The sequence below is a fragment of the Bubalus bubalis genome, chromosome 3 (assembly GCF_019923935.1).
Source record: "Bubalus bubalis isolate 160015118507 breed Murrah chromosome 3, NDDB_SH_1, whole genome shotgun sequence".
Lineage (NCBI taxonomy): Eukaryota > Metazoa > Chordata > Mammalia > Artiodactyla > Bovidae > Bubalus > Bubalus bubalis.
In genome coordinates, this window is record NC_059159.1 from 11,934,285 (window position 1) to 12,207,252 (window position 272,968).

General features: G+C 53.3%; 18 protein-coding genes, 3 long non-coding RNA genes and 2 pseudogenes across 43 annotated transcripts; 10 read left to right on the forward strand and 13 right to left on the reverse strand.

Moving 5' to 3' along the window:
* Window positions 1-27,071: 27,071 nt before the first annotated feature.
* ACTG1 (actin gamma 1) lies at window positions 27,072-29,993 on the reverse strand. Its single transcript, XM_025279693.2, has 5 exons — window positions 29,836-29,993; window positions 29,048-29,416; window positions 28,329-28,767; window positions 28,040-28,221; window positions 27,072-27,950 (listed from the first exon to the last, which is right to left on the reverse strand). Exons 2-5 carry the CDS (start codon window positions 29,408-29,410, stop codon window positions 27,807-27,809), a joined length of 1,128 nt encoding a protein of 375 aa, XP_025135478.1. The 5' UTR covers window positions 29,411-29,416; window positions 29,836-29,993; the 3' UTR covers window positions 27,072-27,806.
* Window positions 29,994-43,312: 13,319 nt separating this feature from the next.
* FSCN2 (fascin actin-bundling protein 2, retinal) lies at window positions 43,313-53,083 on the forward strand. 2 transcript variants are annotated; one of them, XM_044938688.1, is made up of 5 exons: window positions 43,313-48,155; window positions 51,581-51,737; window positions 52,092-52,213; window positions 52,542-52,712; window positions 52,834-53,083. In XM_044938688.1, the coding sequence occupies exons 1-5, from the start codon at window positions 47,330-47,332 to the stop codon at window positions 53,037-53,039; spliced, it is 1,482 nt and encodes a 493-aa protein (XP_044794623.1). In that variant the 5' UTR covers window positions 43,313-47,329; the 3' UTR covers window positions 53,040-53,083. The 2 variants fall into 2 exon arrangements, with proteins under 2 accessions (XP_044794623.1, XP_044794624.1); XM_044938689.1 differs by having other exon boundaries at window positions 43,315-48,155; window positions 52,545-52,712.
* Window positions 53,084-54,982: 1,899 nt separating this feature from the next.
* On the reverse strand, window positions 54,983-64,793 carry FAAP100 (FA core complex associated protein 100). 2 transcript variants are annotated; one of them, XM_025279695.2, is made up of 10 exons: window positions 64,541-64,793; window positions 64,219-64,337; window positions 62,770-63,731; window positions 61,398-61,554; window positions 60,081-60,844; window positions 59,852-59,988; window positions 58,510-58,626; window positions 56,565-56,651; window positions 56,007-56,144; window positions 54,983-55,656 (listed from the first exon to the last, which is right to left on the reverse strand). In XM_025279695.2, the coding sequence occupies exons 1-9, from the start codon at window positions 64,703-64,705 to the stop codon at window positions 56,013-56,015; spliced, it is 2,640 nt and encodes an 879-aa protein (XP_025135480.2). In that variant the 5' UTR covers window positions 64,706-64,793; the 3' UTR covers window positions 54,983-55,656; window positions 56,007-56,012. The 2 variants fall into 2 exon arrangements, with proteins under 2 accessions (XP_025135480.2, XP_025135481.2); XM_025279696.2 differs by having other exon boundaries at window positions 54,983-55,659.
* A 2,609-nt stretch (window positions 64,794-67,402) lies between these two features.
* Window positions 67,403-117,549, reverse strand: NPLOC4 (NPL4 homolog, ubiquitin recognition factor). 2 transcript variants are annotated; one of them, XM_044938690.1, is made up of 17 exons: window positions 117,349-117,549; window positions 113,304-113,384; window positions 107,279-107,391; window positions 102,893-103,069; window positions 101,322-101,370; window positions 100,519-100,613; window positions 98,709-98,832; window positions 97,657-97,836; window positions 94,851-94,937; window positions 92,816-92,887; window positions 92,275-92,401; window positions 88,343-88,503; window positions 78,855-78,926; window positions 76,067-76,162; window positions 74,808-74,924; window positions 73,340-73,442; window positions 67,403-69,710 (listed from the first exon to the last, which is right to left on the reverse strand). In XM_044938690.1, exons 1-17 carry the CDS (start codon window positions 117,541-117,543, stop codon window positions 69,553-69,555), a joined length of 2,007 nt encoding a protein of 668 aa, XP_044794625.1. In that variant the 5' UTR covers window positions 117,544-117,549; the 3' UTR covers window positions 67,403-69,552. The 2 variants fall into 2 exon arrangements, with proteins under 2 accessions (XP_044794625.1, XP_006064264.1); XM_006064202.3 differs by lacking the exon at window positions 117,349-117,549 and adding an exon at window positions 117,162-117,319.
* LOC123332537 lies at window positions 117,447-119,972 on the forward strand. The gene is made up of 3 exons (XR_006549340.1): window positions 117,447-117,553; window positions 117,965-118,083; window positions 118,184-119,972. It is a non-coding gene; the product is annotated as an uncharacterized LOC123332537 (long non-coding RNA).
* Window positions 119,973-122,871: 2,899 nt separating this feature from the next.
* TSPAN10 (tetraspanin 10) lies at window positions 122,872-128,038 on the forward strand. Its single transcript, XM_025279697.2, has 3 exons — window positions 122,872-123,311; window positions 124,454-125,046; window positions 126,934-128,038. Exons 1-3 carry the CDS (start codon window positions 123,276-123,278, stop codon window positions 127,391-127,393), a joined length of 1,089 nt encoding a protein of 362 aa, XP_025135482.2. The 5' UTR covers window positions 122,872-123,275; the 3' UTR covers window positions 127,394-128,038.
* Window positions 128,039-128,579: 541 nt separating this feature from the next.
* Window positions 128,580-134,894, reverse strand: PDE6G (phosphodiesterase 6G). Its single transcript, XM_006064204.3, has 4 exons — window positions 134,776-134,894; window positions 130,100-130,343; window positions 129,604-129,644; window positions 128,580-129,165 (listed from the first exon to the last, which is right to left on the reverse strand). Exons 2-4 carry the CDS (start codon window positions 130,243-130,245, stop codon window positions 129,089-129,091), a joined length of 264 nt encoding a protein of 87 aa, XP_006064266.1. The 5' UTR covers window positions 130,246-130,343; window positions 134,776-134,894; the 3' UTR covers window positions 128,580-129,088.
* OXLD1 (oxidoreductase like domain containing 1) lies at window positions 133,409-134,955 on the reverse strand. 2 transcript variants are annotated; one of them, XM_044938691.1, is made up of 2 exons: window positions 134,821-134,955; window positions 133,409-133,969 (listed from the first exon to the last, which is right to left on the reverse strand). In XM_044938691.1, exons 1-2 carry the CDS (start codon window positions 134,830-134,832, stop codon window positions 133,568-133,570), a joined length of 414 nt encoding a protein of 137 aa, XP_044794626.1. In that variant the 5' UTR covers window positions 134,833-134,955; the 3' UTR covers window positions 133,409-133,567. The 2 variants fall into 2 exon arrangements, with proteins under 2 accessions (XP_044794626.1, XP_006064267.1); XM_006064205.3 differs by having other exon boundaries at window positions 134,776-134,907.
* On the forward strand, window positions 134,934-140,609 carry CCDC137 (coiled-coil domain containing 137). Its single transcript, XM_006064207.3, has 6 exons — window positions 134,934-135,154; window positions 135,529-135,662; window positions 137,102-137,324; window positions 138,744-138,826; window positions 138,947-139,026; window positions 139,279-140,609. Exons 1-6 carry the CDS (start codon window positions 135,018-135,020, stop codon window positions 139,498-139,500), a joined length of 879 nt encoding a protein of 292 aa, XP_006064269.2. The 5' UTR covers window positions 134,934-135,017; the 3' UTR covers window positions 139,501-140,609.
* Window positions 140,555-151,175, reverse strand: ARL16 (ADP ribosylation factor like GTPase 16). 4 transcript variants are annotated; one of them, XM_025279707.2, is made up of 5 exons: window positions 151,043-151,175; window positions 150,815-150,873; window positions 150,253-150,366; window positions 149,560-149,675; window positions 140,555-140,887 (listed from the first exon to the last, which is right to left on the reverse strand). In XM_025279707.2, exons 1-5 carry the CDS (start codon window positions 151,173-151,175, stop codon window positions 140,719-140,721), a joined length of 591 nt encoding a protein of 196 aa, XP_025135492.1. In that variant the 3' UTR covers window positions 140,555-140,718. The 4 variants fall into 4 exon arrangements, with proteins under 4 accessions (XP_025135492.1, XP_025135489.1, XP_025135490.1 ...); XM_025279704.2 differs by having other exon boundaries at window positions 149,545-149,675; XM_025279705.2 differs by lacking the exon at window positions 140,555-140,887 and adding an exon at window positions 149,112-149,399.
* A 115-nt stretch (window positions 151,176-151,290) lies between these two features.
* HGS (hepatocyte growth factor-regulated tyrosine kinase substrate) lies at window positions 151,291-164,365 on the forward strand. 3 transcript variants are annotated; one of them, XM_025279698.2, is made up of 22 exons: window positions 151,291-151,449; window positions 153,048-153,132; window positions 153,467-153,542; window positions 153,921-154,013; window positions 155,584-155,707; window positions 156,806-156,858; window positions 157,263-157,331; window positions 157,973-158,097; window positions 158,792-158,870; window positions 158,937-159,035; window positions 159,122-159,217; window positions 159,829-159,867; window positions 159,945-160,085; window positions 160,180-160,239; window positions 160,708-160,918; window positions 161,329-161,501; window positions 161,578-161,718; window positions 161,801-161,978; window positions 162,640-162,773; window positions 162,849-162,968; window positions 163,148-163,237; window positions 163,677-164,365. In XM_025279698.2, the coding sequence occupies exons 1-22, from the start codon at window positions 151,413-151,415 to the stop codon at window positions 163,785-163,787; spliced, it is 2,334 nt and encodes a 777-aa protein (XP_025135483.1). In that variant the 5' UTR covers window positions 151,291-151,412; the 3' UTR covers window positions 163,788-164,365. The 3 variants fall into 3 exon arrangements, with proteins under 3 accessions (XP_025135483.1, XP_025135484.1, XP_025135485.1); XM_025279699.2 differs by having other exon boundaries at window positions 160,711-160,918; XM_025279700.2 differs by lacking the exons at window positions 162,640-162,773; window positions 163,677-164,365 and having other exon boundaries at window positions 163,148-163,203.
* A 1,363-nt stretch (window positions 164,366-165,728) lies between these two features.
* MRPL12 (mitochondrial ribosomal protein L12) lies at window positions 165,729-170,139 on the forward strand. The gene is made up of 5 exons (XM_006064208.3): window positions 165,729-165,937; window positions 166,549-166,735; window positions 166,909-166,992; window positions 169,327-169,461; window positions 169,559-170,139. The coding sequence occupies exons 1-5, from the start codon at window positions 165,864-165,866 to the stop codon at window positions 169,673-169,675; spliced, it is 597 nt and encodes a 198-aa protein (XP_006064270.1). The 5' UTR covers window positions 165,729-165,863; the 3' UTR covers window positions 169,676-170,139.
* Window positions 170,140-172,666: 2,527 nt separating this feature from the next.
* On the forward strand, window positions 172,667-180,087 carry SLC25A10 (solute carrier family 25 member 10). Its single transcript, XM_006064210.3, has 11 exons — window positions 172,667-173,307; window positions 175,228-175,347; window positions 175,891-176,005; window positions 176,085-176,133; window positions 176,367-176,408; window positions 177,224-177,267; window positions 177,385-177,455; window positions 177,698-177,790; window positions 178,066-178,143; window positions 178,679-178,735; window positions 178,821-180,087. The coding sequence occupies exons 1-11, from the start codon at window positions 173,215-173,217 to the stop codon at window positions 178,920-178,922; spliced, it is 864 nt and encodes a 287-aa protein (XP_006064272.1). The 5' UTR covers window positions 172,667-173,214; the 3' UTR covers window positions 178,923-180,087.
* Window positions 180,088-180,892: 805 nt separating this feature from the next.
* On the reverse strand, window positions 180,893-194,319 carry LOC123332540. Its single transcript, XR_006549342.1, has 3 exons — window positions 192,800-194,319; window positions 182,045-182,139; window positions 180,893-181,225 (listed from the first exon to the last, which is right to left on the reverse strand). It is a non-coding gene; the product is annotated as an uncharacterized LOC123332540 (long non-coding RNA).
* A 1,250-nt stretch (window positions 194,320-195,569) lies between these two features.
* Window positions 195,570-197,175, reverse strand: LOC112577740 (annotated as a pseudogene).
* Window positions 197,176-205,659: 8,484 nt separating this feature from the next.
* Window positions 205,660-213,918, reverse strand: LOC102412508 (translation initiation factor IF-2-like). Its single transcript, XM_025282396.2, has 2 exons — window positions 213,264-213,918; window positions 205,660-209,214 (listed from the first exon to the last, which is right to left on the reverse strand). Exons 1-2 carry the CDS (start codon window positions 213,916-213,918, stop codon window positions 209,117-209,119), a joined length of 753 nt encoding a protein of 250 aa, XP_025138181.1. The 3' UTR covers window positions 205,660-209,116.
* Window positions 213,678-222,172, forward strand: GCGR (glucagon receptor). Of its 7 annotated transcripts, none has more exons than XM_006064211.3 (14): window positions 213,678-213,816; window positions 217,850-218,038; window positions 218,155-218,253; window positions 219,014-219,121; window positions 219,204-219,325; window positions 219,422-219,528; window positions 219,612-219,768; window positions 219,868-220,027; window positions 220,108-220,171; window positions 220,471-220,540; window positions 220,867-220,955; window positions 221,093-221,231; window positions 221,302-221,343; window positions 221,664-222,172. In XM_006064211.3, the coding sequence occupies exons 2-14, from the start codon at window positions 217,954-217,956 to the stop codon at window positions 221,883-221,885; spliced, it is 1,464 nt and encodes a 487-aa protein (XP_006064273.1). In that variant the 5' UTR covers window positions 213,678-213,816; window positions 217,850-217,953; the 3' UTR covers window positions 221,886-222,172. The 7 variants fall into 7 exon arrangements, with proteins under 7 accessions (XP_006064273.1, XP_025135494.1, XP_025135495.1 ...); XM_025279709.2 differs by having other exon boundaries at window positions 217,871-218,038; window positions 218,151-218,253; XM_025279710.2 differs by having other exon boundaries at window positions 217,871-218,038; window positions 218,151-218,253; window positions 220,111-220,171.
* A 5,260-nt stretch (window positions 222,173-227,432) lies between these two features.
* On the reverse strand, window positions 227,433-235,303 carry MCRIP1 (MAPK regulated corepressor interacting protein 1). 4 transcript variants are annotated; one of them, XM_044938694.1, is made up of 5 exons: window positions 235,026-235,303; window positions 229,442-229,497; window positions 229,239-229,291; window positions 228,519-228,620; window positions 227,433-228,336 (listed from the first exon to the last, which is right to left on the reverse strand). In XM_044938694.1, the coding sequence occupies exons 1-5, from the start codon at window positions 235,104-235,106 to the stop codon at window positions 228,272-228,274; spliced, it is 357 nt and encodes a 118-aa protein (XP_044794629.1). In that variant the 5' UTR covers window positions 235,107-235,303; the 3' UTR covers window positions 227,433-228,271. The 4 variants fall into 4 exon arrangements, with proteins under 4 accessions (XP_044794629.1, XP_044794628.1, XP_006064282.1 ...); XM_044938693.1 differs by having other exon boundaries at window positions 229,239-229,357; window positions 235,026-235,283; XM_006064220.4 differs by having other exon boundaries at window positions 229,239-229,357; window positions 234,985-235,124.
* A 355-nt stretch (window positions 235,304-235,658) lies between these two features.
* Window positions 235,659-236,755, forward strand: LOC112583633. The gene is made up of 2 exons (XR_006549344.1): window positions 235,659-235,795; window positions 236,245-236,755. It is a non-coding gene; the product is annotated as an uncharacterized LOC112583633 (long non-coding RNA).
* On the reverse strand, window positions 235,772-236,831 carry PPP1R27 (protein phosphatase 1 regulatory subunit 27). 2 transcript variants are annotated; one of them, XM_006064221.3, is made up of 3 exons: window positions 236,642-236,831; window positions 236,412-236,562; window positions 235,772-236,130 (listed from the first exon to the last, which is right to left on the reverse strand). In XM_006064221.3, exons 1-3 carry the CDS (start codon window positions 236,829-236,831, stop codon window positions 236,007-236,009), a joined length of 465 nt encoding a protein of 154 aa, XP_006064283.2. In that variant the 3' UTR covers window positions 235,772-236,006. The 2 variants fall into 2 exon arrangements, with proteins under 2 accessions (XP_006064283.2, XP_025135500.1); XM_025279715.2 differs by having other exon boundaries at window positions 236,010-236,149.
* Window positions 236,832-241,520: 4,689 nt separating this feature from the next.
* P4HB (prolyl 4-hydroxylase subunit beta) lies at window positions 241,521-251,678 on the reverse strand. The gene is made up of 11 exons (XM_006064222.3): window positions 251,465-251,678; window positions 250,180-250,386; window positions 248,672-248,805; window positions 248,400-248,537; window positions 244,537-244,641; window positions 244,239-244,364; window positions 243,856-244,056; window positions 243,617-243,737; window positions 243,352-243,533; window positions 243,180-243,266; window positions 241,521-242,434 (listed from the first exon to the last, which is right to left on the reverse strand). Exons 1-11 carry the CDS (start codon window positions 251,613-251,615, stop codon window positions 242,354-242,356), a joined length of 1,533 nt encoding a protein of 510 aa, XP_006064284.1. The 5' UTR covers window positions 251,616-251,678; the 3' UTR covers window positions 241,521-242,353.
* Window positions 251,679-253,756: 2,078 nt separating this feature from the next.
* On the forward strand, window positions 253,757-255,763 carry LOC102401650 (annotated as a pseudogene).
* Window positions 255,764-257,687: 1,924 nt separating this feature from the next.
* Window positions 257,688-261,809, reverse strand: ARHGDIA (Rho GDP dissociation inhibitor alpha). Of its 4 annotated transcripts, none has more exons than XM_025279716.2 (6): window positions 261,660-261,809; window positions 259,923-260,285; window positions 259,738-259,821; window positions 259,312-259,388; window positions 259,168-259,231; window positions 257,688-259,049 (listed from the first exon to the last, which is right to left on the reverse strand). In XM_025279716.2, the coding sequence occupies exons 1-6, from the start codon at window positions 261,796-261,798 to the stop codon at window positions 258,850-258,852; spliced, it is 927 nt and encodes a 308-aa protein (XP_025135501.2). In that variant the 5' UTR covers window positions 261,799-261,809; the 3' UTR covers window positions 257,688-258,849. The 4 variants fall into 4 exon arrangements, with proteins under 4 accessions (XP_025135501.2, XP_006064285.1, XP_006064286.1 ...); XM_006064223.3 differs by having other exon boundaries at window positions 259,923-260,139; window positions 261,660-261,792; XM_006064224.3 differs by lacking the exon at window positions 261,660-261,809 and adding an exon at window positions 261,311-261,443 and having other exon boundaries at window positions 259,923-260,139.
* Window positions 261,810-272,968: the final 11,159 nt, after the last annotated feature.

Sequence of the window (272,968 nt, forward strand, 5' to 3'; positions counted from 1 at the left end):
CTCAATCAATATATGAACTGATCCCGCCTAGCCCCTCTACCACCCAACAGCAGACTGCCTCTTCCTTCCTTCCACCCGATCCGCTTCAGCCTCCACGGCCAAGCCCAGATGGCATGCTCCTTCCTTCCTCTTCCCCTGAGGTCAGGAGAGTACAGCGGTGAGTGAGTGGCTCAAGCCCCCAGGGAAGGTGAGGACCCGCGGCCGAGCAGCGGAGTCAGAAAACCGGGTCTCCAGGGGCTTCCGCCCTAACAGGCTAGGTGGATTTGAAGCTGTCACTTCACTCCACGTGTGCAACGGGAGCAACCACGACCCTAATCCTGCACAGCAGATGACCCAGAAGATGGTACAGCGCTTTGCGTGCAAAGGGCACTCAGGGACCCTCGGGGCGGTGGGGATCCTCAGGGTTGGGGGTCCTTGAGACGGCGCAAGTCGCTGTACGGTCTCCCCGGCACACCCAACTATAAGTACTCAGCCCGCCGCAGCCGGAGTACAGCGGCGCACGCTGCCCCACGTGGGGCCGCACGGGCTCGCGGCCCCGGCACCCGATTGGTCTTCGTGCAGCCAATCAGAGGGCGTCGTTGACAGTGGCCTCGCCAATTGGCTGCGGGGAGCCGGCCAGGGAGGGGCGGGGCCTCCTTTTGTTCTTTCCTCCGCGGCACCGCGAGCCCCGCCTCCTGGGTCCCGCCTCGGGGGTCCCCTACCGCCCGCGTTCCACCGTTACGCGTACCCCCATCCCAGAGCTCAGGTTGGGGCCACTGGAGAGCTGCAGGCTGCGGCCGCGGACCCCACTAAGTGGCCGTTCCCGGGCCGGCCTCCCCTTCAGTCCCCTTTCCAACCACCCTCCCCCCAACGTGGTCACACACAGGAGAAAGAACCCGCAGCCTGAAACGCGGCCTGCGCTGGGGCTGACCTTGGACAAGCGCTTTCAGTTCTGTCCCTCAGTTCCCTTACCCTTGCTTTCTCCCTGTCTCCTAGGACTTGTGGACAAGAAGAACCCATAAAATATGAGCTCAGGCTCTTTCTAAAATGTACCCAGTGAATGATAGAAAGTCTCTTGATTTTTCCAGAGGGGAAGTTTGCCGAGGAGAGGAGACCAAGTGTCCGGATGTTGCTAACCTGAGACCGTTTTCAGAGTGACAGTCTTCTCCTAATCAGAGGGGATGGTTGGGGGATGGGGCAAAAGCCCCTGCCTCATCCTGGCCAGCTGTGCAAACTCTCCCTAAATCATCTCTTTCTTCCATCACTTCACAGTGGCCTCCCTCTGGGGTGGAAAGTGGTGGCCTCAGGAGCCAGTGGCCCTTGCAAGGAGAGGGCTCTGGGCTGGGTTAGGGGGTCAGGGGTCCAGGTCTGGTCCCTTTCCTTCCCAGCCCACCACCTTCCCCCAGAAACTGCCTGGAGGCGTTTCCCAGTGCGATGGTGGCTACATACAAATCTCAGGCCGCAGTCAGCCTGCGGTACTGGCCCGGCTGTGGACACAGGGCTCCCAATCTCTAGCTCCCCTCCCACTCAGAGTTCCCCTGTGCCCCTTCTCCCCACCCACTGGGAACCCAGAGTCTCAGCTCCTTTCCTTCCATGAGGTGTCAACCAAGAGGACCACCGAGACAACAGGAGGTACAGGGCCCCTGCAAGGGAGGAAGTCAAGCCCCAGGGACTCCTCAGCACCCACTCCAACCCCCATTGACCTGGAAAAGCCCCAAAACCACTGATGATGGAGTCCTAATGGTGGCTTAGGGACAGCAGCTTGAGAAAGACAGGAGTCACCTCCGAAATCACCTGTCCAGACCTAGGAGTCTGTAAAAAATGTAATTCCCTGAGATAGACTGGAATCTGACCCGCGTTCAGAATGCCTCCACATGCCATCTGTGGAAGAGTCCCTCAGCCATCGTGTGTGACTCCTTGGTTCTGGTGTGTTGGGCCAACCACTCCAGCTCCCAGCAAGCATCATGGGGTTCAGAGGCCTCCCCTGCAGCCTGGCTGTAGTGGCCCTGGAAGGACTTCCAGTCTCAGGGCCTTGGCAGGTGTCTGCTGGTTCCCTGGGGGTGGGGTGCTGGGAGCCTGACATCTGCGGAGTGTTTCTACTGTTGGACAAATTGAATCAATTAAACAGGCCCCATCAGGGTGGCCGGGAGCCCAGTGAATGGGAAGGAGGAGGGGAGCAGAGCCAAGGGGGCAACACAGCCTGTCTGTGGGAGCATCTCACCAGCAAGGGTTCAGGGTGAAGAGGCAGGTGGAACATATCCCCTTCCTGGCTGTTTGGGGGCAGGGACCCTCTATGCTGACCACAGAGAAGGAGGGTCTTGGGGCAAAAGCCAGCCAGGGGTGCTGGGGCAAGTTACAAGAGGTGACCCATTTCTCTGCCCAGAATGCAGACCTTCTGGGCTTCTCAGCCATCTGCCCTACAGATCCTTGGGGGCACCTCCTCAACACCCAGGCTCCTTTCAGTGGCATTTTGTTGCACTCACATGGAGGCCTGCGGAAGCTGGAGGCTCCACCCAAGAAAGAGGAGGATGCCTAGGGAGGTTGGAGGACCCAGCGGAGGGAAAAGGAAACAGACTTTGGAGGTGATAGCGAGGACCAGTCATCCACCTGGAGCGGAAGCCTCCCCTTGGGCAGGCCCAGGATGATTTAGGGGCCGGCTGCTTTGTGACCCAACTGACCCAGGGCTGGCCACTGCTTGGGAGGCCGAGCAGCTGCTGGAGCGTCCCACCAGCCCTGCATCCAGTTCCCCGACTCTAGTGAGGGCAGCAGGGCCACCTTCTCAAATGCCCTTCCCCCAAGTCCTGAGTCCTGGGGCAGCGGTGTCTCCTGAGGCTGCAGCTGCAGGGTGGTGACAGGCTTTCTGTGAGTTGGGCCAAGATTCCCCTCCCCCACCAGCTGCCACCCTGGCACAGGCTCTCTCCAAAGTACCTTTGCTCTGCTCTTCAGATGCCATGGTGGTGATGATGTCACTGTCACCCTGGACAGCCAGACCACGTCTGTCCCTTGATGTCAAATGACTGTTACTGGGCCACCTGGGGCAGACGGCGTCTCAGCAGCAGCTTCCACGGAGGACAGAGCAGTCAGCAGGAGACCTCCATGGGGCAGAGGCTGAGAAAGGGCACTGACCAGTGTCTGGGCCCGGGGACTGGCTGAGGGTCCCACTTCCAGAAGTTAGCTTGGGACCAGGGTCATTTCACTGGGAGATGAAGAGGAGACCCTTGCAGCTGCCACAGCCCTGGGCCAGGGCCACCAGTGTGATAATTTCACTGCGGATGCTGTCCTTTCCTGGTGAGGCCACTGGCACCCAGTCTGAATCCCCGGGGGTTGCTCTAACCAGAAGTCCTGCCAGGGGAGGAGACGCAGGGAGGGCCGGGAGAGGGCGGCCGTCCATGTCTTGGTTCTTGATTGCATGTCACCTGCTGAGGACCCCCAAACTCAGACCCCTCACCTCCCTCATGGGTCAAGTTTTGAGGCATGGAGGTGTTGAATATGGGCCACAGGGACCCCAGAGGCATACCAGGTCTTGGCCATCTAGTGCCTTGTCTTCAGGGAAGTGAGTGTTCAGATCACCTGGCAGGCACCCCCTCAGGAGGTGGGATTAGTACAGGTTTGCCTGCAGAGGAGCAGTTAACAGGCAAGCACGGGGTACTGGGAGGCAGGAACTGCGTTTGCTTTCTCCACTGAGCCTTTGCTTCCTTTTCGCCCCCGACCTCACCAGCTGCAGTGCAGTCTCAGGGCCGGAAGTCGCCTCCCGCCCGCTCCCACCCTTGGTTCTACCGCCCTGGCGTGAACCAGGAGATCAACCTCCTTCGCCGCCGAGGGCTCAGTGGTGGAGGGCGGGGGAAAGCCAGCGGCCGGCAGGAGCGGTGTTGGGGCGCCCTCCAGCGGCTGCGGCAGGAACGACGGCAGACCTGTGGACCCGAAGAGCAGGCGGGGGTGGGGCGCACCGGTTGTAGGGGATCCAGCCTGGATCCAGCCTGGGGACCCTCTCGGCGCCCCGTATTCTTGATTGGATCTCAGATAACTTGGGAACCAAAAAGGGAGCTGCCCCGTGAGGCACTCTGCTCCTCACAGCTCACCAAGTGAGGTGAAGAGTAGCACACACACCAGGTAAAGCATCGGGGTATTAGCCACCCCCACCTCCCCAGGAGTAATCAATACCTCCAAACTCAAATCCTGCCACACCCAGGCCCAGAGCACTTTGAGAGCAAAGAGAGGGCAGATACTGTTTCGAATATAACTCGCATACTCCATACAATTTGCCCCTTTAAAGTGTACAATTCCATAGTTTGGGGATGTTGCATCATTAATTTTTTAAATTGTGGTAAATATATATAACAAGATCTGTCATTTTAAAACCATTATCAAGTATACAGGTCAATGGCATTTAGTACATTCTCAGTGTTCAGTAACCACCACCACTATCCATTTCCTGAGCTTTCCCATTATCCCAGAGAGAAACTCTGTACCAACTAAGCAATAACTCTTCATTCTTCCCTATCTCATAACCTCTAATCTACTGTCTGTCTCTCTGAATTTGCCAAGGTTAGGTGTTTCATGTAAATGAAATCATACAATACTTGTGCTTTTCCCTGATGGCTCAGATGGTAAAGACTCTGCCTGCAATGCAGGAGACCTAGGTTCGATCCCTGTTCTGGAAGATCCCCTGAAGAAGAGAATGACTGCCCACTCCAGTATTCTTGCCTGGAGAATTTCCATGGACAGAGGAGCCTGGTGGGCTACAGTCCATGGGGTCGCAAGGAGTCAAACACAACTGAGCGACTTTCACTTCACTATTCAGTCGGACATGACTGAGTGACTGATCTGATCTGATCTGATTCAGTATGTCACTCAGCATAGTGTCTTCAGTGTCCATCCGTGTTCCAGTGTGTGTCAGAACTTCATTCCTTCTCATGGCTGAATAGTATTCCTTTATATGGATAAACCATATTATATCCATTCATTTGTTGATGGATCTTTTCCCTACTGTGATAATGTTACAAGATACATTGACTTACAAGTATTTATTTGTTCAAGCCACTGCTCAAGAGGAGTGAGGATGGACAAATTGTTTTAGGTAAGGCTGCACCAGCACTTTATGAGGGCTCAAATTTCTCTACAATCTCACCAACACTTGTTACTTTCATCATCATTAAAAGAAATTTTTAAAGTAATATTTTCTTCTTTAAAATTATTTATCTTTGGTTGCACTTCATTGCTGCACTCCGGCTTTATCTAGTTCTGGAGAGTGGGGACTACTCTCTCCTTGGGTGCATGGGCTTCTCATTGTGGTGACTTCCTCTTATTGCAGAGCATGAGTTCCAGCTAGGGGCGTGGGCTTCAGTAGCTGCAGCACAGGGGCTCAATAGTTATGGCTCTCAGGCCTAGCGTGTGCAGGCTCCAGTAGTTGTAGCATGCAGGCTCTGTAGTTGTGGTGCATGGGCTTAGTTGCTCCTCAGCATGTCTTCCCGGACCAGGGATCAAACCCATGTCCCCTGCATTGACAGGTAGATTCTTATCCACTGCGCCACCAGTAAGGTCCTAAAGTAATATTTTCAATACAAAACATATCTGTTGAAACTAATTTGTAAGCCAGCTTCCCAGGTGGCTCAGTGGTAAAGAATTCCCCTGCCGATGCCAGTTCAATCCCTGGGTCAAAAATATTCCCCTGGAGAAGAAAATGTCAATCCACTCTAATATTCTTGCCTGGGAAATCTCATACACAGAGGAGCCTGGCAGAGTAAACAATGTATAAGCTACAGAGAAGAAAAAGTTTGTATTCATCTCCAACTCCACCACCTAGAAAAGACCACGGGTAATCTGTGGTGACACTGTTGGTTTTGAGAACAGTCTCGTCTACTAACTTTCTAAGGCCCAGGGCAACTCCCGGCCAGCACTGGGTGGGGAGGGGGCTTCACGTCGAGCCGACTTCGGTTCTGTGCACAGGTCCATTATTTGCGGGGGGGCGGGGGTCGACAAGAATCGCGGGCTCACTTCCCTTACTGAAGGGCGGCAGAGGAAGGTTAAAGAGAGACCCCAGGAACCATACAGCTGGCCCCAGTCAGACCCGCCACCCGGGCCCTACTGCCATAGCCCCCGTGGCTGGGCGATCGGGGAGCCGCGCGCCCATTGGCCAAGAGCGCATTCGCTCGGACCAATCACAGAGGCGGTTTCCCGGCGCCCAATGCAGGCGCGCTGCAGCGGGCGCACGCGCGTTGTACCATGCGCGCGGCCCCGGCCCCGCCCCCGCCGCTCGGGGGCTCGCCGCAGTGAGCCCCAGGGTTCTGGTGCGGTTCTCGTGCCGCGTGCGAACCAGTTCTCCCTCCTGGCTTTAGTCCCGGGGAGCGCGAGCAGGGGATCCTGTAGATGCGCCGTCCCTCCCTAGTCGTGCAGAGTCCCCTGCCCTGACCGATGGTCGGTGCTCGCCCGCCTTCTCCGAGGCCCCGCAACCCACGCATCCCCCAGTCCCTTCAACTAGGACCGGGAGGTGAAAGCCCCTATTACCGCATTACTGTCGTTATTGTAAGAGAATAAACGCTTCAGTACAAAAGGGAGACGCAGAATTTATGAGATGGCCCCCTCAGAGCCCGTGGCGACATCTGGCTGCGAGAGGGGTCCCTTTTATCCATAGACAAAGGAGCCCCTGGGCCCGCGAGGCCGCAGTGGCGGGGGTCCCTGTCAGCCCTGCGTGCGGTCGTGGGGAGGCCGCACTTGGGAGTGGCGAGGGCTCTCGGCCGATCGCGTCCCAGAAACCCCGTCCCGACTTCAGGCTGGCCTTCCCCCACCCCCGCGTCGGGTTTCCCCTCCCTCCCCTCCCCTCCCGCCCTTTCTCCCTTCTCCCCTCCTCCCTTTTCCTCCCTTCTCTCCGCCCTTCTCCCTCCCCTCCCCCTGCCCCGCAGCAGAGCGGCAAGGTTAAAAGAAAAGGCTTCAGGAGAATTTTCATTAAGCCATCTCTGCTTCGGGGAATAACTAATAGAATCAAGGGCGGCCGCGACCCCGCCCCTCTTCTGGGGAGATATCTTATCACGGGTTCTGAAGGGCCTTCGGGGGATCAGGGCTCTTCTTGGACAGAATCTTGTCCCTTCCCTGGGGAGCCTGGCCCCTGGAGGACCCCCGCCCCCTCCCTACCCGTCCGGCTGGATCGCTCTGCGGGACCGACGGAGGGTGCTGCTGCTTCCGCCCCAGGCCAGCGCAGGTGGCCGAGGCGGAGCTCTGCACAAAGTCCGCGGGGATCGAAAGCCTCAGCCCCTCGCATGTGACCGACCCCTAGATGACCGAGACTGAGGCCCCAGGGCAGCCCCCAAGAGGCAGGCCAGGCCCGCAGCACCTCCAGAAAGGAGAAGGGGCTGAATGAGAGGGCTGGTGAGCAGGTGCTGGCCCCACTCCCTCCTGGGAACAGGCAGGGTTAGCAGCACCTCGCCCCTGTGCACAGTGCCCCCCACCCCCCAGCTGCAGGGACATGTGACTGGGTAAAACCCATCACCGCCATCTCCCTACCCTTCCTGTCACCAGGCCTGGGCCTTTGCTCCCCAAGAGCTTCCTGGGTATGGATCAGAAACCCCAACTCCCAGAGAGTAGGGAGAACAGAGCAGACCAGAAGGTCCTCCTAAGGGCCTGTGGACCCAGCGCTGGGCGTGATCTGCCTCAATATCCTTAGAACCCTGTAAGTCACTGTTTCCAGCTGTCTACTCAGCCCTGAGCGAACCCGCTGCCCTGATCATCTGAACTCCCTGCTGAGTCCACCAGCATCTCTTAACCCCAGACTCCAGATAGCTTCTCCCTATAGTTCCTGGAATTCACCCAGACCTGCACTCACCCCCGGGGCCTTCGCATTGTCCATCTCTCTTTGCCCCTCCATCTCCTCCTTTTAATCTTTGTTCAAATGTTGTCTTCTCAGAGGGCTCTCCTCTAACCCCCTACTTAAAATTTTCACCTCCGCCCCAGTCCCTGTGCCCTCCGTCCCAGTTCCAGCTTTGCTTCTCTATAGCTAGCGTCCGCCTCCAGTGCAAAGCAGTTTCCTTGTTTTAAGAGTCTGTTTCCCCCTACTAGGATGTGAGTTCTTTCTGCCATTGTGTTTCCGGCTATATCCTGCCTGGCCCCCAGGAGGCCCTCTCTAAGTATTTGTTGACAATAAAATAGTGAATATAAACCCAAAAAATCTGCAGACCACCTTTCAGATCAAGGCTGACCCTCCTCCCAGCTACACACCAGAGCTGTGGCAATAGGCCAGGCCACTGTGTATAACATACACGAAGAAACATTAGCGATAACATTCTCGACACAGCAGAGAGTCTTTATTAACCATAGAGGAGAAACAGCAGTACTTCAATAGAAAATAGGCAACAGTTATGATAAAGACATTCCACGAAGGCCCCAAACAAATGAAAAGAGGCTTCAACCCTCCAAAAATTAGGCATGCACATTCAAACAGCCAGGAGGTGTCATTTTTCACCTACCAGACTGGCAAACATTTCAGCATTTCAGGGTGGTTGTAGCTGGTGTTGGTAGGATGCCGGGTAGGGGGAAGGATGGGGGGTGGGGGAAGCCCACAGCAGGAAGGAGGAGGAAGGAGCTGTGCTCAGGCCCCAAAGAGTAACCGCACAGGAGAGTCTGGCCTGGCCCCAGGGTAGCCAGTGAGACCTTCCCCAGGACAGAAGGGCACCCACCCCTTACTCCTTCTCATCTCTTCCCCGGTGGCATTGTATTTGATGTTCCCAGACATGAGCTAGAAGGACACACGCCTCTTGGCCTGGCCAGTAGATGCCAAGACTGAGTGTTGGCTGTGTTCACAACCTCAGTGAAGGGGCCCCCGGGCACCCTGTGGTTGGTGCAAGGCTGCCAGAACAGCCCCAGAAATGCTTATTAAAGAGCCAATAAATCACACGGCTCCATACACCTCCCCACCCTCTCCCTTCCATGTTGCTGCCTGACATTTTTTTATATTGATGCATTTAATTTATCTTTAAAAATGGGCCAGACTGCTTGTTTGACTTCCACAGGGGCCTCGTGGGGCAGAGAACAGACAAATTATCTCCTGACCCCGCTGTCTGATGTCAGGGGTCCCCGGCACTGAAGGTCCCATCCCCTTCTCCATGCTCCTCACTTTAGCTCTGGGCCACTTCCCCTGCTTTGACATCACAGCCAGTGTGGTCCTTGGCAGCTGGCTTGTTCCCCCATAGCTGTGGACACCTATAGAGTTCAGGAGACCCCTGCCAGGTGGCAAGCCTAGCCCAGGCCTCTCTGGTCCGTGCCTCCCAGGGATATGGGAACTCCGGGCTGGGGAAGGGCTGGTGAGTGCTGACACCTCCCTTGGGCCTGACAAGGCTGCGGGGACATTATTCCTTTGCCTGAATCATCAAGACAGACTAGATCCATGAGCATCACAAAAAGGGATTAATTTTCAGCCAATGAATATTTTCAGCAAAAAGAAATCTGGAGAAGGAATTCAAGGAAATTCTTTGTCAACGCTGGACAGGCTGAGGCCATCTGAGCCTGTAGAATATCCCAAGAAAGGATTCCGGAAGAATGCCAGCAGAAAAGCCTCAACCTGTTTCAGGTGGACTTAAGGCATCTTAAGAATAAAGCTGGCTAGTTAGCTTTTTACATAAACACATAGGAATTCCCTGTGGTCCAGTTGTTAGGACTCCACACTTCCACCGGGGAACTAAGATCCCACAAGCTGCGTGGTGTGGCCAAAACAAAACAAAACTCACAGATGGGCAGACACGCGGCAGCAGCTGTGACTGCCTCCAAGGTGGCCCCATGGCCCCACCTCCAGGTCCTCAAGCCCCCAGCCCCCCTCAGACTGGACCAGGGCAGGTCTGGCAGTCAGCAGAGGAGGGCAGAGCAACAGCACTTCTGAGAGGTTGTGAGACCACGGCTCTCTCCATCACCTCCTCCTCCCGGCAAGGAACACAGTCTCCTGCCAACAGCCCCGTGAGCTGTTGGCAGTTCCCATTGAGTCTTCAGAAACCATGGTCCCAGACCACAGCTTGACCACAACCTTGTGGGAGACCCTGAGTTAGGACCACCCAAGAAGGCTGCTTCCTGACCTTCGGATATGGTTGTTTTAAGACGCCAAGTTTTGGGACAGTTGGTTACCCAAGAGAGAGGACCCACCTGCCCCCAAAAGCAGCAGACAGTACAGACAGCCTGGCATCCTTAATGAATTGGTTATGAAAACAGAAAAGGAGGGAAGGGAAGGGATTCTGTAGCCACACAGTTTTCCTTTCCTGACAAAGGACAGAGGGTAGAGCCTGAATTTGGCATCAGAGCCCTGACTGGAGCCCTGCAAGTCCCCATTCCCTGGGGGCTACTGGGCAGCTCTATGATCAGCTCTCCTTTCTGGCATTCTTGCACATGGAATTCCTTCCACCCAGAAAGTTCTCAGCCTTCCTGTGCCCTGCAAGGCCCTGCCCCTGTCCACCTTCTAGGGAGGTTATACCTGCACAGGCATTCCCTCCCCACCATGGAGTCAGGCAACCCCTGCAGCAGACATTACCCAAGTTCAAGGATCTGCTTGAACCGCACCAGGCATCCAGTGGGTGCTTAATAAATGTTACTGACTCAGGTCAGGCAGCCTCAATTTTCAGTCTGTTCTACATCAGAAGGAGAGGGTGTTGAAGGGGATAATAGCACTTAAACAAGTTAACACAACAGTCCCCACAGCACTGCAAGGTAGGTACTCCAAAGTTACCATGGAGACTAAGGCTCAGAGACGCCTAGGAACTCACCTAAGATCACACAGCTGTGGCAGAGCTGGGATTCAGGTGCTCAGACTGGCACTGAAGCCATGCTCCTAACTCCTGTCTTCGCTGCTTCTTCGCTGTTGGGTGGCCCCCACTTTAGCCTCCATGCATTAGGGTTCAGGTTTGGCCCCGTGATTTCACATTAGGTAATCTCTCTCTCCAGAATAGTAGTGATGGGGAAGCACTAACACACGTGTCATCACGATGGGGTGGATTATAACCACCATCCGTGGCATCAACCAGCTTTTCCAAAGAGGAGAATATGTGAATCCTGGCCCAGTCATCCTTACAAAGAATGTTTAATAATCTAGGGAGATGCTTAGGTTAAAATGGTAAATGAAAAGAGCAGATAAGCCTGTGGTTGTCTTGGCAAAGTCTGCTAATGTGTTATTTACTGACATCAAGAAACCAGCTACACAGGTCTGCCTGATTTGCCCCCACAAATTTTTTTTTTTTTTTTTTTTGGCAATGAGGCATTTGAGATCTTAATTCCTTGATCAGTGATAGAACCCAAGGCCGCTGCATTGGGAGCACGGAATCTTAACCACTGACCTGCCAGGGAAATCCTAAGACTTGCCTGATTGAACTTAGTTGGCAGAATGATTTGGAAATTTGGAACAGTCTTCACATTTTTTCTTTGTGTTTATTCTTTTTTTAAATCTGGATGTAGTTGCTTTACAATATTGTGTTAGTACAATGAAGCGATTGGGAAAGACTGAAGACAGGAGGAGAAGGGGATGACAGAGCATGAGATAGTTGGATGGCATCACAGACTCAATGGACATGAGTTTGAGAAAATTCCAGGAGTTGGTGAAGGACAGTTGCAGTCCATAGGGCCGCAAAGAGTCACACACCACCGAATGACTGAGCAACAATGAAGTGAATCAGCTGTGTGTATACATATACGCCCTCCCTCTTGGACCTCCCCTGCCAATTGAGTCTCCAGATTTAAACAGAAATTACCCCATGAAAATTAGGGAAAGTCTTAAAATGCAAATACCCCTGAAGAAAGCTTGAGGTTGGTTGGCCGAGAGCTTTGAGGAAATGAGCATTTCCAGACAAGTTCACAAAGATGCATAAATAAGAAAGCCCATCACTGTGTTATGTGAATTAGTAAGAATCTTAAAGCCACCTCAGTAGCCATCAGTAGAGAGGTAGTTCAGTTCAGTTAAGTCACTCAGTTGTGTCCAATTCTTTGCGACCCCAGGACTGTAGCACCCCAGGCTTCCCTGTCCATCACCAACTCCTGAAGCTTGCTATGTCCATTGAGTTGGTGATGCCATTCAACCATCTCATCCTCTGTTGTCCCCTTCTCCTCCCACCTTCAAAGTTTCCCAGCATCAGGGTCTTTTCCAATGAGTCAGTTCTTCACATCATGTGGCCAAAGTATTGGAGTTTCAGCTCCAGCATCAGTCCTTCCAATGAATATTCAGGGCTAATTTCCTTTAGGATGGACTGGTTGGATCTCCTTGCAGTCCAAGGGACTCTCAAGAGTCTTTTCCAACACCACAGTTCAAAAGAATCAATTCTTCAGCCAGCGCTCAGCTTTCTTTATAGTCTAATTCTCACATTCCTTACATGACTACTGGAAAAACCATAACCTTGACTAGACAGACCTTTGTTGGAAAGTAATGTTTCTACTTTTTAATATGTGCTCTAGGTTGGTCATAGTTTTTCTTCCAAAGAGCAAGCATCTTTTAATTTCATGGCTGCAATCACAATCTGGAGTAATTTTGGAGCCCCCCCAAAAAATAAGGTCTCTCACTGTTTCCATTGTTTCCTTATCTATTTACCATGAAGTGATGGGACCCGATGCCATGATCTTTGTTTTTTGAATGTTGAGTTTGAAGTCAGCTTTTTCACTCTCCTCTTTCATTTTCATCAAGAGGCTCTTTAGTTCTTTTTCCCTCTCTGCCACAAGGGTGGTGTCATCTGCATGTCTGAGGTTATTGATATTTCTCCCCGCAATCTTGATTCCAGCTTGTGCTTCTTCCAGTCCAGTGTTTCTCATGATGTACTCTGCATATAAGTTAAATAAGCAGGGTGACAATATACAGCCTTGACATACTCCTTTTCCTAGTTGGAACCAGTCTGTTGTTCCATGTCCAGTTCTAACTGTTGCTTCCTGACCTGCGTACAGATTTCTCAGGAGGCAGGTGAGGTGTTCTGGTATTCTCATCTCTTGAAGAATTTTCCACAGTTTGTTGTGATCCACACAGTCAAAATCTTTGGCATAGTCAATAAATGAGAAGTAGATGTTTTTCTGGAACTCTCTTGCTTTTTTGATGATCCAGCGGATGTTGGCAATTTGATCTCTGATTCCTCTGTGTTTTCTAAATCCAACTTGAACATCTGGAAGTTCATGGTTCACATACAGTTGAAGCCTGGCTTGGAGAATTTTGAGCATTACTTTGCTAGCGTGTGAGATGAGTGCAATTGTGCAGTAGTTTGAATATTCAGTGCCAAACAGTGCCAAAGAGAGGTAGTTAATTAATGATAAATTTCCACAGCAGAATACTACATAGCCATGAAGAAGGTACATTCAAACATATTGACATGGAAAGATGTCACTGGCATGTCAATAAAAGAAAAATCAGATCATGGAAGAATATAACCTTTATGCATAAAATATGTCAATATATACATATTACAAAACATAGAACTTCTACTTTTGGCTATCATGGGATAATTAGTATGGGATTTGCTCTCCTGCCATAAATGACTAGAAAACTGGAAAGAAAAAACATGAGGCAACTATTTTTAGACATTGGACAGTAGGCATTCCAGGTCTGTGATCCCTAAGGGAAGAGAAACATCAAATGTGAGCCCTACAATTATCTTGGCTTTCTGTCTAGAGGTACTTTCTGGACTGAGGTGCAGAACACAGAAGTCATGTGAGTTGAGACACAGAGACTGGAGTTTGGAGCGGCTGAAATGTTTGGCATGTGCAAAGCAGAGTGTCTAAGGAGGTGACTGCGCAGAGAACGAGCTCTGGAAATCTGCATAGGGGTCCCCTTAATTATGAATTTTAAACTGTGCATGTGGACCAGAAACCCTATGAGACTCAGCAAAGAACAATTCCCAGAGAGCTGTGAAGCTGAACCATTCCCAGAGCTTCAGACCAAGACACATGTGGGTTCCCAACAGACCTCATTAAGCATCCAAAGTGCTTCATGGAGATCCCATAAGAGTCACACCAGGAGTATCGCTAAACCAGAATCAAAGGCTAATCTAGACTCAGCCTAACAAAGCTTTAAAATTGCCTCCAAAAGATCAAACTTCTCTGCAAGTAAGTTGACTTCCTGTGGGAATGAAATTCAATACTCTTGAAAAAAAGGACAATAAAATCCAGAGATTCAATAATGTAACACTTACGATGTCCAACATTGGATGAAAAACCACTAGACATGTAGAAGCAGGGAAATGTGACCCATACCAGAGAAAAATCAGTCAACAGAATCAGGCCCAGATATGAGATGGTGGAATTAGCAGACAAGGATTTTAAAAGAGATGTTATATATTCGTTCACAAATGTAAAATAAAACCTGAACATAATACAGAGAATGAGATGATCTAAAAGAAACCAAATGGAACTTCTGAGGCTGAAAAATACAATATTTAAAATTAAGAATGGATCCCATGGGGACTTCCCTGGGGGGTCCAGTGGCTAAGACTCAGTGATCCCCATGCTGGGGGCCTAGATTCAATCCCTAGTCAGGGAACTAGATCCAACATGCCACAACTAAGACCCAGGGCAGCCAAGTAAATAAAATGAAATTTAAAAAAAGGAAGAAGAATGAATCACATGGACTTAACAGCAGATAAACAAAACAAAATACCAAAGACCTGGAGAATACAATAGTAACTATCCAAACTAAATCACAGAGAGGAAAAAACACACTATATCAACATTTTGGGGACTCAGCCAAAACAGTGATCAGAGGATATAGTTTTAAATGTTTATATTTTTAAAAGAAGTCCCCAAATCAATGATCTTTGCTGTTGTCTTAAGACGTAGAAGAGGAGATTAAATCCAAAATGGAAGGACAAAGAAAATAGGAAAAATCAATGAAAATGACATAGAAAATGAATATGCAGGAGAGAAAAATCACTAGTAAAAACTAGTTCTTTGGGGACTTCCCTGGTGGTCCAGTGGTTAAGAATGCACCTGCCAGTGCAGTGGACACAGGTTCAATTCCCAGTCCGGGAAGATCCCACAAACTGCAGGGAAGCTAAGCCTGTGTGCCACGACTACTGAAGCCTGTGCCCCTGAGAGGCCGCGCTCCACAAAGAGACGCCATCGCGGTGATAAGCCAGCCCAGCCCAGCCAAGAGCAGCCCCTGCTTACCGAAACTGAAAAAAGATCACAGATAGCAACAAAGACCCCGGGCAGCCAAAAATAAATAAATAAAAATTAAAAAATTTTTTTAAAAACTAGTTCTTTGAGAACTTTAATAACTTTGATAAAACTTTAGCTATACTATTAAGGGCTGAATTGTGTCCCCCCCTCAAATTCATCTATTGAAGTGCTAACCCCCAGGACCTCAGCATGTGATTGTATTTGGAAATGGGGGGCTTTAAAGAGCTCATTTAACTTCTATGCAGAGTACATCATGAGAAACGCTGGGATGGATGAAGCACAAGCTGGAATCAAAATTGCTGGGAAAAATATCAATAACTTCAGATATGTAGATGACACCACCCTTATGGTAGAAAGTGAAGAAGAACTAAAGAGCCTCTTGATGAAAATGAAAGTGGAGAGTGAAAAAGTTGGTTTAAAGCCCAACATTCAGAAAACAAAGATCATGGCATCCGGTCCCATCACTTCATGGCAAATAGATGGAGAAACAGTGGAAACAGTGAGAGACTTTATTTTTGGGGCTCCAAAATCACTGCAGATGGTGACTGCAGCCATGAAATAAAAAGATGCTTACTCCTTGGAAGAAAAGTTATGACCAACCTAGGCAGCATATGAAAAAGCAGAAACATTACTTTGCCAACGAAGGTCTGTCTAGTCAAGGTTATGGTTTTTCCAGTAGTCATATATGGATGTGAGAGTTGGACTATAAAGAAAGCTGAGTGCAGAAGAATTGATGCTTTTGAACTGTGGTATTGGAGAAGACTCTGAGAGTCCCTTGGACTGCAAGGAGATCCAACCTGTCCATCCTAAAGGAAATCAGTCCTGAATATTCATTGGAAGGACTGATGCTGAAGCTAAAACTCCAGTACTTTGGCCACCTGATGTGAAGAACTGACTCATTGGAAAAGACCCTGATGCTGGGAAAGATTGAAGGTGGGAGGAGAAGGGGATGACAGAGGATGAGATGGTTGGATGGCATCACCGTCTCAATGGACATGAGTTTGAGTAAACTCTGGGAGTTGGTGCTAGACAGGGAGGCCTGGCATGCTGCAGTCCATGGGGTCGCAAAGAATTGGACACAACTGAGCAACTGAACTGAACTGAAAGAGTTAATTAAGCTAAAATGAGGTCATGTGGATGGGCCCTAATCCAACATGACTGGTGTCCTTATGAGAAGAGATAAAGACAGACACACCCACAAAGGACAATCCAGTGAGGACACAGGGAGGGAAAGGACCATCTACTTGCCTAAGAGCGTGGCCTCAGGAGAAACAACCCTGCCAGCACCCTGATCTCATTCTGTTAGCCTCCAGAATTGTGAAAAAATAAATATTTGTTGGTTAAGCCCCCTGGTCTATGGTAATATGTTATGGCAGTCCTAACAAATTAATAAAAGTGATCAAGAAAAAAAAAAAAAAAGAAAAATCACAAACCCTGACACCAAAACTTGGCAAAGATACTACTAGAAAAGAATACTGCATACACACGAATTTCACTTAAAAACACAGATACAGAAACACTTAACATACTAGCAAACTAAATCAACGATATACAGAGGAGTCGCGACAAAGTGGGATTTATGCCCAGGAATACAAGATTGGTTTAACATTCAACAATCAATCACTGTAATTCATCATGATAACAGAATAAAGGGGAAAAACTGATCTTCTCAATGAGGCAGAAACATCATTTGACAAAATTCAACACCCATTTCTGATTTAAAAAAAAAAATCTGGGACTTCCATGGTAAGCCAGTGGTTAATATTTCCTACTCTCAATACAGGGGGCATGGTTTGATCCCTAGTTGGGGAACTAAGACTCTGCAAGCCACACAGTGCAGCCTAAAAAAAAACCAAAAGAACAAAAACAAAAAAACAAAAAAAAACCCAGCCTCATATCAAAATAAAAATAGAAGGGGAATTCCTGAACCTGATAAAAAGTATGAAACACCCACAGCTGACCACATTGAATGATGAGACTGAGAGCTTTCTCTCTTAAGATAAGGAACTATTGTTATCACTCCTGTTCAGTCTGTTGAATTATCATACTGGAGATGCTAGCCAGTACAATCAGACAAAAATAATCATTAAAAGCAAACATATCTGAAAGAAAAATAATAATAAATCATTCCTTATTCATGACCAGGATCTGGTCATGTGTGTAGAACACCTACTTCTGGAATTAACAAGTGAATTAGCAAGATCTCAAGATGCCAGACCAGATGCAAAAATCATTTGCCACTGTTTCTCTCACTAGCAGTGAGCAACCGGAAAGTGAAAAGAACCAGATCATTCACAAGTATAGCCCAGAACATCAAATACCTAAGAATAAATTAGGGCTATGTATGGATGTGAGAGTTGGACTGTGAAGAAAGCTGAGTGCTGAAGAATTGATGCTTTTGAACTGTGGTGTTGGAGAAGACTCTTGAGAATCCCTTGGACTGCAAGGAGATCCAGCCAGTCCATTCTGAAGGAGATCAGCCCTGGGTGTTCTTTGGAAGGAGTGATGCTAAAGCTGAAACTCCAGTACTTTGGCCACCTCATGCGAAGAGTTGACTCATTGGAAAAGACCCTGATGCTGGCAGGGATTGGGGGCAGGGGGAGAAGGGGATGACAGAGGATGAGATGGCTGGATGGCATCACTGACTCGATGGACATGAGTTTGAGTGAATTCCAGCTGTTGATGATGGACAGGGAGGTCTGGTGTGCTTCGATTCATGGGGTCGAAAAGAGTCGGACATGACTGAGCAACTGAAATGAACTGAACTGAACTGAACTGAACACCCGTCAACTGAAAACTATAAAATCTTACTGAAAGAAATGAAAGAAGACCTAAATAGATGGAGGGAAAGAAAACACTCATTATTTGGAGGACTCAGTATTGTTGTCAATTCTTCTCAAACTGACTATAGATTTAATGCAGCCCTAATCAAAATCCCAGAAGGCTTTTGTTTATAGAAAATGACAACCTGATTCTAAAATGGATATGGAATGCAAAGAACTTAGAGCAGCCAAAGCAATTTTAAGAAAAAAGAACGAGGTTGGAGGACATACACCACTTGATTTCAAGACAATGTAAAGCTGAAGTAATCAAGAGAGTTTGCTCCGAGGAGGATGTATATATAGGTCAATGGGACAAGGTAAAGAGGTCAGAAGTAGACCCATGCAGTCAGTTGATTTCTGACACATTTCAAGACAATTTAATAAAGAAAGGAAAATCCTTTCAACAAATGGTGCTGGAACAACTGGATATCTCTGAGGGAAAAAATGAACTCTTACCGTACGTCATTCACCAGTGATCAACTTTTTTTTTTTTTGCCCCGCACCATGGCTTGCAGGAGCTTAGTTCCCTGACCAGGGATGGAACCTCAGGCCATGGCAGTGAAAACACTGAGCCCCAACCAATGGACTGCCAGGAAATTCCCACACAATAATCAACTTTAAATGAATCATGGATCTCAATGTAAAAGTTCAAACCGTAGCACTTATGGGAGAAAAAAAAAAGTAGGACAAAATCTTGATGGCCTTACAGTAGGACGTAAAAAACACTAATGATAAAAGGAAAATGGGTAGAAGCTCCCTGGTGCCCTGGTGGTTATGAGTCTGGGCTTTCAGTGCCGTGGCCCGAGTTCAATCCCTGGTTGGGAACTGAGATCCTGCAAGTCACACAGTGCAGCCAAAAATGAAAAAGGAAAAATGGGTAATAAGATGTCAACAAAACTTGAACGTTCTGTTCTTCAAAGTACACTGTTAAAAAATGAAACGGCAAGTTATAGAATGAGATAAAGTACAACATATGCATCTGATAAATTATTAGTGTCCAAATAGACAAAGAACCCTTACCACTCAATAATAATAAAAAGACCAACAACTCAATAAAAATGGGCAAAAGAATAGACTATATACTTCAGAAAAGAAGACATAAAATAGACCAATAAACACATAAAGAGATGCTCAATATTATTATTTATTAGGAAAATGCAAATTAAGATCACATTATGAGGCCACTAACATCTAACAAATGACTAAAATTTGAAAACATTGACAACACCGAATGCTGGCGAGCATGTGGAGCAACAGAAATTCTCCTTCATTGCCAGCAGAAAATTCAGAATGGTACAGCCACTTTGGAAAACAAGTTGGCCATTTCTTACAGGGACTTCTTGGATAGCTCAGTTGGTAAAGAATCCGCCTGCAATTCAGGAGACTCTGGTTTGATTCCTGGATCAGGAAGATCCGCTAGAGAAGGGATAGGCTACCCACTCCAGTATTCTTGGGCTTCCCTTGCGGCTCAGCTGGTAAAGAATCTGCCTCCAATGCAGGAGACCAGGGATTGATCCCTGGGTTGGGAAGATCCCCTGGAGAAGGGAAAGGCTACCCACTCAGTATTGTGGCCTGGAGAATTCCATCGACTGTATAGCCCATGGGTCACAAAGAGTTGGACACGACTGAGCAACTTTCATTTCACTTCACTTCATTTCTTACAGAGATAAACACAATCTTACCATACAATCCAGCAGTTATACTCCTAGGATTTTTGCCTAATGGATCTGAAAACTTATGTCCACACAAAAATCTCCAAAAAAAAATGTTTATAGCAGCTTTATTCATAATTACCAAAATCTGGAAACAAGCAAGATGTCTTTCAATAGGGGAATGGAAGGCTCCCCTGGTGGCTCAGTGGTAAAGAATCTGCCTGCCAAGGCAGGAGACACAGGTTCAGTCCCTGATCCAGGAAGATCCCACATGCCTCGGAGCAACTAAGCCCCCGAGCCACAGCTGTTGAGCCTGTGCTCTAGAGTCTGGGAGCTGCAACTACTGAGCCCATGGGCCACAACTACTGAAGCCCTCAAGCCCGCAAGCCCGAGCTCTGCAACAAGAGAAGCCACCGAAATGAGAAGCCTGTTCTTGGCAACAGAGAGTGGCCCCACTGGCCACAATTAGAGAAAAGCTGGCACAGCAGTGAAGACCCAGCGCGGCCAAAAATAAATATATAAATAAGCAAATTAATTAAATTATTTTTAATAAGCATTTAGGAAATCAAGGGACCCCAGGAAGGAAGGTAGAATGTGGCAAAACAAGGTAACAATTACAAATGGATGAAACCACCTCACTAAAGTGGGTGGGGGAAAGGTACTGACCTGGGTAACTTTGGGAATGGGAGGATCCCTGAGACTAAAGGCAAAAGAACAGTACATAGCCCCATACTGCAGATGGTAAAGTTGTTTCGTGCTGGTACTGGTTAATTCTGGAATGCTGTACAGTTCAGTTCTGTTCAGTTCAGTCGCTCAGTCGTGTCCGGCTCTTTTCGACCCCATGAATCGCAGCATGCCAGGCCTCCCTGTCCATCACCAACTCCCGGAGTTCACTTAGACTCACCTCCACTGAGTCAGTGATGCCATCCAGCCATCTCATCCTCTGTCGTCCCCTTCTTCTCCTGCCCCCAATCCCTGCCAGCATCAGGGTCTTTTCCAATGAGTCAACTCTTCACATGAGGTGGCCAGAGTACTGGAGTTTCAGCTTTAGCATCATTCCTTCCAAAGAACACCCAGTGCTGATCTCCTTTAGAATGGACTGGCTGGATCTCCTTGCAGTCCAAGGGATTCTCAAGAGTCTTCTCCAACACCACAGTTCAAAAGCATCAATTCTTCGGCACTCAGCTTTCTTCATAGCCCAACTCTCACATCCATACATGACTACTGGAAAAACCATAGCCTTGACTAGACAGATCTTTGTTGGCAAAGTAATGTCTCTGCTTTTCAATATGCTATCTAGGTTGGTCATAACTTTCCTTCCAAGGAGTAAGCGTCTTTTAATTTCATGGCTGCAGTCACCATCTGCAGTGATTTTGGAGCCCCCAAAAATTAAGTCTGACACTATTTCCACTGTTTCCCCATCTATTTTCCATGAAGTGATGGGACCAGATGCCATGATCTTCGTTTTCTGAATGTTGAGCTTTAAGCCAACTTTTTCACTCTCCTCTTTCACTTTCATCAAGAGGCTTTTTAGTTCCTCTTCACTTTCTGCCATAAGGGTGGTGTCATCTGCATATCTGAGGTTATTGATATTTCTCCCCGCAATCTTGATTCCAGCTTGTACTTCTTCCAGCCCAGCGTTTCTCATGATGTACTCTGCATATAAGTTAAATAAGCAGGGTGACAATATACAGCCTTGATGTACTCCTTTTCCTATTTGGAACCAGTTTGTTGTTCCATGTCCAGTTCTAACTGTTGCTTCCTGACCTGTATGCTGTACAGGAAGACCTATTTTTTTTTTTGAGCTTCAGAGTATTGCACATTTTTTACAAATCAAAGGTTTGTGGCAATTCTACCTTGAGCAAGTCTGTGGGCCCCACTTTCCCAACAGCATTTGCTCCCTTCATGTCTCTGTGTCACATTTTGGTAATTCTCATGATATTTCAAACTTTTTCATTATTATCATATGTGTTACAGTGACCTGTGATCTTTGATCATATGTGTTACATTTGTGTTACAGTGACCTGTGATCTTGTAATCTACTACAACTCACTAATGGCTTAGATGATAGTTAGCATCTTTTAGCAAAAAAGTATTATTTTAATTAAGGTACATACATTTTTTTTTAAGACAATGCTATTGCACACTTGAGGCTTCCCTGGTGGCTCAGATGGTAAAGAGTCTGCCTGCAGTGCAGGAGACCTGGGTTCAATCCTTGGGTTGGGAAGATCCCCTAGAGATGGGAATGACTACCCACTCCAGTATACTTGCATGGAGAATTTCATGGACAGAGGAGCCTGCCGGGCAAAGAGTCAGACAAGACTGGGTGACTAACATATTTCACACTTAATAACTACAGTCTAATGTAAACATGTTTTTAAAGATGTTTTTGATGTGGACCGTTTTTAAAGTCTTTATTGAATTTGTTACAATACTGCTTCTGTTTTATGTTTTGTTTTTTTGACCATGAGGCATGTGGGATCTTAGCTCCCCGACAAGGGATTGAACATGTACCCCTGCATTGGAAGCAAAGTCTTAACCACTGGACTGCTAGGGAAGTCCTAAACATAACTGTTATATGCACCAGGGGAGAAAAAAATTCACGTGACTGACTTTATTGCAATATTCGCTTTATTTGGTGGCCTGGACCTGCAATATCTCCATTCTGCCTGTACATATACACTGGAATTGATGATTAAATGAATGTATGGTGGATGCTGGGGCTTCCCTGGTAGCTCAACTGGTAAAGAATCTGCCTGCAATGCAGGAGACCCTGGTTTGATTTTTGGGTCAGGAATTTCCCCTGGAGAAGGGATAGACTACCCACTCTGGTATTCTTGGGCTTCCCTGGTGGCTCAGATGGTAAAGAATCCATCTGCAATGTGGGAAACCTGGATTTGATCCCTGGGTTGGGAAGATCCCTTGGAGGAGGGTGTGCAACCCACTCCAGTATTCTTGCCTGGAGAAACCCCTGGACAGAGGAGCCTGATGGGCTACAGTCCATGGGATCACAAAGAGTTGGACATAACTGAGTGACTAAGCACAGCACAGCACAGCATGATGGATGCTGGAATCTAGGTTTCTCATTGTTAGAGTAAGAGTTTACAGATAAATGAAGACAGAAGAGTAGACTGATCCAGTGGTAACGATTAGAGCTGGAGACATCAGTAGGAGCTCATGCTTAACTTAATATAGATACAGATGGTTTTATATATATTACATGTGCACATCAAACCCAGTGTCATGAAGCTTTTGTCCTGTTCTCTTTTTTAAAAAAATTATTTTAATTGGAAGCTAATTACTTTACAATATTGTAGAGTGGCTTTTGCCATACATTGACATGAATCAGCCATGGGTGTACATGTGTTCCCCATCCTGAACCACCCTCCCACCTCGCTCCCCATCCCATCCCTCAGGGTCATCCCAGTGTACCAGCCCTGAGCACCCTGTCTCATGCATCGAACCTGGGCTGGCAATCTGTTTCACATATGTGTCCTGTTCTCTTCTAAGAGTTGTGTAATTTTAGGTTTTACATGTAGGTCCTTAATCCATTTTGAGTTAATCTCTGTATATGGTGTGAGGTAAGGGTCCAGCTTCATTCTGTTGCATGTGAAGATCCTGTTTTCACAGCACCATTTGTTGAAAGGAATATACTTTCTCCATTGAATGGTCTTAGCAACCCTGTCGAAAATCATTTGGCCATATATGGGAGGGTATATTTCTGGGCTCTTCCCATTGGTTTATGTCTGTCTTTATGCCAGGACCAACCACACTGTTTTGATTACTTGTGCTTTGTAGTTAAGTTTTGAAACCAGAAAGTGCTCCATCCTCCAGCTCTGTGCTTTTTCATGATTGTTTTGGCTATGCACGGCGCTTGAGATTCTATGTTAATTTTAGGATGGATTTGTCTGTTTCTGAAAAAAAAATGTCATTGGGATTTTGGTAGCAATTGCACTGAATCTATAGATTGCTTTGGATAATATTGACATTTTAACAATATTGTCTTCCAATCCATGAACATGAGATATATTTGTGCCTTCTTTCATTTCTTTAAGCAATGTTTAGTAGCTTTCATTGGACACATCTTTCATCTCCTTGGGGAAATCAATTCCTAAGTATTTTATTCTTTTTAATGCTATTGTAAAAAGGATAAATTTTATATACTGTGTATATTTACCATCATTTAAAAACAAAAGCACCTCACCTCCCGTGAGGGAGACAGATAACACAGGCATTGAAGCGGTAGGATAGGTGTACAAGGGGTGGGGCAGGGCTGTGCAGGGATATCATGGTACAGATGCACAGGTGGCCCACTGCACAACTCTAGGGGTAGCCACTCATGTACACAGTGATGCTGTATCAGACCACACCGCTGAGGCTTCGTTATTCTGCATAACCAGTGATTCTGTAATTTCACCAACTTACAGCAATAAGGATTTGTTTCTTGCTCAAGCTCTATGTCCAAACACGTTAGCACTGATGATGTCTCTCAGGCCTCCAAGCTGATGCAGAAGCCCTTCTCTGGACCACTGTGGTCCCAGAGCAGAGGGAAAAGAGAGCAGGTCCACCCTACATAGGTTCCTCCAGCCCCTTCACTCCTATTTCATTGTTTAAAAATGTGTCCAGGGTCAAACTCACCATCGATGGGGTAGGAAGTGGAACAGACCCCAAAAAGGGGCAGCCTCTGAACCCTGCACTGAGACAGGTCCCCCTGGAGGGCACCCCTTAAGGCCTCAGCAAAAAGCTGAAAGAAGAAAGGGAACTTCCATCAGGAAAACAAATCTGAATGGCCACTGGTCAATGAGGGTTGAGTCTGCAGACCAGCACAGCTGTGAGAGGCTGTGGGGCCCCTCACAGAAGGCAGCTCTAGCTGGGGTAGCTCACGTGCCTCTCGGGAGGAACACCCCATGGAGAGCTCTCCAGGGCTGAAGTTTGGTGCCTCTAACCAGAAAAGGGTCCTGGGAAGCCACAATCTCCAAGTCATCAGAAACTAGTCTTTCCAGTGTGAATCCTTGCAACTCCCTCCTTGAAACACTTTCCATCCTCTACCCAAATACTGACCATTCCTGATAAAAGGGCCTCGAACTTGAAGTTGCATCCTACAAACACAACATCGGCCTCTTGCCAGGGGATGCTAATTTTGAGTTGGCGTCATCACGGACCGCCCACCAGGCACGTGGACGGGCTCCTCATGCCACAGGAAGGCTGGGCACCCATGAACCTCCTGCATCACTCACTGCCCTCCACCTGTCTCAGCATCAGGACACCGGGGGCCCTGGAGAAGAAGAGCCTCTCAAGGGTTCAGCTCACAGATTTCCTCAGGACATTTGTTTCTCTGAGGAGGCAGCCCTTCCAGAAGCTTCCATTCATTAAGCTAATTGGCATTAAGACATCAGTCTTTGAGGTTTTCTTGCCTTCCCTAAGTGGCCCATCTGAATGTTTTTCTCTCATCTGTGGTCCTTCCGTGGTCTGGAGATACATACATACATACATATATATATATATATATATTTTTTTTTTAATTAGCCTTTATGTCTTTTTAAATATTTGGCTGCATCAGGTCTTAGCTGTGGCTTGCAGGTTCAGTAGCTTCGTGGCATGTGTGACCTTAGTTCCCAGACCGGGATCAAACCCATGTCCCCTATATTGGCCTGCAGATCTGTGGTCTGCAGATTTATCCCATTTTCCACTTCAAAGATGCTGCATCCCAAGTGCCTGCTGGCTTTGTTGATGACGTTCTCTCTTGAAGAGCTCCTTCTTTCTGTAGAAGTGGGCAGAGCTGGGACTTGCCTGGCGCTCCAGTGGTCAAGAATCTGCCTTTCAGTGGAGGGGATGCGGGTTCAATCCCTGGCCAGGGAACTAAGATCCCACATGCCAAGGGGTAGCTAAGACCATGCACCGCAACTAGAGAAGCCCATGTGACACAACTAAATCCCGATGCAGCCCAAAAAAAGAGAGAGAGACAGACAGAAGTGAGCAGAGCTGTCCATCTCTTGCTTTGAGCAAATTGTGTCCAAAGTCATAGTGGCTAGTCCATCTTTTCCTCCAGCTTCCTCTCCCGTGCATTTTGCTGTATTCTGTAGGCAGAGCTGACAAACGTGAGATTTTCCACAGAGGCTGGAGGGGGGGCCTCCCTCTGGTGTGAAGTCTCTTTTCACAGATGGCACCGTGCTGAGCTCTCCAACAGGTCCAGCCAACGACACCAGAGGCCAGGCTTCCCCACATGCTCCTTCCTCCAGTGGGTACAGTGATTGGGTTTGACATCCATTAACTGTCCCCAGAATGCCACAAAGAAAGGCCAATGTCTTCTGTGCTGCAGAAATCTTGCTATACCCAAGAGCAGAAGGGCAGGCTGCCATGTGCCCCTTCCATGCATGGGGATGGTGGCTGGCCTCCACGTGGAGCAGGCACTGTTCTCCAGTTTGCAGAGGGGACAGAGACCCGGAGTAGAGGGCCATGCTCACTGGGCCCAATGCAAGGAAGGGTTTATGGAGCTGGGATTGTGGTCACCCAGGCAGACACCTTTCTCCTCCCAGTTCCTAAAGGTGTTCTCTCCTCCCTGCTCACCTGAGTCTGGTCTATCCTGTTCCCTGAATCCAATCAGGCTTCAAATCAGATTTTCCTGTTCTGAAAGTGGAATGCTGCCCAAGGCAAAACAGTCATTTCTGACCCATCACTCTGTGTTCCATGAGTGGTCACGGGGTGCTGTGAGCAAGCAGACAGGAGCAAAGCAGTTGGAGGTCTGGGCTTGGCAGGGTCCACATTTTGTTCCCAAAAGACTCCCCATCTCCTTCAGTCATTTGTTCTTAGGGCCCCTGGCTCCTGACCCAGTCTAACAAGGCCTCCCTCCCCTGGACCTGGAAGACCCTCCCCAACCACAAGGTTAAACTAGGAAGCACTGCCAGCCCCCGCAGGTGAAACTTGCTTCCCAAAAGCCGAGGAATGCAATCTCCAGATACCTAAACCGTGTTCTTCCAAACCCTTAAAAGCTTTTTCAATCTAGTAAAGTTTAGGACTGACCCAACCTGCCAAATCTGAAAACCTGAAATAGCTGTTGAAGACTCTGCCTACCCTTAGGGAAAGCTTTGGGGCTAGAGCCTGAGTCAAGTTCACCCTACCAGGTGACCCTTATCAGCAGACTTAAGGTTCCACAGCTCAGCAATCAGGCTCTAATCAACCCCATGATTGCTTCACTGACCAGAGTGCACCGCCCCCTCCCCCCCCCACCTGTGTACTTAAGACAGCCACACCCTTCGTGCTTCTATGGCAGCACATCTTTATGCCAAAGACATCAAGTGTAAGATGCCACCCTCCTCCCAGCCCCCTTGGGGGTAAGTCCCACCCAAGCTTTCCTTTTCCCTGGAAGCTCAACCTGACGCAGACTCTAGATGCTCACAAGACCCCTGTTCACCTCTGGTTTTGGAGGAATCAGTTTCTGTTGCCTAATTTGAGCTTGAGGCTGTTCATCCCCACAACCCACCGCTCCCCACTGATCGAACACAGGCACCGATCGGTTTACTGCAGCACTTTTATTTCCTCACAATGACGCGTTGCTGGGGCCTAATGTTCTCACATGACAGTAGAAAATCAAAGTCTGTTGTCATCTCTTAAAAGAATTGAGAATTGCGTACAAAAACCTTACATAAATTAAAAGGATGAATAAATTTACAGGTGTGAATGCAAACTGTTTCCAACTCAAGGCAAGTAACCAGAACAGTGCTCTGGTGGGAAGTCTTCAGTAAGAAAGGAAAGCAGGTCCTACGGCTTGGACCTTCCCAACCCCGTGTAAGACCGGCCAAGACAGAAATGACAACTGTTTCAGGACTCTTGCCAGCCTCTAGAGAAATCCTGGAATAGGCAGCTCTGACACATTAATACCCTGCACAGACTGAGAGACTCGCAGTCTCCCAGATTCTTATCAAGCCATTGGATTTCTCTTCCATAAACATTCTCACCTCAGCTCCAGAGGTGAGAGCGCCGCATATAACTAGGGGTTTAAATCATAGATATGCACAGGGTATTAAACATATACCAAGGTAAGAGTTAACTTGAATACAAGGTCAAAATCAGCAACAAGTTCTACAATCCAGTGCTGATATCAGATACAAGCTTCAAGGACAAATTTCTTTTCAAACGCTTATTCCAGTTTCATGAGGCTAGCATGAGGTGTATACATTTGCCAGGGCAAATTTATACTTCTGAATTAACTCATGCAGCAAATGCTACGCATCTGCTCGCAGTCCGTTTAGAAGCATTTGCGGTGGACAATGGAGGGGCCAGACTCGTCATACTCCTGCTTGCTGATCCACATCTGCTGGAAGGTGGACAGGGAGGCCAGGATGGAGCCTCCGATCCACACCGAGTACTTGCGCTCGGGAGGAGCAATGATCTGAAACGACAAGAATGGGGCTTATAGCAGGTGGCACCATCTTAGCCCGAAGGCCCCTGGGCCCGAGGCCACAGCTGCCTCTGCCTCACCTTGATCTTCATCGTGCTTGGAGCCAGCGCGGTGATCTCCTTCTGCATCCTGTCGGCGATGCCAGGGTACATGGTGGTCCCACCAGACAGCACCGTGTTGGCATACAGATCCTTTCGGATATCCACGTCACACTTCATGATGGAGTTGAAGGTGGTCTCGTGGATGCCACAGGACTCCATACCTAAGGGAAAAAACTCACCCTCAGAAATCGCACGTTCAAGGTGAAAAGCACCTTGACCCTTGGCAGCCTCAGAGGGAGGTCACTCATGCTGCCCGCCAGACACCTACCCAGGAAGGACGGCTGGAAGAGCGCCTCGGGACACCGGAACCGCTCGTTGCCAATGGTGATCACCTGACCATCGGGCAGCTCATAGCTCTTCTCCAAGGAGGAGGAGGATGCAGCAGTAGCCATCTCCTGCTCGAAGTCCAGGGCGACGTAGCAGAGCTTCTCCTTGATGTCACGCACAATTTCCCGCTCGGCTGTGGTGGTAAAGCTGTAACCACGTTCCGTGAGGATCTTCATGAGGTAGTCTGTCAGGTCCCGGCCAGCCAGGTCCAGACGCAGGATGGCGTGGGGGAGGGCGTACCCCTCGTAGATGGGCACCGTGTGGGTGACCCCGTCCCCAGAGTCCATGACAATGCCAGTGGTGCGGCCAGAGGCGTACAGAGACAGCACAGCCTGGATGGCCACATACATGGCAGGAGTGTTGAAAGTCTCGAACATGATCTGCAGGAGACAAAAGGCTCCTTTACTCAAAGGAAGGGACTCAGGGCCACCCCATGCTCTCACACCATGCCAGCATGCCACAAATGTGATGTGTGGAGAAAAGAAAAGGAAGCAAGCAGAAACACAAATAAGAAACCTTGAGACTTCAGGAAGGAAATGCCAGGAGAAGAACAGAACCCTGGAAATATTGAAAGAAATACTTGAATTTCAGAAAACAAAACTGAACATGAAATGACTAGCGAAACAGATGAAATGGCTCAACCCACCCGACTGTGCTTACCTGGGTCATCTTCTCACGGTTGGCCTTGGGGTTCAGAGGGGCCTCCGTCAGCAGCACAGGGTGCTCCTCGGGGGCCACACGCAGCTCGTTGTAGAAGGTGTGGTGCCAGATCTTCTCCATGTCGTCCCAGTTGGTGACGATGCCGTGCTCGATGGGGTACTTAAGGGTCAGGATGCCACGCTTGCTCTGGGCCTCGTCGCCCACGTAGCTGTCCTTCTGCCCCATGCCCACCATGACGCCCTGGTGTCGGGGACGCCCAACGATGGACGGGAACACGGCCCGGGGGGCGTCATCCCCAGCAAAGCCAGCTTTGCACATGCCAGAACCATTGTCGATGACGAGGGCGGCAATTTCTTCTTCCATGGCGATCTATTCAAAGATGAGACCCACTCAGGCGCGCCCTGACGCTCAGAGAACGGCCCCGGCAAAGGCCCTCCCCGCGAGGCGTTCCACCTCCCCCCGACCCGGCTGCAGAGTAACCGCCTGGAACTGGAGCCGGCTTTTATGTAACGCCCCCTCCCACGTCGTTCCGCGGAAAGGAGACCGGGGGCTCTCAATACTGCCGCCCGAACTCGCCCTGCACCCTCCCCCAGCAGCACACCCGCTGCGCCCTCCGCGAACCAGCTGGGGCGCGTCCCAGCCCACTTACCCCACCCCGCCCCACACGACCACCCTTTGTTCCCGGGGTCGAGGTGGCCAGGCCTCTAGGGCCGGGAGTAGAAAGAGGAACTACGAAGGGGTACGGGGGCCCGGATACCCAGACAGGCCGCCTAGGCCTGGTCGCTTACCGATGGAGGAGACGGGCCGCGGGGTGCGGAAGAGCGAGCAAAGAAGCGCGGGAAGACACGGAACGCGAGCCGGCTGCGGCGAGTGAGACCGTCCGCGGCCTCCCCCGCCGGTATTTAAGCGAAGCGGGGCGCGCGCGCGGACCGGCGGCGCGCGCGGCCCCAGAACATGTCCATATATGGCGATCTTTCCGAACGCCGGGCGCCCATTGGCCCGCCCGAGAGGGGCACGTGGGGCCCCGCGCCCGGTCCCGCCCCCCGCCCGCACCGCCCCCAACCGCCCCGCCCGCGCTGCCCCCGGGCGCCCGAGACCCCCAGAAAGAGACCCCGCACTGACCGGCGCGCGGGTGGGATGGGTGGGCGCTCCCGGGGGGCTGCAGGGGTGGTCGCATAGGAGGCCGGGAGCTGACCTGGGGGCCCCGCCCCGGGACTGTCGCGCGCCGTGGGGGAGGGCCCGGCTGCACCCCGAAACTGCCTGGCCCGGGGCTGGGCGGCACCCGGAGCAGGGTGTGTACCGCGGCGTGGCCGCGCCGGTGGGCTTTCCTCCCCGCGCCCCCTTTAATCTTCCCCTAGTCTCTGCAGGCCATCAAGGCGGGTTCCCGGCACCGGGCTGGGGGAGGGGAGGGTGGTGGTCCCGGCCGGCCTCCCTTGCGGCACTGTGGGCCCGGTGTTCCAGGGCAGTCCTGGGGAGCCGTGACCTCGACCCTGTCTGGATGGGAAGGAGCCGCTTGTCCCCCACCGCAGCCAGGATCGCGTAGGCCTCAGCGTCGGAGTTGGGGCACCGTGGTCCCTGACTGTACAGAGACTGGCCCGATTCTACCACACCCAATGCATCCTGCCCCTCAAACCGCAGGCCCGATTGTTCCCAGGCGGGGGCTCCACTCTGGCTTTGGGATCACCCCGTCCCCTCTGGGGAGGGGGTGGAGCTTTGTTTCATTTTAATGACCTTTGAGCGTTGTAGGGAAACTGAGGCAAGGAAGAAGTCTTGACTGCCTAAACGGTCAACTCCCCCGCTAAACTTGAAGGTGGCACCCTCTCTTCTGTTTGAGTTGTGTGTGTGTGTGTGTGTGTGTCTGTGCGTGCGTACAGTCGCTCAGTTGTGTCCCACTGTTGGACCCCTGCTGCTCTGGGGCTGTGGTTTTCCCGGGTCCAGGGCGCGCCCTTTCTCCCAGGAGCTGGCACTTGAAGACTTGTCACCTCTGGCAGGGTCCTGATGACCCCCTCTGCCGCCAGTATTTGGGTTATGTCCAGAGGGAACTAGGTATCATGGTTTCCTTGGACTTGTAAGCTTCAGGATTGCTCAGTAATGAATGAAAACATCACGGGAGACATGGGGAAGAGCAGTGGCCAAAGAGGGATGGCAATGGTGCCAGGCAGAGTGAGTCTGGGGACTCGTCCAAGGTCCAGGTGCTCTGGGCTGGCGTCTGATGGGGGGCGGGGCCGAGCGCCCCAAAGAGCTGGGCAAGGTCTGGTGTCTAGCTGATGCCCACATCTACCTTTGCGCTAGGCAGGTAAAGCAGGTGCCCAGCTCACCTGCGGACTGCAGTCACCCAGATGCCAAAGCCATGCCTATGGCCACCCTTGCTGCCAGGCCTAGCTGGGTTCCCGACTCCTAAGACTTTGCAAGGGCACAGGGCAAGGCTGCTGTCCATCAGGTGTGTGCTCCACCTAAGGGAGAACCTGGGGCTGTCTCCCTCCAGAAAAACCCACCCTTACAGGCGCCCCTGGGCACAACCACGGGGCCTTCAATCCCCAGGTGGGGGAGTGTGTGAAGATGATTGCAATACTTGGGGGGGGGGGGGTCCCAAGATGTCACACATGGCAAGTGGGAAGTTTCCAGTATCGTCCAAGGCGTCGCGCCCAGTGTCCGCCTACCCGCATTCCACTCAGGCTCTCTCGTCTGCGGGGGCCTCCCCTCCCCGGACTCCAGTTCCCTCCGGCACTCCTTTGTCTGGTGCGCCCGGGCTGCTTCGTAGGACAGATGGGGAGGGGGCGGAGGCCGTTGGAACTCTGTCCCCTTCCCCACCCCACCCCCCGCTGCCATCTTCCCCACTTTGCAAGGGCGCTGGATGCACAAGCCAAGGAGTCGTGGGGGGAAGTGGGACCGGGCTTGGGTTGCCGGGGGCTCCCACCCTAGGCAGCCAGCCCCCCACCCGCAGGGCCGGCCAGCGGCGGAGGGGAAGGGGCGCTCTCAGCCGGCCTGGCGCGGGGTGGGATGAGCTGGGGGAGCAGCTTCCACTTCCGCGGCTGTGTCACCCGGCGCGGGGCGGGGGGAGGGGGGGTCAAGGTGCGGCCGCAGGTGCGCAGGTGGGGGGCGGCGGCGCGCAGTGCGGCCATATTTGGCCATTTCGGCGCCGCCGGAGCCCCGCCCGCCGCCCGGGAAGCCGCAGCCCGGGCAGCCCTGTCCCCGCCCGCCGCCGGCCCTGAGTCACCGGCCGGGCGGGGGGCGGAAGTAACGGACTAGGGGCTCTGGGCGCGCTCCTCGCCTTATTTAGTCAAGGAGGCCGCGGATTGGCCGGCGAGACAAAGGGGCGGTGGCGGGCGGCCGGGGCGGGGGCAAGGAGGCCCCGGCTGCCTTCGAGGGGACGGGGAGGGGGGGCCCGCCGCCGCCGCTCCCGCCCTGTCCCCGGGTCCGCGAGACCCCGCCGCCCCGCGTCACACCCGGCCGCGAGAGCGAAGGGTGGGGTGAGCGTGTCCCCAGAGGTCAGGTGGCGCGGGCGGGGATGGGGGGTGGGGAAGCGGAGCTGGAGGTTTGGCGAGGGTGTGGAGGGGGCGACCCCTCGCCTGGGAAGCACCCCCACCCGGAACCAGCAGTAAGTGGATGCTGCGGGTCCAGGGACCGAGCCCCACAAAGAGAGAGATCTCCAAACCCTGCGCAGGGGCTTGGGGAACGCCGCATTCTGTGCTGTGATTTTTCTGTTTTGCAACTGGCAGTGTGAGGCCTCGCCCAAGGTCATCTCAGGGCTGTGCTCAGGAAAGCACAAGGCCGCCCCCTCCTCCCTCAAGATGGAGAGGCCCAGGAATCCCTTGGGAGGGGACCACACGAATGTGGCAGCCCCTGGCTCGGGTGAGCAGGGAGGCCCTGGGAGGAGCGAGAGACTGCAGCTGCACTTCTGCCCAGAAGCGGGTGTGTCCTTCCATCGTGAGGATGGAGGGTGGTCAGAGAAATGATGTGATTTTTTTTTTTTAATTCGGTGCTGGGTTTGGTGGATCTATCGTGTGCTTGCTGCGTCTCGTTTCATTTTGCGGCCATTTAACGGCAGAGAAGACACTGGTGCAGGGAGGTGGCATCACCTTGCAAGGAATTGTGGCCTGACTGACTTAGCCCCAGGCCTCCCCAGCCCTGGGGCACTGCCAGGCAACCCCAGCTCAGGGTCTTTCTTTTCTTTCCCTCTGACAGCCACACCAGCCTGTCAGTCTCCCAGCTCCAGCCTCCAGGGATCCTTCGCAGGATCCAGGGTCACCTCTGCACCTGGTAGCCTGACCTGCAGCCCATCACCCCACCCCTGCCTCCCACCTCTCATCATCTCCCACTAGCCAGTTACTTGCCAGGCAGCCTAGGGACTTGGTAATGAGTCCCCCTTTCTGCTTTTGCCTTTGCCACTCCACCTGCCAGGAATGCCTTTCTTTCCTCTCCCCCCAAACGCAACGTGGGATTCTGAGTTGGATCCTCGAACAGGAAGAAAAAAAAAAGACAGTAGTGGAAGAACCGGTGAAATCTGAGCAAAGTCTGAAGTTTAATGAATTAAGTACCAGTCAATTTCAGTACGACAGTCGTACCATGACTTGTGTAAGATGTTAACATTAGGGGAAACCAGGTGGAAAGTCTGCAGAAATGCTAATACTGACTTTGGGGCGTTTGTGTCAGTCTAAAATTATCTCATAAAAGAACTTCATTTTTAAAATGCCAAGGAGGACTTCCCTGGTGGTCCAGTGGTTAAGACTCTGTGCTTCCACTGAAGGGGGCACAAGTTCAATCCCTGGACAAGACATGTAGGGAAGTTCTGTGTGCCACAGTATGGCAAAAAAAAAAAAAAAAAAAAAAAAAATCCAAGGAAAACCACAAAGTTTCCCTACCTTCAGCTCACTGTCCTATTCTCCTAGGCTTGTGGGTCAAATGCAAGATGACTGTTCTATCACATAAAGCCTTCTCCAGGGTGCTGGGCTGGCTCCCACGGTGGCAGGCACAGCCCCTGGAGTGGTTCTGTCTGTTTGGAACAAGGGTCCCCAAACTGCCCTGGTAAGCAAAGTCAGGTTCTGCTGGCTTGGCTCGCCTACCTCTAAGTTTCAGATCAATAAACAGAGTCAGGCCACATACTTCTGTCTCTGGTCTAGGTGTCTAGAGGGATTTGTTCTGCCGACACTTTATAGACAGGCACACAAAGTCCAGCTGTCCCAAGGCGCCCCAGGAGCCTGGGGCTCCAGCCCCAAGCCCTGTGGAGCCTCCATGGTGGCCAAATGCTTGGGTACTCAGGCGTTGGTGAGTTTTCAGGTGCTGTATGCTCATCCCTGCCATTTGTCCTGTGCCAGGATGCACTGGGCCAGGCCTCTTCATGTGTCATCCAGTCATTGCTGCATGAGGCAGGTAAACAGGGTCACAGGGTGTACCCCCCCATGAAGTTGGGGGGTCAGGTACACAGAGATACCCAGGCCAGGGCTTCACTGCTTTGGCAGTGGAGAGCTCCAGGTATCTTTTAGACAGGCCCCACTGGAGTTTCTGGGAGCTTCCCATCTCACTATGATGCAACGGGAACCGAGGAGGCCCTTGGAAGAGTACTGGGCTGGGAGTCAGGACCTGAGTTCTGGGTCTCAATTTCTATAAAGAAGATGAGCCAGTGATGTGAGTGATGTTTGACCCACCAGAGGCTCTGAGCCTGGTGGCCCTCCTGCACTGGACATAGGTCTGGGGACAGGATGCCCCTGGATGGCCCAGTGAACTTTCCCCAAGCCTCACTACTGAGGTTTTCCAGACCTCTGGCCTCGATGTCCCCAGGCATTCAGTTTTCTTTGATGAGTAAGATGTACTCACTCAGCACCTCCACGTGTCAGACCTGAGATTCTCTGGAGCAGCAGTCTCCGCACTCTGCTTCCAACGGCGCATCCCTCACTCCCTGGGCCTCCAGGGCCAGTGACAGCGCTCTCTACGCCACTGAGCAGCCTGCTGGCCTGGCACAGAGGTCCAGAAGTGGTCACAGTCTGCTTTTCACCTTTGCTTGCACACATGCCAAGAGCACACTTTGCCCACCCGTGTGGACCCTGCTCTCTGGTTAGGGCTTTTCATGTGTGCAGAGTTCTTACTCTTGGTGAGCTGTGTCCAGAGATTGCCAAAAGGAACCAAGGATTATACCCAGAATTCTGGGCTTCCAGCTGCTTCATGATAGCCCTACCTCAGCATGTGGCTAAAGACAGAAACCCGGGTGCCTGCCAGACCATAGCACTCTGCACAGCCTGGTCCTGTGTCTGTCCAGTCCAGCTGCCAGCCTTCTGCTTCCCTCCGATTAATGCTACAAACCCATCACCCTGCCCCCCATGCCACGCACTGCCTTGAGATAGAAATTCAGCCCCTTACCCTGTTGCTGGGGGCTCTCATGGCAAGCTCTGATTGACCCCTCCACCCCCTCACCTCACACACCTCCCACTCACAGCCCTCCAGCCCAGGACCAGCATCTGCCCAGAAAGATTTTCCCATTGGCTGCTGCCTCTGCAGGCCTCCAGGTCATCCCCTGGCGTTGGGACAAGTCCCCACCTCCCACCTGAATGCTTGTTATTCAGTTTGTCCCCGCCTTTGGCCCCAGAGTGTGGTTCTTCTGAGGCAAGGTGCAGCTGGTGTCCCCTTATACTTGGGAGGGAAGAAGGCATGGAGGGGGAGGGTTTCCAGACAGCCCTGCCAGAGGGAAGGGCCTTCTCTGAGAGTCAGAAGAGGGACAGAGGAGCGGCTGCGCAGAATATGACTCTAGAGCTGAGAGGGAAAGGAGACCCACCCAAGGCCTGACTATCCCCAGGAACCCTCTTCTAGTAATGCAGCTGGTAGGCGCATGGGGCTGCCGGCAACAAGGGTGGGGCCCACCTCCTGCACCTCTCGCTCTGGCCCCAGGCTGCGGGGAGCTCGCCCAGCCAGCCGAATTCTCTTGAGCTGGACTAGGTCAGGACTGTCGCGACAGGTGTCCCCACCCCCGGGACACCTGGCGCCACAAGGAAGACGGGGAGGCGGATCAGGGCAAAACACAGGGAGGAGGCCGCTGCTCTGGTGCTGTCGGCTCCCCGCCACTACTCCAAAGGCTGCAGCTGGGGTGCGCAGAGTGGTGCGGGGCGAGGTCAGGGCCGAGGTCGAGTCGGTTCCGTACGGGTCACCCGGGCCTTAGCCGCATCCGGCTTCCCGGGCTCGGACTTCTCGGGGAAGCTGCGCTCCGGGGGCGGGGCCTATAGAGCCCGGCCCCGCCCACTCCGGACTCTGGCTGGCGGGGCCTAGGGCAGCTTGTCCTAATTTGGTCCCGGGGCGGGTCCCAGGCCTCGAGTCCTAGCGCGCCCCTCCCGTCCCCCGGCTCGCCTCCACCTCCGGGAGCCTGACCCCAGTCCCAGCACCGGCTTTCCCTGGGCCCTTTAGGGTCAGCGCCGGAGTCCCGGGAGAAGCTAGGTCCGGCGGGCGGCGGAGAGAGTGCGGAAGAGGCTGCCTCTGAAGCAGCGCCAACTGGGTCTGGAAGCCTGGGGCGCCCTGCCATCCACGGCCATTCTGCGCCCCCTCTGTTAGCGGGTTTCAGATCTGGGGCCGCCCGTTCACCGCTCAACCCGCATCTCCGCAACGGGTTGCGGGCAGGGCACTGCACGCATGGCCCTGCAGACTGGGGAAGTGGGCGCCAGTGCCCGCACGCAACACGCACCTCTCCAGATCAAGCACGGGCTGGGTGCGGGTCATCCCCTGTAAGCGGCGAGTTTGGAGGCTTGGGCCAGGAGATGGCGCTGTGGCCGGTCGCGGCGGCCCGGAGCGTCCAGCTCTAAAACAGGCCACTGTCATTCCCAGGTGGGCCGCCAGGTGGATCCCGCTATCGCGGCAAAGTGCCCCGGGTCGGGCGAGGACTGGGCGAGTCGGGGCCGCACCTGTCAGCCCCACCCTAACCCTCCACCCGGCTGGCCCGGGCCTCCCGCACAACACCGGCAGCCACTGACCCGGGCTGGGGAGGTCGCTGTCGGTGGCCGCTGAGTCACTGCCGCCCGAGGGTGACAGGGAGCGGCTTGGGAGTGGCCGGTGACTTCAGTCAGTACTGACGCAGGGAGACAAGGTGGGATTGGGGTCAGCCTGTACCCAGGGCAACAGAAGAAGGGAGGGCCAGGGCCACCACTCAGGAGGCAGGGCCAGCCCACCTCTATGTCCCTGTACCTTCTGTTCAGGGAGCAGACAGCACCCACAGAGGGATCCCAAAGCTAGGGCAGACCCTGGGCCTGAGTGTGTCTGTTGGATACACAGCTGGTTTAGATGGCAGCTGCCATACTGTGTGCTCACTGGACACACTGGGTTATTTCAGCAGCTAGGCCACCTGGGCAGATGGCCATAGATAACCAGTTCAGAGAGAAGGAGGAGGCTCAGAGAGGCCGAGGTTGGTTTGAGGACACACAGCATGATTGGAGGGGTGGGACTCTGAGCCCCTCCCCCAACTACACACATCTGCTGGCATGGGCAGGCCAGGGTTGGGGGCCGAAGGGGTGTGTGTTCAAACCACTTCTCCAGAAGCTATGCAAGGACTGTCAGCTGGGGGGCTAGGTCATTTGGGGTTGGGTTAACCCCAGGAAGGTGAGAGTGGGAGCTGGTCGAGGTGCAGCCTCTAGGGAACCTGGAGTGCCACGCCAGGGCAACAGCAAGACCCAGAACGCCCTGGGGTGAGTGGGTGGGTAGGGAGTTGAGGGCAGGCTCATGAGGTCTCCCTGAAAGTTGATAGGCAGGGGGCAGAGAGAGCCAGGTTGGGGTCAGGTCATTCCTGGGGAAGGACAGAGGACGCCCATGGGCAGGTGGCCAGAGCGGCACCTCTGCCTTCCTGGGTGACAGGTAAGTCACCCTACCTGTGTGTCCACCAGGGCCTGTGTGAGTGAATTGTCTCGGAGCCAGCCCCCAGGAGCAGCCCTGACCCACAGGAGTCAGCCAAGGTTAGCAGTACTGAGCAGGCTCACAGACCCACTCCTGCCCACAGCATTTTCTTCCCTACTTTGCCCAGACACAGACTGAGTGTGGGGCGGGGAAGGGGCAGGCCTAGGGCCTGTAAGTAGGAGCAAGTTGGCATATCTGCAGGTGCCTGTGTCTTACCTACCTGGGAACAAGGGAGGGAGTTTCAAGATGAAAATGTTCCCTCGGATTTTTTGGATGAATGTTCAGCATGCAGGATCTTATTTCCCTGTTAGTTTCTCAGTCATATCTGATTCTTTGTAACCCCATGGACAGTAGTCTGCCAGGCTCCTCTGTCCATGGAATTCTCCAGGCAAGAATACTGGAGTGGGTTGCCATTCCCTTCTGCAAGGGATCTTCCCAATCCAGAGATAAAACCCAGGTCTCCCATTTCGCAGGCAGATTCTTTACCACCTGAGCCACAAGGGAAGCCCTATAATACTAGAGTGGTTTGCCATGACCTCCTCCAGGGGATCTTCCCGAATCAGGGATCGAACCCGCATCTCTTATATCTCCTGTATTGACAAGAGTGTTCTTTACCACCTGGGAAGCCCTAGTCCCTGACTAGGGATCAAGCCCACGCCCCCTGCGTGAAAGGACAGACTCTATTCCACTGGATAGCCAGGGAAGTGCTATGTTCCCTCAGGCTTTGAAGACTTGACTCCCTGGCTCTTCCTACTACTGCTCTTGGGATATGGTTGTCATTTGAGCCCCAACCCAGAGTCCATGGTTTTTTGTGTTTCTCCACAAGAGTTTGTTGGGCTTCCCAGGTGGCGCTAGTGGTAAAGAACCTCCCGCCAATGCAAGAAAATAAGAAACATGGGTTTGATTCCTGGATCAGGAAGATCCCCTGGAAGAGGGCATGGCAACCCACTCCAGTATTCTTGCTTGGAGAATCCCATGAACAGAGGAGCCTGGGAGCCTGGTGGGTAGCAAAGAGTAGGACACAACTGAAATAGCCTAGCATGCATGCACAAGAGTTTAGGCTTTCCCCCTTTTTTTCCAGCTGATCTGAGATTTCTGGGGTACCAATACTGAAGACGTCTCATTTTTGTCTTGACCATTACTAAGCCCTAGGCCCTCAATGTCCTTCAGTTCTTCGGAATTTTCTCATGTTATTTCTTTCATATTTTCCCTCTTTCCTGTTTTATTTTTTCTGTTCTTTGGTTTGGGGTTTTCTATTAATAGGCTGATCATACCTCCTGGTTGAATCTTTTAATCATCCTATTTTTCCTTCTATCTCTTTATTTTTTTTCACTTCCTGTAATGATTTTCGACTTCTTCTGACCCTGCAGTGGAATTTAATTTTATTTATTTATTTTAGTTACACTGTGCAGTATGTGGATCTTAGTTTCCTGACCAGGGATTGAACCCATGCCCCCTGCAGTGGAAGCGTGAATTCTTAACCACTAGACCTCCAAGGAAGTCCCTACAGTGGATTTAAAATTAGTTATTATGGTTTAAAAAATTTTTTTTGAGACACTTTAAGATGCACTCATTTTTTTACCATTTGTCACACTTGTCTTATTTTCTTTTTATTTTTCTCTTTTAATTTCTAAACCATTTGGGAGTTGGTCTCAGACATTCTGACCTTTACTCCTTAATATTTCAGTGTCTTTTTCCTAAGAACAGGGACATTGTCTTATATAACTACAGTACAGCAACCAAAATCAGGCAGTTTCACATTAATATGACACAGTTCATCTAATCTGCAATCTGAATTTCAGTGATGACAGTTGTCCCAATAATGTCCTACACAGAATTTTTTCCTGACCTAATCCAGGATCTGTATTGCATTTAGTTATCCTAACTTATGACACACTTAATCCCCAGAGCCTCACTCCTGTTCTGTGTACCATTTATAGCATATCACCTATAGGTGAGAAGATTTTTATCAGAAGCAGACCAGCACTAATGCCTCAAGCTGAGTGGCTTGGCATGGTCCCCATGGGAACCATTTGATGAAGGTGCCCATGTGCAGAGCCTGTTTGACTGTAGGACCAGGCAATGAACCATTTCTGTTTTGGCCCAGAAGTCAGAGATGGAGCTTAGTCCATTTTGGATCCCCAGCAAGGTTTCTGGCACACAGTAGGTACTTAATAAGTGCCTGTGATTGTTGGACATGAAGTGTCTTATTCTTTCATGATGGCCTGAGCCTCTGCAGATAGATTTGGGCTTGGCATGGGTGTTTGGCTGAGAAAACAAGAGAACGTAAAGGCAAAGGAGAAAAGGAAAGATACCCCCATCTGAATGCAGAGTTCCAAAGAATAGCGAGGAGAGATAAGAAAGCCTTCCTCAGCGATCAATGCAAAGAAATAGAGGGAAACAAAAGATGAAGAAGTCTAGAGATCTCTTCAAGAAGATTAAAGATACCAATGGAACATTTCATACAAAGATGGGCACAATAAAGGACAGAAATGGTATGGACCTAAACAGAAGCAGAAGATATTACAAAGATTCTGCTGCAAGAATTCACAGCAGAACTATACAAAAAAGATCTTCATAACCCAGATAACCACGATGGTGTGATCAGTCACCTAGAGCTAGACATTCTGGAATGTGAAGTCAAGTGGGCCTTAGGAAGCATCACTATGAACAAAAGTAGTGGAGGTCATGGAATTCCAGTTGAGCTATTTCAAATCCTAAAAGATGATGCTGTGAAAGTGTTGCACTCAATATGCCAGCAAATTTGGAAAACTCAGCAGTGACCACAGGACTGGAAAAGGTCAGTTTTCATTCCAATCCCAAAGAAAGGCAATGCCAAAGAATGCTCAAACTACTGCACAATTGCACTCATCTCACACACTAGCGAAGTAATGCTTAAAATTCTCCAAGTCAGGCTTCAACAGTACGTGAACTGTGAACTTCCACATGTTCAAGTTGGATTTAGAAAAGGCAGAGGAACCAGAGATCAAATTGCCAACATTTGTTGGATCATTGAAAAAGCAAAAGAGTTCCAGAAAAACGTCTACTTCTGCTTTGTTGACTCCAGCAAAGCCTTTGACTGTGTGGATCACAACAAATTATGGAAAATTCTTCAAGAGATGGGAATACCAGACCACCTGACCTGCCTCTTGAGAAACCTATATGCAGATCAGGAAGCAACAGTTAGAACTGGACATGGAACAATAGACTTGTTCCAAATAGGAAAAGGAGTACGTCAAGGCTGTATATTTTAACCCTGCTTATTTAACTTATATGCAGAGTACCTCATGTGAAATGCCGGGCTGGAAGAAGCACAAGCTGGAATCAAGATTACCAGGAGAAATATCAATAACCTTAGATATGCAGATGATACCACCCTTATGGCAGAAAGTGAGGAACTAAAGAGCCTCTTGATGAAAGTGAAAGAGGAGAGTGAAAAAGCTGGCTTAAAACTCAACATTCAGAAAACCAAGATCATGGCATCTGGTCCATCACTTCATGTCAAATAGATGGGGAAACAATGGAAACAATGAGAGACTTTATTTTTGGGCTCCAAAATCACTGCAGATGGTGACTGCAGCCATGAAATTAAAAGATGCTTGCTCCTGGAAGAAAAGCTATGACCAACCTAGATAGCATATTAAAAAGCAGAGACATTACTTTGCCAACAAAGATCTGTTTAGTCAAACCTATGGTTTTTCCAGTAGTCATGTATGGATGTGAGAGTTGGACTATAAAGAAAGCTGAGCCCAAAGAATTGATGCTTTTGAATTGTGGTGTTGGAGAATACTCTTGAGTTCCTTGGACTGCAGGGAGATCCAATCAGTCCATCCTAAAGGAAATCAGTCCTGAATATTCATTGGAAGGACTGATGCTGAAGCTCAAACTCCAATACTTTGGCCACCTGACATGAAGAACTGACTCATTTGAAAAGCCCCTGATGCTGGGAAAGATTGAGGGCAGGAGGAGACGGGGACGACAGAGGATGAGATGGTTGGATGGCATCACCGACTTGATGGACATGAGTTTGAACAAGCTCCGAGAGTTGGTGATGGACAGGGAGGCCTGGCGTGCTGCAGTCCATGGGGTCACAAAGAGTCAGGCACAACTGATCGACTGAACTGAACTGAACTGAACTGGGAGTCTGTGTGTGTGTGCAGGCATCTGTGTATGTTTTTGTGTGAAGGTGCACCCAGGCAGTCTGGGCAAAGGCTTCTGTGGTCACCTGCAGAATTGTGAGCTCCTGACTGTCCATGCCAAGTATTGACACACCTTAGGCACTGGTGTGTCTGGAAACCCAGGTGGGCAGTAGGCAATCATATTTTAATGAAGCTGACCTGGTCCTCACTCAGTTCCATACAGCCGGGACTCACTAGGATAATGTGAGTGCTCCTCTTATCCCAAGAATGTGCAAAGGTCCTGAGGTGCGGGTGCTGGAAGATTGCCCAGTGGTCATTGCCCTCAATCTTGTCCTTGTGGTCCCTTTGGAAACTTTTGGCCTTGCTGGAGCCCGGAGGCCTCTGGTCTCTCCCTCCCTCTCCTGCCAGATATAGCCCTCGTCTCCCGCTCTCCCCAGCCCCTCACCTTATGGCTTTACCAGAGACAAAAACCAGGAGATTCACCAACTTCGTACCCTGACAGCCCCAAGTGGGGGTTTCCCCAGCCCAGCCAGTAGGTGTCTGTTTAAAGTGGAACTGCCGAGATGGTGTGTGTGGGGGGTGCATGTACGTGTGTGTGTGTGTGTGTGCGTGTGTGTGTGTAGATGAGGGTCTTGGGAGGAGGGGTCGGTGGGGGAGGTGAGAGGTCTTGAGAGATGGTGGTGGGTGGAGCAGGCCGGGCACCCCCAGTGTTTGCCCAGACGGTGCAGTCTGAGATGTGGGCGCCCCCTCCCTTCTGCCCTGCTGAGGGGAGCTGTCACCCTAAACCGCCAGCAGGCCTCCAGTAAACCAACCTAGGCCCCCGCCCGCCCGTGTAAGTGGAACTGCGGGGCAGCAGAGAGCTCCGCCATGAAAAAATCATGAGGACACCAAGCTGTGGGCCTGTTTCAGGAACAATGCAGGAGGCTAGGCCCTGGGCACCTGCCGAGCTGGACCCCAGAAGCAGGTGATGGGCCCAGGAGTGAGGAAATCAGGGCCTCGGGCTGTGCCCAGCAGCACCTGGACCACCAGGACGGCCCTCACCTTGTGGGGCCAAGGAGTCCAGGGCAGAGGGTTAAGGAGGGACGGCAGAGGCCTGGCATGGGAGGGATGGTGTGCCCGGGGTGGGGTGGGAGAAGAACACCATCTAGTGCAGCAGCTGGCCAAGGCCTGGGGCTGAGGCTCTGGGGTGAGGCGTCAGCAATCTGCTCTGTGAGGAGTAATTCCCAGACTCACTGCCCTGTGGGCCTTCTGCCGTTGCTCAGCGCCGGGAGTCCAGACCTGATTTGGGAAAGGTGTGACTGTGGAGGTTCCTTAGCCAGTGGGGCTGCCCTGGCCCCCATCCTGGGCCAGTTTCCAGGGCTCCAGGCCAGCTGAGGCAGGGAGGGCCCCCTCCCCCAGCCTGCACACACAGAGCACCTGTGCCAGCTCACACCACCAGCATCAGCGTTGCCCGGGCACCGAGCCTGGCGCACGCGCTTGTTGCCATGGCAGCAGGCAGTGTGCTGGCAGGAACCCAGGCTGGGCTCTAGCATCAAGGGCTGGCTGTCTCGACGTGCAGAGGTGGGGGTGCTTTCCCTGGTAGCCCCGGAGGGGCATGGCTGGGGGGAGTGGGAGGGGGTCCCTCCAAATGGCTAGGACTGCCCAATCCCCAGCATTCCAGGAAAGGAACAGTTTCCTGAGAGCTACAGGGTGGATGTTAGAGGTCTGGGGGGCTTTAAGGCCCTCTCTGCTCCTGGTCCCACCTGGACACTAAGGGGGGCAGGAGGTCAAGGATCAGCCCCAGCCTTGTCTGCTGGCGGCGTCTGATAGCTGAGGCCACTCCCACCTTCCGGGTCCAGCTGTGGCCTGAAGGGCCCAATCTGGCTGTGTCCATCCGCAGATGGCCACTCCCGGCAGTAGGGGCCAGAGGCATGGCTCGTTGCAGGAAATGGCGCCCTCCTCCAGTCAAAGATATTAAAGTTGGTGTGTCAGACAGCCTGACATCTGTGCTCAGGCCTGGTCCCGGTTGCAGATGCCAGCTCAGGGTGGTGAGCACACACTGGGTTCTTGCCCCCACCCCTGGGAAGGGACGGGGTCAGGTTCAGAAGTGAGCAGGGCAAGTGAATGGGGCTCCCAGAGTGGCAAGGACCTTTTATGTCCCAGGGCACAGGCTGGACAAGGCAGTCGTGGGCACATTTGTGTGCCCCAAATGGGTGGCTGTGTGGACAAGTTCTGGCAGGGGGCATGGGGTTCTGTGGGAAGGGTGCTCCCCATTGCCTGCGGATGCTGCCCCAGTGTGAGAGGTGCCCCTGAAACAAACTCCCTTAGGCCACCCACAGCCTGGTCACCCTGCTGGGCAGCCCCGAGGGGGTTCTGAGGCTGGGATCCAGAGTAGCATCTCCAGGCTGGGGCTGACCCAGCAGGTGACTGTGGCTCACTCTGCCCAATTCCTGCCTGTGTGTACTTACACACACACACACACACACACGGCCAGACTTGCAGGCATCCTGCCCCACCTATCAGCAGATGCTGGGCCCATCACACAGGAACCCCCACATCAAACATTCACAGGCAGTTATTAGGTACCTACTGTGTGCCAGAGCCTTGCAGGGGATCCAGAAAGGAACCATGACCCTAGCAGGCAGCTGGGCGAGGCCCTGAGATCCTGAAGGGGGGAGGGAGGAAGGGAGGGAGGAGGTACCATCTGTGCAATCCCCCTCCCTCCAAGGAAGCCTGTGCTGGAAGGGCTGCCTCTCAGAGCCCACCCCCCAGCCCCCGGGGCCTGAAACACCACCCAGTGGCTCACGCCCCTGGATCAGTGCCGGGGAGCCCCACCCTACCCCCACTGGGGGCTGTGGGGCCCGAGAATTGAGAGGCCACGGCACTTCTGGCTCTGCTGCTGAGAGGCTGCCTGGAGCCAGGCCTGCTTAGCGCCTGGCGGCTGGGCTTCCTCCCGCGGGGCACGTGATGCCTGTGAGTGCCCTGCCAGCACCAGTCAGCGCTAATGAGACCGTCGTGCTAATCGGGTCCGGCTGGGCTCCTTCAGAAGGCTGGCTGGGAGTTGGGAGTGCAAGGAGAGAACAGTGCCCATGCCTGGGGTGGCCACAGCCACAGCTGCCCCTCGGGCTGCCCATACACACAGGAACTGAAGTGCGGACAGCATCATGGCTGGTACGCCCAAACCAGGACGTTTCCCTGGCATCAAGCGCTGGGCAATGCAGTCCCCTGGGAACATGGGGGGATTTCATGTGGGCATCATCTCTGCGGAGGGGGTGCAACCCCAGATTGCATCTCCCTACCATGGGGTGCCTGGCACACAGCCTAGTCAGTCAGTGTCCCGTAAACACCTGTGGGCCACAGAGGTGGACGACACTAGCCAAGACCAGTTCCTCGCTCAGTATGCACCATGCTGTCATGGGGATTTGTGTGCAGACCTATCTCCCTGAACCCCAGTGTGAACCCCTCAAGCAAGGGGTCGGGTCTCCTGGTCTCCTGCTCAGTGTCTGCACATGCCTGGGGAGGTCACTGCCCAGGATTGGGAACATGGAGGAACGACTCCAGAGCCGTGTGCCCATCCGCCCCACCCACCTCCTGGGGCCTCCGCATGCCCAACCTGAGGCCCCTTCATTCTGTTGGACCCCCACATGGCCTTGAAAGGGATGGAGGGGTGATGTCTGGAACATCAAGGGCAAGACTCAGGAGGCCAAGGCTGGAAGTGCCCTGTGGCTCCCACTCCTGGTCCCCAGGGAGGCCTGAGGGTCACACGCTGTGATGAGGAAGAAGACACCGAGGCTGGCCCGGGCCCAGGGCAGGTGGCTCTGGTTTCACTACTTGGCTCCTGGCCCCTGAGGCAGGTGCAAGAGACAGACAGGCAGGGCGAAGCTGAGCAGGCCCACCGCAGCCCCCTAAGACAGCATCCACAGGCTCAGGGTTTGGGGAGGTACAACAGGGTGGGACCCCAGAGACTGAGCTGGGAGGTACCAGGGTCAGAGGTAGTCAGCTGTGGCTTCTCCTAGCCTGCTACCCTTATCCTGCTGGGAAGGCTTTGCTTCTGTGTGATAGTGGGACCCGGCCCATTAAGGACCCCATAAGGACCCCACAGTCAGGCCAGTCGCTCTATGCAGTGTGAGTGGCAATTCAGGGGTCCCCAGGGTCATTCATCAAGGCTGGCTTCACCAGAGCCCACCCATGGCAGACAGAGCAACCTCATAGGCCCTGAGAGTTGCTCAGGGTACAGGGGTCGGGTCCAAGCCTGGCCCTGTGACCCCAAGTCCAACGGCCTGCCACCTCCTCATGCTGCCCGGGATGACGCCTGCTCCACATGTGTGCTCCCAGGTCACCCTCCCGCTGTGCAGCCCGCGAGGTGGGCATGACTGTCTCCATCACACAGCTGCCACCTCAGCCCAAACCGAGGGCCCTTCCCCCCGGGGCCCGGCAAAGCCAGGCTGTCTGGCCAGTGTGAATCTGGCTGAGCAGCTGCCTCTTCACACCTGGCATGGATCTGGGTGCCATGAGTACCAGGATGGGGGGGTTGCCTGGCCCGCTCACTGGCACTGACAGCCCTGCCTGCCACTTTCCCAGCTACAGGCCACCCTTGGGAAGCACCAGACTCGGGGCTGCAGGCTGTGACCCAGGGGCTGCTGAGGAGGACAGTGCAAGGCTCAGCCGCAGCCGCCCGGGTAGCAGCAAGGAATCAGAGAAGCGGTAACTGGATCTGGCGGCCGAGGGTGGAGGGCTGCGATCGGGTTGCGGCCACACGCAAGTTTTCCACCAGGCAGCTTTCTCTACCCCGGGAAAGAGCTGGGCTGGGCTGGCGAGCCTGTGCAGTGGGTCTGGGGGCTCGGAGGTGGGCAAGGAGAGAGGCCAAGACTGGGGGGTGGGTATCCAGAGGGTGGGGCACAGCGCCGGAGCCAGGGCCGGGCAGCCGCCAGTGAGCACAAGGAGGTGGTCAGCCCTGCGGTGAGTGGCACTCTCCAGCCCCGCCGGCCCCGGGCTCTGGCCCCTGGGCAGTCCGGGAGTGGCTGAAATCCAAGCTGGGGTAACGAAAGGCTGTTTCTAAGCCGGCACAGTTCTGATCCGCCCTCCCACCCTCCCTCTGCTGCCCGCTGGCCATGTAAGAGCTGCCTGGGCCCTCCACTGCTGGTCAGAGGCAGCATCTGAGAGGGCAGCGGGTCCATGACGCCAGCCGGGCCTGGGGGGCGTGGGCCAACCCAGACGAGCCGGACCTCTAGGGGACCTCAGGGGCTGTGAGCACAGAGAGAGCTTCCTGGGCCCCCGTCGGGGACCTCAGCCAGGCCCGAAGATGCCTACCAATGGCCTGCACCAGGTGCTGAAAATCCAGTTTGGCCTCATCAATGACACTGACCGCTACCTGACGGCCGAGAGCTTTGGCTTCAAGGTCAATGCCTCGGCACCCAGCCTCAAGCGGAAGCAGATGTGGGTGCTGGAGCCAGACCCAGGGGAGGGCACTGCCGTGCTGTTTCGCAGCAGCCACCTGGGCCGTTACCTGTCGGCCGAGGAGGATGGGCGTGTGGCCTGCGAGGCGGAGCAGCCGGGTCGTGACTGCCGCTTCCTGGTCCTGCCGCAGCCCGATGGGCGCTGGGTGCTGCAGTCGGAGCCACACGGCCGCTTCTTCGGCGGCACCGAGGACCAGCTGTCCTGCTTCGCCACGGCCATCACCCCAGCCGAGCTGTGGACAGTGCACCTGGCCATCCACCCGCAGGCCCACCTGCTGAGTGTGAGCCGGCGGCGCTACGCACACCTATGCCCGCAGGAAGATGAGATCGCAGCGGACAGCAATACGCCGTGGGGTGTGGACGCGCTTGTCACGCTCATCTTCCAGAACCGGCAGTACTGCCTCAAGTCCTGTGACAGCCGCTACCTGCGCAGCGACGGCCGCCTCGTCTGGGAGCCCGAGGCTCGCGCCCGCTACACGCTTGAGTTCAAGGCGGGAAAGTTGGCCTTCAAGGACTGCGATGGCCACTACCTGGCACCCATGGGCCCCGCGGGCACGCTCAGGGCAGGCCGCAACACACGGCCTGGCAAGGACGAGCTCTTCGACCTGGAGGAGAGTCACCCACAGGTGGTGCTGGTGGCCGCCAACCACCGCTACGTGTCCGTGCGGCAAGGTAACGGGGTGTGGGCCTGTGTGTGTGTGTGTGTAGGGTCCTGTAGTGAGTGGCTCCGGGTTGAGGGGTGAGAATACACTTGTAGAATACAGTGGGCCGTAGGCCAGGTATGGGGTCCCTGGTGAGCCTCAGGCCCGCCGGACAGCTGCTGAATGCAGGATGGGCAGTGCCCAGGTGGAGGTGGTTGAGGCCCAGGCTTTCTGTGGTGAGGGGCAGGAGGGCAGGCCCCATCCGCACCGGGCTGCCCCCTGACCGCCCTTCCCCTTTTCTTCTATCACCCCACTTCTGAACTTTAAAGGAAATTGGGGCTATGGCCAAGGGCAGCGAGGGCAGGCAGCAGGAATGGAGTGGGGCGGGATCCTGGGGGCCTTCCAGTCCAGGGAGATGTGAGCGGCCCCTCCAGAGCCTGGACTCCTTGGTGGGGAGACACTCTCTGCTCAGCAGGTGTCGCGTGGCTCCCCCCAGGTCCCCGATCATTGGTCACCTGCTTCATGTGACCCGCGGGCCCTTCTACACATGATCACCTGCCTATGGGGTGAACATGGGCAGCTCCCACGTCCCCTCGAGGAAAGTGAGGTTCCAGAGTGGCTCCATGCTGCTCAGACTCCTGGCTCTGTGCACCCAGAAGGGGTGGGTGTACCCAGACCTGGCTCACTGCCACCACCTGGTCCCAGCCCTGAGCACATAGAGGGGTGGCCAGCTGTGGCTCTAGGGACTCCTACCTGTCGTTTGGATCTTCAAGGCCAGTGCTGAATAGGGACCTGCATTCAGCAAACACCCCTGAATCCTTGTGGAGTGTGGCTGGGCCCTGAGGTGTAAGGGAGGACAGACAGCCCCAGTCTTTCCCGTCACAGGTCCTACTGTTTGGCCACACTGCTTTCTGGCCTTGACCAAGGCCCATATGCTTGGTTTGCCAGTAAAAGGTGGGCAGTAGTGGGGAAAGCTTTCTCTGTGAGTCAAAGGAAATGCTGGCTACAAAGCATCTGTCCACGTTCAGCTTGTGAGTGAGACAAGTGGTAGTGTGGATGGTGGTGATGGTAAGGGTGCCATGGTGACAGAGCTGGTGCTGGTGGTCCTGCTGCTGATGGTGGTGTTGGTGCTGATGGAGATGATGGTGGTGGTGGCGGTGGTGAGGGGGGGATGGTAGCCGTATAAACCATTTTTCATTCTTTGGATTACCCTGCATCTGACCCGATCCCTTTGATGGGGGAATTCCCCCACAAAGGAACAGATTCACCCCCCCACCAGCGCCACTGTGAGGCCAGGGGTACCTACATTCACCTCCCTGCTTTCCTTGCATAAGCCTGAGGGCATCAGACCTGGCCCTGAGATGTTCCGATGTTGACTTTGCTAACCAGTGATTCAGGGAAGCAGAGTGTGGCATCTCAGGCTGAGGGAGCAGGGGGATAGAGCCGCTAGGTTTTGAGGCAGCTGGGGTGGTGGCTTCTGCGGAGTGGGCTGGTGGTCCCTTGGTCCCTGTCATTTTGCTGGCCAGGTAGCCCCCAAACTTGTCTCCTTCCCCCAGGCCAGGGCGTTTGTGAGCAAATTGGCTTTTCCTGTTGATTTTTTTTTTCTTTACCAACCTCCATCAGCCAGAGTCTGCTTGTTTCTGCTATGTCCACTGCCAGCCCTCACTGATGTGGTATTGCTGCCAGGCTGCCCAACAAGCAGTGTTTGCTGCTGCAAGTAACAATGGCTGCTTATTGGCTTAAGCCACGAGGACACTAATATCTCGCCTAAGTAGAGGTCTGCGGGCACAGGGGTGGTGGGGTCCCAAACAGGCACCACATCCAGCTCAGTGGCATCACCAAAGTCTTCTGCTCTTTCCTCTTTGAGGAACGGCTCTCCCAGGACAGCTCTGACCTCAGACTGGGGCCCCTGTGGTTACAAGACAGCTGCTGCTATTCCGGACCTCATGTCCAAACAAAACAAAGTCCAAAGGGAAGAGGGGCACTGGCTCTTCTTGTGGCTTTGCAGGAGTAAGAACAGGTCTTCTGTAAATGCTCTCAGACGCCCCTTCTTGCTCACACATCCACCACTTGATCAATCCCTCCTGGGACAGTAGGGTCCATACTCTTTGCCGGTCCCAGCCAGGACTCCATGAGACCCTGATGCTGCAATATTGGGGTCCCAGGAGCAGCCGGCTGTGTGAGACTGAGCCCCTGGGCTGTATCCTATCTAGAGAGGGTGTGTGGAAGGTGATGCTGGGGACACCAAGAGGCTTGACCTCAGAGATGGGGGTGAAAAACTTGAAGCCACAGCCTCATACCCCTGGCTTCACTCCTCCCTTTAGTACCTGTCGGATGGCTCCCTCATCTTCTCAGATCCTGCTTCAGGGAGGCCATCCCTGGCCAAAACCCCAGCAGTCATGGGCACTGGACATACCATTTTCGTTGTCCACCGCTCCCCCTGGGCCAGTGTCTGGAGAACAAGGCCATTGTTTTGTTATTGCTGATCACAGGCTGGGGGCAGCAGGAGCTCACTTTGTGCAGCACTGCTGATGGGATGGTGGGGTTGGCAAAGAGAAGGGGTCACTTTCTTGGGGTCTGATCAGTGATCTGTGTAAGAAGGGAGACAGACTCCAGTCTGGGGGACAAAGAGGACAAAGCCATGGCCCCCCCTCTCCAGTCTGGGCCCTGCATGCTGCCCCACTTCCTTCCCAGGGGGCGGGGCAGAACAGGATATGGCCCTGATCCTTCAGTCCTGGTGGGGGTATGCCCCACTCCCTTCTGCTCTGCTTGCTGGAGCTGCTGGGGCTCTGCCTCAGTGGAACTCTGATCTGCCAGTTGCGATGAAACAAGGACGTGGTTTATGGGAAGATACCAGGGAAACCCCACTGCCTAACTGCTCTTCCCCATCCTGGTCATAGATGCCCCATTCATCATTCATCTCCCTCCCAAGCAGAGTCCCAAGTAGCTTTGCCCTCCCTCTGGGGTCCTGGGAGACCACACACATGTGCATGAGGGGCTGAGGAGATGACAGGGGGCCAGCCCCAGCTCAGTGCCCAGGAGCAGACCCCAGGCCCCCGCTGTGTCCTGAATCATGCTAGGGAAGGACAGGGACCCTGCTGTGTCCACCCAGCAGCTTAGGGAGGAGTTATAAATAGAGGTTGCTGTAAGTCCTGGGTCCAGAGAGCAGGAGCAAGCAGATTACCTGCTGATTAGCTGAGGCAGGGGATTTGGTGGCACGGAAGGGCCTGGCTCCTGGGGCTGTGATGGGAACCTGGCCTCTAGGAAGCGGTGTGTGTGCGTCCACAATGCGCCTGCACGGCGCTGGGGCAGAACTCCAAATCTTCTTAAGTCCAAAGGGTTCTAGAAGAGACCCCCGCTGACTTCAGGGATGCCCCAAGAGCATGCCTTCCCATCCCTCTGCTCCCCACCCCACCCAGGGTGAGGCGTGAGGGGCTTCCCATCTCCTCCCTCCAGGGGTCAATGTCTCAGCCAACCAAGATGAAGAACTGGATCACGAGACCTTCCTGATGCAAATTGACCAGGAGACAAAGAAGTGCACCTTCTATTCCAGCACTGGGGGCTACTGGACCCTGGTCACCCACGGGGGCATCCAGGCCACAGCTACACAAGTGTGAGTCCACCATCCTTACCTCTGTGACCCCCTGCATCTCCACCAGCACCTCCTCTACACATACCACTTCCGCTGCCATCACCACCACCTCTTCCACCATCACCACCACCATCATCATCTCCATTTCCACTACCATCTGCATCGCCACCTCCACCTCAACCATGGGGACCACGTAGCCGCCCAACCAGGGAAGAAGGCTGCTAGCGTGCAGGGCAGCTCTTCATGGTGGTGGGCGTAGCAGTGGAAGTCAAGTGCCTTGAGCGGGTGGTACTGGACTTGAAGGGGATGGGGGAGGTCTGACCCTGAGTCCCCATGTCCTGCTCCTCTGAGGGGACCTTGACCTGCTCCTTTCAGTTCTGAGAACACCATGTTTGAGATGGAGTGGCGGGGCCGACGGGTGGCCCTCAAGGCCAGTAACGGGCGGTATGTGTGCATGAAGAAGAATGGGCAGCTGGCGGCCATCAGCGATTTTGTGGGTGAGCACACCCCTCCTGCCCTGGGGAGCCCGGGGCTGGGCGCTGTGCCTGGGGACAGTGCCAGCTCAGCCTCTGTCTCCACCCAGGGCTGGGCCCTCTCCCTCCCCATGGAGCTGCTGCTGTCTACGACAAGGGTCGTACTCCCCAGTCCAGCCCGTTGCTCTTGACGTGGGGGCTCAGATCCAGAGCACCCCAATCACTGCTGCACTTCTGGGGAACCAAGGGCTCACATAAGCGGTGGGCAGATCCAGGCGCACAAGCGGGGCGGGTCCTGGCCTGGCGATCTCGCGCGGCTGTGGGAAGGCCCCTCAAGCCCTTGTCTCGCCAGCAGGGGAGGACGAGGAGTTCACGCTCAAGCTTATCAACCGGCCCATCCTGGTCCTGCGCGGCCTGGACGGCTTTGTCTGCCACCGACGTGGCTCCAACCAGCTGGACACCAACCGCTCGGTTTACGACGTGTTCCACCTGAGCTTCAGCGACGGCGCCTACCAGATCCGAGGTGCGGGCGAGCGGGATGGGGCTGGGGAGCAGCGGGAGGTGGGGGCCGGAGAGAGTAGGGGCTGTGCCCAGCCCAGATCGGGGAGCGAGCCGCCCGTGAACCCTTCTCTGCCCCACCCCAGGCCGCAGCGGCGGGTTCTGGCACACCGGCAGCCACGGCAGCGTGTGCAGCGACGGCGAGCGCGCCGAGGACTTCCTGTTCGAGTTCCGGGAGCGCGGCCGCCTGGCCATCCGGGCCCGGAGCGGCAAGTACCTGCGTGGCGGCGCCTCGGGACTGCTGCGCGCGGACGCGGACGCGCCGGCTGGGGTTGCGCTTTGGGAATACTGAGCGCCGCCCGTCTGTCCCCCATTAAACCGTGTCTGTGACCAGCGGCTCGCGGGTCAGTGGCGCCGCTCGGGGTGCGTGGGGAAGGGTTTGCACCGACCCGCCGCAGGCCCGCTGGGCCTTTCCTGCGATGGTCGCTCGACTGCTCGACACTCCGCCATCCCTCATGCCCAGAAAATCCAAGGTTGGCGCTTGTCCAGCCGATTGAACGTCCCGAGACCCCTTCCTGGACTGCCAGTCCCGGGCCTTCTTTTGTCTACATCACTCCTTGGCACATAGCTCCTCTCCAAGCTCGTGGGGAGTGGAGAGGACCCCCATTCTACTCAGCAGGACAGGGATGGGAGTGGGACAGTTGGGAGGAGCCTCATCCCAGGCCCCAGCAAGTCAGGTAGATTAGAGGGTCTTCAGGGTCTTCATAGCACATATCACTGCTCCCTTCCCCAGGGATAGGGTCTTAGGGAATCCTGGAAGCACCTGATGAAGTGACCGCTAGCCCTCCCAGACAGGGTTATGTGCAGCCAACCATGGGGGAGAGGGCTCTTCTCAGCCTGTGCACTGGCCTGCTGCCACCCAGTGTAGGAAGGGTGGACCACCAGAACAAGGCCCATGGTTCACCCACAGGTCTCCCCAAACCAGCTGGCACCCAAACCACCCCAGTCGCCATGGACCCCCACCCAGGCCAATACCTCCTGGAGGTGCTGGGTAACCTGGACCACAGGAGGTGGGAGTGGGTTGGGAGGTGTTCCCCCTGGGATTGGCCTAGGCCTTGAGGACTGGGGTGATGGAGGGCTGGGGGGACAGCCTGAGCAAAAGTAGGGGGAGACCACCGGCCTCACTGACCATTCCCCTCAGCCCACACCCTCTCCCACCCTGGGCAGCCCCCACTCTTGCCTGGGGCCTGAAGTGCCCCTTCCAGTGAGTCTGGCCAGTGTGAGGTGCTTTGGGAAAGGGGGACAGCTGGGACTCCTCTCCAGGGCCCCGCCTTGGCTGGCTCCCTGCCTCACCGCTTCCCCTCACCTTAGGGATGAAGAAGAGTTGGGTCCCACATGGGCCAACAGGTCAAGGTGGGCTCTAATAGACACTGGCCCAGAGGGGACGAGGGGACTGCCCTGCGTGCGGTCTGCACTGCCCCCTGGTGGCTTGAGGGACAGGAGGGTTGCCTGCTGGGCACTCTTGGCACCCTTGTTCAAGTGCTCCAGTGGGCGCCAAGGAGGGTCTCCTGTTTGCTGACCTTGGCTGGACAAGGTACTTGGCCTCAGACACGCTGAGTGGAGTGTGTGCAGCCCAGGGCAGTGGCTGGAGACGGGAGGCAGGGAAGAGGGCTTGGGGGTCCCTGTGGGCTGGCCTGCCCACTTCTTCCTCCCCCGGGAGGTGACAGGAAGACGACCCTCAGAAACAGCCACTAAGGGGGTGCAGGCCCTTCCCTGGTTGGGCCGCAGCTCCCCTCCAGGCTGTGTAAGGACCACCCAAGCCAGCAGGGACCGGAGGCCAACTGCTTGCTCATCCTTGAAGGCAGCTGTTACACTGCTCCGGCACACACGGGGACAGGAGGCACAGAACAGTCTGGGTGGGCAGAACCCCTCCCCGTCCTCCCTCCTGCTCAGAAGAACACTCCGGTGCTGGGTCTGTGTGATGACCCCAGACCCCAACTTGGAGCACACCACCGCCCCTCTCCCTCAATGGAGGACGACGAAGAGGTGCCCGTGGTCCTCCTGCGGAGGGGCCCTCATGACCTTAATGGCCCTGCAGGGACCACTTCACCCCAGTGTCTGACGGTTCCCACTGGCCTGAGGGCCCCAGAGAGGCCAGTTCAAGGCTCCTCTGGGGAGCGCAGTGGCCACCAGCCTTGGCGGGGGCTTGGAGCTGCGGTGAGCCCAGGAATCCAGGTCAAAGCTGCCACCAGACTGCAGGGGGAGGCTTAAAAAAACAGCTCAGGACAAGGCAGAGCAACAGAAAGGGTCATTTTTTGAGGCGGGATGCCTCACAGGCCCTGCATGCACAGCAGGAGAGCACCGTGTGAAGTCCCGGGGGAGAGCCGCCCTCCCCCAAAGCACCGGAGCCACCCCGGGGCTGCTGTCTGCCCCGAGGGACCCTTGGAAACAACGCACAGTGCTGGGCGCTGGGTGTGGCCCTGGCCAGAGGCACCTAGTTGTTGAGTGTTGTGGCCACAGGGCACCTGCAGGAAAAAACCCCTACCCCCCCCACCCCCACCCCGAGTCTTTGTGCTTTGGTCACAGGGAGCACCCTCCCACCTGGTGACCCCAGTAACTGCAAAGAAGCAGAACCAAGGCACCAGAGCGGGCCAGCTGTGCAGGTGTGGACAGTACTGGACAAGAGGCCTATGGGAAGGCGAGTGCTGCTGCTGAGAGGGGCAGCCCCAGGCTCTGGGCACCGTGGTGGGAACCAGACAACCGCTGAAACGCACCTGCCTGAGTCTCAACCCCAAAGCCCTGTCTCCAGGGCCCCTGCAGGCTGCGAGGGCAGCAGCAATCCTGCTCTGCAGTCTAGACCCCACGGCCAGGCCCGACTTCTGAGTGGAGCGACGTCGGTGATCCAGCCCCAACGTTCTGGGTGGGTGGCGGCCCAGCGGCGTGGAGGTTGAGTGCAGAGGCTGTGGCAGCTGCTGGAGGAAAGGAAGGAGTGATGTGGGAGGCCAACCGGGCCCCAGGCCCAGCGGGGTCACGGACTGCCTGGCTATCCTGACACAACAGCTACATGACCCGCCTCCTCTGAGCACACCCACCCCGGGGGGCACCGGGTGGCCATCTGGGGGTGCTGGCTGCATTCACCCCAGACCTTCCCCAGCTGTAATCAGGCTGAGTGCCTCCTGGGTCAGGAGCCAGGTTATCTCCATAAAACCATGGAGGTACTGTGAGCTGTCAAGGGTTCAGAGGCCGGGAAGGCCCTGGGCAGGGCGGGGTGGGGGTTTGGGGAGGGGGCTGCCAGTGTCCCGGTCGGAGCGGGGCCCACCTGGCGTCACAGCAGGAGGAGGCTGGGGCTGCGGAGGCGCCTGTACACCTGCAGCAGCCTCTGGGCGGTGGCGCAGGAGCTGGCTTCGTCCTCCGTGCACAGCCGGTCCCGCAATGTCTGCACCTCCCGCAGCAGTGTCTACAGGAAGGGACGGGTGGCGACAAGCTAGGGGCCACCTTCCTACCAGGCACGTTGGCAGGCCCCTCCGAGGCTGGGGGACACCCACCACTCAGATCCCACCCAGGCTGTGGCAGGTGGCCCGGGAAACACACTCCTCTGTGACCTTAACGTGATGACCCCTAGGGACAGGAGGTGTGGCTGGGGCTGAGGGGAGACTCCGTCCCCAGGGGACGGGAATGTCCCGGCCAAGGTGGAGCAGCCTGACCGTGCCCACTCTGCCCTCATCTGGCCCCTGCAACAGGAGCCCAGACCTGACTCTGGGCTAAGCGGACTGGGAGGCCCCGCCAAGCTGGGCGATACGCAGGTGCCTGTGTGTGTGACCCCAGTGGAGCCCCGGAGGGTGGAAGGTTCAGGGCACGGACCCCCGAAGGGCCTCACCTCGTGGTTGGCCTGCATCTGGTGGAGATACTGCAGGCGGAGATCAGGCGGGCTGGAGCCCCGGGCGGCCTGCTCCACCACCAGCCTCTGGAGGGTTACAAGGGGTAAGTGGCTGGAGAGGGCGCCCCTCCTATGTGTCCCCAGACAGAGCCCAGGGCTCCTGGCACCGGCCCGCAGAGCCAGGCAGCCCTCCCCGCTAGCTGAGACATCCATCAGGCCTCCCTGCCTTGCCCCTAGTTAATCTCCGCTCCACACGAGCCCCAGCCTGACAGTCTTTTACTTGGAAGTAACCTTCCTGATTCCCAGGGAGGATGCTCCCAGATGGATCCAGGCAGCAAGGCCCCCACTGGTCTCTGGGGCAAAGAACTAAGAGATCCCAACACCCCGAGAGGCAGCAGGAGGTGCCACCAGAAGCAGAAACTACACATCTGACAAGGTCCCCCCAAGCCTGAGCGGCCAAGTGAATGAACATCCTGTCATAGGTGTGTGATGTGGCAGACGGAGGGCAGAGGTCTGCAGCCCACGAGAAGATTCCCATCAGGGGAGTGCCTGCAGCACTCCGTTAGGGGCTGACTCATGCCTCCCAGATTCACACGTGGAAGGTCCAGCCCCCAGCACCTCAGGTGATGGTGTTTGGAGAGGGTCTTCACAGATAATCAAATTAAAATGAGGTCAGGTGTGTGGGCCTTAATCCCACAGGACTGGTGTCCTTCTAAAAAGAGATTAGGACACGGACATGCCAAGGGAAGAGCCCGTGAGGACCTGGGGAGGAGTTGGCCGTCCACATACCCAGGAGAAAGGCCTCGGAAGGAATCACCCTGTAGACACCTGGATCCTGGCCTCCAAACTGAACCCACTGTGTCCCATCTGTGGCATTTGGTCACTTGGTCCTAGCAGCCCTGGGATGCTAACTCCCCTTCTTGCGGGAAGTCTGGTCAGCATGCTCCCCACCACCCCAGTTTCTCACAACTGTCCACCTATCAGCTGCTGCGCTCGGCAGGTCTGCAGATGGCCCTGCACGTTTCAGGCCCAGCAAGAGCAATCACGTGGCACCCTCTGGGGTGGAGGGAAACAAGGGTGGGAGCTCCGCTCTGGGGACAGGAGAACAGATTCCTGAGCCCGGGCATGAAGCCAAGGCTGTGCCATGGCAGGGCCGTCACAGCACGGCTGAGGGGGACCTCTGGTCAGGGCTTGGCCCCCAGGCTTGCCTGGGCACACAGGTGGGTTTATTAATTGAACAGCAGCCTCTGATCCCTGCTGGAGCTCGGACTGCAACTCTCCGACTCTCGGGGTCTGGGGTGGGGTCTGGGCATGTGCACTGGTAAGTTCCCAGGTGAGGCTGACGCAGAGCCCACACGTAAGGAAAAGCATGGGAATCGGCTGATAGCTGCCAACCCAGACTGCTCTGTGCAGCCGAGGCCATGCACACAGAACAGGCAGGAGAGGGGCCACCTGGCCCTGGGCCCAGCCTGCCAAAGGGCCCAGCCTGCCAAAGGCCCCAGCTCACAGATTTCCCTGGGGGACACAAAGACCTCCCCTCAGATCCTAGAGTCGTGGCCCCAGTAGCCCCACAAGGCATCAAAGTGGCAGTGAGTGGCCCCCAGGGCTTTGTGTGTGTGAGGGCTGGCTGCCAACTCTCTCTTTCTTGGCAAAGACATGGAAGCCCCGACAAGCAGATACCTTATCCCAGGACCCGAGGCAGACCTCTCCACACTACTGTATGGAAATTTCATGCTGACAAGTCACAGGTGGGCTGTCTCCCTGTAACCATGTGTGCTCACGGGCCACTGGGGGCTACTGCCAGGAGGGTGAGAGACAAGTTCCCCCCACCTCCCAACTGGCCACAGCTCATCTGCAACCCCGGGCAGGAAGCCAAGCCACCAGGGTCCAGTGTCCCCACCACCCCACAGAGACTTCCCAGGCAAGCCCATGAGGGCCAACAGACCTGCAAACGCCCAACGATGGCGTGGTGTGCCCTGCACATGTTGGCTAGAGAGGAGCTCTCCACCTGGATCTCCATGGCCTGGATGGGGCCCGCTGGGCACAGGTCGGTGACGGTCGCCTGCAACGCACGAGAAGCCTCGTTGGCTGTCCACAGCCTTGCCTGGCCCGAGGGCAGCGTGGCCTATGGGAGCGTCTGAGCTGGCTGAGGCACGTAAGGCCTGGGTGGCCCCTCCACATCCCACTGTGGGCAAAGCCTGGGGGGCCCTGGGCCTCGATCTCCACACCCAGCATGAGTTTCCACCTGCAGAACCAGCTAGTCAAGCAACAGCAAAGCTGCTCATCTGGAAACATCCGTCCAGGAAGAGCCCTGCTCGCTCTGAGTCCAGGTGTGTGGCACTTACGCCAGAGGCGGTGATGGCTGTGGCTGCACCACCAAGGAGAGCCCATGCCCCAGCCCTCCAGGGCCCACCCTGTGCATTCCACGTCACCCGATAGCAAGGTCAGGTTGTAAAAAAACAGGGAGGGGGCTGGGCAACGGAGGTCTCTGCCTAGTGCCCTCCAGCCAAACATAAAACCTGGCAAAGATGGGTGACAGCCAGGACACAAGGCGAGACCCCAGGGTCCTTAGGAAGGATGTTGTCCCTGGAAGCTCTTCCTTCTGGACTGTGGGATGGCTGGGCACCCCACCCTCCCCACCACCAGGCCCCCGGGACACCCGACCTTGATGCTGCCTAGTGTGGGTGGACCTGAAAGGCCGCCAGTGGGCAGCCTCCACCCACCACCCTCAGAGGGGTGTGCCGGGTCACACGGGATGCTCCGCCACAGCCACCAACGCTGCGGCACGAGGGTCAGCTGGATGTGACCCCGAGGCTGCCAGGAGGGTCTCCGGAAGGAAGGTGTGTGCAAAGACCACACCCAGAGGACTGAGCCCTGCCTCAGTGTCTCAGCGGCCCCTGGGTGGGGTGTCTGTGACAGGGCCCAGCACCCTGGGGCTCTGGGGGCTGCGTGGCTCAGGGGCTGGAGGGCTTGTGCTGCTGCTGGCGACACAAGTGAGTGAGTTGCTCGGGCCACTATGAACTCCAGCTGGACGCAGGGCCAGGGCCACGCATGGGGAGCGCTGGACAGGGTGGTCCTCATGGAGACCCGGCTGGGAGGCTGATGCAGCTTCCAGCCCTAGGAAGACCACCCCGTCACAGCCTGCTTCTCGGACGTGGGTGCATCGGACTCCTCCGGAAGGTGGGCCCCAGAATCTGATTCTTCTCGAGCAGCCCAGGGACCCTACTCAGAACTGCTGCTGTCGAGGCCAATGTCCCCCTGGGGCAGGAGAGCTGACCCCTGCTTGCCTCTCGGATGATGAGGTGGACATCTGTGCCATCGGGGGCCACTCCCTGGACAGAGGACAGCGCCTGGGCCTTTACGATGTCCGCGGCAGCGTTCTCGGCGAGGAGCCAGTGCAGGGTGGCACAGCCCAGGGACATGCCTGGAGGAGAGAGGTGCGCCAGTGAGGCTGTCCGGGTTCCGGGGAGGGAGGAAGGGCCCCGAGGCTGCCAGAGGCCAGTCAATGCCACCAACCTGCGTGACTGTCCCCCAAAGCGGCCCTGAGCAGCTCTGCCGACACCTTGATGGTGGCCACTGACGGGGGCAGGTACTTGGCCCGCAGGGAATCGGGTCCCGCTGGCTGGCTGCCTGGCACGCGGCAAGTTCCCAGGAAGGTGTGGATGGGGTCCCTGGCAGGGCCCAGGGCCTGCATGTGGGGCACGCCCAGGCTGGGGAAGCGCAGGCCCTGCAGCATGTCCACCGTGTGCTCACTCAGGGGCAGGCACACGCCATCCTGCTCGGGCAGGACGACGGGGGTGCACTCGGCCGAAGGGGGGTCCTTGAAAGGGTCCCGGGGGGTGAGGGCCCTGCCCACGACCTCCCGGAGGCTGTAGAAGAGTGCGCAGGACACGGTCACGGGCAGGTCGAGGGCACCGTCCTCGCCGGGGCCCAGGGGCAGCGTCACCTCGCGCCGACCGCCAGGGCCGAGCTGGTCCACGGGGATGGTGTAGGTAACGGCTGAGCCAGCCGAGTCCAGGTCTAAGGCCCGGGAGCTGCGGAGCACCTGGATGCACAGGGCCCAGCCCCGGTCCAGGCTGAAGCTGCTGCTGTTCTCCAGCAGGCAGGTGGCCACCAGCACGTCTTGCAGTTGCAGGCAGCTCCAGGCGGTGCTGATGGTGCAGGAAATGGGCCGCGGACCCTCCCGGCTGGACAGCAGGGCGCAGCTCACGTTCATGACTTCGTTGAGGCAGGTCAGGGCCTTGTCCCGCTGGTCAACTGCCTTCTTCAGAGAAGACACTCTGGAAACAGACGTGGCTGCTGAGGGAAGACTCAGACCTCACTCCTCCTTAGGATAGGGTGAGAAGCCTTCACCTCAGGAGCTCCCGTCCTTCTCACACGACTGTCTAACCTGACCTTCCTCTCCAGCAACAAGAGAAGAGAGGGTGGAGGATGGAGCTGGGGCAGCCTGGACTTGGTGGCCTGGCCTCGCCCCCTGGGCTCAGAGAGCCTGTAACCCAATCTGGGCCACTGGGCCAGGAAGTGCCCATGGTGGGGCTGCCACCCCTGCTGTGCTCCCTGACGTGTTCCAAGTTGGCCCAGGTGCTCCTCTGCAGAGCCACCGTTGACAGCCCAGAGGGTGGCATGCACCCTGGAAATGGTCCTAAGCCACAGGGGCCTGGCATCCGCGCTGGCCTTTAGTATCACCTTTGGCCAGGCACCGCGACATCTGGGGCAATCTCGGGGGTCAGAGGCAAAGTCACAGGCCCTCTCTGGACCAGTGCCAGTGCCAATGTCTCAGACACCTCCTGGATGCCATGCCAGCCTCTGCCTGGGCCACAGCTCACTGCTCACCTCTCAGACACGGTGCCAATTCCAGACAACAGCTGCTTAATTTTCTTTCCAGCCTTTGCTGAGGTCACTCTGGAGGACTGAGGTGCCTCATCGTGTGGGTCCAGGTGGCAGATCATCAGCCGGCCTTTGGCAGACAGGGCCAGGAGCTCGGCACCCCCTGCAGGAGAAGACACGCAGGGCTTGGGTGGCAGGCAGGGAGGGGCACACACCTGGGAACATCCAGCAGTTTCTGGACTCAGATACATGTTGGCAGAACAGCAATGCCCCTGTGAGGAAAAGAGAGTCCTAGGGACATCCTTGAGGAGCCTGGAGTGCATCCTGGGCTGGGCACAGGCTGTGAGGGGCCTCCCTGGCAGGGGGTCAGCCAGCAGAGGCGTCACCTTGTACATGGACTAAAAGGGAACAGATGAGGGCCGTCGAATTAGCAGGGTGCGTGCCCCTTTCAACAGCCTCTGCCCTGAGTAGAGCTGCTCTGAGATTTCCTAAGAGGAGTGCTACGCAGGCCCAGGCATCCTTCACTGACCAGTTTGCACTTGCCAGGGCCTTTCTGGAAGCCTGCCGCCTCCCCAGCAGCGTTCTGCCTCTGTTCCCACTCCTGGGCACCAGGAGCTCCCTGGGATACAGGCTCCATCTCCTGTGACCCACTGGTTCTGCAGGTCCAGTACCACCGAGGCCCTGAGCCCTGCCCAGAGGTATGGCTCCCTCATTGCCTGCTACAGGCAGCCCTTCTTTCCCTGTGGGAGACAGTAGTTTCTTCCCTTTGAAAGCATTTCTTTCCTGTCGAGTATGGTCCACGGCAAGCCTTAGAGTGCACTCATGGGCCATCTTAAAGGGAATATATGGTGGGGGGAGGGCGGCTGTACCCCTCCCCCCAGCACTGGGCAGACACAGCTGAAACCCTCTCCGGCTCTGTCCGGAGAGAACACACACATCAGAGCTCAGGGATGCCCCCTCCCTGTCCCCCGCCTTCAGGGCAGGGTGGGCTCCTTGGAGGCCACTTGGTAAGTGGAACAAATGTTTTTCAGCCTTCAGGAGAAATGTAAAGGCTTGACCTGAACCAGTTTCAGTTTCCCTTGGATCACCTGCCACGTGAGACCTGTCACAGGAAAATGCTCTTACCAGGGGGCGTCCAAGTGCAGACCCTACCCAGGCAGAGGGGCACAAACCCCTCCCCGAAACCCACACAGGACCCCAAGACCAGCATCAACCACGAGGCTGCGGAGGCGGAGGGTCGGGCTGCCCGGGGCAGTTTTAAGGAGAGCAGGAATGAGGCAGGGAGAGGAAAACGGCCAGTTCACAGGGAGGAGATGCCAGGGCGGGGGCTCCAACCCCAACGCGGCTTTGGTTTTTAGCTTTCGGCCATGGCTCCTACCTTCAGGCGCGCTCGATGACACACAGAGAGTGACGAGGCTGCAGACACCCAAGTTGTCTGGATACAGTAGAGGGGGCAGGCTTCCTGGGGCCCCGTCACGCTCCGTGGGGTCCAAGGGGGAACCCTCCTGAGCCAGGTCGACTACACGGAGGCCCGCGGAGGTGCTGTGGTACACGTGGCTGCTCCTGTCGCAGGCCGCACAGAGCACGGGCCCCGGGACGCTGTACTCCCGCAGCTCAGGCACCAGGTGCCCTGCCTCATCCCAGCTGGCCTTGATGGCCAGCGTCCGGCCGTGGTGACCGAGGGCCACCAGGCAATCGCAGTGTACGTCTTCCACGTCCTCGGCCAGCGGCTCTGTCCTCAAGGCGCCAATGAAGACAACAGGCTCCTCCAGGTGATGGAGGATCTTGACAAGGGCCTTCGGATCACCTGGGGCTGACATGGAGCTGACCAGGGTCTTGATGATCACACAGCAGAGCTGGCCATCGGGGAGCCCACAGAGGACCACGGGTGACTCCAGGAGGGCGGCATCGGCTCCAAAGAGTAGCCCAAAGAGGGCCCCCTCCAGCATGACACCCTCAGAGCTCCATGAGTGGCCGAGTGGGGTCCTGGAGCCAGGTGGTGATGCACAGCACAGCACTGGGAGGAAGCGGGGGGCTGCGGACTCCCCCTGGCTCCCAGCTGGCGGGGTGCAGGTGGACAACTCCACCTCACCAATCTGGCCTCCGGGCCTGGGGTCCTCCCCTGGAGGGGGACGCTCAAACAGCTGCATCTTCCACTGGGTGGGGCCCAGTGCCAAGGTGACAAGCGTGTCATCAAGGACGGTGAAGGCATGCAGTGAGGCGTCCGGGAGCACACAGGAGTCTGGGTCCACAGGGATCACAGGGACAGGGGGCTCACCGACCTGCCCATCCTCCCTGTCCTGGTCGTCCCCACCATCCTCCTCGTCTCGGCTCACAGACCTTGGAGAACCCAGGGGACTGTCGGTTACAGTGCTCACAGGCTCCCTTCGGGCCAGCCTGCCACCGACATGACGGGTGTGGGGTCTGCACAGGGAGCGATCTCAGAGGCCGCCACCAGGGAGTAGCTGGCATGCCACAGTGCCTCCCACCTGCTCCAGGGAATGCTCTGCTTCCCCTACCCGGGTCACCCAGGGACACATGCATAACAGCATGTATCAAGGCTTCCAGAAATGGGGTTTGGATAGAAAATTCTCAACAATGCAGAACTGTCAGGACCCCGAGTCCTCACCTGTGGTGAGTGCTCATTCTGAACCCCGTTCAGAGGTGACCAGCCCATATAGGTCACAGGGGCAGTGTTTGAGGACGACAGGGAAGTACTACCACTCAGAAACAGTGACAAGCCCATCTGAGGACATGTCAGCCTCAACCTGGTAGAGGCCAGTGTGGGCCCAACCCAAAGCAGTGCCTGCCAGCAACCAAGCCTCACCTGGTCGTCTTGTCCAAAGACAAGCAATAGATGCCGCTCCGGGCGCACAGGACATAGAGCACCTTGCGAAGGGCCAGGAGCTCCAGGTGCCACACCTGACCGGGAAACTTGTACACGGCCTGGACGACCGGGGAGAAGGGCAGTGTTGGGTCAGGGGCGTGGGGGCTCAGGTGAAGCAGAGGACAAACTCCTCAAATGCGCCGGCCGCTCCGAACATCCACGCCCGACCCCGCCCCCTCCAGGGCCCGGGATCCCTCCCGCCCCAGCCCCCCAGCCCCTAGGCCCCCAGTCCCAGCCCCTCCCCGGTGTGCCCGGTGCTCACGATCAGCAGCCGCCCCTCCCGGTCGTAGACATAGACCATCTCTCTCCCAGTGGACAGGAAGATCTCCGCCCCGTGGCACAGCACGCGAGGCTTGCCCGCCGCCACGCCCCCGAGCGGGCAGCAGAAGCCCGCCAGGTATTCGACCCGCGGCCTGGGGTCGGCCATGGTGGGATCGCCCTGGAGCCCAGCCACCAGCGGGGGCTCGGCCTCGCGGCGCGGGAGCCGGGGGGCGGGGCCCTACGCTTTACGGCCGCCCAGGTCGTAGCGCGGCCTCCGCCGTACGGCGGGGCCGGGGGGCGGGGCCGCTGCGCGCCGAGTCTCGGGGGCGTCTCAGCGGGAGCCGGGCCCTCGTGCCGCTGGGATAAAGCTAGCGCACACAGAGCTGTATGCTAAAGGGCGAACGTGTTTAAAGCCAAACGCGGGAAGCAAAAGGGCCTGGCCTCTCCACTCCTCTCCACTCGGGGGCTCCACTGGACCCTCCCGAAGTCGAAGGGCCGGGCAGGCTCCCGAGCCCGGGCTAGTACACAGGTTCCCCCAGGGCGGCGATCCCTCAGAGCATGTCTCCTCCGAGCGGACAGTCCGCTCCTAAAGCGACTGTCTAGCGTTTTGGGGTTGGGCCTGTTAAGTCCAGGAGGGGGCGGGCAGCGCCAGGTCTTGACACTTTCGCAGCCGGGGTCTCTTCCCTCTGAGCTACTGAGCCACATCCACGCCTACCCCGTCCCCAGGACACTGCCGCCTCTGAACCTAACATGGACAGAAGGGTCTCTTCCTTTAATGCTATAACTGCCTGTGGGTGTGTTGGTTTGACTGGACAGTGAGGAAAATGGGTAAGCCAGAGGAATTCTGGGTTGAGGACAGAAGACCATGAAGAAAACCACCGGTTAGGCCTTGGTAAGGGGGTTGGGTACAGCTCACCAGTAGTCATCCTGGCGGTCAGGGTGAAGACAGGGCAAGACACCTCTTCTCTCTAACCCTATCCTCCATGGCTTTGGGGAAAGGTCTGATCACATGGCCCAAGAGTTCTCTGAATAGAGACTGAGCTCAGAGTGACACTGAAAGATGCTTGCAGATAGGTCAGTTACACTCCTCTCAAGGCCAAACATCTATGAAAGAGGCATCTGCGGGGGTGTGGCCAGACAGGCCAAGTTGAAGGGGCCCAGCAGCCAAGTGTTTTCCCAGCTTGAGTTAAACTGACCTCACCAAGGCTGATTTACCTACCGAAACAAGAAACCAGTGGCACAAATTCTAATCCCCCTTGTTGAGGTTGGTGCTCAACCCCTAGGGCAGTGGACAGCCACTGTGCTTCTGGGTTGGACCCAGCATGAGTGCACCATCTGCAGTCTGTCCTTTGCCCTAAGACCAGCTCCTGCTTGGCTTTTGGAATTAAAAGTGAGGACTCCTCTCAAGACACACGACTCTGAGTTCCTCCTCTACCTGCCCCCGCCAACCCCCACCTCCGAGTGCAGTGCTCTTGGCTTGTGTTATGACCACCAATCCTTGTGGGTGATGTGTCCATACCAATTTCTACTCTGATCCTCCCTGACTTCCAACACCAAGGGAACTACACTGAGATTGTCCCAGAGAAAATGACCATATGGGCAAGTGGACTGCGAGGAGATGGGCTAAGCCAGTCAGGCCTCACCACCCTGCTTCAGCCCTGACTGGCCAAGCACTGTGAAGTTGATCACTGCTCTGCCCCACTCCCTTCGGCTCTGGAGGGCTAGCAGGCTCCTGGCCCCAAACCCAGGCAAACCCGACACTCTGTGATACAAGGATTTATGACCATCAACAGTCTATCCTGAACGGCAAGGGGTCCCCGAATGCTGATCGCCCTGGAGAGTACAGACATGAGCAAGGGGCTTAGCCAGCTCAGGCGTGATGCAGAGGCCGAGCCCCTCATGTCCCTGGAAGGCCTGTGGCAGGAGGTGAGACAGCAGAGCGTGCTGTGGACAGTCAGTTGGTCTCTGTGCCACATGGAAGCTGTATCGTCTTCCAAGGACAAACTACTGACAGACAGCACTGGGGATGTGGTGGGGGGACAGGACACAGCATGTACAGGCAATGCCAATCACTTCTCATAGCAACGTGGAACACCAACATGTTGAATGTGCCAAGAAAGGGGGTGGCAGGACCCTGAGTTCTATTTCCAAGCAGTACCTTCCATTTGCTTGATTTTGAGGGGACGGGGGATATTCCAGAACCTCATTACTTCATAGAACCAACAAGGTCAGCAGCCTGAGCCATGCAGAGGGCAGAACACTGCTAGTAAAAGCAGGCAAACTCAGGGACAGGACTGGAGCTGGGAGCTGAGGCCACTCACCCCAGTCCAGAAGCTAAGCTGGGCCTGCCTCACCCTAGGGCCCCTTGGACATCAGTGGTGGTATTTCTTATATGTGTTCAAGGAGCAGTGGGTCAGTGGCCAAAGGACAGCTGGCTGTTAGGTATGTGTGAAGGCCGTCACTCGACAAGTAATTCAGGCCAGGCAGCATGTTCTGTCCAGGCCTTGCTCCCCTCGCACCTGTGTAAGTTCGCGGGCTTCTGGGCTTTGTCCTTCACCTGCTGCCTGGCTGCCTGCACCTGACCCACCAAAGGCCAGGAGCAGCCACATGGCTGACGGTGGGAAGGGTACAGGAAAGGCACAGAGAAGGCCAGGCTCTGCTCTTCCCGTGGACATCATGCTGGGACCACAGGGCCGACGAGCCTGGGCAGGAGGGGGCCTCTATCCTTCATACTCTAAACACATCAGCAGAGGACAGTGACGTGTGGAGAGGAAGTCATCAAGTCACCCGACAAGGTAGGCAGGTCAAGAATCAGAGCAGGGAGAGGCCTCAGGGCCCAGGAAGGACAAACGGGGCGCTGACAGTCGCTTCAGGTGCTTTTATTGGTTCACTTGCAGGGCTGGAGTCCAGGCAACGCTACTGCAAACCCAACCGACACATACCTGCAAGACCCAAGTGGGAGCACAGGGAGCAGACTGGTCAATGGAGGCTGGGCACCTAGTCACCCTTCGCTGAGTTATGGTGCCTGGTGGCATGAAAGGGTGTGTCCACATGAGGGCAGGTAGGATGAAGGTGGGGCTGGGGGCCCCCTCCCTTGTGTAAAAGGAGATGGCTAAGCTGCCTGGGCCTGAGTCTGCTGGCAGGGTGCCCCCGATCCTTATGCTGACCCCTGACTGTCTTTGGACAATAAAGTGCATTACTGAACAAAGAGTGACTCAAAACCAGAAGCAGAGAAATCACAACACTTTTTCTTTAGCTAAAAGACAGACGGAAATGAACTATGCAGATGCCAGAACTTCAGGGTGAGCAGGATATTGGTCGAAGAGAAGGTAAAGACCAGAACAAGTGGAGGAGGAATGGTGGGGGCCGCGAGGTCTGAGGTTAGCGCACTCCTGCTCCCCCTGCAGACTTACATCTGATCAAAGGAGCAGGCGACCTGGGCCAGAACACACGCCCAGCTTTCTGGCAGGCGGCCACAGATGAGCTGGGGAAACGGGGCTCTGTGCCTCGTGCCCCTAGAATAGGCCCAACCCACTGGCCACTTGAGTGTCCTATGCCAGGTCAACCCGGAGGTGCCAGGCACACCCCTGCCACAAGTAAACACAACACCCAGGTGTGCTCTGTTCACAGGCCAAGAGCGAGGGAGGGTCACATAGATTTGCGTCCTGCCCTAGGACAGAGACACGAAGTCCTCAAGCAGCCTGTCTGGGTCCACCTCTCCCGGGGATGAGTGCAGTGCAGCTCAGAGATACAGGTTTTTTTTTAAGGCAAAGAGGCATCAGGATGTCCACAGCTCCTGGGGAAGGGCGAGACTGGAACCCAGCTGTAGAAGAAACGCGGGACCCTAGAGCACGTGCAAGGTCTGACCACAACCTTTGTCCTGGGATGGCCTGGACCCACACCTCAGCACAGTACCCACTTTCCGACGACCCAGCAGCAGCTCCACAGCCCTCTACAACCGGGTTCCTACTCCCTGACCTGGCTTGTAACGTGGCCTTGTCAGAGGCCAGGGTCTAGGCAGGACAAGAAGGAATGGTGGGGACAAAAGGGACCAGAGGTTCCGGCCCTGCCTGGGGCCACCCAGCTCACCCGATGCAGGCCTGGTCAAGTGTTGGCTGCCCGAGGGGCTGCCTGCTCAGTGGGGGACACTGCCATGCTCCTGCTTGGTCCTGGGTCTGCAGCTGTGCCAGCCATGTGGCCTGGCAGCAAAGTCTCAGGCACTGAGGTTCACGTGTGAGGAGACCTGACTATGGGTCCCCCGTCCACTCACCCAGGCTGCACACACCTCCAGGGACTCATTAAAGGAGGGACGAAGGTGGAAACTAGTCTCTCTCACTCCCCTTTTATGCAGTTTTTATCTTAAAAAAAAAATAAATAAAAGTCTTCTGGGCAGGAATTACTGATTAACTGTTATTACAACCAAAGCAGACTTTAAAACCCCCCCATGGAAGCTGGGTGGGAGCAGGAAAGGGCGGGCAGCAGATTCACCTGCAGACCAGGCGGACAGGAGGCCATGAGCCCGTGGCCACGCATTTCCACTGCATGATGGCTACCAGAAGGGGAAGAGGTGGCCCTCACAGGCAGGGTCTGCCCCAGAGCAACAGGGTACAGAGGTCACCAAAAGCTCCCAACCAAAAACAGGAACAGGAGCAGGAACAAAAAGCATCCAAGGAAGGAAAAAAGAAAGCTGGATGGTGGCAGCGAGCCCTCCCACCCCGATTCCAGGTGATGATTCAGAGGCACCTAGTCCTTCTACCACAGTGGGGGCTGCTGTGGGCGGCCAGGTAAGGCCACACCGTGCCTCCACCAGGATACTGGTTTTAGCCCGCAGAGCACCAGCCTGACTCCCTCTCTTCAAGGAAGCCTGGTGCTGAGAAGCTTCCTGGGTCAGGGACCCCAGGACAGCCGCCCCTGCCTTGCCTTCAGGGCTGCTGAGGTGGGGCACGGTCACAACAATCTCGGCTTCCGAGAGGGCTGGGGTGGGTCCAGTCCTGCCAGCAGGGCCCGGGAGCCCTAGGTCCTGGGGAGGCTGCACATCTCGCAGTGGCCGGTGCCCGGCTGGTTCATGAAGGTGCAGTGCTGACAGGCCCACATGGCGGACGAGGCGGCATGTGTGGAGCCACCGACGGCTCCGTACTCTTGGAGGCCTGGAAGCTGCACACCAACCGTGCCTGTGGGGTAGGAAGAGCAGCAGTATTCATCCATTCTGCACAGGAAGCTGTCCCCCCCACTCTGAGAGTTGCTGCTTATCAGGACAGGAGGGGACTTGAAAAGCAACTGCCATGGGCGTGGACAAACGCGGCTTGAGAGCCCCACCTTGGGTCCTCTGCTCTCTCTCTCACACAGAGCCCCGCTAAGGAAAGCTGCTGTCTGCTGAGCAGAAGGCTGCCAGCTGTGGCCACTCACGCACCTGCCCACTGCCCCTGCCCAGCTGCTGTGTCAGTGGCTCCTTCCTTTTCACTGCTGAGCAGCAGTACGTGGTATGAAGAGCATCTCTGGTCATCTGTCTCCCTCCTGATGCACACTTGGGTCACTGCCAGTTTTAAGCTATTGTGAACAAAGCTGCCACGAATATTCTTAACACAAATCTTAGTGCGAATCTCTTAACACAAATCTTAGTGCGAATCTGTGTTTGTCTGTCTCTTGGGTAGCAGTGGGCTGGCTGGGTCATCCTTACCAGGGTGTGGGAGACCTCCAGCTGCTCTGGGAGTGTGTGAGCACGCCATGCAGCCAGTGTCTGCATCTCATCTCACAGCATGTAATGGTAGCTTATTTAATTTCCACTCTTCTGATGACTGATGGTGACCTTACTAAAGCTTTTTGTGGAACATCTTCTATGGCGTATCTTCTCCTAGTCTGTGCCTTGCCTTTTCAAGTTTTAGACAACATTTCTTCATGAGCCCAAGTGTTTCATTCTGATGAAGTCCACCTGACCAATCTTTTAGTCAGTGTTTTTCTCTGTCCTACCTTCAAGGTCCTGAACATATTCAACTTTTTTTTTTTAAACATATATCTTTATAGTTGTAGATCTTACCACTAGGTCTATCAGCCTGTGACAGACCTAATGTCCCAGCCTGTATTGATTTTTTGTTTCTTTGATTAAAAAAAAAAAAATCTTTTAGCTTCTCCTGCTGCAGCACACAGGCTCAGTAGCTGCAGCTCGCCAGATCTAGAGCTCATGGGCTTCAATATTTGTGGCACACAGGCTGTTGCTCCACAGCATGTAGAATCTTCCTGTGTCCCCGGCACTGGTAGGCAGATTCTTAGCCACTGTACCACCAGGGGAAGTCCTGTGTTGATTTTTATATATGGGGTGTACTGCAGAAGTCCAAGTTCATTTTACCCACACAGATACCCATTTGCTTCGACGTGTTTTCCTAAAAAGGGTATATCTCAATCAGGTGCCTTGTTATCACCCAATTCTCAACTCTCCATCTGGCCCATCAGCCTATTTATTCTCATGCCAACAGTACCCTGTTTTAACCATGGCAGCCTTACTATTGAAAACAGACAGTTCACATCCTCCAGCTTCTTTTTTTTTAAATATTTATTTCTTTGGCTGCACCAGGTCTTAGCTGTGGCACGCAGGACCTTCGGTTTTCACTGCAGCATAAAGGATCTTTAGTTGTGGCATGCTAACTCTTAGCTGCAGCATGTGGGTTCTAGTTCTGTGACCAGGGATCGAACTTGGACCCTCTGCGCTGGAAATGCAGAGTCCAATGGCACCCCACTCCAGTACTCTTGCCTGGAAATCCCATGGACGGAGGAGCCTGGTGGGCTGTAGACCATGGGGTCGCTAAGAGTTGGACACGACTGAGCAACTTCACTTTCACTTTTCACTTTCATGTACTGGAGAAGGAAATGGCAACCCACTCCAGTGTTCTTGCCTGGAGAATCCAGGGATGGGGGAGCCTGTTGGGCTCCTGTCCATGGGGTTGCACAGAGTCGGACACGACTGAAGCGACTTAGCAGTAGCAGTAACCACTGGACCACCTAGGAGTCTCCATTCTTCTTTTTTCATGATTGTTTTCTAGCCCCTCTACACCCCCAGATAAAATTTAAAACTTTTTTCCCCTCCCTTCCCTTACAAAATAAATATGTCTAAGGGGAATGATGATTGAGATTATACCAATTAATTCTGGGAAAACTGACATCTTAGAAATATCTTGCCTTCCAGTCCAGAACAATGGTATTTCTTTACGATCTATTTAGCTCTTCTGGCAAAGTGTTAGCTTTCAGCAGAGAGCTCTTACATGGCATCAGTAGACTGTGTCATGAGATCGCTCACGTTCTGTGACTCTGCATCTGCAAAGGGTACTCCATTGCTAATTTACGTTACCAACCCCTGTGTAGTGAGCAGAGTTCTGTGAGTAGTGTATCTGTTGACAGCATTTGACAACCACACAGCATGTTTTAGCAAAGTGACAGGCGCTTTCCCAATAGAGGCTCCAGGCAGTGGGTCCAGACCATACCATCCTGCTACTGTGAGACTGATGCTTGACATAGGTCTGGGTTTCTTCCCACTGGAAGTATGAGGCGTGGAGCCAGTGGGACCCAGCTCCTATGGGGTCACTAGCGTTTCATTAGTTTCTAGTGAGGATGGCAAGGCATACCACATGCTCAGACGGAATCCTTTCCTCATCTGGTTTTCTTTTCTCCCACTGGGCCAGTGCTTATCTAGGAAAACCTTTTGGTCAAGCCACCCTCCTTTCCCAGCTTCCCCATGTGCTCTTTCTGGAGCTCTCTTTTTAGAGAGAGGGCTCCAAACCACTAAAGCTGCTGCAGTCAATGTTTCTGTGTGAGGCATCTGAAGAATAACAACAGGAGCTGGGAGAGCCCAGTACGTGGGAGAGCTGGACCAGGAGCTGAGACCCTGGCCAGCACCTCACACTGTCCACACAAGGACATGAGGCCATGGGCTTGGCTGTAGGAATTTGGTGACAACATTGGGTCCTCTGTTTCAGAACGTGAGGACAAGAAGTAGATGGCATGTCCAGCTCTTTTACCGTTTGGCTGTCAGAATCATATAAAAAGAAAACTTAAACAGAAGAGCAACACGTGAATACCAAGGCTCCTCAACTCCTGAACTTCCAGGTACTCAGTGTAGAGAAAGTAAGAATCCCACGGGGCTCCCTGTGGCCTGGGCTCCACTGAGGGTTTCCTGACTAATTCTGGCTCGAGTAGCTGCCCTCCAGATTGAGAAAATGTTTAAACACTTTTTCATATGTCCTTTCAGGTGTGTTTTCAGGGGGCATTGCAGTTCTTCTCAAAGCTACAGGGAAAAGGGCCACCAGGGTCACCATCCTCTTGAGCTCTTGGCGAGGGCACTGGGAGTATGGGGGCAGCTGGATGGAGGCTGATGGTTGGAGGCTCTCACTCTGAAAACACAAGATCCCCTAGTTCTATTCTCTTTTCCTCCTTCTCCACCAAGAATACTGAGGATTGATGGGGAAAGGGGAAAACAAAAGCCTGAGGAGCCCAAAAGCTGTCTGCACTCAGCACTTAGATGAGTATGAAATTCCTGTTCACCTAAAACAATGACTTTCAAACTACTCCTAGAATCATGTACAAAAATCCATAGAACTGTGTATCCAAGATGTGTGGCCTTTACACATATGCTACAGTGATTAAAAACATCTGTGGGCCCCAGCAAAGGTCTGTCTGTGCTTGTTCCACTGCCCACGATGCCATCAGGCTACATCTGGGGTCAGGTTTCCAGGGCCCAGGAAGAAGCACTGGGGCCTGAAGGGCAGGAGTCTGAGCCCTGGTCACGGGGGTTGCAGGAGGGGAGGACACTTACTGCAGAGCTGCTCGATGGTGGCCCATTGCTCAGACTTCTTCCAGGTCTGGGCAAGCTCCTCGTTTCTGGTCCTCACGGCCTCCAGCAACAAGCTGATGCTGTCCTGCAAGAAACCAGAATGGAAGAGTCCAACTCGCTTCACTGACAGTAGACAGACTTGCTCACAAGTTTTTCCTCCCCAATATCAAGACACACTTAAGGGAGAATTGCGAATATCTCCCAGGCTGTCACATGAAACGCAAAACAACACACACTTAGTCTATAAAGACAAGTGCTAAATTGAGGTAAAATGTAAATTCTTCCCAGAGAGCCCCAAGGTGACCACTGTGCTGCTCTCTCTCCTGGGCTGACTGCTCCACCCGCTAGGTAGTCACAGCTCACAGGCCTTCTCCTGAGGGCCCGGGCAGACGGGCAGGAGCCCCATGGCCATGAGGCCCACCCTCGTCCCTCTCGCCTCCCTCAGTCCTCTGTCTTCATCACGTGTATATCAGTGCGCTTTGCAACCTAGAACGCCAGGGTAAAAGTGCAGGGAACTAAATAGCTTTTATAATTAAAAGCCTACAAAGCCTTCCAGGGGCTCTCAGGCAGTGCCTTCAGAAAGTGCTCCCTAACAGATGACTGCAACAGCAGCACACGGTTTCCAGCGAGAAGGCCCTAAGCTTTCACCACCCTCCCGACCGGAGGGGCAGCAGCTGGGCCTGGGACTGCAGCTGCAACTCTCTGGGCTAAACAGGGAAGGCAAAGCTAGTGTGAAGCCTCAGGACGCCCAATGTCAAGTATCACAAGTGAGCAGTTTGGACAAAAACAAACACAAGATCAACCCAGCAGGGCACAACAACAGCTACAGAAAAGCAGTGGGAGGAAGGGGCCTTGCCCTTCTACTCTGTCTCCTTGTAGAAATGCGTTTCCTTGGGTCTCAGGCAGAAAAAGGGCCAAAGTAAAAAGACAGCCACAACACAACCCATGCAAGAGGCTTCCTGACTGGACCCGCTACTCCTGTGCTGCTCAGAAAGCAGCTGCCATCTGTAACACTTCGCTCTCATCTCCCCACAAAGCATGTCTTAAAAACGCCAACTGTGCAGCTGTGCGCCCAGGGCCTGGATGCTGGCCAACCTTCTGGGCCAAGGTGATAAACCAGAGCTGATTCGGGAGAAGGGGAGATCAGGAAGAAGCAGAGGCTGGGATTCTCAAACTGTTCCAACAGGAATTTTTTAATTGTTGATTTCTAATGCTTCCCTTAGAAGGACACAGCTAAGCGGCCTCTGCGCCCCGTATGATTTGTCCTCCGTCATGGAGGGCAGACACTTTTGAATAAGCTGTTCTAGTGCAAACTCTAAAACTGAGAAAGTCACCTGTCAAGGTCCTTGTGCAAAGCTGCTGCCCACAGGACAGGTTAAGGGGGCCTTAGCTGCTCCGGTGCTGCCCAGAGTGCTCCAGTCTGAGGACAGAAAGCCCACCTGGCTCGTACCTGCAGAGGCATGACGTCGTTGGTGACCAGGAACAGCAGGAGGTGGAAATCCGATATAGTGTCCAGGAACACAGATGAGGTGTTCTGGGACAGGTAGGTGGCCAGGCTGTGGAAATCCTAGAGGTCCAGGTAAGGGGGGGGGAGGAGGGGGAGACAGACACAAGCACCCGTTGGTCCCAGGTCAGAGTCGGAGGAGAGCCACTGTCCTACAAAAACGAGACTGACCACATTTAGAGCTGAGGGATGGCCCACCCACTCTCCTTCTAGAACCATTTACTGGGAGCCAGGGATTGAGGAACGCAGCTGCAGAGGAAAACTTCCAGGAAAACACTCAGTACATTTGACTTACGGAAGAGTGTAAGCAACATGTCTGTGAAACTGACCCAGCTGTGAGACACATTCAAACTCACCTCTGGGGAAGAGTGGGAGTGGGAAGGTCACGTGGGGCTGCAAGAAGCCCTGTCTGTCCGGGTGCATTGCTGACCACGGCAGCAGAGTAGTGAGGAACAGGAATTGAGGCAGAGGGATGGGGGATTATATGACACTAACACTTTCAACAGGACTGAAGCAGGACATTCAAGGGTGCTACCCCGGTCAGTGGCTCTGCTCCTCCACCAGCACCTGGCCAGGTGGGCGGTGAGGAAACCAAAGTATCAGAGAGGCCCTGGACACGAGTCACTGCTTCAGAAGAAACTCTCAACGCAGACATTCTCTAACCAGGCCCCTTTCTGCAGCGCCTGTGATCAACTTGGGATGTGTGTTCACAGGCCACTGACGTGAGGACACGGCAGTCAGGGTAGCTCTGACTGGCCTGATGTGCAGGTGAGAGCCGAGGTGGCCAGGCCACATGAGGCCCCATGGTTTGGATGGTGCCAGAGAAACGTGGCAAGGTGATGCGGTAGAGGGCAGAGCACATAGCAAAGCAAGACACCGCCACAAAAGACGGCACTTACCAACAATCAATAACCTTGCTGGAAGAGGACCTGAAGTGACCAATAAAACAGGCCCCCTGAGAATGGTCCTTCCGGCAAATCCGCAGGCCTGAGGACTTAGAGGGATTTGCCTCTATGCTCATCCACTGCCGCTGCCCTGGAGAGGGCTCATGCGATCAGCAGTATCTTAGAAAAAAGCCTAACCAGGCTTTGTCACAAGAACGAATGAGAGTCAGAAACCTTGATACTTTCTAGAAAAACAATAGTGACACTAGATAAACAAGCAGCAGCGACTTTAAATTATGTTTCTAAAGACAAAGAGCTTACCTGTGTCTCACCCAATACATCCCGGTTTTCAATAGGAAATGGATTTTGTGAAATAGAAAAAGTATAAACTGGATCCTTGGGGAAAGTTGTTGTGATCTAATGAACAAAAACACAAACCCATGATAAATTAATTGTGTCGTAAACAGGGATGTGGGCCCTGAGTACACCAATCCTTGGAGCCCCGAGCTGCTCACAGGAGCAAAGTCCTAACTGTTCTACCCTGAATGGGATGCTTAACTCTTAGGACAGCCCCTAAATGAAAATTCTGAAACTGTGACTCTCAGAGGCAAATAAAGACTCATTTTTCATAGCTGGTAAGACTGTGGTACCCGTGGGCAGTTTCCTAACTCCATCTCCACTGGGACGGCCTCTCAGCTGCTCTCCCGCTGCCAAGGGGGAGCTAGAGGGTGGGCCACGGGAGAGAGCAGAGGCATGAGCGCCATCTCAGGAGCCAACGCTGTTCCCACCACCATGTCTGGAGGGCAAGTGCAGAACCAGTTCCTGATGGTTTTGAAAGCCATGGTGCCCTCCAGCGAGCTGGCTGAGGCCCCTTCCAATTCCCAGGCACCACTCCATGGAGCCAGGGCATGACCAGGCAGGAGGAGAGGCCAGGCTGGGGAGATACAGGGCATGGCTCTCCCCTGAAGATGGCTGGAGCCAGGAGCTCGCGTCCAAATCAGGGCCGAAACCCTGCAGGGCCTCAGACGTGGTTCAGAAATGACAGAGGGCATTTAAAATTCAAAATCAATAGAAGCTACAGGGACAATGGCAAATGTGCAAAAATCAATACAAATCCAGTTTCTCATTCCTCCTGGCAGGTGCCCCTCCCCACAAACGCACCCAAGTGTGCACCACCATCAGCCATCTTTTGGTTGACGCAGCTCTTCCCCTGCAATATGACACTAGCAGCAGATTACACCTCGTCCAGATTTAGCACAGCTATTCTGGTTCCTTCGGGACTATTTCTAAAGAATTAAAATGTGGCTCTGGCCTGTTTTCTGCATCAGTGAAGGCAGTGAGCTGTGCCAGGCTGGCTGGCCCAGGACCCGCTGTGCCCGTGCCAGCGCTGTGACAGTAAGCTGAGCCGTCAGCAGCTCCTTCACTCGAGCCCTGCTGGCCTTTTATGGATGAGACCACGTGGCCTCGGGGCACAGGGTGTGAACTCAGCACAGCGCCAAGTCCTACTGTGAGGCCTCGCTTGGTTCATCTGAGAGATACAAAGATCGGAGAGCCCATGCCTCCTAAGGCTCTGTGAGGATCAAGTGTGCCCAGTCATGTGGAGCCTGCAGAATGGGCAGCATACGTGGGGCTCAGTCTCAGCTGCCATCATGATTCTAGAGATGGCAAAGGGGCCACCTCACTGCAGAGACAAGGCCTGTGGCGGGCTCACACCCCTCCCTTTGGAAGGCAGATACAGGAGTGGACCGGCAACAACAGAAGACCCACTAGTAAGTAAATGTGGAATCAAGGGAACTATTTGTTAGACCTGTAACTGCCCCTTGGAGAACTTCAGAGCCAAGTTCACATGTCAGTCTGAATATCCCAGAAACCCAGGGGAGAGGATGCAGGGTGTCAAGCACTTTATTTTGTGCTCAAGCCCTCTCCCCACCCAGCCTGCCTGGCAGACAACCCCCTACATGCGAAACACCTCCACAGAAGGCCTGAATGGCTGCCTGGCCACGAGGTTTATTTAAAGTCGTTAAATGTGCTGATCAGGTGGGGGTTTGGGGCTGGGTGAGGAGTGAGCACGCCTGTCTGGGCACCTGCTCCAACCTCCTTCCACAGGAAGAGAGCACGTGAGTATCACAGAGTGGAAGGCTTCCCCATCAACCAAACGGTACTGCAGCAGCACTAAGGCAAGAGCTTAGCTCCTTCGTGAAAGGAAACGGGTGGGGAGGCCACTGGGAAAGAAGACCTCAGGAAGCTGGCTTTAAATCACGCAGACCCCCCCTAAGTGTATACTCCATCAATCTGTTTTCATCTTAATTACACCCTAGGTAGTCTAAAAAGCAGATGCCTTTATGGCCTAGGTAATAAATATGTTCTCGGGAGCTGTCAGTGGGAATGGAGCGTTGGCGGGCTCAGCTCACAGGGACCCGCTGCTCCAAATGCAATGATACTTTACAGCCTGAATCACATGCCTGTCCTAGTCCAAATGCGGCCTGAATTCATCCTGGCAGGCAGCAGTTAGGAAATGAGCCACCTCCCGTACCCTGTACAGGACAGAGCGCAGACTGCAGCAAATGCATCAGGCTCTGGTCCTGCAGCACGTGCTGCCCTCTGCCCGTGACCACATCTCCGTGAGCGGAGCACACCTCCAGAAAGGAGCCAAGGCTTGGGGATGGTGTGCCAGTACCAGGTGCCTTCCTGGCTCTTACAGTGCCCTCCCAGAGACCATGCTGTCCCTTCACTCAAGGGCAGAGTCACGGCTGTGTTCCCTACGGATCGACTTGCAGCAGCCCACCATGGGCCTGGCTGTGGCGGCCGCTGTGGCCAGGGCAGAACCTGCGCACAGAGCCAGGGAGAGGCTCACTGACCTCTGCGGCTGCTTGGCCTAGTCGGTGGTCCTTTGCTGCACTGTAGATTGGGAGAAGTTAACCCCTTAAGTTGTTTTTAAGGAAATAAAAAACAAAAAGCCCTTAAGGTTTCTAGCTTTTCAGGGATGCCAGGAGCTCAGTGACTCAAACGTGACTATTCTGCGCAGGCAGAGGGGCAGGTGTTCAAGCGGCGCCCTCTCAAGGCCTCCCCCAGCCGTCCTAACCTCCGCGGGGAGATGACACACACTTACATCTATGATCAGATACTCCACAGGCAGGGGGCGGGCCAGCTGGGTGATCTCGTTGCCAAACTTGTCTATGTCCTGAAACAGGAGACAAAGGTCCAGGGTGTGAATGCTGACCTGTGATGGGTTTTCCGTCCACAAGCTTGTCTCACTCCTTAAATTACTACAATTCCTGTTGAAGTGTATGAAAAGCAGAGAGGAAAATGTGCACATTTTTGCAATGACTCCACCTTCCGCCATTTCATGGGGGCCACAACTCAAGAAAGTAGACTTGCTCTTGGCCACAGGTTTCTCTGCCCCCCAGCCTGGTGCTGAAGCTGTGGGAGACAGACCCCAGCTCCCTTGAGGACAGGTTCCTGGAAACAATCCCCCTCAGGCTGCATCTGTGCACCCCGCCTTCTCTATAAGCTCTCCCAGTCTCTCACCTGAATCCTAACTCTTAACAACCTCCCTCACACCTTTGGAAAACCCAACTTCATGGAAACTTAATCCTTACACATTAACAAAATAAACACACACACACACACACACACACACACACACACACACACACACGAGTACACATACTACTACGCAAACATGAAAACCCCACCACCAATCTGTCAAAGTCTAAACTTGTTTTGCTTTGTCAGATGCACAGAACATAAAGTTTAATTATGGGGAAAAATGGCCAGCATATGTTCATTAATCATAAAATGACAATTAGATCTGATTTATGTCAAACATGCTGAGTTCAAACAGAGCTCTTGAAATAAATTCATAAGAACCAACGCTTTTCATTAAAGATTCTGCAAGAGAGGGTCATATTTTCTATCTAACTCATCACTTAACATTATATAAATCATTCATTGAGTCATATATAAATTAGACATCCATAATTTCCAATTATGGGACCTTACATAAAAGTTTATGTTTATTAAAGCTCTCAGACCCTAATGGATGCCAAGCAGACCTCCCTGGGGCATGCAGGTGACGCAGGGCCACCCCAGCACATCACACCTTTTGGGGAAGTCAGAGGCCCATGCCGTCTTCTGAGACAATGTTCACAGGCTGTCCTACATTAAACCGAGTCTGTTATCCTAACCAGAAGTCTAGAGGCTCCATGCAGCCCTGCTCCTTTTTTTTTTCTTCCAGATATTAAACTCTTTGGTCCATAGCACATCTCAGATTACCCACACCTTCTCTACCTTTTCTCGGTTCACAACCCAGAGAGCTGCTGGCAAGCATGTGCCCCTCTGCCCTTCCAGAAAATGGTTCAGATACATCTAAGCAAACACATCTAACCAGCCACACAGGGAGTAAGAGCACCAGCAGAGGACAGGTTCCTGGAAACAATGCCCATTCTGTCTGCCCTCCTCGGAAGCTGGAATCCTGTCCCCTCCACCTGGGCAAGAGTCCTTGGTCTTTCCACATGCTCACTGCTGCAGCATATGGAGTAGGCTTGCCTTCCTGTGGCTCTACCAGCTTTGACACTGGCAGCCCAAGACATGAGGCTTGCTGAATGGGTCCTGGGCCCCAAAAGTGGTAGTTTTTCAATAGAGGAAACATGGTAGGAGGCGGGAATCAAACCCAATCAAACTACATCACCATTTCCAAAAATACATGCTTGCCCCTACAAGAAACAACCTGCAACAACTCACACATAATTAGCCCGTCTGGAATTCATCTTCAAATCTAATTAAGCTCTAATATGCAGAGACATTTTCACAGCACCTGTTCGCTTTAATCTTCCCCTCTAGGGATGTTTCTTGCTAAATGCCCCCCTCTCTTTTTTTGTGTGTCATGCGATTCTCTTTCAAATTTAACTACCCCACTGTACCCTTCTGCTCCCCAAGAAAATAAAGGTGCTGCATCCCCCTCTCTTCCCTGGAGGAAAAGCAGGTACCTTCTATCTCTCCCCCATGCTTTCACGCAAATGTTTTTGCCAACCAAGCCCTAGCCCCACACACCATTTTAAAAGGCAATTACTTTTTATGGGCGTTAGCAAATGTCAGGCAGAATACACTAGGAGGAAGACATCTTAATTCTAAGTTTGGCAGCCACCAAAGTGTCAGCAGTTTTATCTCCACCTGGAGCAAGACACTGGGAGAGTCAGAAATCGAGGTCCCTGACGCCTCGCTACCTCCCATTGGTCATGTCTACAAAACGTCAATGAGAAATCCAGGGATCTCTGTCTGTGTTAGCTCAGAGGCAAGCAGGCTTTGTGCCAGGACAACAGCAAAGTCCACTGACTGGGTGGCACCAGCTTGCTTTGGAAAAGGTGAATGAAATCCTTAATGTATTGCTTTTCTCCTTAAAGAACTGGCAAGAAGACAGTAAGTGAAACTAGCACCTTGATCTGAGACTTCACAGGATAAAGCAAGAAAAAACAACATTCTCAGGACAAAGTCTCTTAAAGAATCACCATTTAGGAAGCAGTCCAGTTGATAAGCACCTAAAGAGCACTTGTTAGCAGCAAAAGACCAGCAGAGCCTGGTCCAGGCTCGACAGTGTGTGGATGCACCCAGCGGGCCCCAGAGCACACGGAGGGCACAAAGGGGTATGAGGACAAGCTGCTCTGCCAGAGATCTAACAGCCAGGAGGGGCAGAGGGCAGGTGGCACAGCAGCTGTGTCCACTTCAGACTCCAGATCTCAGTACCAGGACTCGGGCTCTGCTCCTCCGCAGCCCTGCCACCAAGGGTGTGCATGTCGAGCCTACTTCCACCCTCGTGGGGATCTGACCACAGACTTGTCATCTCCAGCTCAATGGAAAGAATGAAAGCCAAGCTCACAGGTCTCAGAAGCCACAGAATCCCTCTTCCTAGACTGGGATATTGTTGCTCAGTTTTTTCTCTCGCTGGCAATTTCTTGGTTCCTTGATACATTTTCCTGAATAATGCTGGAGGCAAACACAATCTCCTGTGATGAAAACATTCGTCTAGAATTCCCTGGTAGTCCAGTTGTTAGCACTTGGTGCTTTCACTGCCAGGATTCAGGTTCAATCCCTAGTTGGGGAACTAAGATCCTGCAAGCCAAGTGGCACAGCCAAAAATAAAAGAAAGTTTTAAAAATAAATAGGCAAAAAATAAAACATTTGCTTAAAAAAGTTGAATAGTGCAGAGTCTTGCCCTAACAAATATAAAACTGTATTATGAAACTACAATAAATAGATAAATAATGGATAAACATTATAAATCTCAATGCAAAATTAAATCAAAAAGCACTAAAAGAAAATATAAGTAAATAGATAGCTTTAAATAAAGTAAAGAATTACTTTCTAAGTATGATAACCAAAGCAGGAATTACAATTTAAAAAGATTAAGGTATCTCTGAATCAGAAAATGTTAGAACTTCCTTTGTATGTAAAGTTAAAGAAATGATATATATGACAAAGGGTTTACATATAAAGACCCCTCATAAATGAACACAAAAATGATGAATCGCCTTACAAATACCTCAGGGAACAGAGAGGCAATTCACAGAGAAAACAGCAATGCACACAAGAGACTTGGGACAGAGTGAGTGCAGAGCACGGGGTCCCGAGAGCAGGGCCCAGGTGGGTGAGCGGACGAGCACAGGGCTGGTCTGCAGCACAGCCTGCTGTAGCCTTCTCGGGGGAACTTTGGGAGACCATGTGAAACCCCTGAAATATAGGTTAACCTTTGACAAAACAATGCTGTTGGTTTGCTTGGAATGTCCCAGGTAACTTAGAACACACACGGAGTGAGCTCCAGATGAGTCACAAAGCACAGCTAGTCAGTGCCAGATGCTAGGACAAACCCATGTTGGGCTGAGGACAGGTGGGTAAATGATGGGTGGGACAGAGAGGACTCCACAGGCCCCCAGAGAGCACCGGTCCCCTCCACAGCCACCACACCCCAGCTGCCTGTGTGCTCTCTCCTCCCCACCGCAGCCACCTGTCAGCTCTTCCAAATCCTCATCACTGAGGCCACAACCCCCTCATGCCGGGAGAATCCACCTTGCCACCCCCCTGCCTGGGCAGCCACCTAAGAGCAGCATTCCCTGGGGTCTCTAAGACCCTTCTTGTCCACTGAACAGTCCACCTTCTCTCCTCTACTTCCTGGGCTTTAATCTGAGGTGTCTTGGCAGATAACCCTGAAGAGGCACTTTTGGTTGGCACCTCTCTCCTTCCTTCCTGTCCCACTGCATCCAACTTCAAAACACGGGCACCTCTCCCCACTTTGACAGAAGGTGCTCCCCGGCCATTCTTTCACTGGCTCCACAGAGCTTCCCAGGACAAACAGATCAGAGCTGCAGACAAAGGTGGACCCTCAAGCTTTCCAGCCCTGTCCTCTGTGTGAACCCACATACAAATGTGTGTACATACATGAACCAACATCTACAGGAATTGGGAGTTTTACTATACATACAGACACATTTTATTTTTAAAATGTATTTATTTACTGAGCTGCGCCAGGTCTTAGTTGTGGCTTGTGGGATCTAGTTCCCTGACCAGGGACCGAACTCAGGCCCCCTGCATTGAGAGCAGAGTCTTAGCTGCTGACCACCAGAGAAGTCCCATACAGATACATTTTAAATTTTACTTCATGAGTTTTATCGCATATCTTCACATAATTTTCAAACACACATTTTTAGTGATCACAGAATATCCCACCATATAGATGTATTATAATTTAATGTTCCCGTTACTAGACTTTTAGATTGCTTTAAGTTTTTGTTACCACAGATAACACCATGATGAACAGCCTTAGACAAACATGGCTATGTGTCCTGTTTACAAGGTATATTTTAAATCAACCCCAAAGCCCACAGGAGGACTAAAAGGATTACTTAAATGTTTGCTTTCATAGGTCTCTTTGCTCAAACTGATATTTTCCTGAAATGTATGAGAAATGATTGTGTCAACTCCTACAGGGCTATAAACAATTCTGAGAAGCCCTTCTAGCCTGCTCTCACTAACGGGCACGTAAGCAATCTAAGAAAACAGCGGCATGATTAAGGAAATAATATGTTCCGGGACAAAAGGGAGCTCTCTTCTTAAGGGGAGGAAACTTATAACAAGACATGGAAATAAACAGCAAATTTCCAACATGATAAAGGGTACAAAGAAACAGCACACAAAAAAGCCCCACAGCAAACTCACAGTTAATGATGAAATCCTGAAAACACATCTTTTACAATTAAAAACCAGACAAAAGCACTGGTTATTCAACTCTTCCAAAAGCCCTAGCCAGCACGAGGAGCCAAAACGAAGGGAACAATCATCACTCCTGCATAATGCAGAGAATCCAGAACACATGTACAAATGAGAGGAACAAGTAACAGAGAGCTGAACTGCCAAGCGGTGCTTACTGCAGTATGCAGAAACTATAGGGCACCTAGGACAACCCAACAAACAACGGACAAAACCTTCAGTGAAAAAATCCTGACTTTCTGAGAGACGGCAAGGCTATTGCTCGGCTCTGTGTGTGTGTGTGTGAGAGAGAGAGAGAGAGAGAGAGAGAGGGAGAGAGAGAGAGAGAATCACATCTGGGTGAGAGAGAGAGAGAGAGAGAGGGAGAGAGAGAGAGAGAATCACATCTGGGTGAAACCTGTGTGTGTGTGTGTGTGTGAGAGAGAGAGAGGGGGGGGGGGGGGAGAGAGAGAGAGAGAATCACATCTGGGTGAAACCTGCAGGCTGGTCCTAAAGTCTACAGGAGGCAGGGGAGGGTTAGAAACAGTCCAGGCTTGGGGAGATAAGCAGGGCAGGGCTGCAACGGATTGGGGAAGAGTGAAGTTACAGTGACTTGAACAGCGCGGTACTGGTGCTGGCTGAGCAACACTGGCCAGGGGACAGAAGGGAGGACAGAGGTGAGGCCACGATCACAGAGATGACTGCTAATGGAGAAGCACCACAGATCAACAGAGAAAGACAGTTTTCCCAATAAATGGTGTTCAGACAGAATATGGCTACAATAAATTAAGAGGAAAACTGGGCCCCTACCTTGGAACACACATTTGAAGCAATCCTGCTGCTGCTGCTGCGAAGTCACTTCAGTCGTGTCCAGCTCTGTGTGACCCCATAGACGGCAGCCCACCAGGCTCCCCCGTCCCTGGGATTCTCCAGGCAAGAACACTGGAGTGGGTTGCCATTTCCTTCTCCAATGCAGGAAAGTGAAAAGTGAAAGTGAAGTCGCTCAGTCATGTCCGACTCTTAGCGACCCCATGGACTGCAGCCTACCAGGCTCCTCCGTCCATGGGATTTTCCAGGCAAGAGTACTGGAGTGGGGTGCCATTGCCTTCTCCGTGAAGCAATCCTAGGTGGACTTAAAACCACCAACCTTAGAGAAGACAAGATAACAGATTTTCTTTATGATTCAAAATGCCAAACCGTAGAAAGCTGACCACATGAAAATGCAAGCTTTCTGCTTCAACGACACCACAGGAGAGAAGAGGCAGAGGTGTCACACTCCTGACATGGTCAGAGGCAGGGAGAAGACTGAACCACCCGGGGAGGAACAGGAGACAGATACAACCAGCACAGCACAGGAGACAGGACGGAGCAAACAGATGAAAAAAAAAGGAGCCTGGCCTCACTTATAATCAGGATGGCACAATGACAGCTCAAGAAAACGCCCCATGGATGTCTGAATGGTGAGCAGGACTCGGGCCCGAGGCTGTGGAGCACGGTGCCTCACATGGCATTCTGCTCACAGTGGACTTGTGCCAAGGCAACACAATGGCCACACACAGGTAGGTCTCAGGCTGCTCCAGGGTAAGGGAACGTGGCCTAGCTTGGAGGACACAAGAGCACAGTTTTGGGTCTACTGTGTGCAGCAACATGTAAAACTCACAGTACCTGGTTTAGGAAAACATACATAGGAGGTAAAACTAGAATAAAAGCAAGGAAGTCATACTGCACTCCTTCTGGACGCAGACAGGAAGACCCAGCAACTTCAGAGGCCACAGGAACGTTCTGGTTCTTAATTCTGGGAATTAGTATTTCTGCTTTTTTAAATTTCTTAAACATGTTTTATAAATAATCTTTTATATCTACTCAGTATTTAATTTTTAAAATTCTGGGGAAAAAAAAGAGATGGCAGCCTGATGACCTTGGAGCAATGTGTGCACACACACTGAGCGTGCCGGGCTTCACAGGTCTTTGCAGCTAACAGGGAACAGCTTTCCATGAAGACACAGACCCCATCCCCCAGACTGGCAAGCTGTCCCCAAAAGGCTCAGGACCACAACTAGCAGGACCACCAGGTCTTAGGGTCTATAAGTGAGCCATTCTGCATTCCGAAACATGCCATACAAACATATCTTGTAAGACAGGAACTTTTGGGGAGAAGATCAAACTTTCACAGTGGTTCCCAGCATGGTGTGATTTTGATGTGTGAATGTTTAATAATGGTTTAAGAGTATTTATTCAGAGTACCTGATGCACACAGAATTTGTGTAAGGGCAAAATCTGTGTTATCAAGCCAGAAATTGTTACTGAACACCACAGGAGAGAAGAGACAACAGAATTTTTAATCAAGACTCTTTGGAAATGTTTCCTTTCAAGAATGATATGGAGAACCCTTTCCCAGAGCTCCTTACTGTCCCACAAATCTGAGGGGACGCCTGAGCGAGCTATCACAGGCCAGCCTCACTGTCTCTTCACTGCCACCAGCCGAAAGGAGCAGATACAGCATCGAGGCCTCCCTGCTCAGCGAGCATTTCCTGACAGGCTGCTACAGAGCAAAGACAGGTTACTTGCTACCATAGTGACCCGGCCTTCCTGGCACAATGACAGTCCCTGCCCCCACTACCCTCAGACCACGCAGAAGCTCAGATTCAAAAGTAAAAGGCAGACCTTCATTCCAAAGAGCTGAGGGGGAGACCAGGGGCAGGGACAAGACCCTCAGGCCCTCGCATTTTTCCTTTGCACATTACCCACTGCCACAGATGCCCACAGCAGGAAAGATCCAGCTTCAGACAGTCTCAGCCCCGTTTCTAATCCCTGAGGAGGTGAAGTCTTTGTCACAATCATGTAGTGTCTAACCTTCAAGTCACCACCAGGATGAGGCCCTGGAGCCCCTCAGCTCTGGGCGCTCTCCTGGGTGTCTGACATGTCCCATAGGTAGTAGGGTGTGTCCTTGGCACCGAATGCTATTCAGCAATGAAAAGAATGAAGCACTGCAGACTGCAGGCATGGATGAACCATGAGACACTGTAAGTGGTGAAAAGTCAAGTCACCAAAGACCACACACTGTAGGATTCCATCAAGGAAACCAGAGAAAGCAAATCAGTGGTTGTCAGGAGTTGGGAGGACTGGGGTGTAATTGCTAAACGATGCAGGGCTTCTTTTTTGGGGACGAAACTGTTCTAAAATTAGATGGTGGTGATGGCTACGCAACCCTGCAAATATCCTAAGAGCCCCTGAGCTGGGCACTTCAAATCAGTGAACTGTGTGATGTGCAAACTGCATCTCAATAAAGTTATTTAAAAATACAGCCTTGTTGGAACAATAAAAACAAACAGAACAATGACTAGACACTGTTTAGCGTCTAGTCATTGCACACACTGATACAAAAAGAATGCTAGAAGAATCAAATCATTTTAAAGAAGCTGGATCGTCACTCTTCTGGGCTTTCACTGCTTGCCTATTTTTGGTTCCAGGCCCCTTCTGCCAGCAAGTCTTTGTGGCCTAAGTGCAGTAAGACCACAAGCAGAACTGTGAGCCTACAACTGGTTACGTGGTGAAAACATCCTTCAGCAATGGAGACGAGGTACTTCTCAGACATACGAAAGCAGCCCTGCACCACAGGAAATAAAAGCTCCTCCAGGAAGAGCAGTGCCAGAGGGAAACTGGAGTCTGCCCAGGATGGGGAGCAGGCACAGAGCCCGACTGTGACCCCGAACAACTACCACAAGCAGGACGGGAACCAGGTCACGAGCCTCCAGAGAAGCACCCAACGCGGACTGTCCAAACCAGATCACAGCTTTCTTTATTGGGAGGGGGCAGGGGTGTGGCACGCCATACAGCATGCAGGACCTCAGCTCCCGGACCAGGGATGGAACCCGTGTTCCCTGTAATGGAAACCCAGAGTCTTAACCACTGGACCACCCGGGAAGTCCCCACAGTTTTCAATAAAAGTCATTTTTATAGCTTTCACAGGAAACAGATTTAGAAATGGATGACTGGATCTCCTCAGGAGGGCCCCACTTCTGTCAGGCAGCTCCAACCTTCACTCCTGCTGAGGCCCACAGGCACCAATTCTCCTTTTCAGAAACTGAAAGAGTCTGTGCTGCAATGGTCTCACTTGTTATGCACCCCAACCCCAGTGTGCAGCATCCCCACTTCTGCTTATAAGCCCTGACACCACACAATCCTGCATAGTCAACAAAAGTCCTGGAAAAGGTACAGATTCCTTATCCACAAGCTGGCTTCTAGATGACCATGGTGGACCCATGGCCAGAATGCACCAAAATTAGTAACGTCCAGGATAGGTCAGTGTCCACACTGCTCTCCATCCACTTTTCTCTTCTGGTACCATCGCATTTTTACCTTATAAAACACATCAGGCACGTACTGCTCGCTGCTGGACTCCTTGGCATAGCCGAGCTCAGGGGCATCCTTGCAGGGCAGTAGGCATTCATCTCGGACTAGGGCCATGCACTGATTGGACACCTGGTACCCTTCAAAGTGGACCTGGTTGTCGGGGCCACCTGCAAGAGAAAGACCTTCAATGAGAATCCACTGGAGAATGTTTAAAGCAAGTGTCATTCCTCATCTCGGATTTGCAGAACCAACTCCCATGTATGTGTCTTGCGTAGAATCAAAAAAGTTCGACTGCAGTTTCATGAGAGCTGTGGGCACAAAGCCGTGAACACAGGCTGTGGAAATGCCACTGCAGCTCCTCAAACAGGCCCACCAGCGACATGCTCTCTCAGAACTGGAGGTATGACTGTTAAACCTTCTCTAACACCCATCCAAAAGCACACTTGGGCTCCTGGATTTTAGTAACACAGGGATGTGAACAACAGAACCCCATGTTCCAACAAATTTCATTCTTGAGTGAATGCAGGAAGACAGATGGGAGTGAATGGGAGAAGACAGAAACTTTTCCCAGCAAATACAACGCTAGTTATCCGCACACTGCAGAGGGCAGTCCTGACCTCAGACACCTGGACAGCCGGCATATCTGCGAGGCAGACGTGGACCCTGCCGCAGCACTTAGGCGGCCACTCTCCCTGCACTGAGGCCTGCCCTCCACGCTAACCTTTCTCAGGTCCTACTCCATAGAAACCTGCAGCAGGGTTATAGTTCGAGGTGAGGGTAAAACCCATGGAGGCGGTCAGGCAGGACCAATCATTTGGCCGTCTTCCTTCCCTCCAGAATCAGGGTCACACCCTGACAACTGCGATAGCTTCGGAGAATTAAAAAAAAAAACAAAAAGCTCTCAACATCTCTAACTTAGTTTCTTTATAAAAGGAGAGTAAGGTACCGATCAAGGAACACCATCCATCTCCATCCCCCAGGAAAGGGAGAGAAATTATGCATCTGAGCATCTCACAGCACTACCAAGGACAGCTCAGCCCAGATCTGAAAGGACTCTAACTGCAGATCTTATTATAAGTGATTTACTACCTTACAGTTTTAAAACCTGTCAGTAAAGTGCCAATTTCAGAGGCAAAAATTCCACGGACAATCTGTAATTTCCAAAGTCCCAACAACAGATATGACTCAATAACTGAAAGTACAGGCAGCTCCTGACTTGGAAACTATTTATAATTCTAAACATGTACCAGTTCTTTGGGCTCATCAAATTAATTCCCCATTGAAACAGTAATTTAAGGGGTTAGGTTACCATGGGAGCCCATGGAAGCCTAAAACAAAAGTGCTCACGAGAAGCAGTTCTGAAAATCTGTGGAGGTGACTTTTGTTTTTCTTAATGAAGTGGGGCAGGGTGGGGCGGGAGCTGCCAGTTTTAGCAGGCTAGAGTCAAGGTGCCGGACGCCCTGCTGTGTTCAAGCAAGTCCCTCACGACAAAGAACCGCTCCACATCACACCTGGCCTTGAAATGTCCTGTGCACACTCCTGTAGGCAAAACCCGTATTTGTGGAGACCTGGGATTAGAATCGACTGCATTTTATACACAACCACAGAAATAAACACTCATAGCTTTAACAGCGTACCATCTATGAACAGGATACCGTATGAGCTGAGGAAGGGCCCTGCCTGGCTCAGAGTTCTATGGAGGGCTGCTGGCTGAATGTCTAGGAACCATGTCACTGATGCCTACACAGGGCCCGCCCACAAGGCTGGCAGCCCTCCACAGTGCTGTCCTCAGCAAGCATCAGTCCCCAAGCACTTGCTGGCTCATGGAGTGCACTGTCTTATTACACGTTCCTTCACTATTATTTTTCCTTAATGTTACAGTCATCCTACGACTCTGCCTTCTTTTTAGAATCAGGTGTGTAGGCTGGTACCTTATCTATGAACTTTACTTTCTGGATAGTAAAGACGTGTCATAAATGTACTAAAGAGCAGGTATCAGGTCTGATAGGTTTGAGAACCACCAACCTAAATGCCTAGACCCAGAATCTCAGCCTAAATGAAGCGAGTGGGGGTTATGTGATGTAGGAAGTAGAAAGAGAATACTTTCCTCCCCTGTGTCAAACAGAAAGCTGGCTTGGCAAAATTCTGATAATGTACAACCTGTTTCTTCTCTGTTTTCCCCCTTGGCTCCTGCTGCCCTGAGTTTTCTCATCACAATAGGTTCCCTGCCCCATGAGGCCCTGGTAGAAGGACTCTATGCTACAGAATTAGTGCTTTCACTAATTCCTGTCCAAACTCCCATCCACTTCCTTAAGCACCTGACCCCATTAATTCACGTTAACATGTGAATGATGCTGCCATAGCCTCTTGTGCCCCAAAGTACATTCATTTCAAAGAGAAGGTGCCTGTCACTCTAAATGGATCGCAAATCAAATGGATCTTAAAAATTCAGACAGCATGAAAGATGTTTTCCTTCATGGTTCCCATGGCAGTGGTAACAGGCTCAACTGGGATTAATAGGGGATATAGTTACTTATGGAAAAGGAAATGGCAACCCACTCAAGGATTCTTGCCTGGAAAATTCCATGGCTAGAGGAGCCTGGCGAGCTAGTCCATGGGGTCATAAAGAGTTGGACATGACTGAGCACATATTTTTTAATATGCTTTAGGATGTTTGTAAACTGGGTTTTTAAACTAGAAGAAGTGTGGTAGCCATGAATGAACTGGATTATCACTTCTGTGATGGAAGAACTCAAGGCTTCACAGATCAAGGTTAGTGTTTAATAAACTGACCAAAGAGACTTTTTATGAGTTGGTTTTCCAAGTTTCAAATTCCTACTCCTTTTGAACCATATGGTCTTATACTTGGCTTTTTTCTAGGACAGCATCTCAAGTGTATTATAGAAGATTTGGTGGCACTTTTTTACAGGCCATAATCTTTTATTACTATGTATTCATGACGTATGGGCTTCCCTTGTGGTTCAGCTGGTAAAGATTCTGCCTGCAACGTGGGAGACGTGGATTTGATTCCAGGGTTGGGAAGATGCCCAGGAGAAGGAAAGGCTACCCACTCCAGTATTCTGGCCTAGAGGATTCCATGGACTGTATAGCCCATGGGGTCACAAAGAGCTGCACATGACTGAGCAACTTTCATGACATATATGTAACATGTAATACAATAGACACAATATCACAAACACACTCATCACTCCCAATAAAAGCTTTATGGAAAAGATTTCTTAAAATTACACTTCCACTCATAAATAAACAAGTAACAGGAACAGTAAATTCCTTTTCTTTTACTTAACCAGAGTCATCCTTGGTTACTGGAAAGGGGCAAAGGCAGCCTAGAACTCAGATCCAGAACCAAGTGAACCTGGACTAAGGCTAAGAGAGTGGACCAGAGGAGGGCTACACCGAGGCCACGATTCTAGCATTAACAGTTTGGGGCGACGCTGAGTTCAGGATTTCTGCCATAAACCAGAAAGAAGAATTTCATGTCTCACAGGCCCATTCAGAAAATCTATTGTAACTACGTTAACAATACAGGGCTTTTCTGGTTGCTCACTAGTAAAGAATCCACCTTTCAATGCAGGAGACCGAAGTTTGATCCCTGGGTTGGGAAGATCCCCTGGAGAAGGAAATGGCAACCCACTCTAGTACTCTTGCCTGAGAAAACCCCATGGCAGAGGAGCCTGGTGGGGTCACAGGCCACAGGGTTGCAGAGAGTCAGACATGACTTGGTGACTAAACCAACTGGGCAGCAGAGCAGGCTAAACACAGACTTGACATGATTTAATCCTTTCTTTCCTGTATCCATTCAGGCCTGGTACCAGGGTGAGGCAAAAAAAAAAGTTCCTAAAAAAAAAATGCAAAGAGGAACAAAACCTATCGACAGGGTAGTAATGGTTATAATATAACTCTGCCTCCATTTATACCTGTAGCCACTGCAGTAACAAACTTGGATCCAAAATGTCCATCTGGAGATAGTCGACATATGTTGGGATGCTTATTTTGGAAGTCTCCTGCAGTGATACATTCTTCTGAACTCAGGAAATAGGTGTCCTAAGAAAAGAGAACCAGCATATCAAGTTCTACAGCATCTTGTCAAAATATGCTTCTATTTCTTCTTTAGAAAATAGTGAGAACTAAACTATGGCACGTCACAAACTACGGTGAAATGAGCACCTACACTTACTGTTACCAACCCCCCACAGAAAACCACTTGTAACCAGTAAGGCCAGAAGCACATGGCAATTCACCTCACGGGCTGACCTCTGAAAGGCAGGGCTTTATAAAGGTAAGGAGGGTTTTGATTTCCAACACAGAATGAACAGACTCAGCCTTAATTTACCAACAACAATGTGTTGAAAATAATGTGGTCTAAAAACAAGAAGCTGTGCTGAGATGCCCACGAGTGCAGCCCAGAGCTGGTCTGTAACAAGGTCCTGCCAAGCAAACATCCCCGCCCCACCTCACCTTATTTCGACTGTATCGAACTGTACCCTTCCGAGTATCTTCTGAGACAAGGTCTGTAAATATCCAGCCAACCTGCATAAGAGAGAAAAATACCTTCTGAGTCTCTCCCTGAAACAGATGATGAATGCCTTCTAGCTTCTGCCCAGAGAGGAGACTCCTGGGAGTCAGTCCTTTCTTTCTAGGTGAGTCAGCTCCTCAGCTAAGCCATTGTCCAAACCAGGGCTCTCAAACAGTACTCAGCTGACACTGGTTGTCCTCCCCCTGATGTTGCCAGGTGGAGATGAGGGCAAAGGAGCAAAGCTCATTTATGTGTTAGAAACTAAGACTCAGCACCATCTCTGGGCCCAGCACTGTGCTAGGTGCAGGGGACTCTGGGGTGGTCAAAACTAACAGAAAATCAGTGAAAAGGGAACTGGCATTCTGGAGAGAAGGAGAAACAACGAGCAAGCAAATAAAGACAGTGACACTTCAGATGCTAGGGCTTTCTCCATAAGACAGGAGAACATACTCCCTAGAGAATGCATTTAGAATAAAAGTAAAAACACAACAGAGACTTCACCCAGCTACTCCTCTGAGCTCCAGTGCAGGGCTGAAGGAAGCATCTGAGGGTACAGGGATCTGAAACGCCAATCCCAGACCTCGGCACAGTCAGCCTTCCTGGCACGTCCTGCTGCAGCAACAGTGCCTGTCCATGTGCTCGGTGAGCCCTGGCCCTCCTGTGCCCATGAATCTCACAGCTGGTTACCCTTCCTGAACCAGAACCTGGCTGGGAAGTTAAAGAGCGATGATGGAATCCAGACACACACCCATTTCAGTCCTTCAAAGAAGTGACCTGGTGCCTGTGACCCTCTCCAGTACAACCCTGACATGAAACTCTTCAACTCCATCTCCTGCAGACATGACCAGCTAAATCAAGAGACTTTCGTTTTCTTTAAAAATGCCCAAATGAACAAAACCCCCAAGGAGGATGGCAATGGAGAAAATGAGACTTAAGGGATAAATGTAATTTAACCATTAAACAAAACAGAATCAAAATCAAGCTGAGATAAGGGCTAAGGAATTAGTGTTTGGAGAAAGGCATTTAAGTAATTTCAAGATCTTCTACTCTACCATGAACCAAACATTTATAACAAAAATGGGTTTAAAAAAAAAAAACACTGATTTCTCTTTTCAACACGAGAAACTTTCAGAATTTAAACCAAAATATGCCCCTAAATCATGATATGGATCCTTTTTAGAAACAACAGTTTTTTTCTTAAAATGAAGTAGTAACTTTGCTCCATAGCATTCCTGGGTTATAAGGCTCATTTCCAGTCTTCCCCCATTTATCTGTACAGAGTCTATTTCTCCCTGTCTAAACTGATTAGGAAACAAACGATAAACCTTACATAGCGAATTTTTAAGATGTGTTCAAATTCACATTTCAACATTATCTATAAAAAGTCATCTTTACAGTTCCTAGGAACTCTACCAAAGATGTGAGATAAACTAGATAAACAGATAAACTAGATAAACAGATTCAAAAAGAAAACCCTCTGTCTTCTAACTGCCCAGAAAACTAGCAAGGCTTATATGCTCAGATGCCTCAATTACAAACAGGAAGTTCAATGAGGACTGAAGAGGAACCACCAGAATCTCCAAGTGCAGGGGAGAGAAAATGATCAGTGCAGATAGACACGTGAAGGGAGAGCACACACCCAGAAGGATGTGCCTTAGCAGGCAGGTGGGACACAGAGCCTGGTGTCAGGTCCCTTGCAGCAGAAGTAGGGGTCTTGCTCCTGCGGCTTCTTTCCTTGCTCACTTTGAGGCAATCCGCAAGAAGTATGTCTGGTGGATTTACATGTAACAGTCCCTACACTGGCATCCTTTTTTAGGCACCCAATAAATACAAGTGAGGCTTCAAAACGTGCAGGGTCTGCATCTGACCTTGGGCAGCTGGGAGTTCAGTCCCGGATCAGGCCTGGCCATGCGCACACCCAGATGTCCCCAACACAGAGCCCAGATCCTCCCTCAAGGACAAAAATAGTCTCAGTACCTTCCTCAGGCCAAGTTTGGCAGCAATTTCATCAACCACCTCGGCCTTTGGGTCTTCAAGAAGCTCCAAGCTATTCTGTGTACCAATCTGTGAGGGTATTAAAGAGAAGGTGGATTTAGAGGAGGGATTCAGGAAAGCAGCAAGCAGCTCTGCTCCATTTCTGGTCGGCTGTCACAAAGGAGCACCAATCTCCCTTGCCAAACAGGAGATTTTCAGCAGCAAAAAAGCTCAACCAGATCCATAAGCCAAGCCCCCCAGGCTCTTTCCTTCCAGGGCTCGGCTTTGCTTTTAATCAAGATTCAGAGAACATGAAAAGCCAATATTCAGGCTGGTTCATGTTAGCAGCTCCACATGAAACATGTGGTTGTTCAGGACTAGAAAAGGCTCACTACACCTTAAGGTTCCTTTGTTTGGAATAGAAGTTAGGTTCAAAACTCCCTTGGATAAATAGTTTAACTCCAGGTAAGCTTGGCTAGATTATGCAAGGTTAGAGTTACAAAGTACCATTCATTCCCAGAAAAAAACAGCCTTGGAAAACCTGCACACAACTTCTACAGGGACAGTGCTTAGTTTCACGGGCAAGGCAGAATAAGAAAGCACAGAAGATAAACACACTCTAAGCCAACAAAAGGGCACCTGAAATGGGTATCCTGTTGACTGGTGAGGACAGCGCTCAGCTCGGGGCAGTGGGGGGGCCTGGGCTGGCTCACATGCAACCTACACTGGCCACAGGACTCCACTTCTTGCAGTAGACAAAGCATGCTGACATCTTTAATCTGCACCAAAATGCAGCTCATAGGTTAAGCATCATACTGAGCAGAAGACACGGCTATGAAACAGGAAAGTGAAGGTAACTCCAAATTGAGTTATGCTAATTGGGTATATCCTTGTAAATTAGTCAAATCCTGGCAAAATAACAAAAGAACTTTATGTTGCTGGGTATGACCCATATGGAGGTGATTAATACATCCAGGGCACAGGTCAAAGCACAAACTCAGAACAAACCTAAGGATTTTTGTTTCATGACATGTGGCATCATGAGCTTCAACTTCTAATGAGCTAGAGGTTATTAGAGGTCAAATGTTTCAACCTCCAGGATCCCCAGTTTGGGAGCTCTGATGATGCTGTGAGTAGTTTCGACGCCAAAGGCTTCCGATTCCATTTTTTGTTCAATCGTACTCTTAACAGAACTGTAAAAATACTTCATGAAAGGACCCTCCTCAAAGCTGAACTGGAACCTCATGTGCTTCCAAAAGCAGATCCTGCTTACAGAGCACATTCAGCAGCTGAAGGGTTGGACAAGCAGCGTCTCTGGGTAAGCACCTACTGCCATCTTCCATCTCCTTACAAGTGAACCATCACAGAAGGCCTGGTCCAACACTTCCTCTGTGGCTCTCAATAGATAACAAGAATGTCAAGGGGGTAGATGACACACAATTAGTATAAATACACCCAGGGAAGAACTGGTATCTCTACAGGAGCCACACACCTGCACCGGCCACAAGCCCTGCAGTTCCAGACCCTGGTTTATTAAAAAAAAAAAAAGTGAACCAGTCATAGCAAGATCTCCAGAACACAGCACAAGGTGACACACATGTGTATGGCATGGTGCCCACCAGAGATAAAGGAGAAGACAGTAGTATCTATGTACCCACTTATACTAAAAAAAAAAAAATCAAACTTTACAGATCTAAGACAAAAATTGTTTAAAGTGAGGGATACCTGTAGGGGAGGGAGGAAATTAGATGAAGGGGAAGACGCTGTTTGTAGATCTCACTTTGCAAACATACAAATTTCTTTTCCAACATTTTTTAAAATAAAAAATTTCAGGCATACAACAAAGTTTAAAGAATCAGTAGTGAACACCTATACACCCACCACCTAATTCAGCCCAACATTTACTATGTTCCATTTGTTCCTCTGTTCATGCCTCAACGCATTGCATTTTTGTGTTTTTGCATCACAGTAACCTATAGAAACAAGACCCTCTCCTAACTATCTCAACACATCATAAACCAGGATGCAACACAGTTCCAGTCTTCACTTTTGTACTGAACTTATTATATATAATAAAGCAATATGTTACATATATATATAATACAACCATATAAAAGTTTTATATAATCGTACAACAAATTTAAATACATATATATAAAACCAATCCCTAAATACTGAAAATCAAATGAACATAAATGTTGGTTATAACCTGTTAGTGACATAATCATACAGAGAAGATCTTCCAGGCAACTTTAAACACAGAAACCAACTGCTGGTCCCTAGTGGGATATACCCTAGGGACCCTACCCTTCCACCTAAACGATTCTAAACTGTTTTCAGTCCTACACTGGTGGTAATCTTGATACTGTTATTAAGTTATATGTGTGGCATAAGATAAAGAACTAGAGTAATTTTGTGACTCTAATTTCATAATTCCTAGGATAGGTGATAGTAGGCATGAGCATAGGAGATAGGGAATCAGAAGACAGCAACTTTATGACACTTTGGGGGAACTGACAAAAGTGGAATAAGATGGCAGATTAGATCTATATTAAAGTTCAACTTACTTAAATTGCTCAATGCACTTATTATATAAGAACGCGTTCTTATTCTTTGGAAACATACACTGAAATATTTAGGGGCTATGCTCTTACTCTCCAAATGTTCTTTTTGAGTGCGTCTGAGTGTCTACAGACTGTGGCAAATGATGCAATAAGAAAAGAAACAAGCAATCTGAAAAAGGCATCCCATAGAGCCGTCAAAATAAAGCAACAGAGACCCACAGACTGTAAATCATGTTCACGTCTACCTGAGGAGGCTCATAAATTGCAGCTACTTCAGCCCTGATACCAAGAGGAATGTCTTTGTGCTCCGTGTACCGTCCATACAAGTACCCGAAGTGCTGGTTCCCTGTCTTCCTCCAGAAGTCAAGGAAGCGGTCAGCAACTGTATGATTCTCAAACATGATGTTGTCCACATGTCTGTATTTCTGTAGAGTTAACAATAGGTTAAATTCAAACAGTCAATAAAAAATAATTCTTTTAGCACAAACTGTTCACAAGTATCTTTTACCTTGCTTTTTAAACACACAGACTTTAAAAATGTGCTCTGCCCTTAAATCTACTTCAGATTTTAGCAGGTAGAAGGGGTAATGGTGGGATTCCTCAATAAATTAATTCAAATTTATCTCACTGGGGGACAATCCTAGCAGTCCAGTGGTTAAGACTCTGCACTTCCACTGCAGGGGGGAGTGTTCGATCCCACATGGGCTTTCACCTAAAATAAAGGTTTTCACATTTTCTAAGTCAAAAAAAGTTTTCAAAAAGAAATTAAGACAGAAAGAAAGAAAAAAGAGAACAAGAGTGATGGATGGAAGGAAGGCAAGAAAGAAAAGGAGAAAGGTTCTCAGTCAAGGAGGTCATGGAATTCTAAGCAGCTAAACACGGGCTGGCAGCGGCAAGGCAAAGAGGAGGCTAGCTATTCTTGGAGGGCTGGACGATAAGAGTGGAAAAGGCCAGAATAACCACACAAAATTTTCCCTGAGCTCCTTCTTGAGCCAAGGCTCCTTCCTGAGCCCAGTTCCCTTCTTAACCTGGCTTGGAAAGATGTCCTGAGCTGGTCCCAGGACAGTTCTGTTTATAGTTGAGCCATAGCCAACTTCCAGAGCCACAGTTTCTTAAAAGGCAAAGTCACAACCACTAAGCATTTCAAACAGTCACCAAGAAAATTTTGCCTCCATATAAGCCAACAAGACAGAAAACTGAAGGCTCTCCTCTATGCTTGAAGGAGTCAGAGATCTTTCCTTAGCCATGAACATAAATATACTGCTTTCTGCATCTAGATGGACAGACAATATCTCACCTGTCTGTTCAGCGTGATGGCACTTGGCTGGCACTTAGTACAGATGCCGTTAGGCCATGGAAGGTGTCCCTCACACCCTGATTTAATCTTGCAACTGATGTTCTCCAGGGCAACAAATTTCCCCCTGAACAAGAAAATGCAACTTAATTAAACATTACAATGGTGAAAAGTTTAGCAGGAGGCTGGAAATAAAATGTAAGATACCTTACACTTCCTGAATAGAGTTCTCAGGAGCTAAACACGTGGTAGCAACAGCAGGGAAAATGTGCTAAAATTTATTCTAATGGAGTTCTAGCTTTTGTCCCGTACACTTAACACTGTACAGGATTCAGAACTATTTCTGACAAAAACAGTTCATTTTCACTATCACTAACATCTATGAAGATTTTCAAGAGTACTGCTGAATATCTAGATTTAACCTATGCCTCTGAGAGAAAATGAAATTCTTTTTAAATTTCATCGGCTTAACAGAAATATTTACATAATGAGTCTAGTACTTAAGATTTCTGTACAGAATTCTTATCCATAGAAAAAATGTGATTAGGATACATAACAAAGATATCACCACTCTGTTTTTGGTCAGTGAGGATGTCCTGGGCCCCACTGTGGACTTGGGGGTGAGCCTGCACAAGCGCCTGCAACCTCCGTCACTTTCCTGTTCACAAACAGCCCAGTGATCAGCACTGTCCCTACAAGCCAGCGGCATCATGAAAATGATGGCACTTGGGAAGCAAGGGTTACCACCAAGGCTATGTGTTAACGACAGCGACAAGCGAGCCCTTGGCCTAGACTGACAAAAGGCCAGCAGACCTCAGCTCACTCGTGCTCTGGTCCAGACAGCTTCAGAGTTTACCCCACGGACAAAGCAAGAATAGGCTTCTGGTAGATTTTTTTTCCCCTGATCTAAGTTTTTTTTTTAAGTCATTTCAGGATGTCAGCAGGCTATCAGAGAAAAACTACAAGCAGGCGAACATGACATTCTTCATGAAATGTTGCTGAGGTGGGTTCAACCACCATCTCCTCTCGCTGCACAGACAGGAATCATAAAATCCCAGTAAGAAGTCCGTTCCTTTTTGGTGAGGTGAACACATCAGCAGGATGGGGCTGCATGGCAAGGACTTGATGTAATTCAGAAGAAATCAAAGTGCTCTCAGCTTGCCACTGTCATAGCTGCTCTCTAAGAGCCAGCCGTGCCCACTGCCCACCTGCACCCTCCCTGCCTGCCTGGCCGAGCCTGCAGACAGCAATGCTGAGGCACCACAGGCCAAGCCAGGGATAACACCCTACCTCGGCCTTACTATGGCTGTGAAGTTGAGATGCTAACGAGGCAGGCTCCAGGGCAAAGGGCTTACGGGGGCTGTGAAACAGGAGAGCCAAGAGGATTGGGGGGAGGTGGCTCAGGTTTTCCAAAAAGCAGAGGGAAGGTGGGCTCAGACTCCACAGACACAGGACTGGCCACTGTCATGCCTCATCTCATCCATCTTCGCAAACAACTAGCTGCCAGGACACTGCATACCCGAGAGAAGGTTGCCAAGGTACCCCCAGGCCTTCACAGCGGCCACCGCCAGCCTGGCCTCTGCCCTGCACTGGGCACTGCGGACTACAGCAGGTACCAGAGTCTCCACCCACCTGTTTCCTCTTCTAGAATCAGAATAAGATTCACAAATTCAAACAATGCATGCCCAGACTCTTATCTTTACTTTTCTCACTCATATGCCAAGGGGCTTTAAGCAACGTGTGCAAGTGACGAAAAATGAACTTCTGTGCCCCGAAGCCACAGGGGTGCCACCCCCACATTCAAGCTGCTTACTTGTCAGCCCCTCCAGTCAGCTTCCGGATGTAGGCGTGGAAGGACATGTGCTTCACGGGAGGCTCCAGGTGGTTTAGGTAGTCTTCATCAAACGGCTGCCAAAACACACAGTCAACAGAGTCACGCACCTGCGACTGGGGTTGCGGCCACAGCCTCCACCTGCCCAGCCCTGAGGCAGGTGGGCAGTAGGAGAACTGGTGCTGGGTCCTCACTATTGTTCCAGGTCAGAACCCAGTATTCTGTGTACCAGTTATCTTTAAAGATTAAAATGAATCTCTATTAAATATAAGATGATGTAAGTCAAGTAAATATCAAGTAAATTTTGCAAAAAAAAAAAAAAAAAGGCCAGAAGATGAAGCAAGAGGAGCCTCATGAAGAAAATCAGGTTGGCCTTCCTGCCATAAATTCAGTGTTAACCAGTCACAAGTCAGCATTATTATGGTAACTCTCAATCTCACCAGGACAAATCAGTAGAGACGTGAGATTCAGGGCAAAGTAAATCAAAACAATGATGAACACGAAAACCACCAGGCCCAGCTTTGTGTCAGGTTTTAAAAGGATTGTCCAGGGAACCCAGTGTAAATGCTGCCCCTTTATCACAGCAATACCCTGTCCCAGCTGTTCATAATCCACCCAGAAGGTCACTCCCATAAATAAAGGCTCATCCTCTCAGTGCAGCCTGTACTAGGGGGAATACGAGGCCCAGGGCAATAAATAGATAAGTTCTTTGAACCACTCCAACCCAGCCCAGGACTTAGAGGTGTGGAGACAGCTCTGGGAACTCACTCTGCATGGACTCTCACCTCGAGAGGAACGCAGTGCACGCACTTCCCCAGAGGCCCGTGCCGGCACCTAGAGCATAGGGAAGAGAAACGCACAGTGTCAACACGTGCTCTTCTGCCTCCTTGCATGCTGATACTCACAATGCATGTCATACCTAATGAAATGCTGCCCCACCCACGTGAAATTATCTGAAATGGTACATGGTGAAGAGAGCTTCTAACAGTTTAATATTTTGGTCTGTATTAAAACTATTGACTTGTGCATCAAACCTGTTATTCCATGGATATTAACTGCTTAAAATGACACAAACTAAAAGCAAAAGTGAATGAGTTTAAAGTCAATTTAAATAAAAATGTTTGGTAAAGACTAAGAAAGTTGGTATGTGGATGTGGCAAAAACCCTGAAAATGGTACATAAATAGCTCAAGTGTGGAAAACACCCACTCTGCGTGCGTATTTTGGAAAAAAGGATGAAAGGATCACTTGGCTCTGTGGGTTTCAGTCTGCACAGGGTAGGACAGTGGGGATGCGGGAGGCTGGCGAGGGTGCTGACAGGCGCAGTCACAGCACTGTCCACACGGGGTGAGAGCGCTCAGGTGCAGCAGGTTCTGTATTTCAGAGCAAAACCCGCCTGGATCTCCCAACAGGCAGGCTCTTCCAGGTAATGCACATGGAGGCACATGAACTCTGAAAAAGATTTCTAATGAGGCCTCACAAACACTGATCAGAGTGGGAGCCACCCTGGGTCCCTGGGAGAAATGCAAATGGGGGTGGAGAGCTGACTGATGGCCACAGCCACAGAGTGGTTCGACGCCAACTGCATCTCAGCACTGTCTGGGGCCCTCTGATTGGAGACATACAAGTTCCTAATGCAGCATGCTGAATTCCAATATCTCATCTGATTGGAGACATACAAGTTCCTAATGCAGCATGCTGAATTCCAATATCTCAATGTCATGCCTGCAGAGTGATGCAGTTACACACTCCACTGCAGAGACAACTTTCACTCAGTTTTACATCAGAGTGTGAACTCAGATGTTTCTAACTAGTCTCCTTAAAAAGGACAGCCAAAAATCTGAAATAAACAAATGTACACAAGCATAAGCATTTTACACACTCCTCGGTGAAAAGTGAACATTCCAAAGGGAGCGGCACCTTTAGCAAATGAAACATTTCCAAGAAGAATGGAAAGAGCGCACTAAGTATGGAAGGCTGAGCATCGTCCACAAGAATTAAACCAGACAATGTGAATGAGGACCTGTGCCGGCGGGTGCTGGGGTTCCACCCCCTCTACCCCGCCACACTTGCTTTAGCCCTCTCTGCACATGCATCCAGGTATTTCAGGGGCACACCACAGAGAGGACTTGGTTTAAGGCTCCTCCCTTCTTTCAAATCTCTTAGTTCTCACCACTTTAAAACTTTTAAAATACAAATGGAGCACAGAGATTCAAACAATGAGAAAAAGCTCACAGTTATAACTTAAGTGAGATCTAAGTTGAAAATAGATGGTCAAACTCGAAACTTACATTTCTTCATCAGGACACATGACAGACACTTCACTTGCCTGACCCTGTGGCCCCGAGGGCACTTACAGCTGTGGGTCGCGGCTCCGGTAGATCTTCCCATCCTGCCTGCTGAGGTACTGGTCAATCTCATCTTCCACCACGTTGGGAGCGCCACAGGCCTTCAACCCCTGAGGGGCCGACGTCTCCATCTCAGACGACGGTCCCGCAAGGTTCGAGGGAAACAGGAACAACAGATCTCCATGCCTGTGCAAACAACAAATGTTAAGTTGAGGCTGTCTTCCTTTCTCCACAACCTGAGCTGCACAGAAGATCAACTCACGCAAAAACCTCTGACGCCTGCAAACAGCCAACACCAACCACCCCAACGGCCTAGACAGCAAAGCTTCCAATTGTAAGAGAGTAGAGTGCTCCTTTCCTGTCTCCCCTGTGCCTGTTCACCTTATCAAGGTCAGCAGCAGGCTCTCTGGACAAAAACATAACTTCCTTACAATCAGACTGCAGGATCTATGCTGCACAGGCACAGACACACCTAGTTCCACACAGAAGACGCACAACCTCAGCAGACACTGGGGCAGCACAGCCTCTACCCTCCTCCTCCTCCTCTGTTTGGCACCCACTTCCCCTCATTCCTTCCTTGGCCCTCTCTTTAGCTCCCTCATTTACCTCCCTGGGGCATCTTCCTTCTACTTCTTTACATTCACACACGTGTCCATAACATGCATGTCACTAATGTACAACCCTGAGATGATTAGACACACACTTTCTATATTTGCTGTTCCCACATAATCCCTCCAAAGATGGTCTGCCTCTAGTCAATGTTCCGCGGTGAAGCCACCCTACAGTACGCTTTGCTGCTCCCCCATGACAGGCAAGGCTCTTGAGAGACCTGCCACTACCATGCCACCAAGAGATGGCACAGTCTCCCGGCTGCAGGGCAGATTTCCCAGAGAGAGTACATTAGACTTCAGGAGTTTATTTGTTCTTAAAGCTGCTGACATACTGCTTTCTACAAAGGCTGCCATGATTCACACTGCAAAGGGCAATATTTGGTTTTCGATCATTTTCGATATGAACAGCGTCCTTTCCCCATCAGACCCACTGCAGACTTTGGCAGAGCCTGACTGCCCACCTACCACCATGCCTGAGGCCAGTGAACAGTCCCACCTGGGAGCACTGCGGGTCCTGAGACAATCAGTCAACCAGTCTGGGAGGAAAAGCTGTAGCACCACCACTGGGTAAGTATTTCCTTGCTCTCAAGAGGCACGTGCAGAAAGCAAGACTGGAAGCACAGCCTGGAGCCTCCAACCAACAGAGAGAACAGGCGCCTCAGCCAGGATGGGGAGGCTGGGCTGCAGCTCTTCAACGGGTCTGCTCGGCCCTCTTTTTCCTCTCACAATTTAGGGTGATAAGACGGCCAACTTGTAATCAAAGATGTCTATGTCTAACAGCAAATGAGATATTCCTAAACATCCTCCAGGTTCAGGGTACTTGGCTCAACTATCCATCAGTTTTAACAAACACACTCTAAAAGGCATTGTGGAGCTCTAAAGAAGGGAACTCCCAAGGGTCCAAAAACCCAGGGCAGCTCAAACAAGACTAGTGAGGGAACTTATGGCCAGCTCACGAGGGGAACCTTGAAGTTGGCTTGTAATCGTTCTCTGGGAGACAGAGATGAGGAGGCCTCAAGCCTGCCTGCCCAAAGCAAGTTGCTGAGCCCAAAATGCCACACAGAGCCAGATGTCTGAAGATGTCTCAACAGCTGGGAAAAAACCTACCAGCTGACAACAGACCAAGGAGAAATCCTATCTGCCTCCATCCACTATGCTGTAGACAAAACTGTCTGCGAGTCTGAAACCAAAGGCCTGCTCTTGCAAGCATCCAGGGTACACTTAGGGATGCTATTTGGTTCAGGAAACCAAAGACAGAAATTAACTTGAGTGCTGAGCCCACAACGCCCCCTTGTGCTTACAGAAACAAATGCTTCTCAGTAAGTAAGTCACTCAGTTGTGCCCGACTCTGCGACCCCATGGACTGCAGCCCACCAGGCTCCTCTGTCCATGAGATTTTCCAGGCAAGGATACTGGAGTGGGTTGCCATTTCCTTCAGTAGGAAAGCCAATAACCCCAGATCCTTCAGGGCTCCCTAAGACCAAGTTTGGGCAAATATAAGCTCTCAAGAAAAGGTCACCAAATGTACAAGATAAACGAACCACCAGGACCAAGAGAGGGTGGGAAACAATCAACAGATTTAGATAGCCAAAGACTTCAGGTGTGGAATTCAAAACAAAGGATATATACTTATGAGTGAAACGTCAGCTGGAAATGGAATGAAGAATTGTGAGCAACAAGAGGCTATCTGCAATGACCAGGGGCTCCAAGAGTGGACAGAGGGGCCACAGACTTAGTAGCTCTTCCCAAATCCCCTGCTTAGAACAGGCTAGACAACACCAGCAATAGTGCAATAGGATCCTCACAAACCCTAAACACACTCAGGAGAGACAGACTCCAGACACCTCAGGACCTGAGAGGGAAGCACCAGGTGTGTGCCAGGCCAAGGCAGAACCCCAAGGAACCCAGCAGTCTTCACTGGCAGCCTGGGGGCCAGCGTGAGAGCAGAGCAGGAGCCGGGAAGAAGCCCCTGTGAGCATATGAGCTAACAGCCAGGGCTGAAAGAAATCAAATAGAAAAAAGTAAAAAATGTAATCACTGAAATAATACAGAGACTGAAGGAGAGGTATTATTTAAAGAGATAATGGGGAAGAATTCTTTACACCTCACCTGCAGATACAGAAAATACATTTTACATCAGGTAGAATTACACACAGCACCTAACAAACCATCAAGTCCACACCTGGACAGATCAAACAGAAACCACAGGACCCCAAGACCAACAGAAGATCTTTAAAGCAGCCAGAGGGGGTTAAAAAGAACTTACAAATGAGTAAGAGAATTAGAACAGCCAGTTGAACTGTGAAAATGGCAACAAAGGCAGTGGAGTGAGCCCTGCAAGGAGCTCTGGGTGACCGACTCTTACAGACGTGGTCAGGTAACTCTCGAGCAGGGACAGGACGTGGTTCTCATGCTGCTCAGCAAGCATCACAACTATCACTGAAAAGACGCGCTCTAGGATCACCCGGAAAGACACGCCCTCCAAGTGTGACCGCATGGCAGGTGGACAGCCTTGCCTAAAGGGTACTTCATCCTGCAGCCCCCCTTTCCTGGCATCCAGCCGTCAGAATAGCTCTGAGACACACAGCTGCCACTTCCACAGTGCTCGTCCCATGTAGGGACCAGACAACCATGTGGAGGAGGCGCAAGCCCCCCACCCTCTAACAGACAAGGGTGGAGGGGCCCAGTGAGACTGGGTGACTATTCAGGCACACAGCCAGGAGTAGTGGGTGTGAGTCCAAACCTGAGTAACACCCACGAGAAGTGATTCTCAAGATGCGGAAACCCTTTGCAAGCTGCGAGGAAAGTCGGCCCTCATCCACTGGAAACGAATATACATAAGACAAGGCTTTACATCATCACAGCAGCAGGCAATGAGCAGGTGCCAAACAAGTATCCGTTGAAGAACAAATAAATTCATGTTAAAATTGCATTTTTCCCCCTAATATATACTAAATGTGAATCTAAAATGGACCACACAGATTGCCAAGACAGCCTATCATTCTGACTGGTAAAAGTCACACAGCCAAGTACCAACAAAGCCCAGCCCAACCCTCACTAGTGGTCACAGCAGCCAGGCTACCTGTAGCCCAAATAGGAGAATTCCCTGCCCACTACCTAAGGACAGCGAAAGACCTGAAGGGTTCTACTCACTAACCCGTGAGCAGGTGTGCCCACACAGCTCAGACAGGGGTAAGCAAACCTTTTCTATAAAGGGCCAGACAGTAAAATATTTTTGGCTTTGCAGACCAGACAGCCTCTGTCACAATCACTCAGCCCTGCCCTTGCAGCATGAAGACATATAAATGAATGGATGGACGCGGCTGTGCTCCCATAAAACTAAAAAAAACAGAAGAGGTCTCTGCACCCAAGAAATCCTTCTGACATTACCCATCAATTCTAAGGCATTCCAGGGGTCGTGCCAGCAAGAAATACAACACAGACCTACCAAGCAGGTCTCAAGGCAGAACTACACACAGAGTTACATTCAAGGTCCTTCTCTGCATGAAGCAGCTGAGTGTGCAGTTGCACACACACTATAACTCCTCCTCTGTAATGCATATCCCTGAATTCTGCAAGTCAAACAGATCGGCTCGACAGTAACTGTAGATTCGGCATGGCTGCCAAACACCTGGCAAGCAGCACGGTCACCCGTACTCTGGTCCACGTTCAAGACCGTAATCACAGTAGCAGAAGGAAACAGGGGAGAACTTAGTGACTTCAGGCGGGTAACTAGTGCCAGCATGCCCTCCCCACTCCCCACCTTCTCCCCTCGGGCACTCACTTGATCTTCAGCAGGTTGAGGGATTTGTTAGATGACGCTGTTATTTCTCCAGTCTTGTTTCTATTGATGTAAACTGAGAAGCCATTATTTTGGAAGCCAAACTCCTTTGCGACCTAAAACAACAGAGATTTAATAAAATATTTAAGGGAATTCCCTGATGGTCCAGTGGTTAGGACTCTGAACTTTCAGGGTTAAGGACCTGGGTTCAATACCTGGCTGGGGAACTAAAACCTCACAAGTCACACAGCACAGCAAATAACATACCAAAATATTTAAGTCTCACTACTCTGACCACATATATACATCAGACATTCCTAGTGAGTTTAGAAACTGCTCCTCCTTAAACAAATACCTCTTGTTATTTTGCTTTCTTATGAGGAAACTCGAGTCTGGGGCCAAGACATGCAGCTCAACTCTTAGGGTCATCTGAGACAGGGAATTTTGGCAGAGAAACAGAAATTATAAAATATAATCCAATGGAAATTCTACAACTGAAATAGAAAATTCACTGGATGAGCTTATCATCAGAAAGGAAATGACAAAAACAAAATAAAAAAAAGTCAATTAAAGATGGGTTAATAGAGATTACAATCTACAGAGAGAGATTTGAAAGAATGAACAGAGCCTTAGGGAACCTCCGGAGCCATAGCAAATGATCCTCCAGAGAAGAGAATAAGGCTAGGACTGAAAAATACTTGAAGAAAGAATGGCCAAAACCCTCAAATTTGATGAAAAACATATGAGTTAACAAATCCAGGAAGTTCAGCAAAACCAAAATAGGATAAATAAAGAGAAAACTATGTCTGGGCACACTGTCATCACACCGCTAAAAACCGAAGATCAATGGAGAACAGAAGACAATGGAACAACATCTTTAAAGTGCTGAGGCAGGAATAAAAATCTGTCAACTCAGAATTCTCCATCTGGAGACAATACCCTTCAAATACAAGGGCAAAATGAAAACATTCTCAAGTTGACAAGATCCAAGAGCACCTGTTGCTGACAGCCTCCACCACAATAAATGCCAGAGGATGTTCTTCAGGCTGAACACCAGACAGAAACTCAGAAGCAGAGGACACACGAAGATAAGGACTCCAAATCACACAACAGGAAATCATCACAGAATCGCCAGGAGAATCCTGAGAGAGCAACAATGCTGGTCAGGAACAGGAGCAGGTACTTTCTTGGCAGTCCAGGGGTTAAGATTCCATGCTCCCAACGCAGAGGGCATGGGTTCAATTTCTGGTCGGGGCCTAAGATCCAGCATGCTGCGCGGTGTGGCCAAAGACAAAGAAACAGACAAGACTAAAGACTTTGACCTTTTTCTGAAACAGCGATAAACTGAAATTAACAAATTGTGGCATTTTATCTGTTCTGCAAAACCATACTGTTTTTCTATAGGCAGAGCACTGCAAGCTATTGCCAAGAATAAGAAAGAAGTCTTGCACCAGGAACATCGTTCTTGCATGAGTTAGGATAGCACCCCTGGGATGTCAGGCAACCTCTGAAGTGGTGCAGGGTATCATGTGGGCAGCCCTGTGGGCAGAGGGAAATCCCTATGACCACATGACTGAGATCTGTGCTTTCTATCAGGAAAGAGAGCAGCAGTATTTTCAAATACAACAGGCAGCAACATTACTTCACACATGCTGAATCCCACTTTTGGGAGATGCAGAAATATATATACTAGGTTCTATACGGTGTTCCTGTGAAAATAACTGCTTCTGTGAACTCTGAATTCTTTATCTAAAGATAAAGAAATCGAACACAAGGCATCATGCATTAAAAAAAAAAAAAAAAAAACAAAAAAAACTTAGCAGAGTCTTACAAGAGCACAGTTAAAATCTTAAAAACTGGGACTTTGCTGTCAGTCCAGTGGTTAAGACTCTGCCTTCCAACACAGAGGGCACAAGTCCCCAGTAGAAGAACTAAGATCCCACATGCCACGCAGTGCAGCCAGGAAAAAAAGCTTAAAAACTTCGTTTCACACCTGAGATAATCTTGATGTGTGACTACTGTAATAAAACCAGAAGCACGGTGCTGTGTAAGATGAGTACAAACGTTTATAATGGAAAGCAACAAAAGAGAATACATGGCATGATTTCATTTAAGTTCAAAAACAGCCAAAACTAAAATTTAGGGTTTAGGAAGGCATAGAGGTGGTCAAACACAGAAAAGTGGGGAAGCAGCTCCCATCAGGTCAGGAGAGGAGTGACAGGGTGAGGAGGTGGGAAGGCTGACCGACAGTTCCTGGAGGCTGGCACCGCCCCAACCCAGACCTGGGTATTTTCTTCATCATCAGTCTTTTTGACTGTTCACATTTTTCAAGCATCTCTTAGCAGGTACTTTAATTCACAGGTAAAAAAAAATGTATATTATAAAGAGAAAGGACAGAGTCACTTGCTGCTAAGAGGTCAGTTAAGAAAGGACTGAGGGAAATTTCCTGACAACCCAGCAGTTAGGATTCTGAGTTTTCATGGCTGAGGGTGCACATTTGATCCCTCGCTGGGGAACTAAGATCCCAGAAGCCACAAGGTGCAGCCAAAAAAAAAGGATAGAGGTAGGATCTGGGGTGACTCAGTAAGGGCCCTTTCAGGGAAGTGACAGCAGCAGAAGCAAACCCTTGGATCCTGGAGATGAGGAAAGACGATGCCAAGCAAGACAGCCAGAAGAACCTGTCCTGGAGGGGTTTATGGTCTAATGATTCACAGAGAAGGAAAGGATCCCGTAACTCAAGATTCTATGAGAGATTTTCATTGCAAGACGTCTCACTACACTTACAAAACCAATTTCCTTAGAGAGCATAATGCCACATACTAAATCAGGATCAAGGGTGTCAAGTGTGGGGATGGGAAGTTGGAGCCAACAAAGTTCAGTGGTTAACATACTTTTCAGGCAAGTCTGTGAGGCGAAAGGAAGGCCATTTCAAAGCCCACCTACAGGGCACAAATGCACAGCCAAATTATTAATTATCAAAAATCAGTATGAGTCCACTTATATGACAAACCTGGAGAGACAGAATGTAGGGTGGTTACCAGAGCTGAAGGGGAGGCGGGGAGAGGAAGTTTGTGTTTAATGGGAACAGAGTTTCAGTGTGGGAAGATGAAGAAATTCTGGAGATGGATGGTGGTGATGTATAACACTATGAATGTACTTAACGCTACTAAACTATACACTTCAACATGGTCTGCATGGCAAATTTTATGTTATTTTTCTTATCACAGTTAAAAAAAAAGATACAAATCTACATTTGTTGACATAGAGTCATGTCCATAACCTATTGTGAAGTGAAAAAAGCAGTTTACAAATGATCACAAGGTGAGATGTGAATTTCTCTAGAATGGGTGCATCTTCTGCCTGCAGGGCAGGAGGACTGACATATGGGTCACTGCCTGGACTCGTGTAACTTGTCACCCAGATAGCTAACCAACCATCAGCCCTCAACACTGCCATCAAACAATCCATTCAATGATCAATCAAGGACGAAAGAGGGATCTTGGTTGTTGAGACTTGTCGGTAAGGTGGAGAGCATCCTAGCACCAGCGCCTGAAACACAGGTGTTGATGGCTGGCTCACTGGTCTTCCTGACAGGGCAGACAGTGACCCCTTCAGGAAGACATAACATGGCCACGTGAATCAAAAAATGGTTCAGGAAGGTTGGACTCTGAATGTGAGGTCACAGGGAGAGCCTATTATCCAATTAATTTCAGTTGGATTTTCCTCTTTACCAATGCATAATACATGATTAAAATACATTATTTCCAAATCAGTCTTAAAAAAGCATTTACATATAAATTAAAATGCAGGCATGCCAGTTTTTGTTTCATTTTTTGTACTAAGTTGCTTCAGTCATGTCCAACTCTTTGCAACCCTACAGACTATAGACCACCAGGCTCCTCATGAGATTCTTCAGGCAAGAGTACCAGAGTAGGTTTGCCAATTCCTTCTCCATTTTTTTCTTTAGTGATCCATAAATGTTTCTCCTTAACCTCAGATATGAAATACAGCAGTAGTAGAGTATGCTCCTATTTTGGTGAAAGTACATGTACATGCATACACAGGAATGTGTGCGCACATATGCCTGCACAGGTGTACACATAAAGACATGCTACAGGAACAGTTATTTCTGGCTAGTAAAATTTTGAGTTATTATTATTGCTTCTTTATACTTCCTGTATTGTTCAAGGCTTTTATAATTAATCCATATTATTTGCATAATCAGAGGAAAGGATTTTCACTTGAGGGGAAACATCTCAGCATAATAAATGTTTGTTTTTGAGTATCCCCAAACAAATTTCTCCTAAGCAATGACTGCTGTGGCGATAATGGCTTCAGAAATTAGGTCAACACTAAACTGTACCTCCCTGACTCCACCCACATCCAGTGGCAGCTATTGTGTCCATATTCCCTATGCAAGGCAACAAGTAAATACCCAGAGGGAGCACTAGGATTTCAGGATACTTCTGAGGCAAATAAAAGTCAGAATAATCCTGTATTTTCAGGCTTCTTTTAAATCATTTGAATTTAACCCGTCCAACAACTCTATATTTGATGCCAAGCACAAAAACCTCAAGTTAAAAACAAAACCATATCTCTACATGGTTACTACAGATATAAGAAATTTTCATATAACAAAGACTCAGAAAAGTAAAGAACAACTGTAGGCAGTATTCTTAATCTTACGTTTATCCCCACAACTGTCCAAGCAATAGCCATTTAATGCTTCATCTTTGCTCAGACGATCTCTCAAGAACTCAAGCTTTTAGGGTATCCCAGCACCATTACCAGGAGTGAGCTGACAATGGTCAGCTGCTACTAAAAAAGCAAAGAGTAAAATATTAAAACGGAGTAGGAAAAGGCAACCCACTCCATTATTCTTGCCTGGAAAATTCCATGGCCGGCTACAGTCCATGGGGTCACAAACAGCTGGACATGACTGAGCAAGTAAGCACACATGCAGGATATTAAAAAGTCCTTGAAGACACAGAAATTCTCTTTTCTGCTGTCTACTGCACCTGGGTTTTCTTTCTTTTATTCTTGTAAATACGGTCACTTAAGCAGCACTGTTGGAATCAGAATAGAAACTACTTTTCAGAAACCAAACTTCTCAGGTAAGTGCTATGACTTCCTTAACAGATCACAGTGTAATCCTCAGCAAATCTCCTTATTCTCTGGACTTCCAATTTCCATCTTTGTGAAAACAAAAAGATCAGACTACCTGACACTGAAAATTCCCTCTGGCTTTAACAGTCTGTGACCATTTTTTTTTTTTTTTTTTGCTTATAAAAAGTGACTTTTTAAATCATTATAAAAGTTAATAGCTATCTACAACAAATTCAAATAATAAAGAATGTATAAAATAGAGGTTGGCAAATTTTCTCTGTAAAGAGCCAGGCAGTAAATATATTCAGCTTTCAGGCCATACAATCTGTCACAACTACTCAGCTCTGCCCCTGGAGCTCAAAAGCAGCCAGATAGTACATAAGCCAAAGAGTGCGGCTGAGTTCCAATGAAAATAGGCGGCGAGCCATGAACCATGCTCTGCCGACCTCTAGAACGAAGCATCAAGCAAAAGCCACTCTCCTTCCTTTGGCCTCCTCTTCCAGAGCTACCCCTTTTAGGTCTGGCTTATGCTCTTTAAACCACATTCTCACATCACAGATTTGTATATGGAGCTTATTTAATTTTTTAAGAAGAAAGTGGGATCATTCTATACATGTTAATAATTCCCCTTTGCTGAAGAACGATTCAAGTTCTTCACTCTCTGATTTTTCACTCACAAATATTTCTCCTATGAAATCCTTTTACACTGACCTTTGGGCCCTTGGTCCTGCAATGGTAAGCAGTGGTCAGCTGTGACACATCTGATCCTGTATCAGTCCCACCAATCATGACAGAGAAAACCAATGCAAGAGACTAAACTTGGGAGTGGAGAGGAATCAAGAAAATGAGGGAAAGAGAAAAGGTACAGACTAGGAAGGGAACAGTGGAGGATGAAGAAAGGTCAATACCCAGCCACAGGTACCTTTTTCAAAAATGTTGCAGCCGTTTCTCTCTTTGTTGCCGTGATCCGCTTCACCCCATCTGGGGACTGGACACGTATTATCTATGGTAAATGAAACAAGGTGGTTACTGTGCAGACTTGGAAGGTTCTGACCTATTACTGAAACTAACATCTGCAGTCTCTTGGCATATGAGTCACTGAAACTTAGAGAGTCAAACTTCACCTTTCCCCTTGCATATTGTAACCCAATGTTTCTAGAAGATGAAGCAGAGGTCTGAGAGTCATCAGCACAGGGGAGGACATCCTAAGAGGGCTGCCCTAATAGTCAACTCGTATCATTTCACTCAGAAAAATACAGCTTCAATTTTTTTTTAATTTATTTGGCCATGCCACATGGCTTGTGGAATTTTAGTTCCCCAACCAGGGCTTGAACCCACACCCTCAGCAGTAAAAATGGGAAGTCCCAACCTCTGGACCACCAGGGAATTCCTACAACCTCAACTTTTAACCATTGTTTATAAAGAATATATCTGAAAGATCAACATTTTTCTCTTCAGGTTTACACAAATATATTTTTTTTATCAGCAGGAAAAAAAAACAAGAATCATGAACAACTGAGTTGTTTAAAAAAACATTTTTGTTCCCAGATCCATACAGATTACTTTTAAAACATCACAGAATTCCACGTGGAACTCCCTAGCAGACTATCAAGGGTTAGGACCCCCAGTGAAAGCCAAGGGCACAGGTTCGATCCTTGGTTAGAAACCAAGATCCCCCCAAGCCATGAGGCCAAAATAGAAAAAAAACTAAAAACATTAAAGGATTGTAGGAAATCTAATTTGTTATTTACTTTCAATAAAAAGAATAAAAGAAAAGAAATAAGATGTTTAATACCATGGTAAAATTTGTCAGGGTTTTAAATATATGTATTTTCATGGCTAGCCATGAAATGGTTGTCAGGTCTGGAAGACAGCTGGACAGAGCAGCACTTTCTGGACTTGATTTTCACCCTGATAGAAGCCCAGTGAAGGTGAGCTGCTATGTCCAGGCCAACCATCCGAGGTTTTGCCTCAATGGGGAGCATGAAAAGGCATGCCCTGCCACCAGCAAGACAGAGGATGTTCCAACCACCTGAGGGATGGGAGGAGCCACGAACAGAATGTGCCAGAAAGTACTCATGTTCTTCCTCTCAGCAACACTGCACTGTATATTGTATTCAAAACAACACTATACAGATGAGAATGTCATAAGCAACTGTTTTTGAAAGGCTTTCATTGATACAGGACAAAATGCCACAATGGCTTTCGATCTGGTCTATTTTATCAAACAAATTAAGAATATTGTAGGGACTTCCCTGGTGGTTCAGTGGCTAAGACTTTGGGTCCCAATGTAGGGTGCTGGCGTTCGATCCCTGGTCAGGGGACTAGATCCCACATGCCACAACTAAGATTCTGTGCAGCCAAATAAACAAATATTCTTTAAATAATAATAATTTAGATTTTCCTAAAATTATTCCTACATTTCCTAAAAAATAGCTTGTCTCTGTCTTTCTCTGTTTTGGTTTTTTCGGTCATACCTCTCAGCATGCAGAACTTTCCCAACCAGGCATCAAACCCCTACCCCCTGCAGGGGAAGCAAGGAGTCCTGTCTCAACTACTGGACTACCAAGGAAGTCCTTTCTCATTTTCTAGTAACATATGTGTGTGTGTGTGTGTGTGTGTGTGTGTGTGTGTGTGTTCTCATTTTCTAGTAGTGTGTGTGTGTGTGTGTGTGTATTCAGTCGTGTCGGACTCTGCAACCCCATGAACTGTAACCCGCCAGGCTCCTCTGTTTATGCAATTTTTCAGGCAAGAATACCGGAGCGGGTTGCCATTTCCTACTCCAGGGGATCTTCCTGACCCAGAGATCGAATAACTTTTGCTTAACTGAAACGGTTTCCGCCCCATGTTGTATTCAATTTTAAGATTTTGTTCTGAATAGTCCTTATGAAATCCCAATTGTTAAGAGTGTATTTTCTTTATTTTTGCTTCTCAATAACATCTGTTTAACTTTCTCACTCATCTGTGTGTACCACAAACAAAAAGTCTTTTGACTTTTGATTTCTAGTATACTCTAGATTCAAGATCTAGAAAAATGTTTTAATACACAGCCTGGACATGAGGTAACATCCCACTTATTTGTTTCTGCAATCTGTCTCCAATACTGAGGCAGGTTAAGCAGTCAAGAGCCCTGCTTCTCTTTGAGGGATGTAGTGACTGCGGCTTTTAATGTTCACTTAGGACCAACAGCATGACACTCTACTCCTTGAGGAGTTAAAGGTCAGGATTACATGTTTCTGGAGAGTTTCAAAGCTTAAGAAGTTATTCTACTTGTTCGTTTACAACAAGACACAGAAGTCGAGATTTCCAAGCTAAGCTCAGTATTTAACTCCGAAAGACAAACATAACTTATACTGAGGGAAGTTATGGCCTGGCCTCTGACACAGGCTATAAAGTAAAATACACAAGAAAAGACAAACCAGGCAACAGAGACACATTAACTTCTTGGCAACCTAGGTCTCCCTATTTATGAGAAAGTGAGCCCAGAATACTTCTTGGGGGAGTCAAAGAATTAGAAAGATAAAAATCAAGTTTTTACACAAAAAATTTTAGAAGACTTCTTCTAAATAAGTAAATAAACTTTTGAAATAAATTTCAGAATGATCTGTTTCAATTCCTCACAATGTGAGAAATTCTGCAAGAGATCCATGCTATCCACTACAGCTTTGCCTTATACACAGACACAAAAGTGGCTTTCTCTGAAACAACTCACTTATCCACAAGTATTTCAATTCAGTGAAAAATACTACAGTCAAGAGAAAGTTTGGAAGCATATTTGAGTGCTAACTCTTAACCTATTTCTAGGATGAGTTACCAAGAATTGGTGGTAGTCTTATTTTAAAACGAGTTAGTTGCTCATTTCTTTTGGGCCATTTATTCCCTCTGCTCATCTCTAGGCTGGGAAACGGGGAGAAGGAGCCAGGGCCCCTGAATAGAGAGCAGAGCTAGGACTCACTAGAGGAAAAGTCTAAAGGTCCCAGAGCTGGAGGTTCCTGCAGACCTGACCATCCAGAGAGAATGCGTGCTATTCCAACACCTGGCAAAACTGTTTGAGGCCCTCCCAAGGCCAAGTTTTGAACATGACTTGCCACCCCACACTGCTTTTGCTTCCCCCAGTAAATTCCAAGTGGTCCTTAAAGTTAACCAAAAAATTCTTCTGTTCAGCTGGTCTGTTGGGTTTTTTTCCGGCTACACTGACTTCTGAGAGGAACTTTTCTCAAGTTAAGAGACGGCCAGTTTTTTTCTGATTTTCACTTAAAAAAAAAAAAAAAACTTTAAGGGGACGTGTGTTAATCTCTAACTTCGGGTACAAAATGAGATCTAACATCCCTTTACAGACAGGTAGCTGTCAAGGTCTCCTTGCCATCCGCCAGTCCACCGTCTCCCTTCTTCGCAGCTTCCTCTAGCGGGGAGGGGGTCCCCATTTGTAGAAAACGCTTTTAGTGACCTGTGAGAAGGCACTCACTGGGGCGACGGCAGGAGGCAGGAAAGACGGACAGGAGACGAGGAGGGGTCTTAGCCCCCGGCAACCCGGAGCCCCTCTTCTAGGCGCGCCCGGCGAGACCCCACGACCAGGAATAGAGCGGCCGGCACAGCCCACACCCTCAGACCGCCCGGCCTCCCACTCCAGCCGGGGACGGGAGGAGCTGAGAGGAGGTCGGGAGCCCAGCCGGCTGGCCGGCCCAGGAGGAGGAGGGCGGGCCGCTGCGCCTCTCCGCAGGCCGCGCCGGCAAATATGCTGCCTCATCCCAGCGCCCTCCCGCCCGGCCGCCCCACTCACGATGCTCTCGGCCATGGTGGCCGCTCCCGTGTCCGGGCTCGGGCCCCGGGCTGCCGCCGCCTGCCGCCCCACGGGCCTCGCAGCCCCGACCCCGGCCTCAGCCCCGGCCCCGGCCTCCCGCCGCCGCCGCCACCGCCGCTCCAGCTTCGCCGCCCGGCCGCCACCGCCGCGACGTCCTGTGCCTCACCCGACGCGCTCCCCCCGGCCGCGAGGCCGCGCAACCAGGTTCCGGCCCCGCAATCAGGTTCCGGCCCCACCAACGGCCCGCGCCTGCGCAGGGCGGCCCCGCGCTGGGGTCTGCGTGGAGGGGCGCCCCCAGCTGACCATGCGGTGGAGAGACACTGCGCTGCAGCCCAGATGGAAGTATCGGAGCGCATCTCATCCACCGACAGGTGGGCTCGAACTGGGCGCCTTGCTGGTCACACGGAAATTCTATTCTAAGTGTGTTCGGGAGGTCTTTGGGGAGGTGAGAGTGGAGGAAGCATGCGCTGTGTAACATTGTAGGATTCTTCTAGAAACTGAATAGAGAATAGTGCAGGAGGAGAATCAGGGAGACCCTTGGGGAGACTGAGGCTTTATTTAGTTCAGAGGGCAGAACACAGTGGCCATGAGGGGGCTGGACGCGGGACAAACGTTGGGGGAACAGTTGATAGGGTTGCTCCTATCAAGGGGCAAGGTGTGTGGTTTTTATCCTGCTGACACACATCCTGCTTTCTCACCCTGTCCTGCTCTTCTTGTACAAGACGGCCTCTTTTTGCTTCTCATACAGTATGCTTCTCATACTGACTGCATCCCTCACACAGAAGGACAAAACTGCGTCCTGGTGGTGACGTCTCCTGGTGTGGTCACGTCCAAGCATTGACAGACATGCTGTTCTCCTTTACACCGTTTGCCTTTTAATCTCCGTTGTGTGACTGTGAAGGTATTACATTAACGTTTTAAAGTTGTATTAGTAGTTATATTTCTGGGGCTGCCATGACAAAATACCACAGACTGAGTGGCTTAAACTTATTTTCTCACAGTTCTGGAGGCCGGAAGTTGGAGATCAGGCTTGGTTTCTTCTGCTGCCGCTCTCCGGGGCTTGTAGATGGCCGTCTTCGTCCTGTGTCTTCCCCCTGTGCAAGTGCATCCCTGGTGTCTCTCTGTGTCCCAGTTTCCTTTTCTTATAAGGACATTAGAGGACGGCCCGCCTTAATGGCCTGATTTTAAGTTAACTACCTCTTTAAAGGCCTTACCTTCAAAGTCTCATTCTAAGGCCCTGGGGTTTGGACTTCAACACAGAAATTTGGAGGGGGACACAGTTCAGCCCATAAAAGTGGGGGTGACTACACTTTCATCCAAAGGCTACCCAATATCAGAACAGGGCTGAGATGGAGCCAGAGAGGTGACAGCCATCTTCCTGAGAGCCTGCTTTGAAGCCTGATGCAGTAACTGATGAGGCCGGACGTGTCCTCCTTGAGGAAGAGACGAGCCACGGTCTGGCTACACCGAACCTGACCTCCAGCTCCCGTCCTATCCCTGACCTTCTGCCCGTAGCACAGCAGCCTGAGTGGTCCTTTTGTCAAATTGGATGCACCTTACTCAACACCTGTCATCTCCTCATCTCACTTGGAGAAAAATTTGAAGACAGCCATCCTTCAGACTTTCCAGGCTTGTTCCCACCTAAGGTACTACATGTGCCCGAAACGCTCTTCCTGCACGTCAGCCTGGCGTGTGCCGAAGGCACTGCCCAGACCCCCACTCAGGACCAAAGCTGCTGGCAGCGCTGGCTGAGCTCCCCTTTGGGGACTTAGCTTACTCCAGATCACAGTCCCGTCCCCCAGGCAGCTCATGCCCAATAACAGCAATGGTTAGCAAGGCCCACCCCCATGTCTCGGTCTGGTACAATTCTGCAGGCCATCCCAGCTGCGAGGATCCCTGAGGCCTTTATTGGGATTGTCTGATTGCTCACCTTCTCCCTCCGCCTGTGCCATGCTGCTTCCATTGCAGGTCTGGATCCTGAGACACTCCTGGGTGACCTTCCTAAAGTCATCCTCACAGGGGCCTTGTCCCAAGAAAATCTATGAGGCTCGTTCCCTCTCTTCCTTCAGGTTCTTCTCAGTCCTCTTGTTCTTTTCTTTTCCTTTTTTTAAAATTTTTAAAATATTTATTTATTTATTTGGCTGTACGGAGCCTTAGTTGCAGTACCAGGGGTATTAGATCCTGGCATGCCAGGATCTTTAGTTGCAGCATGTAAACTCTTTACTTGTGACATGTGAAATCTAGTTCCCTGACCAGAGATCGGACCTGGGCCCCCTGCATTGGGAGCACAGAGTCTTAGCCTCTTGACCTCCAGGGAAGTCCCTCTTTTCTTTTTTTAAATTGAGATGACATTCACAGAACATACAGTTAACCATTCTAAAGGGGAAAACTCACTGTCCTTTAGTGCATTCCCGATGTTGAACAATCACCTTCTCTATCTAGTCCTAAAGTTTTCATCAACCCCTGAAGGAAACCGCCCACTCATTCAGCCGTGGCTGCCGTTTCCCCCTTCCCCAACCACTGGCAACCACTAACCTACCTTCTGTCCCTATGGCTTTACCTATTCTACAAGTGGAATCACATAATATGTGGACTTTTGTGTCTGACTTCTTTCACTGAGCATCATGCTTTCAAGGTTCATCCGTATTGTAGCCTGTGTTAGAGCTTCTTTCTATTTTATGGCTGAGTATGGTAGGCTTCCTGGTGGCTCAGTGGTAAAGAATCTGCCTGCAGTGCAGGAGCTGCAGGAGATACTGGTTTGATCACTGTCTTGGGAAGATCTCCTGGAGGAGGGCTTGGCAACCCACTCCAGTATTCTTGCTGGAGAATCCTATGGACAGAGAAGCCTGGTGAGCTATAGTCCATCAGGTCACAAAGAGTCAGACATGACTGAAGCAACTAAACACACGTGCACACATATTCCATGGCATGTATGGAGCACATTTTGTTTGTCCATTCTTCATTGATGGACACCTGCGTTGTGTCCATCTTTTGGCTGCTATGATCCTGTATATCTATGTATTAGTTTGAGTCCCTGTTTTCAATACTTCTGGGTGTATACCTAGGAACCAGAGCCTTACAGTGAGGCCTTCCTGATCACCTTATATAAGACAACATCACCACTATTTCCTTTCCTTGCTTCATGACACTCGTGACCATATAAAAGAGCACATATTTGCTTGTTTCTCCACATACTGTCTGACTTCCCCTGTACTTGAATGCAAGCACCTAATGATGGGGGATCATCAACTTTCATCACTCTATACTGCAGGGCTCTGCACTGCAGACCAGTCCCTGACAGAGAATAAACTCTGTGTCAGTCATTTGTGCTCACAATGCTGCTGTGTAATGAACCCTCCCAAAATTCAGTGGCTTAACACTCAGCTGGCCCTCTGCCCAAGTTTAGGCTGGGCTCCAAGGAGTAGTTATTATGGGAGCCCCTAGTGAGGAACCTGAAGCAAAAACACAGATGGGAGCCTCCCTGGTGGCTCAGTGGTAAAGAATCCACCTGCCAATGCAGGAGACATAGGTTTGATCTCTGGTGTGGGAAGATCCCCTATGCCGAGGAGCAACTAAGCCCATGTGCCACAACTCTTGAGCCTGTGCTCTGGAGCCTGAGAGCCACAACTACTGAGCCCACATGCCACAACTTCTGTGCTCTAGAGCCTGGGAGCCACAGCTTCTGAAGCCCATGTGTCCTAGACCCGTGCTCCTGTGCAACAAGAGAAAGTGAAAGTCGCTCAGTCCTGCCCGACTCTTTATGACTCCATGGACTATACAGTCCATGGAATTCTCCAAACCAGGATACTGGAGTGGGTAGCCTTTCCCTTCTCCAGGGGATCTTCCCAACCCAGGGATCGAACCCAGTTCTCCTGCATTGCAGGCGAATTCTTTACCAGCTGAGCCACCAGGGAAGCCCAAGAATACTTGAGTGGGTAGCCTATCCCTTCTCCAGGAGATCTTCCTGATCCAGGAATCAAACCGGGGTCTCCTGCATTGCAGGTGGATTCTTTACCAACTGAGCTATCAGGGAAGCCCGTGCAACAAGAGAAGCCACTGCAAAGAGAAGCCTGCATACCACAACTAGAGAGTAGCCCTTGCTTGCTGCAACTAGAGTAAAGCCCACACAGCAACAAACACCCAGAGCAACCAAGTATAAATAAAGTATGTGTGTGTGTGTGTGTATATATATATATATATATGTATATTTTAAAGGACAAGATAAAGCAAATAAAAATAAAAAGTGCTCCCTGGGCCATACTAGTCTGGAATTGGACACCAGGAAGAGATTTCAGGGGATGGCATAGGTCAGGGACCATCCGTGCCAGGCTGATCAGGGCCCAGCAAGCAGCCCATGTGTCTGGATTGTAAAGTGGTGAGTAAGGAAGGAAAAGAGATGGGCTAAAACATCAAACAGCAGAAGCTGAGAAAAGGAGTGGGGAGGATGATGGAGACAGGACAGGGCACACAAACCCCCCAGAGACCACCCTTTCTCCTGCCATGCAAATGTGTTTGCAGAGGGGTCCTGGCAGCCTCTGTTTTCCACGGTCTCAGGGCTCTAGCAGCCAACAGCAGTATCCACACACATCATAGTCTCATGCAGTCCATAAGCTGGACTCAGGAGTTGTGGAGGTTCATGCCCAGGGTCTTGCAGAGTTGGTGGGGGTAGGGTCCTGCTCTGAGCCAGTCTTCCCACTGCATCCAAGCAAGGCAGGCAGGGTGAGAAGGCAGATGATGCAGGCTCAGGGAGCCTGGAGCACACCTCTGTCTGTTCTGTGCTGTATGGTCAGGGTCCTTCCGAGCTCTAGGGCCCAATAGTGACCTTGACAAAGTCCTGCTGCTGAGAAACTCAGAGGGTGAGGGATGCCGGGTACCTTAAAACCAAGAAGGATATAATTTACCCAGTGACATGTGAAAATAAAAAGGCACTTCAAATATACATACATACATTTGTATATAATTATGGGCTTCCCTGGTGACTCAAACGGTAAAAAATCTGCCTGGGATGCAGGAGACTGGACTTTAATCCCTGGGTCGGGAGGATTTCCTGGAGAAGGGAAAGGCTGTGCATTCTAGTAGTCTTGCCTGGAGAATTCCATGAACAAAGGAGCCTGCCGGGCTACAGTCCATGGGGCCACAAAGAGTCAGATACAACTGAAGCAACTAGGCACACAACACACGTAATTATATGTATATATTTATATATGGGGAGAAGGCAATGGCACCTCACTCCAGTCCTCTTGCCTGGGAAGTCCCATGGACAGAGGAGCCTGATGGGCTGCAGTCCATGGGGTTGCTAAGAGTTGGACATGACTGAGCGACTTCACTTTCACTTTTCACTTTCATGCATTGGAGAAGGAAATGGCAACCCACTCCAGTGTTCTTGCCTGGAGAATCCCAGGGACGGGGTAGCCTCATGGGCTGCCGTCTATGGGGCCGCACAGAGTCAGACATGACTGAAGCGACTTAGCAGCAGCAGCAGCAGCATTTATATATGTATGTATATAATTATGTTGGTCAGTCGCTAAGTTGTGTCCGACCCTTTGCAACCCCATGAATTGCAGCACACCAGGCTTCCCTGTCCTTCACTATCTCCTGGAGTTTTCTCAAACTCATATTCATTATATATATACATACATATATATATATATATATATATATATATATATAATTTCTTTCTTTCAGTGAATAAGTCAGAGGATAAACTGGCATTAAGCTGTGGGCTGGTCTCCCAGGCTATTACTGGGGCCCAGGATCTGATCCTCCAGTTGAGCTGAGGGGCAGCACTGAATCTGCCAGGCTGTCCACACCCGGACCCTCTGGCGATGACCACGAGGCCAGCCCCCTGACAGCTCCCACGTCATGCCTGCACAGAGCAAGGCCAAGAATCTGGGCTCAGGAAGAATTCTCTGCATCTCGACAAGCAGAGGCTGTGTTAAGCCCTAAAATATGACTCCTCACATGATCTGGTCGTGACCACGGCATCCCGGTGGGGCTCACAGCTCACAGAGCGGCCAAGGCCACAGGCAACATCAGGCCTGGTGTCCCAGCCAGAGAAGCCAGCAGGGTTCAGCACACCTGTCCTGGGGAAGGATGGAGGAGGGGGAAAGGAGCCCCCTGCTGTCCCAGGTAAGCAATGACTGCCAGGATTGGGGGTGTTCTCTCTCCGACCCCACCCAGAGCCCCACTGTGTACTGGGGAGGCGGATGCCCTGCTGCCAAGATTGGGGTGGTGCTTTACTAATCAGGTGCCTGAACCACCCCCAGCACCCAGTTCCGACCCTGAAAGGTGACCCAGTGTTGCCCTTGTGTTTAACATGGTGTGGGGTGCATCCACACCCCAAGGATAGCACACACCCAGGGGCCATCACCCATCGGGCCACCGCCACATTTTCCCTGCCCCCACCCACCTGTGACCCAGCCCCCATCGGCCTTCTCATCTCCCTGTTGCCCCCTGTCTAAGGCTGCCATCCACTCAGCCCCGTATGGCCCCTAGACAGGAGATCTGGCAGGTCTCCCTGTGGATCTGGGTGATGGAAGGGTGGGCTCTGGCTCAGTGCAGAAGGGGCTGAAGGCCAACGTCGTCGGCAGCTTGTCCTTTTGCTTTTACTGACGTGAGGTCTGGGGGATGCTGATCAATAACCCTTCTTTCCTCTGCTCTGATGCAATCAGACAGGTGGGGGGTAAAGGGCTCATTTCTTCCTGGGAAACTGGGGACTCTGCCCAGGCCTGGGGTCTTAGCTTCCTCATTCTTCCCACAACCAGACTTCAAGGGCCTGCTGCCCCTTCCCCTACAGAGATGGGGCAGAAGCCCTCCCACACCTGCCTGCCAGTGGAGGGGTTGGGGAACAGGCAAAACTGAGGTGGAGACTGTCCGTCAAGGGACGAAGTTCCATCGATGAAACTGGCAGCTTCTCCCAACCTCATGATCAGTGATCCAGGCCTCTGTTGGGGAACTGACAGGAGGATGGGACCCCCAACCTTTAGCACACCGTTATTCTTTACCTGGGTAAGGTCAGGGCCCCCAAACTTGGCTGAGTGTCCTCCTGGAGGGCAAGGTGGAGTCTTTGGGAGGCCCTGCATCCCACAGAGCCCTGGTCTCCTGGCCACACCCATGTCCCCGAGCTTCTAGGGTCTCTGAACGCCCCCTTCCACCTCCGCTGTCCAGCTTCCTCCCCCTGAAGAGTCTAACCCTGCTCCCAGCTGAGTGTCACAGGGTCTGAGTGAAGGGGGTCGCACGGTGAGACCTCCCTGTTGCTTCTTCCTCTGCAGGAGTCTGGAGGTCAGGAATCACCCCTCGCCGGGAGCAGCCCCCTCACTTCCAGTCGCCCAGGACTAGCTCCCTGGGAGGACCCGGCCTGGAGGGCAGGCCTTGGGGGGTTCCTGGCCTGCTTGCTCCCCTCAGAAAGCAGCTGCCTCAAGTGCCTACTCTTCTTGTCCAACTTCCTCTTCTCCCTGCTCAGCCTGCTGGCCCTGGCCATCGGGCTCTGGGGCCTGGCTGTCAAGGGGTCTCTGGGGAGTAGTTGGGGGTCCCCCCTGCCCGCAGACCCCATGCTGGGACTGGTGCTGGGTGGGCTGGCGGTCAGCGTGGTGAGCCTGGCGGGCTGCCTGGGTGCCCTCTGTGAGAACACCTTTCTGCTGCGCTGCTTCTCCGGGGGGGTCCTTGCCTTCCTGGTGCTGGAGGCCGTGGTGGGGGCCCTGGTGGTGGCCCTCTGGGGTCAGTTACAGGATGGCCTGGAGCACGTCCTGCACCTGGCCATCACCCACTACCAAGACGACCCAGACCTGTGCTTCCTCATCGACCAAGTCCAGCTGGGGCTGCAGTGCTGTGGGGCGGCCTCCTACCAGGACTGGCAGCGGAACCTGTGAGTCCTGGAGCCCACGAGGGAGGAGGGCTGGAGAGGGGGCGGGCCGCACTCACATGCCCATACTCACTTGTACACACACTCACCTGTACAGGCTCCTCACCCATATACTCACACGTGTGCACACGCTCGTACAGGCACATTTGCACATGTACACGCTCGGGCCCAGCTAGGGCCACGTGATCACGCAGGGATGTTAACAGAGAAACTCAGCTGGCAGACGTAGAAAATCATTTTTGGAGATTGTTGTTTTGTTTTTTCCAGTAAGGACATCATACAAGACATCTCAGTGTCAATTGAAAATAACTTTTAGGTTAATCTGGCTTCCCTTAGAGAAGGAAATGGCAACCCACTCCAGGATTCTTGCCTGGAGAATCCCATGGATAGAGGAGCCTGGCAAGCTACAGTCTATGGGATCGCAAGAGTCGAACATGACTTAGTGACTAAACCAGCACCAGCTTCCCTTGTGGCTCAGCTGGCAAAGAATCCGCCTGCAATGTGGGAGACCTGGGTTCAATCCCTGGGCTGGGAAGATCCCCTGGAGAAGAGAAAGGCTACCCACTTCAGTATTCTGGCCTGGAGATTTCCATGGACTGTGTAGTCCATGGGGTCGCAAAGAGTTGGACATGACTGAGCGATTTTCACTTTCACTTTAGGTTAATCCAGGACATCCCTCTAGACTATGACTCCACGGTTCTCCATCTACCATGTGTGTATGTATGTGTACATGTGTGTGTGTTTAGAGTCACATGGAGACTCTTGAAAACCAGCCACTTGTACCTGAGACTCCCTGAGATGTGCTGAGCCCTTCCTTCTGATTACCAGGCACCCTACAAGCACTCGCAAGGCTTGTTCTCACTGGGTGGCCATGTGTGACTTTGGGTTGGTGGCAGCCCTTTCTGGTGTTGTTATGTTCACCCAGCCTACCAGTTTCCAAGCCCCAGCCTTAGTGAAGCCCACTCTTCAAGGAGATGAGACTGTGCCTGTATGGGGCGGGGGGTGGTGAGGGATGAGCCTGCAGCTCACAGGGCCCTGGACGCTTTGACTAGATGCCTAATCAAAGCCAGGGGCACCTGAGGGCTGCCTGAAGCAGGTGATAAGAGCGACACTCCCTCCAGGCCCTGTGAGCTCCTCCCAAGCCTCCTGTCCCTTGTTGCTGTCCAGTGTGGCCCCTCACACCCCCACCACAACCCACTGATCCCTACAAAAGCCTCTGCCAGTCCTCAACCCACCTTCTCCGGCTCCAACCCTGCTGCTCAGACTAACTCAGCAGCATCTGTGGGGCGAGGCCGTCTTCCTTCCAGCCCCCATCAAACGCTGGCTCCCTCCAACCGTCTTGTGCAGTGTGTGCCTTCTAGCCAAGAAGCATGTGCAGAGGCCTGCCTGGTGTGGGATGAATTATAGAGAACTGGATATTGTGTGTGTGTGTGCATGCGCGCACGCACAGGTGTCCATGTGTGTGCCTCTATACATGCATGCCAGTGTGGATTCATGCTGTATGTGTGTGTGTGTGCATTCATGCCTCTGTACTTGCATGCATACACACGTGCATGCCTGCGTGCCTATGCATGTGTGTGGCCATGGAAGTTTGGAGGTGGGTAGGAGACATTCTGGGAGGCTCAGTGGTAAAGAATCTGCCTGCCAATGCAGGAGACACGAGTTCAGTCCCTGGGTAGGGAAGATCCCCTGGAGAAAGAAATGGCTACCCACTCCAGTATTCTTGCCTGGAGAATCCCATGGACAGAGGAGCCTGGAGGACTACAGTCCATGGGATTGCAAAAGAGTCGAGCACAACTTTAGTGACTAAGCAACCGCAAAGAGACAGTTCACACTGGGGTCCCAGACCAGGGGACCTGCCCTCCAGACTGACACTGTGTGCCCTTCCAGGTACTTTAACTGCAGCTCCCCCGGGGTCCAGGCCTGCAGCCTTCCTGCCTCCTGCTGCGTTGACCCCTGGGAAGGCGGAGCCTCTGTCAATGACCAGTGCGGCTTCGGGGCCCTGGGCCTGGACGAGGACGCGGCCCAGAGGGTGGTGCATCTGGAGGGCTGTGGCCCGCCACTCCTCCAGTGGCTGCGCAGTAACATCCGGACTGTGGGCTGCTATGCCATCGTGGCCGTGCTGGTCCAGGGGATGGAGCTCTTGCTGGCCATCCAGCTGGTGAGGGCCCTGACTGTCCACAAGGGGGTAGCAGGGAGTGGGGGCCTGTCCGGAGGAACCCCAGACCCAATGTCCCGCCCTCTGCTAAACTGGTCCCGGTCTGACCAGCTGGGGGGACAAAAGACCCCAAAAGGATGGGGTCTGGGGCCGCAGGCCTCCCCTCCCCTCCCAGGGCAGATGTCAGAGTAACCTGCCTGGGTGCTTAGGGACACACGGCTTGAACCCTCAGGCCACCTCCACCTACTGACTTCCAGCTTCCCAGGGTTCCCTTTCCCTCACACTGCCTGCTTGCTTGCAAACGCTGCTGTTCCAAGTGTAAGTAGACCTTGACGACGGCCTGGCCAGCATCTGCCTCCCACGGAGGGTGCCAGGCAAAGCCACCTGGCCAGCAGGGAGAGCGGGGGGCGAGAACTGGATGAAATCCTGCTGCCAAGCCCCCAGCTGTGAATTTCACCTTGACTCTCACTTCCAATTTTCACCTCTGACCTCCGCTCCCAACCGCCTCCAAGTCCCACCTCCAAGCCCAGCCTTCGAAGCCCCATGTCTTCACCATAGCCTGGCACCTGCACTCCTCTGGGGCCATCTCCCCCTTTCCTGTCCGTTGAGGCTCAGGCCTCTCCCTCCAGAGTCTGTTTTTTTGGCAGAGTGTAAGTTTTATTGCGATGTATCACTCATATAGTAAATTGCACCAACCTTAAGTGGGCGGCGTGAGGCTTCTTACTCACCTACACACCTGTGCATCCCCTACCACTACCAGGTCTAGCTCCAGCTCCAGCAGAGTTCTTTGTCCCCTACCCAAGGTCACCCCTGTTGGACCTTTGTTACCTTCAGCTCTCATGGCTTTTCCGACCTTCACATAGACGGGATCATGGGGCCCCCTTCTTGAGAGTCACTGCCCAGTCACTGCTGTGTGAACAGAGCCCCACGTCCGTGTGGACATGCACCTGGGCAGTTTCCAGAAGGTGACCGCTAGTAGGGACAGTTTTGTGCAGGTCTATGTGTATATATGACAGCGTGCCCCGCTGTGGGGTCAGGAGTGGAGTTGCAGAGTTGCTGGTGGGCATCTGTCTGGCTTTAGTGGACACTAAGGGTGGGCAGGGGGGCCCAGTTTCCCTGCACCTGTCTCCTCACCTGTGGGGAGCAAACAGGCTTTCTCTCCCCTTAACCCAAGCTCCCGTCCCTGGAGTACGTGAGGCTGCCCGCCTTGCCCCAATCCAGCCTTCAGGAGCCTTCTAACAGCACCCGACGTGTTTCCTCCCCTCAGCCTGGCCAAGGCCCCCCCATCCCTGCCACCTGCGCCTGCGCCATCCACTCCTACTGAACAGATGCTATCCTCGGGCCCTGTCCCCACTGACAGCACACCCCAGACAAGTGGTGGGGAGCACGGCTAACTTTATTTGAAACAGGACAGCGAGCATGGGCCACGTTGGAAAGCTTCCTACTGGTGTGACTGGTCCAGGGGGTTCTCATTGTCTGACGCCTGCAGGACTCCTGGCATTCACCTGCTGGCCCAACGGCTTCAACTGGGAAAGGCTAGTGAGGGGAGCCCGTTCTCAGCCCCAGACAGTCAGGCCAGGAGGCGGGGTGTGGCAGACACCAATGGGAGGCCTGCCCTAGCTTTCCAGCCTGGGGATGAGAGGGTCTGTGGACCAGTGTTTCTGGAAGTTAAGCAGGGCCTGGTTGCCCCGAGAGGGTGCCCTGAAAGGAGCTGGTGGGCTCCTGGTAACTAGCGTCCAGGAGGCTTTAGGCTGCTGCCCTGTGAGGGTCTCCAGACACAATCCAGACACTCTGGACCTCCCAGGGGCACAGCTCTCCTCACAGAAATCTTGAGCAGGGGGTCAGGGTGGGCAGCAGAGTAGAGGGGCCGAGGGCGGGGTTCCAGGGCTAGATGATGCCGTACTGGGCCAGCTCGTGCAGCTCCAGGTGGTTGAAGGCCTCCCACGGGCAGATGACGGTGATGTCTGCAGGACAAGGGGGCAGCAGGTTGAGGGTCCCATGGCCCCCAGTGCCGCCATGCCCTCCGGGCCCTGTTGTCCACACCCCAGTGGTGAGAGTACAAGGTCCTTGAGCGTAGAGCCCTCCTCTCAGGACACATCACCTCTGGGGGGTATCAAATGGGTGCCTTGCCCAGGAAGAGAGTGGGTACAGCAGGCCTGGAGGAGGCGGGGCGCAAGGTGGGCCTTGCTGCTGGTGAGGGGGGGTTGGGGTGGGGACAGCAAGAGCTTTGTTCCTCCCAGCCCCTCCAAGCACCCACTGAGTAGGAATGACCCCACTCAGGTGGTGTCTGAAGCTTGCAGTCGGGAAAGGGAATGAAGCACAGCTAGGGGGAGGTGCCCTCTGCCTGGGGTGGGGGGCTGGGCGAGTGGGGGCACCTAGGTGGACACTTGTGGTTGTCATACCTGTTCCCAGGCCTTCCATTCCAGGGATGTCATCACCAAACCTGCAAGGACAGAGCAGTCAGGGCCGATGGCCAGGAAGAGGGGGGAGGGGGGCGTGTGTGGACTTGAGTGCAGGTTCCTGGGAATGTGGTGTGTCTGAGTGTGTCCTAGGTGTGTACAGATAGGGCTGCGTGTGCAGAGATGCACATCAGTAAGTGGGGTGCTGGTTGAGTGTCTGGGTGACAGTGTGGGTGGGTGTGCTTTCCAGACCTTTCAGCAATGACAGCTAAAAAGGACCCCCCTCCCTGTCCCCAGGGAACGGGGACCCTGAGACAGGCCGGCTCAGGCCCCCGAGAACTGCCCCACCCACTTAGGAGGATGAGATCGCCTTCCACCAGAAAAGGGTGGCTGAGGCCCCACCCAGCCCCCCCCCCGCAGTGCAGTCCCCCTCCCCCCTGTACAGCTGGTGGGCCCTCCACCCCCCTCTCAGAGCCACCCCTCCCACAGCTCTGCTTACCCTTGGACACCTTTCTTGGGGGGCTTGCTCTTGAACTGCCTGGTTTGCCGCTGCTTAAATTTCGGGGGCCCTTTCCTGGGAGTGACGGGTCCCCCCATCACCCTGGTGGCCGACCGGATCTCGGCCTTGGGTGGCTCCAGGTTCATGGCCAGGTTGGCAGAGATCCCGCAGCGACCTTCAGCTTCTGGACTCCCTCACACTCTGGGCCCTCCTGCTTCCAACCCTCCTCGCAGGTCTCAACTCCCTGGAGCAGAGGAAACCCTGCAATATGAGACCCACCAGTCCCCAGTAGGACTTGGACGGCAGTCCCCTGCCCCGGGGAGCCTCTGCCAACTGCACCTGGGGCCCAAATGAGGACCAGGAACGGGGTGAGAGTGCTGGGTGGTCCCCAGGGGCACCCTCCTGATGGCTTCCTCCTTCTGCATTCCCCATCCCAATCTCTGGGGTGGAACCCTCAGCCTCATTTATGGGGGCATAAAAGTAGCCTGAGAAATGGGAGGGCAGGGGAGGGGCCTGTGTCACAATGAAACCCCCAACTGTGTAGCTGTGTAGCCTTGGTTCCAGCAGCGTCTTCCCTCTGCTGGTAAACACAACCCCTCCACCCGCCACCACTCGCTAGGTGCCAGCAGCACCTGCTGGTGTCCTTGAACCCACTGCATGGAGTGGCCTCCCTTCCTCCTCTCCCCCAGAGCTTCCCCCTGGATGCCCTAAACCCTGGTGACCTTGGCCAGAGGAAGCTCACCTTCCTTTAAGCCTATTAGCACCAGAGGGAGACGCTAATCTCTCAGGAGGTTGAGCCCAGAAGGTTCTGGGGCTAAGTACACGACACAGCCAGGAGCCGTAGCTACCCTGGCACTGGATGCCCCAGGCACCACCTCTTGTGGCCCCTTTTCTTGTCCCCCATTTGTGGGCTGCAATGCTTGACTTCTGTCTGGGGCCACCGCCTGCTGCCTGCTAGAGTTTAAGGGCTGAGACCAGTGGGGAGGCAAGGGCAGCTGGTTCTATCAAGACCAGTGAGGAAGGCCTGGCCATGAGTACCAGGGCACCTAGGGTTGGATGGGCCCCGCTGTGGACCTCCCCTCCCTAAGTTTTGGCCTCTGTGCTGGCACCAGCATCAGCCTGAGAGGAACCGGGGATCAGGGGCCAGATCTACACTGGGTCCAAGGTGGACAGCAGCAGGTCTGGTGGCCCTGGCAGCTCAAACCCCACAACACCCGCTCCTCACGGCCCAGACGCTGTGGGCCCAGCCAGACCCTTTCGCCAGTCCCAGGCCATGGGCCTGGTGGGGGCAGTTCTGAGACCTGATGGAGCTCCAACTATCAGATGCTATCCCATGGAAACCGCTGCCTGAGCTGCCCTGGCTCCAGCCTGGCCTGTGGCTTGTGCCCATTTAGGTTGGTGGAGGGTGTGTGGCCTGAGATTCCGAGACCACTGCTAGCCTGGGGGACAGCCTGCACCACCACCTGACATGGGGAGCAGAGGATGTGATAGGCTGGGCGTCCTCTCTGAACAGGGCAGTGGGTGGCCACCCAGAGACCCAGACCTCAGGATGGTGGTGAAAAGCCCACCAGCTCCCCACCCTCTAGGCAGATACCCACTAACACCCTTGGGTAAGTGGCCACCAGGAAAGGCAACCTGGGAAGGTTGCTACTCACCAGGTTCTGGGGCAGCAGGTCTCAGGGGACCATGGGTGTGAGTGGCAGGCCTCCCTCAGCAGGGTGCCGGCTGGGCATTTATCCTGCAGCTGGGTAAGCTGATTAGGATTGTGCCTGACACCTCACTAATGAGATTGTGGGGTTGGGTAGCACTACCGAGGATTCCCCGAGATGGGGGAAGGGGCTCAGGTGCGGTCAAGGGAAGGATAAGCTGGGGACAGGGTCAGGACAGGCAAGGGATGTATGATCATGAACAACCAGCCTCTCCTGTAGCTGCTTGTTTTTAAAAAAATATTTATTTGCTATGCTGGGTCCTAGTTGTGGCATGCGAGATCTGTAGTTGCAGCATGGGAACTCTTAGTTGTGGCATGTGGGATCTAGTTCCCAGATCCGGGGTTGAACCCAGGCCCCCTGCATTGGAAGTACGGAGTCTTAACCCCTGGACCACCAGGAAGTCCCTGAAGCTGCTCATTTTTGAAGCAAAGATGACACGGCACTGGCTGCCATCTCAGGCCTCTCTCCGCTTTCAGTCCTGACTGCCGAGGAACCCCTTTCTGGCCCCCAAAGCCAGGTAGCCTGGTCCTGATTCACTTCGGTGGGCTCACCTCTCATCCCTCCCTCTTGCTGTGTGTTCTAAGGAACTCCTTCCACCCAAGGGCCTTTGTACCTGCTGTTCCCACCACGTGGTACATTTTCTACATCTCTCGCCTTCCCCCAGCTTCCTCCTCCTGGGACTTCACAAAGATCAACCCCAGGTTCATATACACATAGAAAATCTTTCTTTTTTTTTTCCATAAATATGTTTTATTGAGAAATATACAGTAACTTCTTCCTACATCTCTGAGATTAACTACCTCTATGTTGTAGACCCCTTCAGGGGCCTCAGGCCCACTAAGGTCTGTTGTGCTTTTGTCTCCCAGGAAATCTCTTCCTGGGCCATTTTCAAATCCATAGGGTATGATCGAAGTAGATGCTCTCTGACATAAAGTGTAACAAACCTGTATTGCTACTATCATGTTTCTCTGAAAAAACCAAAGCTGATTCTGGATGACATCATTAGCCGGCCAAGATAGCTGGCACGACTGGGTGTATCCTCAGGCATTATTAGCACGGCAGCATGTCTTATGGCTGTGTCGTTTCATTCTTTTGTCCACAGATCTGCCTTAGTGGAAAATGCTGGCTTTACATTGAAGGCCTCTACCTGGCAAGGCCTGTTTTATCAGCTCAACTCCTTTGTGAAGTCGGATCACAACCCTAGCTTTTCTTTTAAATGAGGAGATAAAATAGGCATAAATTCGTTTAACCCTGTCTGTCCAGGCCACTGGTATCAGAGCTTGGAAGTCTGCAATTGGATGGATGGGACGCTTCCCAGGCCATCTGTGGGCATTTGTGCCCACCAGTGCTTTGCTAATGGCCACCTCACAGGACCAGATGGTCCTCCCTCTGCCGCACCACGGACAGTGACCAGAGCTGACCTGTGGGTGAGACTTCTGGGATGCTGGGACATGGAAGGGGGCCCCTGGGGTCATTGTCACTTGAATAGTCAAGGAAACAGGTTTATTTTCACCTTCACAGATTGGTGAAGGCTGTAGGTGCCCTGTGGACATATGATAATATGACATAAGCCTACAGATGATGACACAAAAGCCTGCTGTCTAACCACCACAGAGAACATATTTATTCTCAGGCAAAGTCAATAAACAGCTCTTCCTACTCCTGCCGACACCAGCCGCACGAACGGGCCGTGGATAAAGGGGGCGGTGCAGGATCCTGAGGAGGAGTGTGTCAGGGTGAGGGTGTCTGGCCAGGTGGCTCAGCCTCCACTCCTAATGCGGAGCTGGATCTCCATCCGGAGGAAGGCCTTGAGGTTCTCATCAGCCACGTGCTCCTCCAGGGCGGCCAGGGCCCGCTCCCCGCCGTCCTGATAGTGCAGCAGCAGCGCATCTGCGTACTCCACCCACACACAGTTGGGGCAGCCGCTCATGCAGCAGTTGGTGGGTGGCCGGAGCTCAGGTGGTGGTGGGTATAGGGGTCCTGAGGGGCCCCCACCCTGCAGGGAGGACTTGGGCTGCCCGGTGCCCGCTGCACCTGCTTGGGACCCCACTTCCACATGGTTCTTCCCAAACTCTCTGTGGGCTTCACGGACTTGGATCCTGCGAAGAAGGCTGCCGCCTCCAGGAAGCTTTTGGCACCAGTCCCAGCTGGACAGTGGCCCCTAAGGATGCAGATAAGCACATGAGTCTCTAGGAAGCTGGTAAGGCCCGGCCTGCCTCCTGCTCTGGGCAAACTTTGGCTTCCTGTCACTGGCAGGGGACTCCATGTCTTTCTCAGTTTCCTTAATTCCTGCATGATCTTAGACAAGTTACTTCTTCTTTAGACTCAGTTTCCCATTTGTAAAAGGGACATGATGCTTGGGATGAGGATGACCCATAAGTTCATGAGAGAGGCTGGGTTCAAGGCCTGGCACTAGGCAGGCACTCCAGCAGATGGTGAGTGGAGAGACTGTACCTCCAGCTAAGATGCCTTTGCCTGGTGGTCAGGACTGTGGCGGGGGTGGAGGCTTGTGAGCTCCAGGCCAAACAGCCACCTCTCCCTCTCCAACCATTACTCCCACATTTCCCTCCCGTGACCATCCTGACTAAACGCATCACCCCTTCATCCCTCTTCCTTCTGTCACAGGAGAAGCCCAAGTCATTCCCAAGGTCCAGGGCGCAGCCTTCTCCCCACCTGGAGCCCCCACCCTGGCCCCTTGCTCTGTCTCCAGGGCACTGAACACGGGCCCAAACTTTATTTCTCTAACTTCTCCAGCGAGGAGCATCAGCTCCTATTCACTGAGGTTTCCCCAAAGGCCTTGCACACAGCAGCTGTTCAACAGGTACTGGAGGGGGGTAACTAGAGCAGAACCCGCCGGCACTACCCCGAGGTCTGATCAGCGGCCGGAAGAGCGGGGCTCCTCGGCCCCTATGGGGCCCAGCCTCCCGAACACATCCCGTCCCCGTCTCCGTCCCCGCTTGTACTTGCCCCGCCGAGGGTAGCGGCAACCACCGTCCGGCCTCCCCCAGTTACCCTCAGCAGCATTGCCCGCGGCCTGGCTCACTGCGCACGCGCTGCAGGCGGCCGTGAAAGGCGGCCGCCCTGGCCAATCCCGACCCGTCAGGGAGCTGTACATCGCCGATGGGAGCAGGAAGCGGAAGTGGCGGGCGTAGGGCGGGACCGCGCGGGAGTGCGGAAGTGGCTGTTCTGTGAACCCCGTGCTTGCAGAGATGGCTGGACTCCGGCGCGGAGCGGCGGCGGCGGTGCCGGCGGGAACGGCAGGGTTTGGGAGACCAGGGCGACCGCAGGGCCGGAGGCAGCAAGAGTTGGGGAAGCAGCGCGCGGCGCCACGGCCGGGACCGCGCAGGTGGGTGCGGATCTCACCGCCCTGAAGACACCTCGGCGCCCCTCCGCATGCCGGGCACAGCTCGCTGCCGGGTCCGGGCGGTGGGCGTCCCGGAGGGTCAGCTGGGTCGGCAGAGGCGTGACGGAGTCTCCGGTGTGGCCCATGTCACCTTCCGGGCGCCGTCTTGTCATCCTGGACGAAGTCAGGTCCTCCCACGCAGGGAGACCGGTCCAGGGACAGTCTCCGGGCGGGCTAGGACGAGGTCGTGCTCCCTTGACCTGCACGCCCGAAAGCGGCCAGGTTAGCCTGCGAAGTTTCTTTCTCCAGGCTGAGCTTCGGTTTCTCTGTTTATGCTCCACTTGAGACCTGTCTCACCCCCGTGTTCTCCTTCACAGCAAAGAAAAGAAGAAAGTGAATTGCAAGCCCAAGAACCAGAATGAACAGGAAATTCCTTTCAGGCTGCGAGAGATTATGAGGAGCCGGCAAGAGATGAAAAATCCTATCAGTAACAAGAAGAGGAAGAAAGAGGGTAACTGCAGGCCTATGCTGGGTGGCCATAAAGCCTTGTGTGTTTGAATCCACTTAATTTCACAAGTAAAAAGAAATCTGCCAGGCTTGGGCAGTTCAGACGGTGTAGGAGCATGTGGAAGGCTGACTGAAGGCTGGTGTCACCAGGGCCAGAGCAGTGGGTGGCAGCAGGTGACAAGGTGGTTTCAGGTGAGGCTCCAAAAGGAGTCCCTGGGGCCTCATGGGCTAAGATGGAAGTGTTGATTTCTACCACTGCCCCCCAAGAGTAGTGGAGATACATAAGAGGGGACAGTCGGTTCAGATTTACTTGAAGAAAAAGGTTGCTATGTAAGGATTGAGGGGGTGAGAGGACACTGCAGGCCAGCCTTACTATGATGATGGTTCTTTGGACCAGAGTGCAGAAGTCATGGTGGAGAGAAGTGGATGGTTTCCAGAGGTTATGGAGGGAATTGATCAGACCCTCTGGGAAGCTCATTTCCACACCCCCCCCCGTCCCACCCCTTTCCCCAAGGCCAGGTAGGGTGCCCACCTGTCAGCCTCTCCCTGAATGCTGGGGGAATTGGGTCCAGAGTGTTTGTGTTTCGTGTACATGTATAGCTGTATGTGTTCCTAAACATGACACTGATTTTGCAGCAATGCTGTTTTGTCATTTCTTTGTAAACCTTAGCCTTTTTATTGGCGGTTAGATGGCTGCCAAATCAATAGCGAAGTAAAGAATTGAGGAAGCAGAGGGGTAGAGGAGGTCACTGACCCAGATGGATGATGGCACATTCTGAACCATGCCCTATAGAGTCAGCACTTTTGGGGGGTTAAATTATTTTTAAAAATATAAACTTATGTATATGGTGAAATCAGTTCTGAAAGGTATGAGTTGCGGTGTCTTTGAATCCTTTTCCCTCCCCCTAGAAGAAACCACTATTCATCTTCTTTTTACCTTCCCAGGGGAAATGTTAGGCCTATTTTAGTTATTCACATGTTAGTCATACGTATTTCACATTTCACATATTAGTAAAAGCTGTACTTTCATTCTGTACATTGTTTGGTGTCCTGGGTTTTCCCTTCCAGTGTATTTTGTAGATCTTTCCATGCCCTTTCCCATAACTCCACGAAGCTCTCCTCAGCAGTTGTGCAGTGACACCTCTGGATGAACATAAGGGGATTCATTCAGCCGATCACCTAGTGACGGACACTTAAGGTCTCATCACTTTTTTCAGCTGAGCTGCAGAGGACATCTTTGATGTGTGCCAGTGAGCTGTGGGGATGCTACCCCAGGGTGCCCCCAGCTGGCATCTTAGAGATTGTTTAGTTCCCATATGAGCCTGCTGTTCCCTTTCTGCAGCCTGGGGAGGGGAGATGAACATGGGTGACCAGCCCAGCACCACCCAGTCCACCCCTCCTGCCTTCATCACTCTCCCCTCTGAGGTCTCCCTTTGTCCTCAGCCCAGGCGGCCTTCAGTAAGACATTGGAGAAGGAAGCAAAGGGGGTGGAACCAGACATTGCCATACCCAAGTTCAAGCAGAGGAAGTGGGAGTCCGACAGGGCCTATGTCCGGCGCATGGAACAGGAGGCCCAGCATGTGCTGTTCCTCAGCAAGAACCAAGCCAACCGACAGCCCGAGGTGCAGGCGGCTCCCAAGAAGGAGAAGTCAGAGCGGAAGAAAGCGTGAGTGGGAGCTGGAGGGGCTGGGAGGCAAGGCTGTGGGGTTCCTCGAATGTCTTCTACATTGACAGCATCTTGTTGCCAAGGGGCACCCTCCTCACCCCATGATTCAGAGCAAGCAGGACCTGGTGTCAGTCTCTGTTTTTCTCTGCACCTCAGCCTCTTGACCTGGGAGGCTCTGAACCCACAGAACTCTGAAAGCCTAGCCTTCAGAGTTTGTCTGTGCCTCTCTGTGGAAAGCATCAAGGGATCCAGGAGCCAAGCGAGGGCTAGCTGTCCCCTCCAGCCCAGTCATTGTAGGGAAGTAGAAAAAAGGTGAGGCTCCTTCCCAGGAGTGCTTGCAAGCCACCAGGGGGACTGTTCCTGCCCCACAGAAGTCAGTTTCCAGGATTGACCTTTCCAGCCCCAAAAAGATTTGAGAGCCTGTAGCTGTGTCATTTGGACAAGTTCTGTGATCTCTCAGACTCAGCTTCCTGGTGGAGATACTGGCACCAGGAGGAAGCCCACCACCAGCTGCCCATCCCTACTCTCAGCCCTGGAGAAGTCTAGGACACAAGCTATGTGATACCTTCTTGAGCTTGTGGGTGGGGGCTGGGACAGTGGTTTTAGCAAACAAATGCTTTTTGAGATGTGTTTCTGCCTCTACTGAAACTTTCGTCATGAACCAAGCCAGGCTTTCATCAGAAATTTCTCTGAAAGCAGCGACTGCCTGGGCAGCCCAGTGCTGCCACTGCGAGGGGCATGAGTTCCATCCCTGCTTGGGGGAACTGAGATTCTGCATGCCATGTGGCATGGACTTAATTTAAAAAGAAAGAAAAAAATTTCCCTAAAGCTGTAAAAGTTGGATTGTTCTCAGCTTTGTGGAGTTTCTCCGTGTCCACTTATAGTACACATACTCATATTAACCAATGAAAATAACATCACACAAAACCTGTCCCAGGTACCAGTAAAAGCCACAGTGATCTCCAGCACTCATTGGACGCTGATTCCAGTAACGGTAAGGAGCCACATCACACATGCTACTGTGCAGGGCCCTTGAGACCCAGCAGCACGGTTGACACTTGGGGCAGGTGATTCTCTGGGGTGGGGGCTGTTCCATGCCCCGTAGGACAGTGAGCGGCATACCCTGCCTCCACCCATGAGGTGCCAAGAGCACCCCCACACACACACATTGTAACAGCCCAGGACATCTCTAGACATTGTCAGATGGCTCCAGGGCTACTGATGCTGAGGACCCTTGACCTAGAGCTTTGGGAGGGTCTGCTGGGTTCAGGAGTGCTCTCTGTAGGTCGTGGGGTTTGGAGGTAGCCCCCTGGGGTCTGCCGTGGATCATCCCTCGTGAGCAGGGGTGACCTCTGCCTCTTCCCGAGTCCAGTGAACCGAGGGTTTAGGAGTAAGAGCAGCACTATGCTCTCTTCCCAGGTTCCAGAAGCGGCGACTGGACAAGGCTCGGCAGAGGAGGGAGGAGAAGGCAGCAGAGAGGCTAGAGCAGGAGCTGCTCCAAGGTAGCTTTTCCGGAAGCAGTTGTGTTGGGGTCAGTGGGTGGGCTAACAGTGGCTCTGGGTGCCAGGGCTGCGGGGCTTGTGTGGGCAGCAGGCTTCAGCTGTGCTCCTCTGCCCCTCCAGACACGGTGAAGTTTGGTGAGGTCGCGCTGCAGCCGCCAGAGCTGACCGCCAAGCCCAGGATGAGCATGAGTAGGGACCAGGTAAGCAAGGGTTCCGGGAGTTGCCCTTTTTGCCCCTTGATGCTGCAGGGTCCAGGGCATACAGGAGAGCACCACGTTCTCACGGACTGACTTTTGGACTTTTGAACTGACCTAGATCCTTCCTGGCGTGCTGTGATTCATGGGGTCGCAAAGAGTCGGACACGACTGAGCGACTGAACTGAACTGAGACCCTTCCTTAACCTCCCCTCCTTCCCGAACCTGTGCCTCAGCCTCCCTCTCTCTGTTCTTCAGCCTGGCAAGAAATCACTGATGCTGAAGAAGCTTTTAAGCCCCGGCAGTGTGTCCCAGCCTCTGACCACCTCGCTGGCCAGACAGAGGATCGTGGCGGAGGAGAGGGAGCGGGCCGTGAACGCCTACAGGGCGCTAAAGAGACTGCAGCAGCAGCGGCAGGGGACTCAGTCGCCACAGCCACCCCACCTCCCTCCCGGGAAGAAGCCAGGGACGCAGCTGTGATGAAGAGGGACCAGAGCTGCTGCACCTCGGCTGGAGCTGGACAAGCAGATGGCCTACAGTCGAGAGTCCTTTCCCAGGACATATCCTGGGACTCAGGTGGGGGAGTGGGCTCCTGTGTTTTTTCTCCCTAGAGACTGGTCTTTCAGGAGTGACCATCCACTGGACCCATATCTCGCACAGAGCATCATCTGTCTCCTGAGCCCCCATAGATGGAGCCACCACCTGGGTGAGATGCAGTCAGCATCGTTCCCTTAAGCCTAGCGTCACATGCAGCTTTGTTCTGAACACACAGGTCCAGGCTGAGACACAACCCAGGGCCACTTTAGGGAGGGCCAATCCCATAATCCTGTCCCTAAATGCCAGTGAGTTGTAGATACTGCTGACTCGATAAGCGAGGCTCTACCGGATTCGACAGAGCCACACGGCTGGAGCCAAAGCCAGACAGCAGGCTGGTGTAGGGCAGGGGCAGGGGGTCAGCATCTAGGCCACCTAGACCACTGTCATCATGGTCCCCACAGGGCAGGCAGCGCCACCCCAGCTTATGTTGGGGTGCGAAGACTAAGCCACCCACACCGCGGATGGGGAGGCTGAGTCCTTATATCATCAGGGTCTCTGGGGAGGACACGGCGGAGCTCTCTAGCAGGTCAAGAGTGGCTAGACAGCAAGGACAGGGGCCCAGCTCAGGGCTCTCGTGATCAGAGGAGCCATGTGAGTTTCTGCTAAGGGCAGGGCCTGGCAAGGTTTGAACCTCCCACGGGTGCCAAAGGAGAGCACCTGGGTTTAATTCTCCTGCTCAGGTGTGGGATATAAATGAGAGCATGGGGATGTGGCTTACAGGCTGCTAGCAGTCGAACATGGAGGGACAGGGTCAGGGCGCTCATCGCCCTGTTGGAGGTTGACAGCCGCTGGGCTGCCTTGCTCTCTACAGCTCAGGCTCCTCTAGCCAGCAAAGACGGCCTGGGCACCTCAGCCAGTGCTCGGCCTCAGCGCTGGCCAGGGTGGCCTGAGAGAATGAGTGTGGAGTGGTATGGGGTCTGTTTTGCTCTTTCCCAAGTTTGTATTTTATGCAGTGAAGTTTATTTTTGAATTAAAAGATTGAAGTTCTGGAAGCTGTACCTGGAATCAGGATGTCACTCTCTAGGGAGTGTTTCTGCATGGTGGGTGGCCCCAGCCCTTGCATGGAGCAGCCAGGTGCTGGCTGGCTGCAGTAGCCAGGACTCACCCCCCATCACATGGCAGTTGGGGCGGGCAGCGCATCTCTCGTTCAGTGCTGGCATCCTTCTTACAATTGGGTTCTGAGACAGGCAGGGCAGTGAGAGCAAGGGATGAGGTGGAGCCGCTGAGAAACACCAGTGTTTCCTGGACGCACTGTAAGTATGGATTGAACCTGGGAATGAGGAAACAGGTCATAGTGAAGGAAGTTTGCCCTTGGTCACATGAAATGTGGAAATTATATTTCCTTAGACCCTTGTTGGAGTGCCTCTAAAAACTGGTCAAGTCGCCTCAGCTGGCTTTACCATCAGAGATGTCATCAGGCCCAACCTAACCCATGAGCGATGGTGACCAGGCTGGGGTCATCCCTCAGAGATGGGCCCCCAAGCTGGGCATCACCCCTCAGGAATGCACCCAGATTCGGGTCACCTCTAGAGATAGAACCCAGGTAGGATCAGCCATCAGGACATCCAGCCTGCGTTAAGGGTGTTGACTCTTAGCATGAAATAAGATCTTTGGCCAAAATGAGTTTATTGGAATCAGAATTTCAATTCAGAACAAGCAAACTGTGTGGCAAGTTGGAGGAGACAAAGGGAAGGTGAGCTTTTACTAGGTTTTAGGAGGAATTGATGCTTTTGAACTGTAGTGTCGGAGAAGACTCTTGAGTCCCTTGGACTGCAAGGAGGTCAAACCAGTCAATCATAAAGGAAATCAGTCCTGAATATTCATTGGAAGGACTGATGCTGAAGCTGAAGCTCCAATACTTTGGCCACCTGATTTGAAGAACTGATTCATTTGGAAAAGACACTGATGCTGAGAAAGATTGAAGGCAGGAGAAGAAGGGGACAATAGGGGAGCAGATGGTTGGATGGCCTCACCGACTCGATGAACATGAGTGTGAGGAAGCTCGGCAAGTTGGTGATGGACAGGGAAGCCTGGCATGCTGAAGTCTGTGGGGTCGCAAAGAGTCAGACACGACTGAGCGACTGAACTGAAGTGAGGAGGAAATGAGGAGGGATCTGGTTTTCCATTGGGTGCAATGAGTAGCTTGTTTCTGAATCAGAGGAAATCTTCCTGCTGGGCCTGTGAGCTGTGGTGCTGAGGGATGCATGCATGAGAGAGCCTTCCCTTCAGAGCTTCCCGACCCCATTCTGATTGAGCTTTCCTTTGCTCATTTCCACATTTCCCCCTCCCTTTTGATCCGGGTCTTTCCTTGAGAGCATCACTGATCAGTTTTAGTGGAATTGTGTTTTGTCCCTCAATGCCAGGACCTTGCCTGGACATCGTGTCCCACATCAGAGAGAAAGTGCATAGTGATTGACACTGAGTGCGGCCACGTTTGAGTAACAAGGAAAGTAGAAGGAGAAACTCTCAGCCACTTTCCCTGTTAAAATCATACCTTGTAAAGAAGGTACAGGCATCAGTAGTCCTCTCAAGGCACTGAGTCAACATCATTGTATTTAGTGTGCATTTCTGCAGGGGGTTGACCAGAAGCATGTACAAAGTTTTAAAACAGGGAATTCCTGGTGGTTCAGTGGTTAGTACTTTGCACTTTCCCTGCCAAGAGCCCAAGTTCAATCCCTGGTTGGGGAACTAAGATCATGCAAGCTATGCAGCATGGGAAAAAAAAAACAGAAACAAAAAACTAAAACTATGCAAAGCAGAATGCAAAAGTAATATATGACAACTAGCTTGTATGATGGTTCTAAACCATGACCCTAGACCTGAAGGTAGCTGAATAAATCAAAGGGCCAAGGAGAGTCAGGTGAAATTTGTGCTTGTTCCCTCATCTTGTGTAATTGAGTTTCTACTTCTCCAAAGGTGTTTATCCAAGTAGTAGTAGTTGTATTTTCTATTGGACAAATGCCTCCTTATTCATTAAGTACGAGATCAAAGTCTCTGTGGCTGTCTAAAGTTACTTTAGCAGATGAATCAAGCGATAGTTGTTGGGCTGCACAATTTCTGGTTATGTGCTTATTGGCACTTACTCTGACCTAAGGAGGTTTTGATGAGAACTGGCCAAATGACACAGACTTGTATAGACAGCACTTGACCAATAAAGTGGGTTCCTCAGTCGCTATGAAGTTCAAAAAGTGTTCCTTTCCAATGGTATCTGAGCCACAGAGGAGGCAGTGGCCTGGCTGGGTGGAAAAGCTTCAGTCCAATGAAGAAACATGCAAATCATTGTTGCTGTTTGGTCATTAAGTCATGTCTGACTCTTTGCAACCTCATGGGCTATAGCGCACCAGGCTCCTCTGTCCGTGGGATTCCCTGGGCAAGAATACTAGAATGGGTTGCCATTTCCTTCTCCAGAGGATCTTCCCGACCAAGGGATGGAACCTGTGTCTCCAGCATAGGCAGGGTCCTTTACCACTGAGTCACCAGGGAAGCCCTGCCAATACCAAGAATTATACCCATGAGATGGTGGGCAGCTCTGTGAAACCCACTTGCCAAACCTCGAATGGTCTGTCAGGCAATTTGGAGCGTCTGGGAGGGAGCCGCGTGGACACTTTCTGGATTGCATTTTCAGAATGTGACACCAACCCTGGATCCAATATCTTTCCACATAATGCTGCATAATTGCCTGATAGTGTCTGCTGAGAATTCATTACTTGGGAAAGCAACACTGAAGCCTGCACGCTGGTGTTCAGATTCATAACGTCCAGCACTGTAAACAGCGTGTCTACCTGCCCCCTCACTTTATCACCACCAGTCTGGTGTAAGGACACGATCTGTTCACTCCTGTTGGAAGAGCACTAAGTGTTGTGGGTTCAGTATCTTTTTTTCTTGATTTGCTGAGGTTTATTGGAGACCTCCACAATTGGGAATCGAGCTCTGAGGCAGGGACTGTTCAGTAGTACTGGGGTTGAGCATTGAGAATGTAGCTCCAGTATAGAAAATTCATTCCCAGTCTGGAGAGTTGTTTCTCTGAACCAATTAAGAGGGAGACTTGGAAAAACTGATTTCCTGGAGTCCCATCACTGAGAAATGTTCTTTTATAACCAGTGATCTGGTAAGTAAACTGTCTCTGAGTTCTGTGAGCCACTCTAGCATATTAGTTGAACCTGAGGAGGGCGGTCTTGGGAATCCAATTTATAGCCTAGCTGTCAGTCAAGAGCAGAGGTAGCAACCTGGGCTTGCAGTTGGCTCCTGAGGGCAGTTGTGCAGTCTTGCACCTCATCTTATAAAAACAGAAGGCATATAACTGCCCTTCGGGACATGCTAAATGGAAACCAGTAAGGGTGGCTGAAAAAGACCCTGATGCTGGGAAAGATTGAAGGGGGGAGAAGGGGACGACAGTGGATGAGATGATTGGATGGCATCACTGACTCAATGGACATGAGTTTGAGTAAACTCCGAGAGTTGGTGATGGACAGGGAGGCCTGGTGTGCTGCAGTCCATGGGGTCACAGAGTCGGACATGACTGAGTGACTGAACTGAAGGGTGGCTGAACCCAGTGTGGGGTAGAAAGTTGGGTGCCATGGTGGCCCTGTGTGGAGGGCAAGAGCCTGTGAGCACCCCCCTAGCGGCAGCTGCTGGGACTTTGGATGGGAGAACTTCTGCTTGAGGGGGGTTTACCACCTTGCCACCTGACAATAACTGAAGCTGCCCCAGTGACTGAAGGATATAAAATGATCTTAAGCTCCAGTAGCTGTCATGTCTCGGACAATGTCAGAGAAACACTTGAATGCCGGTGGCAGTGCCCAGAAGGTTTCCATATAGACATGGAAGTGGAAATGGCTTATGCCAGACCGAGCTGCCTGCAGACTGCAAGGAGGTGCAGGAAGCCTTTTCATCCGGGCGGACCCTGGAACCATGAGGAGGTGCTGGACTCTACTTGGGAGTCACTTGGACAGTGCCCTACAAACTGCTCTCGACTGACCAACAAAGAGCTGTTCACTTTGTAAACGGCAGTTCCAAGTTGAATGGACAGCATTTGTTTGGAAAGCTTCTACGTAAAGACCAGCAAATGGAGACTGACTGAAATAGGTTAAAAAGGACCAGCTTGTTTGGGCTAAATTACATGCATTTTTCCTAGCAGTGATGAAGCACTGAGCTGTAGAAGCCCCTGTGTTTGAGTTTTTACTGACTGGGGTAGCGGCCAATGGCCTGGCCATATGGTCAGGCAGGAGGGCAGTGGCCTCTTTAAGGATGTCCATTTGGGGCACAGTCCCATGGAAATCGATGATAACCATTTGAGGGGTGTGTTGAGTAGGACATGTCAGTGCGTATCAGAAGAACCCCTTTCCAATTTTGGAAGGTGGCTGGAACAAAGATACCCCATGTGCTCCCATGAGATAACTACCTGGGTCCATGACATCTGTGGACATGGGCACTGCAGCAACACTGAGATGGGCTGAATGTAGATAAACAGGCAGACCTCATTTTATTATGCCTCACAGATAACTTTTTTTTTTAACAAATTGAAGGTTTGTGACAACCGTATCAAGCAAGTCTATAGGTGTCATTTTTCCAAAAGCATTTGCTCACTTCATGTCTGTGTGTCACATTTTGGCAATATTCACAGTACTTCACACTTACACACTGGGGAACCAAGATATGTGTGTGGCTGACTTTATTATACTTGCTTTATTGTGGTGGTCTAGGACTGGAATACACAGCATCACAGAGGTGCCTGTAGACCTCTTGCACCCTCTGAGGTCCAAAATGCCAGTAACAATTGTCCTGTCTGCCAACGTGAGACACTGAGACCATGGATCTTCATGTGCCAGGTGCACTGGTGGGCAGGCCCTGAGCACAGGGTCACATCAGACTGGTGCCAGAAACCCAGGGCTACAAGGGGTTCTGACGTGAAGAGATGCCAACTCTGGACAGTGCTTTGCCGCCCTGGTGGTAGATGCAAATGCTCAGAATACTATGAAAGAATCACAACAGAGGATTTTGCACCAGTTTGGGCAGCTGACCATCACTTCATCAGACCAAGGAACTCACTGTGATGTCTACCGATGGACAGATATTATTCTAGATGTTTCTGTGAAGGTGTTTTTTAGATGAGATTAACATCAGTAGACTTTATGCATAAAGCAGATTACCTTCCATAATACAGGTGGACTTCAGTTAAGACTTTAATAACAGAAAAGACTGACCTCACCCGCACAAAGAAGGCTTTGCCAGCCCATGGCCTTCAGACTATAAACATCCCGTCAACCTGCTTCACCAGCCTGCTGCCCAGTCCTGCCGATTGTGGACTTGCCAGCCTCCACAATGACATGAGCTCATTCCTTAAAATAAATGTCATTCTCTCTTTCTCCTGTTCTCTCTGTTTGTATTAATAGATACACATAGGTGCTGGATCACAGCCCCCACCCCCAGCTATACCATCCAAAATATTTCCAGAGTATCCACTGGTGGCCAGACTGTCCCACTTAAGAACCACTGTGTATATAAATCTTTTCTGTTTCTTGCTGCTAGTTTGTGGTCTGCTTCATCTATGTCTTATACATTTCTTGACAGTTTACTCCTGAATATTAAAAACTATCACTTTGTGAATGAAAGTCACAATTCATTAAATTGTCTAACTTTACTGATATTTAAAAAATATTTTACTTTACTCATTTTTAACAGGTGGGCAACTGAATTATCTTAAACATATTGTTATATACTTATATTTCATACAAGTATAATGTATACAAAATATATTTGGTGATGACACAAGTGTTCCAGGCCTGCTCTTAGCGTGGGGGCCAGGAGGAGGCAGTCTTTGCTATGGTCCTTGGCTGATACCTGGGGGACTCTTGCCCACTTGCCCACCCACCCTCCCAGCCAGTCTAGGAATGAGGACACCAGAGGGCAGCATCAGCACTTTTGAGAACTCAGTACTGACTTCAGGGAGCCCTGTGGCATCCACATGGACTCTGGGGGTCCAGGGTCCATTGCATCGACGAGCTCTGTAGGTGACTCTGGGAAAGCAGAGTGGGGAGAACAGAATGGATGGGCTCCTCCAATGGCCAACCTTGGGAGGTGGTGTTGGGGCCTAGTGGGACCGCAGCATTCAGAAGCTCACCCTGCAATCTGGGCGAGTGGGGAGTGTGCACAGGTGGCACATTCTCCAGGGAGAACGACCAGCCCCTCACCAGATTCTCAGGTTCCAGACAGCAGAACAGCTCAGAACCTTGCTCCATCCCAGATGGGAAGATGGGTTCTGGGCAGCCAGCATGCCTTCCTGGGTCACAGTCACAGAATGGTCCCCACCAGGGCTCCAAACTTCTGCCGCGCCCATGTTCAGGTGTTACAAACACTGCAAAGCACTCTCCTACGGCCTTAGACTGACGCAGCCAGCCAGCGGCTCCCTCCAAAACTAGCTATTCTCTCCAGGTTTCGGGAAGGCTGTCTTTAAGATTGTTCAGGATGGCTTGCCCAACCCCAGGGCCTCTTCACAGAGAGTATTTACTCCATCTGAGAGCTGTTTCTCAGAACAACTGGGGAAACAGAAGCAGGCTGAGGATGTAGGTCAACTTGAAGCCCAGACCCCTCAGCCCACTCTCCTGGAGTGTGTACTGAGCCCCCTGCCTGGCCCCTCTGGGCCTGGACATCTGGCCCTGGGATCAGAGTGGGTGAGGCCAAAGCACAACCACAGGGGTGGCCCAAGCAGGCCAGTGTGAACTGTTCTGGCCCTAGAGAAACCGCAGGGTGTTGGGGCCCTGGGTCCCCACAAGGCTAAAGGGGGCCATACAGGCCTTCCAAAGGCCCTTGGAGCCCAGTGAGCTAGACCACCAGCTGAGACAGAGGAAGGTATTGTAGGAAAACTCACAACCACACTCAGAAGCAGAGGATTTCTTACTAGACTGCAGCAGGTTTAATAGCGGCCCCAAAGGTATGCCCAAGTTGTAACCCCCAGAACCTACAAAGAGGACCTGATTTGGAAAAACAATCTTTGTACATGTGATTGTGGATTTTGAGATGAACTCAATCTGGATTAAGGTGGGCCCTTGTTTGTGCTCAGCTGCTCAGTTGTGTTGACTCTTTGCGACCCCATGGGCTGTAGCCTGCCAGGCTCCTCTGTCCATAGACTTTTCCAGGCAACAATACTGGAGTGGGTTGCCATTTCCTACTCCAGGGGATCGTCCTGACCCAGGGATCAAACCTGTGTCTCTTGCAATTCCTGCATTGGCAGTCTGATTCTTTACCACTGTTACATCCTCATAAGAAGGAAAGATCAGAGAATGTCCCTGGTGGTACAGTGGGTAAGACTGCCTGCCTATGTGGGAACATGGATTCAAACCCCGGTCTGGGAAGATGCCACATGCTGTGGAGCAACTAAGCCTGAGTGCAACAACTACGCCCTAGAAGCCTGTACCCTAGACCCCGTGCTCCGCAACAAGAGAAAAGTCAAAGTATTAGTCACTCATTCGTGTCCAACTCTTTGGACCCGATGGACTGTAGCTCCCAGGCTCCTCTGTCCATGGAATTCTCCAGGCAAGAATACTGGAGTGGGTTGCCATTCCCGTCTCCAGGGGAGCTTCCCAATTCAGGGATTGAACCCAAGTCTCCTGCATTACAGGCGATTCTTTACCGTCTAAGCCACGAGGGAAGCCCACAACAAGAGAACCCATCGCAACAAGCCCATGCACTACTCTTAGCCCCAGCTCTCTGCAACTAGAGAAAGCCCTCACGCAGCAACAAAGACCCAGCACAACCAAAAAAATAATAAAAAAACAAAAAAAGACAAGAGTCAGGGATTCAAGTCCTGCAAGCCACAAGCCAAGGACACCATGCAGCAACCACAGCAAGGAATGGATTCTCCCTTGGAGTCTGCAAAAGGATCACCCCTGATGATACCTCAATTTCAGACTTCTGGCTTCCAATCCTATGACTGTTAAGTTTATGTTGCTACAAGCCACCGTTTATGGTGATTCTTTACAGGGGCCCTAGGACACAAATGCACCAGCAATAGATGTAGGTGTTTCCTGCAAGCTCTCTTAGCTGAGAACACAGCAGGCCATGGGGGAACTATGGCCTGAGGGTCTGGCCATGAGCTCACCAGCACCTCCCATACCCCATCAGAGCCTCTCTCTACCCTGGCCTACCTGTGGGATCCCTGACCACTGAGGCACCTCTGAGTAGTAAATGTTTACTGTTTCTAACCCAAAGCCTGGTTTTTCCTACCACACTGACTCATGTACCTGACGCTGTCTGTGGGGTATCCCACCGTTAGGGTACCAGAAACTTTACAGGTTGGAGCTTGTATCACAGTTGAGAGAGCAGATGTCCTGGGGAGAGGGGAACAATTCCCCTAAAACCATCCCAGGATGGTACAGGACACAAGCCACCTGGCAGGCCTGTCTTCCTCTCCCAACCCTGGAGCCAGAGGGCAGATATCAGGAGTTTCTGTAACCTGGGTGACTCAGTTTATCCATCACTGCAACTCAGCACAGAAACCCGTCTTCCAGGGCTTAGCCTGCTTTTATAAAAGCAACAGACAGCCGGTGGCCAAGCAGTACCGCCTCTGCCTTCTTGCCACAGAGCAGGCCAGCCATGCTTCTCCACCCTGCAGTCAACCATTGGTTCTGTGGGTGTCCTGGAGCCAGCGCAGCACGTCTGACAAGCCAGTGCCTTTCCAGGCACTGATTTCTAAGGTGGTGATGTTCTGCTTGGCACAAGCAATGAGGTCCGGGAGCCTGATTAACGACTTCATCTCTTCTATGGTCATGTAACAGGGCAGGTCACTGGAGTGAAAGCAGCACATATCAGAGTGGGCTGCCAGAAGCCCACCCTAGCCATCACTGTGCCCCTCCCACCCCCCAGTGCGCCACCCTCTTGGTTACCCTCTACAGGAGCTCCGCCCTGGGGCACACCTGCACTCCTGCTCACCTCACAGACACGTACATTTTATTGAAGAGAATCAGAACTGATGCTTTTGCAAGTTCTTCTGCCGACAGGAGACCCAGGAGCTGCACACAGGATGCGGAGAGCTGGGTGGGGTTAGAGGCATCCACCATGAACTGGAAAGAAGTGAATGGAGATTAGGGCCCCCCCTGGGATGAAATACCATCCTTGCCAAATCTCTATTCACATCACAAGCCTGGCTCAGGAAGAGCAAGGAAGGCTTCAGGAAAAGCAGAGGGGAGCGAGCTATGCAAGAATCACCAGTGTTATTTGTTTCCACCTACACGGAAGTCGCTCTACTCGTGTAGCCATTACTTTTACAAGGAGGTGTCCCAGAATTTGGGGCATAGATCTTGCCAGGATGGGATGAACCAGGGCATACATAATTAAAACATAAAACACACAAACACACCCAGAACAATAAGACAGTGAGTGGATGACACAGTTATCTGCAGAGAAGAAATACTGTCTTCAGCAACCCTTTGGTGAGCTTTCACGTTTGCCTGGGAGCAGCAGCATTAGGGAGCAGCTGGAGTCCCAGAGGGAAGCAGTTCTGGCCTGGGCCATGTTTCCTTGACTAGCATAGCTGCCTGGGAACCCAAATTCTATCCCACACAAAGTGAAACTGGGGACTAGACAACCCTGAAATGGGGACTTTCTTCCCCAAAGGAAGGGCAAAAGACTAGGACCTACCAGGAGAGAATGACAGTTTCCATAGTAACTGGACCAGATGGGGCCCATGCAGCCCCCCAGCTCCCGGATGGTGATCTTTTTTTGAGCCACAATGTCCGTTAAATTGGTACCCACCTGTGGAAAAAACCGGGATGTAGAGACCACTACAAGCACTTTCCCACTGGCAACTCCTGGAGAGCAATGTGCCCAGCCCTTTACACTGCGACCTAACCACTAACATAGGTCTTCTCAAGTGTTTAGGCTCTAAGGCAGAACCCACAAGGGAGGAGGTCTAAAGACGCTCCCCGGGGTGCAGGACCCACAGGGCTGGCTGTGACACCCACCAAAGGGATTCGCCCTGTGCGGGGAGCAGCAAACTCAATCTGACCAGTGGTGAGGGGCAGGCGGCTCCGGATGCCCTGCGACTCTGTCCCGGCGGAGCCAGGCTCCCCGCGGTGACGCCCACCACCTCCGGAAAGGTGTCTTGAACACACCCACCAGTCAGACCCTTGCTTCCCTTTAAAGGAACCCAAAGCTCTGCTAATCTCAAGGGGACCCACTTCTAAACCTGCAGGACGCCTACCGTGGGCCGCGTCGGGGGCGGATCGCCCAGGTCGCCCTTCCCATCCCGGGAACTCAACTGTGCCAGGAAGTCAAGGACTCTTGAGTGGGGCCAAGGAGGGCTCGTCGGCCGGACCCCGCCCCCAGCCCGAGCGCCCCCGACGCACCCCGCCCCGCTCGCGACCAGCGCCCCTCGGATCCCCACGCCCCTCCGGACCCCCTCCACCCCCAGCCCGGCGCGGAAGGATAGTCTGCAGGCGCTTCACCAACAGCGACTTCCCCACCCCCGTGGCCCCCAGGAGGAGACACATCCCGCTTCCCGCTCCACTCGACAGCCTTAGCTCCGAGAGCCACGCAAGGGCCACCCTCAGCTCTGCTCTCATCGGATAGATTCCGCTGCCGCGCAGCTCATTGGCTCCCGACTCTAACCGTCTCACTAGGCGCGGTCTAATCGGCGTCCAGCGTCTGGGGCGAGCGGAAAGACCCTCCTCCCCACGGTTCTCGAGCTGGCCGGCGACGTGCGCGTGCGCGCGTCTGAGAGGCAGGCGGAAGCGGAAGTCGGGGGCGCGCCGGCCAGCAGTGGGGATCGCCGCGGCGTCAGGTTGGGGTCCCGGGTCGCCATGGGGCGTGGCAGTGGCACCTTCGAGCGTCTCCTAGGTAACGCTGCCCCCGCTCCCCGGTGGGAAAGACCCCCGCCCCCAGTGATCCCGGGCGACCGCCGCGCGACTCGGGCCCTGGGCGGGCGCGCAGGCGACGTAAGGCCCGGCGGTCCTGGGCGCAGGGCCTGGCGCCGACCGATTGGGTGAGGGTCCGCGCAGGAGACCGGCCAGGAGCTTGGGGAAGTTAACTGCCAGCGTCTGGCCAAGCGGGCCTCACGTCCTGAGTCAGGAGAATGGATGACTCAGTGAAATAGTAAAGTCTCAGTAGACCCTCTCTCCCCGCCAAAAACCTAGGTTGCCTGGAATTTGGGGATTCTGACCCATACGCGGGCCCCAAGGGTGGAGCCAGCAGTGTTTTCCCTGGGACCTGCAAGCTCTTCGGAGCGCTGCTTCCCCAGGGATCCAGACCCGCGCCGGATGTCCCCCCTGGGCTCCGGGAAGAAGCGCCGGGGCTAAGAAGGCGTTTCCTCTGTTGGGCTGGATAGCTGATCTTTCTGAACCTCCTGGAAGTCACAGGTTTTAGGAAGGAAAATCAATGTTTATGGACAAGCTCACTCTCCTTCAGGAAACTGTTCTGTGTTTGGGACAGGCGCTCTGGGTAGTCGAATGGTCAGCCTGAACCTGGCCTCCTTCTTCCTCAAATGCGATTTCGGAGGGACCTCAGATGAGGCCTCTTCGTTGCTCATTGAATTATCTGGGCTGAGGAACTCAGCTCATGAGATGGTTCAGCCCTTCAGTGATCAATCCAGGAGTCACTGTCAGATCCTTTTTGATCTTCTGCACGACTCCAGGGACCATGGTCCTGACTGAACTCGGAGAGCAGCCCCTGAGCCGCTCATCTGTGTGTCTGAGGCCACAGAGACATAGACTAGAGGTGGTCATTGGAGAATCCTCCTTGGCAGGTCAACCCTGTCTGCAGTCCACAAAACACTTGAGGCAGAGGACCGGGTCTCTGTTGTTGGAGAATCCTCCTTGGCAGGTCAGCCCTGTCTGTATTCCACAAAACACTTGAGGCAGAGGACCGGGGTCTCTGTTGTTGGAGAATCCTCCTTGGCAGGTCAGCCCTGTCTGCATTCCACAAAACACTTGAGGCAGAGGACCAGGGTCTCTGCTGTATGTCTCTCCAGCAGTGCCACAGCTGAGAGCTAAACAAACAGGCTAAACTTCTGAAAACAAGGGACTCTGAGGGATGAGGCAGCAGAGCTTAGTGTTGAATTCTGGCTCCACCCCAGCAAGCTGTGTGATTTCAGGCCTAGTGACTTTACCTCTCTTCACTTCTCACCTAGTTTCTTTGTCCGCAGAGAGGGTGGAAATATCCCCTAATTCTTAAGGTTTGTTTGAGAGTTGAGTGAGTTCGCGTAAAGTGTTTGGAACAGCACTTGTGTGTAAAAAGCCCGCAATGTCTTTCAGGAAGGACAGTGCTTTCCATGGTTATTGTCAGGTGTCAGGAGGATGGTCATGCAGTTTTCCGTTTGGTCCAGATGTCTAAAATAAAATGGGAAGGAGGCAGTTCCTCCTGCCTGTTACTGAGCTGGGGGTCCAGCTAGGGGATCACCCAGCAGGATGAGCCCGTGTAATGGTGCGTTTCTGCCTTAGACAAAGCGACCAGCCAGCTTCTTCTGGAGACTGACTGGGAGTCCATCCTCCAGATCTGTGACCTGATCCGCCAGGGGGACACGCAGTAAGTGCACCCTCGGGAGCAGGGGGGTGGCCGCACTGTGGACCGGGGTTGCTTTGTGCCCACTCATCTTCCAAGATCCTGCCCTGATGAAAGCTGAGTATGTTAGGCCCCGATGGAGTACTGTGTGGTCTGTGTGCTATGATGGCTCTTGAGATCTCAGGACAGTTAAAGGACTTTTTCTGTACCGTTTGGGAGTGCATGGTTACCTGGACGTTTGCCTAGGGGGTCTCAAGGACCAGATGGCCAATGGGCTTTTCCTCAGTCTTAGAAGCTGTTTTCTTCTTTTTTTTTTTTTTTCTCTGTTTGCTTTTACCAATGCCTTTTTATCTGTCAGGGCAAAGTATGCAGTGAGTTCCATCAAGAAGAAAGTTAACGATAAGAATCCCCACGTGGCCTTGTACGCCCTAGAGGTAATCAGACCCTGTACTCCAGTCGGCCCTGGTCGGGGTGGCAGCGATGGGCGCACTGCCAACAGTGGAGGCACCAGGCACAGAGGGCTGGGCTGGGCTGGGAGCAGTGCTTCCGCTCTTCCACCTGAGGCTGACACATGTAGCCCCTGAGGTTGACTCCAGTGTCTGTCCTTGGTGATAAAACATAGAGTTAAAAGGAGCAGGTGTAGCCTTGGCTTCTGCTTGCCTTAGAGACTGCTCCGTGGGCTTTCCTATCCAGCTGGGTGGTCTGAGGGCCCTGTTGAGGCCCACCTTCTTGTGGGGAAGGTGGACCTGTCCAGGAGGGGGAGTTCCTGCCCTGACCTGCAGCTTAAGTCTTCCCCTCCCTGGGGTCTGCAGGTCATGGAGTCTGTGGTGAAGAATTGCGGCCAGACAGTCCATGATGAGGTGGCGAACAAGCAGACCATGGAGGAGCTGAAGGATCTGCTGAAGGTGGGTGCTCTTCAGGGAGCAGAGAGGCCCGTGTGGGGGAGCACCACCCCAGGGGCTTCTTGGGGCTTTGCTGGCACCTGTGTCAGAAACAGTGCCGAGGGCTGGAGGGCAAGTGTTTGTGATCCCTGCCTGGAGAGGTCAGGCCTTCCCAGAAGCTAGGCAGGGCTGCATCTGGGAGTGCGGAGAAGACCCCACTCCTGCAAGGTGAGGAAAACTTCCTGGGGGGCAGGAGCTAAGTCTGAAGGGTAGGGGATGCTCACTGAGTAGCAGAGAAGGTGGGGAGGAACAGTGTGCGTGTGGCCATGGCAGAGCATGTGAGTGGAGACCTGGGGTCCCCAAAAGACTTGCATAGAGCAGGGAGGCACGTGAGTTTGATGTGTTTGTGGAGGCAGAGCTGGGGAACAGCAACAGAGAAGGGATGCCAGAACCCGCCCCCCACCCCACCCGCCAAGGCAGAGGAGGGAAAAGTCCTCCAGGGCCTCAAGGGGTCATCTGAGCAGGGCATGTTCGCTGCCCACCTGTAGGGATTGTGATGTGGGCAGTGACACCAGGAGGTTGTATGATGTAGAGTGGGGTGGTGCAGCCATTCTTGGAGGTGAAGGGCATCCCATAGAGCTGAGGCTGCCCTAGGTGGCAACCTAGGAGCACAGCTCCGGCACCAACTCCACCACCACTGACCTGGGCCTGTTGGGCGCCTGTGGGCCTCGCAGCCTGGAGCCCATCTGAGGCTGAGCTGACAGCAGAACTTTTTCAAAGCCCTGGCTGGAGGCCTGGCCAGCCCCTCCTCTGTCCTGGATGACAGAGGAATTAGAACCTGTCCTCCTTGTATGGGCATGATCGTGTCCTGTTCACACGGCACGCGGTCTGAGTCCTTGAAGGGCCGGGGCTACCTGGAGAGGGGTCCACTGACTGGACCCAGGTTATAAAAAAGAGCGGGAACTCTGGCATGTGAGCTGTGGTGGGTGTCTCCTCGAAGCAACTTTCTTGATCCACTGTCCTGAGCATTGTGTGTGTACATCATCGAGAGAGCTTTAGAAGTGGGATTGGTTGTGCTTTAATCTGCTGGAGATGGTGGCCTTGTATGTGGGGAACTTTCTGGAGCCATTCATCCCACCTGTCTGGGCTGCCTGTGACTGGAAGGAGGCAGCTGGCTGACCGTGCGTCTGCACCCTCAGCCCAGGCTCGGTTGGCTCTGCCTGTTGCTGGCCGGCCTTAGCCAGCCCCACAGTGGGTCACAGGTTGAGGGGCTCCCTAGGTAGTCAGGGTCCTGTAGGGCACAGGGGTGAGATGGGGAGAGACAGATGGTGATGAGACAGTAGGGGTGGGAGAGCCTTCACTTGAGGGATTCCCCAGGTTCTTCCAGGCATTTAGAGACCAGTGCAGGCCCTTAGTCGACAGACAGGGGGAATGGATTTGTCTTTGGGGATGGGGTTCCTGGAGGAGGCCTGGATCTGGGGAGTGGCTCCCTACATGGCCCCGTCTCCAGTTGGGGTCTGCCAGTTGCTTCCTTGTTCTGAGATATCTCTTTGGCACCACCATCTCCTCATCTTCCTTCTTCCCTTGCCTACAGAGGCAGGTGGAAGTAAACGTCCGGAACAAGATCCTGTATCTGATTCAGGCCTGGGCACACGCCTTCCGGAACGAGCCCAAGTACAAGGTGGTCCAGGACACGTACCAGATCATGAAGGTGGAAGGTGAGTCAGGGGGGTGGGGGCGAGAGGGTCCAGTCCTGGGCTTGGGACGCACCATCGGGTTGAGGGGCTGCCCTGCACCAGGTGGGCCCAAGGGAGGCTGTGCTGGGGGCGGCACTGTGCTCTGAGCACAGTGGACTTGGAGATTCTTAAGCGGGGCTGTGGCAGCTGAGGCAGGCTTCTTCAGGCCCAGTGCGTGTTCCTCCCTGTTGTTGTACCTGTGGAGAGATGTTGGGGTTCTGGCAAGGAGAGCAGTGGATTCAGGCCATGTTTGGAAGATTTTCTGGTGCTCCCACCAGGTGTGGATGAGAGGGCAGGCTGGGTCCTCTCCCACCTGTGCCGCACAGCTGGGCCAGGTCTTCTGACCCCAAGATGAGCCACGGAGTAGGAGCAAGGGCACTGCCTGTTGGTTGCAGGGTGGGCAGGACTGTGCCAACACTGTGTGATGAAGGACCCATCCAGATCAATAAGCTGGTCTCAGACTTTCAATTCCTGAACTTCAGACATGAGAGAGAACATCCAGAGTTTATGGAGGGAATTTCCAGGCAGTCCACTGGTTAAGATTCTGGATTTTCACTGTCAGGGACCCAGATTTGATCTCTGGATGGGGAACTAAATCCCACAAGTCACACAGCATGGCCAAAAAAAAAAACCCAACCAAAAACAAAGACTTATGGGATTTCAACGGGTCCATAGCTCAAAAAAAAAAAGCTCTGGTTTAAAAGCTCTGGGAAGTGTGCTTGGCTGGAATGCAGGCCAGGAGCCAGACGGGAGGCCCAGGAAAGACCCGCGAGGCCTTGATGTGGTGGGAGCGAGGCTTGGCTCTGTGTGTGGTCCCTAGGACTCAGCAGCCATGCGGAGCCACCCCAGCTGTGGGGCAGGCTGGCTGAGCTGCGCCCCTAGACGCCCTTTTGCAGTGTGAGGTCACTGTGCCTGCTGCCTCAGGCTCTGGACCTCTTCTATCTGCTCGGGGAGGAGCAGACACCAAGGACTGGGATGTGATCGCTGGAGGCCTCAGGGCTGATGGGTAAGGACAGGTGAGGCTGAGGGCCTCACACACCAGGGCAGCATTCAGTGGTAACAGGGGCCTCCTTTTTCCAGGACACGTCTTCCCAGAGTTCAAGGAGAGCGATGCCATGTTTGCTGCGGAGAGAGTGAGTTCACAGGGTGCTGGGTCCAGGAGTTAGGCTGCTTGCAGGAGGCAGAAGGGAGACCCTGGGATCTGGGCTTGTTGGGAGCAGGTGAGCTGCTAATTGACCTCAACATAAGAATGCCCTTTAAGTAGAATATGCAGCTTTGTCTGCAGGTTGAGAAAGGAACCTGGTTGAAGGTGCCTTAGGGCTGTGGTTCCCAGTTAAATACTTCCATGTCCCCGAAGCTGTGGGAAGTCTTGCAGTCAGGTCTTTAGAAAGAAAAGAGGACCATTTTGGAGGGAGATCTTCCTCGAGTCACGTCTGCAGTGGGTTGGCCGCAGCCCCCTGCAGCCCCTGCACCCCTTGTGGAAAGCGGGGTGGCCAGGGAGGGCTGGGGCGTGTGACCTGACTCTGCCCGTCCCCAGGCCCCTGACTGGGTGGATGCTGAGGAGTGCCACCGGTGCCGGGTGCAGTTTGGGGTCATGACCCGCAAGGTGAGTGCGCCTGCCTCAGGGAGGGCCCCAGCTCCCCACCTGGCCGGGACAGACCCCAAGCCTCCCGCTGTTACCACAAGGCCACGGCGCGCACAGCAGGCCCTTTCTCTCTGGACTGGGACCTGGCGGCGTGGGGAGTGAGGTCACCTGGGATCTGTGTCCAATGGTCAGTGCCCTCAGGCAAAGTTCAGGCAAGGCTGTACTCCTGGGGAACGCAAGCACCCCATGCCCAGGGGTTTGGGTCTGCATTGCCTCGGCCAGTAGCCCCCTCGCTGAGTCTCCTCAGCTGACTTGGCTTGTCCGGCTTGGACCTTCCCTCTGCTCACTGAAGCTGGGGCCTGGGACATCTGAGCAGACTCCCCAGACTCACTGTACAGCAAAACTTACTCATTAGGACAGCTTGTGTGTTCTTTTGTGAACTTTTTTTGTCAATTTGACTACTTTTCCTCAAAGTGGAGGCTATAATTGAGAGCTTGCGAGTGTGCCCTGTTCCCCCAGGTCCTTTGTGGCCTCCCAAGCTCACCTTCTGCCCACCCCAGCCTGGGAGGCCCAGCCTGGCACTTCCTGCAGCAGGTAGTGCTGGGCAGAAGGTGGGCGTGAAGAGTGGCTGACCAGGCCTCCCTGACCACCCCGTGTCACAGCACCACTGCCGGGCATGTGGCCAGATCTTCTGCGGCAAGTGCTCTTCCAAGTACTCCACCATCCCCAAGTTCGGCATTGAGAAGGAAGTGCGGGTGTGTGAGCCCTGCTTTGAGCAGCTCAACAAGTGAGTCCCCTGGGACACTGGAGCTAGGGTGGTGCCCGGCAGGGCCCCTAGGTCTGAGTCCTGCTGGCCAGTTGCTCGGGTTTGTTTATAAAGTGTTGGGAGAAGAGACACAGGAGTTGCCTGGAGACCCTCACCCCACGACAGTAAATTGCCTTTCTGCAGCCCCATTGACTCCACCTCTCTCTCTGACACACACACCACCCCCACCCTCCCAGGCTTGTGTGCCCACACACACCTTGTATCCTGAACCAGTCAAGAGTGAGCCGCAGGCACCCTGTCCCTCTCCCCTCAACTCCCATGTGTGCTTCCCAAGGGGAACTTTTCCCACAAGACTGCTGGTAGCAGTCAAGTGTGTCCATCTTCCCAGCATCAGGGATGGGATCTGATCTGTTGGGGAAGTGGTATCTGTAGGCCGCTCCATTGGGAGGTCTTTTCTTTGGAAAGCCGCAGCGTGGCGGATGTTGGAGCCCCATTTCCAGGAAAGGGGCTGTCTTTTAGGCCAGTGACTTGCCCAGGGCCCTGCAGCCCAGAGGTGAAAGCTGGTTCGTGGGTCCAGCTTTTCTCTGGAGTGTGGTCTGCGGAACTTCCTGTCTTCCTTCCCTCAGGGTGTCAGAGGGGAGCCCCAGGCTGTTTCCTAGAACACATGGGGGTGGGATACAGCGCCTGGTGACACACGGCATCCTGTCTCCTCCAGGAAAGCAGAGGGAAAAGCGGCCTCAACAACGGAGCTGCCCCCGGAGTACCTGACCAGCCCGCTGTCTCAGCAGTCGCAGGTACTGCCCGGGCCTCTGGGGGCGCCTTGACCCTTGGCCCCGCTAACCCTGCCCTGTCATCCTCAGCTGCCCCCCAAAAGGGACGAGACAGCCCTGCAGGAAGAGGAGGAGCTTCAGCTGGCCCTGGCCCTGTCTCAGTCGGAGGCCGAGGAGAAGGAACGGATGGTGAGCGGGGACAGCCTTGCTGAGTCTGGGGGTGCACAGGAAAGTGCGGCGTGCACCTCGGACACCTCCTCCTGGTCATCCTGCAGAGGCAGAAGTCGGCCTATACCGCGTACCCCAAGGCTGAACCCACGCCCGTGGCCTCCTCAGCGCCCCCTGCCAGCAGCCTGTATTCTTCGCCTGTGGTGAGCCTGCCCTTCAGCTCAGCCCCAGTGGCTTGGACTGCCTTCCTATGGGATGAGAGGGCAAGCGATTGTGCCTCAGCAGGGATGCTTGAGTCTCCTGGGCAGGGGCAGAGGCAGCCTGGTGCCCACAGGTCTCGGCTCCCTGGTCAGGACCCCAGTGGAGCAGAGGACACTGCAAGGGCTGGAGGCCTCACTGTCGAGACCCCGGTGTCTTCCATACCCCCCAAGCGGGAGGAGCTGGGGACACCTTGGGTCAAAGTGCTCTGTTTTTCTAGCCTCCTGTGAGGCCGTCACAGGTCTGTTTGCTGGAGGTGGACCGAATTCTTTCTGTAAAAAGGAGGAAGGTGGCAGGTGGGGCAGAGGTTTAGAAAGTCATTTGCAAACCCTGCAGGGCACTGTGGGTGGAGCTGAGAGAAGCCCTGCCAGTTGCCCACCCGACCCTGTGGTCAGTGGGAGGGCTGGTGGGGCAGCACCCTGCATCCCATCTACGGTTACGGAGCCCCTTGGCGCTTGGACAGGCTTTGGCCAGTCTGCAGGGTCCGCTCTCATGGCTATATCATCCAGGCCTCTCCTCCGGCCTGTGGCCTCTCATATACACCATGTCTCCCCAGAACTCATCGGCGCCTCTGGCTGAGGACATCGATCCTGAGGTGAGGATACCCCAAGTGTGGTGCTTTCCCCTCGCTGCTTCCTGGCCCTTGGGAGTGACCCCCTCTTGCCTGTGTAGCTTGCACGGTACCTGAACCGGAACTACTGGGAGAAGAAGCAGGAGGAGGCTCGGAAGAGCCCCACGCCGTCTGCACCAGTGCCTCTGACAGAGCCCACGGCCCAGCCTGGGGAGGGACACGCAATCCCTGCCAACGTGGAGGTAAGGGGCTACTCTCAGGCTTCAGACTGTGGTCCCTTGGGAGAGGGACACCAGGATAGGCAGAGATGGAGTCTCACTGTCTGGTCTCTTCCAGACTTCCCTCCCAGAGACAGACCCTCAGGCCGTAACTGCAGCCGGAGCTGCCTTTAGTGAGGTAAGCCATGACTCCCTCCTCGGGCTGGGGGCAGACTTGGCCTCCCAGAGTGCAGAGCGCCAGGCTCATGGTGACCTCCCAGAGGTGGGCTGTTGCCACTTACAGCTCTCCATTGGACGTCTCTGGGTTGGCTGTAGGCTCTGCTCAGCTCCTTGCTGTCTACCCCAAACAGGCTGGAATATTCTGGGGCTCTGCACTTTGGTGCCCAGTGGAGTAAGAGGCCAGTGCCAGGACAGCTTTGTCTCGGCCACGCTGTGCCTGTGGGCAAAAGCCGAGCTTCCCTGGGCCTCTGTTTCCTCCCTTGTGAACCGGGTGCTGGGGGCGCCTCTCGCCAACCCCCCAGGAGGACCCAGTCAGTTGTGCAGCAAGCTCAGAGCTCAGCACCTGACTCAGCCAGACAGAGGGACCCTGTCCCCACTCGGGCTCGGGGTGTAGGAGGTGCTCAGGCAGACTCCTGTGCCCCGGCAGCAGTACCAGAATGGGGAGTCGGAGGAGAGCCATGCACAGTTCCTGAAGGCCCTCCAGAATGCCGTTACCACCTTCGTCAACCGCATGAAGAGCAACCACGTGCGGGGCCGCAGCATCACCAACGACTCGGCCGTACTGTCCCTCTTCCAGTCCATCAACACCATGCACCCCCAGCTGCTGGAGCTGCTCAACCAGCTGGATGAGCGCAGGCGTACGTGCCACGTGCACCTTCCCAGGTGTCCCTCCAGGCCTTGGGGGCTCCCATTGGGCCTGCCACACCCGCTAGGGGCAGTGGGCTCCTTCTGGGCCAGGCATTATCGCGCCTGGGGTGGTGTGGGCAGGGCTGCCGCGAGGGACCTTGGGCTCTGCATGAGGGAGTCCCAGTGGCAGATGTCCCACTGAGCACAGTGAGCTGGCGGGAGTGTGTATGTGTACGTATGTGTGCGCACACGTGTGCATGTGCGTCCCCCTGCCCTGGAGCCCCTATGCCAGCTGCACCCTGTAGACAGGTGCTCAGCTGGGCCCTGCCATTTCCCAAGCCAGGCTGGGCAGCAGTGCCCACTGTGGGCAGCTTGTGTTCCAGCCAATACCAAGGCCCCCCAGCTTGCCCCCTCCCCACAGTATACTACGAGGGACTGCAGGACAAGCTGGCGCAGATCCGTGACGCCCGGGGGGCGCTCAGCGCCCTGCGGGAGGAGCACCGGGAGAAGCTTCGCCGCGCAGCCGAGGAGGCCGAGCGCCAGCGCCAGATCCAGCTGGCCCAGAAGCTGGAGATCATGCGGCAGAAGAAGCAGGTGCGGCGGTGGCAGCCCGCCCGGCCATAGGGTGTGGGGCCGGAGCCAGCCCTGACGCCTGCCTCGTGGTCCACAGGAGTACCTAGAGGTGCAGCGGCAGCTGGCCATCCAGCGCCTGCAGGAGCAGGAGAAGGAGCGGCAGATGCGCCTGGAGCAGCAGAAGCAGACCATCCAGATGCGGGCCCAGATGCCCGCTTTCTCTCTGCCCTACGCCCAGGCACGTGCCCACCACACACCTCGGTCCCTCAGGGCACCCTGGTGACGGACAAGTGCCCTGAAAGCTGTCTCTCTGTCTCCAGCTCCAGGCCATGCCTGCGGCGGGGGCTGTGCTGTACCAGCCCTCCGGCCCGGCGAGCTTCGCGGGCACCTTCAGCCCGGCCGGCTCGGTGGAGGGCTCACCCATGCACACCATGTACATGAGTCAGCCGGCCCCAGCTGCCAGCGGTCCCTACCCCAGCATGCCAGCAGCCGCAGCAGGTAACGGAGTGGGTAGGGCAGGAGGGTGGGGGGCCAACAGCCAAGACGAACCCCAGACCGCTACCCTTTCCTTCTTTTGTTGTGTTGGTGTGATCACAAACTAACAGAACAGTTGGCAGAGCAGTACACAGCGTTTTTCAGATTCACACACTCTCCCCACACTCAGCCACACTCACTCTCTTCTGACCCAATTTAGGGGGAGTGGCGGGTGTGACACCCTTTACTACTAGAGGCCTCTACATTTGCTAGACCAGGATGCTCTGCAGGGCCTGGGCACAGGTGCCAGACGAGCCCAGAGGCCCTGGTGTGACTGTATCTGCGGCTGGCTCGCGCTCACATGGCCCCAGGGCCTCACCTGTGCCAACAGGAAACCCGCCCCCTGTTTAGCTGTCCTCCCTCTTAGAACGTTCCGTGGGCTTCTCTGACACTGATTTCTCAAAGACCGCTGGCCTGTTGTCTTGCAGACCATTTGGGCTGTAACTGGTCTTCTGAGAGTGTGACATTCTGTGGGTCCTTTCCTGTTTTTGTTTATTTCACTTACTATTCTTTTGTGAAAATGTGAAACACAAACTTATTTCTGTAAGTCACAAGGAAAAGGGAAACTCAAGCCCCCGTCCCTTGCCCCATCCTCAGGGTTCTGAGCTCTCTCCTCTGTCTGCAGACCCCAGCATGGTGAGCGCTTACATGTACCCAGCGGGGGCGGCTGGTGCACAGGCAGCCCCGCAGGGCCCCGCGGGGCCCACCACCAGCCCAGCCTACTCATCATACCAGCCTACTCCCACTCAGGGCTATCAGGTAGGTGGGGAGGCTGCCCCTTCCCTACAAGGCCCGTAGGCCCAACTGTCTCCCATCGCCCTCTCTCCTCCACAGACCGTGGCCTCCCAGGCCCCACAGAGCCTCCCAGCCATCTCCCAGCCCCCGCAGTCTGGTACGATGGGCTACATGGGGAGCCAGTCAGTGTCCATGGGCTACCAGCCTTATAGCATGCAGGTGAGAGGCTGTCGGGGGGCCTCAGATGGGAGGAGCAGGGCCTTTGGGGGTGGGAGCATGCTGGGCAGGCTCCATGGTCTGCTCACTGCCCCATGTCCCCTCCACTGCCTCTCTGCTGGTTGGCATTGACCTGGTTACAGAGCTGCTTTCTTAGCATGGGGCTGTTTCATTGTCCACAGAATCTCATGCCGACCCTCCCTGGCCAAGACGCGCCTCTGCCGCCCCCACAGCAACCCTATATCTCAGGGCAGCAGCCCGTGTACCAGCAGGTGAGCCTCTCCTGGGACCACCGTGGGTCATGACAGGGGACAGGCTTCACTGTGGACCCCGTCTGCAGTGGGGCTGCCCTGGGAAGTGCGGCTGGCGTGGGCCAGGATTGCTGCTCTTCAGGCAGGACCAGGACAGGCACGTAACAATAGCTGTTGGGTGTCAAAACCATATGTTTACTTAAAAGCCCAAGGTCCCATCTACTCAGCTCCAGAGACATGAATCCGGAATGCCTGGGGAGTGGGCTCTGCTGGGAACAGGAAGAGGACAGGGAATCTGTGATGACTGGAGGAAGGGGAGGAGTCAGGAGCGTGGGCTTGAGGGGCCTAAATACTGGGCCAGGCTGGTTTGTGGAGTGTTCTGGAGAGGAGCTGGTAGAGGATGGGGAGGCTGGGGCCTGGAGAGGGAAGACAGACCACTGGCTTGTGTGTCCTCCTGCAGATGGCGCCCTCTAGCGGCCCTCCTCAGCAGCAGCCCCCAGTGGCCCAGCAGCCCCCAGCACAGGGCCCGCCAGCACAGGGCAGTGAAGCCCAGCTCATCTCGTTTGACTGACCCCGGCTGGGAGCTCCCCATCTAGAGTAACACTACGGTTCTCCAAAACTGCCGCCTCCATCTCTAACTAGCGTGGTCCTCCTGCCTCGCGCTCTACCCTCTGCGTGGGCGGGGTGGCCCTTCACTCCGGCCCTCCTCCGTCTTTGTCCTTGCCTGCCAGCTCCTGGTTCCCCTAGGCCCCATCCTTGTCTCTGGCTCCTTAAGTTCATGTCTGACTCCTTTCCCCAGGGCTGGGCCTCGGGGAGGAGGGTGGAAGGGAAGGACCTTCCCTGAGAGGAAGCCTCCAGCCCAGTTATGTCGGGTTCTGTGAGGGCTGGCCAGAGTGGGGTCTCTGCCCCGCACAGCTCATGCCCTCCCATCCCCACCCCGGGAGACCTTGAGGCCATGGTCTGTGACTAGCGTGAGTGCTCCCCAGAGTTCTCCAGCATGGCCCCCCAGGCTGTCAGCAGGGATGCTCCTGGCCCTCACAGGAAGGGTGGGGCCTGTCTCCAGCTTCTCTGCTTCTGAGCTGCCATCTTATCCAGTGCCCTGAGTAGATGGAATGGAACAGCGATAATAAAAATGTATTTCAACAAGTATCAGGGTGTCTGCTCAGAGGGAAAGTGCTGGGCAGCTGTTTCAGTTCTGGGTGGGTGTGTGGGTGCCTCCTCACAGGCCAGCTGCCCCTCGCCGCAGGCCTAGCTCCACAGGAGTCTCAACTGGTGCACGCTACTCGGCCTTGAGATCGGTTGTCTTCCTCCCTGAGATTGAGCACCAAGGACCTGTGCCCTCTCCACCCAGCTGCGCTGACTCCTGGGAGGGGCGTGTGGGGCCTGGGCTCTAGTCTGAGTCGGCACTGTCAGAATTGTAGCCTAGAAGAAAATGTTTATGACAACATAGACTCACAGCCTCTCACATCCAGGGTTCAATACGTTTCATAAACTAAGTGTGCAAACCTCTTGGGTGACTCCCCTTGTTAGCTCTTCTATGAAGCAATGCAGTAGTGTAATGGGCTCAGAGCTCAGGTCAAAAGCCCGCCCAGGATCACAGATGCTGGGCAAAAGGAAGCCCAGCCTTCTTCGACCTAAAGTCAGGACTGTTATCCCTGGGCTCTTAGAAAATCACCTATGGTATCTAGGACAGAAGGAGAGCAGTATGTCCCCTGCTGCATTTAAGGAGCAAAGGCCCTAGGACCCGAAGGGCTGGGGACACCCCATGTGCCAGATATTTGGGAGCTGAACTAAGAGGCAAGAGTGCAGAGGATTCGGGCAGCTGGAGACAAGAGTCCAGGCTTACAAATTCTCCCAAGGACCCCATCCTCGACCCCTTCGGGCTCAATCACAACCCTTAGCAGACGCTGCAAGCAGAGTTTATAGCTCGCTGCGGGTCTGGTTCAGGCGGAGGGCGGTGGCTTCGCTACTGCGTCTGCCAGGACGGAAGGACCAAATGTGCTCCCGAGCTGGCCTGCAAGACATCCGTTTAGATACAGAAGGAGACCGAGGAGAAGACGGCCCAGAGGGCCGGGGAGCTCCCTCCCGCCAGGTGACCACAGGCCACGGGCGGCCGGGCCCCCAGAACGGACTTTAGGAGGAAGGGCACTAGGGATGCCCGGGCGTGCCCTGCGGCAGCGCAAACGTCATATGCCCGGACTCTGCTGCAGGTGTCACTGTGCCGTTCAACAGGGTCAGGTCCCTGCCCGTCGTCCCTAGTGTATCGAGGGCCCAGTCGGCTTCCCCGACTCGAACGAACCCTGGCGCCGGGTCTCAGCCTTCTCTCGGCTTCATTGGCCCCTCGGCGGGAAGGACCCAGATCAGCCGGCGTCGGGCCACCGCCCCCTCCACGAAGCTCTGCGCCTGCGCCACTCGTTGTCTTTTGCATAATCTCGCGGAGCGAGAGGAGACAAGTCGAGTTGAGGCTAGAGCGTCCTTCTCCAGCTTGTATGCGCGACTGTCCTGCAGGCTAGAACGTACTACCCAACTCTATGCTCGGTAGTCCTGGCGGCTAGAGTGTCCTCCCCAGCTCGTATGTCCGGTGGCCCCGGCGGCTAGAGTGTCCCGTCTACTAGGATCCGCGTGTGACCTTCTCTCCTGTGGAGCGATGCTGCCGTCGGCCACAAGCCTCCTACTGGGGCCGTGTCTCGGGCTTCGAGCCGCTGCGCTTCGCCTCGTCAGGTACTGCGGGCCGCTGAGGGCCGGGCAGGCTGGTAGTTTGGGGCCCTTGGCCCGGCACTGAGGGTGCACGTTGGGGCGGCGGCCGCGGGCTGGGGGCTTCCCCCGACTCGGCGAGTCCCTACGTGGTTGGTAGGCACGGGGCCTCCACTTAACGATCCCCTAACCTCACGGGCCGCCGATAGTTATGGGGTGGCCCCGGATGACCTTGGACCGGTCCGTGCTTTCCTCCGTGCCTCAGTTTCCCCGGCAGCACAGTGACGTGGTAGGACTCCCATGAGTTGATCTGGCGTTCTACAGCCAGGGACCGCAGGGTCTGAAAGTTTGCGCGGCAAAATGCATTCAGGTAATTGCTTTACGTCCATGGACTGGTAGAGTTCATCCAAACCGGAAACGTCGTGGGTAGCGTGTCTGCAAACAGTTATGTGGGTTTCCAAGGCCCTTTGAAGAATATATAAAATGGCCCGGAAATCCCTTTTGTTATCCACGCGGTCCCTGGAGTCTGAGAACCTGGGTTGGGACCAAGGAGCTAGATCTGAGCTAATGGCACCTACCTGCCTGGCCCATTTCCCCTGCCTGTGCTAGGCTGACGACTCTGTTCTAATGGGGTTCAGGCAACAGGTACCTCACGTCTGCGCTGTGCGGCTTATGAGATGCAGCAGCCATCGAAGGGGGGAGACCCTCACTGGCGCCCCCCTGGATAACGCCCCCAAGGAGTACCCGCCCAAGATCCAGCAGCTGGTCCAGGACATTGCCAGCCTCACGCTGCTGGAGATCTCCGACCTCAACGAGCTCCTGAAGGTATCAGTGCTCAGGCTGGGCAAGGAGCTCTGGGGCCTCTTGCTGGGATATTTGGGAGTTTGGTAAATTATCCAAAGTGTGCTCCATAAATGCAAGGACCTTGCCAGGCGTGTTCCTGAGCATGTCTGTGTGTGACAACCAGCTCCTGAAACTACCCTTCTTTGTCCCTGCAGAAAACACTGAAGATCCAAGATGTCGGGTTGATGCCAGTGGGTGGCATGGTGCCTGGGGCTGCCCCTGCCCCAACAGCCCCAGAGGTGAGCTCAGGCCAGGGCATAAAGCGGTGTTTCTCTGGTGTCCAGCTGATATCTTGCCTCACCTCACATGGCCAGGTTTCCCTCCTCATCCCTCATCTTGTTCCTGCATCAACCAGGCACAGCCTGCAGGTCTGTGCGCTTTCTGGCTGTGGGCACCCCTGCAGCCTCACTGGCATCTCCTCCCTGCCAAGACTGTGCAGGTTCCTGCCCATATGAAGACCATGTTTGTGGTGAAGGGGAAAAGCCAAAGGCGAGGAAACAAGAAAAAAAGAATTTGTATCAAACAGAAAGGGAAAAGAGTAAGGAAGAAGCTCTTAAGTGAGGGAAAGGGTTACAGTTTCAAGAAACGCTGCAGGGAAGGTGACTCTGAGGAAAGACTTGAGGAGCTAAGGATGAGAGTGAGGCAGAGGGATGGCAGGGCCATGGAAATCTCGGACTTATCCACAAGGAGAAATAACATAATTATTGATGTATGCATCTCCCAGTGTCAGAAATCATAAAGGTTTTGCCACATTTGCTTTACCTATTTGAAGCTTGAGACAGATTTCTGATCTCTTCTGCCTCGTGTGTCCCACCATCCATCTCTGAAAGCACCAGTGTTTCCTCACGTTACCAGGAGCTGTCTCAAGTGCAATTAGCAGGGTTTCCTACTCCAGCCTCTCCAAGTTTTGCTAATAGTTCCAGACTTTTTAAAATAGTTTTTTATTTATTAGTCTTAGTTGCGGCATGCAGGATCTTTTCTGTTGTAGAGGCAGGAGGGCTTTGTTGCCCCAAGCCATGCGGGATCTTAGTTCCCTGACCAGGAATCAAACCCTTGTCCTCTGCATTGGAAGGCATATTCTTTAACCACTGGACCACCAGGGAAGTTCCATTTCCAGACCCTTTTTTTTTTTTTTTTTTTAATTTATTTTTGCTTTTGGTTGCACAGGGTCTTCGTTGCTGCTTGCAGGCTTTCTCTAGTTGTGGAGAGCGAGGGCTAGTCTTTAGTTGTGGTGCACTGGCCTTTCGTTGCAGTCACTTGTCTTGTTGGTGGAGCATAGGCTCTAGACCGCGGGCTTAGTAGTTGTGGCGTGTGGGCATAGTTATTCCAAAGCATGTGGAATCTTCCCTGACCAGGGATCAAACCCACGTGCCCTGCATTGGCAGGCGGGTTTTTATCCACTGTAGCACCAGGAACGTCCCAGACTTTAAAACAGTCAGTTTGCTGCCGCTGCTGCTGCTAAGTCACTTCAGTCGTGTCCGACTCTGTGCGACCCCAGAGACGGCAGCCCATTAGGCTCCGATGTCCTTGGGATTCTCCAGGCAAGAACACTGGAGTGGGTTGCCATTTCCTTCTCCAATGCATGAAAGTGAAGTCACTCAGTTGTGTCCAACTCTTCGCGACCCCATGGACTGCAGCCCACCAGGCTCCTCCATCCATGGGATTTTCCAGGCAAGAGTACTGGAGTCGGTGTGCCATTGCCTTCTCTGAAAACAGTCAGTTTATTCAAATCCAAATGAGGTCTCTGTGTTGCATTTGGTTGTTGGGTTTCTCAAGCCTCTTAAATCTGGGTGGCTGCCCTCAGCCCCCTTCCCCCAGCCATCACCTACTGAGGAAACCAGGTCAGGGGTCCTGTGGAGCGTCCCACATCCCACATGTGTCTGATAGTGCCACCAGTCTTGTCCACACTCCTCCCCACACTATGAACTGGAAGGTGACTATACAGGCTAAACACCTGGGGCAAGGAGAGAGAATTACTGTGTAACTTGTCTAAACTGGAGCGCTTTTAAGAATAAAGGGGGTGCTGTTAATAATTAGGCAGCAGACCCACAGTAGAACTGCCCCAGGCTGTTGGCCCATGGTCCCTGCTCTAGGCGTGCTGTGGCCTTCACCGCTGGAACTCTGTCATGCGCAGTTGTCCCATTATTGGTCACCTGGTGGAGCTGAAGCTGGTTGTACATTTGTCATCAGTATGTAACCTTGGGCTTGCACTGCTTTTCTGAGTGTTATTTTATCTGCAGAGCGCTTATGGTGTCATTTTTCCTTGTCTCAAAAGTTACAATTTTTAAAGGACAAGGAAACTAGAGTGCTGGGTGGTGGGGGCAGAAGGTAGTTTTAGAGCAGCATCTGGAGAGATGGATTGGATTGGAATGGATTAGGCAAGGTGAGCACCCAGTTTGGCAGCCTGAGCCCGCTTGTCTCACTCTGGCCTCCTGGCAAAATCGTAGGCTTTGTCAGGCAGCCTGCCTGGGTCTTGCCTTTGGGTTACAGGACAGGGTAGCCTGGGAATGAATCTGCTTGCTTCACCCCGTCCTTTCTCACCTTGCCACCCATTTCCTCCCTCCCTCCCCCAGGCAGCAGAAGAAGACGTCCCCAAACAAAAAGAACGGACACATTTCACTGTCCGCCTGACAGAGGCAAAACCCGTGGACAAGGTAAAGCTGATCAAGGAGATCAAGAACTATGTCCAGGGCATCAACCTTGTCCAGGTGAGGTTCCATGTACCGCACAGCCCTCTCCCGCTGTCACTGACAGCTCTCTGGCTGGCCCAGGCCCAGGTTGGGTTCTGACTTTACTCTCTGGCAGGCAAAGAAGCTGGTGGAATCCCTGCCTCAGGAAATCAAAGCCAACGTGGCCAAGGCCGAGGCCGAGAAGATCAAGGCAGCCCTGGAGGCAGTGGGCGGCACCGTGGTTCTGGAGTAGCTGCCCAGGAGACTGTGGACAGGGTTCCCGGGCCCTGAGTGGGGCTCTGCCTGCTTTGCACCCAGCACCCAGGCTCAGTGGATGGAGCAGCCTTGGAGCAGAACTGGGCATCTGCACCACGAGGCCAACTCCGTTCTGGGACAAACGGATGGACCTGCTGAGATGGGGAGGAAGGGGCAGCCACTGACTCTGCAGCCCCAGGGAGAAGGACTCTAGAACCCACCAGGAGTGTACACGCCCCCCGTGGCCGCTGGGAAAAATGCATCGTGCAGGCCCTGTGTGTGGAGTCGTGCAGTGGGCTGTCCTCTGAGATCCGAACGCATGCCTGTCCTGCTTGTGGGGGTGGCAGCTCCTGCGTGGCTGGCACTAGATCTTCACCTGGGAGCTATGGGGGCGCCTTTGGAACTCCTTGTCTTTAAGTATTGGTGGTCTTTAACAGCAAATACAGACCTGGGCAGGTGAGAGTGAGGTGTGTACCATAGATAGGGCACAGGAGGCAGGAGGGTGTGCTTTGCAAGCCTATAGCAGTTGGGGGGCTGTCAGCTGCTCCCTTAGATGGGCTCAAGGAGCTTTTTCATAGAGCCAGGGGTTTGGTAAGAAGAGGTGACCTGGTGCCAGAGTGACGTTTACAGGTGGCAGTGACCACCCAAGCTTGCAGGCTCTGCCTAGTGCTCTCTTTTCTCCAAGGACCCTTGGCTTCCTTCTCCTGGGAAAGCGCCGTCACTGGCCCATGACAGGAGGCCCCTCGGGCTGAGGGCAGGCAGCTGCAGGGCTTTTTGAGTATCTACTCTGGGGAGGCCCATAATTCTGTGACTCATGGGGACCCACCCCGTCTGGCCTGGGTCTTCAGGTCCCACCTGGAGTTCCCTCCCTTGGTTTGTGGGACCACAAGGGGACACTCGGTCTGGGAGTGCTACCCTCTGGGTGAGATGGCTCAGGATAGGCCCAGGAGCTGCCAGGCTCCCAGATGGACGTGCCCAGCAACCCCCACACCACCTGGGGTCCTCCACAAGGACATGCTTCCAGCTGGCTGTCATTGCAGGAAGAATCCCAGGAGAGGGGAGGCGGCCCCCTGACTGGAGAGCCCCACTAGCCAAGCCTGGGGCCCGTGAAGTTAACAATTGGCCGGCAGCAGATCTCTGGGTGTGCCTTCACTTAGCAGAGGGGACAGCTGGCTACCTGGGGCTAAGTGTGGGCTGCTGATCTGCTGCCTTTTCCTAGGGGCAGGGAGTGGTCCAGGCTCAGGGACACCCCTCACCCCAGGCCTGTGTGGTCACACTCCACCTCCCGGCCTATGGGTGACCTTTAAAGGCCGCTTATCCTCTGAGCGCCTTCATCTTTTTCCAGGGCAGCTAGGGTGATGACATGGGCTCCCTTCACCCTACCCGCCAAGGAGGGGTCACTTTGTTCATGGTAGTATTGCTAAAGGTGTCTACCCGCGGGACCATCAAGCCCAACTCCTCCTGCATTGCTTACAACAGACAGGATGCTGCCATGGTGCCCCCACCTGACCGCAAAGCCCTGTCTGAAGGCGCTGAAGATCCTTGGCCTCCCCTTCCCAGGCAGCCCCCTGGCCCAGGCCTCTCGACCCTTCCAGCGCCCCCTGACCTGCTCCAGCCTGTGGTAGCTCTAAGGTGTCTCAGACCTGGAAATAGGTTGGGTGTGCCACTGGGGATCACCCTGGGTCCCTGAAGCCCACTTAGCCCTTAGGCCTGGTGTTGGGAGGTGGGTTTGCTAGGCATCCTGAGTTGCCCTGCTGGCACCCACAGAACTTAGAAGATCCCTTCAGAGCCTTGTAGGAGTTGGCCTTCGTGCAGGCTCATGAGATGATCACAGAGGACACAGCAATGGGAGAACCAGAGCTGGTCATGTGCTTCTCACACCATAGACACCCCCCACCTCCTCCTCCCTGCCAGTTCCAGGGACCCTGACATATGCCAGGCCACCCACATGGCTGCATCCTCCCTGTCCAGAAACTAAGAGAAAGTGTAAATGCTGCAGCACAGACACCAGGTCCCAAAACAGGCCTGGCCTGGCAGCCAAGCCAAGCCGTTGCCCAAAGTCCCCATCCCTTCGGATTTATGCACAAGTGTTTGGGATCCTTTTGAAAATTGGATCTTTTTGAGTTCCTTTGCAAAATCCACCTTTTTCTAAAAAGGGTGCCCCTCTCTTGGGGCATTCCTGTTTTTCCCAGGATTTCTCCCATACTTCCAACTGCCTTTTCAGCACATCTCTACCACTGGCCCCATCCCAGGCTCCTTGGCAATATTGGGCTGGAAATCTCTGTAGCCAGCTGTTCACCCTCCCAACTGATGACCGAGCGCAGAGGCCTCCTGTGGTTCTAGAAGGCATTTTCCCTAGTTTCCAGGAAGCCGCTTTAGGCGAATAGCAGGGTTTGCTCTGGCAACTTTTGCCTCCGACAGAGAATCCCTGTGTGCTTAGGCTGGGCTGGACTTCTTATTCCTGGTGCCTGGTGGGTCCAGGGGCCAAGATTTGCTTCTCTGGTGCCCCTCACCCTTCTCCCTTGGGGTGGGGGCTGCAGTGGCTAAGCTGGGACAGCAGGACCTTTACTAGGCCCCATTACATGGGGCCTTTACTAGTGCAGGGGTCTCTGACTCTGCCTCCCCTGAGATCCATGGGGCCCCGTCCAAAAGCGGCCCTGGGGACCCAGATTTCTCTGCCCCGCAGGCGCGCCTTCTGGCCAGCAGCGCACCCGCGCTTCCAGTTTGCTGGGAGGACAGTTTGTTGACTACCGCCTCCCAGGAGCCTGAGCCCTCACGCCCAGAATCCCCATCCTGTTCCGCCTCAGGGTAGCTGCCTGGGGGCTGTCTGGTCAGAGCTAGCCTAAGGCTGGGGGTTCGGGAGGGATGGGTAGGCGGGGCGGCTAGTCTCCGAATTGCCTGTAATCCGCAGGTTGTAATCCGTGGAGGTTTTCCGCTGCCTGCGCCGCGTGGGTGGGAAGCCGGGTGCAAGTTCCGGGCCGCGGCAGGGGCAGGGCGCTTATGGGAGGAAGGCCTCTAGGAGGGGTAGGCTGGCCGAGCGCCCAGGCTACTCGGGCCGTGACCTTTGCAGACATGCCTTAGGCGCCGGGGCCGCCCCGCGGGCTGACCGGCGCAGGATAAGGGAGGCCGCAGGTCCCTGAGAGGAACGAGGAAGGTCCACCTAGCAGGCTTCCTGCGGAGGTCCGGCCAGTGGGGGGGGTCCCACTGAGCGGCCTCCACTGGGGCGGCTCGCTGGGGCCCACCGCTTTAGCCTACCAAGCCGCGGCCGCTTTAAGGCTCTGGACCCACCCTCGGACTTGGGGGCGGGGTCTGCGAAACCCCGCCCGTTAGCTCCCGCCCCCGGGCCGCGCGGGTGCATTGGTTGTCGGCGGCGAGGGCGTCCGGCGAACCTTTGAACGCGCGGCGGGCGGCTACGAGGACCGGGCCGGGGTTCGGTACCTGCTGGAGCGGGGCCGGGCCAGCGTCTGGGTTTCACAGGCCGGGTCGGGGCCGGTACCTGCGCTCCTTGGCAGCGGCGGCGGCGGCGGCGCCCGGGCCATGGCGGATGAGGCGCGCGTGTCGCGCTGGTACTTCGGTGGGCTGGCGTCATGCGGGGCCGCCTGCTGCACGCACCCGCTGGACCTGCTCAAGGTGAGCACGGCTGTGGGGAGGGCCTCGGGCCGGGCTGTCGCCCCCGCCCGGAGGCTCTGCGTGGAACGGGCGGCAGAGATGCCCCTTGGCCCCCGCTCTGCTACCTGTGTGACCTTGGGTTGGTCTCCCTCCCAGCTCTCCTGAGGGTAGTTCTCAGTGAGCGCAGCTGTCGGCACCCCGGCAGGACCACGCGCTCCCTCTGCCTAGTGGGTGCCCAACAAACACACTGGTAGACGGAGGAGGGATGTGGCCGGCACCCCGGCTTTGGGCTGCTTCCTCCTGGGAGGTAGGTGAGCATCTGGAAGCCATGATCCCAGCCTGCGTGCAGGTCCTGCCCAATGAGGGTGATTGTTTCTTCCATCGAGAAGCAATCACACTCTTTCTACATTTTTTTTTTTTAATGCCTATGGGGCAGAATAAGACAGTTTCCCTTGTCTCTGAGGCAGACCAGTTTTTTGCTCCTTTCTCACCACAAACAACAAAGAAAGGCCAGAAACTCAAAGCATATTTTGGCAAGTGGGCCCTGGGCCACAGTACCTGGGCTGTGGTCTTGCGGAGGCTATTGGCAAGAGTGGTCACTTGGCCATCCCCTTCCGTATTCCCACCCAGAGCAGCCTGAAACCCATGCTGGCCCCCTTGGAAGGATTGGCACCTTTGTCTTGGGCTGATCCAACCATCCCTCAAGCTTCAGCCTGGCCACCAGGAAAGGCAGGATTAGTAGACATTGGGGGTGGAGCTGAAACTGGCAGCCCCTCCAGCATTTCAGAGACCTGGGAGAGTCCTCTGTGGCTCCTGGTAGCTGCCAGGGCCTGTGACGTGGCCTGGCCCAGCAGGGCCAGGTATTAAGGTGCTTTGGGTCTGTAGGAAGAGGAAACCTTTCTCCTGCACGCTTTGTTTTACTTTCTGCCCATGCAGGTCCCTGTGCCCTCCCCCACCTCCCCCATCACAGGCCCTGGAGGGTCAGACTGACTGTCGGCCTGGGAGGTAGAAACAGCTTTCAAGGACTCTTGGAGCCTTCCCTGGCCCCAGGCCAGCCTTTTCCCGTGTTCAAGTCTCCTTTGGGCGTCACTGCCCCTTGCCCTACCCCCAGGTGTTATTTTGCTGCAGCACACTTAGCGTGGGGGTGGGAGTCTGGGAGGTGGCTGGCCACAGGAATGTGGCCGCCCTCTGGCCCAGGGAGCACATGGCCTTGGGCTGGGCTGTAGCAGGCAGTGTGGGCAGCCATAGAGGCCTCCAGCAGAGGAGGCCCTGGCCAGAGTTTTTAATCTCTCGGCATTGTCTTTGGAAAAAAAAGTATCTTAAAGCTCCTTGATCTCTGCCTTTGCCCCTCGTCTTGGCTGAACCCTCACAGTGGCTTGCCTGCATGGGGTGCTGCTGCGTGGCCACCCTGCCCCCAGACTCTAGGTTCCCAGCTCACAGCCAAGAGAGACTAAGGCAGCAGAGTCAGTAACTTGCCCCAGCGTGTCCGGTCAGGACGTGTAGGACCTGAGATTGTGATGCAAGAATGGACTCCGAAGTGCTCCTCCCCCTGGGTGCCCCACGGAGCTCCACCCACCTCTCCTGAGTCTCCCCTGTTTCCTCAGGACATCTCTGAGTCCCCTAATTCTGTCCCCCTTGGGAGGCTACCACGTGGGGCTCTGGAGTCTCCCAGTGTCCTCATCTAAAGGACGGGGCTGATGACTCCGCCCCAGGGCAGCTGGAATTGAGCTCCCATATTGGCTGGCGTTGTCTCCTGTGAGGTGATCGAGTGGAACAGAGCTTGGCGCCAGACGCCCCAGCTGGTGCCTTAGGAGGCCTCAGTTTCCTGTCTCTCAGCACAGGCGCTGGTAGCACTTGCGAAAAAGGGCTTCAGAGCAGAGCTGGCTGGGGCAGGCTCCAGGCGGGGTGCGGCTCTGAGCGGTGGGAACCCGTCCCCCACAGGTGCACCTGCAGACGCAGCAGGAGGTGAAGCTGCGCATGACGGGCATGGCGCTGCAGGTGGTGCGCTCTGACGGCGTCCTGGCACTCTACAACGGGCTGAGCGCCTCCCTGTGCAGACAGGTACCTCTAGGGGGCCCCATCTCCCAGGGTAGTGGGTGGGTGGAGGCTCATGGCCAGCGATCCCTTAGGTCTTGATCCCAGAGCCCACTCTCAGCCCACGGAGGCGGAGGGGTCGCTGGCCTCCCTCCTGCCCACCATAGGTGCCCTTTGGGCCTGGAAGTTACTCTCTCATTCTCAAGACTGCTTACAAGGACAGAACTACAAGACCTGGGGGGCCAGCAACCACCCGGGGTGGGCACAGGGCATGGCTTCTGCCTTGCACAGAGTTGGCTCAGCACAGCTGGCCCGAGATCTCCACCTACAGGTGGGGAAACTGAGGCTTGCAGGGACATGATAGGGGATGAGCAGGGGTGGGGCCTGGACTCAGTCAGCCCCAGGTGTTTTAAACGGCTCAGCTGCTTGCTGGCTGTGTGGCCTCTGGAAGGTTCCTGGGTGTCCCTGTGGCCCACATGGTGATGTCCGTGCACCGGAGGGCCAAGGATGTGGGGGTGCCCAGCGCCATCCTTCCTTCTGGACCCTCTGAGCTGGGCCCCTTCTCCCCAGATGACCTACTCCCTGACTCGGTTTGCCATCTATGAGACCGTGCGGGACCAGGTGACCAAGGGCAGTGAGGGCCCCCTGCCCTTCTACAAGAAGGTCTTGCTGGGCTCCATCAGCGGTGAGCAGCTGGGAGGGAGGGGGTGGTGCAGGTGAGGCAGGAGGCATTGCCAGTGGTCACGTGTTGGCTGTTGTGCCAGGTTGCATCGGCGGCTTTGTGGGGACCCCTGCGGACATGGTCAACGTCAGGTCAGTGCGGCCCTGAGGCCAGGGTCTTGCTGTCCCCCAGCGGGGCCAGGTTGGCTCACTAGGGTCTCAGTGTGTTCAGCCTAAAACGTGTCACTCAGATCTTGGGGTCCGCGGTGCAGGAGGGTGGTGCTGAGCCTGTGGTGGGGCAGCCCCGGGTGGGGCCAGCTGCTCACTCCTGCTAGGGCCTGTGGGGTGTCTGGCCCTGCCCCCTTGAACTCTCTGCTTGTTTTCAGGATGCAGAATGACATGAAGCTGCCCCAGAATCAGCGCCGAAAGTGAGTCGCATGGTGTGCCCAGGGGTTTGGGGGCCAGGGCTGAGAAGACCCCTGAGTAGCTCTGAGGGACCCAGTGGGGACTCCTACAGGCCACCACACCTGTGGGGTCACGTGGAGCAATGGGGTAGCTGGTGGATGTTGGAATCATACATCGTGAGGGGGTTTCCAGCATCTCTGGGTCCTACCGCTGTGGAGCCGGACTGGGAGGTGGGCAGAGGCTGGTCACTCTTTGCTCCCTCTTGCACCTGCACATGCTTCCCGGAGGGTAAGCTAGAAGCTTATGTGGTCTTCAAAAGGGTTTGGGAGCTGGGAGGTTGTTTTTGTGATAAAACATCATATTGTGTGAGATCTGAGACACCGTGGGTTCTGAGACCCTGTTTATGGACAGACACTGTAGTTAAACCCTGGGTGCCAGCATCAGCCAATTCAGGGAGAAGTGTGGCCCCAGGCGATCCCATTGTCCGCTCTCTGGCCGGAGCATAGGCCGTGGGGAGGGCAGACTGAGTAGGTTGGGAAGGGGACCTGGCAGGGCGTCCCATCCTCCTGCCCTCGGTAACAGCCTGCAGACATGACCAGCCTCGGAGCTGGCAGGCCCCCCAGCGAGGGGGTTTTCCTGTGGAACCCGGGGGATCTTTAGGCCCTGAGGTCCCCTGAGCAGTGAGACCACTCTGAGCTCTCAGAAAAGGCTGATGTCCTCTGGCCCTGTGATGCTTTGGGTTCCTCCTGGCCTGTGATGGGGGCATGGCTCTTCATGGGGAGGATCTTCCTGTGGGAGCCTGTGGTCAGGGAGAGCCTCACTCTCTGTCCCTTGGCAGCTATGCCCATGCCCTGGACGGCCTGTACCGTGTGGCCCGAGAAGGTAAGACAGGAGGTGGAGGCCTGGGACAGCCTCCAGGTGGGACCCAGTAGCGGGCCTTGGGGGAGTCTAGGGGGGTGCTTCGGGCTGGGCACCCAACCTCTCCTCTTCCCCCGACAGAGGGTCTGAAGAAGCTGTTCTCAGGCGCAACCATGGCGTCCAGTCGAGGGATGTTGGTCACCGTGGGCCAGGTAGGATTTTGGCTTGGGGTGGCACTCTCAGGCAGCATCCGGGGCTCAGGGGCCCGGAAGGCAGCGGGCACTAACACACGTGGGGCTCAGGCAGGTCTGGGCCTCGTCTGTCCGCCCCCGTATGATGTCTGTAGATGACCCACAGAGCAGGTACTTGGTCAGTCCAGTTGGTGTCGTTGCAGGCCCCATCTGCTTTCCCCTGGGTTGTCCCTCGTGTCCTGACCATCCCCATTTCCTAACAGCTGTCCTGCTATGATCAAGCCAAGCAGCTGGTCCTCAGCACGGGCTACTTGTCTGACAGCATCTTCACTCACTTTATTGCCAGCTTCATTGCCGTGAGTAGTGGGGGGTCCCTGACCAGCCTTGGCAGCTGGGGGCACCTGGGCGGAGCAAGGGCTCAGAATGGTGGGAGGCTTTGGTGAGGGTGGTGGCTGCCCCTCTCGGGCTCTGCATTAGTGAGAGGAGCCCACGGATCCCCAGAGCCCAGGCTAGGACTGTTCGTGTTGTCCCCATGGCCCTGGGGACACCTCCTGGGGGTCCAGACGGGCCTGCGGAGGGGAGGTAAGGGGTGCCCTCCTGGCTGACCCATTGGTGACAACTTGCCTTCCAGGGTGGATGTGCCACATTCCTGTGCCAGCCCCTGGATGTGCTGAAGACCCGGCTGATGAATGCCAAGGGCGAGTATCGGGTGAGTGGGCTTCCCACCCTGCTGCTGCCGGGTGAGCCTGTGTCCCTGGGCCGGGGTGCAGACAAAGCTGTGTCCCGCCCAGTTGCCCAGGCCGCCTGGGCCCCGAGTGTATTTTTAAGTCAGGTTCTTTGACATGGTAACAGAGGCAGCCTGGTCTTAGCAGGGTGGCAGGTCCAGCGCCTGGGGCCAAGCACCTGTCCGGGGCTCCCTCCATTACGCATGGTATCTTCTGTGTCTGTGGCAGCCGCCCAAGAACTATGGGTGCCTGGCGGGTCAGCCTGGCCCTGGTGTGCTTTTAAATTCTAGTTCTGCCTGGCTAACGGGTGAGGGCAGCCCTTGACCTTTGTGCCCACCAGCCCTACTCCCCGTGTTAACCTTTCAACTTTCGGGCCTGCTGCTCTGTACGCTTACGCCCACTATCAGTGTGACCAGCTACTGGCAGTGGTGGTGGGGGAGGGGGATAAGGTGGGGGGGGTTCCTGCCTTTTGAGAAGCAGCTTTCCATTTTATTTCATTATTTGGTGTTTTTTTTGCAGGGTGTTCTGCACTGCGCCATGGAGACAGCGAAGCTGGGGCCGCTGGCCTTTTACAAGGTTTGGGGCCAGGGGAGTGCAGGGGGTGTAGGGGAGGGGCTCTCCCTCCAGGGCTGTCTTCATGCTCCCCTCCTTTCTCCCGCAGGGCCTCGTGCCTGCCGGTATCCGCCTCATGCCCCACACCGTGCTCACATTCGTGTTTCTGGAACAGCTTCGCAAGCACTTTGGCATCAAAGTGCCGTCCTGATGTGGCGGTGGGAGCAGCTGGGTCACGCCCAGCCCCCTGCGCCAGTTTATTCCAGAGTGCCAGAGGGTTGGCAGCTGAGCACTGCCCTGAGCCCAGCACCTGCCCACTGTGCTCCAGCCCCCTCCTCCCTGGCCCAGGACCCCCACCCCAGCCTGCCTGGCCAGCCCAGTGACCGTTGCCCCCTCCGAGCTGCTGGCTTCACCTCCACCTCCCGCTGCCACCACTGACTCTCCCTGCACACAGCAGTGACTCTCAGAGGGTGTAGGCCCCGGGTTGGGTGTTCTCTCCCCAGGTAGGCAGTTAACCCTGGAGTTGGGAGGGGTGGGCTGGCCAGACTTTTACAGTCTGGGGTCTCCAGTCCCTGAAGTCTCTTCCTTTCACGAAGCCCAGGACCCCCAGCAGCTCCCACTGAGGACCCGGGTGGCGGAGTAGGGGGTGTGAACCCTCAGCACCACCCATCGAATGGTGTGTACACTTGCACTTTCATCCCAGCAGAGGGACCATAGCTTTCATGATGTTCTTTAAGGCAGCTGCGCCCCACAGCTGCCAGGTCAGGGCAGAATGAGCACCCAGGAGGAAGGGCCTGCGTGTGACCCTCGGGCACCCCACCCACCCCTCCTGGTCCAGCCCACCCCCACTGGCTTTAACAAGTGAAAGTGAAAGTTGCTCAGTCATGTCCGACTCTTTGTGACCCCATGGACTGTCCAGTCCATGGAATTCTCCAGGCCAGAATGCTGGAGTGGGTAACCGTTCTCTTCTCCAGGGCATCTTCCCAACCCAGGGATTGAACCAGGTCTTCTGCATTGCAGGCATATTCTTTACCAGCTGAGCCACCAGGGAAGCCCAGCTTTAAACAATTAGTTTCACCAAAACCTTTCAGCGCCAGGAGGCGGCTTCTGTCTTCGGGGCTGTGCAGCGACCCCTCCCGGCTCCCTGAGCAGGAGTGGCACGTCCACGGGGGCTGACTGCACAGCGGTCACCTGCAAGGTCTCCAGGAGCTGGTCAGCCAAAATGCCCAAAGCAGCCTGCAAATGAGGCTGGGGGCTGCATCTGTCAGCCTCCCCCAGTCACGTGGGCACTGTGCCTCTACCCCACACCCCCAGCAAGTGGCCAGCAGTCCCACATTGCCCTGCAGGGATGTTAATAAAGGACAGTGAAGTGCTGAGTCTGGTTCTGCATCCAGGCCCCTAACTAGTCTGCCTTGCGGTCAGGGCCTATGAGATCCTCCTTTGCACCTTCCAAAGAGGGCTCTAGGGTTTATGGAGGGGCAGGGTCCAAAGCAGGGGAGAAGCCACAGCTCTGACTGGATACACTGGGATGGCCTGTGGGCAGAGGGCTGGGGGAAGAGCAGGGCATGGGGCTGGTTGAGGGACTCGTCAGTGTTGTGGTCCTGGATCCAGGTCACCGTGGACCCGCCACCCAGGGCTGCCCCTTCCCAGCAGGCACCGGCCACTACAAGCCCCCCGAGACAGTTCCTGTGGCGGGGGCAGGGGGGTGGTGCTGCAGCCTGGTCTCCCTGGAGGTGGCCCCTTGAGTCAGAGCCCTGGCCTTTTGGATGCTGGCCTGTCATGCAGCAAACCCAGACTGGACTGGCAGACCCAGGTTCTGTGGGCTACAGACCTTCAGGCTGGGGCAGGAGCTGGTGTAAACACCACCAGTGACCTTTTGCTATCCCAGGACAGGTGGAAGCTACCTTGGGGCTCCTGCTGCCCCAGTTGAGAAAGAACAGATACGCCCCAGGCGGTTCAGACATCACTGCCTCTGACCCCGTGCCATGAAGCAAGGAGACTTGTGGAGCATTTCAAGCAGATAGAAAAATTTTAAGTCATGGTTATGGTTGCATAGCTCTGTAACCCGAAAATTACTGTATTACAACAAAGCTGTTACTTAAACAACAAACCACCCACATGCCCACCCGAGCCTCAGCAGAGTTTTCACCAGGCCTGTGTTCTCCAAGCCCTACAGACCCTTTCCCACCACTGGATTATTTGGAAGCAAATCCCAGATGTCCTGTCATTTATAGATAAATACTTAACAAGTCTCTGAAAACGGTCTTTTTAAAAGTTCTAACATAACTGCAATAATAATTCATTGTACATAAAATGGCCCATGTTACCATCATCAAATTTCCTGGGTTACCACATGCATGTCATTAAGTAGTTGGTTTTGTTTGAATCAAGTCCAGCTGAGATCTACTCACGTCTCTATGGCGCATGTCCCCTCGTTCTTTCTGCAAGATAAGCCGGGTCCTGCATCCAGTTGCTTCTCCCGTCCAATTTGGCCCCTTTGTGAATTTCCTAAAACTGGCAGAGAGACCTGGATTAGAGTCACATTTTTGGGTGACGGTGCTGGGTGTAGAGTGCAGTTTCTGCTGCAGTGTTTGGGCACGAAGCAGCCATGAGTCTGGAAGCACACGTGGCTGCGGGCCAGACTTCCTGAGCCCTGGGCAGACAGGCAGGCGGGCATGGAGCACCCAGAGCCTCACAGAAAGCCCAGTCTGGTGCCCCGGCACCCAGGCTGGAGTCCCACTGAGGCGGTTGGAACCCAGAGCCCAGGAAGTAAAGCGGGAGGGGCGGGGGCACATGACTCTGGTCTCAGAGCAGGCTGCCACTTCTCTCAGACCCCTGGCAAGTTGAAAACAGCAAATCTCAGAAACGTTGGCCACACAGGGCCACATTCTCTGCCCTTAAAGCTGCTTTGATTTGAAGCATTGGGATCCTCTTTACTTGCCTGCAAGAGTGCCCAGGCAGCCTGGGAAGATGGCATTTCACCAGCCTCTTCCCAGCCCAGCCAGCTTACATGGCGCTTCCTGGACCAGTGTCAGGGGACGAAGGGCCCCATGTGGTTTGGGGACGGTACTGCAGGGCGGGGTGCAAAGGGTAGTGAAGGGTTGCAGTGTTTACTGGTGGGCCGCGGGGGAGGGCTTCAGGCACAGTACCTGCCCACCCGCCCTGCAGGGGCCCAGCTTCCTGGATGGGGGCAAGAGGGGAAAAACGAGGCAGGCAGGGGAAAGCAGGAAAATCGGGGCAAGTCAAGGATGAGGCCCTTCCCCAGGGAGTTCTCCACCTATGTTGGCTCAGAACCAGCCTGAGAAGGCGAGCAAAATAGAGGAGCAGCCCCACCTGTGGGTCACCTGATTCCGGGTAAGGAAGTGATGGATTTCACGCAGGCAGGGAAGCAAGCTCAGCATTTCATGATTCAATCTCCACCTTTCTTCCTTAAAGACAATAGTTCACAAAAAGTTACACAACAGGAGTCCATTGTCAAGAAGTTTGAGCAAGGGTGCCAAGACCAAGTAGCAGGGAAAGACGCCTTTTCAGCAACGACATCCACACGAAGAGTGAGCGTGGGCCCTCCCACACACAGGCAGACGTTCCTCAAAATGGACCACAGAGCTGGAACTATAAAATGTGTAGATATGAACGAAGACCACGCAAAATGAGAACAAGCGGAACTGTGTGCTTGGCTTGCTCTAGCGGGAGGCAGCCCCCTCACTTGCATGCTGGCCGAGCCTCAAAGACAGGCAGAGGAGGGGGTGGCTTCATCACGAGAGGGGGGCTCAGGTGCACCCCAAGTGGGAGCTGTGGGCTTGGGGAAGCTGTTGGGGGCCGATTGGAGGTGCTGCAACCCCTGTGGTTCGTTAGGGGAGCGTACTTGGCTTTCTCTGGTTGGTGCTGAGTTGGAAGCGGAGGCAGAAATTAGGGAAGCTGGCAGTTATTGGCCAAGTTTGGGCCTATTGCTACAGGGGCTTAGAAACACTTGGCCACGAAAAAACTTGCACAGGAATCTTCAGAGCAGCATTTTACTCATTACAACGAAAAGGTGGAAACAACCCAAATGGCCATCACCTGATGAGCAGATAAGTCAAATGTGGTCTATTTGTATAATGCAATACTATTTGGCCGTAAAAGGGAGTGAAACACTGCCCTGCTACAACAGAGATGAAACCTGAAAACACGCTGAGTGGAAGAAGTCAGTCGCTAAAGACAACGTATTATGTGATTCTGGCTACAGTCCACGGGGTCACAAAGAGTCAGATGCCACTGAGCGAATATCACTTTCACTTTTTCATTTGTATGAAGGGTTTAGAACAGGCCGATCCAGAGACAGGAGGTATTGGGTTGGCAAAAAAGTTCATTCAGGTTTTCCTGCATGATCTTATGGGAAAACCAGAATGAACTTCCTGGCCAACCCAATAGATGAGTGGTTGCCAGGAGCTGGGGTGGGGTGGGGTGGGGAAATTAGGAGTGACTACAGATGGAGACAGATTTCTTTCTGGAGTTATGGAAATGTTTCAGATGTAGGAATATAGGATGATTGCACAATTCTATGAATAATACTAAAATTCATTGACTTGTACACTTTATCTTTTAAAATATTTATTTAGCTGCACTGGGTCTTAATTTTGGCATGTGGGATCTAGTTCCCTGAACAGAGATCGAACCTGCACAACCCTGCATTGGGAGCAAGGAGTCTTAGCCACTGGACCACCAAGGAAGTCCCCTGAATTGTACACTTTTAATGGAGGGATTGTATGGTATGTGGTGACTAAAATTTTCTCTCCTTGACTAAACTCTAGCCAGGCTTGTCTCAAAGCCTGCTTCTGCATCAGGCCTAGAAAGACTCGGTTTCTGACAGCTCAAACTGCATCCCTGGGGCAACCCCAGCCCCATTTAGAGCGCCCACCTGAGGCTGGACATCTCGGGCCTCTGTGAGAACCCAGAGGCTCATTTCGGACAAGTGCTGTTAAGGAACCAGATGGGGTCTCCCAGCCTCCTGCCTGCTTTATAACTGTCTGCTGCCTGACTCCACTGCCTGAGCTCTCAGCCGTCCCAATTCCCATAGTCTCACTTTAAAATGCCAGTCACCTCCGCACAAGTTGAAATTGAGTTCAGTTCATGCTGGAATTGCCCCACTGGGAGTATAGTGCTGATTAGAACCTGTCCTTTGCACTTCGGCGTCTGGCTGTGTTGATCTCTGTGGTCTTTCTGTTGACACGTTGGACTGTGTCTCAGTGAGGCTCTCTAGTGCTTCATCCAGCAGGCTCCATCCCTAGGTCAGGAAGATCCCCTGGAGGAGGGCATACATGGAAATGCCAGTCTTCCAGTACTCTTGCCTGAAGAATCCCATGGACAGAGGAGCCTGATGGGCTACAGTCCATGGGGTTGCAAAGAGTCAGACAACTGAAATGATTTAGCACGCACGCACACAAGGAACATATTAAATGAGGAATGCCGTGTGGTGCCCATAGAGGCAGCAGCAGAGAGCCTCACTGATGTGATGGACGCTGGGGACAGGAGGGCATCTTTGTGATGTACACACTCCTAAGTACCTATCCTGCTCCAGCCCTGTTGATCCAGCCCTTGGTGGAATTCTGGATCCTGGAACGAGGCTGCTGGCATTGGGGGCAGCTGAAGATGAGGTGCAAATCTTGCAATCAGCCCAAAGGAGCACAGAGGGCCAGACGGGGCAGGTAGGAGTGGTGGCCTGGGAAGGGACCTGACCTCCACCAGCTGACCCGGGGACAAGGCTGGGCTGTCCTCGTCTCCCCTGCCTCACTCCCTTGTTACTGAAACTGGTCATTCTGCGTGTTTATAAATAGTTGTTTCAAGTAACCCATGCACCACAATACAAATTTGCACACCCAGCAGGGTTTCCAGGGGATGGATTACTTCCTTCCCGCCAACCCCGGGCCCTGACCCCTTCCCAGAAGAACAACCACGGCCACTAGGTCTTGGGTATTTTCCCCAGTTTGCTTGAATTTAACAGGAAAAAAAGAAGAAAAACAGAAGTGAGGGGGAGGAAATGCCAGTCTTCAGAAAGTATTTATTTTCCACCAGAGATACTAGTTCCCCAAAAGAGGATGGAAACACCAGAAAGTGGAGTCACGCGGTTTTGTTCCCTTCCTACTCCCCTCCTTGTGACACCACCCACTCCCCACCTCCTAATTGCTGACAAGTGGAGGCACCAGAAGGCACCCAGCACAGCACCCAGGGGCCCAATACCACCTCTGGGAGGCCAGTTTGAGCTCAGCTCCCACAGCTGCCCTCCCATCCCCAGGGGTCAGGCAGCAGCCTGGCTGGACCACCCAACCTGGGAGGTGGAGGGGGGCGGTGTGTATACAGCTTGTCCTCATGGCCACATTGCCGTCCTACTGGTGCTACAAGCCGGGACTCTGTCCTGAGAGCTCAGACCCATGCTCTGTGGCCAGCAGGACCCCTTCTCAGCTGATGGGAGTGGGACCTGCCCTCTCCTTACCCGCACCTGTGACCTGCACCTCTTACCCTCTCCCATCTTCCCCGCAACCTGTGACCCTCGAGGACGCCTATCCTGTTGGGTCCCCTCCTCACAGCCACACTGTAAGGGGAAGAAGAACCTTGTATTCTATGACAAGTTAATTGCTAAAGGAATGTCGCCTATAAGCTCAAATTATATGCATTGGTCCAGCTCTGGGAACCCCACCTCCCAGGTAATGAGCATTAAGCTAAAGTACCTTTGCTTAGCTCACAAGAAATATCCTGACCAGGCCCACCTGAAATGACGGCAGGGAGAAAGAAATGAACACACCCCCTCCAGAAGCTGATGGGAACCGGGAAATGTTTGACTTTAACTCCCTTCCTATTTAATGTAAAAGAAACCTGAATTCTAACTCAGGCAAGATGGTTCTTTGTGGGGAGGGGTGAATGAGCCTACCATCTTGGCGATTTGCTGGCTTTCCAAATAAAGTCATATTCCTTGCCCCAACAATTTGTCTCTTGATTATTGGCCTGTCAGGAGGCCAGTAGTACGAGCTTAGACTTGGTAACAACACGATAGTTTTACATCATCGAAGTCTAAACACTCAAGGCTGTGTCTTGTATATTGTCGTACAGAGGGTGTGCCTCCGTTCTGTTTGTAAAAGCTGAGCCCTGGTCTTGATTCTGCTCCAGGACACCCAGGTCCCCTCACCCTCCCTGGGGGCCTGGAGGGCCATCCACTGTCCAGGACCGAGAGGGGCTGTCCTGGCCTCCTGGAGGAGGCTGTTGAAGGCCCTGCCCTCTCCCTGGCCTCTCTAGCAATCTTCTTGCTTGTCTGGACTGCCAGGGTTTCTTTTGTGGATGGTCTTTCCCAGAAAGGCTGGGTAGGGTTGGAGGTCTGGGGTCTGCTCATCACTCTGGAGCCTGAACCACAGCTTAACTTCTGTAAGCTTCCAGATGCCATCTCCCCTGTAAACGCTGACCTGATTCCCCACCCTCTCTGGGTGACAGCCTCGTTTTGGGTTGAAGCCTAAATAGTTCTTTGGCCCTGAATGTCAGAAACAACCAGGATCTATTTGTCTCAGGGTCAGCTTGGCAAAGTTCCCGGAGCCAGGCGTGCCCTTGGTCTGTAATATCAGCTTCCCCACATCCCTACTTGGCTTCTACTGTGCCTTTAAGAACATTCTGCCTCAGCTTAGGGTCACCTCTGACCTCTTCTCTGCTCTGTCCAGTGCTTTTAGTCTGTGACCTGCTGCCACACCCCATGCCCTCCAGCCTTTTGTTTCCTCTGCCACCCCTCCTCCCCCATGGGTGTGTCCCCTCCTCTTTGAGAGCAGATGGTTAATTGGAGTGATTCCTCTAATTCTCTCTGATGCCTTTTGCCCCACTGGGTTAACTCTCCCCAGATTGGGTGTTTGGTGTGCCCCACCCAGGCTGCAGACTTTCTTTCCTTTCTTTTTCTGCACCACCCCTCACCTTTCTTTCTTGTTTCTGGCACCCTGTTTGAAGGTCAGTCTGCCCCTTGTCTGGACCCTGCCTTATTTCTGGGCCCCCTGCTCTGATATAGTTCAGTCCCTGGGCTCCTGGGTGGATGACCTCCCTCCATCCTGGCCCAGGGCCTCCCAGGGGACCTGCCGCAAGACAGTGGAGCCAAGGGCAGAGCTACCTGGCTGCCCAGTCCCAGGCTGGTGCCCAGGGTGGGGTGATCCTGGGCAGCCTCGTGAAGCAGGGCTGTGGCCCTGGACCCCCCGCCCCAGAGGCTCCGGGCCTGCGACCAGACACCGACTGCCAGGAACAGAGGCCTCCCTGCCTTCCAGGAGTCAGTTCCTGCCGGCCAAGGTGTTCCAGCTGCTAGCCCTGGGCCTGCAGTGACACAGCCGAGACCTGGCTCCCACGAAGGAGCCAAGGGAGGCCAGTCGCTGCACGGGGCCTCCCAGTGGCCTCCCTGTGGCTTGGGCCTCTCACAGCACAGCTACTGGGTTCCAGAAGGACCTTCCCAAGAGCCAGTGTTCCAGAAGGCCACTTGAGAGGTCTTAACAGTTCACTGTCGTGTGATTCGTCCTAACGTGATGAACCGTGCACAATCGCAGCACACAATTTTAGAAGTTTGTGCAAACAACACACCCTGAAACTGTCACCCCAGGCCAGATTGCAAACATTGCCCCCAAATTTTCCTCTGGCCCCTCTTTGCTCTCCCCATCCTCAAATAATCACTGACAGGTTGTAGATGTCTAGAGATTCATTTCATGGATTTCTTATGGACTTCTATATTCTATACTCTCATATAATGAAAACACATAACATGCTCTCTTTTTGTCAGATTTCCTTGCTCAGCATAAGAACTCTGAGATTCATATAAGTTGCTCAGGACATTTCACACCAGGGACCATGCCACTGCATGGATGAAGAGACCTCAGAGTGCTTGTCCACTTACCCACTGATGGACAGTAGGGCTGTCTCCAGTTTTGGGATATTACAAATAAAGCAGCTATGAAAACTTTTGCAGTGTTTGTATGGACACATATGTACTTTCATTCCTCTTGGCAAAAATCACTAAGAAAGTGACAGTTTTCCACAGTGGTTGTACCATTTTCACCCACCAGTAGTAAAGGAATTTCAACTCCCTCCAGCGCTTGGTAGAGTCAGATTATTTTTTTAGCCCTTTTCATATTATGCAGTGGGATCTCATTGTAGTTCTAAATTGCATTTTCCTAATGACTAAATATGTGGACCATCTTTCATGGGCTTACTTATTTGTCATCTATGTATTTTCTTTGGTAAGGTGTCTTTTCAACCACTTTGACCAATTTTTTAATAATTAAATTGCTTTCTCATTATTGAGTTTTTAAAAACATAACCTCACCAAGCAATTTCAGTTTTCTTTGTGGGAAGATTTTAATTTTATTTTATTTAAGTCTTCACTACCCCCTCCCTTTTTTTTAGCCTCTTGGCATGGAGAATATTAGTTCCCTGATCAGGGATCATACCCTCTCACCTCAGAAGTGAAAGCACAGAATCCTAACCACTGGACTGCTAAGGAATTCCCAAGGGAAGATTTTAAACTAACAGTTCAATTTTTAAAACAGACATAGGGATATTCAGGTTATCTTCTTATTTGGTGAGTTTGGCAATTTGTTTCTCAAGGCATTTGTCAAAGGTATTGGCATAGAGTTGTTCATTATATTTCCTTAATATTCTTTTAATCACTAGATTGATTACTAATCGTTCATGTTTTCTAAGTTATGTATTTAAGGCTAAAAAGTTTTCCTCTGAGACTGAATTGGGCTCTATTGCACAAGCTTTACACCAATAGTGTTCTCTCATATTTATTATATGAAATTTTTCATCTGCTCTTTTACTCAAAAGTTAGTTATCTGAAGACTCTCATTTTTAAAAATAAGACAAATCCATAATTATAGCTAGAGACATCACCACCCCTCTCTCAGTAGTTGATAGAAATCTAGATTTCTGATTTTCTAGAAATCTAGAAAGTCAGTTGGGATGTTAAAGGCTTCAATATTATCAACCAACAGAATCTAACTGGCATTTATCGGACTTTCCACCCACAAGAGCGAGACACAACATGCAGTTCTAATTGCCGTGTGGTCATGGTCACAGCAGCCACCAGGAACCACCTGAATGTATCTTCTGCTGAAATGCCCGGGGAACATATTCCACGGTAGCCAGAAAACAAGCATCAACAGATTTAAAGGACTGAAATCATAGAAGTTCTGTCTCTGACCATGGTGGAATCAAACTAGAAGTCTTCAACAGAAAGATAACAAGAAAATCCAAACACTTGGAAAAAACACATGTCAAAATCATCAGCAGGTCAAAAGAGGACATCTCAACGGGAGCTACGAAATAAGCTGAACTGAATAAAAAAGAAAATACAACATATAAAAATGTGAAAAATGTCTGGGCAGCAACAAACATGGGGTTTAGAGGGGACTCATCGCATTAAATGCTTATATGAGAAAAGACTATATAAGAATGCATCTTTCAAATGAAAAAAAAATGTAAGCTTCCACCTTGCTAAGTCACTTCAGTCGTGTCCGACTCTGTGCGACCTCATAGAGGCAGCCCACCAGGCTCCCCCGTCCCTGGGATTCTCCAGGCAAGAACACTGGAGTGAGTTGCCATTTCCTTCTCCAATGCATGAAAGTGAAAAGCAAAAGCGAAGTCGCTCATTCGTGTCCAACTCTTAGCCACCCCATGGACTACAGCCTACCAGGCTCCTCCATCCATGGGATTTTCCAGGCAAGAGTACTGGAGTGGGGTGCCATTGCCTTCTTATGAACTAGAAAAAGATGAGCAAAAATAAATCGAAAGTAAAAAGAAGGAAATTCAAAGGCAGAAACCAATTAAGTTGTAAATAGACAAAAAATAGAAAAAATCAACGAAACAGAGTGTATTTCTTTGAAAAGATTAATCAAAATGACAAACTCCTAGCAAGACTGATAAATGGGGACATCACTACAGACCTTGCAGACACCAAAAGGGAGGTAAGGGAATATTACAAACAACTGCAAAGCATAATGTGATGATTTAGATGAACTGGAACAAGTCCAAGAAAAAGTACAAACCACCACAACTTATCCAGTTTAGAATGGATCGTGGGAATAGCCCCGTAACTATTATGGACCGTGACTCCATAATCTCCCAAAGGTTTGGGTCTCCCAAAGGAAGACCCAAACAGCCCAGGTGGTTTCATGGAGAATTCTACCAAACATTTAAAGAAAAAATTTACACAATCTCATCCATAAAACAAGAGGAGGAGATAATTCTCAATTTATTTCGTGAAGTTAGTATTGTCCAGATACCATAGCCAAATAAAGACAATACAAAATAAGAAAACTGGAGACACACTTCTCTTATGATAGATGCAAAAACCTACAGCTAATATTATATACTTAATAGTGAAAGACTGAATACTTTCCCTGTAAATTAGAATGAGGCAAGGCTGTCCACTCTCACCATCCTTATGCAGTGTAGGATTGGATGGAGTTTCTAGCCAGTGGACGAAGGCAAGAAAATATAAGGCATTCATACATGAGAAGGAAGAACTAAAACTGCCCCTATTTCAGATCATATGACTCTCAATGTAGAAAATCCCAAGAAAACTACACACACACACAAAAAAAAAACCTCCTAGAATTAAATTTTCTTTTTGTGTAAAAAGAGAGTTTGGATTTTTGTAAAGAATGCCATATTCCTAGAAACTAAAATGTGCATTCTCCTAAATAACAGCTTCTAAAGAGATAATCACAATGGAAACTGAAAATTTTTGGATTGCCCAACAATGGAAATATGACATGTAGAAAGCTGCAACACTAAATGGAAGCATATAGCCTTAAAAGCATTTATCACAAAACTGAAAGGGTTAAAAAAAGTATCTAAATATTCAATTTAAGCAATTACAAAAGAGCAGAGTAAATCCCAGAGAGCAGAAGGAAGTACCAAAGGTAAGAACAGAAAGGAAAGAAATGGAAATTGACTAACAAAAACTCAGAACTGGTACTTTAGGGGACTTTCTTGGCAGCCCAGTGGTTAAGACTCAGTGCTCCCAATTTAGGGAGTGCAAGTTCGATCCTTGGTTGGGGAAAAAAGATCCCACTGGTCATGCAACATGGCCAAAAGTAAATGAATAAATTAATTAATTTAAAAAACTGGTACTTTAAAAAGACATGTCATGTCATCACACCACTAACATGTCCAACAAGAACAATGAGAAAAGACATGAATCTGCAATGAAAGAGAAAAACATACAGAAGAAATATTAGATATTGAAATTATTAGTGAATCCTACAAACAACTTGATACCAGTACATTTAAAAGGGAAAAAGAAATGGGTAACATTCTAGAAAAACACAGAGAGACTGAATATACTGGGACCATGACTACTAGCAGGCTTCCCAGGTGCTGCAGTGGTAAAGAATCCGCCTGCCAATGAAGAAGAGGCAAGAGACGCAGGTTCAATCCCTGGGTGGGGAAGATCCCCTGGAGGAAAAACTGGCAACCAACCCACTCTTGTATTCTTGCCTGGGAAATTCCATGGACAGAGGAGCCTGGAAGGCCACAGTCTAGAGGGTCGCAAGGAGTCAGACACGACTGAGAATGCACACACACACACACACACACACAGAGCTACTAGATATGCCAACAGAACTCAGCCAGCCCCAAACGGCCAGGACTTGGCCAATACCTGCCAGCTTCCCTAATTTCTGCCTCCACTTCCGGCTCAGGACCAACCAGAGAAAGTCAAGTACGCTGCTGTAACCAACCAGATGGGTTGCAGCACCTCCAGTCGGCTGCCCACAGCTTCCCCAAGCCCATAGCCCCCTCTCGGAGAGCACCTGAGCTCCCCTTTCACGATGGAGCTGCCCCCTCCTCTGTCTGCCTTGAATCTCTCCAGCATGCAAGTGAGGGGGCTACTTCCCTATCAGAGCAAGGTGAGCACATAGCCTCTCTTGTTCTGATTTACATGGTCTTTGGTTACCGCCACAATGTTTGACCAAAACACACACAAGCACACCAGATATGGCTGATTTCACAGGTGAATTTTTACTGTGATCGTGGAACAGAAAACTCCCTGTCTTAACAATTTCAGAGACTTCCTGGCTGTCCAGTGGTTAAGACTCTCAACTTTGAGGGGGAATGAAGAGAGAGAATGGGTTTGACCTCAGATCGGGGAGGACCCCTCATGCTACATGGCACAGCCAAAAAAAAGTTTAAAAAAAAATCATGGAAGGCTAGCATGATCTCAACTCCAAAACGAAAGTTAAAAGACCAATCTAATTCCTGATGGTGAATGCAGAAAACCCAAAGAAACTTTTAATAAATTGAAGTCAGCTATATAACAAAAAATGTTAGACCTCTGACCATGTTGGGTTTACAGTGGGTTTTCAATGTCAGGAAACTGATGTATGTACTTCCCATTACAGGTTAAAGGAAAACAAAATCCACGATCATCTTAACAGATGCAGAAGGAGGACTTGAAACAATTGAAAACTCATTTGTGATTTTTTAAAAATCGTCTAGCAACCTAGGAGTAGAAGAACAACTTGTTGATCTGATAAAGGGCATTGCCATAAAAAGATACAGTAAAATTAAAGACCACAAATTATGGGAGGAAAGACAGACATTTGATCATACAACAATTTTTGGAATTATGCATGGCAAAACATTCTATAAAGAAATACATACAAACATGCACAAACAGATCAGAGAAAACATTTGCAAAGTATATGGTAAAAAGTTCCTAATATACTAATTGCTCTTACAAATCACTAAGAAAAAAATCCACCTGATAGGAAAATGGGCTAAGATTGCAAAACTTTTCTGGGCTGTAGACCCTGCACTGGGCTTCCCCGGTGGCTCAGTGGTAAAGAATCTGCTTACAATTCAAGAGACACGGGTTCGATCCCTGAGTTAGGAAGAGCCCCTGGAGGAGGGCACAGCAGTCCACTCAAGTATTCTTGCCTGGAGGATCCCCATGGACAGAGGAGCTTGGTGGGCTCCATAAGGTCACAGTGACTGAGCACACACATGCAGACCCTGAGTTAATCAGGAATCGTTTGATGACGTAGTACAGAAACCCAGTTCAAACTGATTTCTGCATGGGGGAATGTATTGACTCACCTGGACATAAGGCATGACTTAATCCGGATGCGTCATCCATCTCTCCTCCTGTTTCAGTCTGACTTTCCTCCACATGGCTTCATTCCTGGGCAGTCTCTTCTGAAATCCTGGCCACATTGTGCCAGCTCAGCGTCTCCATGGAGAAAACGAGAGCAGACCTGAGTGACTTCTCATTGCCCCCACCTGAGCCATTTGCCTCCGTGAACCAACTTCAGCTGCCAAGGACAGACTGGCTGGCCAATCTGGGTTTCTAACCTCCCCTAGACTAAGAGTGGGGAGAGAGACCCCAAAAGGAAACCAAAATACTCTTACCAGAAAAGAGCCGAGGGCTGTAGAAAGTTATGCAGGCAAAAGGGAGCTCAGCCCATCCCAATCCTATTTAGAAATTAAAACAGGTCTGGATGGCCTTTTGCTCAAAGAATTTCTTCTTCTACCGAATGATTTGAAACATCTATTGTGTGCTTTTCTTTTCCATGAAAAAAAAAATTGTATTAGGTTTTGTAATCCAGTACCACAATCTATTATGTACTTTAAAACACAGAGTACTTGCCCTTCTGGTACCTCCAGACGTGGATTCTAATTAACTAATTGCATAAACGCCATGGAAGCAAAGTAGGAAAGGACTTCTGGGAGCCTGCCTGTGTTTCTGGGAGGAATTCTGGGAGGACCGAAGAAAAGCAGGAGGGAGGCAGGAGAGCTCCATGTGGAGAACCTGGTGCTTGCCAAACCCCTGCAGTGGGCGGGAGCCTGGGGGCCGAGTCCAGGATGGAAGCCAGCGGGTGGAGGGTGGAGGGCAGGAGGTGGGCCAGCAGGGCCTGGGCTATGAGGTCAGACACTGTCAGAGGGCCTTGATCAGGGCTGTGACTGGGTCAGGCGTGGATATTAAAGGATTCTCAGGGCTGGCAGTTCATCAATTAAATATAGAGTTACCATGGTTGTCATGTTTAGTCACTAAGAGTTGCTATGAAAGTATTAAGTCACTCAGTCGTGTTCAACTCTCTTGGACCCCATGGACTATAGCCCGCCAGGCTCCTCTGTCCATGGAATTTTCCAGGCAAAAATACTGGAGTGGGTAGCCATTCCCATCTTCCTGACCCAGGGATTGAACCCAAAACTCCCACATTGCAGGCCGATTCTTTACCAGCTGAGCCACCAGGGAAGCCCTAAGAGTTATCATGTTACCTAGCAATTCCTCTTCCGGGTTTATTCCCAAGAGAAATGAAAACATGTGTCCACATGAAAGGCTGTTAAATAGGTGATCACAGCCGCCTTATCACAGTCTCCAAAAGTCCATCTGTGTATGAAGGGATAAACAAATCGTGGTCCATCCATTCAATAGGTGGACCTACCCAGCTTTTAAAGGGAATGAAACCCTCACTCCTGCTAAAACACAGCTACACCCTGAAGACATTCAGTTCAATTCGGTTCAATCACTCAGTCGTGTCCAACCCTTTGCGACCCCACGAATCGCAGCACACCAGACCTCCCTGTCCATCACCAACTCCCGGAGTTCACTCAGACTCACATCCATCGAGTCGGTGATGCCATCCAGCCATCTCATACTCTGTCATCCCCTTCTCCTCCTGCCCCCAATCCCTCCCAGCATCAGGGTCTTTTCCAATGAGAAATCTCTTCACATGAGGTGGCCAAAGTACTGGAGTTTCAGCCTAAGCATCAGTTCTTCCAGTGAACACCCAGGAGGACTGATCTCCTTTAGGATGGACTGGTTGGATCTCCTTGCAGTCCAAGGGACTCTCAAGAGTCTTCTCCAACACCACAGTTCAAAAGCATCAATTCTTTGGCGCTCAGCTTTCTTCACAGTCTAACTCTCACATCTATACATGACCACTGGAAAAACCATAGCCTTGACTAGACGGACCTTTGTTGGCAAAGTGATCTCTCTGCTTTTGAATATGCTATCTAGGTTGGTCATAACTTTCCTTCCAAGGAGTAAGCGTCTTTTAAGTTCATGGCTGCAAACACCATCTGCAGTGATTTTTTTGAGCCCCCCAAAATAAAGTCTGACACTATTTCCACTGTTTCCCCATCTATTTCCCATGAAGTGATGGGACCGGATGCCATGATCTTCGTTTTCTGAATGTTGAGCTTTAAGCCAACTTTTTCACTCTCCACTTTCACTTTCATCAAGAGGCTTTTTAGTTCCTCTTCACTTTCTGCCATAAGGGTGGTGTCATCTGCATATCTGAGGTTATTGATATTTCTCCCGGCAATCTTGATTCCAGCTTGTGCTTCTTCCAGCCCAGCGTTTCTCATGATGCAGCTGCATATAAGTTAAATAAGCAGGGTGACAATATACAGCCTTGACATACTCCTTTTCCTACTTGGAACCAGTCTGTTGTTCCATGTCCAGTTCTAACTGTTGCTTCCTGACCTGCGTATAGGTTTCTCAAGAGGCAGGTCAGGTGGTCTGGTATTCCCATCTCTTTCAGAATTTTCCACAGTTTATTGTGATCCACACAGTCAAAGGCTTTGGCACACATTAAGCTCAGTGAAAAGAGTCAAACAAACTCATAGAGACAGAGAGTGTATTAGCACTTGCCTAGGGCTGGGAGAAGGCAATGGCACCCAACTCCAGTACTTTTGCCTGGAAAATCCCATGGACGGAGGAGCCTGGAAGGCTGCAGTCCATGAGGTTGCTAGACACGGACACGGCTGAGTGACTTCACTTTCACTTTTCACTTTGATGCATTGGAGAAGGAAATGGCAACCCACTCCAGTGTTCTTGCCTGGAGAATCCCAGGGACGGGAAGCCTGGTGGGCTGCTGTCTATGGGGTGGCACAGAGTCGGACACGACTGAAGCGACGCAGCAGTAGCAGCAGGGCTGGGAGGGATGGAGGGCTGAGGGATGGGGGCTAGAAGGCAGGAGGTTTCCTTTTGAAGTGATGAAGTGTTCTAAAAATTAACTGTGGCGACAGCTGCAGGGCTGTGAACACACTAAAAACCACTGAACTGTGCGCTTCAGATGAGTGAATTATACGGTGTGTGAATTACGTCTCAACAAAGCTGTTAAAAGAAAACAGGGACTTCCCTGATGGTCCAGTGGTTAAGACTCTGCCTTCCAATGCAGGGCGCATGGCTTCCACCCTTGGTCCAGGAAGATCCCACAGGCCACGAAGCAACTAAATCCATGAGCCCTAAAACCCACACGCCACAATGAAGAGAAGCTCCCACCTGCCACAGCTAGAGACAGCCTGCGAGCAGCAACGAAGACCCAGTGCAGCCAAAAATAAAGAATGATTTACTAAAAAAAAAAAAAAAAAAAAGGACAGTCCTCACAGGTGAGTTAAAAATGCAGAGAGAAGCTGGGTGGAGTGGGGGACCCCCTGGAAACAGATGCAGTCCACTGCTGACTTGGGCCACATCCCGGGGGGAGGAGCCCACTACTCTCACAGAAGCAGCATCTTCTCGCCCACAACGTGGCCCCGGGCAGAATGACAGGCAGAATCTGTGAGGCTGGGACAGAAGGAGCCCCCCCCCACTTTCTCATCCCTCCTGCCATCTGCCCGGTTGCTTTTGTTTTTTCAGTCTGATGGGTTTAATTTTTATTGTGAGGTAGTTCAACCAATCTCAAGTATTTTCTGACATAAATTCAATGGAAGTTTCAATCTTGCCTCTTGTTTGTGTGTGTGGAGTATGGTTTATTAAGCTGTGCCTTAGTACAGGTTGCTGGGGCTTGCCCGTGGTGCTTTTAATGGATAAGGCCTCTGTATGCTGCCAACTTTCCTTGAGCAATGATACCAGGAAGTTGACAGCTAAGTGGATGTTGTACACAGCTCCTCGTCTGTCATCTTCACGTGGCCAACAGCCACTGCCAGACACAGCAGCTTCTTCATCTGGAACTTGATCGTGGACTTCACTTCATCAGCTTCAGACACCATGTTCCCACTGTGGGTCAGCAAGGATGGGAACTTGCCAGCCTTGTTCAGGTCTGGGCCCAGGATTCGTGGGATCTGCTTAATCAGGGAGAGACGCTGAAGCCAAAAAGACATCATACTTCTTGGCCAGCTTCTTGACCGGTTTCTTGCTCTTGTTGAGTTTCTTCAGCACCTTGCTGTCCATGTGGGGGATATCCAAGCCTTGGCCTTATCACACTGCTGCTGGTCCCTCAGGACACATACTTGGGGCGGGGAGTGGACACCACAAGCAGGGCATTAAGCCTGACAGTGCCTGGGAAGCATTTGCCCTTCTGAGGGTCATAGTTCTTCAGGCTGCCCTGAAGCTCCACCGTCTCTAAACACTTCCAGGGCTTGTGCTGTTCCTGGACAGGACTTCCTGCACTGCCTATAGAGGGTGTCTCAGGAGACTGCTGCTCATGGTTCCTTGAACCCTGAAAACCAGAAAAGAGTTGCCTTTTTTTTTAATTGGTGTATAATTGCTTTACCATGTTCTATTAGTTTCTGCTCTACAGTGGATTGAATCAGCTATATGTATACATATATCCCCTCCCTCTTGGACCTCCCTTCTACTGCACCGCGCCCCCATCCCACCTCTCTAGGTCATCACAGAGCACTGAGCTGAGTTCCCTGGGCTATACAGAAGGTTCCCACTACATTTTACACATGGTGGTGTATATATGGGGCTTCCCTGGTAGCTCAGATGGTAAAGAATCGCCTGCAATGCAGGAGACCCAGCTTCAAACCCTGGGTTGGGAAGATCCCCTGGAGAAGGGAAAGGCACCCACTCCAGATTCTTGCCTGGAGAATTCCATGGACATAAGAGCCTGGCAGGCTACAATCCATGGAGCTGCAAAGAGTTGGAAATGACTAAGCAACTAACACTTTTTCGCTTTCAGTGTATGTATATCAACCCCAATCTCCCAATTCATCCCACCATCCCCAGTTGTTGGACCCCGTCTGTGTCCCAGCTAGAAAGTCAGCCCCTTGGGAGGAGGGTTGAGCTCTTTCTCTGGCTGAGTCTTTCCAGCCATGAGGTCCGTTGGGACCTGGCTCAGCTGGGCTCCCTGTGGTCTGCTAAGTGAATGAATGAGTGAACAGATGAGTGAGTGGATGAGGGAGGAAGTAGATGGGAGAAGCAGCTGGGCTTGGGTGGGTCCATCCAGCAGGCCGGTTGCCAAACAGAAAGCTGTCCACTCCCCGAGTGGCCGCTGGGTGGCAGCCTGGTGACACTATGGCCAGGAGGGCTCAGAGCCGGAGGTGTAGGGAGGCCCAATGACTGGGGGGACTGCTGCCTAGCAGGGGCTAACTGGGCTCCCCTTTGCCAGGCTGCCTTCCAAGATGAAAGGAGGGTGACCAAAGGAAAAGTTGGCTGGAATGTTTTCCAGGAACAGCAGTGGTCTAGAAAGTATTAATACAAAACTCCAAAAGGCGAGGGTCTAGATCCCATCAAAGCCACCCGCCCAGGGTAAAACCCAGTGCCTTCAGAGAGAGGGCAGCGGCCTGGCCCAGGTGGGAGGAGAAGTCAGGTTTCGGGACAGGGGCTCCTCCAGACCCTCAGCCTTCCTGGAACTCAGCCAGTCTTTGGGAGAGGGGATATGACCCAGGTCCATGGCCGGACAGTCCAACAGTATCACCAGTGCCTAGTGTGGGCTACTGGGCTGATGGGAGAGAGGATTCAGACATGAGAGCCTTACTCATGGAGGAGGGGGCAGGCAGGATGGGGGAGGGCAAGCCACGAGGACTCACAGGGTACCATGATCAAGCCTGGAAGGGCCAGCGGGTGACTGGGTGGAGAGTGCAGAGCCATTTTGTGTGGTCTGAAAGCTGGCTGGGAAAGATACAAGGGGGTAAGACCAGACCCTGTGGCCAGTCTGTCCCGTGAGGAGTATCTGTCTGTTCTGATTGTTGCTGGGGACAGTGGGAGTTCTGCAGCAGGGTCTCGATCCCAGCTGGCCTGGGGGCAGAGTGTGGAAAGAAGGCTCTGGCTGAGAATCCCAGGGACAGGGGAGCCTGGTGGGCTGCCGTCTATGGGGTCGCACAGAGTTGGACACGACTGAAGCAACTTAGCAGCAGCAGTAGCCTTTGGTGAATAATTTTGGGGGTGTGATGGTGGGGTTCCAGTGGAACAAAGGAGGGCTGGGAGGAGAGAGGGCTTCAGAGGAAACCCATTACTGTAGGCCCTGGGGGCATTGGACATGGGGTGCAGTGAAGGGGTGCTGAGAGGGGCTGGTCAAGTTTCCGGTGTGGTCTCCCGGGTCTTTGCATCCTCCCTTCACCCTCCAACCCCCCTCTTCTGCACTGTGGGCGACCAGCTTCTTCCTCACATAAGCTAACTGGGCCCAGCTTTATTTTCCAGACCCTAGGAGGGTGACCAGGAAGCCCAGGACCCCGGTGGGGCTCCCTCTCTTCCAGCAGCCAACACAGAGCCCCCAGTGAGGGGAACTGGAGGACTAGCCACCCTTGCCTACACTGCCATGCACGGCCACTGCAGGGGCCACACCTGGCAGCAGTGGTCAGCTATCTGGGGACACTCTGTACCCTGGGGGGGGTGGCTCACCTCCCACCACAGGTCCCAGTGTCCAGGCTCAGCCCTGGACCCCATCATCCCTGGAGGTCTGGTCACTGTGGGCTCTACAGGCCACCCCCTCCAGAGGGTCCACCAGGCCCCGGTGAGGGTCAGGGTCAGGCTGGACCCTAAAGCATTTTGTTTTTCCATCCATTTATCCTTCCAGCTAGCTAGTTGAGTTTCCAACAACTCACAACCAGAAACATCTTTCCTGTTTCCCAATATTAGAGTTGGCGGCAGCAGCCGCGGAGACAGGGCCCCAGGGCAGGGGAACATGCCGCCACTTCCCCTCTGATGAGGACGCAGGAAGCACGCTCCCTGGGTGGGTGCCTGCAGGACGCAGCGGAGGCTGAGGGAGGAGCTGGCCTGCTGGGCTGCTGCGCTCAGGCCCCGCTTCATGGCCAGTGCTGGCAGCAGTCATGCCCCGGAATTAAACAGGGGTATGAATTTGCTGTATGGCTCAGGAAACTCAAACGGGGCTCCGTATCAACCTAGGGCGGCGGGATGAGAAGGGAGATGGGAGGGAGGTTCAAAAGGGAGAGGATATATGTACACCTATGGCCAATTCATGTTGAGGTTTGACAGAAAATAACAACATTCTGTAAAGCAATTGTCCTTCAATAAAATAATAAATAAATAAAATTTTTAAAAGATTCAAAAAAAAAAAAAAGGTTTGACATGTATAAGCCTCCCTGCATCTTAAGACTTAAAATTTTTTTCATTGTGGTAAAATACAATAAAATATAACAAGTAACATAAAGAGAAAACCCACTTGCAGCAACGGAGACCCAGCAGAGCCAAAAACTAAAATAAATAAATAAGAAATATATATATTTAAAAATATATATTTCATAGCGATGCTATGAACATGAATGTACACGTATCTGTTCAAGCCCCATATTCAGTTCTTTTGGGAATACACCCAGGAGTGGACTTGCTGGATCACATGGTGATTCCATGTCTAACTTTTTAAGGAGTCTGTGTCTAAGGTCTTTAAGAGTCTGGATGCCCCCACCCAACAGGGAGGCCTCATGGTTCCTTCGTGTCTTGGTCTCAGGGTCAACACCCTCACCTGCAGCTCTGGAGATACCTGAGTGGTCTCCTCTGTCCTGGGTCGAGGCTCGGGTCTGGAGTGTCAGGGAAGGGTCACCCACCCTTGACCTTTCTAGGGGATAAAAATGAAGCAGTGCCCTTATGGGCTGCCCACCCTCACTCCCTGAGGGGGCTCCTCTAACTGCCCCAGGACCCTACCCTGTCATCCACGCCCTCATGAAGTCCTCTCTCCTGAGTGCAGACTCGACTTGCCTCTAATAGAAGGTCACAAAGTGACAGGATGTCCCTTGTGAGACGACGTTAAAGACTGGCTGCCATCTTGCTCTGGCCCCCAGGAAGGAGCCCCCGTGTCCAGCCAGCACCCAGCAAGGACCTAAGGACGTGACAGCCATGCCATGGGGGCCTGGGAGCTCCCTCCCAGGGCTTCCTTATTGTTCTCCGTCAGCTGCAGGTCCTCTTGCAAATACATCCCCCAGCTCTCCCCGTTTCCCCGGACTCTGTTGTCCTCAGTCTCCCATGAGCTATTCCAGCAGCCTCTTAGGACCCAGTCCAGGTGTCCTTGCCAGGATTTGGAAAATGCCCTTATCAGTACCTTCCCCCTCCCCAGGCAAGTTCCACCATTTGCTCCAGATCCTCAATATCCTCTTCCCCTTCTCCTGGGTCCTACTGGCACATGCCTGCCTGGCCACAGCTCCCTGGAAAATGCTCCATCTCTGCCCATCATCAGGCCACACGAGACTCGCCCCTCGTGACGGTCAGGGGCTTGGAGGGGAGGCAGGCGGACCTGGGGAAGGACCCCTACCTGGTGACACCTGTGTGGCCTGGGCAGCCGGAGGCTGGTCTCCTCCAGCCAGGCTTGTGGCCACTTCTGCTGCCAGCAGTTCCGGGCCTGAGGGTTTCCACTCTGACACCTGATCTGGGTTGCAGGGTCCACCCTCTGCTATGGGTCCTGACATTGGCCCAGGAGACGGTGAAGCACAAACGTCCTTTCCTTTGCAGCCCCACACCTCCCCAGAATCAAGTCTTTGACCCGACTACCTGCAAACCTGCCCTCTGGCTTTAGGGGCTGTGACTCTACGTACTGCATGATGGCTCTGTGAGTGTCTTGGGGCTGCCACAGCGGCTGGACAGACTGGGTGGCTTGAACTACAGTTTTATCAGCTTACAGTCTGCGGGACTTCCCTTGTGGTCCAGTGGCTAAGACTCTGAACTCCGAGTGCAGGGGGCACGGGTTCAATCCCTGGTCCCCCATGTCACAACCAAGAGTTTGAGTGCCACACTGACGATCACACATGCTGCAATTAAGACCCAGTGCAGCCAAATATATATATATATATAACAATTCACAGTCTGGAGCCCGGATGCCCAAGACCAAAGTGTACAAGGCTGGCTCCTCCTAAGACCTCTCCTGGGCATGCGGGCCCTGCATTCTCCCTGCGTCCTCACACGGGCGTCCCTCTGTGTGTGTCTGTGTTCTAATCTCCTCTTCTTATAAGGATACAGTCAGATTGGGAAGGCCTCATTTTACCTTAATTACCTCTGAAAAAGCCCCATCTCTAAATACAGTCTCATCCCAAGGTGCTGGGGGTTGGGACTTTAACATGCACGTTTTGTTGCTATTGTTGTTCAGCCGCCCAGTCGTGTCAGACTCTTTTTGACCCCATGGACTGCAGCATGCCAGGCCTCCCTGTCCTTCCCAGAGTTTGCCCAAGTGCCTGTTCATTGTATCAGTGATGCCGTCCAGCCATCTCATCCTCTGACGCCCTCTTCTTCTGCCCTCAATCTTTCCCAGCATCAGGGACTTTTCCAGTGGGTTGTCTGTTCTCATCAGATGATCAGACTACTGGAGCTTCAGCAACAGTCTTTCCAGTGCAGTCCTTCCAGTGAATAATCAGGGCTGATTTCCCTTAAAATTGACTAGTTTGGTCTCCTTGCTGTCCAAAGGACTTTCAGGAGTCATCTCCAGCATTACAGTTCAAAGGCATTAATTCTTTGGTTTTTTTTGTTTTTTTTTTTTAATTAATTCTGCCTTCTTTCCAATCCAGCTCTCACAACTGTACGTGATCACTGGGAAGACCAAAGCCTTGATTATATAGACCGTTGTCAGCAGAGTAATGTCTCTGCTTTTCAACACACTAGGTTTGTCATCGCTTCCCTGCCAAGAAGCAATCGTCCTCTGGTTTCATGGCTGCAGTCACCGTCCGCAGCGATTCTGGAGCCCAGGAAGAGGAAATCTGTCACACTTTCACCTTTTCCGCTTCTATTTGTCATGCAGCAATGGGGCTGGATGACATGACCTTAGTTTTTTTAGTATTTAGTTTTAAGTTGGCTCTTGCACTCTCCTCTTTCACCCTCATCAAGAGGCTCTTTAGTTCCTCTTCGCTTTCTGCCACTATACACATTTTGGGGGGATACAACTCAGCTGGAAACAGAGGGCTCTGGATCTCACTGCGACCCTGAACTGGCTGACCAGAGATTTCTTTGAGGCTTCAGGCCGCTCGATGTCCAACCCTTAAAACTTCTGTTCCCCCTCCAACATCTCTCCGATGCTGAAGACAAGGCTCACCCAGTGTGCCCCTGCCCACCCGTGGCTCAGGCCAGTCCACCCTAGGTGCGCAGCTGTCCCGACCCCATCACTAGCCACCTCGAGGAATGGGAATGGTGGATAAACCCCAGCTTTGTTGCTCCAGGGTTCCCTCAATTCCCACCTCTCAGAGGTTGAGGCCATCACTCAGAGAAGGCATCAGAGTTTTTCTGCAGAAGTCTGTGGCATAGAGGAGCCACTGCAGGTGAGCTCTGGGGTCAGCTGGGAGAATGGGTGACAGAAGACTGGGGAAGCTAGTTAAGGAAGACCAGCTGGGCCAGCCTGTGGACCAGTCTGCACCACTGGGAGGAGACACAGCCCTGGAGGCAAAGGGGAACCATCGGAGGTTGTAAGAACATGGTGTGGTGGGAAGAAGTGAGGACAATCCATGAATGCTTACGCTTTGGGGCAAGTCTGACACAAGCAAAATTCCAAGTTTCATTCCCTACACTCTGTTGGACATTCCCTACACAAAGGGAGACACGACTGAGTGACTAACACTTACTTACTTGGACTGACTATTTACACACTGCTGCTGCTGCTAAGTCGCTTCAGTCGTGTCTGACTCTGTGCGACCCCATAGATGCCATCTCCCCAGGCTTCCCCATCCCTGGGATTCTCCAGGCAAGAACAGTGGAGTGGGTTGCCATTTCCTTCTCCAATGCATGGAAGTGAAGAGTGAAAGTGACGTCGCTCAGTCGTGTCTGACTCTTCGCGACCCCATGGACTGCAGCCTTCCAGGCTCCTCCGTCCATGGGATTTTCCAGGCAGGAGTACTGGAGTGGGGAGCCATCGCCTTCTCCGGTTCACACACTACTGTATATAAAATATACAGCACCTACACGCAGCACAGAGAACTCTACTCAGTACCCTGTGAAGACCTGTGTGTGTTCAGTCACTCAGTCCTATCAGCCTCTTTACGACCCCATGGGCTATAGCCCACCAGGCTCGTCTGTCCATGGAATTTTCCAGACAAGATACTGGAGCAGGTTGCCATTTCCTTTTCCAGGAGATCTTCCCAACTTGCGTCTCCTGACATCTTCTGCATTGGCAGGCGGATTCTTGACCACTAGCACCACCTGAGAAGCCCTGTAAAGATCTATATGGGAATAGAATCTGAAAAAAAAAAGTGGATATATATGAAGGTATAACTGATTCATTTTTCTGTACAGCAGAAACTAGCACCACATTGTAAATCAACATTACTCCAATTAAAAAAAAATTTCTTTTTAAAGAGGGCATGTGGGTGGGGATTGGCCCAGGGCCCAACCTGCAAAGGACCCGGGTGAACACTAGGGGTAAGCTGACCCTCCCAGAAGATGGGCAGTGAGTGGGGACAGGTCCTGGGTGCCCTAAAGGCTGTCTAGACTTGGGGGTGACTGTAGCTGGTTATGGTGAGCCTGGCTTCTCCCTGTTCCAGGCTCCGCCACACCTTTGAGCATATCCCCGCCCTCTGGAGGTGGGGTCTGGGCATGGTCCATGTGCACAGTGGCCACCCCAGCCTCAGTTTATCTGGAGGTCACAGATGGAGACTGGAGGTCAGTTCGGAGTGGGGTGGTCCCTGGCAGCAGGAGGGCAGCCATGGTGTCCAACAGGCAGAGGAGGCCTGCGTGGAGGGCAAGGAGAGGTAGCCTCCACCGGATTCATGGCTGTGTGAATGGACAGGCTTGGAGGGGTGCTCAGGCCAGTGACCACCTGCTATCACGGCAGCGGGACCTGGGAAGACTGCTGAGGCCAGAGAGCGGCAGGGCCGGCAACGTCCACTTGTAGGAGTTTCTCTTGTAATCAAAATCAAGATTAGGGGAGGAGGAGCTGGCAGGTCGGAAAGGTAGGGGGATGAACAGCAGGGAGGAGGCTCGGAGAGGAGGGGCCTCAGCTCAGACCTGCCCCAGGAGGAAGGCTCCACTCTGTTCCAGACAGGTTTCGACCAACAGTGACCCAACACCTTTTTCCTTTACTGTAAGAAAATACTGGGAGTTCCCTGGTGGCCGCATAGTTAGGATTCTAGACTTTCACTGCTGTGGCTGGGGTTTAGCCCGTGGTCAGGGAACTGAGATCCTGAAAATGCAGAGTCCTAAGCGCTGGACCGCTGGGGAATTCCAGCAAAAGAAAGTCTTAAATCCTGCTTTACCATCTGAGCTACTGCTGCTGCTGCTAAGTCGCTTCAGTCGTGTCCGACTCTGTGTGACCCCATAGACGGCAGCCCATCAGGCTCCATCGTCCCTGGGATTCTCCAGGAAAGAACACTGGAGTGGGTTGCCATTTCCTTCTCCAATGCATGAAAGTGAAAAGTGAAAGTGAAGTCGCTCAGTCTTGTCCGACTTAGCGACCCCACGGACTGCAGCCTACCAGGCTCCCCCGTCCATGGGATTTTCTAGGCAAGAGTACTGGAGTGGGGTGCCATTGCCTTCTCCTACAGGGAAACCCTAAATCCTGCTAGAGATACTAAAAAATCGGCACAATAATTTCAAACAGCAATGGGGCAATATCTAAGGAAATAGCACTATGTCTATTTTAAAAAGTGAATGTGTAGTTAAAAACCTTCCTACAAAAAAGACAGTCTGGACCCAGATGCTTCAGAAATGAATTCTATCACTGTCTAAGGAAGTAATGGGCTTCCTGGTGGCTCAGGGGTTAAAGTGTCTACCTGCGTCTGCCTGCAATGAGGGAGACCTGGGTTCGATTCCTGGCTTGGGAAGATCCCCTGGAGAAGGAAATGGCAACCCACTCCAGTATTCTTGCCTGGAGAATCCCATGGAGAGAGGAGTCTGGTGGGCTGCAGTCCAAGGGGTCTCAAAGAGTCGGACACGACTGAGCGACTTCACTTCACTTCAAGGAAGTAATAATACCAATTCTATACAGACTTCCAGAAAACAGAAGAGGGAGGCGTACTTAGCAGCTCATTTTATGAGGCCAGTATCATCGCGATACCAAAGCCAGACAATTTTCTTATTATAAGAAAATAAAATTACACACTAAAATCCTTAACAAACACAGATGCAAAAGCTCTTCATAAAATGTCAGCAAATCTAACCCAGAAGTACATAAAAAGGAGAATATTTCATGACCAAATGAAATGCATCCCAGGAATGCAAGGTTAGTAAACGTTTGAAGATCAGTGTTATTCAGTACAACAATAGAGAAAGACAAATCTCACAAAAAGCAAAGACATCTGATAAAATTCAATATTCATTCATGATTAAAAAAAAAATCTCTCAGCAAACTAGGAATGAATGGAAACATTCTCAAATTGACAAAGGGCAACTCTGTAAAACCTATAAATAACATCATACTTGCTGGTGGAAAACTGAATGCTTTTCTCCCAACAATTGGGAATAAAGCAGGGATATGAGCTCTGATCACTTTTGCTCAATGTTGTCCTACAGGTCACAGCCTGTACAATAAGTTACCAAAAAATAAATAACCAGGTATACAGATTGTAAAGGAAGAAAACATCCTTTCTTACAGACTGCACGGTCACCTCCATAGAAAAACCCAAGGAATCCACACACACAAGTAGAACTAATAAATGAGTTTAGCAAGGTCACAGGATACAAAATTAACAGGCGAAAACATCAGTTGCATTTCTATACAGTAGCAATAAGCAACTGGAAACAGAAATTTCACAAAATTACCCTTCACGATAGCATCAAAAATCATGAAATACTCTCCCTAACAACAACCAAAAATCTGTATGACCTGTGTACAATGATCAAACATTGCTGAGAGAAATTAAAAAAGACCCGAATAAATGAAGAGATGCATCTTGTTTGTGGCTGGGAAGATTCAATGTTAAGATGTCTTTTCTCCCCAACTTAACGTATAGATTCAACTGAATCTCAATCAAAATCTTAGTAGGCTTTTTTGGTAGCAATTGACAACCTGATTTTAATATTCAAATGAAAATGCAATGAATGTATAGTACAAAAACATCTTTGAAAGAGTTGAATAAAGCTGGAGAAGTCACAGTACCCAATTTCAAGACATGCTACAAAGCTACAGTAACCAAGAGAGCGCAGTCTTGACATAAAGATGGACATAGAGAACAATGAAAGAGAAGAGAGTTCAGAAAAAGACCCACAGTGATGGTCAAGAGATTCTTTTACAAAGGTGCTGAGGCAACTCAGTGAGGAAAAACAGTCTTTTCAGTAAATGGAGCTGGAGCAACTGGGTGCATTTGCCAAACAAACAAACTCATGTTGTACCACATGCCAGGACAGCTTACCATAAATCATAGATCAATGTGTAAAAGCTGAAACGACAAATCTTAAAGAGAAAACACGGGAGAAAGTCTTAGCCACCTTGGATTAGGCAAAGATGTCTCAGATGGGGCACAAAAAGCACAAGTCCTGAAACAAAAATATGATATTTGGATTTCATCAAAATTAAAAAACGTCTGCTCTCTGAAGAACAAATAAGAAAGTAGGAGAGCAAGTCATTGAACAGGAGAAAATATTTACAAGACATGCATCTGGTGAAGGACTTGCATTGGAACATACTGGAAGTAGAATGGTTAAAAAATCAGAATCGACAATTCAAAAACCCTGAGGAGCTTGAGGGCCTAGAAGGATTTGGGGCGATGGCAGCTCTCCCTAAAGGCCATTGGAGATGCAGGACAGTGAAGCTGCTCAGGACAAGAGCTTGGAGGTTTCTTATAAAGTCAGACATGGGCCTGGGAACCACAATCCCACCCCGAGGTATTTCCTCCGGAGAAATGAAAACATGTGTCCACATAAAGATCTGCACACAACCGTTTAGAGGAGACGAATTCACAACGCCAAAATCTGAGAACAACTTGAGACGTCCATGGTGATTCAATGGTTAAGGCTCTGCGCTTCCAGTGCAAGGGGCGTGGGTTCAGTCCCAGGAAACTAAGATCCTTCATGCCATGTAGTTCAACGAACACACACACACACACAAACTGGGAACGACCCAAATGTCCATGTCCACCAACAGAATGGATAACCAAAACCTCAGGCCATCCATCTGGTGGAACAGGACTCAGCAACAAGCAGAAGTAACCACTATTACAGGCTGTACCACTGGTGGATCTCAAAAACTTTGCCATATATGAGAAGCCAGACACGAAAGACTATATATCCCATTTATATGTATTCTTGGAAAGGCAGACCCTTAGGCCCAGAAATCAGGTCAGTGATGGCCAGGGGCCTGGAGGGTGAGGATGGACTGCAGGGGGTCATGAAGGAATTTGAGGGCAACAAAAAAGTCCTATGTGTATTTTATAGTACACTTTTGTAGCCCACCCTCAATGTTTTTTAAAAATGTATTTATTTTTGGCCACGCTGGGTCTTAATTGCAGCACTCAGGATCTTTGATCTTCATCGCAGCACGTTAGATCTTTACTTGTGGCATACAAATGCTTAGCTGCAGCATGTGGGATCTAATTCCCTGATCAGGGATCAAACCTGGACTCTGCATTGGAGGACGGAGTCTTAGCCACTGGACCATCAGGGAAGTCCCTATTTTTAATATTTTAGACCAAAAATGGGAGAGTTGAGTTTTTCCTAGGTGTTTACATGTCTAGGGGGTTTAAGTAAAGAACTCCATTGTGATCCCCTCAAATAATAACTAAATACTCACTCCCCAACCCAGGTCAGCACGAATGCAGCCCAAAAGCATATTGCTGAGCAAAAAAACAGATATATCAGACCTGGTGTTTTAAGAACAGGCCATGGAACTGTAAATCAACAATACTTCAACAACAACAACAAGAAAAAAAAAAAACCTGCCACAGATATCATGCATCATTTCTATATTTGTGCAACAGCAGTATGGAAAACTAAGGGAGAAACACCCAGTTTGGAGCAGTGGGAATTTTAGGGGGAGGGGTAGGCAAGGCCTGGGAACATCCAGGACTTTAAGAAGAAAATATGTACAGTAACCACATTCTTCACTCTATCTCCCCATCTGCCGTATTTTCTTTATCAGAACCTGACGTCACAGCAGGAACACGCAGATCTGCTGGGTTGTGTATCGTCCGCCTCCCTCTCCTAAGATGTCAGCTTCCCTCCGTCTCCCAGCATCCAAGACACAGTAGATGCTCAATGGATAGTTTGGATCGATCTTGATTTGCTCTGTACAGCATTATCCCAACTTCCCAGCACCCCAACCAGGGCCCTCGCGCCCCCTTCCCCCACCTCAATCCAGAGGCATCATGACCTTCTGTATTCGTACCTTAATTGTGGAAATTTTGCTGGTGTAGGGTCGGTGGGTGACCTGGGGCTATGATTACATTTCCTTCTTGATAGAGTTTCTTGGTGTTTCTAGACGGTGCTGGCCAACAGAAATGTTTTTCATCACAACGGTGAACCAACGTGTCATTTCAAACATTTTGTAACCACATTTAAAAAGGAAAAGGAACTGGTGAAATGAAGGTTTCCCTGGTGGCCCAGTCATAAAGAACCTGCCTGCCAATGCAGGAGACACAGGTTCGATCTCTGGGTTGGGAAGATCCTTTGGAGTGGGAAATGGTAACTCACTCCAGTATTCTTGCCTGGGAAATCCCACAGACAGAGGAGCCTGGCGGGCTACAGTCCATGGGGTCACAAAAGAGCTGGACACGACTTAGTGACTAAACAACAATACCTTTTATTTAACCCAATTTGTCAGGGAGAGGATTGCTTCAACATGTCCCAGCACACACAATTCATGACACTTTATGTTCTATTTTTATACTAAGCTTTCAAAATCCAGTGTCTTCTTGACTGGATGGCACCCCACTCCATGCTGGGTGGCTCAAGCTTGGAGCTTCTTAAGAAGAACTGCATGGGAAGTTAAGAGTCCTCTGGTGTCTGGAAATGTCCTTATTTTGCCCTTGCAACCTGTGGCATGACTTGGAAGATGGTGGTCCTGGTGCGAGGACGTGAGGTGAGAAATCCTGTCACTGGGAACGTGGCTCCCTCAGCTGCAGGCAACAGGTCTGATGCCACGCTGAGCAGCGCCCATCTCCAGGAGACCTCTGTTCACACTCTAGAAACTTTCCATATCTTCTCTTTATTCTGAGACATTTGAAACTTCATGAGGCTGCAACATGGTTGAATTTTTTAATCCGTTAGCTGGTTTGCTGTTTTTATTGTGCCGGGTAGTTGGCAGACTCTTCCACTACAAAAGTTCTAGGAGGAACGTTGTATTACTTCTTCACAATTGTCTTCCTCCTCTGCTGGCCTTTGTTTGGAAACTCTGTCCCTCTGACCCTCCATATGGATCCTCCACCATCCCTTATCTTCTCTTTCCTAGTTTCTGTCTCTCTGATTTTTGTTCTTTCTTCTGTGAAATTTCCTCACTTCCTTCTTTCAATCCTTCTACCAAATTTTTAAGTTTTCAGATATTATTTTGTACCTTACAAGGACTCTTTCTTGTTTTCTTCCTGTTTTGCGAAGTGCCCTCTCCTAGTCGCACGGGTGCCTTGTCTTTCCCTATCTGAGGAAGATCGTCTGAAGTTTTCTTCAGATCCCTGCATTAGCTCGTTTCCTCTGGTGTCCTCTTTTCTGTTGGTTCTCTGTCTCTCAAGCACATCTGAGTGAGGCACCAGGATGCAGTTTGGGGCTCATTCCCTGGAGTGGTGGGGGGCATACCTGAAACAGCTTGGGACTGTTCCCTTTTTTGATTCCTATATCCTGCGAATGGTTGCGTAAAGTCTGACAGATCCACACAATGGAATACTAAGTGCCCATGTACCATGGTGTTGAGAGGACTTCTTATGAAGATGGGGAAATGCTTATGTTACCAGCTGTGCAGGGAAACCTTGACATAAAACTCTATCAAAAGCAATGAACTGAGGCACAGTAAAGAGATCTGAAAGGAACCGCCCTGTGACATTAACAGCCATTTCTCTGGGGACACCATCTCTTTTCCCTCTGCCCCCTTTTCTGCAGCTCCCAAATCCAGGGTCCCTCTGCCCTGGGTTTCTACCAAGAACCACCCCATCTGGCCATGAACCATCCCATCTGGCCACGAACCACCCCATCTGGCCATGAACCACCCCATGCGGCCACCTCTTTCCTGGCCGCTTATCATCATCTTCCCCCCAGAACTTGAGGCTGGGGTGTCTGCTTCGTCGGCAGTACTAGCTCATACCACTCAGCCAAATGCCTAAACTGAACTCTGGGTGTGCCTCCAGAGCCCACAGCGCAGATAGACGGGACAGCACTCCCGAGGCTGCAGAGGGCAGCCCCCAATGCCCCCGCCTGCCCTGGCACATGGGAGCCAGCACATCTCCAAGGCGCCAACGGGACCCTCAGGGACTCAGTGGTAGACAGGCCCCTTCCTCAGTCCCCAGACCTCCAACACCCCGTGGGAAGGCCCAGCCCCCTTCGTTCCCAGTTTCTGGTCTATTTATGTCTTATGAATTCAGTTATGTAAATAAAGGTGGCCCAGCCCAGGGAGGGGCCCTCACCCCCATCTGCTCCCTCTCCCTCTGCCTTTTGCTCCCCACTGTGACTACACATTTCAGGTATGCCCCCACCCCCATATCATACACTCTACATTTATGCTTTCTTATCTCTTCCTGCTAGAACCCAACAGGGGCCACCTAGAACCTCCCTGCAGACTGCCGGGCCTCCACCCAACTAAAACATCGTCAAGAAAATAAGGTCCAGAGGGCCTCTCTGAAGATCACACAGCAGGGATGACCTTCCCAGCTCCTCAGGTTACTCCCACATCTAGGAAGAACCTCTAGATTCTCCCCTGAGCCTCACAGACACCCAGAGTGGTGCCAGTTACCCGGCTCACAGTGAGGCAGGAGCCCAAGGTCACAAGCAAGATTCCACCTACTCAGATCAGTGTGGTCCCTATGGGTGCCCCACCCCCAGAGAGGTGGGAGGAGAGCTGGAAGAGAGGTGCCAGAGGAGGGGAGAAGAGCGTGGAGGATGGTGGTCTTTGGGGACCCGTCTCAGAAAGCTCCCCACCCCCAGCAACTGCCCCCGGCACTTGCACAGTCAGCCCTATGTAAGCAGAGCTCGACTTTCTGACCTTTGCCTCTGACCTTTGCCTTCTGGCCATTGCCTGAACCAAAACAGGCTGCTCTGGGGGCAGGGTTCCAGGTGGGCTGGTAAGAATGGGGGTCTGGTGAGCACTCTCAGTAATACTCCTCCATCCTGAGCCTTCAGACAGCGGCAGGGCAGGTGTGTAGAGGTCAGGTTACCAAGCACCGACTACCTGTGGGCATGTCATGGGGTGCTGGGACCAGCTTCAGCTCTGCTCTGGGGGCTGGAGGGTGGGGGAGCCATGGGTAGAGGAGAACCACATGTTCCAATGTCCCCCCACCCCCAAACAGAAGTAGAATTTAGAGAAGGGCCCCAAAGATAAAGGACAGCATCTAAAAAAGAGCTGACCCAGTGGGTCAGGGAAGGCACCCAGGACAGCAGTTGACAGTGGATTCCAGAGAAACATGAGAGGGAGAACTAGGATTTGGTGATGGGCTGGAAACCTCAGGATCCCTGCCAGGTGTCCAGCTGGTGGGTGGGCCGAGGAAGTGCATCCAGGAAATGGCAGCGGGCCAGTGGAGAGGGGTCCTGATGTGGCTCTGGGCATCTAGCAGTGTGAACACCAGGAGACCCGGGTGGTACACAGGGAACTGTCCAAGGGAAAAAGGAGTGCAGAGAGGAGGTGATGGGAATGCCAGCCTGGAAACCATATCCAAGGGAGAACATTCCATAGGAGGGCATGACCATCAGGGTCCCCGGATCCTGAAATGCCAGCAAAAATGAGGCCCCAAAGTGTCCATGTGGTTTGGTGACCCTAAGGTCACTGGGGACTGCCCGCTGGGGAGGAAGTGAAAGGGGTCCTAAAGCAGTAGCTGAGATGCTGGCTGGCTTTAGACCGGAGGGGTCGTGGGAGAAGAGGACATCGTCAGGAGGGTGAATCTGGGATCTGGCATTAGGAAGGAGGAAGTGTGGGAAGGAGGAGGTGTGGAAGGAGCAGAGCGTTGTCCTCTCCAAGTAGGAGAAGCGGTGGCCAGGGACTCTGGGCAGCTGGTTAGGCGTAGAGGGTGGGGTTGGGGGCTGTTGGATGAACTGCGCTGGAGGGGGCTTAAGGGAGAAGACTCAGGACACCGGGCTTAAAGAGGCATCCCAGGGGCCACTCTTCCCCGCCTGGCGTGGGCTCGGCCTGTGGAGGGCCTTGGCCCCCGCTCCAATCCAGCTTGCTCTGGGCGCTGGAAGGGTCACCTAGGAGCCACGTTGAGGGCTAAGTGGAGCGTCAGTCCTTCCCGCAATCAGCACCCGGGAAAGAAGCGGCGAGGGCCCAGAACCCGGAGGAAGTGAGGGGAAGGGGCAGGGGGCAATAGCCCCCGTCTCTGGTCGCGCGCCTACCACGCATCCCACCTGTCCGTCCACCGCTCCTTTCCCGGCTGGGAGCTGCAATCGGCCGGCCGGGGTTCCCCGGGAGGGGGTCTCCCCAGTGAGCTCTGGGTGAGGAGGTCTGCGGGGCAGCGTCCTCGGGGAGAGTCCCGCAGGATAGGAGTCCGCGAGGCAGGTGCCGGCACCGGCGCGCAGGGAGGGGTCTGTCGGGCAGGGGCTCCGGGGCGGCGAGTCGCTCCCCGCGGCCGCGGCAGGAGGGCGGAGGCGCGGGCAGGGGCTCGGAGCGGCAGGCGGGGACCCTCGGCCGCCGCTCCACCTGCGGGCCGAGGCTGCCCCCGCCCCCTCCCTCCCCCTCCGCCGCCGCCCAGCGTCGCCGCCGCCGGAAAGTTCGCGTGCGGCTGGCGCGGGGCGCGGGCGCGGGCGCGGAGCCGGCGCCGACCCTGATCAGGCAGCGCTGCGGGGGCGAGCGGCTGCGGGCCCGAGCGGCTGCGAGCCCCCGACCCGTGAGCGCGGAGGACCGCGGAGAGCGCGGAGAAGCCGGAGCGGCGCGCGGTGAGCACCTGGGACGGGCTCGAGGGTAAGTTCCCGGCCAGGGGCCGAAGGCTGGAGCGGGGGACTGGCTGGCGCGCACCCCTCTCGTGGGTGGGCGGTCTCGGGCCCCGGGTATTGCCCTCCTCATCCGTCGGACACCCTCTTCCCAACCCCAGGATGCGCCCTTCCAGCTCGGACGGGTCAACCTGGTTCCGAACTACCCGGAGGGCTGAGGGTCTCAGCGCTTCCTCGCTTCTTCCGTCCTCTCCTCCCCGAGGAGCGCGTCCCGGGGGGAAAAGAGTGGGGTGTCTTTGGCCGCCGGGAGCTCTGTCCTGCTGCCCCCTCCACTCCCGATTCCTCCCTCCAGCACTCCCTCTTCTCCCCTCCCCGCGCATACACAGAACCGCGGAGACACCCCCAGAGGCGTGGGGACGGGCGCTGGGCAGCCCTGCTTCACTCCAGCAGCGGCTGCTCCCCAAAGCTTCCCAGCAGTGTCTTGGTTACCCGGGTTTCCCCGGAGGGGTCGAGGGGCGACAGCATCCAGCCTGACACATTCATCTGCGGAGCCTACACTTATCACTCTGATCCGCAGAGAGGGCAGGGCACTGCCCAGTCTTCCTCACGGGGCAGCCCCCACTCACAGGCAGGGGCCACAGGGTTTCTACCCCTACCAGGAGCCCACTGACTCCTGATGTCTGGGCACCTGCATTCTCCAAGGACCCTTCGGGATGTTGTCCAGCCTTCTGTGCTGGGGGATGAGGGTTGGTGGGGCAGTAGCACCCTGGCCCACTTCCAGGCCCGCCCTGCCCCCACTGAGTGGGAGAGGACGCAGGAATCAGGCTTTGTCAACAACCTGTGGCCGGTGATCTGATCTCACCCTGGGGCCATGACCTTCTGCCACTTGCTCTGGTTTCACAAACACCCACCAAGCCCATTCTCATCAGAAGCTGGCAGGCCCCATTCAGAAGCTGGGGTGACCATGCTCACCTCTTGGAGCTCAACCATCCTGACGGGGGGGTGGTCTTTTCCGCAGTTCCAGGTCTGGGAGTCTGGGACATCCCCAAGGGAAACTGGGGAAACGGCTGAGCTTTGAGCCCCCAGGAGTTTTGCGTTCTGCCAAGCAGGGGGCAGAACACATGCCCCCCTCAGCCTGTGGAGTGGGGGAGTGGGAAACAGAGGAGGGGGTGAGGTGGGGCTGGGAGAAAGCTGGCTCTCTGTCCCACCACATCAGTGTCTAATCCTGAGCTACCTGTGCTGGGCAGGTGCAGTCCAGGGCCAGAGAGAGAGCCAGGCCTCCAGGTCGGTGAAGGGAGAAGGTTTGGTCCCTTGCCGTTAGTCCCCCACCCCCCACTGGCTCCTGGGCCGTGCCAGGAGAGTAATAAGGTGGAAAACAGCAGCCCTGCCTGATGCCACAGCCAATGGGAGGCATGGAGGGACACCTCTGCATCCAGGTGTCAGTCCTCATTCATTCAACAAATATTTATCCCTGGGCCTGGCAGGCTGCCTCTGGGGTTGCAGTGTCCCCCACGGTAGGGAGGGGGCCTGGACCTGATACTCTGTCCTCCTCTTCAAGTGGCAAAGCTCATTTACTCTTTGGTGATGCAGAGCCAAGGATTTTACAAGTAGGAAACCGAGGCTCTGAGAAGTTAAATTATTGATATTTGCCCTTGGTCCCAGGACCAGAACTGGGCCCCGCAATGTCCCCCTCTCCTGTGGGGTCAGCCTCACACCTGGGCACTCATGGCAGGGACCTCAGGACCTCAGCCTTGCACACAGCTGAAAGTCATCCCGTACCCAGCCCTCATGCAGAGAGGTGTCTAGAAATCTTGCCTGTACTCCCCCTGAAAGGCATGGAGGGCCTCATCCATTTCTGCCGCTTCTTGTGTTTCTATCAGAGTCTTAGTGAGAGCGGTCATCCTCCTCTTAAATTGGTGGCAGGATGCTGATGCCCTGATCCCTAGGGCCCTGGGGCCCTGGGTGCCTTGAACCGGTTACCCAGCCTGGGATCTGTAGGTACTGAATTGTGTGGAAATCTTCAAGGATTCCCAGCCCCATGTGCCAGACCAGAGTAAAGGGTATGGAGAATTGCTCCCCACTCCCCTGCCCTGGCTGGGGCCCCAGGGCAGCCCATCCTTCCCTCCCCTCTACCCTGGGGCTCTGCTTCTCTCTGCGGTTCCCAGACTGACTGACTCCTACCTGGAAGGCAGACTGGCCCAGCTGTTGCCCTGCCCACCTTGAGCTCTCCTAACAGCCCTAGGAAGTTAGCAAGGTGAACTTCCACTTTTCAGATGGGAAAGTCAAGGCACATCTGGGCCACCCCCCACCCCCAACCTGGGCTCTGAGGGGGCTGACATCTTGCTTTGGAGCTCCTCACTGGACAAGTCCCGCCACTTCACCCTCCCCTCACCACCGGCTGCAGGGCCTCTGGGCAGGGACAGCTTATCGGGCAGTATCTTTTCTCCCCTTGTCCCCTGCTTGCTGTGCACCTTCCGCTCCGCCCCAGCCATCCTTTGTCACTCTCTGCCTCCCCCGCCCCTCCAGCCTCTAGTTATCCAGGCTGCCTCTGTCTCCCTGGGCCGGCCCACCCGTCTCCCCTTCTCCCACAGCAGGGCCTCACACAGCAGGCTCTGTGGCCTGGGTGGGCAAGGGCAGGGCAGCAGGCTCTTTGATAAGAATCAGGAGATAAGGCCCCTTGGGCTAGGGACACCTGAACTGCCCTCGTCTTCCACCCGCCTGGGGGGCTACTGCCTCGGAAAGCCCTCCGGTCCAGCTCCTCCAGAGCAGCCCTAAACCTTGGCTCCTCACCTAGACCAGGGCCTGCAGATCAGAGACTCCTGGGCCCTGCCTCACCAGGCCTGACCCACACCCTGGCCCAAGGGTGAGGAGCCCCACGGCAGTCTGTGTGGACCCACCACATGGCGTCCCATGAAGGGTGAGGAGTGAATCACAGGAGAGTCCACGTGAGCTGGCCCCCTGAGGGCCCATCTGGACTCCGATGGGAGGAGACTGAGATCCAGGGTTGTCCGGGAACCCTCCACCTTCGGTCGTAGCCTGCGCCCCTCCTCCCTACCTCCTCCCTGGCTTCTCCCAGGCACTGCCTTCCAGCCAGCCAGTGTCATCCATCTGTCCATCCATCGGTGCACCGCATGCTCACTCTGTGGCAGGGTACCTGGTGGGAGGGGCCCATCCACAGCCCTAGAGGGGCTCGCGTGAGGGAACCCCTCCCTGTGCCCTTGTGGAATTCAGTAGAGCAGAAAACAGACTCTGGAAGCAGTGACACGTGCCTGATGGGGCCGCTGATGCCTCAAGTGCGGCTCTGGCCAGGACCAGGCACCTCGGGCCCCCCGACTACAGGAACCATGAGGGCAGCGGTTCTGCATCTGAGCCCCCGGCAGCCCGGCAGTGCTCATCTCAAAGGAACACGCTGTGGCTGCCTGCATGCTATGGCCCAGGGAACCCAGGAAGCCTGGCTTGAATCTTAGGCGGGGCCCAAGGAAGCCTCTAGACGCCCCAGTCCTGGGCAAGGGAGTATGCCTGTGCCAGGGACCACTTTGAGCATATGCCTGGCACTCCTGGCTCCTGGCAAGGCTGGAACCTGGCCCAGGGCCACCTCAATAACCACATCCCTGGGGACTAAGTGATGATGGATTGTCCCGGCACCCTACCCCAGCCTGCCAAACTGACTTTCCCAGGGGCTAAGAATAGTGGGAAGGATAGCAAGGGCCGAAGGAGGAGGTGGGCAGTTAGGGAGGCTGCTTCCCCCGCCTGACGTCTTTGGTACCAGGCAGGACTGCGATCACTTAGCTAGCATGGAGGGGAGGGGCTCTGGGGCCGGCCCAGCCTCCAGACAGACAGTCACGGGCCGTGAGAAAGCAGCTCCCCTTGGGTGATGGCGCCAGCCCCCCAGGCACGGGGCCAGACCCTAACCCCCAAGTGGCAGAGTGACCACTTCTTGCATCACTTCCCTCCCAGCTCCCACTCCATCAGTAGGATTTGGAGACTCCGAGGGAGGGGTGGTTTTAGGGGAGCAGGACACCCTGTTGATCATGAGAGAAACCAGCTGTGTCTCTTCACGCCAGAGCCTGCCCCCCACCTCACAGACCCTGCTGCTCTGATACTCGCAACCCCAGAGGAGCGTGCACCCGCGAGGACCTCTTTGCCCCAGCTGTGCAACCCCAGCCAGATGTGGGGGGCAGCTGCCCAGAGGCATGCCCCCCATCCAGCCACACTACCCTCACCTCTTCCTGCTGCTGCTGCTGGCCTGCCAGGTGAGCACTGCCAGTCCCCCACCCAGCCCCTGACTCCCACCAGGCTGCATGCTCCCTGTGCTGAAGCCAGTCTGTCCCCTCTGTCCATTTGTGCACCGCCCCCCCCCCCCAGCCAGAGACCCCCTCTGCTCAGGTGATGGATTTCCTGTTTGAGAAGTGGAAGCTCTATGGTGACCAGTGTCTCCACAACCTGAGCCTGCTGCCCCTGCCGACTGGTGAGCCCTGCCTTTGGCCCGAGTCCAGTGCTCTCCTCATGGGAAAGCCCTGTGCCCCCCACCCCCACCCACCCATTTACAAGTAAGGAAACTGAGCCACAGAGGAGCTAGTGACTAGCCCAGGGCTACAGATCAGGGTGTCTAAGAAATGGAAGAACTGCCCCAGAACTGGGGTGCTTCACCACCCTCCTCTGCTGTTGGGCACCAGCCCTCCACGCTTGAGGCCTGGACACAGTCTTTGCTCCCATGGAGCTCAAGGCCCAGCAGGCAATGTGTGGAGGAAGTGAACCGGGAGGGGCAGGCAGAGGGCATCGGGCCTGGTGACGCTCAGGGAGATGGGCCATTATTTGGAGTGCTCAGACAGACGGCACCAGTGTTCTGGACAAGTTCTGAAGATCACTCGAGTGCAGAGAGAGAGAGAGAGACTAGGGCAGGAGGAGCAGCCTGGGAAGCCAAGCCATTGTCTAGGCGAGGAAGGGGGCTGGTGTTGGGCCCAGAAGGATGGCAACAGAATTGGGGTTCAGCCTCCAGGGACAGTAGTACTGCCAGAGGGGCACTAGGAAAAGGGGAGACCCCCAGGGTGAGAGGCGGGGCATCCAAGGGGAGGTGGCCAGGCACAGCTGGAGCTCAGGACCAGGCTGGACAGAGGCGTCCGGGGCAGGCAAGATGGTCAGCACACACTGGAGGGAGCAGAGAGCATGCCGCAGGGGCCGTGGGGGCCAGGCCCTGCTGAGGAGCAACCCTGGCCCCGTCTCTGCAGAGCTGGTCTGTAACAGAACCTTTGACAAATATTCCTGCTGGCCGGACACCCCTCCCAACACCACGGCCAACATCTCCTGCCCCTGGTACCTGCCCTGGTACCACAAAGGTAACCACAGGAGGGATGTGGGGGGTTGGCTGAGGGGGTCGAGCGTGGGGGCGGAGCACTGACCAGAGCCTGCCCCCCCCAGTGCAGCACCACCTCGTCTTCAAGAGGTGCGGGCCCGATGGGCAGTGGGTGCGTGGGCCTCGGGGGCAGCCATGGCGAGACGCCTCCCAGTGCCAGATGGACGACAAGGAGCTTGAAGTCCAGGTCAGTCTGCAGTGGGTGCCATGGGGTGGGGTTGGCGTTAGGTGGGGTCGGGCGAGGCAGCCCTCTCCAGCCCCGACTGGCCACTGCCATTTGCAGAAGGAGGTGGCCAAGATGTACAGCAGTTTCCAGGTGATGTACACGGTGGGCTACTCCCTGTCCCTGGGGGCCCTGCTCCTGGCCCTCGCCACGCTGTTGGGCCTCAGGTACACCCACTGACCCACACGGGGGTGGGGGTGGCGGGGCCACAGTGGGCAGGGGGACAGGGACTAACTCGCCGTGCCCACAGTAAGCTGCACTGCACCCGCAACTACATCCACATGAACCTGTTCGTGTCCTTCATGCTCAAGGCCAGCTCTGTGCTGGTCATCGACACGCTGCTCAAGACGCGCTACAGCCAGAGGATCGGGGACGACATCAGCGTGAGCGTCTGGCTGAGTGATGGGGTGAGTGTGGGGTGAGTGCCCGGGCCCGGTTTCTTAGCCTCCGGGCCCCAGGGTGGTAGGCAGCTGGGAGACCTGTGCTCACACTGCCCCCGTGGGCAGGCAGTGGCCGGCTGCCGGGTGGCTGCGGTGTTCATGCAGTATGGCGTTGTGGCCAACTACTGCTGGCTGCTGGTGGAGGGCGTGTACCTGCACAGCCTGCTGAGCCTCGCCGCCGTCCCTGAGAGGAGCTGCTTCCCCCTCTACCTGGGCATTGGCTGGGGTGAGTGGGCTGGTGTGCAGGGGTCAGGGGTGAGGGCAGGCAGCCCAGGGCCTGGGACCAGAGCTGTTCTTTCCCCCCAGCAGGTGCCCCCATGCTGTTCGTCATCCCCTGGGCCGTGGTGAAGTGTCTGTTCGAGAACATTCAGTGAGTATCAGCTGACTAGAAGGTGGGCTGGAGAGGGGCTCACCTCTCCCACCTGGGAGGTGAGCCCAGCCCTGTGGGGAATGGCCATGTGGCTTCAGAGTGTGAAAGCGCCTCGCGGGTCTCTGGCCAGCATCAGTGGGGGGTGGTGAGCAAACCTGGTGCCACGGGGTGGAGGTCATGGGTAATTATCTCCCTTCTTTTCCTGAGGCACTAATTAGATCCCACAGAATCTATGGGATGGCGGGGGTGGGGGGGTGTGCTGGGAGGCTTCCAGGGCACGAGCAGTCTCTGCCCTGTAGGTGCTGGACTAGCAATGACAACATGGCCTTCTGGTGGATTCTGCGCTTCCCTGTCTTCCTGGCCATCCTGGTGAGGAAACAGGGCACCTGCTGGCACCACAGGGAGGGCTGAGAGGCTGCTGGAGTTGCCCCCCACCCCCAGCCCCTCCTTCCTGCATTGGCCTGCAGCAGCCCAAGGAGACAGACGGCACCCTGCCGGGGTGGACAGGGAGGGAGACCTGGCACTCTGCCAGGACACTGGCCGGCGCCCTGTGCCTCGGGCCAGGCTTCTCATCCTTGACTGGGTGCCCACAGCCCTAGGGCCTGGGAGCCAGGGCCTGGCTGGCTGCCCGACCCACCTCCAGGAGGGATAGGTGGGGGCCAGGGGCTGCCCTGAGCTGTGTCCCCCACACACAGATCAACTTCTTCATCTTCATCCGTATCCTTCACCTCCTGGTGGCCAAGCTGCGAGCCCACCAGATGCGTTATACTGACTACAAATTCCGGTGGGTGTGGGGTTGTTGGGGGGTAGGCGGCTTACAGACCCAGACACCCCTGGGGGCCAGAGTGGGTATAGGTGGGTGTGGGGCACCAGAGCCCTGGTGAGGGCCTGGGCCGGGTGGCTCAGGCTCTGCCCCTGCAGGCTGGCCAAGTCCACACTGACCCTCATCCCCCTGCTGGGAGTCCACGAGGTGGTGTTCGCCTTTGTGACCGATGAGCACGCCCAGGGCACCCTGCGCTCCGCCAAGCTCTTCTTCGACCTCTTCCTCAGCTCCTTCCAGGTGCCTTCCCGCCCCATAACCGCCCAAAGCCCAGGCCCTGAGCGGCCCTAACCCCACCCCCTCTCTCCAGGGTCTGCTGGTGGCCATTCTCTACTGTTTCCTCAACAAGGAGGTAGGTGGGGGGGGGGGTGTCAGGGGGAGTGTAGACAACCTCACCCTACCCCTGAGGGGTGCAAGCCCCTTGTGTCCACCTGCACTTACTGGGCTCAGTTGCCGAGATGCTGGGTGTCAGGCCTGCCAAGATGGGTCAGCCTCAGCCCTGCACCTAGAGAGGGAGAGGTTCCCAGATGTCCCTAGCTTTCTGTGGTGACAGAGCCTGCCTGGTTCTATACCCAGGGCACCACACTGCCCTTCAAAGCTGGCAGCTTGGGGATCCTGGGAGGGTAACAGGGGCAGGCCCTGGGTATGGCCCGACCCACCTGCCCACCCCAGGTGCAGTCAGAGCTGCTGCGGCGCTGGCATCGCTGGCGTGAGGGCAAAGCACTGCAGGAGGAGCGCCACGCCGGCAGCCACACGACCAGGCCCCTCAGGGGCCCCCCCAGTAAGAAGCTGCTGCTTGCAAGGGGCAGTAGCAGCAACGGGACTGGCCAGGACCCCTCTGCGGAGACCCACTTGGCTGGTGGCCTTCCTGGATCTGCCGAAAACCCCCAGTGAAGCCCCCAGAACTCCAGCTGGGGCTGGACTCAGAGGCCCAGAGAGGCCATCACCAGAAATCTGGAACTGATGTCCAACGGAGGCTAGTGTGTGGAAGCAAGACAGCACCCTTGTCCACACATTCCCCAGTGTGGTGGTCTGAGGGGCACCTGCTCTGTGCCCAGGGGTGGGGGACGGCATGTGGTGGGAAAGCTGTTCTGTGAATGTGTGCCCCTTTGTCATCCTGGGTGTCAGCATGTCCATATTCAAGGAAACGTGTCCTCCAACAATAAAGAGCTCTGTGTACACCCTGGGTAGAGAGCTGGGCTAGAGGAGAAGGGCTGGCTGAGCCCAGGGCTTCCCCATGAGAAGGGAGTGGCCAAGGACAGCCCATGTGGACTCACCCCCTCTAGACTTTTCCTCACTACCCCATCATACCAGTGAATTGGAGCTGGAACCCCTGAGGATTTGAGTGGTGGCTGGAAGTGCCCCACCTGCATGTGCTGCCCCCAGCCCAGTTTATGTGGGCTTACCCCCACCCCCAGCCAGAGTGGACAGTGCCCATTCAGTCTTGGCCCCCCCACTCCTGGAGGGTCACCATTCGCCTGCAGAGGGAAATGAAGGGCAGAGATGGCCTAGGGGTGAGCCACTGACATCACAGTCCTAGCAACCCCACATGAATACATCTGGCTCCCTGCTGGAGCCGCAGCCAGGGCTGGACTCAGGCCCGGTGAGGGTATCACTGGACAGGCCAGAACTGGATGTCCTCTACTGGTCTCTGCTTCCACCCCAGCGTCACAGTCCACTTGCCAACTGAAGCAGGGAGAGATGAATGCCCCAAATCGAGACCATCCAAGTGCGGGCACAGCAGAGTTTTCCTAAGACTGTGGCCCAACAAAACAGTCAGTTCACAGAAGTCCCTGCAGTCCTTGCCACTCCAGGACAGCTGTGCACGAGGGTGTTGTCTGTCATGTGGTGGGTGGGCACTCTGCTTCGTAGTCAGTGAGGGCTGAAAGTCAGATGGGCACGCCCTGAGTCCAAGCTGTGGACCCCTGGGGCACAGTGCATCTGATGCAGAGGGTAGAGGCAAGTGCAGGAGCATTAGGACTATGGTCATGCCTCACGAGCTGCCCCTGTGGCTGGTGCCATGATGCCCAGTGCAGGGAGGTGTGAAGGGAAGAGCAGGGGTGCTGTCAAAAGAGGAAGGGGCAGCAGGAGCCAAGAGCAGAATCCAAATGGGCCAGCCAGGTGGCCCTGCTTCTAGGAGCTGGTGGGAAGTGACTGCTGGGGCCTGGGGGAGGGGGTGTTCAGTCCCCGCCCAGCCACGTGGGCTGGAGCTGCTCAGGCAAAGCTGGGTTAATTGGGGCAAATGAAAGGACAGGAGGCCTCTCAGGAAAGGTAAACAGAATTACTCACCTCCCAGGCACTGGGGCCCTCCTGAGGGGGACACTGACCTCATGCCACCGGATATTGCAGGGAGGGAAGGGCAGAAAGTGAGTTGCAATAGACTGGGCTCTCCTGTGGCCTGGTGGGATGAGATGTTGCTGTGACTGGTGTGGGCTGCAGGGCTGCGTGGCTGGCTGCGCCTCTGAGGACCTGAGACCCCTGACCTTGAGGCTTCAACCACTTCCTGTCCCAGGCTCCCCAGGCCCTAGCACACCTCTGAGCCCCTGTCCACAGGGGCACCCCTACCCGTCCTCCGTGCCCAGAAGCCTTGTGGGCACAAGCTAGCACAAGGAGGGCACAAGTTCTCCTTCACGCCAGCTGAGCTCAGGGTTGGTGACTGCCCTAGGGGTGTGCCACTCACCCAGGGGCCTCCTGACAGCCCTCCCCATCCGGACTCCCTCTGCCCTTGTCCTCCTTCACCTTGTCCCCATCCCCAAGGGAACTGGAACAGGCCGGTGAAGTCAAGGGTGGAGATGGGGTGGAGGCCAGGCAGGGGCTGGACTCATCCAGCCAATAAACATCGACTCGGACCAGGCTGTCCTGCAGGTGGGGTGGAGGGGCTACCGGTGGGGTAACCCACTTTCCAAAGCAGGGCCCAGCACCCACACAGCATCACCCTGCATTCAGGAAGATGAACATTCTAGGCTCTCTGCCCCTTCGCCATCTCTGCTTCCCTTCCCACCTCCACCCCAGCCCTTCATCTCATACCCTTCCCCTCCAAAAAAGCATAGGAACTACCCAGCATGTCTGTCTGCGTGAGTGTGTATGTAGCACTCAGAGGGACTACAATAAACAAGGATCACACCTAGGGGAGTGATGGGCACCCCCGGGATGGCACTAGTGTGCCAGGCAGAGCGGGTCACTGGGGGAGGCCGCCTTAAGCAGGGCAAGTTTACAGGAGAGACACCTCAAGGGGGTCAGAGTGACTGAACACACTGAGAAAAGATTTAGATAACCTGGTGGAGAGTTCAGGTCTTTAGTTAGTACACAGAAAACTAAGTAAATGAAAAAAGGTGGCAATTAATAACATCAAGAACAGAAAATTGAGCAGAAAAAAAAATCACAATTTACCACATGGCTCAGCTCTGAACACATAGACATCATAATTTAAATACTCAACACTGATGTAACCAAATTTATGAGGAAAAAAACTATCTAGGGAGGACAGTGGATGGTAGAAACACGTGTGTGTGGTGCCAGTGGCAAAGAATCCTCCTGCCAATGCAAGAAACTAAGAGAAGTGGGTTTGATCCCTGGAGTTGGGAAGATCCCTGGGTTGGGAAGATCCCCTGGAGAAGGAAATGGCAACCCACTCCAGTATTCCTGCCTGGAGAATCCCATGGACAGAGGATGGGGCTACAGTCCATGGGTTGCAAACAGTCGGACATGACTGAGCACGCATGCAAATAAGTTGGGCTGGGGGTAAGAAGGAAAGGGGAGAACCAAGAAGCACAGTTCATGTATGCTATTTAAAAACAGAAACACAAAACAATCAGCAGCAAAGTTGAAAGTGGTTGCCTCTAGGTGAGTCAGAGAAGTTTGAGGGCTGCACCTGACCAAACTCTCTGCCTGCCTGGGCCTCCTCCTGGACACCAGCAGCCGTCAGTCCCAGGCCCTCCCCTGCCACCCTTTCTCTTACCTTGTTCTCCACTGCTCTCAGCCCCCTATCCTGCTTCCTCCTCCCTTACCTGAATGCAGGTCCCACCCTCCTCCCTTCATCAACCTTAAAATAACATCAACATTAAAATTACTCCCAACCTTTATCTCCAACCCGTGGCCCCTCCAGATCCACACTAGACTCAGCTTCCCACTTGGCACCTCTACATAAGACATCCAATGGCACATCGAATTCCACTGCCCATGTTAAGCTCCTTGCCTGCCCCCTCACCCATCTTCTTCCTCCTACGATTCACTAGAGGTAGCCCTCCTAACAGGTCTCCCCACTTGTACCCTGAGTCTTATGGCCTGTTCTCAACACAGCAGCCAGAGTAATCCCTTTACACCCAAAGTCTGCTCCAGACGCATCTCTCACCTCAGTTTACAGAAACGCAGGGAACAGAGGAGCCTGTTAACACAATGATGCAACCAGGCAAAACCGGAATTTGGGAAACTCCAACATCAGGTATCCAGGGAGTCTTCAATCATAAATGGAGGGAAAATGCAGGAGGCAGTACTGTGACTAAGACAGACTGAAGGGACACATCAAGCTGATGCAGCTGATGCACTTCGCCTTTCTGAGTCTATAACCCAAGGAATACATTATTGTCGACAGCAGGGGGCTATGGACTGGGTATTACGACACTGGGGAATTGCTGTTTATGCTCAATACACATGAACATGCTCAGAGTACATGCTCAGCAAGTACGTGCTGAATTCAGATTCTGATCAACGACCTTAAAAATCAGATATGGCCAGTCTCCTACAGCAGGTCACCATTCCCTCATATGGACAATCAGGGCAATAAAATCACCCCCTCGCTGAGGTGTCATGGTAATAACCCCATCCCCCACCAAGTTGCCAGCACAGAATAAAAGCAGAGATGTGTGTGGCACTGCCAAGGGTAGAACATGATGGAGATGTGGGTGCCCCGTCCACCAGGACACTCCCTCATCTCCTCTCTCCTCACTGTCTGAGGGTAGGGGAGGTGTCTCCAGTCACTCAGGGTCAACCAGGCAGCCCACCGTGCTGGTGAGGATTCTATCACCACTGCCCCCGAGTTCGATACCCGTCCCCCGCAACCCTGGCACGGCCCATTAACCACATTCCCACCTCTGAAGACTCCAGGCCTAGGGCCTCTTTCTCAGAAAACCTTAAGTTGGCGGGGACAGCAGGAATGAAAAGGCCTCGAGGGTTGTCCCATGGGCCCACCCACACAGGGGCAAAGTATCAGTGCTAGCAGGCAAGGCCAGGGGAGAGTGGCTATAGACAGGGGAGACCCAGATGCTGGGGGCCCGGTGTGCCACCATTCCCACTTTCCAACCCCACAGGAGGGACGAATGACCCAAAGAGGGCTGGGAGCAAAGTCAAGTTGATTTTTAACCAACGCAACATATTAGATGTTTCCAGTGTGCTGCCAGGGGGCCTGAAACCCCTTCAGGGGAAGGCCTTCCAGTCACCACAGCCCAAACCCTCACTTAAAATGGGAAACAGGCAGGACAGCAGTGTTACATGCCCCAGTCACAGCAAGGCCAGGGCCGTGGCTGCAAGAGGGCAGACATCCAGGCCCCCGCCGTCTTGTGGGTCGAGGGCCCTGTCGAGAGCATCCATGAGGTGACTGTTGCGGCAGCCACCAGAGGAAGGCGCTAACCTCCACTTCAGGAAACTGAGGCTTCGAGACTCAGCAGCTTGCTCAATGCCACACGTGCAGCAGTGGCCTGGCTAGGTTCAGGCCCACCCCTCCCCTTCCCCAACGGAGGATCTCTGCTGGCTGACCATCACCCCATCCTCAGTGGTCTTGGACATGCTGGGTGGAGGGTACGTGTGCCCGTGCGCCCAGCCTCTGGCCACAGGGCCCTGAACCCCATCCAGGCCACACGCACCTCCTTCCAGCCACAAGCACAGGGGCTGTGTGGGTGACCCAGCCCAGCAGGCACTCAAACCCTTGGCAGGATGCCCCACAGGTCCCTGGGGAGCAAACAGGCCTGTGTGGTTACAGGAACTTGGCTCAGGGCCTGGCACCAGCCAACGCCCACTGGCTGCTGCTTATTGCATGAACCATCCTTCCTGCACCCTCATCCCTGGGGAACCCCCCCCGCCAGGAGAAGACGTCTCCCAGAGCCACCTGTGGGGCCACTGGAGCCCCAGAATACTCTTAACAGGAAAGGGCTGTTCCCGAAATAAATTCCGGTTTGGCTTGTCCGCCAGGGCTACGTCCAGGTCTGAAGGTCAAGCGCACTGGGGCTCTCCAAGTCCAGCAGCCACCCTCTCTGGACAGCAGACAGGCCACCCCCCAAGGGCCCAGTGCTGCTGAGGGAAGTGTTACCTCCAGGGCCCCCACCTCCACCTCCCACTGCCCTCCAGAAGCCCAAGCCCCCTGGTGGAGCCCAGGGATCAGATGGAACTTCTGGGCCTTGGACTTCCAGCCCCATGTGGGCAGCCAAGACAGGGGCCTCACAGACCAAGTTGCCAAGCCAATGCCACCCCACCTTTATTTACTGGTCCTCAGGTTTCAGTCAGACACTTGAATCTGGAGGGCACAGGAAGAAAAAAAATGGCCCTGAAGACCCTCCCAACTCACCACACAGAGCAGGACCCACTGGGTAGCCTCATCAGCTCAGGCCAGCCCCACGCCCCTTCCTAAGGGCGAGCCAGACCTGGCTGCCTAGAACCCTTGGAGGGGGCACCCAGCAGTGTGCCAGGCCCGGAGAGCTGGTGTCATCCTAAAGCTGACAAGGAAGGAAAGGGCCAGGCTGGACAGTGGGGTTGGGGGTCAGACGCTCCCCGTGCCCCGGGCACAGATGCAGCAGGGGTCGGTGAGGGACCCATGCTGGGTGTGGCTGGGACCACCCTGTCCTGGCTCCTGCCCACTTCAGGACAAAACCAGCCCAGTCCCACAGCACAGGAGATAACAAAGGCCCCTCATCTCCCTCCTGATCCCGGAAGTGCCCAGGGGTTGGGGGTGGGGGCAGGAGAAGGCGACAAGAATCAGGGTCGAGGCCCTGGGGGCAGGCAGGACCAGCAGCTCCAAAGGTCCAGCCAGGCCCGGGGTGGGCACAGGCTGGCAGGGCCGAGGCCCTCCTAGGGACGGGGGTAACCTGAGATCCCCCGAGAGGAAAGGAGAGGCTCGGGGAGGAGGGGCAGGCCTTGGCCATCAATCATGCCTGTCCTGGTCCCGGGATTTTCGGCCCACAGGGAGCAAGGCCCCCTCCCCCTCCCAGGGGCTGAGCCCACAGGAGAGGAAGCGGCCAGCGGCAGGCTGCACCCAGATCTCCCGGAGGCCAGGGGAGGGGCACTGGCGGGCCTTAGGACTTCTTGGCGTCCTGCGTGTTCCGGCGCTTCAGGTCGCTCAGGTCGATGGGCTTGAAGGCTGCCAAGGGACAGAATGTCAGTGGTGGGTGCAGGTGGAGAGGCAGAGTCTGTCCCTTGTCCTGCCCTCGCCTCTGAAAGCCCTGGGACCCAGGCCACCCCACCAGGCTGGCTTGGAAGCAGCAGGTGGGTGGGCCTTCCTGCCCCCTGGTCGGCCCCTCCTGCCCAGGGAGCCCCACTTACTCTTCAGGCTGGGGTTAGGGACCTTCTCCACGTACTCCTCCACCAGGCCCCGCTCACTGCCCGACATCTGGCTCCGCAGGTCCCGCTCCACACCCTGCCAGGCTGCAGGAAGCAGGGGTGGTCAGGGCCCCTACCCCGGGGCCTGCCATCCGGCCCTGTCAGTATCCAAGCAGACGGCACCCGCTCCTGCCCTATCCCTCCCCTCTGAGTGGCCCCACAGGCCCCCCAAGCCCAAACTCCCACTTCAACAGTTTCTGGCCCCCAAGTCCAGCCTGCTCCTAACTGAAGTTGTCCTCAACATACCCTGCTCCCTCGAGGAGCCCTGCCCAAGCCATGCCCCTTTTGGCCTCATGGTACCATGACCAGAGCTCCAGTCACAGAGGCTTATGAGACCCACTAGGGTACAGCACTTCCTCCAGGTGGGTGCCCCATCTTTCCCATGTCCTCCATCCCCCACCTCCCAGCACAAATGCTGTGCACACGTGCTCACACCTCCACCACACCTCTTCCAAGAAACCCCAGGGTGCGCCATCTTCCATGGCCCCCCTCTTCCCCAGCAACCACCACTGATTCCAAACATTGCCTCTTCTGGGGTGTTGCCTGTCAGGACCACCACAGTGCTGACCATGCACACCCATGACCAGAACTGGGTCTCCACACCCCACAGGAGTTCAGGGGGAGGAGGGGCTCAGGGGGGCTGGCTGCAGACACCCCGTGTACCTTCATAAATGAAGCGCACATTCTCCTCGTGGGCCGGGGTGAAGATCTCGCTGCTGTTGGGGGGAGAGCGGGGGCTATTGTTCCTCTTGCCGTTGTAGACGACTCTGGAGACGGGGGAACTGGGGGGGAGCCCGGCCCGTGAGGAGGGGCTACAGGGCAGGACCCCCCCACACCTGGAGGTCACTCCACTACCTAAGACCCACCTGGTCATCGCTGGGGCGTCTGGTCCTCGCACTCCACTGCCGGATCCCCTCGGCCTCTGGAAGGGAAGCCCCATGACATAGGAGTGGGATAGAGGCCACCCTGCCACCCTCTCCAGAAGGGGTCCAGGGATGCGAAGGGCGTGGGGGCATTTGCCTCTTCTCTTTAACTGTGGTCTCCCTGCCTTCCAGGAGACAGGGTCGAGCCACAATCCAGCTGGCTAAAGGTTCAGTACCGTTGGCCAGGGGCCACCAACAGGCCCGAGTCAGAGCAGCTTGAGCTCCAGTGGACCCCGCACTTGGACCACCGCGGCCCAGGGAACACACCTACCCCAGGGTCGGGAAGCCCTGTTGATATTCCAAGTCTCATAACACCACTGCTAACAGAGTGCGGGGCTACAGGAAAGGCCCGCAGTCATCCAGTGCCTTCACGGCCTGCAGGGCCTAGGATCTTGTTTCCACTGAGCCTCAGTTTCCTATCTGTAAAATGGGGATGTGCTTCCCAATGGGAAAAGTGCCTGCCCGGCTTCCTGGTCCCCAGGGTGTGACAGGAGGGCTGGGGGAGGACTGTGAGCCTGGAGGAAGCCATCAGGCCAATCCTAGTGACCGAGACTCTGGGGTGTGTCCTGTTTACAGGCTCTCTCAGCCCAGGAACCAGACAGCCCTGGATGGGGGTCTATTTTTAGACTCACTCTCAAAACTGCCCAATTGGACAAAGTCCCCTCTCTGGCTGAGAACACGCATCTCAGGGTGAGGAAGCTAGTTGCACAGGGCTAGTCCCAGGCCTGGCCTTGCCCCAGAGGAGGCCAACCCCAGGTGCTGGGGATGGGGGAAGCCTGGGAAGGGCCTGTGAGCACAAGTGCCTCCCCTCCCCCATCCCTGGAGCCTGGGGGCCCCAGAATGCTCAGCCACAGCCCCTCCTGAAGAGCCTGGAAGATGAGACCCAGTGGATACTTCCTCTCTGGCTCCTTTGGCATTTAAACACCTGCACAGGAGGACTTCCCTAGCAGTCCAGGGGTTAAGACACTCTGCTCCCATTGCAGAGGCTACGCTTTCGATCCCTGGTAGGGGAACTGAGATCACACATGCTGCACAGCCCAGCTGGGGAAAAAAAATCTGCACAGGTAAAACAGCCTACAAGCGGAGGTAGTAATGACAAAGCACAATGCCAGCTTCCTGGGGGGGGCACATAGAAGCCTATGCCCTCCCAGGAGAGGGGCCCTGCTCCTCACAAAGGGACTTCTCCCTTCCTGGACTCGAGGGATCTCACTGCGTATCATTCTCCTGTCCAGGTGCCAGTCCCACAGACACCAGAGCACAGAGGGAAAGCCCTCTCTGGCCTGAGGGTGCCCTGGGGACACTGAAGGGGCTCAAGAACACTCACGTCCCAAGGGGCTGTTGGCAGTGCAATGAGGTGGGAGGCTTCAATTAAGCAACAGGAGAGAGGCGCCTGGAGGATCAGCCAGCCCCCACCCAACCCAGGCTGGCCCCTCCTACCCAGGCCCCCTCATCCCTCCTGCAGTCTGTCCTCTCAGACCTCGGGGGCCACTTCTTCAGGGTACCTGCTTTCCCAGCTTTGCCCATCTCCAGGGCTTCTTCTTTCCAGGGCAGCCTCGGCCTTGGCCTCCTCTGGTCACAGCCTGAGGGCTGCCTGGCCTTTATGGGTGCCTGACTTTGGTCCAAGGCCCCGTTTCAGTCTCAGGCCTAACTCAGAGGCCAGCCCCTTCCAGCTCCCATTGCCCCGAATGCACACACGCACATGCATACATGGCTCTGGTTCTCTGAGCGCCTCACCTGCTCCCCTTGGTCTCTGCATTCCCAAGGCCTGGGCCCCAGGCCCCTGGAGCATTCAGTCTCCACAGTGGGAACCCATCCCTTGCTGCCCCCACTCTGTGCTTCCTGACCAGAGGCTAGAATGCCCCACAAGCGGTGGAGCTGTGTACCTGTCATTGGGCACCTGCCCACACAGATGTGCTACTTGAGTTAACGAGGTTTCTGGTGCCCTGGACAGAGCGGCCAGGAAGTACCTTGGCCAGGGGCAAGACACCCACAGGCTCTCATGTCCTCAGGACTTGAAGAATGAGTAAAAGGACTTTTTAAAAAGGAGTTACTGTCTGCCTCCTCTCGATGGGGGAGGTCACACCCAACCAGGTCTGTCTTTAATGGCCTGTGTCCCACCAGCTGGTTCCTACTTGTGAGGAACCCGCGAGTCCTCCGTCTTCTCCCAGCAGCTCGGCCTCCCTCTGGGGGCCTTTCTCCTTAGGACCTTGGGCTGGCCCTGCCCCGCCCCCGTGGATACCCTGCCTCCTGCGGGATGCAGGGAAACCAAGGCTTCACCTGAGTATATCAGCAGCTTCCCGCGAGGCCAGGGCCTGCTGCTCCCCTGAAGAGAGAGGGACAGTGAGCTGCACTCACTCACCCACCTTCATCACCTCCTCCAAGGAGTTGGGCCCCCCACGCTGACCCCAAAGGAAATTTCCTGGAAAAATCTAACAAATATGCATGCCCCGTGACAGCCATTCCAATTCCAGGATGTACCCAAAGGAAAGGGCCTGGTGGCTCCCGAGAGGTGCACAGGAGCAACCAGAGAAGCAGCGCTTGTCTGTGCCGAGGGGAGAACCAGTGAAAGGGGCCCATATACACTGGGCCTGTTTCTGCCCTGGAAGGTGACAGCTACAAGTGTGAGCCGTGGCAACGGCGGGCGAATCATACCACTGATGCTAAAAACAGAAGCCTGGGGACACACGGCTGTCCAGTGGAGAGGGCCGAGCCGCAAAGGCGTGGACAAGGGGGACAAAACAAGGTCAGGGAGGAGATGTCTAAAAGGCAGCTGGACTCAAGGAAGGCCAGGGCAGAGAGGTGGCCGCTGAGCCACCATGACAAAACCTCCAATGACCTAGCAGGAAGGGGCTCAGCGGAGCGCGGGGAGGAGTGGGACCTTTGGCCAAGACTGCCTGTGCCTGACAATTGGTTGTGAAGAGAGGTGCGAGGCCTGGGCTGACGGTAGTGTGTTTGGTGAAGCAAAGGGAAACTCGAGCACATTTACTGTCTGAGCAAAGTGCTGAGCAGGGCCTCTACAGAGGCCACTGCAGAGGAGCCAGGCGACCAGCAGGCTGGGGAGAGTGGCACGCCTGGAAAAGTGCCAGGGATACCTAAAAAGGCCCAGTAGGCCACAAGAGTCCCCTGAGGTTGGAGTTTCCAGTCCATCTGGCCAGTGGGGAGGGAGTATCCACTTCTGCAAACATCTCCCTCCTGTTTGCTTTCCGACTTTTGTTTACCATGATTATCAGGGACAATTATTTCCTGAAGACTGGAGCTCAAAACCTGACTACATCCCATCACCTCGGAGAAAACTTTTTTACCCTTTTAATAGCTTTGAAATCAGGTTGTATCTGGCAATCGCCAACACAAAGGTTAGCCCCATTTTTTCATGCTCGATGGAGCTTGTGAGGCCCAGCTCACACTACTGAGGTCTCAGATCTGATGATGCAGAGCTTCCCCTCAGGCCATAGACTCCAAGCCTCCACCTACGTGTATGTGCTCTTCAGTTACTTCTTCCCATTCCCACCCACTCTCGGTCCGACATCCACTGCTCACTCTCCAATCCATGTCGAGACAGTACCCTGCACTACCCTTCCCCATCCCTGGTACACGTGATGCCAGCATGATCTTCCCAAAACCTGCCCCCACCCAAGTCACTCCCCACTCAGATACTACCAGGGCCTTCTACTGCCATCAAGCCCTCAGTCTGGCCATAATCTACTTCACCAGGTGTGGGTGTCACCAGCTACTGGGCCCCCAGCCCTTCCCAAACACAGTCTGAGCCAGAGAGCCACCTCTGCTGCTGCCAGAGTCACAGAGAACCACACAAAGTCCCCTGGTGTACTCCACAGGCCTTGACTGTTGTCCGCAACAGCCTAGCCCATAGCAGCCAGCAGGCTACACGCTCAGCACCCGGCAGGGTCCAGAACCACTCCGTGACTGAGGGTCATCCATCGCTGCTCTGGGCAGCGTCTCTTCCCTCTATGGGCCATGGAATCCCCATCTGAGCCAAAACAACCCCCAAGAATGTTCACCAGGCCTTCCTGCTCAAAGGGACCCAAATACAGCCACATGAAGCCACAACCTCAAACAAAATCTCTGTGGCTGCGTATCGAACGAGACAGTGGACAGGGCAATCACTGAAGGAATGTATCATCCAACTGGGCATTTCTGAGCGTAAAAAGGGCTGCTCTTGATTATGAAGTGCAAGCCAGGGCAGCCTTGGGCAAACTGAACGCACAGAGTTTCCTCAGGCATGGTGTAGACCCACAAACATATGACACAGTGTGGAGGGGCAGCAGCCAAGGGCCAACTGTGGAGCAGCCATTGCACTGAGCCAGGGAGAACACCAATAAACCCCACTTTGGAGGTTTAGCGGATGAAGCAACCTGCCACTCAGCAGAGTGGGATCTGGGCCCCAAGAGACTCCCAACCTCTCGGCCTCCCAGGCCACAGAAATCAGGGCTAGACTAGGATGGCTGAGCTGCCCTGAGCACCCCAGAGACTGCCTCTGCCTTTGCTTGTACCCCTGACAGGTTCCAGACCCCTGGCACCAATGTGGTTCTGCTTAGAGACAGGGAGGGACTCTTCCTGGATGGATCTATATAGCACCTTGCTCTTTCATGGGGAAAAAAGGGCTTCAGAGACCTCCAGGGAGGAGGAATGCGGGGAAGGGAGCCCAAAGCCCAGTCTCCAGACTGCCAGTCTTGAACTCTTTCCCCATACACAGCCATATGCGTAAAGGCAGGGGGTGAGATGATATTCTGTTGTCTGGAAAAGTGACAATGGATATTCCGGAGTTAGAATCAATGATGCAATTGCAGCCACTCTGTGTTACTTTAAAATTTTTGATAGGTACTCAAATTTTCTCAAGACTCCACTTCCCCTTCATATTCTGTGTCTGTGGGGTTCTCAACAGCCGTTTCCACCAATAAGACTTTTAGAAGGCAATCTACCACTCAGGCAGGACACTGCTGTTTTAGATACCAAATGGGCCTGGCGACCCTTGAAAAGACCCAGGCGAAGCCTCTAAGCACTGCACCACCCCTCTCCCTCTTTTCTTGGTGACAGCAGCAGCTTCCCTGCCAAGCAACAAACCCCAATGTATGCATTCCCCTCCTTCCTCACTTGGCAATCTCACCAGCCCTTCCACTCACCCCAAATCAAGCCTTCTCCTTCAAGACTTGGGGCCTGACCCTTCCCTCCCCACCCGCACTGCTTTCTAAAAGCTCTAGACACTCCCCCTGACACCTCAAAGGCTTTTGCTCAAAATGTCCCATCTGCCCCAAATCGTCGCCCTGGCCCTGGGGGCCCGGCTCATGACCATCTTCTCTGGGAAGTCTTCCTCGGAGGCAGGTAGGGGATACGACTTATGCGCCTCCGCGTTACCTGAAGTTTCTCACAAACCTGGGTTGCTTCGTTCGCGGCCTCCCCATGGCGGTCCCCGCCCACCTCGGCATCCCCCGGGGTTCCGGTGAGCTCCCGGAGGAATGGCAGCCTCTTACCCCCTTCCCTCCCCTGACACTGCCTCGCCCAGCTCAGAGACCAGGAGCGTGGGATACGCGGGACGGCGGCGGAGGGCGAACCGAGGGAACCCGGCCGGCCACGCTTCGCGGTCAGGAAGCATCGTCAGGGCTGCTCCCCGGGCGACGAGGCGGCGGCAGCTTCAGCGACGGAGAACGGCGGCCCGCTACTCCCTCTGAGCCCCTTGCCCCGCGGACCCGCCCCGCCTCGCCGTGCCCCTCCCTAGCCTCCGCCGCGGCGAGCAGGGAACCCCGCGACCCAGCCCGGGGCCCTCCCCTCGCGGCCGCCGCGCCAGGGCGGGTCCGGGCCGCGCCCGCCCCGCCCCCGCCGCTACCGCCTCACCTCGCCCTCTCGGCCGCCGCCGCCGCTGCCAGGGGCCCGGCCGGAAGTGACGTATCGCCGCCGCGCACGCGCACTGGCGCAGGTCACGTGACCGCAGGCGCGCGGAGGGGCGGAGACTGAGGGCTGGGACCGAGAGGCTGGGGTCTGAGGGGTGCATAGACTTCGTGCCAGCCGGGGTCGAGGGATGTCGAGGACAGTCTCCTGGGTCAGCGGGGTCGGGGTTCTGGGACAGACAGGACCTGGGGGTAGCGGGATCGATGGACGGCAGGTACCGGCGGTCGGGAGCCGCGAGACTCTAGCTCCTTGCTCCGACACTGCCGGATGCCCAGACCAGAGTGGACGGCGGTTGGCCGCTGACCACCAGAGCAAACGGAGCCGAAAGACTGGGACAGGACGGTCCCTAGTAATCAGGCCATCACCACGGGCTTAGGAACCACGTTTATTGAAAAAGTAAAAAGTATAGCAATAAAAAAATTTTTTTTCACCCGAAGGAAAAGCCAGGCCGCGGGGTTGGGAGAGGGGAGGGGTTTTGCCCAGGTGTGGGGTCCTGGCCAGTCTGGCCGGCCCATAGCCCCGCTGCTGGGGCATTCCTGGCATCCGGGGGAGATGGGCACCTGACTTCTCCAGGCAGGGCTAGCGCCCTGGGAGGGCAGGGCTGGTCTCAGTCCATCTTAGTCCCTTTGAATAGCTCCACCAAGTCCTTGAATTCCGGGTCAATGAGGTCTGAAGGCAGATCTCCATCGTCGTTCGCGGCTTCTCTGTCTGCCCCCAGGGAAATGAGGTACCTGGGTGCAAAGGGCAGCCCTGGTTGAGGAGAGAATGTGGCGCGGAGAATGCTCACCCCTGCCTGAAGGTAGCAGCCTGCGGTTCTGAGATCTACCTGTTTTTTCTCTTTCCAGGTGAGGTGAGGAGAAAGAAACCGACCCTTTGGAAGTTTCGCTAACTTTTGCAGTTTGCTCTTGGGAGGCAACAGGACAGAAAGGAAATTCCAGAAGCCCTTAGAGTTTTTAGCTACACTAGCAGGGCCACCTTTTGGGGGACTACATCCTGGAGGCCACCCTCTCACCTGGCTATATCAGGGTATCCGTCACTGCAGGCGATGTGCAGGGGTGTCCAGCCTGTCTCGTCTCGCTGATGAATGTCTGCCCCATATTTGACTAGCAGCTTCACACACTCAAGGTTTCCAGAAAGCACCGCTTCATGAAGGGCAGCCAGGCCTGGACAGGACAGGAGAGGTCAAGGCTCAGGCCTTCCCCTGCCACCCCACAGAGCCTCACTGGCCCCGCAGGCACTCACCCGAGGGGTAGATGGTGTCCAGGGAGACTTTCCGAGTCCGGATGAAGCGCCCCACCTGCTCCAGGTCGCCCTGGCGGATGTGGTCCAAGAACAGGACGTCATTAGGGAAGTGCACGCTCCGATCAGCCAGGAGCCTCCGGCGCCGCTGCCTTGGGCTGTAGCGGGCATAGCGAGCTGTTCTGCTGGGCATCCTGGCAGCTATGGTTTGGGCCACCCCTGTGGGGACCCTCCTGCTCAGGGAAGGAAGGTGCACGGACCCGAACTGTGTGCAGGCTCTTCTGACTGACGGTGACCTCCAGCACCGCCGCCACAGTGCTCTCCGTGCTCCCGTTGGCCAGGGCACCTTCTTATATAGGGCCGGCAGAGCTATATAAAGCTGCGTAGTCATGCTCGCACCCGAGGGGCTGAAACTGAGCCGCTCCAGCCCTGCCCTCAGGATCATGTTTAGTGGTTCATCTTTCAGCCCACCTGTCGCTGTGCCTGGCCAAAGGGGTCAGATCCTTCCTGGCCACTGCTCCCTGCCCCACAACTGGACCTCGAAGGTGCTTGACAGAGGACAGGAGAAGCACTAGAAAGGCAAGGCCCATAAGCAAGGCGGACAGATAACCAAGCTCACTGAGGACCAGGGTCTCCCTCCGTATGGAGAACTTGGGGAGAAGGGCATGATACGTGGTAAGCACAGCTACCTCTGCCCAACTGGGAAGGCAAGGGGATGCTTCCCCACACCTAAGGAAGCACAGGAGAAGCTGTACAGAAGAAGGCCCAGCCCAACCCATCTCCCTGTCATTTGTCACTTTCTATCATGGCTTGTATCACCCTCAGGGCAGTGTTCCCAAAACGAGGGCTTCAGTGGCACTGCCCTTCTGCTTGGAAACCTCCCAGATTAGAATCAAAGTGCAGAACTTCCCTGGTGGTCCCGTGGCTAAGACTCCCTGCTCCCAGTGCAGGTGGCTGGGTTTATCCCTGGTCAGAGAACTAGATCCCACATGCCGCGAGGAAAGATCCTGCATGCTGCAAGGAAATAGAAATACCACGTGCCACAACGAAGACCCGGTGCAACCAAATATTATTAAAAATAAATTATTTTTAAGTTTTATTTATTTATTTTTGGCGTCACTGGGTCTCTGTTGCTGCTCGCTGGCTTTCTCTAGTTGCAGTGAGCGACGGCTACTGTTCATTGTGGTGGACAGGCTTCTCATTGCAGAGGCTTCTTGTTGTAGACAATGGGCTCTAGAACACATGGGCTTGATAGTTGTGGCTCACGGGGCTTATTTGCCCCTCTGCATGTGAAATCTTCCCAGAGCAGAGGTTGAACCTGTGTCTCCTGCATTGGGAGGCAGTTTCTTAACCACTGGGCCACCAGGGAAGTCCAAATTTCTCCTTTTAATAAGGGCACCAGCCTCCTGGTGTCCAGGGAGTAGGGCCCACCCTACTCCAGTTTGACCTCATCTTAACCTGTTACATCTGCGGCGACTCCATTTCCAAATAAGGTTACATGCTGGAGTACTGGGAGTTAACACTTCAGCGTATAAATATTGAGGGGCGCAGTTTGGCCCCTAATGCTGGCAAGATCCTCCAGGCAGTCACTAAAGACCTGGATGCTGGAGATGGGCCAGCAGTCTGTGGTGGGGGGCAGGAACTTGGTTATGAGAAGCCCTTGCACCACCATGTTGATCTTGTTCCAACAAAATCAACAAATTCATCAACACTCCAGGTGCAAAGCCCTGGGCCAAAGGCTGCAGAAAACTGCACTGCCCTGATGGGGTTTCTCCTCCTGCCTCTGCCGCTGACGTTCCCTGAGAAACTCCACCCGGCCCAGGCCCTGCGGGGCCCCAGGGGAGGGGTGGTTCCCAGGGCTCCTGTATTTTGGGCTCAGAGTGTTGTGCTGGGCGATCCTAATTCTCGGTCACTTGTGTCACTTACGAGCAGCTACAGTTTCTATCAGTGGTTTACACGAAGCCCAGAGACAAAGTACCATGCTGTACACAGAGACAGAACTTTCCTTTGATGTGAAGATTGCCTTTTCTGCTGTTGTGGAAAGTTCTGTCTGCCTGCCCTGCTCAGAGGATCAAATGAAAGAACTCTGGATGAAGAAGCTGCCACCAACAGCCTGGTTTTTCCCCGCCAGTGACAGGCCTCAGGCCAGATAAGGCAAACCATCAGGGTGGGCCTACTAGTGACCCCAAGAAGGACCCTCCCACTCTATCCTGCTAGAGGTGAGCTGAGAGAGCTCAGGATCTGGGCTTTGGGGTTTCTGTTTGGATATTTGGATCAGAGAAGGGACAGATGCCTGAAAGGCATTCCGGTGACAACTTGGGAAACATGTCCTCAAAGCCATGGACACAGCCTGTAGCAACTTTGGCAGAAGCCAGCCATGAGCAGTCTAACCTGCTATTCACACAGCCATACCACCACCAAACCTGTATTTACACAGCTTTGTCCCTGAGCCTCTGCCCGTGTGAACTTGTCAAGTGACCTGGTTTGCACAACTTGAACATTCTGCTTTCAGGAGAACTGATTTAAACCGAAACAGTTAATGGAAAACGCTCACTTTGAAAAGTCCTAGGAAACTCAACTAGCAGAGGTCTGCCTCCAGTAGGAAACAAGCCAGGGGCCTGGAGGGGAGTCTGGGCGGGCCCACTCGGCTGCCTCTTGGCAGATGCCGAAGTCAGACCTTCAGGGTCCAGTACACGGGCCCAGCAGCTGTTTTTTAGGTTCCAGGCCAACCACTTCCTGCCACCTGGAGAGAGGAAGAGAGAGATTGGGACGCCCTAGGCTGTTAAGCCCTGACTGCCTACCCCAGAGCCCACAAAGTTACCTTGCTAATCCACCAGCCCTGCCTGGTCTGGGACTCCCAACTGCCACCTCCCAGCAATCCCAGACCCAGGAATGTGCTAATCAGCTGCCTGGGCAAAAGGGGAAAGGTATCGGTGACTCACTCCCCCTGCTAGGAGCACATGACATGACGACGTGCTCTGGGCAGCGGTGCCTGCTCCCAAACTTTCTGCGCGGAGGGCCAGGCTCTGCGGAGCTGCTCAGCAGGGTCACCAGCGTCCATCACTGGGCATAGCCCACCCCTCGCAGCTGGGACTCCGGACAGCCCTGCTCTCGGCCCATCCTGGATCCCCTTCTCCGGAATCCACACATGTACCTCTGGGAATCCTCTCCCATTTTGAGAGAGGAAAATCTCCCCGGAAATCTCCCACGGAGCCTTCAAGTGCCCAAGCTCACTACTTCGCGAATACATGTTTCACCATGTCAGCAGGACCGGACGGAGGCACAACGCACACAGGCCCTGGAACAGCCCCAGCACAGGCCACCTGAGAACCAGGGAAGGGAGCCCCGCTGTGGGCTGAGCTGGGGAGCAGTACTCAGATGACGGGAGTGTGTGGACAAGCTGGGGCTTAGCTGCTGCTGCCCAAGGTGCTAATGCCAGGTTGTTGCTGAACACCAGCTGAACACATGCCCAGATGGGAGAAGGGAGCAGCCCTGGGGTTTGAGGGCACAGACACACAGGCCTCTGGCTGGAACGTAGCTGTGGTCATGGGGGAAATAACACACACACACCTCCCCACAGACTGAGACCACCGAGGGAACCACATTCATAGCAAGTCTCACAGTCACATCTGCCAGATATGCTCCAGCCATCTCCAAGGCCCTGGCAGCATCAGAACTAGAGGCTGCAAATCGCGTAAGGCACGCATCCTTCCTACTCGGGCAGCGCATTGGAGGGACTGATGGAACATATGGAATGACAGCCTGGGCTCCTTGGAGACCTAGCCACATTTGCTGTTCTTGACCTCCCAAAGTGGGCTGGGTCTCCACCCCTGTTCCCTCCAAGAATGACATCAGTGTCCCACTGTGCCTACAGACGTGCACAGAACAGACAGGAAACCCTGCCCTGGGCAGAGGTGCCCTGGCTGGGGACTGATGCCCACCTGAGCCCCACTGGCCCCTGTGGATGTCCCACTCAGAGCCCTCATGGAACCCCAAGGCCCAAGAGGTGTCCCCAGTCCAGGTTCAGGTGCCATCAGCCACTGTAGCCAGGATGACAGCTTTGAGTCACGGTTTTTGAGTTTTGGTTTTTTAGTCTGGGGAGGCAGGGGGAAGGAAAGGTCAGCTGAACTACTTTTCCTTATACAAACTATGCATGAGCAGAGACTCTAAGGAGTCAAATTACATTTTAAAAACTAAGAGATTGGCTCTCTTAACATCAGATTCTTTTTTACACAAAGATCTAGTGATGAGCACAGCACTTAAAAATTATTTTTATTTATTCCAGCTGTGCTGGATCCTAGTTGGAGCAGGCAGGATCTCTTAGTTGTGGCTTGTGGGCTCTAGTTCCCTCCCCAGGGATCAAACCCAGGCTGCCTGCATTGGGAGCTCGGAGTCTTAGCCACTGGACCACCAGGGAAGTCTCTGAGTACAGCCATCTTGAAGTCTGAATGCCCCCAATTTCTCATCCAAAGCTGCAGTGGTTCTAGGCTGCAGGGGCTGGGGATACTCTTGCACAACAGACCTGTGCTCCCCTTGCTGTCGTGCCCTGACATGGCATGTTGGCAGAATCCATGCTGTGACCATTGGGTGCCCACAGCAGGTAAAGCTGCAGACCCCCAGCTGGACAGCATAGGAGCAGGGCCAGGAGGCAGCCCTCCCCCTACCCCGACCACGTGCACTAGGTGATTCGTGGTATCAGCTCCACGCAGTGACAGCTCCACGCCCATGGGATGTGTACATGCTTCTGGGTGTCTGCCACGCTCCAAAAAAAAAAGATGGCTCAATAACAGCAGCCCCAAGCTCACCTCCTCTCCCTAGAATGTCGGAATTCCAACCCCCATCCCTGTGCCTAGAAGTTGTAAGGCAGAGACGACAAAAGGCAGAAAATTTTAACTTTATTTGGCCAATGTGTCCAATTCCAATATTGTGGTAGAAATGCCTGAAGAACTGTCAACATGTGATTCAGCTCAAGCATCCTTGGCTGTCTCCCAGCCTGGAAACGAAGGGTCCCGGTTCTGCCTGGCGCAGGCCTCAGGCCACCCTGGACAGCACAGAGCAATAAGGACCCTGGCTTGGGGGAGGGGGCTGCTGGGCTTGTCCTGGGCCCAGCCACACCCTCCACTCATGGTGGGGGAGCGGCCTGTGACAGAGCCCGGAAAGTCTCCATTTAATCAAATGATGCAGGAGCCATGCCCCACCATGGCAATACCGCATGAGGTGAGGGACCCGTCCAGCCTTGCCTGGTTCTGCCCCACAGAGGGCAGGAGTCCCAGGGAGGCCTGGCCAAGGTGGAGCACACACCCTGACGTCCAAAAATGTCTAAAAATCCCACAGACGGGATTTTTTTAAAGTGATAGTATAAACCTAACAGGAATGAGAGACATTGCCAGCGTGAGAGTCCAAAACATTTTAGCGAGCACTCTGGACAAAACCATGTACAAAAAAAGTACATCACGATTTAAAAAAAAAGGCCCACCAAGATGGGCTGGGCTGGGCTGGCCTGGAAATAAACCCTTTTCCAAAAGTTGAAAAGCAAAGGAAGACGGGTTTAGATTTGCACGTGTGGTAGAGTGAAGTGTGGCTTCAGAAAAGTTCCCTGCATTTCCGATCGACGCTCCCTCGCCGGGAAGGTCTGCGGGCGTCTGGAGGCTGTGCTGCTGGGTGTGCAGCCCACTGGGAGGTGCCGGGTTTGGTGCCCAGGTCTGGCTCTCTGCGTTACAGTTCATCTTTCACAGCTTTTTGATCATCATCTTCCTCCAGATCAGGCTCTTCTGCTTCTTCAAGATCTTCTAGATCCTGGGACATATGATGGAAAGGAAGGGTTGTGAGAAATCCAGGCTGGGCCAGCTTGCTGAGGCCTCCATGCCCATGCCAAGGACTAGGGATCAGTGTGGCGCTCAGACACAAGCAGCCAACTTTGGTCTCTATGAGCAGATGCGTAGATGTGTGGGGTGGCTTCCGGACGAGGCATGGGGGCTCCTGCCCACAATATAGGGTGGAAGGAGAACTGGTGCTCTGGGAGTTCACCCCATGCTGTCAAGCGGGTGAGTGCTTGGACCTACTCCGTCCATGGCACAAGTATGAAGACTGAGCAGGGAGCCACTGGTGTGTCATGTCCACCCCTCAAGTCCTGGAGTTCAAGGGGCTGGTGACAGCCCACCAATCACAGCAGCGCACGCGGCCCTGGCGGTCCTCACTGCCCACACTGTGCCCTGCAGCCGGGTCTGCCCCTCGTCCCACATCCCTGCACTTCCGGGCAGACCCTGTGGCCTGAACTGACCATTCCCTCCACCACCCAACCCAGCCCCACCCTCTTGGCCCAGGCGCACTTCTGCTATCCCCTCCACTCCCCCCAGCAGATGTAGAGAGGACCGAGCTCACGCCGGGCAGAGCACCTCAGCTGATAGAGAACATGCTGGATGTGCCTGCGAAGGTTCCTGAGCAAACAGTGGCGCCTAAAGACCCTTCCAACCTCACCCCCACCCCGCGCAGCACTGCGTGGCAGCACGCGCCACAGCCGCCAGGTCCAGTGACGACTTACATCATCATCTCCGGCCCCATCCTGGCCACCACTCTCCAGGAACTTCTTAAAACCATCCAGTGTCCGCTCCCCGTTGTAGTCGATGACCTGTAAGAAGGGGGGATGAAGTGTGAGATGCGGTCCCCCCGACAGCCCCCCACCTCCTCCGCACTCCCCTCAGTGGCGGGCGCACCGTCCTGTCGGCGCTGGCGGGGAAGAACTTGAGCGTGGGGAAGCTGTGCACTTTCACCGCCTCCACCTCGTTGGCCGTGGAGTCCATCTTGGCGATGACTATGTTCTCGTGGTCCTTGTACGTCTCTCCCAGCTTATCCCAGATAGGGGCCAGCTGCTTGCAGTGACCGCACCACGGGGCATCTGAAAGAAAGCCGTTCTGCGTCTCGCTGGGCTGGGAAGTACCCCGCCCCAGCAAGCCCAGAGTCGTGGAGGGCTTCACTTACAGAACTCTACAAAGACGTTCTTTTTCTCATCAAAAGCGACCTCTTCAAAGTTCTTCCCAACCAGCACTTTGACAGGCTGCTTGTCCCAGTCGTCAGGCAGCTCCTGGCTCATCAGGTGGGGCTAGAGGGTGAGTAGAGAAGAGTCAGGCACACACAGTTGCCTGCGGACCTCTCTGCCACCTAGTTGCTCTGTGCACCCCAAGGATCCTCAGCACCCCAACCCCAGACAAGGTCCGCACCTTAATCTTGCCCTCCAGGAAGCGGTGGCAGAACTCGGTGATCTTCTCTGCCGTCAGCTCATCTGACTCTGGCTTATATTTGGTCATCTCCTCCTCCAGCGTGATGAGGCGCACGGCCGGGCACTCCTCTTTCTTTAGGCCGAAGAATTCCAGGATGCGCTGGTTGTCAGTGTGGTCGCTGTCGATGAAGATAAACAGGATCTTGGGAGAGAAAAGGCACGTTGATGGCACTGCACAATGAGGGCTCCCTAGACTTCCCTGCTGCCCACTCCCCAACAACTGGGACCCCACACTAAAAAGGCTGTCCCAAGGCAGGAGGAACCCTTTGATCAGCCTTTGATCCAGGGGTGCCGAGCGGCTTGCGAGCCACAGGGAGCACACACCTTGCCCTTGAAGCTCTCAGCCGCTTTTTTGAAGTTGCTCAGCTTGCCCTCATAGTCAGACACGCTTTTCGGCAGGAACAGCAGGATGTGAGTCTTGATTTCCCCTCCGAAGATCTTCGGGGCTGTCTGCGTTGGAAACACAGGTTACTTGGTCTGAGACACAAACCACGCTATCGACACGGGCTATTCTCTCCTTGGCCCCAAGGCCACCACACACCTGGTCTCTGTAAGTCAGGGTCCCCAGGACCAAACATCAGGACCCTCCCCACCTGGGGCAAGATCAGCAACACAGACACACCTGCTCGGTGAACTCGATGACCAGGGGCAACTGGTTGTGCTTGATGAAGTCCAGAAGCTTCTCCTTGGTGACCTCCCCCTCAAAGTTGTTCCGGCCTTCATCAAACTGTGGACAGAGAAAGGCGTGGGTGCCAAGGCTCTCCACAAAGCCCCCTGTGGCCCTGGCCAGCTGACCATGGCCAGGAAGGCAGTCTACAGCCTCAGTTTCCTGTCTGGGTTGTGACAGCAGTTGGGGGGCGGGGCCGGCAGGACACACGTCTCCATCCAAAGCAAACCAGCTGATGGCTGCCGGACACACCCTCTGGGCACTAGCCACAGAGAGGTCACCAGCAGTGCACAAGGCTCCCACGAACACCGGCAGGCAGCCTCCCGCAGGCTGAGACCGCAGCAGCTGGCTCAGACCCTGCCCGGCACGGTCCTGACAAGCCATCAGAGCCCCATGTCCTGGGTGGGGTGCCAGGGGACGCCCTCATTGCCAAGTCCCTAAAACTGCGGCCCTCCAAATGTGGGCCTCACCCCTGTGGACCCAAGGCCCTTCCAGGACGGCCGCAAGGTCAGACCGATTTTCACAACCACGCTCAGATGGCAGGTGCCCTGTCACGCATTCCCCCCGAGTATGCAGTACGGCGTGTGACACTGCGTCAGACCGAAGGCAAACAGGAAAACCCAGCTGTCTTCTGTTCGGACAGACATTAGAGACCGCTAGAAATCTAAACCACCACTCTGACCACGAAAACACTGGGAAAAAATTTTCATAAAAATGTTTGTTTATTTATGTTTTTTGGCCACACCATGCAGCTTGTGGGATCTCAGTTCCCCGACCAGGGACTGAATCCCAGATGGACTCCTAACCATTGGACCATCAGGGAATTCCCCCCCAAAACATCTCTTTTGATAACATGTAATATGTATTATTGTTGTTTTAGAATGAACAGGGTTTTTTTTTATTTTTTTATTTTCTGTCTTTTATTCATAAAGAAATTGCAAATGATTTTAAAAACTGCTTTTTTCTCTTTTGAAAACTGAGAAATTCTATTTGTAACATTTCACCCTGTGCAAATATTCTGCAATACAAGGATCATACACAAAATATGGGCTAATGGGACAGACCCTAACAGGTTTAGTCCAGGGCTTACTGTGTGGTTCTTTAGCTTCTAATTTGTGTCCAACTCTTTTGCAGCTCCTTGGGCTGTAGCCCACCAGGCTCCTCTGTCCATAGGATTTCCCAAGCAAGAATACTAGAGTGGGTTGCCATTTCCTTCTCCAATAGAATGAACAGGGTTTTTTTTTTTTAATTTCTCAGTTCTAACATGTCTAACACAATAAAAATGGGTAGGTATTCCACACCAAAAAAAAGGGTCTTTGGGAGCTCCAATAATCTATTAAAAAAGAGTTTCAAAGTAGTGGAGCCACGAAAAGCGAAGGCTGCGGCCTCAGAGCTGAGAGGTGTGGCCCCAGCTCCGGATGGGTGGGCAGACACAGCTCCCTGCGAGGAGGCCGAGCGGTGCCTCAGCCTATGCGGCTGGTCAGTGAGCCTCCGGTCACCTCTGTGAACTCAGATGGGACCTACAGGGAGAAACCACTCACCTTTCCTGCCCGGCCATTTCCCTCTGCATTTTCCCAAAGTAACTAGCCACTTCCCATTCCCACCCCACTAGCTGAAGCCGGCTCTGCCTTCCCCACACCCATGATGGGAAGGTGCAGAGAGACAAGAAGGACATGGAGGCAAGAGGCTGGCCACGGCCAGGTTCCATCAGGCATAAAGCAGATCTCCCGTTAAGAGGCAGACAGCCATTCCCGCTCCCCCAAAACCGCCGTGTCTCTACTGGGACACAACCTTGGTCGAGGTAGTGGTGCCACGTTACACTGTGTTCAGTGTCTCCTTTGGTGAAAAACAAACAGCCCTTATGTATCTGGGGACAGCCACGGGAGGTCTTGGGGCCCTGGGCAGAAGCCACCCCCCCAGGCTGCAATGAAAATGTCACAAAAATAAGGCCCCACTCCCACTCTTAAGCCCCTGGATTCTAAGATGAAAGAAAAAAACAAAGTAAACACCAAACAAAGACACAGGACGATCAGCTCTCAAGCCAGTGGTCCAAGCAGACCCAAGCTGGGACTCGGACTCAGAGTTTCAAGTGGCAGCTGGCCATTCCTGGGAGCCCCCTCTCTCAAGGTTGCCCAAACAGAAGACCCTGCTCACACTGAGGAACTTGGCAAACAGCCTGAAGCGACAAGTAAAGGCGGAGAATGGGGACAGTGGGCCGGGGGGAATCTGCACCTTCTTCCTCTCATCCGTAGAGCTGTCTGCCCGACTGCAGTTGTGACCCCAACTGACTCCTCAGCACAAAGCCCATGGGCTCTGCCAGCCTCACAACTGCCCAAGGCAGCATGACATTCCAGCATGGCTGCCAGAAGCCAGCAAGTGGAAGAGGGAAGCCCCCCTCACTGTTCCCCTTCTCCCCGCGTAGATACCAGAGACTTGAGGCCGAGAAGAGATGAGCAACCGTGACTAGTCTTTGTAGAACAAAGAATCATCCTTCTTAACCTTCAAGGACATGTGATCACCAGAACCAGCATCAATCCAGTGTGACAAGTGCCACTCCAGATCTCAAGAGTAATAGAAAAGGACGGTGTGGATCAAGCTGATGAAAAGGGGTTTGCAAGCGCCACAGGCCTGAATCTCCCCATCCTTCACCCAGGACTGCGGGACGCACCCAAGACTTTCTATTCAAGGCCCCCAGGACCTTCATTCCACTCAACTCCATCCAACTTGGCTGGGTCTTCTCCTAATCAGCTGTTAGTAACAGTTTCCTGGGTACCTTTGGGAAGACAACTAATTTAGCAATTCTGTTCCCTTTAAGGGATGGGGTGAAGATGACTACTGAGTAAAGAGAACGTATATAACACCTCTTGTTTTGAGGAAGAGGAAAGGACTTCAGAAATAGCTGAAAGAAAGCTACCCCAGAACCCAGTGCACCTGGGAGGGCTGCCCTCCCTAGCCCCAGATGCTAGAGGCTCAGCAGTGCCCCACCCAGGAGTGCACGCAGTGGGGAGGCTGGGCCCCCCGAACACTGTGTCCTTTCTGATCACTCAGTTTACCACTTTGCTGTAATGCTACAACTACCTTCTAACCCTGGGAACAAAACAGGACAGGAGTCCAAGGCCTAGCCCCTCTCCCTGAAGATGCAGCTCCAGTGCCAACTCCCCCGGCATAGCCTTCCCTCCTCCTCCACTCTTACCCAATTCAGGGACATGCATGCTCGGCCAGCCCCAGACCCGCTATCTGGTGGCTAAGATAAAAAAGAGACCCCGATCACCCACCAACTGCCGTGCACAAACACCAATCCCAGCTGTGTCCTAGCAAGAGTGCAGAGAAATCAAGAGACACACGGCCCCTTCATGACCAAGCATAACAGACATGGGGCCAGGGGAGCCTGCAGGAGCCCAAAGGCCCAGCTTTGCAACAGAGTGGGAACACATGCCACTAATACCCCACCGTGGAAACAGACAGAAGTGACAGCTGCACGTTACCACGAATGTAATTAATGCCACTGAAAACTTCCAAGTGCTTAAAACACTAAACTTTATCACGTCTGTCTCACCGCAGCTTTCCTTTAAAAAGCTAATTCTCTGAAGCTACTTGGCTTGCATAAAACATCACAATGGGGCCAACACAGAAGCTGGACATAGGGCCCACAGCAGAAGGGCTGAAGGCCACAGTCTAAGAGGCTCCTACTACCTGACATTGCAAAACGGGCCCTGATAACAGGCGGGCTGCAGTCCAGCAGCCAGCGCCACCTGGGCAAGGTCCTCAAAGGCCCGGAACTTCAACTCCCCACCCCGGGGAGGGGGGAGTGCACTCACCTTCTTAAAGAGGACAACCCCATCCTTGTCCAGCTGGTATTTGGAGAACACATCGCTGTTAGATGTGATCCCAAAGGGGATGTCATCAATGGCCTCTGCTGCCAACAAGAACTGCTTTGCGGAGTCCGACTCCACGTCCTGGAGAGAAGAAGCAGAGGTGGCCACCGTCCCAACACTGAGGACCCCTGCCCTGGTCAGCAATGGGGGACACCACAGTGCCCAGGTCACGGCAGGTGGGAGGAAGACCCAGGGTGAAGTTAATGAGCCTCTACCTTGAAGAAGCCAATGACGGCCACCTCACTGGACTCCACCAAGGCCTCTGCAGCAGCCCCGTCGGACAGCGTGCTGGCAGCGGGGCCCGTGCGCTTCTTCAGCCAGTTCACGATATCATCCGCTTCTCGGCCAGCTGCGCCCAAACACAGGCAGGGTCCACTTGATATCAGGGATGCACCCACCCTCCCCACCTATCCTTATCCAAGCTCTCTGCCAAAACCAGAGCAAAACATCACCTTGCCATAAGGAAAGGAATCTTGTCTACATACCTACCCAAATTCCAAGGTTAAAAAGGCTTGTATGTGTATATGGGAAACTGTGGATGTGTTTAAAGAAGGGGAAGGCAGCAGTGACTTCTGGATAACAGATCATAAATCACCTTTTTTTTTCCCTCTAACACTTTTGCATCTTATAAATTTTCCTTGATATTTAAATTCACTAAACACATGAGTACTTTCCCCCAAGTGGTCTCACACCAGGCTTCGTCTTATTTAGCGATGTGGTAGGGTTGGAAGAAAGGGCTGCTTAGCAAGACAGCCTCGAGACCAGCTTTCCCCTGAAAAAGCAGGTTGGGCTCTGCTGCCTCGTGCACCCAGACTGGTCAGGTGTCCTCAACCTACACACCTCCTGGACTGGCAGGAGGAAGAGATCAGCCCTTGTACACCATCACGGCAGATCAAGCAAGAAGGAAAAAATCTGCTCCTCCCAAGACTGAGACCAGTTGCCCTTTATCCCCTTGTGTGACTACATAGTCTGACCTGGAATAGGGTCGCCAAATCTCACATTTAAAAGGACTCTGCCTAGAATTAATAAAAGCTGTGCTATCAGTTACAGGGGGAGTCAGAAAGGGTTTTCTCATCTACAAGACCTCAGTGTTAGTGACAGGATTGTGGTAACTCTGCATATGGCACTCCCATTCCAAAAGTGAACACAAGTAAAAGTGGGAGCAACAGAAGAGCAGCCTACTGAGATCAGAGCTGATGTCAGAATGAACAAGACGGGCTGCTCTAAAGGATTTGTGCGGATAAGCCACAGAACCAGTTTCACAGACAAAGATTCCCCTTTTGTCACCGGTACCGACTGGGCTACAGAGAGGAGGCGGCTGAGCAGCAACTGAGGGAGGGCCGGTGCAGCTGGGCTTGGATTTGAGCTCTACCACAACCGCCACAAGCCCCAGCTTGGTACCCGCTGATCTCTGTCTGCCCCTCCTCTGTGAAAGGCCCTCACACCTGCCCTGGTGGCAGGCACACGAGAGAGTGAGCAAAGGCTGAAACGTGTTGTTCCACTTGCTCAGCCTACCCCCACCCCCATACTGGTCAACCTGAGGACAAGCTTCAGCCGGCTAGCCACCTTGTGGGATGACCCTCTCCACTTGAGAGAACGTTCCTCACCAACCCTGAGGCTGAACTAGACTCTAGAACCCAGTCGGAGAACAACTTCTCCTCTGTGCCTGTTATCTTCCAAGACCCTGTCTACCGGCAAGGAAAGGACAGCGCCGCGTTCGCACCTGTGTACTCTTTGGGGGAAGCTGTGTCTCCATTCTTGAAGAACTTGATGGTGGGGTAGCCTCGGACACCATACTGCTGGGCCAGGTCAGACTCTTCAGTGGCATCCACCTTGGCCAGTCTGATCTCAGAACCTTCTGCCTTCAGCTTCCCAGCTGCTTTGGCATACTCCGGGGCCAGAGCCTTGCAGTGGCCGCACCATGGGGCGTCTGGGAGAGAAAGCAAGACCTAGAAAGCAGCACCGACCCACTCCACTGCCTCCCTTCCCTTTTCCTTTGGTACCGCCCGCCATGAAATCTTTATTTCTGCACCAGGATAACCTCTCTGAATGCTGGGGCTGTGGATGCTCTTGAGCAGTATTGGACAGGGGGCACGAAAGACAAACCACTGTTCCTACTCTCCCTCATCTTCAGTGGTTAATAACTTCCTACTACCTGTAAGCAGTTAATGCAGTCGGGTCCTGGAATTTCCCTTTCGGAACCAGAGAAATTAAGAAGCTAAAGCTAAAGCCATGGCTGCTGTATATTTACTGACGAGTCGTAATTATGAGACACACATCTGTGCACACCAGCCAGAGACTCACATCTAACACAAGTTCTTTAGATTCTCTCTCAACTCAGGTTAATGGCTATGTTGGGCCTAAGATTTCCACCTGAGATAGTCAGGGCTCATACACTTACGAACACAAACAAAGGTTTTGGATTCTGGTGGGCAACACTGTTCATCAGAAGACAGCTGTCCCTGGTGAACGGTGGTGTGGGCAGGGGCAGTGCTCTCCGGGAACTGGTCCAGGTGAGCAATTCGGAGGCTACCCCTTGCACAGTCCTTTGTATTTGTGGCAGTTCATAGAGCCGACCCTACTTTTCTTAGGCTAACAGAGGGATCCTGCCATGTGGACGTCAGGCACAAAGGCACATCCAGGATGTCTGCCCTCGGTCATCATCAAGGTCCAGCTGGGCACGAGGGATGCCCCCAGGACGCGGGCAGCGTAGGGACGCTGACAGCAAGTCTGTGAGCTGTTTCCGCTTACAGATGGGCCTCTACAGGGGATAGAAGTCAGCGCGTCTAGGGGTGGCCCGCTGACACCCCTTTAGACTCCAACTCATCTCTGGCGGGGCCAGGGAAGGAAGCGTGGGGAAGTGCGCCCAGGTTCCCCATCCTCCAGCCCCTCTCCGTCCCCCAGTCCACCCCAGTGCCCCTGCCCCCTCCTCTGTCCCTGCTTCGTTTCTATTCCGCGAGTAGCCGCGAGGCCCGGCCCGGACGGATGGACGAGCTGGAGGCACTCACAGAACTCCACCAGCAGGTACTTGTGGGCCGCCAGCGCCTCGTCGAAGTTGCCCTTATGGAGCACCAGGACGTGGTCCTCCTCGTCGGGGGCGCCGGCACCCGCGCGGAATAGCGCGGTCAGGGCCAGGCAGAGCAGAGCGCGGCGCAGCATGTCGGCACAGACGCGGCGCTTCAGTTGGCGCCGCCAGGACAGCAGGCCACGAGAGCGCGCGCCGCCCGTGCTGCTCTTATAAGTCCGGCCGCCGCGCGCGCGCCCGCCCGTGCCCACCTCCGATTGGCCTGGGGGGGTCCGGGGCCCGCCTCCGCTGCACTCGCATTGGGGGCCCACACAAGTCACGGCCCCGGATTCGGAATTGCTACAAGCACCTCCCTCGCCCTCGCCCAGGATTGGTCGAGGAGCTCGCGCTCGCACTCTCTACCGGCATCTCATTGGCTCCTGGAGAAGAACTTTCTCTCTCTCGACTTGTGACTGGTGGTTTTCTCATACACCTTCCCCGGGCCTGGAATGGCTGCTACCTTCGGGGACCCGGGTTCTGCGGCTCCTGATTGGCCAAGACATGCGCGCTCCCCGCGCGATCCTTTGTCGAACGTGGCAGTGGGGAGGATTCCTCAGCTGAGGGGCGGAGCCACGCTTGCGCCTCCGAAACCCCTCGTGTTGCTTTCTGACTGGACCGCGTATCCCCACCTGACACCGCCCCCCGGCTCAGCAGGCCGGAAGCCGGGCTGACGCGCTTCCGGCGCGCGTGAGGCCCGTGCGGTGCCTGCTGTGACGGCTGGGGTCTTGTGCGGGCGTTGCCGGGGTAGCCTCCCTGAGTGGCCATGGCGCTACTCGGTGGCGGCAGAGCGAGGTCCAGGGGCAGCGCGCGGGGGGCCGGGGACGGCCCCACGCGGAATGCGATGGAGGAGCCAGCAAGGCCCACCGGAGCTGTGCCCGGAATGGGGCCATTCGCCTGGTGAGAGGCTCCGGTCCGGCACCGTCCACTGTGGGCACGTCCCTTCCTTCCTACCGGCTGCCGCCCACGAAGCGGCCTCCGGGAAGCTTTCAGGCGACCGGGTAAACCTGTGCCGTCCGCCACGGGGTTGGCTAGCGGCCAGTATCACCGAGCTCTACAATGCGACCGGGCAGTGTGACCCGGAGTGAGAGTAACACACAGTGAACACACAGACTGAGGATGGAAAGAAGTGTACGATATTTCCTCGATGACTTTTTGTATGGATACGTTGGAATATTTTGTTGGGTTAAGTGAAAATATTAAAATTTCATATTTCTTTTTCTTTAATGTGGCTTCAGAGCATTTAAAATAACATGCGTGGCCGGAATGTTAGCTTCTGTCCGGCGGCGCAATTCTGGACGGAGCAGCGCCTTGCCCTCAAAGGCTCAAAGCCCAACCCCCAACCCCGTCGACACTCTTCATTTGTGTTCACTTCCTCGGTTATGAAATGCTACCCCCACTAAGACTCATCATCGATTTAATAACTTGGCAGGAGGGAGACACTGCTACATTAAATGTACACGTTGGCTATAGCAACATCTTGGTTTTAAAAATGGTAAAACAGAAAAATTATGTTTTTGTACTTTAGAGAGTTTGCGTTTGTTGACACCTTGCTCCTGAGGGCATGTGTTCTCATATCCTATGCAGTATTCCTTCTAGAATATGAATTTCGGAAGGTCAAGACCCGGTTCTCTGTGCCCCTCCGCCAGTGCCAGCAGAGCATGAGTCAGGAGGAAGTGGTTGTACCTCCTGGGGGGTACTTTACAGGAGCTGGGCCTCCCAAAACAAAAGGCTGTGAATGATGTGTCTGCAGCTTCCAGCCCACTTCCGTGTTCTGGCCTGGGTGCTGGCCCGCTGAGCAGCAGGCCCGGCTCATAATAAGCATCACAGGTCTGCTCTACTCTCTGGGAACCGGTGGGAACTGCCTCATGTCTCCTGCCCAATCTTCCCACGTTTTTGTGATTGCCATGACTGTTTTACAGACCACAATTTGGGGCCTGAGACAAGGGATCTTTGTATCACATCTCGATTTCAGAGGCACTCATGAAATCTGAGTTTAGATACCTAAATTTGGGGACTTTATAGTTTTTTCAGCTAACAGAATGAAGATATACTTGGTGACACTTTGGAGGGAGCTTGGCCTCATGCTGCTGCTGCTGCTAAGTCACGTCAGTCATGTCCGACTCTGTGCGACCCCATAGACGGCAGCCCACAGGCTTCCCCATCCCTGGGATTCTCCAGGCAAGAACACTGGAGTGGGTTGCCATTTCCTTCTCCAATGCATGAAACTGAAAAGTGAAAGTGAAGTCACTCAGTCATGTCCGACTCCTAGCGACCCCATGGACTGCAGCGCACCAGGCTCCTCCATCCATGGGATTTTCCAGGCAAGAGTACTGGAGTGGGGTGCCATTGCCTTCTCCCACTTGGCCTCATAGCATGTGGTAGATAGTTGAGACTACTGGAACCAAGGGAAGAACAGCAAGGATCTGAGCTGCTGGTGATGGTTGAGCCTCACTGTGGTTCAATTTGAACTCCCTGGTCAAAACCAAGGGCAACTGGGACACGTCTTGATGCAGGTGATGACAGGGCCACTGTTCTGCAGCCCAGATGGACACAGCCAAGTCATCCTTCTGTGAGGACCAGGGCCTCACCGGGGCTCTGGCGTGGGCGGGGGCATGACACTTTCATGCTCTGTCTGCATTGATGTACCTTCTCAAAGCACAGTTACCCATCATGAATCAACCTGTACACTGACCTGTGCAGGAGCAGGGAAGAGGGCTTCCCAAAAAGTGGGAGGGAGGCCAGGTATGGTGATAGCCCCAGGTCTCCAGTTTCTGGGGCTGGTAAATAGCTGGGTGAGGTGCAGGGGTGCAGCCTGTCCCCCAGAACATAGGCCAGGTTCAGTGTACACCTCTGCAGGCCTTGGCCCTGAGGGAAAGGCTAGTGTCTTTTTCCTAAGGCCACTCACAGGCCTTTCAAGGGCAACTCTAGGAAAAGGTCATGAAGCCATGGTCACTCTCATGCCAATGCCCTGAACTGAGTGTGTCCTTGGAGGGCAGAGCCTACCCACCTGGTAGCTGTGGCTCTGGCATCTGAACCCAGCACAGTAGGCTCAGGATGACCTCCAGGGGTCTCTCACACCCAGAGAAGGTGCTCACTGGTTAAACAACTGAGTGATCAGTGTTTTGATAAAGACTACTCTTGAGTTCTCTGGGCGTGGTGAGCGCAGGCAGCGTGGCGGGTGGCTGGGTGCCATTGAGCAGACTCAGCTATGGAAGGTAAACCATTGGTGATATCCAAAGAGAAGACTGCAGTGGTGTGTGGAGTACCCACCCAGGGGGCCTACACAGCGTTTAGCAGTCACATCCTGGTGGTGGTGACCCAGTTGGGGAAGATGGGTACCCTGGTCTCCCTGGAACCCAGCAATGTGACTGGTGACATCGGCAAGCCTGTGCTGACCACGAAAGTCCTCCTTGGGAAGGATGAGCCTCTCGTCCATGTCTTCGCAAAGAATGTGGTGGCATTTGTGTCTCAAGAAGCTGGAGAGTTCTCCTCGCCCTGGACATGAAGGACAAGAGCACGGAGGTGGTGATGGCTCTGAAGGAGGTGACCCAGACATGCCAGGTGTGGTGACACTGGCGTGGTCACCCCTGCTCTCCAGGAGGGGCATGCGGCAACTCAGACACCTTCTCAAGGATTTGAAGGTCCTCCTCTAGTTAGGAGGAGCTCTCTCTGGCTTTGGCCCTTGAAGTTGGAAGAAATACAGACACCTCAGGCTGACCTTGGTTTGGAGGCTGGCGTCCCCTGTGGAAGGAGGACAGGAAACATGTCCTGAGAAAGTTTCGAGTCCTCCCCAGGTCCAGGCAGCCACACCCGTGTGAGAATTGACAGAATGAGTCATGGCCCTCAATTGTTGGGGGAAATTTTTTTATTAAAAATAAATGCATATCCCCCTCCAAAAAAAAAGTTCTCTGGACTTCCCTGGTGATCCAATGGCTAAGACCAGGCTTCCACTCAGGGGATACAGATTGGGTTTCTTGTCAGGGAACTAAGATGCTGCATTCCACATGGTGTGAAGAAAAAAAAAAAAAAAAAGCAAGCGCATTCTCAGAATAACTCCTTTTCAACCCAACTGGAGGTACTCACAGCAAGCTCATGAACACCCAGGAATCCTCTGTACTTGCAGATTTCTACTGTGGGGCAGCAGCACGGGCCGAGGGCTGTGCTACGGCCACAGAGGTCTGCACACAGGTGAGCTGAGACACAGGTGGGACATGGGAGCCAGGTGCAGTGGTGAGGGAGGCCGTGGTAGACTGAAGTGGACTTGGATTGTAAAGCATGACAGTGCTGAGTATGAAGATTCTAGTAAGCTGCAATAACTGGTGGGTAGTCCACGAAAGGCGCTGACCTGGTGCCCATCGCCATGCTCCTCAGTGGAAGAAGGGTCCCTGTAGGGGATGACTGAGGGCCATGGACAGGAGGGAGTGGAGAGGGTTACAGGTGCGGGCTCATAAGGGCGGGGAGGCCAGGCTCAGGAGCACTGAGCTGTACAAACGGGTTTGGGGTGGAACCAGGAGGATCAGGTTAGACTTGGGACCTGAGAGACACGTCATGCAGGTCCTACAGGTGCCACCTCATGTTAGCCTTCGCGAGGGGAGGAACCAGAACAAAGTCCTGGCTGCTGGCAGGGTGCCTGTCCAACCTGGCACTTGGGGTCTGAGTTCACGAATTAAAATCAAGCTTGGAAAATCCAAGAGTCAAGATGGCATGACTAGCCCTTCTGGCCTGCCCGAGACTCTGAAAGCCCTTGCCCAATAAGCCAAATTGCTGACAGCACAGGTCAACCCTAGATTTCAAGATTTTCACTGGACATTTTAGGAAGTGGACTGGGAGAGTTGGAGGGGCTCTGGCTGGCCCTGGGGCTCCTCTGGCTGGCTGAGACTATAGCTGCTGCCTGGAAGCCTTTCGCCTCCAAAGGTAGGGCTGTTTCAGAGGTACGGGCATCTTAGTTTTGTGAGAAGGGCCTTGGGCCTGGGAACCCAGGGCTGTGCCGTCTGTCTTCCCCTGCCTAAGGCTGGTGGTCCCAGGAGGTTGGTTAGGGTCTTTGTCCCCTGTGACTGTGACTCTTGGATTTATGTTTGGGCCAGTTGCTGCAGAAAGTGGCAGTTTGTCCTGGTACCTAGCACAGGGGCCCCGGGGGAAGGAAAGCCAGGCGGTAATCAGCCCTGTGGGAGCCATCCTGGCATGGCATGTGGTCACTGGCCCGGGGGTGGGAGTGAAAGGGTACTTCCTGGTCTGTTCCAGCTGGCAATAAATCCTTCAAGGGCTCACCCTGCTAAGAACTGAGAAAAGTGGCAGCCTCTGGTAGGCGTGGCCAGGGCAGGCACACAGACAGCGCAGCCTAGGTGTGGCACACACTTTTCTCACCAGCTGAGCACAAAGGAAGATTTCACCCTGAAAAAACTGAAACGGGGTTTATGGACTCAACTTTGTCTGGATGGAACTGGGGATTCCTATATGCCCTCTCCTTGTCCAGTCGGTAAGGGGTGTCTTAGTTCCTGGGTGCCCTTGGGGGTGCTGCTGAGGCAGCACCATCCCTGCCACCCCAAGGCCCTGAAGAGACCCTGCCAAGTAGCGGGACTGGCAGTGGTGCATGGTGTCTCAGTAGTCAGTCCTTCAGGGCTCCCCAGGCACTCTCCTGCGCCTCCTTGCAGCAAGGGTCCCCATCTCCTCCCATCCACCCCGCCTCAGCAATCCCACCTTTGGCCCTCTGGCCTTCCATGCCACCCTCTCCACTGGCCCTGCTGCCAACTTCTCCATCCTCTCATCCAGCTCTGAGTTCCTGTCCTGGGTTCCTTGGGACCCAGTCATTCTATTTGTTCTCAAGTCTTCAGCATGGTTCCCCTTTTTTGAGGTTGGAACCATTCCCTCCCAGAGGCTCAGAAAGGGCCCACAAGCGGTGTGCAGGAGTCACTCTGGACACCGGATGCCCCACGGACCCAAATGTCCCCACCCCCTTTCCCCGGCAGAACCCACCAGCCAAAAGGACAGCACTAGCCTGGGGGGCTGATGTGTCTGAGTAAGGGCTGTAACCCCCTTCTCCTCCACCAGCCACAGACAGTGGTGACTGCGCCTGGCCCCTGGCCCTCCTGCGGGTGCCCTGGGGAAGCACAGCAATGGGGCCCCCATTTCCCCTTCCCCACCAGGAGATGAGCAGCAGACACCCTGGCTCCTTAGGGGGAAGTTTATTTCCCGGTCAGAAAAGGAGAAGCAGGGACAGGCGCCTGTGCATTCTAGGCCCAGGCCTGACCAGGGAGGGTGGGGTCGGGTGGGGTGGGGGCCGAGGGGACGGCTCCAGCGGTGCAAGCTTGGTCCCACAGTTGTCTTGGCTGGGTCCAGGGAGGGCCTGCTGGGGATGGTGGCACCGAGCCCGGGGGCAGAGGGGCAGACCAGCGGGCCCAGAGGACGGCACATATGGAGGCAATAAATACTGGCCGGCCAGGCACACGACTCCAGGCCGGCAGGCCAGGAGGGACAAGTAAGGCTCGGCCACTGGCTTTGTCTGCCGAGGGCTCTCTCTTGGGGCCGTGGGCTGTAAGCACTGCCCACTGGGACAAAGAAGGCAGAGGCATGAGGACACCCAGCCTCCCAGGTGGGACTGGAGGCCGCTTTTGAATTTTGGCAATTTGGCTTTTCCCAAGCCCCTGGAGCTGTCCCCGCAGGCCTGGCCAGGCCAGGGCAGACTAGGGACCAGCACATCCCAGAAGCCTTCCCGGGCCACGGGGATCACAGACAGGGTAGGGACTGGGCGGGGAGACACCACATGCTCATGCAGACACAGGGTTAGAGGTTAGTGACGCCCCCACAGCACACGTTCCACATGTTAAGGCATCATGGTTAGACCGTTACTGACAGTGATGGATGGGCTGACCGGGGAGAAGTGAAAGCTGGAGGACAACCGGCCCCACGAGGCCCCATGCGGTACACCCCACCCCCACCAGGAAGGGGGCGACAGGAGTCCAGGTAACGTAACAGAGAAGGCCCAGGGGACCTGAGCACCCTGAGCCCCACTGCGATGCCTGACTCCCGTGCCAAGGACTCAGGTCGGGTCAGGACAGTGGGGGAATCTCGAGGGATACAGAAGGGGAGGTCGAGGCCTCCCTCCCCACAGCACAGGCGGAAGCAGCAACAACACTAGACCACCGAGGAGGCTGGGGCCAGTGGGCTGGGAGGGTAGAGGAGGACAGGCCAGCCAGGAGGCAGCCCAGGGGCAGTGGTGGCAGCGTGGGCGGGCCCTGTCAGCACTTTGGTTTGGGGTCAGGGGGTTGGGGTGGTGGGGTGGGGCGCGTCCGTCCTTCTGTCCGCCCGCCCTGCCCGCCTCCCGGCAGGGGCTCAGTCCTTCCACTCCTTCTTGATGGTGAGGTTCCACTCCCAGGACAGGTGGTCGGTCCTGTCGTCGTCTGTGAAGCGGGACTTGATGTTGTAGCTGCCTCGAGCCAGCATGCCCTTGGGCGCCTCCTCCATGGGGGTCAGGAACTCATACTCCTCCGCCCGGGGCCCATAGCTCCCCACCATGTAGTCAGTCTTGTCAACTGCGGGATGCGGGGAGGGCGTCCGTCAGGGAGCTGAGCCGGGCCTTTCCTCGCTCCCTCCCGACGCCCCTGGAGCCCCTAGGTGGCCACCTCCCCCCTGGTGCCCACCCTCACTCACTCTTCACGCCTTTCCTGTACGTGTGCTGGATGTACTTCATGCCAGACACAATCTCTCGGTTCACCTGCAAGGAGGCACCCAAGCGGGGCTCAGCCAGACTCTCCAGTCCGAGCCCACAGCATCCCCCCTGAGCCTCCTCCTTACCCGGAAGGAGATTTTTATCCGATATTCCACACCCTCCTTCAGCACAAAGGACTGCTTCTTGAAGCTCTCCAGATCACCTGCGTTTGAGAGAAATGCCACACTAGGAGGTTCAGGTAGGGGAGGCCACTCCAGCGCTGTTGGGGTGCTCCGTCTGCCCCTCTACACACACACACACCCTGGCATCCCAGACCACACCAAACACACATACACACACCCCCCCTTGGCATCCCAGGCCACACACCCAGACACCCACACACACCCCACCCCCCAATCCCAGGCCACACCAAAGCCAAAGCCTTATTAAAACCATTTGGTTGCACTTCCTACGCTCCCCACAAGAGGGTGCCAGCACCTCAACAAATTATTTTTAGGGGAAGCAGCAGGGTGCCAGGCAGCCCCAGCCAGGAACCTGGAGATGCCACTCACCTGTCAGGTCCAGCTCCAGGGGGCCCGGGGCAGTACTACACACCAGGGTCAGTCGGGTCACCACAACATTGGGGACATTGGGGTCTGCAGAGTGACAGCAAGTTAGAGCTCTGCCAGTGGGGGAAATAATGGCGGACACGCAAAAAAGCAACAGGTGTCCACACACCCCACCAGGGCCCACTTACCGGCAGACACAGCCACACGGCCCAGGAGGGCCTCCTTGTACTTGCGCAGACTCTCGTCGTCCTTGTCCAGCTCCTGGATCTCCTGGATGCTCTTCTGGGCCGGGGGCTTATAGTTGACTGAGTGCTCGTCCTCCTCGTTCTCCGCCGCAATCTGTGCCAACTGCTCGGCTGTGGGCTCCTGCTCAGCCATACTCACCTCTAGCTGGATGTGAGACACCTGTGACCAGGGTAGCAGGGGCTGTGGCAGCCTGGAGGGACCCAGAGTGTGTCCCCACCTGCCCTTCTGCAGGACCTGCGGGTGATCTGCACAGCTCTCTGCAAGTGGCCAAGCCCCCAACCTGGGCCCAAGGGGAGGTGCACGTTCTGTAACAGGAAGGCAGTGACAGCCAGAGCTTCAAAAAGGGCCCAGACACAGGCTCCTGAAGCCCAAAGTGGCCACTCACCTCCTCGCCCTGCCCACCTCACAGGACCTCACCCCAGCATCCAGAGCTAAATGAAAGCTGCAGCCTGCTCTCAGAGGAAACCAGGCACAGCTCCCCTGCTGCCCAGGAAGCAGCAGCACCTGGGTCCAACCAGGAAGCACCAGGACCAAGTGCTGCTTCCTGTTCTGAGCTACCCAGGCCCTCCCCTCAAGGAACCCTTTTGCTGGGTTCTCTCTGACCATCCTGTTCCTTCGAAAACGCCCCAGCTACAAACCAAGGCCTTTGTGCAGGACATGGGTCAGTCATGTCTCACTCCAGCCCAAACACAGGGCTCCCCTAGAGCTCAGATGACGGGGCTAGCCTAAGTCCCACAGGTAAGTCCTAAAATGGCCTAAAAGACCCTACCTGTCCGACAAACCAATCTCTAACTGTGAGGGTCTGTGACCTAGAATTTGGGAACTGCTGCAGCCATGTGATGGGTAGTCTCAAGATCCTCCTTCCGCCCGGGCCCCAGAAGAGCCCAGAGCAGTGGTGTCAAAGCGAGAAGTGATGGGGCAGCCACAGGACTTCCTTCGCTAAGGATGACCGTCGCACCCCATAGAATCCCTGAGGAGTATCTGAAACCGACTCAGATTAGACCCGGCGGTGTGGGAGGTGGGTCAGGGCCACCGGTTGCCAGTAAAGACAGCCAATGCCGGGACGTGCGTGAGGACCTTATCTTACAAAGGGCCGCTGAGGACCCGGAACCGCCGGGCCGCCACAGGCAGGGTGGGGCCGGCTCGTTTTTCCAAGCTTCCCTGCAGCTTCCTCTGGAATTCCTCTAGAAGGCTCACGCCCTAACGTTACCCAAGCGCGGCCGCAGGCGACAAAATCATTTAAGTGAGATGGCGAGGCCCGCACTTCCGCAGGGCCTGCAATCTGGGCCAGGCGAGGCCCGGCAAGCAGGGTGGGGCGCAGGGACCTCACCTCCCAGGGGAGGAGGCGTCCCGCCTGGCCCCTGTCCGCGCACACCAGCGAGGAGGGGTCTGCCGAGTACGAGCAGCGACCACAAAAGAGGTCTGCACAGACCCCGGCTCCCGCCCCCGGCACACGCGCCCCCGCCTCCAGATCCCCGCGCCCCCGATTGCACGTGGGCCCGCCCTGCGCCCAGGGCGCCGCCCGCTGTCAATGCCGCCCCCGCCCTGCGCAGATTCCCCCAGCCGGACTGGCGGGCGGGGCGGGAAGCGAGAACAAAGGCGCGGCCCCGGCCTTCTTCCCCGCGGCCGCCTCGCCCGCCGTGCCCACCGCGCTCGCTGGCCCCGCCGCCCGCACTCACCGGAGGATCGTCCGCGCCGCTCTCGCGCTCCCTCCCGCACAGAATGACGAACGTCGCTGCCCCGCCCGCGCGCGCCCTGCCGGCCACTTCCGGGGTCACGCGACTTCCGCTCGCGCTGGGCGGGCCGCGGATAGCGCATGTGCGAGGAGCTGCCGGCAGCGCGCCGCCGCCATCTTGCCGGCCGGCCTCGTGGGCGCGTCCGTTTGGGCCGCGCGGCAGAGGAGACTTAACCGGTTGGGGCTCCTGTTCCCTTTGCCACAGGCTTTTCTTAGTCCCGGGTATCCCCAGGAGTCAGCCGGCAAGCTGAAGGGGCGGGGAAGTGAGACGGTCTCGCTGAGCGCGACGGGAAACCTGGGCGCGGCATGGCATTTCTGCGAGGTGCTGGGACGCGCGTGTGTCACGGGCGCGTCTCCGTCAGCGGGCATCTCTCCCTCCGAGGGCACGCTGCCATCACGCCGCGGGGACGAGCCGGCACAGCCGGTCCCATCAAGGAGCCGGGGTCAGCGAGTGGCATCTGTCCGGCCTTAGACGGCCTTCGCGCCCGCTCGCCGCTGTTCGCCCTCCCGGAAGTTATCGTCGGACGTTCATCCACGGGTGTCCAAATGGCTCTCTCCAGGCCTTTCCCCTTCCAGACCAAGTCAGCATGCCGTCGCCCTTTTGGGAGCTCCTAGCCCAGACGCCACCAGGCGTGGCGACTATCGGACACATGCCCACGCGTTCAGCCAGCGAGCATTTTGCAGCCCCAAGCAGGGCCTATGATTTGTAGCCAGCCTGGCGGAGCCTGCGCTGCCAACGCCGGTCTAGCATGCATCTCTCCTTCCTTCACCTCCTCCTCGCGGAGTGCAAGACCTCAAATGCTTCACACCCGAGTCATCAAACACACACCCCTGGATTGCGTGTGGTGGGGGCATTTTAGGTCACAGAACCTAATGTGAAATACTGACCTTGATATCTTTTGGAAATGTCTTAACTTTTGGGGAATATTTGCTAGTTTTCTGTAATTAAGAGTCACATGGTCAGCTTAAAATGTAGAAAGTTGAGTTGGCCAAAGTCAGAGCATTCCAATATTGTATTCATTCCATACGCACTTTTGAGGCTTCCTGTTGGCGCACCTGAAAACCGTACCGCTAGACCCGGCCGCACTCATCCTGCCTCCTGCTACACTGCAGAATCGCCGACTGAGCAAAAGTCTGTTTTTCGATAACCCAAGTGCTTTTTGAAAACGATCAAACTCTGTCACCTATTGCTGTGTAAAAACATAACCCTGGAATTTAGCAGCTTAAAACGACCAACATACACTGTCTTTACCAAGGATCAGGGAGAGCTCTGCTTGGTGGTTCTGGCTGCAGTCTAGTGAGGTTGTGGTTGAACTGTGAGCCAGGGCCCTGGTTTCAGGATCTGCAGGAATTCCAAGCTCATGCACGTGCTGTGGGCAGGAGGCTCTGATCCTCACAGGCTGTTGGCTGGAGGATTTAGTTCCCTGCTGCCCACAGCTTCTGGCTTCTCTGTAAGGCAGCTGGCTTTCCCCACGTGAGGCCTCAGAAAGAGAATTCGAGCCAGAGAAACAGCAAGTGCCCAAAACAAAGCCACAGTGCCCCTCACAACCTAGCATGAGAGGTGCCCTTGCTTCTACTCTTCTGCTGGGCATGTGGAGCTTCCCCAGTACAGTGCTGGAGGGGAGCATGGGGACATGAGGACAAGGAGACGAGCTGGGCCATTCAGCCATCTTGGAGGTGGCCCACCACATGGATGGAGGCAGAAAGAATGGGAATATGAAGCCCAGAGTTTCTGTCATCAGCGTCTACAGGTGCCCTCTAGCTTGCCTCCAGCCCTGTGCCAGGTGTGCCCTCATCTCCGTACCACATGGAGTAAGTCTGAAGCAAACCTCAATGTCACTTCACCATAAATATTTCTATACACAATATTCTAAGTAAAAAGGTCCTTTGGGAGTTAATAACAGCGGTACCATCATGCCATGTATGTAACAAACCACTGTGTAACAAACCACTCCAGAACTTCCCTGGTGGTCCAGTGGTTAAGATTCTGAGCTGCCAATGCACGGGGAACAGGTTCAATTCCTGGTCAGGGAACTAAGATCCCATATGCTGCTTGAGGTGATAAAATGAAAACAACAACAAAAAGACCGTGTTGCATAGCGCTCAGCCTGGGCTGTTGACCCAAGGACTTCCCACATGGCTCCTGCGGAATGTTGGCCACTGGGATTTCAAAAACAAATGTTCCAAGAAACCTGTTTTCTGTGCCTGAAGGAAGGGCAGGGCTCAGCAGTAAGAGCAGGTGAGAATCAGGAATAGAGATATATAAAACAGTAGCCAACATTCAGTTCACAAATCACTCAGTTTACTACACACAATTACAAAGCAGGGAAAAGCGGGTAATGAACCACTCCAGGGAGAAGCTTGAGAAGGAGGCCTCTCAGCATGAGCAGCGTCTTTGGTCCCAGGGCAGTAGGTCTCAAGACAAAACATGAATGGGAAGTTGCCTTCTGCTCCAGCAGGGCCTCTGGCAGTGTCCGAAACAGCTGGAACAGTTCTCAACAGTGTGGAGTAGGTTCCTCCAGGGAAGAGTTTTCAAAGTCACTGGGCATAGTGGTCTCTTAAGGAGCAGCAGTTAGCCCTAGGGGGAGGGGTCTTGACTTTTAACAGTTCTTTTTCTTTGAGTGACAAACATCATCCTTCAAGCTTCTTATCTAAAGTAATACTCTTAGTTTATCACTTAAGATACAGTGCTACAGCAGACATTTCAAAACAACTAACATGGAAGTTCACATTGGCCAGTGTGACTCCATTTTTAACTACTTAACATATCTTCACATAGCTTAAATCCCATGAGTTTCACACAAGGTGAGTAGGAATCATAACAGAAATCACTTCGTAACAGATTAGATTCCACCTCTCAATGGGAAGAGAAGCAAAGGATGATGTGTGGCCTTCTACCACACACTGCCTCCCAGGACCCCCCAAAGTCTCATCCCATCATGGTTTCTGGTCAGGACTCAGGTGAGGATGAGTCTGGGGGTGTGGCTTTTCTTGATCTGAAAGTGGGGGCTGAAGACCCAGAAGACCTGCTTTGTGGCAGGAGGCAAACCTGTGTCATCTCACTCCCTGACCATCAGAATTGTGACCATAATGTGTGTTTCACACCAAGTTTTGTAGTAATTTATAGAGCAGTAAGCACCTGGAATACTAATCAAAATTAACAAATTCTGTTTTTTTTAAATTATCTGTATTTAGTTTTGATTGCACGGGGTCTTCATTGCCGCTTGTGGGCTTTCTCTAGTGGCAGGCAGGGGCTTCTCTTCGTTGTGACGCATGGGCTTCTCACTGTGGCGCCTTCTCTTGTTAGGGAGCACGGCTGTAGGTGCACAGTCTGCAGTACTTGCATCACGCAGGCTTTAGTTTCTCCCCAGCATGTGGGATCTTCCTGCACCAGGGATTGATCCCATGTCCCCTACATTGGCAGGGGGATTCCTATCCACTGTACCACCAGGGAAATCCAACAAATTTATCACTAAAGATTTAATATTATTTCCCTTGATTGTACTGAATTGTTTTACTTTTGGTTAGAGCTTTGTACATGGCATTAGTTGTGCTCGTATCTTCGTAATAGGATCATCGTCTCTGCTCCTTGCAGTGTCTTGTTGAAGGACCAGGGTCACTGGTCCTTCGAGTCTCCCACAACTGTCTCTGGATGGCAGCACAACCCCCAGTACTGACATTGAGTCCCTGCCCTCCATCCTTTCTGAAGGTGCAGGTTGGACTGGCAGGAGCTGGACCCTTTTGGAATGTGACACATTTCTAGGGGGGAGAGGGATGACACTGTTTTGAACCTTTTGTCAGATTAGCAAAGAATCTTAAGAGATGTGACCTGACGTGGCACACCCAGAGCACCCAGGCTGGGGAGGGCTGTGAAAGGATACCTTGAACCTTAACAGTGTTCTGAGGAAAGAACTGTGGCTGTGTGCAAAGATTTACTTACAAGGACTTAAAAAAAATATATTTGGCTGCGACGGGTCTTAGTTGTGACCTGCAGGATCTTTGATCTTCCTTGCAGTGTTCAGGTTCTTTTAGATGTGGCTTGTGGGATCTAGTTCCCTGACCAAGAATTGAACCCAGACCCCTTGCATTGGGAGCGAGGAGTCTTATAGCCAAGGGACCACCAGGGAAGTCCCAGACAGAAGGACATTTATTTCACCATTTTCACAGTATCAAACGTTTTCATAACAAGGATCTGAAAAGCAGAGTAGATCACTGAGCAGCCCCAGAGCATCTACACTGTAATAAATAAAATGTATTAATTTAAAAGCCCTGTGATGAATTAAAACTTTTTACATTATTCAAATAAAAATATTTAATGACATAGAAAGTCACCTTTACTGAGGTAGAATTTACAAAATCCATCAGTTCAAAGTTGACAATTCAATTATTTTTTAGTAAATTTGTAGAAGGGCATAATCCTCAGGCCCAGAAAGTTTCCCTTGCACTGTTTGTAGCTGACACCTACTCTAAGCCCTCTTTCCCGGCAGCCTCTGGCAACCACTGTCCTGCTTTTTGCATCTGTACATTTGTCTTTCCTGGACTGTTCATGCTGGTGGAATCACACAATATATAACTGTTAAATAGGTAGAACAGGGAAAAGGAGTCCAAAATGGCGGCGGCTAAAAAAGCCCGCAAAAATAGAACAGAAGAAGAAGGTCAAAGGAAGGTCCGAGGACCGGAGTGAGGACTTCAGGTAGAACAGCACTCCTGACTAAGCGCAATTTGCATAGGGCAGGCCCAGGGGGAAGGAAAAAACAGATAAAAAGAGGAGCCAAAGGGCTGCTCGCTCTCTCCTGCGTGGCGTGCCTACTCTCTTTCTCTACCCCTGCCCCGCCCCCCATCCACCCCCGCGTCGCGCTGGGGCGCTCCTCCACTCTCTTCTCTTCTTCGAGGATGGATTCTCCTGCTGTCTTCTAAATAAAATAGAGCTGTAACACTGATTTGTCTTAGAGCTATAACACGGTCTGTCCAAGACCCGAGAGCTGTGACACGCCGAGGGGGCTTTAATGTCCATCACTCCAAATCTTTGTTGTGACGAGACAAAAACCGAGGCGCATACGCTCGCCTGACATAGCTTTCTGGCGTCTTGTGATTTCACCCAAGGTTTTGCAGTCCGTCTGTAGTGTAGAGTATGCGCTTTGTCCTGTTTTTGTATAAGTATAGCATATTTTGTTTTGTATTCACTTGTCAGTTGATGCACTTTTGGTTTCCTTTTTGTCTGTTATGAACATTTGCATTTGTTTTCGCATGAATGTTTGGTTTGTTTGTTATCTTGGGTAGATTGCCAAGAGTGGATTTCCCCATGTTTTCCAAGGTGTGTGCATGCGTGCTAAGTCACTTCAGTTGTGTCCAACTCTTTGTGACCCTATGGACTATATAGCCCACCAGGCTCCTTTGTCCATGGGATTCTCCAATCAACAATACCTGAGTGGGTTGCCAGGCCCTCTTCCAGGGGATCTTCCCAACCCAGGGATTGAACCTGTGCCCTTATGTCTCCTGCATTGGCAAGCGGGTTCTTTACTCCTAGTGCCAACTGGAAAGCCCTTTTCCAAGGTAGGAAGGTACCATTTTACAATCCTGACAGCAATGTGGAAAAGTTCCAGTTGGGCACACCCTTGCTAACACTTGGCATTGTCTATGTTTTTGATTAAAGCTGTCCTAGTGGGTGGGACATGATGTTTGTGGCTTTGATTTGCATTTCCTCGATGAAGAGTCTTCTTTGGTACATCTATTGAAGTTTTTTGTCCATTTAAAAATTTGATTGTTCTATTCAGTTGCAAGACCACTAATGGGTCCTGGATAGGAGTCCTTTGTCAGATGTATCTCTGTTACTTGACATTGTTTTTCATTGTGTTTTGTTTTTAAGATATTTACTTATTTTATTTTTATTATTATTTTTGTCTGTGGTGGGTCTTGGTTGCTGCACTCGGGCTTTCTCTACTTGTGGCAAGTGTGAGCTGCTCTAGTTGTGCACAGGCTTCTCACTGCAATGGCTTCTCTTGTTGGGGGGCATGGGCTCTAGGCGCGAGGGCTTCAGTAGTTGTAGCTCGTGAGCTCAGTAGTTGTGGCAGACTGGCTTAGTTGCTCCGTGACATGGGGGATCTTCTCTGCCCAGGTATAGAACTGTTGTTCCTTGCATTGCAAAGTGGATTCTTAACCACTGGACCACCAGGGAAGCCCAACATTGTTTTTCTTAATGGCATCATTTGCAGGGCAACCCTTTAGTGAATTCTAATATCAATTTTTTTCCATGGCTCATGCTTTTGATGCTGTGTCTCAGAACTCTTTGCCAAAACCAAAACTGTGAAGGTTTTCTCCTATAGTTTCTTCTATTATATGTATAATCTCAGCTTCCATTTAAGTCTACACTTTATCTTGAATTAATGTTTGTGTATAACTGAGTTAAGAGTTGAAAAGACTAATAGTTTTCAGCCACTGAACTGTCTTGGCACCTTTGTTGAAATTTTATTCACCATAAACTTAAGGCTTTATTTATAGACTCAATTTTGTTTTGTAACCTATATGTCACAACCTCTTGATAACCATAGCTTTGTAGTAAGTTTTGAAACCTGGCAGTGTAGGTTCTCAACTTTATTCTTTTCAAAATTGTTTTGGCTATTCGAGGTCCTTTTAATTTCTATATAAATCTTAAAATCTGTTTTCAGTTTCTACAAAAGCACTTACTGACAGGGATTGTTGTTTAGTCGGTGAGTTGTGTCCAACTCTTTTGCGACCCCATGGACTATAGCCCCACCAGGCTTCTCTGTCCATGCTATTTACCAGGCAAGAATACTGGAGTGGGTTATTTCCTTCTCCAGAGGATCTTCCCAATGCAGGGATCAACCTGTGTCTCTTGCATTGGCAGGTGGATTCTTTACCACTGAGCCACCTGGGAAGCTCCATTACACTGAATCTATAGAGCAATTTGGGGACAGTTGCCATTTTAACAATATTAAGTGTTTCAACCCAAAACATGAGATTTCTATGCATGTATTTGTGTTTTTATTTAAAGATTTTTTTTCTTTTTTTTTCACCAAGCCACATGGCACACTGGATCTTAGTTCCTTGACCAGGGATTAAACCTGTGCTCCCTGTAGTGGAAGCAGGGACCCTTAGACTGAGTTGTATACATATATACAATCTTTATAATATTCTTTTCCACTATGGTTAATTCTCGGAGAAGGCAATGGCTCCCCACTCCAGTACTCTTGCCCAAAAATCCCATGGGCGGAGGAGCCCGGTAGGCTGCAGTTCATGGGGTCGCTAACAGCTGGACATGACTGAGCGAATTCACTTTCACTTTTCACTTTCACGCATTGGAGAAGGAAATGGCAACCCACTCCAGTGTTCTTGCCTGGAGAGTCCCGGGGACGGAGGAGCCTGGTGGGCTGCGGTCTATGGGGTCGCAAAGAGTCGGCCATGAATGAAGCGACTCAGCAGCAGCAGCAGCAGCATGGTTAATTCCCAGGATATTGAGTATAGTTGCCTGTGCTATGCAGTAGGACCTTGTCCTTAATCCATTCTATGTGTAATAGTTTGCATCTGCTAACTCCAAACTCCCAGTCTATCCCTCCCCCATCCCATCCCAGGCATCTATTTAATCTTTAGTTTCTTTTTGTAGAATTTCATAGTTTTCAGTGTGCCTGTGTGCAGGTCTTGTACTTTTATTGTTAAATTTGTTCCTAAGCCTTTTTTTTTTTTTTTTTTTTCAGGGGCGGGGCTGCATTGTGTGGCATGTGGGATCTTAGTTCCCCTACCAGGGATGGAACCCACACCCCTGCATTACGAGCATGGAATCCTAACCACTGGACCACTGGGAAATTTTTATGTTATTTTTAACATAACAGTATCATTAACTTGCTTACCAAAATTAACAATGCTTTCCTAATATTATCTAATAGTTCATGTTCAATTCTTCTATCTCAAAGCTCTTGTCTCAGGGGAGTCGTGGAGGGTCGATTGGGAGTTTGGGATTCACAGATGCAAACTACTATAGATAGAATGGGTAAATAGCATTCTGTATACGGTATAGCACAGAGAAGTATATTTGATATTCTATAATAAACCATAATGGAAAAGAATATGAAAAAGAATATATAGGAAAATCCCTGGCAGGCCAGTGGTTGTGCATGCTCAGTTGCTCAGTCATGTCCAGTTCTTTGCAACCCCATGGACTGTAGCCTGCCAGGCTCTTCTGTCCATGGCATTTTTCCAGGCAAGAATACTGGAGTGGGTTGCCATTTCCTACTCCAGGGAATCTTCCCAACCTAGGGATCAAACCCACGTCTTTTGTGTCTGTCTCCTGCATCAGCAGGCAGATTCTTTACCACTGTGTCCCCCAAGACTGCAGTTTCACTGCTGAGGTCCCAAGTTCAATCCTTGATCAGGGAACTAAGAAACTAAGATTCTAAAGCCCTGTGGCACAACAACAATACATATATAAAGCAGAATCATTTTGCTGTATGGCAGAAATTAACACAACATTGTAAACCAACTATATTTAATAAAATACCTTAAAAAGGAAAAACAAAAACAACCCTCTCATTTCAGTCGGTTTATTCACATCAGGATCCAGATGGAGTCCACACTACACACTCGGATGATGTGCCACTGAGAGGTTTATTCTCATACCTGTCTGAAGCCACACATCAGTGAAATACTGACTGCTAACTGGAGTGACCCTGCAGGTTGAGAGCTCACTCCCGAGACTGCCCCTGCTTCAGGCACCAGTCTTGAGCTACCCACATTTTTTGCCAGCAGACTACAAATTCAAAGGTTCCCTTCACTGCTTCCTCAAGTTCAATAAACCACTCAGAACTCAGGAAAACAATTTACTTCCAAGTATCCATTTATTGTAAATGATACAACTCAGGAACAGCCAAAGGGAGGAGATGCTTAGGACAAGGCATGGGGTGGGGGTTCCTGGTGTTTCTGGGCTGTCTCCAGGTGCGCCATCCTCCCAGCATTATGATGTGGTCGCCGATCCAGAAGCTCTTTAAACCCCATGGTTTAGAGGTTTTCCAGTACAAGTCATGGTTGATTAAATCATTGGACACTGGTGATTAACTCAATCTCCATCCCCTCTCCCCTCTGCAGAGGTCAGGGGGTAGGGGGTGGGGCTGAGAGTTCCAAACCTGTGTCTTTCTGGTGACCAGCACCCACCCTAAAACTATCTAGGGGCCCACCAAGAGTCATTCATTAACATAAATTGAAAAGGCCTTGTTATGAATAACAAAAGATGATCCTATCACTCAGGAAATCTCAAGGGATTTAGGAACAAAGGACAAAGATCAACTTATATAGTTATTACACCACATTCACTTTTTTTTTTCCACATTCACTTTTGATTCCTTTTCTATGCTTGTAGCACTTAGGTGGGGAGGAAGCCAGGACACCTATGGTGAGACGTTCCCACGGGCACTTGTGGATTTGCCAGGTGAATCCTCGGGTGTGATTAGTGTGGTGTGTCTTCCATTCCCCTTACTTCTCAGGGGGTTTGAGCCCCAGGTCAGTTTGAGGAAGTGCTGTGGGCTTCCCAGTGCTTCATCTCAGGGGACACTCTGCTGGTCCTACCTGCAGTGAGGTATGGTAGGCTCCTGGGACTGCCTGGCCCACTATTGTCTATCATCACATTAGCTGCTGAGGACTCTTCCCAACATGCATCATGTTATTAGGCATCACAAAATGGTGATTTTTTTTCTAACACTTTTGTGTTTCTTAGCTGGATTTTTTTTTCCATATTTATTTATTTGACTGTGCCCAGTCTTAGCTGCAATACATGGGACCTTCAATCTTCATTGGGTCCTGCAGAATCTTTAGTTTCAGTACCTGGATTCTACATCCCTGACCAGAGATGGAACCCAGGCAGGCCCCCTGCTTTGGGAGCTCAGAGTGTTAGCCACTGGACCACCAGGGAAGTCCCTTAGCTGGAATTCTTTTTTAAAAAACCCCAGTCATCAGCTATTTAATCCCTTCAAACTACAGTTTGTATAGAAAAAATATTTGTTTCTTTCCTTTTATTGGCCAATTTTTAGAATGAATCTCCAGAGGTGAACAGTAGATTTTTTTTAAATATCAATATGGACTCTTGGATGTTTATTTATTTGACCAAAAAAAAGAAAGAAATATTAATTCTATGAAACCACTAATGGTAATTTGAATGGCTTGTTTATGATGGATTTGTACATTTAAAAAACTGGAACGCTCACAGTGACTTTTCAGTTCTGTTCAGTTCAGTTCAGTCGCTCAGTCGTGTCCGACTCTTTGCGAACCCATGAATCGCAGCACGCCAGGCCTCCCTGTCCATCACCAACTCCCGGAGTTTACTCAGACTCACATCTATCGAGTCAATGATGCCATCCAGCCATCTCATCCTCTGTTGTCCCCTTCTCCTCCTGCCTTCAATCTTTCTCAGCATCAGGGTCTTTTCCAATGAGTCAACTCTTCACATGAGGTGGCCAGAGTACTGGAGTTTCAGCTTTAGCATCATTCCTTCCAAAGAAATCCCAGGGCTGATCTCCTTCAGAATGGACTGGTTGGATCTCCTTGCAGTCCAAGGGACTCTCAAGAGTCTTCTCCAACACCACAGCTCAAAAGCATCAATTCTTCGGCCCTCAGCCTTCTTCACAGTCCAACTCTCACATCCATACATGACCACTGGAAAAACCATAGCCTTCACTAGACGGACCTTTGTTGGCAAAGTAATGTCTCTGCTTTTGAATATGCTATCTAGGTTGGACATAACTTTCCTTCCAAGGAGTAAGCGTCTTTTAATTTCATGGCTGCAGTCACCATCTGCAGTGATTTTGGAGCCAAAAAAAATATACAGTGACTTTTATATAGATACTAATTTATAGTTAACATGCTAAAACATTGTATAATTTGTTTCTACAACCTGCATAGATAACATAAAAATTAACTCTGGCATAACTTAGACAAGATGATATATTTTAAACTAATGAGATTATCTCCCAATACTATGATGGCTTATTTTCACATTAAATCTTTATTGATGTATATTATTTATTGCTGCATACATGCTAAATCACTTCAGTCGTGTCTGACTCAGTGCAACCTCATGGACTGTAACCCACCAGGCTCTTCTGTCCATGGGATTCTTCAGACAAGAATAGTGGGATGAGTTGCCATTTCCTCCATGGTATCTTCCGACACAGGGATTGAACCTACGTCTCTTATGTCTCCTGCATTGGCAGGTGGGTTCTTTACCATTATTGCCACTTTCCCCTAAATGGT

Excerpts from the sequence above, each read along its gene's own strand:
- PDE6G (XM_006064204.3), bottom strand. The coding sequence starts at position 130,245 with ATGAACCTGGAGCCACCCAAGGCCGAGATCCGGTCGGCCACCAGGGTG. Across the intron at positions 129,645-130,099 it reads CCCAAGAAAGGTGTCCAAGG|GTTTGGTGATGACATCCCTG; the intron begins GTAAGCAGAGCT and ends CTGTCCTTGCAG. Across the intron at positions 129,166-129,603 it reads AATGGAAGGCCTGGGAACAG|ACATCACCGTCATCTGCCCG; the intron begins GTATGACAACCA and ends CTTGTCCTGCAG.
- ARL16 (XM_025279703.2), bottom strand. The coding sequence starts at position 151,175 with ATGAGAGCAGAGCTGAGGGTGGCCCTTGCGTGGCTCTCGGAGCTAAGG. Across the intron at positions 150,367-150,814 it reads CGCCCCCGACGCGGCCCACG|GTGGGTACCAATTTAACGGA; the intron begins GTAGGCGTCCTG and ends TTTTTTCCACAG. Across the intron at positions 149,676-150,252 it reads GAAACTGTCATTCTCTCCTG|TTCATGGTGGATGCCTCTAA; the intron begins GTAGGTCCTAGT and ends ACTTCTTTCCAG.
- MCRIP1 (XM_044938693.1), bottom strand. The coding sequence starts at position 235,106 with ATGCTTCCTGACCGCGAAGCGTGGCCGGCCGGGTTCCCTCGGTTCGCC. Across the intron at positions 229,358-229,441 it reads GACGCCCCAGCGATGACCAG|TTCCCCCGTCTCCAGAGTCG; the intron begins GTGGGTCTTAGG and ends GCTCCCCCCCAG. Across the intron at positions 228,621-229,238 it reads TGTGCGCTTCATTTATGAAG|CCTGGCAGGGTGTGGAGCGG; the intron begins GTACACGGGGTG and ends TGCTTCCTGCAG.
- GCGR (XM_006064211.3), top strand. The coding sequence starts at position 217,954 with ATGTGGGGGGCAGCTGCCCAGAGGCATGCCCCCCATCCAGCCACACTA. Across the intron at positions 218,039-218,154 it reads TGCTGCTGCTGGCCTGCCAG|AGACCCCCTCTGCTCAGGTG; the intron begins GTGAGCACTGCC and ends CCCCCCAGCCAG. Across the intron at positions 220,028-220,107 it reads CTACCTGGGCATTGGCTGGG|CAGGTGCCCCCATGCTGTTC; the intron begins GTGAGTGGGCTG and ends CTTTCCCCCCAG.
- MRPL12 (XM_006064208.3), top strand. The coding sequence starts at position 165,864 with ATGCTGCCGTCGGCCACAAGCCTCCTACTGGGGCCGTGTCTCGGGCTT. Across the intron at positions 166,736-166,908 it reads ACCTCAACGAGCTCCTGAAG|AAAACACTGAAGATCCAAGA; the intron begins GTATCAGTGCTC and ends TTGTCCCTGCAG. Across the intron at positions 169,462-169,558 it reads AGGGCATCAACCTTGTCCAG|GCAAAGAAGCTGGTGGAATC; the intron begins GTGAGGTTCCAT and ends ACTCTCTGGCAG.
- FAAP100 (XM_025279695.2), bottom strand. The coding sequence starts at position 64,705 with ATGGCCGACCCCAGGCCGCGGGTCGAATACCTGGCGGGCTTCTGCTGC. Across the intron at positions 59,989-60,080 it reads TTTGGGGGACAGTCACGCAG|GCATGTCCCTGGGCTGTGCC; the intron begins GTTGGTGGCATT and ends TCTCTCCTCCAG. Across the intron at positions 56,145-56,564 it reads AGATGCAGGCCAACCACGAG|ACACTGCTGCGGGAGGTGCA; the intron begins GTGAGGCCCTTC and ends CCCTTCCTGTAG.
- HGS (XM_025279698.2), top strand. The coding sequence starts at position 151,413 with ATGGGGCGTGGCAGTGGCACCTTCGAGCGTCTCCTAG. Across the intron at positions 159,036-159,121 it reads CCGAGGAGAAGGAACGGATG|AGGCAGAAGTCGGCCTATAC; the intron begins GTGAGCGGGGAC and ends GTCATCCTGCAG. Across the intron at positions 159,218-159,828 it reads GCCTGTATTCTTCGCCTGTG|AACTCATCGGCGCCTCTGGC; the intron begins GTGAGCCTGCCC and ends ATGTCTCCCCAG.
- NPLOC4 (XM_044938690.1), bottom strand. The coding sequence starts at position 117,543 with ATGAGATGCGCTCCGATACTTCCATCTGGGCTGCAGCGCAGTGTCTCT. Across the intron at positions 103,070-107,278 it reads CTCAACCTGCTGAAGATCAA|GCATGGAGATCTGTTGTTCC; the intron begins GTGAGTGCCCGA and ends TTGTTTGCACAG. Across the intron at positions 73,443-74,807 it reads ACGACGTCATGCCTCTGCAG|GACAGCATCAGCTTGTTGCT; the intron begins GTACGAGCCAGG and ends GGTTTCTTGCAG.
- ARHGDIA (XM_025279716.2), bottom strand. The coding sequence starts at position 261,798 with ATGCGCTATCCGCGGCCCGCCCAGCGCGAGCGGAAGTCGCGTGACCCC. Across the intron at positions 259,822-259,922 it reads CCGTGTGGCTGTGTCTGCCG|ACCCCAATGTCCCCAATGTT; the intron begins GTAAGTGGGCCC and ends GTCACTCTGCAG. Across the intron at positions 259,389-259,737 it reads CCTGGAGCTGGACCTGACAG|GTGATCTGGAGAGCTTCAAG; the intron begins GTGAGTGGCATC and ends TCTCAAACGCAG.
- LOC102412508 (XM_025282396.2), bottom strand. The coding sequence starts at position 213,918 with ATGAGGAGGGCAATACCCGGGGCCCGAGACCGCCCACCCACGAGAGGG. Across the intron at positions 209,215-213,263 it reads AAGGAGCGGTGGACGGACAG|CACCGTCTAGAAACACCAAG; the intron begins GTGGGATGCGTG and ends TCTGTTGGCCAG.
- CCDC137 (XM_006064207.3), top strand. The coding sequence starts at position 135,018 with ATGGCTGGACTCCGGCGCGGAGCGGCGGCGGCGGTGCCGGCGGGAACG. Across the intron at positions 135,663-137,101 it reads CAAGAAGAGGAAGAAAGAGG|CCCAGGCGGCCTTCAGTAAG; the intron begins GTAACTGCAGGC and ends CTTTGTCCTCAG. Across the intron at positions 139,027-139,278 it reads TGAGCATGAGTAGGGACCAG|CCTGGCAAGAAATCACTGAT; the intron begins GTAAGCAAGGGT and ends TCTGTTCTTCAG.
- P4HB (XM_006064222.3), bottom strand. The coding sequence starts at position 251,615 with ATGCTGCGCCGCGCTCTGCTCTGCCTGGCCCTGACCGCGCTATTCCGC. Across the intron at positions 244,365-244,536 it reads TCATCGAGTTCACCGAGCAG|ACAGCCCCGAAGATCTTCGG; the intron begins GTGTGTCTGTGT and ends TTTCCAACGCAG. Across the intron at positions 243,534-243,616 it reads GAACGTCTTTGTAGAGTTCT|ATGCCCCGTGGTGCGGTCAC; the intron begins GTAAGTGAAGCC and ends GCTTTCTTTCAG.
- SLC25A10 (XM_006064210.3), top strand. The coding sequence starts at position 173,215 with ATGGCGGATGAGGCGCGCGTGTCGCGCTGGTACTTCGGTGGGCTGGCG. Across the intron at positions 176,006-176,084 it reads CTTGCTGGGCTCCATCAGCG|GTTGCATCGGCGGCTTTGTG; the intron begins GTGAGCAGCTGG and ends CTGTTGTGCCAG. Across the intron at positions 178,736-178,820 it reads GGCCGCTGGCCTTTTACAAG|GGCCTCGTGCCTGCCGGTAT; the intron begins GTTTGGGGCCAG and ends TTTCTCCCGCAG.
- FSCN2 (XM_044938688.1), top strand. The coding sequence starts at position 47,330 with ATGCCTACCAATGGCCTGCACCAGGTGCTGAAAATCCAGTTTGGCCTC. Across the intron at positions 48,156-51,580 it reads CTACGTGTCCGTGCGGCAAG|GGGTCAATGTCTCAGCCAAC; the intron begins GTAACGGGGTGT and ends TCCTCCCTCCAG. Across the intron at positions 51,738-52,091 it reads CAGGCCACAGCTACACAAGT|TTCTGAGAACACCATGTTTG; the intron begins GTGAGTCCACCA and ends TGCTCCTTTCAG.
- OXLD1 (XM_006064205.3), bottom strand. The coding sequence starts at position 134,832 with ATGCTGCTGAGGGTAACTGGGGGAGGCCGGACGGTGGTTGCCGCTACC. Across the intron at positions 133,970-134,775 it reads TTGCCGCTACCCTCGGCGGG|GGGCCACTGTCCAGCTGGGA; the intron begins GCAAGTACAAGC and ends CTGCATCCTTAG.
- TSPAN10 (XM_025279697.2), top strand. The coding sequence starts at position 123,276 with ATGGAGGAGGGGGAAAGGAGCCCCCTGCTGTCCCAG. Across the intron at positions 123,312-124,453 it reads GGAGCCCCCTGCTGTCCCAG|GAGTCTGGAGGTCAGGAATC; the intron begins GTAAGCAATGAC and ends CTTCCTCTGCAG. Across the intron at positions 125,047-126,933 it reads CAGGACTGGCAGCGGAACCT|GTACTTTAACTGCAGCTCCC; the intron begins GTGAGTCCTGGA and ends GTGCCCTTCCAG.
- ACTG1 (XM_025279693.2), bottom strand. The coding sequence starts at position 29,410 with ATGGAAGAAGAAATTGCCGCCCTCGTCATCGACAATGGTTCTGGCATG. Across the intron at positions 28,768-29,047 it reads ACCGTGAGAAGATGACCCAG|ATCATGTTCGAGACTTTCAA; the intron begins GTAAGCACAGTC and ends TGTCTCCTGCAG. Across the intron at positions 28,222-28,328 it reads CTTCCAGCCGTCCTTCCTGG|GTATGGAGTCCTGTGGCATC; the intron begins GTAGGTGTCTGG and ends TTTTTCCCTTAG.
- PPP1R27 (XM_006064221.3), bottom strand. The coding sequence starts at position 236,831 with ATGCCCAGCAGAACAGCTCGCTATGCCCGCTACAGCCCAAGGCAGCGG. Across the intron at positions 236,563-236,641 it reads GGACACCATCTACCCCTCGG|GCCTGGCTGCCCTTCATGAA; the intron begins GTGAGTGCCTGC and ends TGTCCTGTCCAG. Across the intron at positions 236,131-236,411 it reads GGATACCCTGATATAGCCAG|GTACCTCATTTCCCTGGGGG; the intron begins GTGAGAGGGTGG and ends CTTTGCACCCAG.